Here is a 288,358-nt window from a genome sequence, read left to right on the forward strand (position 1 = left end):
CATCCACAGCTTCATTACCCACCAGTTATCCCCAAGAGCCAAGTCCCTGTGTGTAGCATAACAAGGGGATGTTTAACTAGAATCATTAGGAGCATCCACAGTAATTAATTTGGGAGATCATGGCAGCCTCCCATTAGAAACAGGCCACAGTGAGCAGGTTATGTTCAGAAAATGAAAATGATAAGGCTGCATTAAGTGCTTCTGGTGGCAGAGAACTGTAGCAGACCCTGGCTCCAATCCTTCTAAATGAGTCGCAAAAAGCCCCATTAAATATGGAGCCAATTCAGAATGATAAACTCAACCAGCTGGAAGCTTTTTCTCCGATCAGGAAGGTCTGCTTTCTAAATCCTCCCTAGTTTAGCCAAAACCGCCCCTTGGCATTGGATCAGAACTGTACACCATGTTTGCAGCCAAGCAAGTCACGGAAGGATTCAGTTGAGTTTTATTTAAGTTAATTGGTCAGTTGCAAAAGCTCCACTATCTTACTGTCTTTTTCTCCTGCCTCCATTTTGTGGCCAAAGCACTCTTTAGTCTTCTCATTGCACATAACCCTGTTCTGCTCAATTAGCCATAAATCGAACACATTTGGAAGTCACCTGATTTCAGATTTTATTACAATTTGAAAGTTGGACATAGAGCTGCATGCTGCTCAGCTCACTCACACAAGTAATCCCTTTGGTGTCATGATATATGAAGTCTCTGACCTACTTAAATAAGAGGTGTTTATTTAAAAGGAAAAAAAAACTATTGGCACAGACACATGTCTTTCCACACAGCTCAAGTTCCAGCTTTGTCTCCCATGTTTACCAGGGACCATGCCTTGTCTGCAACTGCATACAGCCCACAGAGACTTCTATCAGCTGAATAATGTCCTGTAAGTACACACATTACTGTTGGGAAGTCACTGGGACTATTTCTGGGGGAAACATGAGCAGGATTTGACCACATGCTTGCTGAAAATATTGCACCTTCTGAATGAACCTGGCTCAGTTTTGAACACAACCTTGGATCAAATTCAGAGGGGTAGCCATGTTAGTCTGGATCTGTAAAAGCAGCAAAGAGTCTTGTGGCACCTTATAGACTAACAGACGTTTTGGAGCATGAGCTTTCGTGGGTGAATACCCACTTCATCGGATGCATGTAGTGGAAATTTCCAGGGGCAGGTACCTACCTACCTACATGCATCGGACAAAGTGGGTATTCACCCACGAAAGCTCATGCTCCAAAACGTCTGTTAGTCTATAAGGTGCCACAAGCCTTTTTGCTGATTTTTGGATCAAATTGTGGTTTTCTGTCAAAATCAAGCAGAAAGAATTCAATTTCACATGGCTTTGCAATAAAACAAACAAACAAAAACTCAACCAGCTGGAAACAAATCTGTTCCCACCATGTGTCATGCCAAGATTTTTTGTTCATTGGAACCTAAAATCATTAGCTTGGATGTAAGCCTCACACAGATTGAAACTGAATAAACTGTTAAGACAAACTCCTGGAGCGGTCAAAGCATCAAGTTCTGCAGGGGTCAAATCAACATACTCCTTATAATTTGAGAAAATTCATTGCCGCATTCTTGTCTTGGAAAAGACTCACCCTCCACTCCTCTGGCCTCAGTTTCTATAACATACACTCACGTTCATCAGTATCTGCTCCTGGGGGCTGATCCAAAGCCCATTGAATTCAATGGGAGTCTTTCCACTCGTGTAAGATAAGGCCCTTGTTGCGTAAGGGAGCCCAGCTGCCAGTAAGTAACAGCAACCTGGGAAAAGGTGCACCCAAATCCCACCTATTCAGCTGCGGCTGATGGGTCCATCTTCACCAGGCTGCAGGAAATGAAGATTGGCAGGATATCAGATGTCTTCATTAACTGGCGATTTCCTCTATTTGCAGTGGTGTGTTGGTGAGCAGGCCCGGATAACCATCACAATCTTGTCAGTTTAATTTACCATTTACCTCACCTGCCAGAGTTGAGTGGTGAGCAAAAGGGGAATCCTCAGCAGGAAAGAAGTGAAAAATGTCCATATGAATGTGGGGCAGAGGGAGATGCCTACCCAGAAAGTTTAATTAGAATGGAAATCTCACTACAGCCCCCAGCTAGTTCACATTGAAATACATGTGTCTCTTACTGAATCCCTGCTCCGTTGGGCAGATGAGGGAATACGCCTGAGTCTACCTTAGCATGGACTGTGATGTAGTGAGGTTTTTATCGTGATGGTAATTTACCAAAAATAAATTCCATGGATAAATACAAATCAGAAAATCAGTTATCTGCCTTGGCAGTTAAACAATAATGTTGCCTTAGACTTATCTAATGATCCCAAAGTGCTTTGCTGAATACATACAAGGTCAAGGGCAGGAAGGTGAATGGTCTTAGGAAAAGTGCTCTGGGAACTTTGGTGCAGAATGGGGCTTGTTATTTAAGGTGTCAGCCACCACCAAACAGCCTGACTTTCAAAACTACATGTATACACCATTAAGTACCAAATGAACACCCACAAACTGGGTATTTACACATGCTGGTTGGATATTGGCATGAACTCGTGGCCAGTTAAACACACAACTGAACTGTGAGTCCTGTTGTGAATTTGTGATAATTCTGCAAATTCTTTATGCACATAACTGGTCACAGAAGTTTAAAAATCAGGCCCCACAAGCTTCTAGACATTTGACATCGCTGGTGTGGGGCCACCCCAGAGATAGATGCACTTAGTAAAGTGAACTTTTATAAATGGTCCTAATATGTGATCACCTGAAGATAAGCACCAAAACTTGTATCCAGACTGTGAGATGTGGCTTTAGATAGCAAACTTTAGGCACCTGCACTTAATTAGAAAACAAGCCTGTATCTGTAAAGTGCTTTCAGTTCATGGTAAGTCTTTATAAAAACCAGCTGTTGACCAGTTCAGTGAGAGTTTTGTGTGCATAAGAATTGCAAGATCAAGACTCATAAGTTTAATGTGTTAGAGCAGGACTCCACAATATCCCCCAAATTTGTTATTTATGGACCTGTGTCACAAAATTCATCTCTTTAAATGTATGCTTTTGGACCACCACGTTTCTTGTTGGATGCTTGAATGGTTGCATTTAAAACGGGATAAAAATCAATGTGAATAGACTAAGGGTCACACTTTCAAATGCAATTTAGGAGCCTACGTCTCATTGAAAGTCAATGGGATTTAGTTAGATGCTTTTGAAAATGTTACCCTGCCTTTGGAGCCTAAAGGTATGTCTACACTACCCGCAGGCTCGGCGGGCAGCAATCGATCCAGCAGGGGTCGATTTATCACATCTAGACTATATGCAATAAATTGATCCCCGAGCACTCTCCCGTCCACCGCCACAAGAGGTGCAGACAGAGTTGATGGGAGGGGCAGCAGTTGATTCAGTTATTCACGTAGCTGAAGTTGCATAACTGAGATCGATCCCCCTCTCCCAGTGTAGACCAGGCCTATCTGCTCTGTATTTTAACAATTTAACATATTCAGCTCACCAGGGTAGGGACTGTCTCTTCATCTGTGTTTGTACAGCACCTAGCCCAATGGGTCCTGATTTAGTCCTTTTGGGATACCATAACACAATTGATATTAACAGGAGTCTGATCCTTTTCCTCTTGACTACACTGAGAGCAGGGAAAAGTCTTTAATGCGGTTTACAAGACTATGGGCCTGATTCTCCTATAATTTATGCCACTTTTACCTCATTGCAATGTGACTCTCTACCTTCCATGGATTCACTCCTGATTTGCACCAGTATAAGTGAGAAGAATCAGGCTCTGTGTGCCATAAGCCCTGTTTTAATAAGTATTCTCTTGATGTGCTATTTTCATAGATTGTAGATGATATCCTCCATCAGTAAAACAGAAGTGATTCTTGAATTAATTTAAACGTCCCTCTGCCTTGTATACCAGCTGGATATGGCAAGTTTGAACTTATCTGAGAACAGTTCTAGTGTCCCATAGGGACACTTAGCACTTTATAAACCTGTCAGAACCTTAAAGCTGATGACCATGAGGTTTTGCAACCAAACACTTTTTGTTTTGTACACACACACACACACACACACACACACACACACACACACACACACACACACACACACACACACACACACACCATTCATGTTTTTGCAAGTGAGGGGATGTTATTTTGTGCTGCAGTTTCATTTGGAAAAATATAATGTGCTGCATGATTTATTTTAAAGCAACCAAGCTGCTGCAAACAGCAGCACATTGGAAACATTTGTATGCATGGGAAACAGAGGATTGTCTCTAAACCCATCTGCATTTTTTCCCTGCCTAAAACATTCAGTGTGTTTACAAGACCTTATCTGGAGAGGTGCTGAGTACCGGCAACTCCTGGGACAATCAGACTCTCTAGTGCTTGGCTCCTGGTCGTGTTGTCTTTCATTCTCAAAACACATTGTTCTGCATTGCCCACCCACAAACGTATGAAATTTAATTTAATTTATTTTCCCAAAGTATTTTTCATGTGAATTATGCTGATCCATCATATAATAGAACTGTTTGGTACAAATACCTTCTGTAACCGACCATACGGTACACACACACACACCGCTAGTCTATACAGACTGCAATCAGCTGTGAAGTGTTCTGTGATTATGTTTGAAGACCTACTGTAAGTGACTGTGTTTGTATGGTGCCCTGGTCTGTAACTGGGACACTTAGACGCTGCTGCAGTACAGACAATAAAATGATAATAGGTTTGTCCAGCATGAAGTTCAATGGTAGCACAATCGATGATTAAAATCAATAATAATAAACACCCAAAGAGTGTGCAACAAAAAAGACATCCGCAAAGTGGGGATAACCCCAAAATGAAGGGTTTCAGAAAGCAAGGATCTGATCTTGTGGGTCTTCCAAGTTCAGAAATCCCAAAAAAGTCAATGGAGTGTTGCTGATTTGCACCAGTCGGGGATCTAATCTGTACTGCATTCAGGCTATCAGCCTATTCAAAGGGGACTGTGTAATTAAAATATGTTTTCATCTGCTGGGCTATTCTATCCCTCTAGGTTGACACAGCTCACCATAGTCTCGGAAACACCATATTATGCCATAGATCTTTTTAAACTGAACTCCCACTGAAATCAATGATCTGGCCCATTGAGATTATTTCAGGCTTAGCTGGGGCTTGTGTGTTTTGTTGTTTTTTCCCTACACACTCTCTGCTGGTTTCTTTCCACATGGCAATTCTCTCAACCCAACAAGTCACCATCTGATTAAATCTCTGCCATTTGGGGCCCATGGGGATTATAACATGACTGCAGCAGGTCCCAGCCATTCTCTGCAGCCCAGCTTGTTGCTGCTTCATTAAGCACCAAATTGTTACATTAATTCTAACTGCTCTGTAGAGATGTAACTGTCAGGAATGATTTACTCCCTTCCAGCTGATTGGGAGACTTTTACAAGCTTCTCAGTACAAGCTGGAAGAGACCATGGCATGGGCAGGTGTGGTCATTTGTATTAGTGTTTTCAGTCTGGTGACAGTAGCAAGTGGCTTTAACCTCCCCTTAGAGATGGGGAACTCTCTAGCCCCCAGGGGAAAAATAATAACTGCTTAGATAAAAGTTTATCTATATTGTGGGCTCCGTATTACAAGTCAGCATAAGAACTGCCAGTTAAAATACAGAGTATTTTCGATAATGCTTGGTGAACTGTCCATCTTGAATTTCACATGAGCTCACCATCTTCACTGTATGAGGCAAATCCTTTTTTGCTGACGCTGCACGGGAAGGAGAATCCATTTAATTTAAGTGTGAGAAAACATCCCTGGTTAGCCATGATTAAGGAGGCAATTTGTTAGTTCTCAAATGTATTTTTTCCAAAATGTCTGTTTAGTTGATCATTGCTGCAGGGTGAAGCTTGAGAGAGAGAGAGAGAGAGCAAAGATTTTTAATGCCACAAACACATCAAATTGTTCAAACCACCAGTGATGCCAAAAAATTGCCAGATCCCTTTTCCACATTATTGTGTTAGCTACCCTTACTAGCAAAGCATTATTTACAGAGACTCTGAGTTAATTTAAAGCTTGTGCTTTCGTATTCCAGGCTTGCCAGCTCAGTGATGTATGCCACCATCAGAATCATTCCTACAAAAGTGCCAAGCCAGGCTAATTTGGTCTTCATTTTTCTGTTCCTTTGAAAGTGGTTCCATTTTAAAAAGTAAATTAAAACAAGACTGTTGATAAACAGTCTAAATGCCTTTCCGGTTAGAATCCAATAAAGGACCATTTAAATAGCACGTTCTGTGAGGTTTGCATGGTTCGAGTTCTTAAATGAACTATTTCATGGTGGGACAGGATAGATATTTCTACACAACTCTGTGTGTGTGTGTGTGTGTGTGTGTACACAGAAAGATGTTCATGTATTATATATATAATAGCCATACTTGGCTCTTATAAAGTACTTTTCATCCATGCATTACAAAATGCTGATTAACACAGGTCAGTAACAGACACAGGTCTTCCTGTATCCTAATCCAGTGTGTTATCCATGCACCCGCCCATATATATATATATATCTACACACACACACACTCTCTCTCTCTCTCTCTCTCTCTGTGCAGGCTAACATGTAGCTTTCCCTGCAGGCAGAGAAATCCCATCCAGGTCAATATCCACGCATGTAAGGAAAAGAACAGAATGGCAGAGTGGTGTTCCGCAGAGTTTACTTATATATTGAAATTGAGGCCATCATTCATTCAACTGATTAACAAGCTAACAAAAGGCAGAGAAAAACAAAGGATTTAAAAACATTATAAAAATGAAGAGTATCTATTTATACAGAGAGGAATGTATTCTGCATATAATGCACGAACACATATACGTGGACATGTGTTTCTTTGCACAATTCATATTATCTAGAGGGGAGGATGTATGGTCCTGTATAGATAGCTAGATAGAACCATACTTCCTCCTTTCTATATAATATTAATACACATACAAATGTATCCTTGTGAGTGTGCGTGCGTGCTGCATGCAGAATACATTCATTTCCAGAATTTGGGAATTATATTAAAATCCAAACAATAGGTCCCATCCTGTGCTGCTTTCTCAGATTGAACTGCCCTGGACTCCTCTCTTGCTAGTGATGAGTAAATCCAGCAGGGCTGGGCCCTCTGGACAAAATCTCTGTGGCAATGGCCAACCCTAGTGCCTGTCCAGGGCAATGGAGGCACTAGGGTTGGCCATTGCCACAGAGATTTTGTCCAGGGCAATGAGCGGCTGAAGTGCTGATTTGTGGAGGTTCTTTAGCCTCGCTGTTAAAGTATCCCCCACACACTGGGTGGAGGATCAGAGCATCCATGGGATGGCTCTCTCCCGACATCCCCTTGCGATGGTCCCACGGGAGGGCAGTCCATGCCACACAATGCACTTCCTGCACAGATTCCCAAATTTGGCCCCCCTTGCACAATGGAATGGTGCCTAAACGTTCACAGGGTGCAGGGGAGAACAGGGTGTAGCCCATATGCGTATTCCAACTATAAAGAGGAATGAAAGTTCCTGAAATCCAGCCCCTAGAGAAGAAACTCTAGGGGTACAAATTTGGGTGATGTACAAATCTGGCTGCTGAGCTCTGGCATTCACCTAGAGGTCTGCATTGTGTGACATGAAACCAACGCTCTGCCCAGGGGTGCTAGGACAATTTGTATAGCGGGGGTACTGACAGTCATTGAACTCAAACCTGTACACGCTGTACATGATGGAAACCACTTCAAGCCAGAGTGTGCAGCAGCACCCCTAGTTCCAGCACTTATGCTCTTGCCTATTGTTTCCCGCAGAATCTGCATGTCCACAGGGAACTGTTTCTGTTGCTTTGTTTACATTTTGTTGGGTTGTCAAGATTTACCTCCCTTAGAAACTACCTGATGGGAAATCTGGGGAGGATTAGCAGCATTTGACACATCAGTCACCAGTTTTCTCCAGTAGTTTTCCACATGCATCAGGTTACCCACCTGCTCCTTGGAGACACAGGGTCATGCCGTTCCAGCTCTTTCAGCTGGAATAAATAGATTGCAGACCTTAGCTGACTCCAGTTTAGGAACTAACCAGAAAATGTTTAACAGTAAGACTGTTTATAATTTTTAATAGCACTAGTGCATTTCCTTCATAGATCTTGGAGCAGAAGATGTGACTTTAGATTTTGAAAGAGTGGGGAAACAGATTTTACACACCCAGCGACTCCAGCTTGTGCAAGAAGCACAGGATAAGGCCACAGAGATGAGTGTGTGATATCTTTTAAAAAACTGGGTATTGTGTCTGACGAAGTGGGTATTCACCCACGAAAGCTCATGCTCCAATATGTCTGTTGGTCTATAAGGTGCCACAGGACTCTTTGCCACTTTTTACAGATCCAGGCTAACATGGCTCCCCCTCTGATACTTTTAACATAAGGTTTTCCCCATTGAAAATACTTCCTGTCTCCTGGTCGATACATTTATTCTAAAGTGAACTGAAAAACTTAAGCCTACTTTACAGTAGAATTTTATGATAGTAGGTTGCCTGTCAGAGGTGGCTCTTATAACTGATTTCTAGAGCTGGTCAAAATTTTCAACAAACTTTTTGCTTCTCTCTCTGGCTTAATGAACATTTAATTATTTATACAAAGTGGCTCAGCACTAACAGGAGATGTCAGATCTATAACTCGATAGCCGCTCTTGATTGAGAGCAGAGACCTAAAGCTGAGTCTCCCATATCCCACATGCAGGCCCTAGCCACCAAGCTATCAGCTATCCTGCGAGAGAGTGTGAGCACGTGGGTGGGTGTTTTTTCATAAAAAATAAAGGTGGTGTTTTCTTCCACATTCAAATGAAAACAAGTTTTGAAACTTTTCCTGAGGAATGGAATTGTTTCCTGGCTGCCCCTGCTGATTTTGCAGTGGAAGTAAAACCCTTAAAGAGTTGAAGTGCTACCTGTCAGGGAAACCAAGAAATACCTGAAATCTTTGCATCATGGTAGATTTCCTATCTGTCTTTTTAGTGATGGCTGGAAGACCCTGTTTTACAATATCTAGCACGTCATTTTGTTCACGTCAATGGACTTTGCATCCGGGCCTCGGAGTGCTGAAGTCTAGCTTGAGTGTCTTGCTTGAGTAAGGGTTTCGGGACTGGAGCTCACCAGCACACGGCCTTCAGTGGGGTTATGCCTGTTTATGGCCCAGTGTCTGAGTTATGATGCAGAATCCAACCCCCTATTGGTAGGCAAGTCTTAACGAGTTGCATGTGATTCTAAAAGGAAGGTTAAAATGTGCTGCTGTCTTTAACCCTGCACTTCCAAATGCATTTATAGGTATAGGGCTCTGTAGAATGAGGATAGATGATCCAGGGATCAATGTGCTGGCCTGAGACCTGGGTTTAAGTTTCTGCTCTGCCACAGACTTCCTGTGTGACTTTGGGCAACTCACTTAGCCTCTCTGTGCCTCAGTTCCCCATCTGTACAATGGAGATAATACCAGTGCCCTGCGCTCACTGGAGTGTTGGGAGGCTACACCAGTAATGGGTGGCATGTAAGTACCTAAGGCAGATGTACACCTATAACTGGTCCAGCCTAGTACTTCTATCTGCGTGTGCCCCGAGGGGTGTCACTACGTATTCTTCCCTTTCCTTTATGCATTGGTCATGAAGGAGACTTCATGGTGGACGCATCCTCTGGTACTTTCTTTACAGAATTGATGTGAGGGCACCCATTCAATCTAGGGCTAGCCTGTGCTGTAGCATCCCGTCCCCCACTTCCCCAGCAGGCCGGATACACAAAGGTTTTGCTAATCACGTTTGGGATTTTTTTTTATCTCCAAACTGTTTTACTAACGTTAACTAACCCTTGCAACATCCCTGCGAGGGAAATGAGTACTAGTCCCATTTTACACATGGGGAGACTGAGGAAAAGCAGTTATGTTCGCAGGGGGACTCTGTCAGTCAGAATTAGAATTCAGGAAAACTTGGCTCCCGGATCATGTTGAAACCATTAGCTGATGCCTCTTGCACAGAGAATAGAACCAAGGAGCTTTTCTGACTCCAGAAACAAATGCAGTTCTTGTCCTCCTTTCTTTAATTTGATTCCCAAAAGCCCCAAGCCTGCAACCACTCTGTGTGTAGAACTGACTCCAGTGTGAGGTGTCCAATTCAAGAGAAGTCGTTTGCCAGAGTCCCGAGTATTACCGGTACCTATTGATAAAAGATGCCCACTTTCTGAATAGCCATTATTCCCACCCCCAAGTGAAAGAACTGTGTCCTGCTAGGCCTTTGAACAGAACATTTTAACATTCATGCTTTTGTCTTAACTCATCATTTAACGATGCTGCTCCTACTGAAAGGCCAGAGAGCCCAGAAGAAAATACTCACTCATATGCTAGTAACAGGAACGTGTACATTTAAACAGCAAAGAGTCCTGTGGCACCTTATAGCCTAACAGACATATTGGAGCACGAGCTTTCGTGGGTGAATACTCTCCTTCCCCTTTTTTCAGTTCACACCATTAAAGATGCTCCTGTGGCTTCTGTTGTTTAATGCATGACATTTACAGTCTCAAGATGCAGAATGTGTTGCCACAGACTAATTGGAAACCACAAACCATCTGCATTATTGGGTATTTCTTCCCGTATCTCAAGTGCTACGAAATAATCCTAGGTTATCGGAGACTATGCAATCATTTAACAATATTGCTTATAGCTCCCAAAGGTTACCAGGGAGACCATCTGTTTTTAGCCTCAGTTCAGCAAAGCACTTTTGAACTTAATGGGACTCCTTACATGCTTAAAGTGAAGTATGTGTTTAAGTGTTTTGCTGAATCAGGGCCTCAAGTCTTCAGGGGTTTTTTAATGTATTTAACCAGATTGGTGCTTTTAGCGTGAATTTAGCAAATGACTTATTTAAACTTTAACTGACAAATTTATTTGAAGTCATAAAGTATTTGATCATCAGAGAGAGAGAATATAAATAAGACACTGGACATACACAATCTACAGTTAATCCAATATTCAATTTTACAGGTAACAGTATACATATTGTTTTGCCTTTCTTCACAATCAGTTTTCACTATATCTGCTGTGAAATACACAAATGCATAGAATGGAGAAAGTGTAGTGGTGGTGAACATAAGTATGTGCATTGGGATGCCTCCCCCACAACATATGAAGAACAGTTGTAACTAAAGCAAGCCTAACAAAATGTTGAGACGGTATTTGGCAACAAGACATTAGGTGCAACTTTGACAAGATTTGCAATAAAGTTGTCATAGAGGAATCAGTAAAGAAAAACATTAGTTTAACAATCCAGAAAGACCAGTATTCTTGGGTCAAGAGTTTTCTTGATCCAGTTGGAAAACAGTGGTTATTTAATAATAAATACATCTATTCACAGTTTAATGTTTATGTGGAAAGAATAAAGCTAGCAATCTATGAATTAAAAAGTGAAAAGCAAAGTTAACATATGGTCCTCATAGTATAAAGGAAATGTGATTATTAATAAATGATTGGCTTATTAAAGACCATTTAAATTTAGAAAAGCTAATAGAAATTCAAAAATGAAACAAAAAAGCTTTACTCTGTTACTGCTTTTTTTTAACCTGTTGGAAGAACAGAGAAATAAGTACATGGTTTTCTACCATGAATTTGTGAAGAGATTATTCATTGTTCACATTTCTCCTGTAGAAATATAGACATTGTTGCTTCTTTTACAGTGGATGAGATCTTTATTTTTAAAAAAGCTTGAGGGGTAAGTAAGTGATGAAGCAAGTCATTGCTTTGGAGAATGAACTGACAACAGAAAACAAAATGTTATCAGCTCTGTAAAGCACGAGTCTTGGTGTTCAGTAGTTTTCTGTAGACACAATGAGCAGTTTCACTTGGACTTTCCTTAAGCCAGCCACTGTGACATGAATCCTTGGTCAATTGTCTTTGGCTAACCCACAGCTGGCCAGCCTCTTGAGCACATTTCCTTTTCTTTCTCCATGTAACTATCTTACTTTTTCCTCAGAAGTCATTTTTTGCCCCATATTTTATTCTCAACAGTAGATGATGCTTAGTAGCTTGAAGTCTTTTCCCCACAGTGTGGTGGGTCCTGTATCAAAATTGGGCATGATCAACTTCATCTAACCAAGAAGCAGGGCTAGCAGGGAAGTCTGGATACCCTCCACTGCTCCCTGTGGAGAGATCAGAACTGGGTCCATTCCCTCCTAAGACTCTCATTGGCTGGGGCACGCCTTGTCCACCTTGAGCTATGATGCCTAAACCGTTGTCTGGATAAACCAAGCTTGAGATTAAAGGCTGGTGGCCTGGTAATGCCTGCAAAGAAGCTGGTGATTGGGGTATCCCATAGGGGCTGTTGGATCTGAGGTCGTGGTACTGGTCCTGAGCGGGAATGCCACTGTGTTCCAAAGAGAAGCTCCCGTTGGTCCCAGCTTGTCTCCCCAAAGCAGGAGAAGCTTCATTTAGGTTGCTGTAAATCCCATTGGAATGACTCATTTCTGACATAGAGGGCTCATCTGAAAGGGAAACGGGCTTGATTTATTGGGAAAGCAAACTAGCTGGAGACAATCTGATCAGAAACCTTGAATGCTGTGGAACTTTAAAACCCATGGATGGATAGATAGATTAGATGGGCGTGTATGGCGAGAGAGAAAGAGGACTTGCATGTTTTGCACAGCTTTTCAATGCTATGTTGGTCTTGTCATTTCTTAATTCCTTATTACCTCTGTTTTTTATCTATGGCTGGATCTCAGCCAAGACAATGGGATTTTTTTTTATCATGAGGGCAGGAGTCTAATTCACTTGGACTTTTAAAAACATGTATGAAATGTAGATACTAAGAAATAACCTTATTTTTTTAAAAAAAAACATCCTTTAAGGGAGAATTGAGTCTAGACTCTTGATCTGCCTCTTTCTATTGTTCTGTGTTCCTTTTATTAATTATTATTATGGCCTCGTTAGTTATATTTATCTCTATTTTCACTATCATTTCAGGAGCTATCATGATACTCACTGATAGAAGGGAATGATCTAAAGGAAAACCATCCATTACTTAGGAAAAGGAATTAAAATTGCAGTGTTTTTTTGGTGATCAGAAATAGGTTAATGAAGTGTATTGGGATCACTTAGAATATTTTTTAAAATGAAAAATATTTTCTAGTTACCAACAAAATTATATCTGCATTTATTGGACCCTTCATAAAAACTGAGACTGACTCTCTTATCTAGGATATTAACCTGGTGCATATCTTAAACTTATCAATCATTGTGTTTAATACTTTTAGTTACTGTGTAATGGGATATTCATATAAAATAATGATGCTGCCTAAGCTCATGTGGGACAAGGCATGAAAATGTAATACAATGTTAGGGAATCAATAGACAAGCTGAAATTTTTAAAATAGAGTTCTACATAAAGCTGAGTGAACATTTTTCATCTACAGGTTTTCCACTGGAAAATTCTGTTTTGACAAAGCCAAAATTTTTCACAAAACTACATTGACTTCAACAAAATTTTATTTTGAAAAATTGGAAAAAACATTCTGAAAATGTCAAAACCCCACATTTCAATATTTTCAGAATGGAAAGTCTTGATGTTTTTGACTCAAAACTACTTTTGTCATTGCGAGGTTCTTGAACTCTGTGGTAATAGGCCCATATATTGGCAGAAGGTACTAGATCACAGGAAGAAGTAGTTAACTGATTGCTACGCTAAGAAATGCCGTGAAGACAAGGTGTCCATGGTACTGAGCAAGCACTGAACAACCGGATAACACTTTTGAAGTCAAGAGCAACTACTCTTGCTTAAAGTTAAGCATGTGCTTAAGTGCTCTGTTGCATCAAAGTTTGAGGGAAGGTCTGTCAATACAGATGACGGAGTGACAGATCTCCTCCAAAGAAGCTTGAAATCCTATGGGAGGAACAGCTCAAAACAAGGAGATAAAATAAAAAATACCCCCAAAATAATTCAGTGGAATAATCCCCACCTCCCAAAAATTGTTGAAATAAAAACACTCCCAGAACATAACTCATGGAATATGAACACCCCAGAAACAATCTAAAGGGTTGCAGAGACTCTCCTATCAATATTCGCAATATAAACATTCTGATCAATCGTTCTGGACATTTTTGCTTTTAAATCTTTGTCATTTATAAAGTTCCTCAAAGAAATGTGTTCTTTTAATGTCAGAGGTCACTTGCCCAGACAAATCCGGAGTGACATTCTTCATGTTTTTCCTTTGATGGTTTCCAATGTGACACCATTAAAAAAAAAATAGCTTCCACCTTTAGTTTCTCAAATGCAATTGAGTCCAAATTGTCTCCTGCCCTGAGGAGTTCTAAATCACTCCCTGCAGTCACAGTGGAGATAAGTTACTTAACAGAATGCAGACTCAGTCATGGGTTGCTCCAGTTCTTGCTGACACGTATTTGTGTTTATGTTCCCAGTTTAATTCACCTGTATTGGGCATTTGTTTTCTTTGATTATTTTATGGCAGGAAATGCTTAGCAAGCAAATGGTATTTAAAGAATGAAATGAAACTGTGATGCAAAACCCATAGCTTTGCTTGGAAGAAGGCGGGGTGAAAAATGCACTTGGGGTGAAATTGCCCCCTGTCCAGGGGGTTAGCATGAGGCCTATGCACACTGAAATCTCGCTTAAGCCGTGAATTACACTCCTGTGATTGCTGCAGCATACCAGTAGTGCCAACTAGAACATGCACCTTCTTCCTCTTACCTGTAAAGGAGACCTCAGCATCACTGTCTGGGCCTTCCTCCTGGATACTGTCCTTGTCAGATTTGGAATTCCCCCGGGATCTTTTCATATTCCTAAAGTACTGGCCCCATCTCTGCCTTCCAGCATCTTTCTTCAGTCTTTTTTCCTTAGCCCTTCTGTTCTGGAACCACACCTGCCCAACGAAACAAAGGAGGTTAAAGGAACAACTTGAGAAGTTTCTAGTTTTCTAGAGAAAAGTATTAGAGGGGGAGAGAGGCACGACAACAATTTTAATATTTGCATCAAATGAATTTTTTTCATATAAAAACTGGTTTTCAATGAAAAGCCTTTTTTCAATGGATAAAACTCTTCATAGGACAAAAACTTTCAACTGGCTCTTTGAGCTATTGATCCATTCCACACGCAAGTACCACTGCACCTGCACGGAGTCCCTCTGAAATCAAGGGAACCCCTGTGAGTAGGGTGCACTGGAGGACCAGAGCCTTTGACTAGATAGAATCACAGAGATCAGGTACAAATAATAGATCTGCCCCCAAAATGGGAGGAAATTGTGAAACTTTCACTGAACAATTATTTTAAGGTTTGTTTTTCTTTGGCAGAATTCAAAATGTTGATGTTTTTGTTGTTAAAGTTGCAAAATGCGAATAATTTTTGCCAGCTTTAGAGCTGGCCTTTTTAAGAAAACAAGAGGGAAGGCGTGGATCTGTGAAAATTGTGATTTTTTTTAACCCCAGTTTTTTGGTCAACTTTTCAAATTTTGATCAAAATGATAAAAATCCAAATTTGGAGCATTTCACCCAGCCGTAGCAAATATACTCTGGCAAATCTCTGTGTGTGTGTGTGTTTTGAAACCATTCTGAAAGCACAAGCATTGGCCATTACTCTGGGTCTGTACAGAGATGGCCACCACAAGATAGATGTTTAATAACAAAAAAGACTCTTTTCTTGATCCAATCTGACCAACTAACACGCGTTGGCAGATACCTGTATATAGAAGGAAGCCTTACAAAGAAGAGCTATTTTGGGTGTGGGGGGTGGTGGACTCCCTTGGCTTTCCAAGGGGGGAGGGACCACTGCGTGGGATGCTCCCGCTGCCCCAGCTCACCTGTACGACTCTCATATCCAGCCCGGTCTCTGAGGACAGCTGCTCTCTCACGTGCCTGGCAGGTTTAGGGGAATTGTTATAAGCGTTTTTCAGGGTTTCCAGCTGCTTGGCTGTGATCGTGGTTCGGGGTCTTTTTGCCGTGGACTCCGCCTCTGCAAACGTTGGCAAGGAATAAAGCGCGTTATTGCCCACGCAGAGAGCCCCGTTTGAGTCACGATCGCCGGAAGAATGGCTCAGGATAAGGAGTGAAAACCTAGAACTGGGGTTTCATGCCCCAGCTGGCTTTGGTCGCAATCAAACTAGTCTGGAACTGGGGGGGGGGTCCAGAGGAAAACAAGCCCGTGCTCACTTTGCCAGCATTTAAGGGACGCGCAATGTATCAGATGAGAACCAGGGGGGTAGTCGTGTTAGTCTGGATCTGTAAAAGCAGCAAAGAATCCTGTGGCACCTTATAGACTAACAGACGTTTTGGAGCATGAGCTTTCGTGGGTGAATACCCACTTCTTCAGATGCATCTGAAGAAGTGGGTATTCACCCACGAAAGCTCCTGCTCCAGTACGTCTGTTAATAAGGTGCCACAGGATTCTTTGCTGCTTTTACAGATGAGAACGAAACTCACTCTGGTTTCATGGGGTAATATTGTTACTCTCCTGTGTTAATTTAGCGGGGGGAGGGTGTAGCCATTTAATAAAAGCGACACCGATTAAGCTGAGACCCAATTATGGAATAGATTTAAGTTTGGAGCTGCCTATGCAGTGTTGTGGGGAGTGCTGGGTGTTGCACTACACACCAAGGCGGGTTTTCAGGTCCTTGCTCCTCTGCTGAAGCAAATCTTCATTAGTATTAAAACTTCTCCTGGGATACAAAGTAAGAGGTGCGCGCTCTGGTTTGTGGTGGTTGTTTTTGGCGTGGGCAGGGCTATGAAATCTCCCCTCAACAGCAACTCCGCCCTTCTTCACTGGGGCACAAATATTGGGCCTTTGACTAGACACTGGATGCACGTTCTGAAAGTGAGAGTCGAATTTCACAAGGCTCCACTGTGGGCCGCTCCCTGCCTGAGAATTATTCCCACCGGCTTCTTTCACTGTTCTGCTTTCTTCACCTCCAGACCCGCTACTGTTCGCAGGATATGAATAGGCCCCCCCTGCAGCGAGCTTGGGGAGTGTGTGTCCGGGGTACGCAAACCCAAAGTGGCGCTGGAGTTCACCGTGCAGAATTGCGTGTGACCTGATTGTCATAACGCCCAGAGCAGCGGGCGGCGCTAAGAGGCGCCGACCCGAACACAAGGGCAATATATTCCCCTTGAAATCCCAAATTCCAGTCATCCGATTAAACCCCTGTAAGTAACCGCGGTGCCGTTTATTGAACCCCCCTGCTGGGGGATGCGTGAGAGACCCAGGACATCAGTGGCTCACAGAAGACACCTGCCTGCCTGGGGCAATCTAGGAAAGGTCCAGCGGGTTAATCTGCTAGTCGAGTGTAGGGACCTTGGGGTCTGACACGTTAGTTGGGATCACATTATCTTGGGCCCTCAACCTGAGATGTGTGTATAGAACACACTGCTGAAGCGTTAACTCTGTAGCTAAATAACCCCGCTTGTTATTCTAGAACCAAATTGTTCACAGTTAGGCTCAAATATACTTATAAAGGGGGACATTTTTAACGTTGCTTTGTGTCCCCCAGATCTCTGCCAAACTGCTTGACTAGGGCATCAGCAAACATCTGTTCTAAAGCTGCACCTGAAACTCTAATAACCACCTCAAAACTCTGTGTGTGTGTGTGTGTGTGTGTATGTAATGTCCCATTGTGTCTTCTCTTTCAGCAATTATATGCGCTCAATAAATAGCTAAAACTTAGAAATGTGTGAATTTGAATGGGGTTTGCATTTTGGATGCATGGAGGGATACGTAGATGGGTAGTTACCACAGCAGAGAGCTGTCCGATTTCCAGTACCACTTGTACAGAAAATGGAACATTGCTTCCTTGAAACCAGTGAAGGCTGAAATATCTGCTATTACTTTCCCCTTGGAAATCTGGAACACTATAAGCTGGTAAGATTTTAGGCGTGTTCTGTGATTATCCTATGAATTCACCCGAGTTTAGAAGATCATGTGTTTGGAACAGGTTAGTGCTTAGTAAGAATTTCAGAATCAAAATATAGTTTTAGCGTGTGGTCCTTAGAGACCCCGAGAGCTCCCAGCTCGAAGGTGACCGCTGGAAGAACAATTTCTCAATCGTCTTGCTGCCCCTGTTGGAGTCAACGGCAACAAAAGCTTCCGTGTCAAAGCATCAGCCTGCAGTGCTTACTCAAGCAAAACTCAATAAAGTCAAAAGAAGTTTTGCCTCGGGATGCTTCCCCCCCAAAAAAAAAACTATCCTAAGACCAGATACAAAAATACAGACCCTTTTCAAGCTGAAATACGGGTTTTAATTTATTTCGGTGCTGGGCATTGTCAAGTAGGGTTTACTTGCTATAAGGCAGGAGACGGATGAAAGTAATTAATAATTGGCTGATAGTGACCCCTAGTTTGGTGACTCCCTAGTTCTCATAACACAAGAACTAGGGGTCACCAAATGCAATTAGCATGTTTAAAACAACCAAAAGGAAGGATTTTTTTTCACACAATGCGCAGTCAACCTGTGGAACTCCTTGCCAGAGGATGTTGTGAAGGCCAGGATTATAACAGGGTTAATAAAAGAACTGGGTAAATTCATGGACGATAGGTCCATCAATGGCTATTAGCCAGGGGATGGTGTCCTTAGCCTCTGTTTGCCAGAAGCTGGGAATGGGTAACCGGGATGGATCACTTGATCATTACCTGTTCTGTTCATTCCCTCTGGGGGACCTGGCATTGGCTACTGTCCGAAGACAGGACACTGGGCTAGATGGGTCTTTGGTTTGACCCAGTGTGGCCATTCATATGTTCTTAGTTCTCTCACTGATTTTATATTTTGGAAAATAAAATAAATCTCTCCGAGCAGTGCAAGGGTATAACCCCCTTATCTCCCTGAGGCTATGTTTTGAAGGAGACACGCTAAGCTGCAGATCACTCAGTTTTATCGAGTTCGCTTCATCTCTGTTACTGAATCTTCCTTGATCTACCAGCTTGTATGGGAAGGAATTTGGGTGGGTGGGTGGGTGGCCAAGGGCAACCTCCCACCTCTCTAGATTCCCCGGGGCACTGTGCTAGCTAGGACGATCCCAGGCTGCCCTGTCCAGTTACCTCTCTGCTTGGCGGTCTCATAGTCTCCTTTACAGACCAGCCGGCTGTCCTCCATGAGGTAGAACTCGTCCCCCGTGGCCAGCTGCCTTTTACACACGATGCAAGAGAAGCAGTGCAGGTGGTAGACAAAATCTTGGGCCCTTCTCACCACCTGGGTAGGGGGGATCCCCTGCTGACAGGCTGCACATTTTGTCCCAAACCTCCTATTTAAAAAAAAAATCCAACAGAAAGTTGCTAGTGACTGAACTGCAAAGAAAGATTCCCCAAGCCCGGGGCAGAAGCTGCTGCTTTCTGCGTCACGGGAGGGGTCGGACTTGCTTGGTTCCCACCGTGTTCACTTTCTGTCGGAGCGAATCCGGAGTCGCGTCACAGCGGACTCCTGCCTTGCAGCTGGGCTGGCCCGCTCACCGCAATCCCAGGGGCTGCCTGGGGAGGACGCCCTGTCTGAGCCGGTGATGCAGCGTGGGCAGGACACTCCGAGGCATCTGCTTGGAGCAAGGGAGGTCCCTGAATCCAGTCCCTGAACTGGAGCCTGCCCGGCTGCTGCCCGCAGTTGAAAGGGGTCTGCCTTGCAGCTGGGGCGGGGGCAGCTGCCTTCCAGTGAGTGGCACCGAATTGCCTCGCCTCGCCTGGGCGCCAGTGGAGCTTGTGCAGCGTGAGAGGCGAGCGAGGGGCTCACACGCCAAGGGATTTGCTGGGGTTAGGGGGTCTTCGCTCAGAAGGGCAGGAGGGGGAGCCCAGCAGGTTTAAGTTCAAACTGGGGGCTGGATCGTTGGCCTTTTAGCAAGACAAAGATACGGGAGTTGATGGTGCTGGACAGAGCAGCGCCGCCCCCCACGCGTTCCACGCCCGGACACGCGGCACGCCTGGTCCCCGAGGGACACGCTGGTCCGGTAGAACGCGCGTGGGCGCGGATCTGAACGCCCCGGAGGGGGTCCCAGCAGGCAGTATCTACAGGGAGTTTAATTCTGTGTCGAGCTGGTGGGGTTTCCAGAATCGACTCTCGTCCCGTATTTGATTTTACTGCGGGTAGTTTCTATTGCAAGGTCACAAAGGAAAGGGCCCGCTTTCTTTTTGCTATGGATGCAAAATCTGGGGAAAAGGAAACCCAGCGGGGACCCAAATGCTGGATGCGCTCTGACCTCGGGAATGGCGCGCGGTTCTTACATTTGCACGCCCTGTTTTACTTATTGCAACCGAGAAAAAACCGGGGAAAGAGTGGCGGGGCTGGGGTTGTTTTTGCTACTGCCAAACACATAAAATCATCGATTGAATTAAAATGTAAAAACCCAAACTTAGGACTTAGCCGTCTATTGGTGCGTGTTTCTCCCGGGCTATTTGGAGACTGACCCCGGTCTTCTGGGGAACGATTTAAGCTTCGCTGCGGGGGATATTCGGAGCCGCGCGGGTCACGGTCAGAAGGAGAGTCTCGCTTGTGACCGCTGAGGTTCTTGGCCAGGCACAACTCCGCTTTGGGCTCAAGGTGCGCAGCTCCAGGCCCGGGGCCTGTTTGCTCGGAGCCCCGGCCAGGAGAACTCTGAGCAGCGGCTGAGGCGCAGATTTCCCGGTACTTAATCAACTTTACTGAAATCCCTTTGCGGGCGTGAGGTACAGAAAGGCAAATCTGTCTCTCCCCGCTCCTTTACTGAACTTTTTTTTTTAAATCAGCCTCTGATTTCCTCTTTATTCGCAGGTTCTTTTCTGCATGCAGATAGTTATTAGATGCAACAGTGATCTCCCAGGAAGCCATATATTCCAAGAGGGGAGAGCCCGCTTCCAGCGGTAGTCGGTGGGATGTGTGGACGGGCTGGAGCCCTGTTCAAATCAGAGGAGTTCTAAGCATCTCCTAGGAGGGCAAAACAGTAACCCCCCATGCCCCACGACCCCCTCACCCCACTTCTCCATTCACCCTCCATGTGGGGCCTGCTACGATTCATGATTGCCAGTGGCTAGTCAATCCCCCCCGGCCCCCACCCCCGCGACATGTCCTGGCCCTAAAATCTCTACCACCCTCCCCTTCATCCGAGGGTGCTTAGTTTGGTTTGGTTTTACTCACTTGAAAAAGTCCTCTTTGCAATACACGCTGTCCCCTCTGCTGAAGCATTTCTCAGCCAGCTGGGTCTGGCAATCGCTGCATTTCAGGCATTTGCTGTGCCAGTGTCTGTCCAGCACCTTCAAGATGAACCTGTCCACAATGTGTTGGTTGCAGCCTGCACAGAGAGGGATTTCTGGGAGGGGAGAGAGGGGGATAAAGGACATAATTATGCGGTTTAATTTCTCAGTTCTAGAGCAGCTAGGGGCCCGATCCCACCCTTGCCATGGGAAGGCGTCACTTGGAACAGGATTGGATCAGATCTGGGGGTAACGTCTGCGCATAAATTAAACTCCAGTTTGCTGGAAGGAGCTCCGACTAATCGTTCTGTGTCCACACACAGACACGGGCACGTTTCGTGGGTCGGTTTGTCGGGCTCGGGCTTGCGAATCGGGCTCATGTTAGCGAACATGAATTCAGCTCTCAGACACAGGCACTAAATGGTTCTATGGGAGACACTTCACGGCGTGTGAAGGTTGGGATTAGCCTACACAGCAAGAGCCATGGGAAATCCAGAACCCACAATGCAACGGCCTGATGTTGGAGAGACAGGGACCAACTTCTGCTTGGGAAAGAAACGAGCTTTGGAGCGTGCACTGAGCTCTTCTTCAGACCTGGTGCAAGAACAAATTCACCTCACCCACCTTGTCTCTCTAGCATCCCGGGGCCCAGAAACTACAGCAACAATTTCGTGCTGGCCAAAAAAAAACCCCACATTGAAACGATAGATCACAATCGCCTGTTGTTGACAAAAGCACATCCCAGATCATCCAGAGCAAAAACAGAGACGTCAAAGTCTACTCATTAGATCATGTGATATCCCACGCCGGTTTTAAACATTGCAAATGCAACGCGTGTGTGTGGGGACGTGTGTAAAATTCTGGGATTTATTATTCAAGACTCAGAGATGCTGAAAGTGCCTTTTAAGAATAAATACGGGGGGAGGGGTCAGAAAAGAAACGGATTCAAATGCCTCTGGGAAGCCGGATTCATTCTGATCTATTTCAGGAGGGGGAAAGAGGCGCCGGATTATTTCTAATGCTGTCCTTGAATGAGCAGTTGCTTTAGATCTGCTTGAGAAGCCGCATTTTGCAGGTATAACTTCCGGGTCCGGTAAAATCATTCAAAACAAAGCACCCCCGCACCGGGCTGATGGCAGAAGAGACACGCCGTTACACTGCTAATCTGCGGGTTGGGCGCACACGCGCCCCGGGTGGGGTTCGCCGGGTCCTGGACACACGCGCGCGACCACCCAACCCAGCTGCATTTGGCGTGAGCCGAACACAACCCCAGGTGCCGGTCGGAAAAGAGAAACATTTTTAAGGCAAAACAGTTCGCGCCGGAGCCCGATTTCATCCTGGTGGAATCCCCATCGCCGGCAGCTTTGGAAGTCTCCTGGAGCGTCAACAAATCAACAAACAAAACCAAGGTCTCCGCGCCCGAAATCAGTGCTTGGCGCCCCGGCCGGGCGAGGCTAGAGGGGTCCCCTCCTGGTCATTGCAACAGAAGAGCAGCAAACAGAGATTTATCGTTATTACATTTTGATTCTGTTTCTGCCCAGCGAATAACATCATTTCCGCCATCCACAAAACCCACCAGTACAAATTACATTGGCCAAAAAAAGTTCTGCTTTTGTTTTGAGGGGGTTTTTTTGTTTTGTTTTGGGTTTTTTCCTGTTGTTGTTGTTGAGTTTTTTGGTATAAATTCCCAGGGAAATATTCAGAGTAACAACAATAATTTGACAGGCTCGTTGCGTTGTCTAATACATCGCCCCCCTGCAAAACAAGCCAGGTGCAAAAATCTCGTGAAACAAACACACAATTATTGATCATCTGACACCCCCCACCCAAAATACAGCAAAGACATTGCAAGGAGAGAGAAACAACTTGCCAGCTAACGTTAGACTCCAAGGTTGGCATCCCATATTCTCAGCAACCGTCCAGCACCAACTAAGCTCCTCAGCACAAGCTGCTGGCGGACGCTCAGGTCAGACAGAAGGTGCTGCTGTCTGACCCCCAAGACCCAAGCTGGGGTGGGGAGGGAGAGATGAGGGGGGAAGCTTAAGACTCCCAAATCACCGTCTCATAACCAAAGAATATTGCCTCCTTCTGCTCCTCGCCTCTAATCTGATTTTCTAAGACAAAATACAATCTCTTAAATTAATATAAACCCTCGTGGAAATTAATTTCCTGCCTTGCAGCGTGTGTACACACACACACACACACACACACACACACACACACACACACACCCCTATTAAGTGACTAGAACCTTACGTTGCATTGTGAGTCCAGCAGAGAGAGGAAACGACCTTAAAACGTGTCTTCGCGGTGCAGCATCCTCCCTGGGTTTACATGCGGGAGCAGATCCCCCATTTTTTTTTGTTCTTTGTAGCCCTTCAGGTCGCTCCCCCGCCCCCGAAAAACAAATCTAAACTGCCTTTGACCCCGGGAGCCCTGGGTTTGCCATCTTCACACACATCTCCCGTCCCTCTCCCTCACTGCTACCAATTCTATAATTAGGCCTGAGTCAAATATTCCTGGTCGCAGCCTTCCCCCGAACCAATCAGGAATCCCCCTCCACCCTGGATCTCTCTCCAAATCACGCCTGACAATTAAAACGGTGAAGGCTGCTGCAGACTAAGCGGGGTGAGAGAGAGGAGATTTAATTCACTAAATCAGTTTATTTTTAGACCTGGGTCACTCCAGCTTCTCTCATTGGTGTCAGTTTTAAGAGCCTGCGGGGGGGGGGTGCGATCACATGGGCACCGGGGTTAATTTCAGAGCCCGGAAATTGCTGGTGCCCAGTGACCAGCTGCAAGGTTCCAGCGTCCACACAGGAGGGATGCTGCCGCTTGAACTTTTTAGGAATAAACGGGTGAGGCCGCGGTATAAAAAACAAAAAAACCCCTGGGATTCCTGAGCCAGCCAACACTGGACCCTGTCCTGAGCTTTGGGTTTCATCATGTGTTTATCTCAGGGTCTTAATTTTCTTGGTGAAGCTGAAATACATCGTCAAAAGAAATAAACTTCATTCCCAGATTGGCCCCCTGTTCTCAGCAAAGACCCTTTGCGCCGCGAGCGGAGCTGCCCGGGCCTTGGTCCAAATAGATACCCAAGTACAAATACATAAACCACGTGCGCGTGCTCGGTAGAGTCTTCGATTTCAGACCAGACCTGACCGCCGTCTAGTCTGACCTCCTGCACAAGCCGATATTGGCCTACGAAGTGTTTCATATTTTCCAGAGAGACGAGTCTGTATGTGTGCGTGCGAGCCAGCCACACGAGCCAACGAACAGCCTGGGCGAAACGCACAGGGAAAGGTACAAACACTGTTTAGTAAAACGACTTTTTCCCAGTGGTTGAGGTGTCTGTGTTTATCCGAGACTCAATGCAGGGGCTCTGTGAAATGTTACCCCCTTTTTTTAAAAGAAATGGGCGAGCAAAGGTTGAGCTTTATTTGCCATCAATAACCGAATATTGTCATGGTCCCTCCAGCGATCCTGCCCCCAGGACTGTCTCCGGGGTGATCTCTGACACCCGGCACCATGGCAGCCACTGACACTACAGACGTGGCCATCCAATTGTTTGGTCTCCACAGTCGCTCACCCACCTCTTGAAAATGTAAATACACCTTTGGCTTTTGACCAGCAGGACAATTAATAGATCTCCCAAAGCGGGTGTAGCGACCCCTTCTGCTTCGAAACGGTTCTGCTCTCGGGAGGCAAGTTCCCGGCAGCCAGAAACAAGCAGGGGCATCACCAAAGCGGAATAAAGTTTGTCGCTTTCCAGCAGGGACGCGCGCCACGAACAGGTGCTCGCACGTGGCCAACGCTGCCCGTAGGCCATATCCTGGGTGTATTGCATGTGACGCTGCTCACATGGCACACTGTGGGATCCATACAGCCGTACACCCTGGGCAGGGGGAACCTGGTGCTAGCCAGACTGCCCATGGCGATGAGCTGTTGTTCTGTAAGGAGTCAATATTGTCCTCTCCCCCTGCGCTATTGCCCAGAACCCAGGACTAGGAAGCACGTGTCTTTCCTTTAGTCTCAGACAAGAGCCAGGCTGGACATTAAAACATTCAGCGGGGAATGAATTTGGTGAGAAAATAAAGTGCGTTTGCAAACCCCTGTTGCTGGCTCTTGGGCCGGTTGCTCAAAGTCTAACAAGACATGAGGCGTTTCGCTGGGGGTTGGGGGGTGCATGTGGATTTCTGTCCGGACTCGTTTTAAGGTTAGAGTCGCTCTGATAGCGTGTCTGCAGTGACGGGATGGGCACCTGGGACCTAAGCTGGGGGTGACATTTGAAGAACTAGCAAAGCCTCCTCAGAATGGTACCCAACTGCCTCGAAAACAAGAGGCGATTTTCGCTAGTTCTCGATAAACAAGGCAGGTCCCCGGGGCGAACCTAGCAAGGAGCAGGGGGAGGGGGGCTGGGCGCTAGCCCCGCCGGCTGCCCAGGTAGAAAGCTCTCTGCTCAATTATTTATCCGCCCCACGCCACAGCCCTGCGCTGGAAACGGCATCTAGCTTTTGTTTGCATTGTGATCCTCTGCTAAAACTTTAATGCCCTGCTGTTATACTGATCCTCCCCTCAGAGGCGGGAGAGAGAAAACTGGGGGCCCTCTGGCGCAGACCTGAGCAGGGTGCAGGGGTAGAGGGGGGAGGGCGGGGGTGTGTCTGCTTTTTTGTGTCCCCCTTTATTCTGGGGCTGTATTAAAACCGATATCTCGCCTTGTCAGGTCTCATCTGTACACTCCAGACCTGGGCTGCTGCCTCTGATAACCAGCGAGCTAACTTTATACACCTGTGCCAACGTGTGTTTCAGCTCAGAAGAGGGTCAAATCAAGGAAACACGAGTGGCACAAAAATACCTCCCTTTACCTGGCTGTCGTTAGCCCGGGGGATGAAACACTGTTTAGCCCGCAAAGTGAAAAGACCAGATGTGTTGTTTTCCCTTCACAATGGGCTTTAGAGTTGGGGCCCTAATGCAAAGCCCTGGTGCCCTGCGGTGCTTTCAAAGGGTGTTTCAAAAACGATTTGAATAAGGGACAGAATTGCACAGGTTGTGACAACAACTCCCTTAGTGCTCCTGCTCTTTGTACTTCCCTGATCTCAGCCAGCAGCCTTCCGGCCAGAGAACCGAGCTACGCCTTTAACATCAACGCTTTTAGGCAATCCTAGAAGACTAGGGTTGGAAGAACCCTCGCGAGGTCACCTAGCCCAAGATCAAAATAATACAGGACCGTCTTCTCTTTCTGGGCAGGCAGGTGTCATATATAGTGAATTTATTTAAGGACAAAATACTTTTCTGATCTATTGCTGGGAAAGGCGCGATTCATTCTTGAGACCTGACTCGTTTTCTTAACAAAAAATAAATAAACAAAAATTTAAACCTGGGGTTTCTCGCTCCGATTTATTTTAAGGCCCCTTTTTTCATGTAGCTCCTTTCTAACCACTGTACTTGTGTCCCAGGACCTGGTACCCAATTCTCTTCGTTCCCCCTCACGGTGTCAATAAGACATTGAATAAAGTGCATGAAATATCAACATCCAGCAAGTAAAATGTTCGTTGCTATTTAACAACCAAGCAGAAAAACCTGTCAAAGCTGCAACACCCTTCACCTTCTCAGGGCTAGTTAATTTCAAGATCCACAGGACTTTGGACCCGATCCTGAAATCTCTTCTCAGGCAAAACCTCAGTCAAGCTTCCTGGTAATTTGTGCCTAGACAAGGACGGGAGGGAAGATCGGGCCTGTTCAGACATAAAAGATGCGCTGGGCTATGGGAGAGGGGGCCGCGGTGACTCCGAATAGCTGGTGAAACAGACAAGGAAAGAGACCAGGCTCTGGGCCGTAGGGAAGGCCTCACGCAGTCTCGCTTTTATAAAAAATGCAGCAGCTAAAGCATATGTCAGGGATACCTCCCTGTCCCTTCTCCTGCCCCGCCTGATCCCTCGCCCTCTGATCTATAAGCCCGGGCATTACCGAGAAAAGAAACCACAGGGCACCCGAAAGAACCGAGCAAACCATTTCAGGGAGCAGGGACTTCCCATTCGGAAGGGGACAATCTGATTCCCCAGCCACCTGACTGATCGCAGCAGGGCCGGTCGCGCCTCATTTGGGGCTAGCTCGCGGGGGAAGATTTCGTTTGCCTCCCGGGGTTGGGTTTTTGCAGAGCTCGGCTCTAAATGCGACTCTCCCTGCAGAGCACCCCGAGAAGTTTCAGTCCGATCCCTGCCAGGAGGAGCGATGATCAGTCGAGGCAAGGGACATATTTCTACCGAGGGCGCCGGAGTCATTTGCAAGGAGCTGGCCCAGGGCAGCCGAAATATTATTTATGGGCGCCCGGGACTACAGATAAATGATATTTTCATGCAGTTCTTTCCACCATTAATTCGCCTTAGGCTGGTTTGCGTTTTTCAGCAAAAGTCTCCCCTGATTTATGACGACAGACGTACAATTAACTCGATGTGTAATAAATAAATGGCGGAGGGGCCTCTCTCCATTTCTCCTGCTCCTACCGTTGAGTCAGGAGTTCAGAGGCGCCAAAAAAACAAGTGCATTCAAATAAACGAGGAAATAATTAGTAATAATTGATCGTTCAGATCCAGGGGTGCGCATTTGCACTGACCCCTCTTCCTACACTGCGCAGTGCTCTGCGATCTTGCCAGCTGCACCTGTTCGAAGATCCCCTAGCACCATCACCTGTCTGCAGACCCATTGAGAAGCCGGATTCCCCCCACCTCTCAACCGCCGAAAAGCCCTGTACCTTTGCGCACATCCTCATTCTGTGCCAGCAAAGCGAAGAGCATCTCTGTATTCGAGCAGTCCTTGCCCGCGCTCAGTTCCTTTAGAGCATCCATCTTGCATCGCCTTCCGCCACAAACTCTGCACAAATGGGGCGCTGCAGCCCACTCCGGGGTCTCAGAGGCAAACGTGACCCGTGTCTGGCCGCCCTCTCCCCTCTCCGGCGCGCCCTGTCCTCCCCAAGCAAGCCCGAAGCAGCGGACCATATGCCTGCTCTGCACGGAACCCTCCAAGTCCATCCAGGGTCCACACAACACCCACCCACACCCCGCTGGAGGTGTCGTGCGCTCGCAGTGCAGAAGAGGGAGTTGCACACAGGAGCAAGCAGGGCTGAGGAGTAACCCTGCTGACTTAAAGTTCACCCCATGCAAAGGAGGGTGGAATATCATCACCGCCAGCTAGTGGGAGGCTGCAGGTCTCAACTGGGCTCCAGGGGCCGGCGGAGGCAAAGGGAACCATTCGTCATTTTTATGTGTGCAGAGGGCAAATAATGAATACGGCCTGATCGCCGCTGAAAATACTTCAGTGGGGCTTCCCAGGGACTGTTTTAGCTGACGTCTGCTTTGCTGGGCCCTGTGGTGGTTGTCTCAGGGGGTTTGCGGGCAGAGGGAGGCCAGGCGTAAGCAGGAAGCGGGGAGCAAATGGAGAAAGGGGAGCAGCGCTGAGATTAGTCGATTCTATTTTTCAGGAAGCAATTTACAGACTTCCGCAGCTTGTTAGCACAACAGCCATCACCTTCCTCACAGAATAAATAGCTAGCGGAAAGCCCAGGGCCTACTCTCCAGGCTAAGCTGCGATTTGGGGGCGGGGGTCCCATCGAATCTGGAAGTATCAAATTAACTCACCCCTCCCCCAGGAAAATGCGTTGCTTTTTTATTTATTTAGCAAATACACTAGTGACATCCTCCTGCGTTCCTCTCCTGTCTCATTGTGTCCACACGTGGAAGATATTTCTACAGGAAAGCGCACTGTTTGATGGGGTGGGGGGAAGAGCTCAGTGTCTACCTGGCCGCTTGGAAAGCTCACATCTTCCCCAGGGTCAGGAGGGAGGACACCCCAGCACAGCGCACGGACGCCGCTGCTCAGCCCACGCGGGAGCACGTGGGCTCCCGCGCTCTTCGCTTCCATGCAGCGGTTAGAAAAAACAGATCCACACGCTCTCCAAACTGGGCTTGACTCGGCGCACCAGCCCTAGAACCAAGGGCAGGGTTTGGATGTAAAGGGGCTGCCCCCAATAATGCCAAAATATTGGGCAAGCTTCTTATCCGCGAGCAGCCCGCCGCCCTTCCCAGCTCTGAAACAACCTCTCTCTTTAAGGAAGAGGGTTTTGCCCAGGCAGGCAAGGAGGGACGGGGAGGGGGGGACAAGTCCCAAGGGTGAAAGGAAATGGGCCAGATTCGTGGGAACTACCTGCAAAATGACAAAAGATCTGTTGGGAGAATGAAATCGCCTCTTCTTTTGGACCACGTTGGTCTCCGAGGGGGGGGAGGAGGAGAGTTGAGTCAATAGGAATCTGATTTTTAGAATTATTTCTATGCATCTCTTTCCCCTTACTCCCCGAAAAATCCTATTCCCCCTTTAAAGCGGAGCCCTTTCATTCTGGGGGCTCCTTGCGCTTTTGGGACCTGATCCAAAGCCCCATGGACAGGCTCCCATTGGCTTCCGCGGCAAACCAAGCTCCTCGGGACCTGCATGGACCAGCTCCCTGGACTCGGAGCTCGCAGGGTGGCGTGCCACGCTTGAAATGTTGGGAGCAGCTGTGGGCAGAATTGCTCGAGAAACCTGTCTCTTTCTTCTCCTCCTTCCCACGTGTCACAGGATCCCAGCACTCGGCCAAGCCGGTCTCACATTGCCCTGGCGTGGGGAACAGAGGGAGCCTATCTCATAAAGGTGTCCAGTGCCCCCACTCTTGTTTTTTTTTAAGACAACTGTTTACTTTGGGAGAGCTCGGCAGCTCAATAAAATGTTAAGTGCGGCAACACCCTGATAAATGTTATTGACACTGATCTTTAGAGGCAAAAGGTGTCTGGGGAAATCAAGCGTAGTGCTCCTGCCGTACCCTGCAGATGAATTCAAAATCAATGCGCCATTTGCCTGCATTTTCCAAGGATATGAAACGCATTTTGGTGAAAGGTGTGCGATGCCTCAATGTTATTTCCAACTTTTAAGCTTTAATAATAATTTTATGTCCTATTGATCGCCTTCTCTGAAGGAGCCGGGCGACACTAATGGTATCAAATGAGAAACACTTACGCCCGAGGAGTGATAGAAAGGGCATGTGGTACAATCTATAGCTCTAGATAGGCTAAGCTTCTTATCAAAGAGCAGGGGTACAAGGGCTGGGTGGGTGTGATCTGCTTTTGCATCCACCCAGCTTCTTAAAGCCCAGTTCACACCCACGCAAAGGAGTGCGTTCCTATTCTTTTCATGCCTAAACTAGAGAGACTGGTCTGGAATTATATTAACCATCCTGGAGCCAAGGCATGTGGGTTTAGCTGTGCTGGAAGGGGCAGACTGTTAGGTCTGGAGCATCTGGTATTGCATTAGCAGCATTTCCCCTTCGGTAACTGCAGGCTCTGGAACTGCATTCGTTGGGCTTTCTGGCTCCCAGGCGTGGGGTTTACCTGGGCGGGATGAGGGCTGTACGTTTTGTTGTTAGGATCTTGCCTTGCACTAGCATCTCCCGCAAGGCTCTGGAATTGTCTCGGGGGGGGGGGGAGCATCGTGTGCTTCTGGTTTATGGGTTAATTTGGAAGGGAAGGATCAAGGGATTTTGCCCAGGGTCTCTGATTTTCTAGCATCCGACAAAGCCCCAGCCCGGGAATTCCATTGCTCTTCCCCGGGTGTGACAGACTGGCCGCTCCGCGAGTAACTGGGCTCCCGCCCGCTTCACCGATGAATGCTTTAGATCAGCCATACCCGCTGGATTTACACCAAATAACCAAACCCAATCGAGTGGATTTGCAGGCTGAAGGCTGTGCGGCTGGGGTGCAAATGCTGTTTTAACCAGCTAGCCGTTTACTCTGGATGCACTCCTGAAACGCTACAATATTTGTCTCTGTTTATACAGGAAACCCCCATTTTATTTCTTATCTAACAGAGCTTCTCTGTTAACAAAGCCCCAGCAAAGAGTGTTTGCAGCGATGGATTCTTAACATCTCCATGCTCCGGGGCAGCCGCGATTTTTCCCACTCCTAATTAACAAAGTACCGTACAGGAAGTACCTTTTTTTAGGATTAAAATTCCCGATTATTTTTCCCCTTATTGAAACAGACTAAAGAGTCCAGGGAGGCAGCCAAGTGTATTACCTGAAAGCAGAAACCAAGATAATATCGAGATCTTAGTCCTCTCCTTGGAACCATGGACATTCCTGCTGGATGTCAGCCACGCTCCCCTTTCATCCCCTACCCACCCAGCGCACTAACATCAGGCTACTTGGACTCAAATACCCGTTAGACTCAGTGGAAGAAGGAGTTTAAAAGTTACAAAACTAGAGCGATTCCCTCGAGGATGAAAGTTAATCGTCCAAATGAACCGATGAGAAATCGGCAAAAATCAACTGGATTTCCCTGGATTATTTGCTCCCCAGTCGGGCAGGTTTTCCTCTTGCTGTGTCCAAACATGCCCAGGGACAGGGCCGGATTGAAGTGTCTACATTCAAACCCCCCAACCCTTAGGCCTGACAAGATTCCCTTCGAATTCCACTTCTATTGAGGAACCTTCTCTCAATAGAAATGGGTCAGAACAAATCTCCAACCCCCTTTGTTAAAACTCAGCTCCAATGTGCATGTTAAAGGGCTAAGAGGTCGGGGTTCTGCTAGATTTTCGTCTGGGCGCCCCGGTGAGCGATAACCCATTGAAAGGGACACGGCTGGAGCGGGGACTCAGCAGAGCTGGGCTGGGTATTCATTAAAGGGTGAGACAGCGTTTAACCGAACAGATAAATAAGAGAAGCCTTTGAACTAAATTGAAAGTCAGCTTGGCTGCGGGGTATGTGTGCGGAGGGGATAGGAGAGATCGACTGGACAGAGTTTAGCTGCGTGTTTTACCATTTTAGCTGCTTCCTTGTTCTATTAACTTCTCCCCCAGCTAAGAGATGGAGAATAACGCACCGCATCCGGCTGCCTCGAACCGCGCTCTGCTTGTTCAGAAAGTTCATGGAAAGGAGAACGCGGCCGATTTCTCTCACTCCAGCAGAACAAGGGTTTTGTCTTCCTAGTTCATAGCGATTCGAGCCATCCAGGGCGGAGCTGCCACCTAACAGCAGCAGCTGGGTCACAACGTGCGGCTGAAAGGCCCCGCTAGCAAAGCGAGGTGTGTTCGTAAATCGAGTTTTCCTTAACACGTGGCTCTATCTCGGCTGCGCGGTACTTTGGAGTGAAAGTGTCCCGGGAAATAGCCCCCGCATGCAGGCGCATCCTGGCCGGGCCGGTGGGTTGCTCTGGGGACCGATGTGCTGAGCGCGCTGACCTGCCGGAGTAGCGGGCACAGGTAGCTCACCTGCGCGTCCCTGTGGAAGAGCCTGGGGCTCAGGGCGGAGTGGGCGGCTGCGGGGCTCTGGCAGCTGACAGCAGGGAGTGATGGAGGAGCTGGGACAGCCCAGGTCAGACACGCGCTCTACAGCTGTCCAGCCAGCCGCTAACAATACCGCTCATTAGCCATTCCCGGCGTCTGTGGCAGGCAAAGCCCCACACGGCGAGCGAGGCTCCCCCCTCCCCCCCAGGGCACATTTTCTTTTCTTTTCGTTTTGTTTCCTTTTTAAACGTTGTTTGCAGAAAGCCAGCAGGAGATGCCGCTTGCAATGGATCTATTCCCTCCCCACCTCGGACTGTAACACGTGGGAACACAGCTCTAGGCAAGGGAAAATCTGCCAAATGGTCCTGCCAGTTGGTGATGTAGAAGCCACACCAAATATTACCAGCCTAAAGCAGCCAGGCGCCTGAGACCCGAGCCCCGAAAGCCACTGACTGTCTGGTGTAGCCACCCTAGAGATCTACGAGCCACATGTTACAAACACCTGCTTTCCTGGTTACACATAAAGGAGTTTCTTCCCCCCCCCCCGCAATTTATCTTAACTAGAACCTCCTGAGACCAAGGTGACATTGCTGGTCCAGGTGACCCATTTCACTGCGGAGTGGGGTGAGAACTCCTGACCACCACGCCAGTGTCACGGACAGATGAATAGCCCGAGGGAGAGGGGGATTGTTTCTGCTGTCCAGTGTTGGGGAGAGAGAGAGAGACTCTTACCTGGGGTCCGGCTGAAGGGGCAGATCTCAGCTGCCTTCTCGGAACCAGCTCGGACTCTTTCCAGCAGCATCTCGCGGCCAGGCGAGGAAGGACCGACCCGGGCGAACTTCAGGAGAACTTGGTGGGCTCGGATGGCCTGGGCAGAGAGAAAACAACGTCCTCTCACCCCTCCGCACCGAGCGGCGGGAGCCCTGCGGGGAGCGCTGCGCCGGGCGGTCACCTCCCCGCACTTAGGAGATGCTGCAACCTTTTAATCTAGTGGCTTCGCGGAAGGGGGCCCGGCTCAGCGCTGGCTTCCCACCGCGCAGTGGCTGGCGTCAGTTGACCCTCCGTTGCCACCGGTGTGCTGCTTAGCATAACAAAGCCCAGGGAGTGACTGCCAGAGAGCGGGAGCTCTCCATGGTGCTGACACAGGACGCCCAGCCAGCCAGGCGTGTGGTCTCCCCCCCACCCCCCCCAGACATACCCATACACGTGTCCAGCTTTCAGCCCGCACAATGGGGCTGGGCGGACCCCAGCGCCGGCTCATTGTCTGTATGCAGATCTCCCTTTTCGTTAAGACGCGTTTCCTTTGTCCTGCCACAAAAGTCTCTCTCGGTCCATCAGGCCATTAATGGGCAGAGTTGCGGGTGTTTCCGCCCCTGCTCGGCTCACACTCACACGGTGGAGGAGCGATTCCTTCCTCCGGGTTTGTGGTGGGGGCTGGTTGTCAGATGTCAGCATCAGAGCATTTTTTAAAGGGGCTGGGGGCTGGTTTTCCTCACTGATTCCTACCAGAGAAATACCCTGTGCGACCCGAGGGAATCTATTGTATATTCACCCACGTGCGCCTGAAATAAATCATTCCCCGAACAGAAACGCAGGGCCACATAACTACAAAGCGTTGTTTGGTTTGTTTACTTTGCTGCATTTAAAACATACACCTTGGAACTTCAAACCTGCGCGGCTGCAATTTCCTCCGGCTTCACTAACTACACCAGGAGACAGCTACAGGGCTAGGACAGAGCTGTACATCAAATGTGCTATTTTTAAAAAGGAAAACCGCTTAAAAGCAAATATTTCTTGTAAATTAAGAGGCTAAATAATCCTTTGACAAAGGTAATAGCCACATTCACTCAGGGAAGAGCCATCAATAACCATCGAGGCCAAAAATTAGCGCGGGGAACAGGCGCAAATGCTCGTTGTTTGTTGACGAGGCTACAGAAATCCGAGAGGTTTTCTCCCACTCTTCAGGCGTTTCGCGATTTCTGACCCTCCCTGGCTTTGCCGGGGGGGAATCTATAAGCTGGGAGGAAATTCAGCTTCGCGTTAGGTAGCGCAGACCAGTTGCTATTTCCAAAACAAACAAACGAATCGTTAGTTTCCCGAAGCTGGATTCGAAAATATCTGCCCCTCCCGCAAGGAAAGTTGCTTTTTCCATTTCCCTGGCAGAACCTTCCCTTTCGGAAGCTGGACTCTCCCCCTCCCCCCAGTCCCGGGAGCTTTGCTGGTTAAAGGTGGATGATTTGTTTTTCTAATTAGTTAATGAATTTGGGGAGCTAAGGCGCTTTGAAACGCTGATTTAGCGAAGTGTTGGTGTGAAGACTCGCGCCCGGCTCGCCCGAGTCCCCCTCCTGCCTTTCGAGCTGGGGGCCTTTTAATTAGCTTAATTTCCAGCAGAGGCCTGAGGAAAGAAAAGCCCAAGTGCAGACAGGACTGTGGCTTCCGCAGGATCCGGGAAGGAAAGTGCCCATGGGTGGCCGCAGAGTCCCGCAAGGCCGGCAGAGGCGTAGGCACCTGGGGACAGATCGGGGGAGGAAACTTTACGAACAGTTCAAGGCAAATCTGCCCCAAGGCAAACGGGTCTGGTGATTCTATTGCCCCGAGGACTCGCCCTTTGCTGGCTCTGGCCGAGGAGACTCTCGCTGCTCATTCCAGGGTTTTTTGTTTGGTTTTCCAGCATCTGCCTGGAGCTGGGTCACTCTGTTCTCCCCGCGGATATAGGTCACAGGCTCGTCTGTCCTCTGAGCCTGGTCAGGACCGATGGACCCCAGCCCCGGCTCCCCACATCCCTGTGCTCTTCTATTCGGGAATCGGGCCTGGGGTCCCAGGAACCTGGTGTGGTGTGTTTCACACCTTTCCGCTTGGGCCATCGTGTTTAACCCAAGCACAAGCGTGTGCGTGCGCGTGTGTGTGTTTCCCCTCCGCATCAGGGGCTGATAATTATGGTTGTTACCGTGAGCCAGTTAAGCTGAATGAATCCCTTTACCTCCTGCTTTGAGAGGATTACAAATTAATAACAGCGGCTTACGGCAGGCAGCCTGCGAGCACATATGTTCGCGTCGCTTCCCCAAAGTCACACTCGGGGACAAGAGAGGGGCCGACACCAGAGATTCGCCCCACGAAGTATGTCCGCGAGGATGACCCACGCTGCGATGCCCCCCTCGTGAGGAATCTCGTTTCTCCTTCATGCCCCTAGGCGGGGGCGGGGGGGAGATGATGAAAACCTCAGGTCTGGAGCTGGGTGAGGGCTTGAGATGTGCCCGGCAGCTGGAAGCAGGAAAGAAGCTTTGCAGGAGACCCGATCCCACTCCCCAGCTGCACCATGACCAGGGCTGGTTACAGATTCTGTGGCTCGCTCTATAGTCGCGGGAAGGTGCACGCTGTCCAACGGGTCGCGAAAATCCACGATAAAAAGCCACCGAGTTCATCTTCTGGGACAAAGCAGCCGGTTTCCCTGCTGCTGTAACTCGCCCACTGACCCCTGTCAGCCACAGCAACCCCCCCCCCAGTGTTCCGCTTTAATTAGAGGGGGGGATAATGAAATAGAAGGGAGACAGGGACCGAACTGAATCCGCCTTGACTAGGGGGCGGCTCTGCTGGGCTGCTAGGTTCCATCGCACACAAGTTGCTCACGGTTAGGAAGGCCAAGGGGGTGGGTACATTTGTTCTCAGGGATCAAACGCCCGGGGGGGGCGTCCCTGAGTGAGAGAGGGGGGCACTGCCCTGGGAAAAGCCCCCCAGCCAGGTCTGCTCGGTGCAGACAAACCCCAGCCAGACCTGCTCCCAAAGAACTAGAGCGCGGCTGGCACAGCGCCGGGCCCTGGGGTTAGTTCCAGGCGGCGGGGTGTATTCCAGGGAAAGCTCCCCCTGCTCTGCTCAAATCTAGCTACAATTTATAGTTTGTTCCTAACGGCTAGTGGGCAGGGGGCATTTTCCGGCGGATGTTGCCTTTCCTCACCAAACAGCCAAACAGGAAAGTTCTTTTAAAAGAGAAAGAGGCTGGTTAGGGACTTCTCAGCGTTTGTCCTGATGCCCCAGGAATGCCCCAGCTCTCGGGAAGTGCCTGGCCGCTGGTTTAAAAACTGTTGGGAGAATTTTTGGCCGTTTATTTTTTCCCAAATCGTGAAAAAAAAACACGGAAATCTTGAAACCGTTCACGTGCGGGAAATGAAATTGGACCACAGCAGGTGCGTCAAAACGGGGCGGTCAAATGGCAACTCGGTTAGTTTCTCTTCCAGCTGTTCCAAGGCGGGTTTCGGAATTTGTCAATGGCTAGTAAAAAAGGGCAAGTCACCCTGCCCTGAAGAACTGACCCTGGCTGGTTGGAAGGGTCACACAGGGGTGTTCTGACCACTTCGAAATACTCGATTAAAACGGATCCTTCCCCGCGAAGTTTGGGGTTTGACCGATCTGCACCGGCCGATGCAAAGCGCTTCGCAGCGAGCCCCGTCCCTGAGGTACGAGGCTTTTTGCAGGCTCAGGCAGGAGGGGGCTTGTTTTGCAGGGAGGCGCTTCCACTTTTCCCCAGGTAAAGCTCCGCCGGTGACGTCGCGCCCCGGGAATATGTCAGTGGATAAAACCCTTCCCCGGCCCGTCTCATGCTTTATTAATTATGAAACCAGACACTTGCTTTGTTTGCAGCCTGCTTTTCTGTAGGCAACTTTCCATTTTAAACAGCCCGTCCAGCCTTCCTCTTCGCAGGACTCAAATGTCTCCAAATAACCCCCCCCCCCCACCTGGCTATATAACCTAATAAATAGAGAATATATTTCCCACGGAAAACAGGTTATGGAGTAGACAGGTCCGTTTAGATTTGCAGTGAAAAGAGGCTAATTGGGTGAAAAAATCATGGTCAGAGTTTTTTCCCAGCAGCCAGAGTTAATATTCCCTCGTTGCGAGCTCTGCCCAAGTCCTGCTCCAGCCACATGAATGAGTCCTGAACAGATGCAGCGGGTAACCGCCTGGGTGTGTTGGGGGGATAGGAGAGCGGCAAGGCTAAGGGTGATGCCCAGGCCTAGCCAGGAGAAGGTGTTTCTCCAGCCAGCGGGGAGGCTGGCACAACATTGGTCAGATAAAGGCACAGGGCTGCTGAGAGCCATTAAAGCAAACTGTAAACCTGGCTATGATGAAAACCACTTCAAGAAAGCCAGAGGGTGCAGCAGCAGCCCTAGTTCCAGCACTTCTGTAAAGACAGCCCTAGTGCCATCATTCACTGGTAAACTACAGCTAACAGAAACATAAAGCCAATTGACTTGTATGGTTGCATGCCTTTGTCTGGAGGCAAGGAAGCGCGGGTGGATTTAATCTGGACATCTCCATTGCATTTGTTTGTTGTTGTTTTTTCTTCAAGAAAAATACTAAAACATCAGATTATTTTTTAAAAAATGTAACAAGCTGCTTTTGTGCCTGGGACAATCACAGGTAAATACCAAATCCAGGAAGCCCCCAACCTTAAGGAAGATTCATTTTCCTCCCCTCCCCAGCCCCTTGCAAAAGTCAGTCAGGGTTGCATTGACTTTGACTTCAGCTGTCTCCTCCACTAACAGTCTCAAATGTTTATTACGGCTTTGAGTACTGGGCTGTCAGTCATTAGAGAACACGCTCAGCCGGGCAGGTGCGAGGCTCGCTGCCTTTTCAGCGTGGCTAGAAGATTTAGAGCCAGTGGGTGACTGCGCTGGTGCTGTCAGGTGGAAGGAACCCAATCCTCAGTGGTGGTACAGCATGTCACCATTTACGGAACACAACCTGGACAGCCAAAGTCCATTAGCTGTTGAGTAAATCAGAAGCCAGGTAAGTAAATTAATGGTTAGTAATGAGACAGGTGCGGAGCTGAGCAGAAAAGATGCTTCAAGTCCAGCCGTCACTCATGTGGGTGGAAATGTTTGCTGATTAAATTACTGCCTGGCTCCAAGAGCAGGGAAATAGCTTCACAAGATTGAAATGATCCATGTTCTGTGCTTCTCTTGTGCCCAGGGCAGAAATCAGAGGGCTCCAAGTATGGCCCTTGACATACATTTGGGTGATAAGGCCTCGATCCTGCCCATCTTTGTTCAGCTAACCCTGCAAGGCACACAAGGAGATTGGACCTCATGCACTTATGAAAGGAGGCTGCCTGCTCAAATAAAAGTGAATTTCTACCAACCGGGCATCTATCCAGGGCTCTTAGCTGAGTTTGTGAGTAAAGGCCCAGCATACCTGCTCCTTAACTCTCCAAGGTGCAGGGTAAGAAAACGGGCAAGGTGTGAGCAGAAACAGTGAAGGGGCGGAGGGAAGGAGGAGTTGCATGTGAGGAGCCACACTCATGGCTATTTAATGAAATTGTGGCTGCTTTCCTTGCCCATATCAGTGTCTGATCCTTTCTTGCCCCCAGTGATATCCTGGGGCAGTGGGTCCCAGGGGTTTTTTTTTTTACCAGTAATTTTGGCTTTGGGTTTGGTAACTGCTGCTTTTCTTTTCAAGTCTTGGTTGTAGAAAAGAGATCCGTTTTCCTCCTGAGCACCAGGCAGTCGTTCTGTCTGCACCCTCTGCACGTGCACCTGGTGGAATGCACAGATGTGGCTCTCCAATTTTCTGCCTCAGAGGCAGAAGTTTCTTCAGTCTCTCTCTTTCTCTCTCTGGGCTCCTTTGCACTGGAATTTTGTCCATCCTTTCCGCCTCCCTTCAGCCTGGTTTCTGTCTTCTCAAGAGGCCAGGTGTGGGGCTGATGGAAGTTTCTTATACCCTAAACATTACTTGCTTTGATTACCATTGCACACTAAGCAGAGTTTTAAGCTTTTCACAATGGGTTAGTGACTAAGGCTTTGGAGTGGGAACCAGCCAACATAAGTTCTATTCTCATCTCTGCCACTAACCATGGGCAAGGGTCTTCGCCTCTACTTGCCTTTGTCTGTCTATTTAGTGTGGACGCTCTTCAGGGCAGGGACTCTTTCATTCCATGTATGAATAGTGCCTAGCACAATAGGGCCCTGATCTTGTTCGGGGCCTCTAGGCACTACTGTAATACAACCCCAGCTTTGAGTTAGTCATCATTTTTAGAACCCAGTATACGAACACTTCAAACTGACAAATGCCGGGTAATGCAGATTGGAAGGAAGAGTTAGATTTCATCCCCCATCATGCTCCCCCTCCACCAAGGTTTTTTAAGGTTCCACTGAAGTCCCTCATGTTTTTCTCTTCTTGTCACTTATCCCATTGATTAAGGTCAGGTTGTTGTGTAAGCACCCATCATCTTCATCTATCGGAGGTGGCACTGAGGGTCACCTGCTTACCATTTTCTTGGGTGCAATCCATCCATCTCTTCCTTGGTTTTCCTAAGGGTCTTTTTCCTACCACCCTCACCTGCCCTGCTCTCTTCACCTGGTCCCCTTCATTCATTCTCCCTGTGGGTGTGAAGCAGCAAAGCTGCACTTCCTGGATGCAGTCAGCCACCCCATGGATTTTGACTTCCATCCTAATATTTTCATTTCAAAATCTAGTCACTTTGTGAAATTTCTCTTATGGGGTGAAGACATCTCATCTCAAACACCTCTAGGCATTGGGCAATAGCCTGTAGGTTCATACTTCTCAACATTCTGCATTGTGGGGTGCACCTTTGTTCTATGCAGTGGGGCCTTCAGTGGCATATGCTTCTCATACACAACACCTGAGATGTTATTCCATGCTCTTCCAGTACTCTCCAGTAACTCACACCTGAGTGGACCTATTCCATGACCCAGTCACCAACATACTTGAACTAACAAGCTTTAGTTTCACTTTGTTACTCTGTTTGTTTCCAAACTTATTTGCTGCACTTCCCCTGCCTTAATCTTGTTTCTTTTCATCTTGTTCCCTCCTTGCCCAATGCTCTATTGCAATCTTTGCCCCAAGGGGTTTGTGTTGCAGTGCTACCATCTTGCTAGGTATCACTTTGAGATTTCCTCACCAATATCATATTGAGCTGGATTTTGTTTCCACCTGATATACAGAACCAAATAATTCACACTGTTCTGGAACCATGTATTGGCTGTCATCCATCCGTTGGCAATACAGACAGCTTTCCCTTCCTCATTCATCTGTCTAGGCTGCATGTCCCAAAAGCCATTTCAGATCCCCTTCTGTTTTTGCCTGTGTGCGCATTCACATTACCCAGCACCACCAGCAGTTCTTCAGGGGCTGCTGTGTCTGCCAGGGTTGGTGGAAACACACCTTCTCTTCTTCATTACTTCCTTGTTGAGTGGCATACACTGATATCACAAACATGACACACTCTTTAACTTGGGCTCATACAGACCTCAGCCTGTCATTTAGTCTAAGGCCTGCCAACACAGGCTTCCTCAGCTCTCCTCTCACCATCCCCATGATGCTGTTATGCACCTGCTTGTCACCAATGGAGAAGCATTTGCAATCTAAGCCCAATCCTTAGCTGATATGATAGTGAGGAGCAGTATCAGTGTTGTGTGTGTACAGGAAACCCGATGGACGGGGAAGCAGCAATTTCAGTACCTTTATTCAGCACACTAGATACATTCACTGTTGCTACTTTCATGATATGGTGCTAGTTTGGCTGTGAAGGGCACTGCTTTTCATCCTGCTTTGCTCTGCCTGCTAGTCCCCCTGCCCCTCTCGAGCAGTGGGTCTCAAGCTTTCCAGATGATCTTACTCCTTTCAGGAGTCTGATTTGTCTTGCGTACGCCCAAGTTTCACCTCACTTAAACTACTTGCTTACAAAATCAGATATAAAAACACAGTGTCACAGCGCACTGTTACTGACAAATTGCTTACTTTCTCATTGTCTGTATGAAATTTGTTTGCAGTGACTTCGCCAGTGCTTTTTATGTGGCCTGTTGTAAAATTAGGCAAATATCTAGAGATGAATTGATCTACCCCTTGGAAGAGCTCTGCGTACCCCTGGTTGAGAACCACTGTTCCAGAGGACAGTTCAAAGACCGGCCACCAGAAATCCTACTGGCTCAAGGCTGCCCTGCTCAAGGCAGGTGAACTTCTGGGCTCAGGCTGAAATGCCTCCCACTGTTTGCAGTAGTCGCTGGCACAGGAGCATATAGGCCAGCCTCACCCCTCCTTATAACCAGTATCTACTACTGTCCTTTGGTAACTTGCTCCAGAAAGAAGGAAACTGCTTGCTCCAACAGTCACCTTATGCTAAGACTATAGTGTATTTGTTGGCATCGCTGACACACACTGCAATGAGAGGGCCTTTTAGGGTGACCAGACAGCAAATGTGAAAAATCGGGATGGGGGGTGAGGGGTAATAGGAGTCTATATAAGAAAAAGACCCAAAAAATCAGGACTGTCCCTATAAAATCGGGACTGTCCCTATAAAATCGGGACATCTGGTTACCCTAGGGCCTTTCCCCCATTAGACTAAACGTGCACCCACTTTCTTCCCACATTCTTCTATAGGCCGTGTTGCTGGAGCTGTGTCCATCCCAGGATGTTTGAGAGACGAGGTGGATGAGAGACAAGTTTTCGAGCTACATGGAGCTCTTGCCAACAGAAGCTGGTCCAATAAAAATATCTCCTCACCCACCGCTTTTGATAGGTGGTGGGAGCTCATTCTCAACCCCACCTCGGCCGTAACAGCACTTTTGGGAGGCCCTCATGGTCTTCTCGTTTTGATCGACCTTCATCGTATTTGCAATTTTAGACACCTCACACCATCCATATGAACGAGTCCTAGTACAGATCCTTGGGACAACCCCGTTAATTTTCCACCCTGATGAAAATTGACCATCTATTCCTGTTTTCTGATCCAGGAGAACTTAGTTTTCTTAATTCTCTTATAAAAAGCCTTTGACAAAATCCATAAGTCCAAATAAATTATGTCAACATATTCTCCTTTAATATTAGAGGCAGAATTTTCCTTTACAGAAGCTGTGCTAGTTTGTCCCTATGGTTAACAAATATGTAACACTATAGGTTTTGTAACTATTTCAATCAGTTTAACTGGTACTGAAATAAGACTTCCACAGATTACTCCCAGCCCATATTTTAAAAGGAGGCACCATTTGCTACTTTGTGAGTTGGGGCAAGGGGGAATTCTACTTCAACAAGCAGGACAGAATCATGCCATAGCACTTGAGGGGCTTCCTAAGGGGGGATCCAACCTCCAAAGAGCTAGTGAGCAAATCCTATGTGCTCTAGCCAGGGTCACACGCTACAATGAAGGAACACACCTTTCTGTAAGGAAGTTTGGAACTTTGAAGTGCTTGTCTACAACCAATTTTTCCCTTAAAATTTCCCAATGATTGTAGCAGCCTTCCTATCAGCACCCTCTTCAGCACATTCAACAGTGTTGCCCAGAATTGATTTGAGCAGGGTTAAACAGTGGTGGCAGGGTCAACTTTAGCACACCCACTGTTGCTACCATCAGAGGACGTGCACCGGTGAGAAATTAACAAATGTCTAGTGTAATCACAGCCCAAAAGATTAGCAGCAGCGAGGAAGCAAGTACTTTGGCTATTAGTTAAGTTCCTTTGTCTTAGCTCTCACGGAGAACCATGAAACAAAGTGAAATACAGAAAGTAGTTTTTCATCCCCACTAGACACAGCTTCACCAATATGCCATTTACATTAATGCTTTATGAAGTTGGGGGTGAGGGCTGAGGGGAAGTGAATTTGGAAATTCAAAGTGTTAAGCTTATCTGTTGGGTTCAGGCCAAATATTTTTTAAAGTGTAACAACACGATGCCCCCTACTGGTTGAAATGCACTTTAACCAAGTTATTCTTGCAACATTCCCCAATTTATACTAAAAGTCCAGAAAAGGATTTGTCCACAAAAATAAAAATGCATTTTTCCAAAATGTGTGCAATGTATTTATTTAAATGAGCACATTCGTTTACAGTTTAGTACAAAATGAACACTTTCTCTGCTAGAGAGAGGTATATATCTGACATTTTCATGTCCACTACTTTCTCTTTTATTCAAGTCATTCAATCAAAAAATAAATAAAAACACTTACATTACTGAACACTTACATTCAGTCTCAACAGCTTGTAGTCAACATTTTCAGACCCAGAAAATACATTTGAACCTTTTGTAAAAATGGTCCTAACGTCGAGTTCTAAACAGGAGTCACATGAAACACACACAATTTGCAGTTAAAATTGGAACTCAAGGGAAGAGTTTCATTTTGGCATTCTTGGCACTAGCTTCCCCTCCTCCCTTAGACCTAGTAGGTTCCTATATTTGTTATTTTCATTTTTTTCTGCAGTTTAATATTTTCACATTGAAAACATCCGAATAGCACAGAACCCTTTCAGTGTGTTACGATGGACAAAATTCCGTCCTGAGTATGGAAGTCTGGTATGATCCATACATATCGATTTATCTCATTTTGGAACTTAGCGCATTATAAAATCAAAATGCCAGGATTGAATAGGTGCTTTTAAAGGCATTTTAATAAAAGGACATAACCAGCTTATGACAGGGTATTTGTAATACAGCATGTCAAAACAGCCCTGCATTATCTCATGATGGACACTTTCTGGAGACACAGTCAATCGTGAGTAAAATCATTATAGCACTGAATGTGAAAATCCATCGGGACAATCATCACGCACAAAAGGAAATAACACAGGTCAGTTTAAACCTACATAGTAACAGCACAAACTGAGATTTACAAAACTAAACCCAAAGTTCAGGGTAGCTTTTCCAAGTGAGGTGGGCACTGCTACCAATGAAAATGAAAACTATGTACCAATTACATGGCAGCACTTAGCCATAACACCAAGATTGGATAATCCAAATTCTGTTTACATCTATCTGTATTCTTTGAGGGGGAAAAAGCCATTCTGGAAGTTTGGGTATCTGTTCCACTTCCCATGTTTCAAACACCATAAAGGCAGAGTGAAAGCTTACAGTATTTATACAGTGAACAAAGAACATTTTCTTAAATGCATCATTCACTAGCTGTTCTAAGGGCAAAATCATCCCCATGATCCTTCACTGGCTTGATTGGTTCAATGAATATACTGATGAAAATAAAAAGAGATAAAAAACTCAAACCCAATTCTACACATCCAGCAGAGTTAAAAATGAGCGTGTTATTTAATACTAAAATGTGTGATCCTTGCTGCTGTTCGTAAGTTCAAAGAGCCCTCTGAGACTGATCAACATTTTCCAAATCAGGTGCCCAATTTTTAGAGATGCTGAGCTCCCTCCGCTTTGTCAAGTCAACTCAAAAAAATCAGGCCCCTTCGTTAGGGGCCTGGCTTAACGCCTCCAAGTTCCAAAATTTTGGCCTCTGTTCTAAGCTCCCCCCTTTGGGCTCTCCACTATTTGAAACCCTATAATAACAAAGCACAATGGCACAGATCAGACTGAGAACCTTAATTGTTAACTTCCACTCTTGTTTCACCATCTCTCGGAGTATTTAAAAATGAGCCCCATGAACCCATACGGGGATTCTTAATCCCACCAAACAGGGAGGAAGCCATTTTGGTCTATCACACCACACCTTTAAAAACATCCATTTACTTAGAAAAATGCAGACTGACGTGAAATCGTTCATAGGTGCTTCTTCCCATCCATTTTGGCAGAAATTCTTCTAACTTCACAGACACCCCAAGCATAAAACCATCACCCTATGGCAGACTCTGCTACCTCAGCACACTGCCAAGGGGCCCAGGCAGTGGACAGAATACAGAACAGAATGCAGAACTCCTGTATGGGTGCTCACCATCTAGCTCCAAGTATACAGGTGGGATTTGTCACTCATGCAAAGCCCATTTATTCAGGCTTTGCACATAAACAAACTTTAGCCCTAAGGCATCTTAAGAAAACATGAATTAATGGTTTCTTCACAGCGCTTGTTCTGTGAATGCAGATTTAGGCATTTTTAGACACATACAAATGTATTCAGAGTAAATTTATTGAAGTGGTTCTTGTAAATATGCAATAGTCACTGCTAGTCCCTTTGCACTGGCTTTCTTTGAATAATCATTTGCCTTCTTTTAAAGTTACACGAAGCTGCAGTTTGACACACAAATCCCTATAATTTCCATTTGTTAATAAAAAAAATATGTCCTTGCTGAGACGTATGTGCTAAGTTTTAGCTAATTTTTACTGCTAAGTTTTAACTTTGTAATACGGCTTGTAGTGGAAATAAGAAGGGGACATTACAGAAGTACACAGAATAATTAATAAAATGAAGGAATAAATGATTGAATTAGCCTGGAGCTGTTTATTCCCCCTCTCATAATACAAGAGCAAGGGGACATTCAGTGAAATCGAGAGTTAACTTGAACACTGATATAAGGAAATACCTTTTTACACAACATATTTGATTGTAGAACTCAATGCCAAAAGAAAACATTGAGGCTACAGTGTGGCAGGTTTAAAAAAAGATTAGACATTTACATGAATAGAAGAAGACCAAGAGTTACACTAGATAGGATTGTAGACCTCATGCTCCATGCCATAAACCATCCACTGACAGCTGAAATTAGGAAACTTCCACTTTGGACTGGTAATTTTGTAACTGTTCATTTCATGGCTTCTTATGCCTTCCTCTGCAGCATTTGGCACCAGCCACAGTCAGAGGCAGGATACTCGACAGATGGACCAGTAGTCTGATCTGGAACGGCAATTTCTATGTTCCAAAAAGCTGCCATGACCCATATTGGAGTAAAAGAGATGAGCACAGTTGCAACTAAATGTCTGTTTAGAACCAGCGGTCACTCCAATGAAATGAATAAGCAGCAGGTGTAAAAACAAACGTAAGGACGTATTTCTTCATATAATGCAGTCAACCTGTGCAACTCGTTGCCAGGGGATGTTGTGAAGGCCAAAAATATAACTGGGTTAAAAAAAGAAGTTCCTGGAGGATCGGTCCATCAATGGTTAATAGCCAAGATGGTAAGGGACGCAACTCATGCTCTGGGTGTCCCTAAACTTTTGACTGCCAGAAGCTGGGACTGGATGATCCCTTGATAACTGCCCTGTTCTGTTCATTCCTTCTGAAGCATCTGGTACCGGCCACTGTCAGAAGACCACGGGACTGACCCTGTATGGCCATTCTTATTTTGTTGGTTTTTAATCCAAACAGTGGAATGCACTAGCAGAAGGAACATGCATAAGGAGACTGTCTTGAATCACTCATATTTTTGTAGCACCAGAAAACTTCACAATTGTGAGTGAAGATTCTTACATTGTGGAACCTTTCTACTGAAGTTTTTTTGTATGTGTCACAATGTTGTAAGAAAGTCACTGTAACCAGAACTGAAATTTGTATTGGCCCACCAAAACCACGCAGGACTTTCACTCTGCTTGACCAGGCACAGAGTTTCACTTTACTAGAGTTAATGAGAAGTGGCTTCCAATAGCGTAATTCAACAGTACGGTATTTCCCTAACTATTCCTTAGTTCCTCCCCTATTTATAAATTAGCAAATAAAGATGGGTTGTTTAATGCTCTGCCTAAATTTGGAATAGAGGGGCAGGCAAAAAGATTCGGCCTGGGTCTGCTCTCACTTACAACGGTGTAACCCCATTGAAGTCAACAGGGTTCTTTTTGAATGGACATTGCCGTACGCAAGATCAGAATCAGGCCTCTTGTACACTATTCAGATCATCTAAATACCCCCAACTGCTGAGCCTCCTGGAAGTGCATATCCCCTTGGCTGGAACTAAGGGGAGAGGGAGGAATTGTATTTGGACACTTATGGCTTCCAACTGCAAAAATGTAATGGAGAAAAACATTCATTTTTAAAAAACATTATATATTTGTAAAGTTTATTCAAATACACTGTTTCTTTCTCTGAAAAAAATCAAAATTCTTGCTTCTCCAAAGGCAACAACAAGATCTCACACAATGAGCAGCGGGTGGACAGGTAGATTATGTAGTCAACTCGGGATAAAATTAAAAGGCTGTGTCAGAACACACACACCAGTATTCAGTTTCTTTCCAACACCTGGAGTAACTAATTACATAGTGTAGTTCCTCACATTAGAGACCAGTAAATGAAGCAAACAGTACGTAATGATATGTTAATGGAAAAGTTCAATCTTTCTCCTTTAGTAAACACTTTAACTCAGTGCTATGGACCTGGATACGAGACGAATATTGGGATTCCCAGAACACGCTCTACAGCACTAAATGAGAACACTGGTGAAATGAGTTGGGAGTGGGGGAGGAGGGTTTTGAAACAATACTGTGTATAAAATCCCTGATCAAAAATATTAAAGCTGCGTCTGGTACTGATCAGCCACTTACAATGAAAATGTCATTTCTGTAAGTTCTACACACCCGGACGATAATACCTCACCTTCCACCGTTTGGACCTCATTCGGAAAAAAAAGTACATTATCATTAAAAATAAGGATGATGCTACATAAAGTACAACACACAGACTCATGTCTATGCTAGAAAATCCAATCCCTAAGAAAGACACAGATGGCTTGGTCTCTTTATGGATAACTGATTCGATTGCATTTTTACCTCTATCTCTGACAGGTCCGTTATTTGCTATTAATTTATCTAAGACCTTAGATTTTGAATCCAACATATTTTGTTGATCCATGATCTTGTCGTCTTTGTTTCCACTTGTTTTCTTGGGTAAATTTGTGCCTTTTCTCTCTCTCAAATCCCCAACTTCTATTTCATTAGTGTTAACCTGGCCTTCCGTGTATTTATATAGAATATTTTCATTGTGATAGTGATGCTTCAAGAATTGTAGCACTTGGGCCTCATTCCAGCTGTGTAATCCTTTAATTTCATCATGGCACTCAGGACAGAGATCTGGAGTTGGCCACTGAACTTTAGGAAATTTTGGATCTTCACTCGGATCACCTAAGTAAGGAAAAAGAGAAAATACAAATACTATCCATCTGCTCATCTGAAAGTGAGGAGACTATTTTCCATTTAATGAAAGTAGTAAGCTTAGTTTAAGGGAACAATAAAAGCCACACTTAAAAAGCCACAGTCAACATGTTTATACTAATCTAAGAATGATCAAGAATGAATTTTGAAATGAATACAAAGCCTTCCTTGCTGAAATGTTAATTTTCATATTCTGAGGTACTGCTTTTTTCCTGGAGGACACAAATATTAAATTATGAAAGCCTCCCTGTAACAGGAGAGCAGTTCACAAATGCTACAGTTTTAGCAATGATAAAAACCACTCAATCAAATGCATTTCGAGGAGTTAATTTAAGTTGTGGCTCAAAATGAACTGCTCTTCTGTGCACAGTAGTGTGTAGTCCTGAAGCCTAGTTTTTGGCAAGATGCTCCAAGGCCATTCAAAGTCTTGTAAATATATGTACAAGTTTCTATAGATACTGGCAACAATTCCATCCTTACCCTGCTTATTTCAGAAGTCTGTTTTACTATTATAGCAAACCATTTTCAGTACTTTGATAATGGTTTTTATACATTTAAAAGTTAACAAGCAAACTGAACCATTTTAAATGTATAAGGGCTTGTCTACATCACAAAGTTGCAGCGCTGGTGAGGGGGTTACAGCGCTGCAACTTAGGAGGTGTACACATCTGCAGGGCATCACCAGCGCTGCAACTCCCTGTTTGCAGCGCTGGCCGTACTCCCGTTTTGTCTCGGGTGTAGAGGATCCAGCGCTGGTGATCCAGCGCTGGTAATCAAGTGTAGACACTTACCAGCGCTTTTCTTGACCTCCGTGGAATAAGCAGGTATCCCAGCATACCTGAGGAAGCCTCTGGTAATCAAGCTGGTCTCCTTCCCCGGTTTGCTCTCGCGTTCCCCGAACCCCGAGCAAGCAGGTCTCCTTCCCTGCGGTTTGCAGGGTGGTTCGGGGAATGGGAAAGCAAACCGCGGCAAAGCTGGTCTCCTTCCCCGGTTTGCTCTCGCGTTCCCCGAACCCCCGAGCAAGCAGGTCTCCTTCCCTGCGGTTTGCTGGGTGGTTCCGGGAACGCGAGAGCAAACCGCGGCGAAGCTGGTCTCCTTCCCCGGTTTGCTCTCGCGTTCCCCGAACCCCCCTTGAAGCCGCCCAACAGCGCTGCAGTATGGCCACATCTAACACCACTTGCAGCGCTGGTTGCTGTAAGTGTGGCCACCCTGCAGCTCTGGCCCTATACAGCTGTACTAATACAGCTGTAACAACCAGCGCTGCAAAATTTTAGATGTAGACATACCCTAAGCGTTTCTCTTGGACTGGATTCAATTTTAGTGTTTCAATGTCTCATAGCAGCAGCTGTCATTCTGTCTTAATTGGTAGTGGTTGTCTTCCATAGCTAGTATTGGACTTTGTCTGCTCTAGAATAAACTCCTTAAACTTCAGTTAGGTATTTTAAACAAAAATCCTTATCTGGCTGAAAAAACTAACAGGGCTACAGTGTCTATACAAGCACCTCTGATTTTGATAATACATTTATTGTTCAAAAATTTCACAGAACTATGCTAATACAAAACAGGAAATAACTATTTGTAGAATTCACTAAGTGGCTTTTAGAGAGAGCCCTACCCGTGGTAAAGTTCCTATAAACCACCACAAACTATAGCTGAATCCTAAATTACAGTCCGAAAGAGAAAACAGATTGTAACAAATTTAGCACATATCATTTGGCATTCTTTGCAATGCACGTTCAAAATTTGTACTAGAAGAAACTTTGACCAATTGTTGCATCACTAAAAGCAGCATCTTAGTGAACTCTCCGAGGAGAAACTATTTTTTTCTAAACTATTATATTCTATCTTGACAATACCTAGCAATCTATTGTGAAGAAAAAGACTCCAATTTTTCCCTTTACCCCTCATACATTGGTAACATGCATTACAGGGAAATTGTATCTAATATGTTGCGTGCTTCTCCTGCTTGGAGGTACAAGACAAAATGTTTGTATTCAAAACAATATTTAAAACTTCACATATCTTGGGAATGCAACTTACCCAGAAAATAAACACGATGTTGTACATTTGAATTGTAAGTAATGTTACATACACTAATCCATAACAGCAGACAGGTACCAAGTGCAAATAGAAACCAATTTTCTTTAGTTTTTTTTAGTTACAGGACACCAGTGCAACACAATGGATTAAATACAACCTAATAGTTTCGTGGTGTTTTAGTCCAATTGTTATAACGAAGGCTCTATACGGAAACAAATCTTTTTTGAAGAATAATTTTAGTTTATTCAGTTACTGATTTACGAATAGTTTAAGCCATTCTACACCAAGGAACAGAATCCTGTTCAATTATGATCATCTTCTCAATTACATTTCTCTAGTGCTTTTTGTATTCCCAGCTAGAATAAAATAAAAACAGGTTTTAATGGTGATCTAAAACATTCTGGAAAGAATTGTAATTATTCTAGTTGACAGATTAGTAAGTAGCTAAGCTGCACTGCTCAGTTTCAAACAGGCTTTGAAATGGACGCTGGAAGGACATCTCATCACACAGCAGGTGGAACTTCAGAAAAACTGATGCTCTTGAGAACAATGGAGCCTCCACCACACATATTATTGTCTCCTGATCCACTGTGACCTGAAGAGCGGTGTGCCTTCAATGGAAGTTTTACTCACTCTGCAGTTATATCTGTTGGAATTGGAAATGTGCCCTGTGACCAGTTCTAGTAACTTTTGAACACCCCCAGAAGTCAGACCACTATTTGTTCAAATTACATTGTATAACAGTACTATCATCATAGCCACCAGACCAAAGCTAGCTTTGGTACATGCCAGATCTCCCATACCTGCAAGCCTGTCATTCACTACATTGTGCTTCTCCCACAGCCAGAGAACAGCCTTGTCTAGGGTTTTCACGGAATCCATGGATTCTTTAGCCATCTCTTCAAAATGCTTTGCACAAGCCTTGCACCCAAAAAAGTGCTGAATATACCTCCGCATGATCTGTAGGACCACTTGGGGATTATCCTCAAAACCTGGAAAGAGCAATGTGTCCATGTTAGCAGCACCTGAACAAACACAGCTTCCAACATTTTTTCACCTGCACAAGCAAGATACATAGCACACCAAGATAAAAATGAATCATGGGGGGGAAAGAGAAGGAAAAGTTGCCCTCTTTAAAAGCAGCAAAGAATCCTGTGGCACCTTATAGACTAACAGACGTTTTGGAGCATGAGCTTTCGTGGGTGAATACCCACTTCATCAGATGCATCTGAAGAAGTGGGTATTCACCCACAAAAGCTCATGCTCCAAAACGTCTGTTAGTCTATAAGGTGCCACAGGATTCTTTGCTGCTTTTACAGATCCAGACTAATACGGCTACCCCTCTGATATGTTGCCCTCTGTTGGTTCCACACAATGTTGCCAACGTTTCAAATTTAGAATGTTGGTTTTATTTTATAGATGTTCCTTTATGTGGATATCCATCGTACAAGTGAGCTCACACAACAACTGCACTTCAGTGAATCACAACTGAGGTGGACAGTGAACAGTTTTGCATAAATAGTTCTACTGCCTAATAAAACTAGCTATTTATACAAATAAAACCTCGTTGTAAACAAATACTAGACAGACACAGAGTGTTAAAGATATCTGACTCTACAAAGGTGAACTGAATGCAGGAAGGATAACATTATATATACACCTCTACCTCCATATAACACTGTCCTCAGGAGCCAAAAATCTTACCGCGTTATATCGAACTTGCTTTGATCCACCGGGGTGCGCAGCCCTGCCCCCCCACCCCCGGAGCACTGCTTTATCGCGTTATATCCGAATTCGTGTTATATCGGGGTAGAGGTGTAGTATCAAAAGCTAATCAGTGGTGTTCACTTATTTCCCCTTTCCAAAGATATTTTGCCAATACAGAGAAGAAAGTCAGTTACAAGATCGACGTGCAGCACAGATGGTAAAACACTTTTCTCAGAAGCTCAAGTCACAGAGTAAGATTTGGCACTGTGAAGCCAAGTGTAGTTTCTTTATATAGCAAGTGATATAAAAAAAAAAAAAAGGAGTATACTCCAAGACCTCTTTCAGTGACTGAATGAACACACAATGTCAATTTAATATTAAATTTGAGCTCAGATACTATAATGCTGGGTGACCTTATTTAAAAAAAACCCGAACAGCAAAACTCCTCAAAACAGGTAAAGATGTCTCTGTAGCCACAATCTGCCTCTCACCCTTCATTAATATTTTTTGTAACTTCAAGGAACACAAATATTGCATTCTCACTATATTTACATAAACACAAAGGCATACATATATGTATATTTAATACAGTGACTTTATTTAAGTAACACTTAAAAAAATAAGAATTTTGGAATGATTTTCTGTTAGAATCAGGACTATTGGTTCATAGCGTTTACACACCCATGCTGAAGGTACATGAGTGATTAGGTAGTGCAGAAAAACTGCAAAGACCTCTGCAAACGAAGAGCCTTATCCTGCCGTTATGACTGCATACAGTGTTTACAAGTAGTCCTTATTCAAATTCCATGGGTCCGTAGTCAGTAAACAGAGCGGTCTTACAGTACTTCTCAAAGATTTAATTGCAGAGTAGCGTAGAGATGTCTGACCAGTACTTAACCTCTCTTGTAAAACATACTGTAGTATATTTACTAGTATACTATGAATTATCATAAATAATTAACATAAAAACCTCTGCCAAATGTAGTACATTTTGTGATGGAGCATCCTGGATTGAATTGATTGACTGAATGAGCAACTACTGTAACTGAACAAAAATTCAGCTGTATCTACAATGGGATGAGATACAGTAAGGTTCCACCATAATTGATTACAGCATTTAATTGAATATATATTTCTAAAGGCATATACAACATTTTATTTACATTTACTAATGTTAAATATAATTATATTTGAAGTACTTTAATTTCAAAACAGTTCTGTAGTGCACCTACAACCTCCTGCACTTTTCATTGGAAAAATTGTTAGCACAAGCTATTAAAAATATTAACTGTTCACGCACTCCAGAAACACATGCACAAGGGGTCTATTCATAAAACACATGTAGGCAACAAAACAGCAGCATTATGCTGTAAACATGAAAGCTCAAACATAAAAAGAAATGATTTGAAACCAAAGAGAAGTAATAAATGGTGAACAATCTCTACTCAGACATTCAATATCTGTGATTGAACAGACATGTATAAATAAAAAAAACAACTGAGATTAAAGCAGATTAAATGTGAGTATTAAAAGAACTGCTAAAAATAATTTCAGAAAGCCAACATGAATTTCAGGCAAAACAAAATCATTACTAAGCAACAGTATTTTAAAGATTGATCTTTTAATTTTTTTAAACAAACGCAGTTTATACTATTCTTCAGGTTACTGGCAAACTCAGCCCCTTCACATAGGAGCAAAGAATCACACGCAAATTTAACCAAATGCATTAACTCTTAAAATTCTAAATCTTTGAAATCTCAAGTGTCACAATATTCATCTTTTGACGGTTTCTTGTGATTTTATTGATTTACAGATTCTTGAGAAAATTTGGATGTTATCAATAAAACAAATATAGGACTTCATCCTGCAAAACCTTACACATGTAATATTTACTCATGAGAATAGCCCCATCACCTCAACACGGCAGCTCGTACAACTAAGGATTTGCAGGACTGAATTCTTGCAATGATTTTAAGCACTAAGATTCCACTAGATTCCTTTACACCGATCCTGTTGCAGGGTCAGAACACACAGCTCAACATTTTAGCAATGTGTCTGCAAATGTACATTGAAGGAAACGATTCACCTTAGCTAACAGACTCTACAAGTAACTCGAACTACCAAGAAAATACTGTTGCTTTTAAAAAATAAAAAATCCAAAAAACGCAAAATGGCTCATTTTGTTTGTTTTTCTTTTATCAGCCCAGAGATGGATCTTCTATTAACATCTGCCATGTATCATCATGTAATCCTTCTTTTCTCTTTCCTCCCAAACTACTGCAATTCAGGGTAACCCTAATCTTTAAAGTGGACAAGAATCATAAAACCCTACCTGTGGTGGGAAGGATTAGGGAGTGCATCATGCTTTTTAGTAGATAGGATTTAAACAAGTAATAAGGAGAGGAAAACCTCCCAAGACATAATCCGACAGTCTCAGACTGACCCAATTCTTTCCCCATAAGAAGTGATCATCAAATATCTGCCCCGTTTTAAATTGATAGTTCAGTGTACTGAAGATTTTTCAGGTTCTCAAGTATACTTTAAATTTCTGCCTTCTTTGAAAACACACTTGCAATATTGAAGCAATTTAAAATGCAATTTTACATGGTTAAATTACAGAGAACAAAAAAAAAAAATTATACTGCTAAACTACAGCATTTTTGTGGCAAGTGGAATGAGTGAACAAAGAGCACTGGGAGGTGTAAGTTATACCGGCTGTCAATGCAGTGCCATCCAACGTGCCTCTCTAGGGTGTGCTCTTCACTAGGCACTGTTGGTGTTAACTTCTAAAAGGGATTTACCTTGTCTTTCCACAAGTATAAATGTACAAGTACCGCCACTTAGATGCTGAACTACCCAATTTATAGATGGAGTCAAGCTAAGACAATTAAGCAATCTTAATTGTGTCTGCAAATAATGCTGCACAAACATTTGTGCCTATAATTTCTGAGTTCAACCACAGAGCCTTTTTTTTTTTGGTAAACCGGCCTGTTACAAACGACAAATGGAAAAAATTAAACCAGTTTCTAACGCTGGCCACGTGGTGACATTCCTTCTAGAATTTTATCTTTCAAGGACATTTCTTGCCTGAAAATTGTTTTTGTGATTCCAGTCCATCAATCTGGACACAGGGTTATTCCACACAGGCTTCCTATAGCCAGGCTCTGCCTAAACCAATTGTCAATTTGTTTTACAAAGTCTCTCTAAAACAGGTATATCAGCAAAAAGGTACAAACCTCCATATTCTCTATCACTAAATAGTCCTTCCTGACTGATGGAAACCAAAGTGGATTTTTAGCATACAGAGCATTTGGGGCCATAATTAAGGGAAATTGATTGCCTCAATTTTAATTGGGTAGTTTCCAACCTCAGATTATTCTTGCCCTATTCCTGAAAAGATGATTTGAAAGGTGTTCCATAATTTATCCATTTTCTATAACATTTCTAGAACTCTTCCATTACATTGCTTTGACATTATAGTCAGCGCGAGTATTTTAAAAATACAACAGAGCAAGAATAAAATACTGTCCTGTCAAATACAAAATGATTTACAAAATTTCATTTTAGCATCATTAATTCAGTCTTCTAACCACGATGGAAATAAAATGTACATCTGACCAACAATGTATATAAGCTTCTTAAATATGAATCAATACCAAATTTTCATACCCCCCTGTGGTTTTAAAAGACAAGTAATTATTTGGTGTGTCTGCTATTAAAGAAGAAATATCACTTCTGGGCACAAACTTTCATGGTTGACCTACAATATGAAAATGCAATTGAAATAATTATTCAGTCCTATGATTTAGGATATGATGTATCCTAACAAACAGATTTGCAGACCCCTTCCCACCACACTCCATTGGGAGAAACATCAGTTCAGTGTTTCAAAGACATTCCCACTCATCTGTTTCATTTTTCGCCATCTTCAAGGCCATATACCTTACTTAACTGGTCCTGCAGGGGAGAAGAGATGGCCATTGCTCCTTTCAGAGCCCATCAACACAGTTCTTGAGTTAACCAGAAGGGTTGCAGCAGATATGCCCTGACCCCTACTGGTCTAGAACTGAAAAACTGAGCCTCGGATGTCAATGTCCTCCACGGAGCTGGATTGCATCTTTTATTAAAGCCTGTGATTTCTGAGCAGAGATTTATTCAAATACAGTATTTGTTATGTTAATTTATGCACAGCTAGATTGCCACATCAAGAGCTCCCCTCCTTTAGTTCTCCTGCATAACTGCTGCTTACCTGTATTGATTAAGGCTTTTGGTCGAACTGCAGCTTGAACAGTTAAGGTGTGGAACAGCTTCCAGAGGGAACAGGTATAACCTCTCAGCTCTGGTCTGCTCCCCTGACAGCCTACCCACTGAACGTGGGTAGTGAGGAATATTCCAGAAATCTGAAAAGAAAATATTCTTTAAAATGTGTCCAGTCTGGGACCAGATTACTTGAAAATGACACTTCCCCATTGAACTTATCACGTCTGTTAATTGCTCCTGAACATACAAGATAGGTCTGGTATGTGTGCACCTCTTCTTGTTGTGTTTACTTGGTAATTTCAATAAGTCAGTCAAAAGAAACAGACCTTTATGCACGTGTGACTAGTAGAAAAAGGCCTAAGACAAGCAAGCCTATACAGCCAAACATGTACAATGCTGATATTACAGGTTGATGTTTGGACATTCTTTTAGTTGAGTATTATCTTCTGGTTAAATAGAAGTTATGTCTACACTGACAGTGGTGTGTGGAGTACAGATACTGCCTGAAAAGCTAGCACAGGTATCAACTGCAGTGCTGATGATGAACACAGCGTAGATGAGTAGAATAAACGTCCTTAATGCCAGAACCCCCAGGTTCCATGCCTTAGATCGCTCTCTCCATTCCCACCCATGTCTACGCTGCAATTTTTAGTAGTGTAGTTTCCTGCTTCTGCAGCATTTCCCCACCACAGTGAAAGGCTTCAGCTGGGGGTAGGGGGTGGGGCAGGGAAAGGCTTTGGCTGCTCCTCGTGGTATGCAGCTACACACTGCAGCGACAAGTGTGGACACAGCCTGTCTTTCACTGTGGTGCACAGCTACACACGCAGTGCCTGTACTCTGCACCCCACTGTCTACACTGACATAACCTTAGTTAATGTATTTTCCCAGCTAGCACCTTTCAAAAAAAAAATTAAAAAAAATAAAGGCAGGTTAATGAAATGATCGTTCAGGTCAGAAAGACCCAAACCTGCAAGATGAAGTTCTCAATTCCCACTGAAATGGAAGGGAGCTGAGGGTACCCAGTGCTCCACAGATACTCAGCACATTCCAGGATCAGCCTCCAAATGTATTAGTTAACATTACTGTTAATGACAGTAGATCCTAACTTAAAAAAAAGATGATCCATTTGTGAAAGTGTATTAAGCTGAAGCTATTAAATTCATGTTTAAGGAACTTAGAATTTAAGTAGTCTGGGCTATTCTAATGTATTGTTATTAAATATCTTTTTGTGTAAGCATTAAAGCAGGACATAATACTTTTCTCAAATACTGTAAACTAGTGTGATGGAAAATATTAGGCATCCTAATTTGTAAAGATTCTTTATAAAAACACTAGACAAAATAATTTTTTTTTTATTCTCATCAACATCTGTTCTAGGTCAGTATATTAATAAGTTTCTGAAAAGTCTTCAGGGTTAATGTAAAATCACGATAGCTAACTTTGCGAGTTTTTAAACTCTGGCCTTCAGGACAATCATAGTGCTGGCAATAACTGGTCCAATTCAAAGTCCTAAAAATCCCATTCATCAGAGGCGAAGGAAATAAAGAGGGAGGTGTGCCTCAGCATACAATAAATGTGTGGAATTGATTTGTGCTGAACAGTCTCATCCTGCCCTTCTCTGCCAGAAAGGCAATGTTCATATTTTGTGTGTGCACGTGTCTTGCTTTTAAAGGATACTGAGCAAATATTTTCATCAGAGACACTGAATTATCTGAGCATGGAAAGGAAAGATCTGTAACATCAGTGACTGCATGTTCATACACAGAGGACTGTGCTATGCTGCACTGTACTTCATGTCTCTCATTTAAGTTCCTTCATGGGGATTTTTTTCTGGTTAATGAATTCACTTTATTTCCATTTTAACCTTCTTATAACTGCATTATGCTCGAGGGAGGCATCAGTAAGTGGTGTCTTGGATTTATACAGAACCTTATCCTTTACTAATTCTGTATTTTATGCTGGAAACTAGTAACAGCTTACCCGCATTTTGTTGTTGACCAGATCTAGGATAGCATCATAAGGGATTTTGTCTAATGGAAGGCTCACCAGCCACTCTTGCAAGGTTTCTAACAACTTCACCACGGGCTGACGGCCAGGAAATAACTAATGGAAATAAGAAAGTACCCACAGATTTTAAAGCACTCATTACGGTGAGCCCAATTCATGTTTTCAAATGTTTTTACTTCTTAAAAGCTTTAATTAAACTTGCCATACTAGATTTTTTGTTACATACAATTGGAATTAATCACTTATTACATTTTTCAGTAAATACCCACTTTGCATTAATTTAACATCTGTACACATACTTTGCTCACCACTGAAATGCAGCTGGTATTTTACAGCAAATGCAAACATAATACAGCAGTTTAAGACAGAATGTGAAGAAAATTGTATCCAAACTGCAGGGAGAATTTAGCTTGGCAGAATACACCTCAAGATAGAATCTTGGCAGGCACTTCCAGAGGACTTTTAATGTTCAGGACCTCGTTTTCACACCTCTCCTGAATGATACCAGCCCCTAATATAAATAAATAATAATAATGCCAGAGTATTGGTTCAATCCTGACTCAAGTGCAAGAGTGTCACAATGCTTCCTACAAAACCATGGCAATTTCCCATCAAACTTTTGACTCAATCTGATCCTACTTTATTTGAGATGTAATGTCACTTCTAAAATTGGAACTACACCTCTGCCTCGATATAATGCTGTCCTCAGGAGCCAAAAAATCTTGCCACGTTATAGATGAAACTGCGTTTTATCGAACTTGCTTTGATCCACTGGAATGCACAGCCCCACCCCCCCGGAGAGCTGCTTTACCACATTATATCCGAATTCGTGTTATATCGGGTCGTGTTATATCGGGATACAGGTGTATATTGTAATTTGTAAGTCTACTTTCATGTTATTACAGTTTGGGGAGTTTTAATTTCCAAAAACTTTTCAGTTCTCTCTTGGGAACTGACCTTTTTTTTAAAAAAACAAAAACAAAAACAAAATCACAGTTCTGGACAATGATGCATAAACTTGTAAATTGCTCTGACTATACTGCATACAGCATCAAAGACCTCAGCCACAAGTAAAGACACAACACTTGGGATGCAAATTTCCCATCGGTGACACAGATGGAGGACAAGACAAACTGCACCATACTGCTGTCTTTGATGAGTTGTAAAGAGGGTTGCTTCCAATGGCACTTTTCAGTATTATTTATGAGGAATACAGGTCTCAATCCAACTGGTCCAGATCAATTTCAATTTGGGTACATACACTTTGCATACTTAAATGCCTCATGCTGTTTCATCTGCATATGGGAGTTTATACACAACAGCTTAGGAACTGTTAAACTGTTCCAAAAATAGCAGCATTTCAACAGTAGGGGAAGTTGTCCCTATGTCTGCTTATCAGATATGCAGAGAACATTACAATGGGAGATGCTATAGAAATGAAAATTCATTCTGCAGTAACTGTTCAATTGTTTATAAGATATGTCCTGGCAGATAACTGGTTCCTTCCAACTGCTTGATTCATGGTCCAGTGTGTGCTCTCCTCTTCTGGCTATTCTCCCAGCCCAGAGCTCTCTTAATTGGTTTAATGAAAAACTCTTGAGCAGCACCTGTTTTCTTTGCTATCTGCATAACACCTAGCACAGAGAGCCCTAACCCTTGATTTGGGGGTCCTATAAACTACCGTAATATGAGTAAACTGTACACAACTGAAATACTGATACTGTATATGATAGATATTATCTATGCACTTAAAGTTATAACACCTTCCAAAAGTAATGCTGACCAGTGGAAACGTCAGGGGAAACAAAGAAGCATATGGCATGTGAACCCCATTTTAGCTGCACTCATAATAGAGGATCTGAGATAGGTATCAGTCTTATGGAGGATTCGAAAGAAAGGGCTACTGCAAGCTGCATAAATAGCCAAGAAACTAATCCTACAGCAATGAAAATCCCTGAGCAGGAGATAGGAGCACAGACTTCAGTGACTTCGCAGCACTGGGTAAATGCTTTTATGAGGCTAGCGTACAAAGTCCTAAAATCTAAGTTCACACAGACGTTTTTATTAATTGATCACAAAATATTTAGTTTAAAAAGGAGTTAAGTTCTTAAAAACACAACCTCAAATGCATCGGATATAAACTATGCATCAATGCAGTATGCTATATTTTCTGAAGTCCTTTGGTGTAAAGACCCATACAGGAAAGAAATCAGAATTGTGAATAAAATGTTAAATATCAGAAGAGAAATGTTTTTTAAAGTGTTAAAAAAAAAACAAAAGAAAAAACCCTTCTGCTGCCTAGAAGAGAGCATTTCCCATTTATTCACTAATAGCCAGGAAAATAAATTACATCAGCTGGCCAGGCTCCATCAGGAGGAACAGAGGCTGTTTTAGGGATAATATGATGGACAGATTAGCACTACACTTTCTTAAAGGAAATGAGGCCAGCTAGAGATTTCTGACCTCTGACTGTCAGAGGGGGTAAGAACCTGTCTGACTGATTTTCACATAATGCCAGATACTTGGAAATGTTATATAACTCTTATTGTTCCTCTAAACAGCCACTGATTTGCCTTGTTTACAAACAAATACAATCTGTTAATTCCTTGGTAATGAAATACGGAGAGATACTGCAGCTCATATTTAACTGGAGGTCACTTTTAACGGTTAAAATATTAGAATTTTTCCAAGTCCCATTTTCTTCATCTCACACTCACTTTAAAGATGTCTAAACTTTTGGACAAATAAATCCAAAACAAAGCACCAGCTAAACTCCCATCATCGTCACAGTATCTGAGCCCCTCAAACATTGAAGGGTTTATCCTCACAGCACCTATGAGGTGACCCTGTTTAGAGTCTTTGAAATACGGGGCTCATCAGCTATGTTCAAAAATCTTGATTAAAGTCAGCTGTATCGATAGAAGTCCAACCTAATTTTCTAAACACTGTAAGTGGTCACATAGACACAACAATTTTACAGTTAGTTTAAGAAATTCCAAGAATCCAGAGTGAGTGGGGAGGGGGGAGAAATAATCTATGCTCAGTTACAATCATTAACTATCCAGAAGAATCTGACCAACCATCCCAATTTTCACAGGTCTGTCCTGCAAGCCTGGGACAATCAGAATCCTTATTTTATTCTGAGCCATGCAATGCAACAAAGAGCATTTTAATCCTTCAGGTTTATCCACACAAGCATAACAGAATTTCTATATCGAAGATACTGTAGAAACCAAAACATGTACATTTTTAAGGGCACTCTGAAAGACATTTTCAGAAGCATAAAATATTCTGTCAAATAGCAAATTTTACATTATATTTGTAAGAGTCAAGTAAATGTAATCGAAGATTAGAAGTGTATACCTTGGCAATGACTGTAACAAAATCCTTGAAGGTCTTTAGCTCAGCTCCCTCAAGCGTCTTGTGAGTGGCAAGCTCTACCCTGAGCAGGTAATGCAATCCTGATTCAAGGTCAGCCATGTACAGTTTAGCTCTAAAACACACATATATAACGTTAAAAATCGAGGCAGCTTTCTTTCACTCATTTGCTCACCGGTTATTAAGGTAAAACTGATATGTAGTAGGCACTATTCAAACCTCATAATCTGCAACTCCACAGCGATTGCAGTATCTCCTATTTCAAGTGCAGGAATATACTGTGCAGTGCGTAGTACGGTGAATGTCAAGTTTAATGGCTTCCATAGTACTCTAATTTTAGAACAGCAATTTTATGCCACTAGTTCAGAGACTAGACAAATAAGCACAATTGCATAAAAAGTTATCTTGTGTGTTTTGAGTAAGAACTTTCTGCCTCCCAGCCCAATTTCTCCCTCTAGAGAAATCATAACCCTGACATTCTGTCAGCAAGCAAATTGCTGGTGTCATAACTTGTGACTTCTCTACACGGTTAAATATAAGTGGAGAACAACAGGCTGTGAGGGGAGAAGCTTTCTGTTTAACAGAAGTATCTTTGAGGAACAATGCCAAGGAAACTGACAATAAAAAAAATGAAAATAAACCCATGTTAAGAAAGAGGGAATTTAGAAATTCTCCCCAAATGTAGCAGTCTCACTAGAGAGACCTTGTGCACCATAGCATATTTAAGAGAGTCAGTTAATTACAGAAGATCCCTGATCGCTCTGCCGTTGACTCCGGAACTCCACCGTGGGGAGAGGCGGAACCGGAGTCAATGGGGGAGTGGCAGCAGTTGACTCACTGCTGTCCTCACGGCCAGGTAAATTGACCTATGATACGCCGACTTCAGCCACACTATTCGCGTAGCTGAAGTTGCGTATTTTAGGTCAATTCAGTGTAGATATAGCCTTAGAGTTTGTATCCTTCAGTGCTTTTAGATTACAAGCCCAAGTTAGTACCAAACACAGCAGAACAAACAGAACTGGATACAGACCCGACAGCCTAAAGTTTCAAAAAATTCCTGAGGACCCTAATGTCTTATAACCCACATGATTAAGAGAGCCGATAAATCAGAAAACCAGCTTATTCTGACAGCAATGGTTGCATAATGATAACAGTACACTTAAAAACACTTGAAAAGCTGCAGTGGAGAACTAGTAAACTTCTGGGTTTTTTTATGAAAATAATGTGAGACTCAGTTTCCCTTCTCCCCTCGTACTGTTCTGCCATGTGTGTAGGGGTTAATTTATTTTTTGAGACAAGGGAATGACTGTGTGGAAGTCACCTAAACATGAATGAATGATTAGGAACTAAAATTACTGAGGAATAATTAATGTAAATCCCTAGGCAGGTAAACAAGTCTGGAAAGGCACCACACGAGGAAAATGGACTATCCTGCTTTGAACTGGTTGAAAGAGGTTACCAAACAAAGAACTGCCAAGCCTGCTACAGGGGGGAGGTCAGTCTCACTGAACTCAAGAACTGACCTAAGGCTGTGACAGGAAGGATATACCCTGCAGAAAGAATTTGAAATCTACCAGTGTCTCCATGTTGTAGATGGGTGATACCTGGTAAGGGAGGCAGGCATATAAGCTGTTTATTGTTTTCAAGATATGTTTTATCTATAATGCTTTTGATTTCAAGTAAATACTTTGATTTATGGAGCTGGCTGGACACTGTTTAAACCTGTCATAGCCCCTGAGAGAGAACAAGATGTGAACTAAACTCACCCCTGCTAAAGTGATCACAGTGAATTGCAGGAGGAATTTTAGCCTAAATGCCCTGTCTGGAAGGGAAGGGATGTTGGCTCCCACCCAAGAAAGGTGATGGCTAGAGGCCTGAGTGGCATCCCCTCATGGAGGCCATGAAGAGGTTAGAGATACAGGTATCTCAAGAACGGTGACAGCTACATTCTGAATGATACAGACTACAGATGTATTCTGAGTGGCCGAGAGTCACCTCTTTAGTTAACAATGTATTCACTTAATAACAGTTATAAAAAGTTTGTTTATTAGTAGGTCTGCTGACTTCTTAAATATAGTTGTCAGTATTAAATCATCAGGCACACAAACAATCCAGCTGGGAGATAATTATACAGTGATCTTATATAAAAAATTGTATTGTACAAGCACCAAGATTGATAGAATCATTCCTGTTAATAAGATACTCATTAGCTACAAAAATCAGTTATCAAAACACAATGTTCTATATAAACTGTTAAAAGAAAACAACAGCCATCTGTCAAAAAACACCAAAGAGGGCTGACACTAATAGTAACCATAACAAAAAATGAAAATAAGTACAAAATGGAAGCACTCAGTCCTACATCTTTTCCAGCTAAAGATGTTGAAGGATTATCTCACTGCAAAGCTCTTGTATCCTTCTCTCAAACAGTCAGAGGGTGAACATAAACCTAAGTGGATTTGGTCTGATAAACATCTTTTCTGGTGACTTTAGGGTTTTCTAATGTATATGCATTTACCTAACACTTTCCAGTGGTGTCCTGACTCACCACTATACAAACAAATACTGGGTTCGCTGTTTTCTGTAGGTTTGCCAAAAGCTTGTTGTTAAAATTTTTAGTACTGACTATTTTTATTTGGGATATTGATTTACAAGCTAAAGTTTTCCAATGAAAAATAAACTAGTGAACCCTACATTTCAGATACTGGTTTGAACCGCAATCCTGCTCACACTGACACCAATGGGAGCAGAACTGAGCCCTGGATTTTTTAAGTAAAGCATGTGTTTAAAATAAAAATAGTCTCTGATAGAACTTTCTTCCAGAGAAATGCAGATATTTGCTCCAAATGCAGATTGAAAATATTATTTGAAGCTTCTTTAAAATCCCGAAAACATCAGTCATAATTGCAAGAAAGGTACATTCACTAAGCAGAGCATTTACTACATCTTTGCTGCTAGGGCTGAATTAATTTACCAGTGTATCTAGTATACTGTGAAAAGGATCCTACTGAACAAACAAATGAAAGCAATGCTGTACAATGTGATCTGCAAGACATTTCATTGCTAGGATCCCTTTACTATTCGCACACAATCCTTTTGTTCTGCTCAGCAGGTCTTCGTGTTGGTTCAGCTATTCAATTCCGGATGTATCCTTTGAGTAGCTATGGAATCAAATAAAGCTTTCAGCTACAGTAAGATGTTAAAATCAATTATTTTATAGCTTCCCACTTGGCAATAACAACTCTGGATTTTAACTACCAACCATTAAACTGAAGCTCAACAGCACCACTTACTTATCAAATTCCTTCCATGCCTTGATTTCTGTGCCCTCCTGTTTACTTTGCTTTTTTGGTAGTGGAAGTTGTGAAACAAGTTTTCTTCTCACGCCGGGCAGTGACTTTAAATAGGAAGAAAAGAAAGACCGAAGAGGCTTCAAACTGCAGACGAAAGGACAGTGTAAGGGTTAAAAATCACCTCAAGCTAAATGATTGACAGGAACAGTTTAATATATCTGTGAAATTGGAGATTCGATTTTCTTTACTCTTTCTTTTAAAAGCCTGGTAAAAGGCGGCATGTTTGCAAATTTTAGAAGCAGCAGCAAAAATAATTAGGACTAGTGGCTTGCAATACCATTCAAATGAACAGCAACATCCCATTTTCATAAAGACTTCAGGTCATATTTGTACACCTTACGCAGGCAACACCTTCACTGAATCCAACAGGTGATTTGATTGAGTCGGATCTGTGGGATTTGGTACTTAATATTTTTATTTCAGATCTGTCCCAAACCATACATATTCTCCTCACAGGCATTGCAATAATCAGTCAGTGATACTGACTGGCAGCAACGGAAGACATTACTAATACAGAGTCTCTTCCCAAAACCTCAATGATATCCTATTTATCAACATCACTAGACTATCAGCATGTCACTAGCTACTCCTCAACAGCTTATATTTTTAGAACACTTTGCACTGACACCATCAGCCTGGAGTTTCTATTTCAGAGATGGAGCATTCTTCTTTACCACTCATTTTACAAGCAAGTTTGTGAGCAGTCTAAACTCACCACTGCAGTGAAGTTATAATTAATCACTACAGCATTTTGTTTTTTCTCTCAGATGAAGGAAAAATCTATTTTTTGTTCTCTTAGTCCATTTCAATGTATTATAAACTCCTACAGAGAGTCAGCTGTACAAGTATAAGATTATTAAAAATGAATGGGATATTTTTCATACGCAATGGAATAGCTGTCTCAACAATGTCTGAGATTGTCAGTTTCTTCAAATATGAAGAGTCTGAACATTAAACTTCAATCAGTAAAATGAACTGACCACATATTGGGATACATTGCCTTTATTTAAATACACAAATAAAACCTGGTTATCAAATACATTCACTTGTATGTGAGGAAACTAAGGCAACGGTTTTAAAGCTTAACTGAACCCCTCAAAGTACTGCAAGTATCCCTTACAAATATATAGTACTTACATGTTAATTAATCCATGGGACCCATTTGGATAGATCAGATAACATGAAGGGATTGAGGTAATACCAAGTTTCTCTAGAAAAGCCTTATCAGAATTCAGCACTCTCCTTACCATAATGTTTTCATACTGAATCAAGTCTAAGATCACCTGGGTGATGAGAAGACAACACAGAAGAGTTACACACTGTTCAAAGAATATCCAATTCTTGCAAGAAAGGACAAGTATATTATAGGGAGTGCACCATACTTTTAAGTAAGCTAAGATGTTGATAGAACCACCTTACTATTCATCAAGTATATGTATATATTAGGACTGTCGATTAATTGCAATTAACTCATGTGATTAACTCAAATTAATCGTGATTAAAAAATTGTGATTAATCGCAGTTAAACAATAGCATACCAATTTACATTTATTAAATATTTTTGGATGTTTTTCTACATTTTCAAATATATTTATTTCAATTAGAACACAGAATACAAAGTGTACTGTGCTCATTATATTTTATTATTTTTATTACAAATATTTGCACTCTAAAATGATAAAATAAATAGTATTTTTCAACTCACCTCATAAAAGTACTGTAGTGTGATCTCTTTACTGAGAAAGTGCAATTTACAACTGTAGAATTTTTTGTTACATAACTGCACTCAAAAACAAAACAATGTAGAACGTTAGAGCCTACAAGTCCACTCAGTCCTACTTCTTGTTCAGCCAATCGCTCAAACAAGTTTGTTTACATTTATGGGAGATTATGCTGCCCGTGACTTATTTACAATGTCACTTAGAGTGAGAACAGGCATTTGCATGGCACTTTTGTAGCAGGATTGCAAGGTATTTACATGCCAGATATGCTCAACATTCACATGCCCCTTCATGCTTTGGCCACCATTTCGGAGGACATGCTTCCATTCTGATGATGCTCGTAAAAGAAATAATGCATTAATTAAATTAGTGACTGAACTCCTTGGGGGAAAACTGTCTCTCTCCTGGTCTGCTTTACCCACATTTTGCCATATATTTTGTGTTATGGCAATCTCGGATGATGACCCAGCACACGTTCGTTTTAAGAACAATTTCACTGCAGATTTGATGAAATGCAAAGGAAGTACCAATGTAAGATTTCTAAAGACAGCTACAGCACTTGACCCAAGGTTTAAGAATCTGAAGTGCCTTTCAAAATCTGAGAGGGATACGGTGTGGAGCGTGCTTTCAGAACTATTAGAAGAGCAACACTCCAATGCGGAAACTACAGAACCCGAACCATCAAAAAAAAGAAAATCAACCTTCTGAAAATGAACATGCATAGGTCCCCACTGCTTTGGATCGTTATTGAGCAGAACCCGTCATCAGCATGGACGCATGTCCTCTGGAATGATAGTTAAAGCATGAGGGGACATATGAATCTTTAGCACATCTGGCACATAAATATCCTGCGACGGCAGCTACAACAGTGCCACGCAAACAGTTGTTCTCACCTTCAGCTGACACTGTAAACAAGAAGAGGCAGTATCTCCCATAAATGTAAACAAACTTATCTGAGTGATTGGCTGAACATGAAGAAGGACAGAGGACTTGTAGGCACTAAAGTTTTACTTGGTTTTATTTTTGAATGCAGTTTTTGTACATAATTTTTTTAATCTCTCGACAGCCCTATTGTTTATTAGTATTCCAATATGGACACTAACAATTTCTGTTGAACAGAAATTTTACTTCACTGGGAGAAACTATTTTTTCTTGTCTTCTGAGCTCTATGATTTTTCCTTAACCCATCCTGACTTTTTTCCCCCTCAAGTCTCACATGTCTGAAGACCACATGAGAGAGAGTGATGAAATGTCCTGGAGAAGCCTCCAAACGCAGATGATAAAATTATATTTGTCACACACCCACTGGTTTGTGATGACATGTTACACACATACAAGGGTTTTAAAGCCAATTTTTCAGACACTGGTTTCCATTTTTCTGAGCTCTAATAATTGTAGGGACAATTATTTGACTCCATAGTTTAGATGTCAAAGTTTATGACTTGTGGACACAATTAAGGACTTGAACGTCTACATCACCTGAACATTAACTCCCAAAATTAAGCTTGCAAATATGCAGGCCCAGTTAAGATTCCGATGAACATTTGGCTCACAACTCTCTCTCCATTTCAGTCATTCAAGGTCCCATTACTAGAGTCATCTTCGTCTCCTGCCATTCCAATGACTGTCCTCCACAAATCTGTCTATTGGCTCACTCTTACCATATCAAATCAAACTCTTAATTCTCAACTACAAGGTCCTCAATAATCTTTTCTTTACTTCTTTTATTTTCCACTCTGCCCTTCTCTGTGCTCTTCCCAATCCTCTCTTTTCACTCCCCCCTTGTTGCCCCCACACACTTGGCTTTATACCTTCTGCTATGCTCCGTTACCCCTCAAGCTTGGGAGGTACGCCCCATAAACATCCACAAAGCCACTCCATTACTCTCCTTTGCCAGAATGCCTACAAAAACTTGACAACAGTTAGGCTGCTGGTGCTCGGAGATCACAACCTATCACTGTAGCCAGAACTCTCTCATTGTTTCCTTATATTCCTCCGTCCGTCTGTCTGCATCCATCTATTGTCTCTTATCTTATACTTAGATTGTAGCCTCTTTGGGGCAAGGACAGTCTTTTTGTTCTGTTTGCACACCACCAGGCCCAATGGGGTCCTGGTCCGTGACTGGGGCTCCTAGGCATTACAAATAAATAATAATACAAATAAGAATATGCTGCTCCCTATGCCTTAAACTCTCCCTTAGATTCACCTCTCACCATTCACCTCTCTTCTCCAGCTAGCTCCTTCAAACCCAACTCTTCAAATCTCTCCTTGTTTCTTCTCATTAGTGATAAACACCTACACCTCCCTCTCCTGAACTATTCTGCCATGTGTTGTGTGCGTGTCTTGTCTTATTGAGTGTAAGCTTCTAGAACTGATGCGTGTGTCTATTTCACTTAAACACTGTATGTAAACTTAGAACACTATACAATGTTAGTAGAATTTCCATTCTTGACAGCAGATACCATCAGAGTATCTTCCATTTTTCAGAAGGCAGAGAGCAGAAGGCAATAAGACTACAGAATGAACAAAATAAAATGCTGAGAAGCTTTGTTACTGATACCTCCTTGTATCTCAGTAATGTCGATTTTCCACAATTAACCACAGTGAACCAGCGCCTGGGAAGCAGTCTGCTTCTGAACATGGTTCTCAAAGCTGGCAGTACCCCACATTCCGGTTGTGCCACTGGCCAGCTCCTAATCTAACATAATTACAACTGTCAAACACACACTGTATGTTTCTATACAGATTATGCCTAGTAATCATGCAATTTGTTTTTCTAACTTGTCCTAGATTTTGGCAGTAGCAGAAAACTAACAAAAGTTGTGTAGGCTAACTGCAGCTTTTTAGATGGTGAAATGGGGCCAAATCAAATTTCATAAAAAATTAATTCTCCACCTCCTCATACTTCAGTTCAAGATGCTGAAAATATTTACTATCCAGTCTACACTGGAATGATGGCACAATATTTTGTAAGTGTCCTTAAGTTTCACATTTAATTAGGCAATGTGGCACATAAAGCTACCCCATTCATGTATAGCAAGATTTATATGCAGGGGCAGACTGTCATCTCCTCAAGGCAAGGACGATGTTGTCTAGCACACTGTAGCACTGGCATTATCTACATCTCTCCCACCAAGCAGCTTGTTTCAGTCCAGCATTTTGAATCCCATAGTGGTTTCAATATTGCTTTAAAAAAAAAAAAAAAAGCTTGTCCCCTGTGCAGCACTTCAATATCCATGGTTAGTTAATTCGCTGTTGGCCCTTTCCTGCTGCGAAAGACTCTGCTGTGTTCTTTACTTGGCACATCCAAAGGAAGGCTAAGTACCCCAAAGGGGTTCTTATCTCACTTACTTGCTACAATGACATATTTAACTGCTTCACTGATTGATATAAATCACACACAGAAATCTGTTATAAGATTTAAATGGGCAATTAGGCCCTGACTCCAAGAAACGTTAGCAGCTTGGGCCAATTTGAGACATTAAATAAGATATGTATGAAAAACAGCATATTACCACATTATAACAGCATACAGGATATGCAATACCCTAAACGTAGGATCATACAATTCCTAAAGTCTCTAGTACACCTCAGCACAAACTGAGCTAAGACCATCATCATCCAAGAGTTCTACTACAATATTCTGCACTGTCTTGCTTTTGGTGGCTTTTTTATTTTAATTAGTGTGGTGCATGGACCACACAGACACATAGTAGATCATACAGATTACAGTAAAATAACGATGTTGCAAAAGCTGACCAAAAGGAATAAACTTTATGAATGGTTCTCTAATAGTGATAAAGAATGTCATTCATGATCTGAAATATTTTTCCTGTGATGAGGTGAGGTTTGACAGTCACAAGTATTTTGCTAATATTGAGGAGAATAAACTAAACTTCCACTAAGGCATGAAAGGAATCCAAAGAGCCAGAAAAGTAAAATTGCATTTCTTTAAAAAACACACTCCTCCCTGTGACTAAAGTAAAAGCCAATGTCTTATGGCATCACGTGGCTTAGTCATATTCTAAATGCATATGATCTGGCTTTCACAACTTACATGTCAATCCTGCAAGCAGGCGCACCTTTATCCACATGAATAGTTCCACTGACTGAATAAAATACCACCTCAATTGTATTATTCATGATTTAAATATTGGATTAAACTCACAAGTCACACATTACCTCTCGCCCGACATAGGAGTTACTACTTTCAACCACAATGGCAGTATAATGATGACTATTCTGGTCAAAAAGAGAAGCAATCTCACTGGACCTTTTAAGAAAGGAAAAGCTATTTAGCACATGAAGAATTCAATGTTCTCACTGCCCACAACATAAACTTACTCTAAGTATTTGTTAAACAGCAATACAAAAAACATTCTTTATCCTTGGAAATAGTCCTGACATTTTATTTGAGTAGCATACTAAGTGTACAACATTTTCTATTATTTCAAACAAGATTCTTACAGAATCGGATCCAAGGGAGGGCAAGCAGGTGGTCTTGATTCTTGGGAATGGTTCTGTAGAAAATCAATCATCATTTGACGAACAGTTTGGAGCTCACGATCTGACCCTGCTAAAAATAGATAAATAAAGAACTATTCAGAAGACAGAAAGGTATCACTAAATTCAGGTTGTCTCATTCTCTGATGAGTTTTTTTAGTTAAGAAGCTAGGTGACAATGTTTGTTTTAGGAGGGGGTAGAAGTACTTTTATTTCTAAGATTAAGTTTGTGGACTTTTTGTAGAAGTCGTTTTCCCCAAGAGCTTAAAAATACCAAAGACATTTCTTACTCAAAACAGCTCACCTGTGTCTCATCAGTTTCGTCTTCAATATACAATCATCTTGCTTCATCCTGGTCTACACTCACACACAAACAACACTTGTAGTGGCAGGAGTTCAAGCAGCTTTTTTGCAATGGAGATGTTCAGTGACCGAATGAATGCTTTCTGTTCGCACGCTGGCTAACAGCAAGCATTGAAAATTTGAGCCATTGGTGTAACACTCTTACTAAATGGGCCAGGTAAGGTAACAGCCAGCCACAAAGGGCAACAAATACTGAAGGGTTTTTCAGTTTAACCTAAGGTTTGAAATGGGGGAGGGAGGGGAAATCAAGCCTAAAAACGGATTCCTTAAACTTTTTTGCTAACAGAAGCAACCCACTTGCAAACCCTAAAAATAGCAGGTACAATTGCAATAAATATTCTACCAGAAGGGTCAATGGCACAGGTGGTCTGTTTTCTGAATTCTGGCCTTTTATATGTTAGTCCATTTGAAAAGATGTGTTACTTTAGTCTGTAGCCAGACCACTTCACGGTGTGACCATATCAGAGCCATAAAGTCCAACGTTGTTTAACATTTAAATGAAGGACTTCTAATAAATTCAGGTGTTGGAGAAAGTAGTGCTGGTAAATCAGAAGGTGGCAATCTTCCATTGAAGTCAGAGCCAAGCAAGTGCTTCAACAGGGACATCACACTGCTAAGAGGTATGTGTTTTTTTAATGAGATTTAAAATGAAGGATCTGCCCACTTGCAGCAATAAAATACTACAACATATTTTAAAAGCACAGAGGTGTTAACTCTACTGTACCGGACAAATGTAAACTCTAGCAATTACATTCTGCCATCTAAAATTTTCCCTGCAGTTTCATTTTCAAAGGATATTTTAATCTTATATTCTAAACAGTTGCTTACAGTGCTGTTAAACAGCCTGTGTATTCCACTTAGGGATGTCTGAATTTTATTTATGGGTAAAGAAACCTTGTTTATTATATAATGTACTCTGGGATAGTAGGATAAATGCTTTTGAGATAGGTTAGAGTGGGGTTTTCTTACCTTTGTAATTTTCCCCAGTTGTGAACTGCTTTGTAAATGCTTTGAAGTACTGTGGAGTGAAAAAAAAATATTCCTTTGAAGACAACTCATGGCTCAAGGGGAAAAAGTACTTCAGGAAAGCTCAGTTCAGAGGCAGAACACAATTTAATGAGTCCTTGCTTTTTACAGTTTTAATTCATCACATATTATTACTCAGCTTACAGACAACCAGAATATACAACTGAAATTTTACTCTTGCCTGGTAAATTCCAAGGGCTGATCCTCAGCTAGTGTGGGTATAATGGTTGCTGATTTACACCAGCTGTGGATCTTGCCCACTGATCCTTAAACAATCAAACTCTAATATGTCAAAAATTCCATATGGATTTTCTCAGGAAAAAACAATTTTCAGAGGCATTTTGAAAAATTCAGCTGAAGTCTCCAAATTCATAGAGAAGGTTCGGATCGAGAGGTTGACTCATACTGATGAGTTACTTATCAATACTATTAACTGATGGATGTACTTGATAGATTGGACAACTGGTCTGAAATCAACACAATGCAAGTCAATAAAGACAACTGCAAAGTTTCACAGGGAAAATTAAATGCACAAATATAAAATGGGGAATCGCTGGCTAGGCAGCAGTACTTCGGAGAAGGAGCTGTGGGTTACAGCAGATCACAAACTGAATAGGAGCCAGCACTACAGTGCAGTTGCTAATACCCTGGGGTGTATTATTAGGAATGTCATATGAAAGACACAGGATGGGATTGTCCGGATCTAATTGGCACTTGTGTTGCCTCAGCTGTGTCTGGTTTTGGGCCCCACATTTCAAGGAAACAGTCCAGAGCAACAAATATGATAAAGAAGTTTAGAAACCCTGACCTATGAGGAAGTGTTAAAAAATGGGAACATTCTGAAGAGGACATAGTAAATCTTCAAATATGCTAAGGGCTGTTATAAACAGGATAGTGATCAATTGTTTTTCATGTCCCCTGAAGGTAAGACAAGAAGCAATCAATCTGCAGCAAGAGGGCTAGGTTAGGTATTAGGATAAACTTTCTAACTATAAAGATAAGTAAGTACTGGAATCGGTTACCAATGGAGATTGTGGAATCCCCATCACCGGAGGTTTTGTTGGACAAACGCCTGTCAGGGATGGTCTAGATTGACGTTGTCCTGACTCAGCATGCGGGGCTGAACTAGATGACCTCTCAAGGTCCCTTCCAGCCCTATGTTTCTATGATTCCATGCTAAAGAATACTGCTCACACCCTAAATATTCTTAACTCCCTCTAGTGGTTAAAACAAAACACATAATGCAACATAACTTCTACCTATTTTAAAAAGCAGTACATACAGTGCTTTGGGAAGAAATGAGTCAGGTTTTCGTGTCACCACACAGTAAAAGAAAAAAAAAATCACTATTTTCCCCACCATCAGAAGAACAAATAGTTTTTATATTATAACACCTCTCTTCTGCCTTCTCACACTACAAACTTTTTATTGAGATTCTCCTTGTCTCCCATTTTATTCTCACATGGAATAAATGATGATGATGACGACAGACAACAGGGAAGATCAGTAGTATGACAAAAACAGAAGTTCATTTTCATCCTTAGATGCAAAATTTCCGTATTAAACACAGTTCCTGATTCTCTTGGCAAACAGTAGAAAGCATTTTTAAATTCAATTTAAGTGAACTGTGAAGTAAAAAGTTAAGAATGATAGGAGGCTAGTGAAGGATTGAGCCAAAAATTACAAAATTAACTAACACACAGTCCCTCATTAAATCAGCTACTTGATTCCATCTTTGTCCCTGATGTATCAGTTTTGAACTACTGGATTTACCCTCATGTCACTAACTGAAACAAAATGTGTAACTCTATTAATGTTGTTATAACATGTATATATATCTATATATGGATCTTTACATGTTTAACAGCTAACAAAAATATATTGCATCCAGATACCTTAGTGATGAGAGACACAAAAATGCTTTTAAGAATATATTGCTTCCTGGGCCATGTGTCTTATGTTTGAAAAATTATGATTGTCCTAAACACTGAATTAGAAGTCCAGCTGCTTCAGAGAATTGCAGCGTCTATTCCATTCTATTGATCAAGAGAGCCTGAAAGCATCTTTTATTATAATCACAAGAATCTTTGCAGAAGAAAAAGAAAGCACTCAAATCCAAGAAAAAGTACACAATATTCTGGGTAAATAAGTTTGCTCTGTTTTTAAGTACAGGTAGGAGGTTCAACAGCTGTAGTTTGGAACATGGAATAACAGAAACTGTTTGAGATTTAAAACAAGTATTTTTTTACAAAATGGAATGACCACCATTTGCCTGATGCTGTATATCGTGCTACTTACCCTAAAAGTTGGATAGTAGAGAATACCATATTCTTTACAGGTCTCATAGTTCTCTTCCTCCCCGCAATCCAGCACACCAATCCTGATGGCAGATTCCCAGTCTGAAAAGAAATAAAAAACACATTTACTTTTTGGTGCAGTGGTGACCAGGCATCTTATCTTAGGTCATGCTCCGGCTCCCATGAAAGTCAATGGCAAAACTCTCACCAACTTAAATGGGGTAGGATCAAATCATAGGTCTGTGCACATCTGTCCTACATTTGCACCCTCAATAATAATTTGGCTGACTAATTTTGAAGACCAACTAAAGATGACATCTACCACAAGGAGAGAAGTATTTTCAACAAATCTAAAGAAAAAGAAACTCAAAGCAAACAATTAGACTTCTCTCTAAGGCTGCTGGCATTTACTCAGTCCAAGTGGATGAAACAGGACACAACTCAACACTAACAAGTGGTACTGTATTCTCTGGTTTATCCTGTCAACTAAGCTCATTATTCAGTTAATTGTATTCTTCATGTCAGTTTTCAAAGATGAACATAATGGTCACCCATCTGCATGGCTTTCAGTTACATGGTTACATAGATGATGTATAATCTATCAGAGCTGATGGTAACATAGACCTGCTTCTTGCTGAACTTGTAACTTATTCAGAGGCTTACAAAATGGTGAAATGCCTAATTAAAACACAAAGCTCACATTCTGATTAATGAAGGTGTTCCTAGGTGTAAGTGTTGTCCAAGGGCATGCTGGATGCAACTGGAAAATATCTGAGCAAATACAGCACCATGAAGATTAACTGGGGTGTAGTTTCAAGATTTGTAAAGAGTTTTATTGAGAATAACTACAAATATTTAGAATGAGAAATCGCTTGAAACATTCTTACACAAACCATTTTGATGAGAGAACCTTTGGAGGCCTTTAATAGTTTGTTTCTTTCCCCCTTTATTGGTATTTTAAAGTAATATGGTGAAGTACCTGCTGCCAGTAAACATTTAAATGTATTAAGCTTCATTGCTAAGAGATACCTGTGCATTGCACAGAAAAATATTCAATCTTTTAAAAATAAAAGTTCTGTTGCAACTCCCACTTCCCAACAAACTGTCTTCCCTACTTACGTAGAGTAATAAGAGGAAACAAAGGAACATTAAATGTCCCTAACTAACCCAGAGAAGTTTGGAAAACAGCCATGACAACTGGACATCCTCAAGGAGGGAGCTTCAAAAGCCAGCCCTCAGCACTGAAAAGGTCCCATCTCCAGCATGTCCTCCCCCCGCAACAGGAAACAAGAAATAGGGGGTGTCACTTTCCTTGCTGTACCATCAGTTTTATCATTCTTTAGTGGCCTTTAAAGAAACGTGTTTCTTGTTGGAGGCCAAAGATAAAAGGCTTGACATTTGGAAAAGGATCATCATCACTCATTTTCATTACACATTTTGTTGTGTGATAGAATACGCTTATTAGGGATGAGTGAACTGGCTCAGATAAATTAATACCATTGTCCCTCAAAATTTTCATCCAAAACTTCATTCAGATATTTTTAAAGACGTTAGTCTGACCTATTTCCCCTATTGTTTTTGCCCACGTATATCCTCCAGGGATCGTGAAGTGTAAATTCCAAAATGCTGCAAATCAAGCTGTTCTTGTGAGATTTTCAACTCAATTTTGCAGCTCCAAGTAGGTCGGATATTTCACACAGGCATCCAAGCTCTTGGAGCCTTTGGTACTCAAACACACTGCTGACATTTAAGTCTTATGCCCCGGTGTGGTACTAAAGCAAACGGATACATTCACATTGCCAGCTTTGCATCAAGAACTTTAGAATTGTCAGTATTTTTTTGTCCCAGAGTTCTAAACTTAGCAAGCATAAGAAGAGCTAGGTAACTTTTACTGTAATTAGTGCAACCTTAATGTCATGTCAAAATTGCTAGACTGTGAACAAAATAAATGGATATAGCCAAAAAAATTGTTTGTACACAACTTAATAGGATGTAGTCTCTCTTTGGCATTGACAGAGGAATTCTTACAGCAGTATCATAACTCATGGCATTTTCCAGAAGGATTTGTTTATAACTAATTCCATTCTATTTTCATCTGGCAGACTACAACAACAGTTTTAACAGACAGCCTCAAATATTGTTTTGTAGGCTCAAACTGGATTGTTCGTGCAGTATTCTCACATCACACCAAAATGTGTCTGACAAAAAGCGCCAATGCTTGCTGTCCTCAGGACAACAGAGACTTAAAAAGGACTTTCCATTCAGTGTGTCAAAAAAGGTGAGGTCGGGAAAGTTATGGTCTTAATAACTGCCTCTCCCAAAGTTAATTTCTAGGCAGAAGAAATGACTGCTGTTGCAATTCCTTACCCAATTAAATGCATGCAGAAGTGGTACAAGTTTTTAGTACTCTGCACTGAAGGTCTACAGCATAGCTTACAAAACTTAGAATCAATGGTATATAATTGTTCACACACTTCTTGCAAGAATTCTAAATCTTTCTATCCTGGTAAAATTATCATCTAGCTCTGAGAAAAAGCAATAATATGTACAGGAAATAGTTTCTTTTTGTCATCAGGTACTGACCGTTAGATTGAAGACCAATCTGAAATAGTCTAATCTCTGGATACTTCCTATGTTGGGAGTCAGGAATAAAGTCCCTCTTTATAGAAGCAGAAAGCTATTGCTCACTTCTCCTAAAAGAATAACTTGTATAATATTGCTGACTTAGAATAGCTGATATATTCCACATCTGCAGATCAATATTTTCAGCATAACAATGTGCTCACCAAGCTATTCCTTCTATAAGAATAAAGCATTTGTTTTATTATTATGAAGTTAGAGTATCCATCTACGAATAATCAGGGATTTTCATTAGTAATAACGCATAACACAGTATGAAGGACAAAAGGAGAGAAAACTTTAAAATGTCTGCATCATGATCAATAAGCAAAATCATAGTGACATTTCATGCCATGTTGTGCAATCAGTTTAATCTGACTAGCTTCAGTAGGTAATTTCAAACCCTAATAAAAACAAGATCATACAAATTGCACTGGAACAACAGATCACATCATTCTGAATTCTCAAATTGCATATAACTAAACTAATGTAGTTAATACTATCATCCAGCTGGTGTAACAGATGGCAACCATACATTTATTTGAGGAAAAAAACATTTTAGGAAATATTCACCATGAAGAGCTGTATTAATGTTTATTATCCCAGTTTCACAGTGAAACAGCTCAATGAGATAAGATACAGTAATATGCCTTCCTTCTTGCTGTCCTATACTGCTATATTTCACAAAAAGAAGTTGTGGACTGCAAGCATCCATCTGCAGGAGATACTGGATTTTATCTTACAAGTTATTTTTCCGCGTAGGTGTGGAGAGGAAGCTAAGGCTCTCCCTCCCTCTTCCCAAAAGTAAACAATAAGGTCATGTACTTAACAGGGCTTATAATATTTTAAAAGCAATTCACAGCTGGACACAGTTTTACAAGGTTTGGTGGTCACACCACACATTTTACAGAAATAGAGCTTCAGGACTTGATGAGGGTGGAAAGCAATTTACAGCTCAGGTTCTGCTAGCATCATTCTCTCTCATTTCCAAAAAAAATCTGTCTATACTAAGCAAAGAAATGGTGCTTTCATAGTCATGCTAGAAATGTCTGTCAAGTGTGGTGCTGGTAGAACCGCATCTGGTGTCTGATCATTTCTGAACACTGCTGTAGCTAGCAAAGTTCTCCAAATGTAGACAAGACTTGTCTGTACAGTTGTTCTTGGATGCATAAGAATACAGGAATTTTCTTTTTAAGCCACTCCCTACTACACTAGTATGTCGAAAGAAAATCCTCAAGTAGTTACTTTAAAATACTGAAAGAAGAATCCAAACAGCTTTGGCAGAAGTTGAAGATACATCTGTCACTATTAATGCTAGTGTCTTTGGGAGTTTTTTCTTTTACGAATTCCTGTGAATTAACAAACTCCTTTAATTTAAAAATGTACTAAAGTTAAATTTGCCTCTGCATCAAAGGACATGAAAATTTCATTACGTTCAAAACTTGATCGACATTTCTATGCCAGGCTGCTTTTGAAATTTAGCATGACCTTTGTTTTTCTTTGAAAGAACTCCTGCATTTTTATCAGGAAGGATGGGGCAGCTGATTGAGAATTTCAGTTGTGGTGAACATGCCGACAGCTGAACAGGCGCCAGCAGTAACTATAAGCATCCTAGAGCAGATGGACGTATTCACAGGAACACAAAAGATATAACAGTCTATTTTATCAAATAAAATGCAAAATTAAAAAAAAAAGTTTGGCTTCATGGTATCTGTCTCATTCAACTTTTACTACTCCTCCTCTCTTTTCCACCTGCCTTGATCCCCCCTACACACAATGAACAGAAGCACTATAAGCCTAATGCAAATAGCCTACTTTACAACAATGCAAGCCTATCACTAGCTAAATACTTGGGTTAAAGAGCACCAGCTGGGACGCATGCAGTTTAGCATTCACTTCTGTTAAAAGAGCCTTTAGTTTTCTAAGGGAAGTGAAACCCATGCTTCTGTTCACCTCTGTAACATGCAGCCTAAATGGTACACATTTCATTTGCAGTGGCATTGCAGCCTACAACACTACTGCATATTAGATTTTAAAGTGATATTGGTATTACCAGAAAAGCCCATATAGATTTCAATGAATGCAGAATGAAAAATAGTACCAAAGTTTTCCAACGCTGCGGTACTAAAGAGTTAAAAATTTAACATGCCACATCTCACATGCCAAATTTAGTCCAGTGCTTCCAAAGTAACAGCAATACTATACTTGGCTATATATTTAAATATACTGGAAATTGTTCAAAAAATGAAAGTTAGGGATATCAATGGAAAACAATTGCTGATATAGATTACGTTGGAGGATCTCTTAAGTATCTCATGTGTATCCTAAAATGTGTGAAAAAGGAAATCCAGTAAAATTATTTAAACGAAGACTATTCCAGCCTCCCTTAGAGATCTCTGCAAATATAAAAATACAAACAACAAAAAATTCAAAAGCTGGTCAAATTGACTGTATTTAGATGAAACCTATAAATATTCTAAAGTATCCAACATATCAACATCAAAACATTGCTAAAGAGGGAACACCTTTTCACAAACCTTCTTCTCTTATATACTACTGGCATTGCAGTATTCTCCATTAAGAATTTTTAGTAACAGATAAGAGAGACATTGCAGGGCTTCCCTTTATTAGTATTTCCTAATGATCAGGTGTAGAACTAGCGTGAAAGTCTATTCCTGAACTATACAGCTTCTCCTGAAAAGGTGTTCATTTAAGAAACAAGAAGGAAGACAGAAGTGCCAACTTTGGAAGCAGTGGGTACAGGGTTTTCTAGTTATCTTTGCACTGAGAACTATTATGTAAAATTCCAGCCCCAAAGCAAATTTTACAGACAAGTTTTAATTGCTTTTAAAAAACAGCAATAGTAAACTTAAATAGAGCAGCAGTCCTGTTTTAATATCAAGTATTTTAGCAACTAGGCACCATCAGGACCAACTCCAAAATTAATTTGAATGTTTATTTTGATGGAAGAGTAGATAGCTAAATGAAAATGTAAGTTTTGATGCTCCATCAGTGTATGTGGCATTGCATAAAACAGCCCTAACCAACTGCACTGTTAGTAGTGCCCCTTTTGGTCTGACAAATTGCTAATGCAACAAAGTCTGCCAATCACAAAAAAGTAAATCTTTTAGGGGATAATTTTCAGATGTGGCTAGAAGCACAAATCCCTCCTCCCACAAGGTGCTCCCCACAACCCTGCAGTTGGTCACAATAATATAAATAAAGTTTCAACAAAGGTCTAATCCTAGGAGTGCTGAGTTGAACTCTATGGCTGTATTTGCAAAGAGATGCCAGCTCTGATGCATTTAAAGCAAAAAGCCTCTTTCAAAACTAATAATTGGAACCCATACGGTGCTGAGTTAAGCACAGGCAATGGATCCAAATAAGATGTTTCATTAAAATCAGAATTTCCACAAGAGAACAAAGGTATCTTTCCTTACAAGTCCCAACATGCATAGATTTCTCTGGAAATCACCCCATTTTGCTATTAAGAGTTGGAAGATCCTCTCTATTCTAGAGAGGCAAGCTTCCACCATCTCTCCTCAAATTCCTCTTCAAACCACATTTCTACCATTCAGTCCATCAAGCTTAATGCACCGCCCACGTAGGGTGACCAGACATCCCGATAAAATGAGGACTGTCCTGATATTTGTCCCACGTCTGATCTGGACTCAATCTGTCCCGATATTTCACACTCTAATTTGTTTGTTTGGGTTTTTTTGCTCCGCCAGTGACACCCCCTCCCCCGCCATGTGTCCCGATATTTTCTTCCTCTCATCTGGTCACCCTAAGCTCAGGTAGTTTTCTTTTTATAAAGGTATTTGCATTTGATTGGTCATCAGTAATGTCATATTGGATTGAAAGCAGCTTGTGGCAGCGATCTCTTCCGGTGTATATTCTCTATGGCTCTGGATGACTGTCAGTGCTAGCTCAACAAGTAAAAATAGTAAAATAATAATATCTTAAGTGACTAAATACACATCACACCTAGGGAAAGGGGTTACAAAACTTTTCTGGCACACAAATCAAATACCTATTATTACAAAATGATTCCGTCATGACTATTACATGACTGCTGGCACATGGTGCAGTCTCGCACCACACACAGAATGTCCGCCTATTTTCCCATTGTTATTCTTATCCAACACTCCCTTTCGGAATTAGGCATTTATTTTTGCTTTGTGCTGGGACCTGAGTATCTGTATTAACTGTAAGAGCACAGAAGCGAGAGATAGCACTTTTAGCAGCCACACTGTGTAAGAGTCACTGTTCCAGAAGGCCACAAGTGAAAATTCATTACAGTGTCAAGTAATATGCAAGAAACACATTGAATGTGCTGCATATGGACCCACCCTGCAGATTAGCCACCAGTGCTGTCTCAAACTGGGCTAAGGTTCATTCATTTACCCAGTCGGTTCTCAAATGTGTCTTTCAATTCATGTTAAGGGAAAGGCAAACTCATGTCAAGGATGATATAAATCTTGTGGCTGGTGATCCAGGAAGCCAGACTGCTGATGAAAAATTCAAGTGTTCTGGACTGGAGAAGTTTAAAATGTTGCTGAAAAAGTTATTAGTAAGAAAATATACATTTTAACTATAAGCAATGATAGCTATTTTTACATAAAATTAACAAGGTGCCATGCTGATATATAAAAATAATAAAAGGAAATTGTTAACACAACACCCAAAAGAAAGCCAGGCACTTTTCATTAATTAAATATTATACATTCATTAATGGGATCAGAAAGTTCATTCCTGGGGGGTATCACCTGAGTGAAAACCTATAGTCAATATAGGACTATAGCATTTCATAATAAGGAAATAAAGGTGCCTTCTCAAGACATACATGCTTAGATTGTTAACAGGAATTTACTACAGTTGACATATCATTTGACAAAATTCTGTCCTATTCAGGTTCTTAGGTGGTGCCCATCATCAGGGTACCTGAGCACTAAATCCCCATGCCCCCGAGATTTTGGCTTACAATTAGTTTGGATTTTACAGTACTTAATTCTTTTCTATCTTCATTTCTCTATACAGCTCTATGCAAGTGTTCAGTCTTCCTTTCTATATTAATGCTTAAGTTAAGTGACTGCAGTACAGCTCAAACTATTATTTTGTTATTTGTTTAGCTCTTAAAATAGGGAAAGCACTTTACAAAACATACAGCAGATGCAGTGCCTGGAAGCGTTTACAACAGGGGTAGGCAACCTATGGCACGGGTGCCGAAGGCGGCACGCGAGCTGCTTTTCAGCAGCACTCACACTGCCCGGGTCCTGGCCACCAGTCTGGGGGGCTCTGGATTTTAGTTTAATTTTAAATGAAGCTTCTTAAACATTTTAAAACCCTTATTTACTTTACATACAACAATAGTTTAGTTATATATTATAGACTTATAGAAAGACCTTCTAAAAACATTAAAATATATGACTGGCATGTGAAACCTTAAATTAGAGTGAATAAATGAAGACTCAGCACAGCACTTCTGAAGGGTTGCCAACCCCTGGTTTACAATCTAAATATACCACACATGCTGTTAGGGCTGCCACTTGTACACTGTGAAGCACGTGGATACTGGATATTTGCACATACACAACACCCCACCAGTGGAATTCGCTTCTGCATGACAGTGAAAGCACCGATTCTTTTCTTCTTTTTCTTCTGAACTTAATTTGAAAATATTTTTCATTATTTCTACTGTTGTTGCCATTTATCACATATTGCTCGTTTCTGGGCAGATCTTTGATAAAGTGACAAGTGTTCTGCAAATCAACAAGTAAATAAAATAAAGTGGGGGCAAACGGGGATTTGGGGTTTAATGTTGAGGTAGGTCCTGATGCCCTTGTCCAGGGTTCTGCTGGGGGGTGTGCAGCCCCTACAAGCGAGGCAGATGGAAGTTGGACAGCTTAGGGGAGTTTGCTATGGGGACTGGATTGGTGATGGGATGGCGGTGGCTGCCATGCTGTAAATTGCTTTGAGATCTACCAACCAAAACCAGCTCTCTCCCTGCAGAGTCATATTTTGACAGCTGCTCATGACGGTGGCGAGCTGTGTGAATGGGGGTGGTGGGGGCGGTAGGATCATAAGGGGGACACCCCATGACTTTACACCTCCCAAAGCACAGATCTCACGGGCAGGGCAAAGCTGATGTGGGTGGAGGGGCTGGGAGGGTCCAAGGGTGGGGGGAGTAGGAGAGGCTGAAATCTTCCCTCAGATGTGCAGCCAGGGCCAAGTGCTGCAGTGGGGGCGAGGAGGCAGGAGGGGGGGGATCTACCTGCACAACCCCAGCCAGAGCCTGCACGCGAGAGGCAGGGCAGAGGGGCACGTCCCCGGCCTAGGCGGTGCGGAGGAGGCCGGGCTGGGCTCCCCGGGGAAGGGGTCGGGGGCTCCCGGACTCACCTTTCACGTCCCCGGCCAGGGCCCGCCAGGTCGGGGCGAAGCCGATGCAGTGGCCGCACGACGAGCTGTAGAACTGCAGCACCCAGGCGGCCGAGGAGTTGAGCAGCGCCCGGCGCACGGTGCCCGCCTCCAGCACGGTCAGCGGGTCCTCCCCGGGCCGGTACAGCCGCGCCGCCTCCCCGCCCAGCCCGGCCGCCGCCACCAGCCCCAGCAGCAGCAGCGGGGCCGAGGCGCAGCCGCCGCCCGCACCGCCCGCCGCCATGTTGGGAGCCCGGCCGCCGCTCGCCCTAGCAACAGGCCGGCCCTGGAGACGGGCCTAGGCCAGCAACCGGCACCCGGCTGGGCAGGGCACGCAGGAGGGGCGGGGGCAGCGAGACGCGCCCCCCAGGCCTCCCGCACTGCCACGCCCCTCGGATGAGGGGAGTCACTCCGAATTAGCGCCCCCTCCTGTGCGCATTTCACACGCACGACAGATAAGGGGGGAGTCCCCCCGAATCAGCCCTCCCTGCGGACTTCTGCACTGACTGTCCCACAGATGAGGGGGCGTCACCCCGAATCAGACCCCACCTATCCACACGGCATGGCCCCGCAGATGTGGGGGGTCAGCCAGAATCAGCATCCCCCAATCATTATGTAACCCAGACATCAGCATTGCCAGCCCCAAGCCTTCAAAAATCAAGGGATATGCTACATAATACATTTGGGGTTCTGTTTCTTTGCCTCCTGGCTTTCAAGCCTTTAGGGGATTCTGCTTTTGAGCCTTTCTCTGCAGCCACGACGTCTGGAAACTTACTGGCTTTTTCATTTACTTGACAGCCACGAGTTGCACCTAATCATGGTATTCCAGGAGCTGGGACTTTAAGAAAAATGCCAAATATTCATGAGACTCGAGATAAGATTCTGAGAATTGCCTCCAAGTGAGGGAGAGTCACTCAAAGAAACTCACTCCAATGAGGAAGTCATCCCCAAAATGGAGAGTGCACCCCAAAACAATCACTCAAATGAGGGGAGACCCTGCAAAATGAGAACAGGTATCCCCCTGAAAACAGAGAGATGCTACCCTGAGAATTGTCCCCCACCAAAAAAATTGCATCTTGTGCCCTCAATGAAGCTGTCCTGTCTGCCCTAAATGAAGGAACGCTCCATACAAACGAAGTGGAGTCTACTCTCCCAAAAGCAGCTGAGTTTCTCCCTTACACTGGTGAGACTCAGAAGAACTGTAAAATGTTGCATGGAAACACACACAGCCAAAACTTGCATCATAAAGGGAGTGCTGCTTTAAAAGTATCGCATTCTTATAATTCCCCAGCTGAAAAAAATTTCCCCATACACACACTTCAAAATGGGGCAGAATTCCCTGCTCCCAAATTAGGATCTGTCCTAATTTGTGGTGGCTACAGCCACAGTTGTCACTGGGCTACTCAGTGGCCCGGAAAAGCTTGACAATCAGCATTCCAGACACTTTCTCTTCTACCTCAGATGTTCTCCCATTCATATTCAGTCACTCCTTCAGCATTTCCATACCCTGGGGGCTCTGTGTGTGGGGTGTCTTAGGGCTGTCTGCACCTGCCCACCCCTGTACAGGCACAATTTTCCAGGGTCTGTTCTGCCCCCATGCGCCCCCTTATACAATCAGAGGAGCGTAAAGGGAGTCACAGTTAAGAACCCCACAGTGGCTGGACTAGTGTGTCCATTGGTAATAATAGCTAAGATTTTTTTTTTTTTGCATATTCTAAAGACTGACCTTGTTTTCCAAGGAAATTATTGCCTATACAATAACTATAACAAGAGATATTGTCATGAAAGTTCAGGAGAATGAACAAACACCAGAAACATGTCTATAGTTTTTTTAAAAAATTAAACATTTATTATGAAAATAAAAGTTTTTAACTTCATGACATTTCTTCCTGGCTCATGGAGAAAAACAGTTTAAAACTGTGTCTGTGAGGAGCTGAGATCAATCCTACTAAGAATCATATTTTAAACTGTAGAACTCAGCAGGAGAGAGACACTAATGGGACTACTTCCTCCAGCTTCCATCCAGGATACACCACACGGTCCATTGTCTACGGCCAAGCTCTGAGATACAACCGTATTTGCTCCAATCCCTCAGACAGAGATAAACACCTACCAGAGCTCCATCAAGCATTCTTAAAATTACAATACCCACCTGCTGAAGTGAAAAAACAGATTGACAGAGCCAGAAGAGTACCCAGAAGCCACCTACTACAGGACAGGCCCAACAAAGAAAATAACAGAACGCCACTAGCCATCACCTACGGCCCCCAACTAAAACCTCTCCAGCGCATCATCAAAGATCTGCAACCTATCCTTAAAGATGATCTCTCACTCTCACAGATCTTGGGAGATAGGCCAGTCCTCGCTTATAGACAGCCTCCCAACCTGAAGCAAATACTCACCAGCAACCGCACACCATACAACATAAACACTAACCCAGGAGCCTATCCTTGCAACAAAGCCCGATGCCAGCTCTGTCCACATATGTGTTCAAGTGACACCATCATAGGACCTAATCACATCAGCCACAGCATCAGGGGCTCGTGCAATGTACATTGGCCAAACCGGACAGTCTCTACGCAAAAGAATAAATGAACACAAATCTGACATCAGGAATCATAACATTCAAAAACCAGTGGCAGAACACTTCAGCCTCTCTAACCACTCAGTGACAGACTTGAAGATGGCAATTTTGCAACAAAAAGCTTCAAAAACAGACTCCAAAGAAAGAACAGGAGTACTTGTGGCACCTTAGAGACTAACAAATTTATTTCAGCATGAGCTTTCGTGAGCTACAGCTGCATCCAAAGAAGTGAGCTGTAGCTCACGAAAGCTCATGCTGAAATAAATTTGTTAGTTTCTAAGGTGCCACAAGTACTCCTGTTCTTTTTGTGGATACAGACTACCACGGCTGCTACTCCAAAAGACTCCAAAGAGAGAACAATGAACTCGAATTAATATGCAAATTAGATACAATTAACTCAGACTTAAACAGAGACTGGGAATGGTTGGGTCATTACACTAATTGAATCTATTTTCCTATGTTAAGTTCTCCTCACACCTTCTATGGGTCATCTTAATTATCACTTCAAAAGTTTTTTTCTCCTGCTGATGATAGCTCATCTCAACTGATTAGACTCTTCCTGTTGGTATGCATACTTCCACCTTTTCATGTTCTCTGTATGTTTAAATATCTTCTGTCTGCGTGTTCCATTCTATGCATCCGAAGAAGCTCACGAAAGCTCATGCTGAAATAAATGTGTTAGTCTCTAAGGTGCCACAGGTACTCCTGTTCTTTTTAATGGGACTACAGTACTTCAAAATTCTTTCAGCACACAGGGCATGATAAAAAGGCTGACGAGAACTCCCCACGTTCTAAAGAGGACTTTTGAAATACTGTCCTTTTAAAGTCAGGTTGGTTATGAGCTAGTAATGCATTTCTAACACCTTCTGTAGCAGTAGCGAGCATACCAAAGCCTCCTTTCATTTGTAGATGTAGGATTAAGGATTTTCATTACATTACCAAAGAGAGAGAAAGAGAGAATGTTCCCCAGAGGGAGAATTCAAAGGACTCTAAGAACTCTCGTAGATTCAAATAAAGAATGAAGTCACCCAAAACCCATTCTTACTTTTGCTTTTTAGGGTACAGACAAATTCACCTCTCAATACTTCAGGGTAAAATAGTAAATATATGAGGCCAGATTCTTATCTCAATTACACCAGAGTAAATTCAAATAATGGAAACTACTTCCATGATAACTTACTTTGCATTTACACTGATGTCAATGTCCACATGCTGTCTATAGCGCAGATTAGAACCTTACAAATACATAACATAAAATAAACAAATAATGCTGAACTGAGAATCAGAGGCCAGATTCTGCCATCTTTATTTATGCAGAGTAGCACTTACACAAATGCAACTCATGAATAAATGTGTAGAATTGGGTTGTCTGTTTGGATTTGTCTGTATGCTTTTGATTTGGTGCATGCAATGTCCTTTGACTGGATATTTGGTAAGGGAATGTATTTTAATTGCAGCAAAAAAGTGAAGCAAAGTGAAATGGACCAGATGAAAGAATGGGGAATAACATGGCTGAAAACATATGGCTCTGCAAGCTGTGTAAATGCAAGAAAACTATGGATGCTGACTCTGCAATAAAATGACCCTTTCAGCAGATAGGCAGTTTGTTGCAGAACCCTGAGGGCTTGTCTACATGAGGAAACTGGATGGCAGAACTATAGTGGCATAATTATAATGCTGTAGCTATGCCAGTATAACTCCTCATGTGGACACACTATTCTGGAAAAAAGTGATTTTGCTCCAGAACAGTGTCCACATGGAGGGGAGGGACGATATCAACATTGCTATAGTGGTATAATTATACCACTATAGTGCTGCTGGTCAATTTCCCTGTATAGTCAAGCCAAAAGAATAAAAAAACCAACAACTTTGGGTAAAATTCACAGAGGACCAATCCAAGGGCCTATACATCCTATTTTGCGGGCATAGACCTTGGGCTGGGCTCTGTGGCTGCTTCTAAAGGGTGGAATTCGCTCCTGTGCAAACTACAGAAATGCCAGGAAGGAGGAGAATAACTAATAGAAATGAGCTTCATTCCTTCGACCTTCCACTGCTTCTGAAACTTCTCATACAACCAGCTCAGGTGTGTACTTGTGAATCTAATCCCCACTGTGTTAGGGCTAATAGGGATAGCGATTCTCAGTCCAGTCACAAATTCCTTGTGCATATTTGAAAGTGTTCTTTACACGATTATTATTATTTGTTATCGTAAAGACTCAAGGCTCTAATCCTGGGCCATTGTTCTAGCTGGTGTACAAACAGAACAGACAGTCCCTGCCCCAAAGAGTTTACAATCTAAGCATAAGACAGAAAATAACAGAAGAATACAGATGGACCAACAAGCAGTACAGGAAACAATAAGACAATATTGGTCGGTGTGATAGGCAGGGGTCTCAGCACACCAGGTGCCTTAACCCTGTCAGTTTTTTTGTAGTCTGTTTGTTGGCAAGGAAGATAATGAGTTGGTTTTGCAGATGTTTACAGGGAGTTTCTCCCAAGCATGAGGGGCAGCGTAGGAGAAAGCATGAAGGTGGACAGTGGAGAACGGCATTATGGGCCGACTGGAAGTTAAACATTGTTCAACACTGAAGTTTCACCATCACCGAAATAGAAATGAGCAAAAGTTCTTGGGATGTCAGATACTTTTTTGCATTTGGCTAGATCTATATTTTGAGAACAAATTTCCATATAGCCCTTTTTGCTATATATTAGTTGTTTGTAGCTGCTGTACCTTAAATATTCAACAGGTCAAATTCAGAGATAACATCAATGCTGGCATCACCCCTTGATTTATCCTTTACTTTCCTGTTAATTGTTTCACCTGCTAGTCACTTCTTTGCCACCCCTTAGCAATCTATGTTCCTTTACATCTACTTACAGAATTGTAACTTACGCCCCTCTTTATGTCATCTTTTAATTTGATCCAAAGAATTGTCTGACTCTATTTTTATTGTATATCCAATGCAACAAAATGAGATTGTTTCAATAGTGGAGTCTAAATTAATCAGAATCTCCTAGTTGCTGCTAACGAGGAATTTAAATCGGTGATGTTTAAGGTATTTTAGAATGCATTTTATTCAGAAGAAGAATTGTTAAATGTGTGAGACTGAAAGAGATGGATTACAGGAAAATTAAATGTAGGGTTTAACTGAGAAATAATCATTTTCTATGAACGATAATGACTTCTCTTGAGGCTAGTATCAAGATTTATTGACCCAGGAGGTTAATATTGATCAAAACCAAGGCAAGCAAAATATTAGACCTTGAAATAAAGTAATCTTGATATTGAAGTCTTGCCACTGCCTGAACAGGTCAATATATCTGGGTGCCAAAGTCTAAGGCTTTGTACACATAATGGTGGAGGATATTAAACATGTCTGACATGTTCTGTGTATAAACTTTTTATTCCCATCAAGCAGCAGTTACTTTATAGCTTTGTCCTTCCTCTATATATAGCTATCCTGCAAAGGTTCAGGCTTCACTTAGGTTCCTGATTGCTGCTGTAAACGGTCATCTCTCTCAAGTGTAACACACAGGCCTGCAATCTGAATACTCTAAAATAAACCAAGCCCTTGAGGCACTCATTCAAGTATATAAATTATACTCAAAAAACACTTCTTTATTGCTAACTGTATAACAGGAATCTTGATGATGCTGGTACTAAATAATAAGAAAGTAAACTTTGAGAAAACTCTGTTCTTCAATATATAGATGTGTTACTGTACCCAACAATTTGGCTGTAAAACCAGGGCAGGAGCAAACTGTCCCAGTCAGCTAGATGGGTTATTAACTCACAGAGTGCTAAGAGATGGAGTTTGAGCCAGCACTCTGGTCACTATTAGCACCAATTAGGTTCCTCCAGAGAAAGCCTGGCTAGTCAGGGGTGTGCTGATTACTAGGCTAGACTGGGGTTAGGAAGTTAAGGTGTGAAGTAGCAGGGAAGTAGTTTAAAAAGAGCACAGGAAGGAGGTGCTTGGGGGAGGAAGGGAAGTGTATAGCCAACCAGCACTGGGTAGGGTAAAGGGAAAGCTCTTCTCCCTCTGTCAAAAGGGGATGATGATTCTGTGACACTGTAAATAGAATTGCTGCATGAGGCTGTAAGGGTGGTGGTGGTCATTGTTATAACACAAATAAAATACACAACAGTGGTTACAAACCAGAGGTGTCAAAGCCATTTGTGCAGGAAGACAAGCATGGAAGGCCAAACCCTGTTGTACTGACAATAAGAAAACCTTGTTGTTGGAACAAAAAGCTGAATTACCATGAGGATAAAAATAGGAAAAAATAACCTCCCCAAAAGGGCAGAGGGCATGCAACACTGCACCCTGGGTGGGTCGCTGGCATCAGGGAGTGAACCTGGGAAACCAAAGCATGAGCCTCTTCTACCTAAGTTAAAAGGCCCTGTACTGTTAGCCAAGGCTGTAGCAGACTCAGCAACTTCTATATGTGGTCCAGTTGCAACTAGCTAGGACTGAAGGCCATGTGGTTTACCATCACATTTATTGTAGCATTAACATTCTTCCAAGCTGCCTCACTTTGTCAGAAACGACTCAGGGACACTCATCCCTCAGCCAGATGTTCAAAATGGGATTCAAAATGTTCAGCACACATAGCTGCTTCTCTTCTTCCTCTGTCCCTCCTTTTTCCATATCAGGAGGAGGGATAGCTCAGTGGTTTGAGCATTGGCCTGCTTGAACCCAGGGTTGTGAGCTCAATCCTTGAGGGGGCCATTTAGGGATATTGGGCAAAAATCTGTTGGATGATTTAATTGGGAATTGGTCATGCTTTGAGCAGGGGGTTGGCCTCCTGAGGTCCCTTCCAATCCTGATAGGCTTCTGTTAGAGCCTTCACCCTCAAGAGTTTTAAATTCAATAGGTACAAAGGGCAGAGATCAGGTTACTGTGGTGACAGGAAAGGGTAGCTGGTCCCAAAGCTTGTTTCTACAGTAGAGAATCTAAACCCTGTAACTGAACCAGTAGGATGGCATGCATGTAAACAGGAATGGTGTCAGAGTCCATGACAGCCATCTTGTTGTGGTTGCAAGTACTATCCTGCACTCACACATAGCTCTCTAGTAAAAAATTGCAATGTATTTCCCTCTTGGTATTTATCGAACAGTTCCCATCAAAGCTTCCCAAAGCAGTGGCTTGTGGGAGCTTTAGCAACTCTTTCTGTGTACCAACAGAATCGTTGGGGAAATACCTGATGCCTTCCGGGATGAGGGTGGGAGGGCAGTTTGCAGTGCTGGGGTTATTACATCAGCACTTGCTGTCTACAGTAGCACTGCATTGGAGGAGAGTGACGTGATGGTTAGCCTTTTTTGGAGCCAGTGCAACCCAGACACTGGGGTGAACACCTGTGCATTGCTGATATCAATTCTGGCTTGGGCACTTTTAACTGAGAGCTCCATTAGTGGTACGTTAAGAATGAGAATTTAAACACGAGAAAGTCCAGCCAACTCCTTAGCTGGCATAATTTGACATCTTCACTGTAGTCAGTGCAGCAATGCTGATTCACACCAGCTAAGGATCTGGCCTAGAATGTGTGTTTCTGTGGTAGTGCCTCTACTTGTACCCCACGACATGCTAATTTCACCAGAACTGTCTGACTAATAGAATATATTTTAATATTGCGGCTGAATGTCAGAACTGCCCATTCCACTATTTGCTTTACTTCGGGACTGAATCTGCAAAGACTTTCACACATGCTAACTTATGCAATGTGAACAGTCTCCGTGAGTGCAAAAGGACTATAACGTATAATGTTACAGACATGCACAAATCTTTGCCCACATCTGCAAGCTCTTTTCATGTTATGGATGTACAATTCCTAGCACAATGGGACTTTAATCTCTTATTGGTGCCGCTAGGCACTATTGTGATACAAATGGGTAACTAATAAAATAATATAAATGTATTGACATATGGTATTCAGTGTGATGTGATGAAAATAGTTAAAAAAGAAAGGTTTTATTTAAGTTGTTCAGAAGCCTAACAAATCAATATGAAAACTGCAGTATGAAGTATCTATATTTAAAAATATAAACACAAAATACATTTGCATTACATCTTGACCAACAATACCAAATCTTAAATATTGTGCCTTAAATATAAACAGTTACATATAATTTATATCAAATTAATTATCTTGATTCCCTGAATGAGTAGGATTTAATAAATCGACTGAACTAATTATTTAATTCCTCAGTTTTAAGCCGTTTCTGTATATTGGTAACTTAAATAAAATACCAATTAACATATCATATACAAACAAATCAGACGCCTAGTCTCTAGTGGCCAATGTTTGTTTAAAACAGTAACAAAGTCATTGGTCTTCTCTGAATATGAAAAAAATGCAAGTACAGGGCACACATGGAAACCTTATCTGGATAATCTGGATCAAGAAATGTGATCATTCTATTTTCCTCCTCTACTTCCTCAGTTTCCCAATTTTGCCCATTCCAAGGCAAGTCGTACATGCTCAGCATACATTCTTTTTAGGGGAATTATAATAATTCAAACAAACTCACATGTGCTAAATGCATACCAAAGACCTAATTATTTTCATAAATATATACAGCATTCATCAAACTGGGCTGCTGATAGGAAGTATCCCATATAAAGTGCATCACAGTGTACAGACAATTGGTATGTGTCTTATTTACATAAGAGCACAGACATTAAAACAGAAGTACCTACTTGGTCATTTGCCTACCCCAGCCAGCGCAGGATCATTCTGTACAGTATGTTCTTGCTCCAGTCTAGTTTTGCTTTCTCCAATTTAATCTTAACTATCTCAAGAAACTGAGGGGTTTAGCACAACCAGCAGAGGGCACAGCATGGTTCTAAGGCACATGAGCAGTACGGTGAGATATTAGTGCAGAGAGCAGGCATCGTGGTATCAAATGGGAATGAAATCCATTCCACCTGCATAAATCCTGAGAAATTAGGGAGAGCTTGGAGGGGGTTAGGGAGATCAAATCCACTTCCACAATCCAGGGACAGAGTGAAGAGCTGCTGCTGAGCCCCTCCGTAGCTGCTGCTGCTGCAACTCCAGCCTTTAGGCTGCCACAATGACCACAGCCTCTCTCTAGGTATGTAGGGGGTCACTGGATCTGCCTTACCACAGATGTGGGTGGCCCCTCCTTTGGGCTGACCCCTTCTTGGCCTTTTGAAGCAGAATATGTGGGGCTGCCATGAAGACATTATCTACAGTGCATAAGGGGTGTGTGGTATTTTTTCATCCCTATGAGTCAATTGTTTGCACCCTTTTCACTGTGAACATGAACATATAACTTAGCCAGGAGATGCTGGTATTGGACGCAAAGTTCAGAATGAAAATTCTTAAGCATATGCTTATGGAACCATTGCACTGAAACTCACAGAGCTGAAAACCTCCACCACTGTGGGCTCTAAGAGAAACATCTAATCAGAAGTTCTTTTGAGAGAGATCTTTTTAAGAACTCCTATTGTATCAAGGACCAAGCTGTCAAAAATGTCTTCAGTTACTCTCATCTTCACAGCTAATTCATCCTCAGCATAGTCAGTCCACTGAGATTCTTCTTTGTGGAGCTCCTGAATCTAAAAATATAGCATAGACATAAATGTTGACATCTAAAAAACCGGCTTGATCTTGCAAGATGCTGAGCAGTTGGTCTCCTATTCAGAAAAGCTAGTTTGCACGTTACCTTAAGCACATGAGTAGTTTCTGTGAAGTCTATTGGAGAAGTCACATGCTTAAACACTTGTTTAAAGTCTTTGCTGGCGCAAGGCCGTGGTGCTCAGAACCTTGCAGGATTGAGCCCAGTGAGCAGACTTAATTTTGCGTTCAAACAGAAAGCTAAATAAAATGAACTAATTCAAGGCCAAAATTTAGGAGTCTTTGAGTAACTGCAATTCCCATTGAAAGCAACCACTGGAACATGCAATCAAATCCATCCCCTGAGCCTTAATGCTTTGCCAGTGCTGGATTATTATTGTAAATATAAAGACAGGAGAGTCATAACATTCAACACGTTATTTTAAGTAGATGTATGTCTGTCACAAGAGTCCATGAGGATTGTAGATTTAATATAGATTATATATAAAACATCTCCATTATGCTTACCAGAATTAGATCCACTCGGTCCCTTTTACAATTTCCATACTTGGTCATATTAAGGAGTTTCCTCTTCATCTCCAAGCTGTTCATTTCCAAGTTCATTATCTTAATAATTTCTCCCTGAATAAATGACTTTGAAATAAATAAAAAATAAACTAAACTATAAGGCTATGCATAAAAGATTTGTCACTGATGTGGAAGTTGCAAATGAGAAATGTTGATTTGATCTGTGAAATTGAAATTCAAAATCTGGAAATGTCCCAGAGTTTGTGGGTTTGGTGTGTGATGTGCTGAATCCTGGGTTTGGGCTTAAGGTCATCATTACTGAAAAATACATTTTTAAAGTGAGAATACTTTAAAGGCTACACCTCTGATTATAGCTGCCTAAGATTTAAAAGCAGCAAAGAGTCCTGCGGCACCTTATAGACTAACAGACGTATTGGAGCATGAGCTTTCGTGGGTGAATACCCACTTCGTAGGATGTATGAGATTTAGATTTAAGAGATTTAGAGGCCCAATTCCCATTTCTTTTAACATAAAAACATCTCCAGGCTGTAGAATATGTGCCTGCAGCTTAACGATTCATAATTAAATGGCTTTATAAGTCTATGTGCTAGGGGGATTTTTGGATTAGCTGCCCACCTCACTTTACTTTTATGCATGCATTTCAGATCAACCCTCTCTATCACCACCAGTGTTATGCTCTTATCACTCTGCTTGCCCAAGTGTTGTACATTTCCTTACCATTTTACTCATCACACATTCAGATCTCTACACTGACTTTCAGAATTGTGCCCTTTAAATCCCCATGACGTACTTTGACCTCACTGATATCTGTGTTTCTGCAAGTATGTCTGTAATAGCGAGAATCCAAATTTTCTTTGAGCCACGGAAGAGGATTTGGATTTGCTGTCACCTGATATTCTGCGTGTAGCAGCTCGTGAGTTAAATCAAAGATAACCTGGAACAAAAAGGAAACAGAATAGCAAAATCAATTGAATCTGCTACTGCTATTTTTTCAAAAGTTAATTTAAGGCTGGTGAAAGGGGCCAGACTGGCAGCCCTGGAGTCTCCAGACTCAGTGCAAGATTCCCATACACAATTACATTGCTGACATCTCTAAAGTGCGTATGATTATGCCACCCTCTAGTGGCCAGAATCTAAAGAACCTATGAACCCTAATACTAGTCGCGATCTGCACAGCACTATCCGAGCACCTACTCTGCAAGTATGAATGGTTTAGGCATTGCTGCTGTTTTACATGTAATAGTGAACAGGAGGGACTGAAAATCATGTTGGTTTTGTGTGTCCCAATGGACAGCAACAAAATAGTTGTCTCAGATCAGTGCAATCTATATTTTATTTCACAATAGCATAATAAAAATAATGTATTAACTCTTCATTTTTCTGTATCTGTTTTGGTCTCCCTTTGCTATAGCCGGTACAGTTAGATTGAAGTTAGGTTCTCCTTAAAAAACAGTTTTCATTTTTAAAAAACTGGAAATATTAAAAACCACAGCTAACGCTTTAAAAATACCTGATTGTAAATCCTCTTGCTTTCTGCTTCCAGATCGTCATCTGAGATGTCATTACATTCAAAATCCTTTGGCACATTGATCCTCCTAGAATTTGAACAAATGTTTTGAGGAGTCCATAGTTCATCTACTGCACATGCAGACAGTATCTTAACATGTGAACTATTATGTGGTACCACCAGAGGAACCTCCATTGTTTTCTTCCAAGGAGCTGAGTGCCAGTGATCTAATCTATGCTGAGTTTGCCTTTGAGTTTTTATTTCCTTAGTATGTTGGATAGAATTGACCTGATCAAAATCTTCAGAGCTTCCAAAAACACCAGCATCGAGGATCTTACTAAGGAACTTGAAGGAAAAAAAAAAGAAAAGAAAAAATCCATTGCATTTACATTTGTATTTTTTCACAATTTTAAGAGGTATTCAGTTTGCTAATATTTAAAGAGCCATTTAAGCTTAACAGCTAAGAGCCAGATTTCAGTATAACTGACCCCCAAGCAGATGTATGTTAATGCTGCACAAAAGTTTTAACTGTAACTGTCTTAGGCTTCACGCACAACCCACCACACCCACACACCTTTGCTGATTGCAGGGGTGCTCTGCATATGATGGAGTTACTCTACGATGGGTCAGAATGAGCATGGTCTATGCAAGAATCACGCTGAGCATGTCCCTTGATCCTTAAGTGCCTCTCTGGAATGCCCCTCCCTGGGCAGAGCATTACCTCAGAGGTTGGAAGGGAGCCAGACTCAGGATTCCCTCGCACATTCCCAAACAGAATTTGGACTTAATTGTTGTTCTCTTGACATTATATAACTTACTGGTGGCAAAAAAAACAACTTGACAAGCACAAAGGTCTGCCTGCAGATACCCAACGGCAGGATCAAGGCCTAAAGAGATATATCTAAAAGACAAAGAAACTCCTGAGTCTATACTTACTGGCAAAGTGCCTTGAGGAATCTCAGAAGATAAGTGAAACATCGTGTCTGCCTTAGCTCCTTGTTTCCTTTTAATTTTCTTATATTCTTTCACTGCATCATCTACAAATTTAGTTACAATTTTTTCTGCTACTGTTTGTGCTGTGTGAGGCCCATGAATGCTAAGTGTGTCAAAGTCACACAGTAAGACATCCAAAACTTCAGCTGATCGCTCTGATAAGCTAGTGCTGTGATTGCCTTCTTTTTTTAGGCCTTTAACATGATTCCGCAGTTCTCTTTCAAAGGCACTTCTATATTTGTGTTCGGTTGTATCCGAAAATGCACTTAAAGTGTCATACAAAAGTTTTTTTGTGAGCTCACTTGAGATATCATCAGCCAGTTTCTTTCTTTCTTGGTCTTTCAACAAGCAACTAATATGTTTGCTCTTGTTTACTTCTTCTGTGTTACTGTCTTTATTTCTCATTGGAAGCACACCTTCTGTATTTGTCTCCTTCTTTATCTGTGTTAGCTTCGTTGTTTCCTCCTCTAATTCTAAACATACAAAGTCAGCTTGACAAATGAACGCATTGGACATATACTGCTCATCGGTAGGAAACAGTCCTTTGTGTTCTTTTCCTGATGGCATGCACGTGTGCGATCTAGACTTGTCTTCTTTCAGTGCTGAACCCCGTGCACTGTATGTGTCTTCAGGTTTCTGCTCTGTATATCCTGTTCCCTGCTGGTTATCATCAGCATGTTTGTAGTCCCCCCTGGATGACCCATCATCAGAGAATGAGTCTTCATCCCTGGCGTAATCAGAACTCTTTTCATTATCCTCCAAGAGATGTGAAATTTGATCAGGTCTGACAAAGATGCCAAAATATTTAGCGCACACGAAGTATTTCACTCCTCCATAAGTTCCATCATGATCACCTTCTGGTTTGTCAAGTGCCACGCCAGCCCAAGAGCCTTCATCGAAAGAGGTATACCCCTTGAACATCAGCGTACCTGGCTGGATGTGCTTCACTAATACTCTGTCTCCAACTTCAAATGATGATAATGGGTCGTCATGATCTTCCTGAGCTTTGGACAGCGTTAAAAATGGCTTGCTTTGTTTCTTTAAATGTTCTGGCCTTTTAATGGTTTGACCTGAAGAAGTGGGACTTGACATACAGAGTGAGCCTAATGGCTGCAGTGTTGTCTCGTTTTCCGCTGTCACATGTTCTAACAAGTCCTCCTTTCCACCTGAAATAATTTCTTTACCCCAACAACCTCCAGAGAAAGTCCCGTCCTGAGCTGAAAAAACATCCATTAACCCTGAAGATGGCGGGAGCAATTCTTCAGGCACAGCGCTATCACCTAATGAGGGTAACTCATCTGTTTGTCCTGACACATCTTCATTCAGAGAATAGTGTGAATCTCTCCTCTCGGAGAAGGTCACTTGTTCTGGTGGAGAAGGAAAGTCTTCTGTGCTGAAGCTAATATCCTCACTTTTTATCCCACCTATCTCTTCCGGGGGTGTGGGAAGGTCCTCACTGTACAATGACAAATCCTTTTTATTAGATGATGGTAAATCAACACTTCCATAGGATAGCACTTCGTCAACAGGAGACAGTATTTCTGACAAGGTATCTTCATCAATAGGAGGCAGAACCTCATCACTGATAAAAATAATTTCATCTTCACTCTCAGAAAGGCAGCGTCTTGCTTGTGGCAACTGCTTTTTGGAGGCGATAGAACAAGGCGGCACCATCTCAGGTTTCTTGAAGGTTTGTCCTTCTCTTGCTGAGTTATTTTGATTTTGTGCAGCCACCCTCTGAAAGGTTTGTGTGTCAAACGAACTGACTTCTGCTTCTATAGGAGCCTCTTCAGAACTTATGGGCACTGATAAGTGTGGCGATGCAATTTCGTTTGGTTTGTTGGATATGTGTCCTTCAGTTAAAAGTTCTGCCTGATTAGTTTTAGCTTCCTCTAAACCTGACAAGTCTCTGGAAGCTAGTGAAGAGTCTACAGGAAACAATGGCATTTGTTCATTTGTCATGGATTTTTTAGGTGGAAGCAATACACAGTTATTGAACTGCTCAGGAACAGCATCTAGATGCTTCAGGGAACTTTCGGATGGAAACCACATGAACGCTACTTTACTCTGACCAACAGATAAATCATAACTTTCACCATCCTTTTCAGCTTTGCTAGTTGAAGAACCCTGTTGTTCAAAGGTCTCCTCAGTACAAAAGTCATCATTATACAATAAGGAGCTGGATGATGAAGCTGAATGCTGCTCAGATTTTCCCTGAGAGGGGATCTTGTTTACACTGCAGTTTTCTGAGCAAGGCAGTAGAGCTGAAGCTTCCAAGTACGGCTTGCTCCTTCCATTATCAGTGTTATTGAACTGAAAGGAAAATAGTTCTTCTCTCCCTGAGGCACTTAGCGTTGGCTTTTCGCTGTTTGAGGAAGTGACAGAATGTGATTCATAAGCATACTCATATTCTGAAACATCTCCAAGATGTTTTTCAGAGCCATGAAAGAGCGATGAGGCCTCACAACTGCAATCATCGTGGGGCATTTGTTCATCACATATATCACTGGATAATAATTCATTTCTGTCACTTACTGCTATCTGTGCCTTTGTCGAAGGGTTAGGAAACACAGCAGCAGCATCACCACCACATAGCTGTTGCTGGATGGTAAACTCCTCAGGAAGGCTGATATCTGTGTCCTCAGCTTCTAATTCAGAGTCTGAAACAGAGCTTTCTGAGACATTGATCCGAACTGCAGTCGCTTTATGAAATTCAGGGAGGGAGTGGTATGAGTTTACGCTCTCACATCTCAGAGAGGAGTCGTGTGATTCAGTGGATGATACTGTGGACCCTAGTCCCTCTGAACATGTTTTCAAAGCATGCTCTTCATCAGAGGGATCACACAGATCATTGTCCACATGCTTAATCAACTGGTTGTCCTCAGCGGGATTTTTCTCATATGGTGCAGATACTTTCACTTCTTCATTGACTGGAACATCTGCCAAAATCAGTGATCATGACAGTCATTTAGTTTTATTTTAAATGGTTACTGTCAAGTACTTGAGCCTTCAAATCCTGCAATCCTTTCCTCCTAGGACCTTTCCTCCCTTACTTCAATCAGGCTCGATCTGGGAGTGCCTGTGGGGAGCCAGCTGCAGGACTTGGGCCTAGTCTCTTTCTCTTTTCATTCTGCTGTTTGCAAGAATCTTTTAGAAATTTGCAAATAACATTTCTCGCCCTCCAGGTATTAACTTTGTCCATCTGGCAAATACTGATTTTTTTATATAATATACATGTAATACTTTCCTACTCAAGCTACACCTTCTATTCACAGTTGTATTTTTCATTTCAAAGTCAATAACACTAACTGTGCAGTCAAGGCAAGCACCATTTTTAATATCATATTGTGCATAAATTTAAAATAGGCCAGATAACACTGAAGAGCTAATTAATGTAAATAGTTAGCAAATATAATAACCTCCAGTACGGTTAATCAGAAGAGTTTAAATTCAGGACTTTCACCACCAAAGCATAGACCTCTATCATTTGAGCTAAAGGAGTAATTTCACTACCTGGTAGCAATAGTAGACTGTTATCTTTTATGAGGACTGGCTGCTAAAGGGGGTTGTGACTCATCTGTGAGTGTTTTTGTGATGTATCTCACACTAGTAATTAAAAGAGTTAACTAGAGACAGAGCAATTAATTCACCTGGTTGCACCTCTTCCTTCTTATTTATTGGTATTAAACCCAGCTGGGGAAGGAACTGTGTGGGGAACAACAAAGGAGGAAGCCCAGATGAGAAGGAGGCTGCTGGGAGAGAGGGGAAGAACTCTGCAGTCCATGTCTAGTTGGTAGAGAGTAAAGGAAGGACTTAGAGAGAGGCAGATGCGCAGCAAGCTTAGGAAGGGGCTGTGGGAAAGCACCTGGAAAAAGGCCAAGGTAGGATGAAATCCAAGAAGACAGCACATCTTAGCTGCTCACCACAAGGTCCCTGCCTGAACTGGAACCCAAAGTACAGGGAGGATCCGGGGTCCCTTCTGGTCTACTGGATAGAGTGGTATGGAAACACCCTGACACAAGGGAAGAAGGACTATTGAGTTTAGAGCTAGACCTGCAGGGAGAAAGCCCTGGGAGACATCATTGCAAAAGCGTGGAAGGACATCCCTGCAGAGCCTGGGAAGGGGTGAAGAGCTCGCAGACGATCAAGCCTGGGTAGCAGCAAGGCGTTATGTTTGTTTGAGTTTAGTTTCTTGGACTCTGTGTTTATCCTGGAAGGGGTAAGACTAAACATGACCTGACTGAAAGGCTGAGGTGTGAGAAGACACTGGCCATCTCAGGGCTGGAGCAATTGTTGGTAGGGAGAGCTAGAAGAGGAGAGTCTGCTACTCTCACTTCCAGCCATAAGGGGGCGCACCAGCCATGAGTCAACCCTTCTGTGGCTTACACAAAAACACAAACTTTTATTGCAAAAAATCGTTTGTTTCTTACCTTGCAGTGGAAGGATTTTAGACACCTGGAGTTTTTTTACACCCATGTAAGTGATGTCTGAGTCTCGTTTGGAGTTCACATTTGTCCTGGAAATACAGTCACATGTTTGCTAGATTTAAAGTATCCTTCCAGTGAATTTAGGAAGAGCTTGGCATCCATTAGTACTTAAACCCTGCATTCGGGTGATCTTAATGAATGCTGGACATAATGTTAAATATGTCAATCATTGTCTACACACAATAAATAAATGCGCTGGTAAAGACAAAATGGTATTACTTATTTTTTAACTGTGTTCTCAGACACTTATGGCCTGATTCAAAGTCTACTGAAGTCAATGGGAGTCTTCCTATTGACTTCAGAGGACTTTGGATCAGCTCATAGCAGTAATTTTTTACACATGTAAACTGGAAATCAATGCCCATTTTGCTTATGTGACAGTTACTTCATCAGACCCATAAAACGATTCCACATAAACAGTCTTTTTCAATAGGAGGAATTAGTGCCTTCAGTATCCTGACCCATTATGTCGCATCTTATATGATCTTCAGACACATGTATACTATAAGCATAGATTAGGGCCAAATGTTCCCTTGGCTGTATGGCTCTATGGCTCTCAATGGTTTCAATGGGATTTTCATACTGGCATCCAAGTGCAGAACTTGCCCCTTATATCTAAGTCTGTTAACCTGGAAGAATAATTCACCCTTGTTGCGCAGCTGTGATTTCATATCATATTGCAATCCATTGCTTTGAATTTACTGTGATTTGACTGCTCTGGAAGTCAATACAGGGCCTGAGAGGTCGCTCAGTGAATGAGGGATCTCCACTGGAGCCAAGCAATAGATGGCTCCACCCCCTGACCCCCCTCCCCAGACCACAGAATGGCAGTGGAGCTGTTCTGTGCTTTTCCCTCAGTGCGAGGGGAAAGGCTAATGGATCCCTGCAGAATTCCATGGCACACAAGGTGAGCAGACGCTTGTGCAGGGTCCCCATATCCTACTTCCCCCTTTCTGCAGTAGAACCAACCACTAGCATTGGGTCAGGGCTCTCTGAAGTTGGGATAGGCTTTGATCCTTTGAAACAGAATATGGGACAGAAGTCTATGTTCTCAGGGGTTAATGTACCTCTGCTCCTCTGACTGCCTTCCTTTTCCTGTCTGTGCTTCCACCGCTGAAGTTCCATCTGAAATCAACCCTGACCCTCTGTCACCATCATTAACCTGCATGGAGCATGGTTAAGAGACAAAGGAAGAATCAGCCCCACAGATTATATAGGAGAAAGAGAATATAAATGGAGAGCTGTATAAGTAGGGCCCTACCAAACTCATGGCCATGAAAAATGCATCACGGATCGTGAAATCTGATCTCCCCCATGAAATTGGGCTATTGTAGGAGAGACCAGATTTCACAGAGCTGGGCAGCCAGAAAGCGGCAACTGCTGGCTGGGAGCCCAGCACTGAAGGCAGTGCCGCCACGAGCAGCAGTGCAGAAGTGAGGGTGGCATGATGTGGTATTGCCACCCATACTTCTGCACTGCCGCTGGCGCTGCCATCAGAGCTCGGTGCCCGGCTAGCAGCTGTCCAGCTCTGAAGGTGGCAGCACAGAAGTAAGAGTGGTAATACCATGACCCCCCACTCCCTACAGTAGGCTTGCGACCCCCCTCCCCACGACCCCATTTGAGGTCAGGACCCCCATGGTTACAATACCTTGAAATTTCAGATTAAAACATCTGAAACTGAAATTTATGATTTTTAAAATCCTATGACTGTGACATTAACCAAAATGGACCATGAATTTAGTAGGGCCCTATATGTAAGAGTTGTACTGCCACAGTAAGCCAACCTATCAGATTTAAGGGTCATACATTAACATACCGCAACAAAGCGCCAGCACAACAAGTTAGCTTTTATGCCAACAGCTTGAGTTCATGCTGTCATGCCGGCTGATTTTGAGGGTTTATTTGGTTGCATGTTTATCTGGGAAAAAGCCAGTTTCAAAACATAAATAGCAGCCCCGCCATGCACCTTATACGGATGGCATGAGCCTTCATCTTCTCCTGCAGTCTCTTGGCTTTCTCCTTGCACTCTGTGCTCCTTTTCCATTGTCAGTGTATCACTTTTTAATTCTTGCACTGAGGATGAGGTAGCATTACCTGCAATACACAGATTATTGGGACACAGAAGGAAGAAACTACAGCTCTGTGCTCTGCATCAGGAGCACCAGGCTGGCTCTAACCAGGGGAATGTAAAGTGGTGCCAGATGATTAGTTTGGCTTTTTTGACCATTGTACGTAAGGATATTTTACTCCCCCAAGAGCTGTGCTAGCCAAACTGTGTCTTCTACCACTGTTATACCTAAAGCTACTAGTTCCCTCTGTCTACCTGTAGATGGGCTTATGTAAAGCACTGATCACCGAAGTATCTAGCAGATATGTAGGTAATATCTCTGGCATGTTTTTATAAAAAACTGGTCAAGTCTAACATGATTCTCAGACAAAAACTACCCCTGTTCACACTGGGAAGACAACCATGCAAGCTCTTCCTAAACACATTGGTACTGTGTATCGTTGGCTTCTGAAAGCACGACATCAAGAGTATGGGCAGGATTGATAAATATATTCTGAGTGGTGATGTTTGAAGAGTGCTAGGTATTCCCCATGGAAACATTGGAATGAAACAACAAAATTTGCATTCCAGTCACAGTTTTCCATGGAAATTTTCAGTTTTTCAAGGAAAAAACCAAAACATTTAGTTTTTTCCCTTCCTTTTTTCCCATTTCTTGATGGAATAAACAAGAGAAATGATTTGGACATGAGAAAAGCTATGGGAAAAAGGGTGTTAAACTTAAGAGTGAAGGATAAGAGAAGGGTCAAAAGACCCAGACGAGATGGATGGCTATCATACGGAAGGATGTGATTAGCTGCAGAGTTTCCACGGAATGGCATCAGGAGAGACTGAAATGGACTCAAAGACACAAGACCATATAGATGGAACTAAACCTAGAAGAAGAAGGGGAGAGAATGGAGTGAAGGGGGAGAAAAAATGAGAACCAAAACATTCTGTATTTTTCATAATTTTGACAAAACCATTTAATCGAAAAACCATTTTTTCTTGAAAAAAGTGTAACACAAATGTTTTAACCTGCTCTAATTCCAAGTCTGAGAAAGCCTCGGTAATCTTCCACTGTCAGCACAGAAGGAGCCAGCTAGGGAACACTAGCAGAAAGCAAAACACCTGTCCCGTGCACGAGTGTTAACAGTTAACCAATGGCAACCCTAGGTAAAGAAACAGAACTGAGCTCTGGACAGGGAATACAGATGAGGACAAAAACACCAAACGTGAAATCCTGGCCCCACTGAAGTCAATGGAGAAACTCCTATTGACTTAACTGACTTAAATGTGACTACCCACATCCTCACAGTTAGGCACGTACTTAAGTACCTTGTTGAAATGAAGCTTATACTAGGCCTATGTAATCTGGATCATTGTTAAAAAAATAATTACATAAATGATTTGAGAAGCCTTCATAATGGGATCTGCGTGAATTTGATGCAATTAAGATACTCCATTAGTAAAAATGATACAAATAAGAACTAATGTGACCACACATATTTATAATCCGGAGACCCTGCATACACAGAACGATATAAATGATATAACTGTCTCATATATAAAAAGCCAGTTTTATTTGTTATAAGTTGAACTGGGAGCAAGAAATATGAACTGAAGATAAAACCTGGAAACAAAAATAACTCCAGTATGTCCTGTCAAAGTCTATCTTTAGCTGATCTATATTCTTTTAAGATGCAGGCCCTTAAATTATTTTGAAAATACCTCAAAAGAAAGTAAATTGTTAATGACACAATCCAAATAAGTTATGATTTTGTTCTGCAAAAGCAGTATAATCATCTCTCATAATAACCCTTAGACAGATCTCCAACATCTTGCCTAAAGGTGATTTATACATTCGGTACAGTGAGCAAGACACTTAGGTAATAAATGAAAAGACTGTCTCTCTTTCTGCCTATATTAAAGTTTGATTGAAGTGCCTGAAACAGATTGGACGTAATAGCATTAAATATGATTTACCAGTTCCTTGAAGAGTATTTCCTACTCAAGCAAGGCATAAGTTACACCGAGTGGAAAGTATCCCCAAACCTTTCATTGTAAACTCACTGTCATAGGAATTAATATCCTCATTGTCTTTAGGGGCTAGTGCTCGGTTTGAAACAAACTTCTTTTCCTTATGATTGGAATCCTAGAATGTAAATGTTCAAAGGTCAGAGTTAGTATTGTAAAAGGGCAGAGAGAGGGGCCAGGTCTACACTACAGAACTACATCGGTATAACTACATCCCGAGTGATGTAGTCATACCGACCTAACCCCCTGTGTAGACAACACTATGTCAACAGGAGAGCTTCTCCCGCCTCTTGGGGAGGTAGATTAACTGCGCCGATGGGAGAAGCATCTTCATTATAGCGCTACAGTGACACAGCTGTAGTGCTGTACGTGAAGACTCTCTGCAGTTGGGAGATTTTGCACAAAGTCAGTTAAGCTATGTCTACATTGCAAAGAAAATCCCAAGGCACCAACTCTCAGAACCTGGATCAATTGACTTAGGCTGTGAGGCTATAATTAGCAGTGCAGACATTCCCGCTCAGGTTGGAGCCCAGACTCAGAGACCTTCCCCCCTTGCCAGGTTTCAGAGCCCCAGCTCCAGCCCACGTGGGAACAGTTACACTGCTGTTTTTAGTCCCACTGCCTGAGCCCCACCAGCCTGAATCCATTGACTCAGGCTCTTTCACTACGCGTTTTTCTTTGCAGTGTAGACGTACCTCAGAGTACGTCTACACAGCAGCTTGGAGCATGCCTCCTGATCCAGATAGGCAGATTCACGCTAGCGCCGCTCAAGCTGGCATGCTAAAAATGGCAGTATGGAAGTTGCTGCAAGGGTGGCAACCTGGGCTAGCCACCTGAGCTGGCTTCCAAGAAATTCACGGGCTTTGTCTTCTATGGGAACAGGGGTGAGTGTAGCTTCATCCATTTTGGCTGAATTTGTGTGTTCCGAATGTAACGGAGCATGATACCTATCATTAATCTCTGAAAGACATGAAGTTCTTAAAGTTACAACAGTGTATTTTTATGCCTAGCTAAGAGAGCTTATACTTTATTTTTTTGGTAAATTCAACGCAAATTTTTCATGGTTTACAAAAAGTGTATTTAAGTAAACTTTTCAAAAAAAGATTTTGCCCCAAATATTCCTTGTCTGAATAAAAATCACCCCAACAGTAGCAGCAACTAACAATAATACTTAAGACTATTCAAACATTAACTATCTAAGCACACAGCTATTTTTATGCCCATCCTACCCATTTAATTAATTTACTAGAGCCCCAATCTCTAGCTATACAAACCTATCCTTCCTTTTAGGGGTTCAGCCAAAGTACCTCTGTTTTTGTTGGCCAAGAAGTGAGACTCAAGGATGGGTTGCTTACAGTGTAAGCTGTTTTTTAGCTAGTATTTGCTCTATTAAGAAAAGGATCCAGGAATATTGTCAACCCTCATAAGAGCTCATATTGCACAGTGAATGTTTGTGTGTAAGAAAATATTGATCACGTTTTCCCATGGGAGATACCATGATATTCCCAGCCTGGAGAAATGATGATTTACAGCAACACTTAGATGCAGCTTTGCCAACATCTTAGAGCCTCTATTATTTTTTTACTGTTAAACAGAGACAACCCGCACCTGCCAATAATGAGAGTGCAGAGTGAGGGCAGCTGGCTTCAGCAGTGTTACTGAGCACGCTCAGTCCATGTGAGCATGCTCAGTACAAGCTAAGCAGCAAATCTGGGGGCAGCACATGACCCCACATGTCTCCCTCCACACATTGCCTCTGCTATCAAAGGGTGAAACACCTCTGTGCAGAGACTTGGGATCCAAAGTGAAATACTCTCTCAAAGTACAAATCTTCATCTTAGGTGAAAATTTTACCCCTGTGCAGAGAGCTGGCACAAGATTTATGTATCTCTTAAGGCCAGCTTAAGCCCCTAGCTTTACACTTTCTGAGTGCAATCGTGGCCTTACTGAAGTCAATGAAAGTTCTGCAAGTCACTTCAATGGGGCCTGGATTTCACCCTCTGGAGGCAACACAGATGACATAAAATATATGGGGTGCATTATGAAACATCATAAACCTGGAACATGCACATCAACTGTCTGCCAGCCCAACATTATCAAGCTGCATTCTGTATACTGCAACCAACTGTGTGGCACATAAAAGTATTGCCTGTCTGCAAAAGACCCATTTGTACTTATACTGTCTTCTGGTTCCGACATTCCTTAGCTTCTTATGCTGGGATTTCATGGCCCTGAAGAAACCAGTTTGACATCTATTTAATTCCGCTAGAACTAGTGCTTAAATCTGTCCTGTTAACCAAGTTACACTGTATTATAAAAGAGAAACCACTCTGCAGTGATTGAAGCTCCCTAGTAACTCTTGAGTGGGCCACAATCCAGAAGTCCAATCTAGCAATGACCAAAACATGGATAATTGTGGCAAGGTCTACTTAGGACACCAGAATATAGCAAACTTAATCCAACAGAAATATATTACATTGGTTCAAATGAGGGTTGAGATATACATTCATAGACTTTATGGCCAGAAGGGTCCACCATGATCATCTAGTCTGACCTGCACATTGCAGGCCTCAGGACCTCACCCACCCACTCCTGTAACAGACCCATAACCTCTGGATGAGTTACTGAAATCCTCAAATCATGGTTTAAAGACTTCAAGTTACAGAGAATCCACCATTTACTCTAGTTTAACCCTGCAAATGACCTGTGTCCCATGCTGCAGAGGAAGGGAAAAAAACCCCAGGGTCTCTGACAATCTGACCTGGGGGAAAATTTCTTCCCAGCTCCAAATATGGTGATCAGTTAGACTCTGAGCATTTCAGCAAGACCCATCAGCCAGACACCTGGGAAAGAATTCTCTGTAGTAACTCAGAGCTCTCCCCAACTAGTGTCCCATCACTGGCCATTGGGGATATTTGCTACCGGCAGTCACAGATCAGCTACATGTCATTGCAGGCAGTCTCATCATACCATCACCTCCGTAAATGTATCAAGCTCAGGCTTGAAATCAGTCTTGTGGCCTTGAATTAATTGTCTGCTTTTAACAGATCATTTAAAGTGCTACCTGGAGGTTTTCAGCTTTCAACTTCTACCACGTTTGCTTGTTTCGATGGACTGGTCATGCCACTCAATCGGGATGGTTCTGGCATGGAAGCTTTTGTATTAGATACCTGTGTTTTCAGAGTCTTTATCCATCACAAGTGGGCTTGTGCTTTTATCTCTGGAATCACATGGTTCCTTGGCCATTGTTTCAAACACCACGGGGTCTTGTGCACCCGACCATTGCTTCCACCGCTGAGGCAGCTCTGCCTGTTGCCTGCCTTGCAGCGATGTTTTCTCTTTCTCAGTAGGAAAGCTGTACACAATTAGACAAGCAATTAATGATTTCAGGTTGGGTTCATGGTTGCCAATTAATCATGACAAACCCAGGGGAAGTCAATAAATGTACGTATCAAAGGCTACTGCAAGTCCTTCTTAGAGGCTGCAGAATGCTTACGTGGGTATGTTTGTAGAAAGAGCAGCAGAATATTGAAGTCAGTAATGCTACCTGCGTAGAGCATTTATTTTCCATTCCAAATACAGATAGCAAAGAAATGGCATTTTCCCTTCATCTTATCTGTTGCCTGGTTTTACATAGTGGAAATTCCCAGCCTCTCACCCATACACAGTGGAAGACTAAAAAAAATCATCAGCATCAAGGAAAGAAAAGTATAGGGCCAAATTCCAGGCCCTGGTGCCCACATGCTACTCCTACTCAAGTCAGCAATGATTTGCTAGATTTCAACAGTTATTTTATATGAAAAAATCTAACATAAAAAATCTGGCCATTTGAGCTTCACATGTTGGTCACCATAACTGCTTTGAACTTAACAAGGACTGGGAGATAGAATTCATATCCACCTACTCCAAAGGCACAGAGCTCTACCATTTGAATTAAAGGAGATTCTCCATTAACTGTTAGCAATACAGGCTCCATGACACATAGCTGAGCAATTCGATTCCACCCAGCAGAGGGCAGTGGTGCATTCTAGTCATTTACTACAAACACACTGAAACACTTTTCATACGTCACCCATTGGGCTAAAACTAACTATCTTCACTTCTACGAGTTAATCAGCTATTGGATAACTGCAAAATATATATTTTTTATTTTCTCTTTTAATTTGGACAAAATGGTTTTCAGTGGTCATATAAACCATCTAATATCACAAATCCTTAAAATTTCAATTGGAAATACATTTCAGAAGATGTGACTCCTTAGCTGAAAACTGTTATTTGACAATATAACATGATTACATAATTGTTTTTATTATTTTTGTTTCCTTTTATAATTATTATAAACTGTAAAACACTTAGATTAAAACCACTATACAGAATAAAACTTAATAAGTATAGTTCTTTAGGATGAAATATTGAGAAAAAGCAATAATCATTAGGAAGTGGTATAGACTTGCTTAAATTTACAGCAATATCTAGTCCTGCTGAGCATAAAAATACATATAGTATCTGTTCCAAACCCCACTGAAGTCAATAGGAATCTTTCCATTGACTTCAATGAGCTATGGATCAGGCCCCAAGTTTTGTAGGAGAATGCTGAAAAAATAATATAGGATTTCTTCTGCTGTTTTCCAACTAAACTGCGGCACCAAGGTTGCAACATTTCCTGTTTGGATGAGGCTCTAGGGATGGTTTTAAGGAAGGGTTAGCTTCTTTCCAAATGAACCAACATTGCAAGGTGTTTTGAAGTAGCCTGGAAGCAGAACGTTATGCAGTCAGATATCACAGATGGTTCTTTACAAGTTCTGGAACGCAGCACCGGGATACCAGTCTGATATACTCATATAATCTAACAGCAGTGGTGCTTTCAGAATGTCAGCATTTACTTGTTATGTTTGGGCAGTTTGAAACATTATTTTAATTTTGCCTTAATTTTGTAAGTGTTGCTCCACTGCCCACCCCCATACAAACTCTGAGACAATAACAGAGAATGCCAATTGCTTTTAATTATTATCCTGATCAGTATAAAATATTAAAGCACCTGCACTGGCGAACAGACAGCATACTTATCCTTCTGTATTCTTACACATGAAACAGATCTGTATACAACAATGCAGCCACAGTTTGGGTACATTTTGAGCCCCACTAGGCCCTGTCTGCTATGGACTTGGGCTAATATTTACTCTTCCACTATGAGCAAACTTGTCAGTAATAAGAAGTGAAAGTCCAGCCAAGAAACCTTCCTAATGATTCCTGTGACTTGTAATCAATAACAACATGAATTATAGATCAGTTTCATGCAGAGATTTATTTGAAAACCTTTCCCTCTGGGAAGCTAAGTAAATGCCCAGCACTGACTCACCAGCCTGCTATACTGGCTCTTAGTTATAATGAGTGAGGCTCCTTTACATAGAGAGAGGTGTAATTTATATTTCCATATATATATATATATATATACACACACACACCTCTACCCCGATATAACGTGACCCGATATAACACGAATTCGGATATAACGTGGTAAAGCAGCGCTCCAGAGAGGCGGGGCTGCACGCTAGGGTGGATCAAAGCAAGTTCAATATAATGTGGTTTCACCTCTAACGCAATAAGATTTTTCCTGAGGACAGCATTATGTCAGGGACAGCATAATGTCAGGGTAGAGGTGCATATATATATATATATATATGTATATATATATATGAGACCTATTTTTCTAAAGCAAACTAGTTTTTATGTGTACATTTACCTCAGCCTGCTTTGGAAGGCTGCTGTTCAGCAGGTATGTATGAAATCCCATGAGTGTTTTTTAGATCTTATTTTCAGAAGTGCTGAGCACCCACGACTCCATTTGGAGTCAATGGGAATGGCAGGTACTTAGATGGTAGACCATGAAGACAGTTCAGATACCTGCCTGTTGGACCCATGTGCCAGCAAGGAATGTGCAACACTGTTTCTGGGGGTGACCTCTTTCAGACGAGCTATAATAGTGTGGCTTCACTGTAGTTTGCCATTAGAGATCGCATCGCCCTTTCTTCATCTCCAAATTCCAGCTCAGATCAGGGCCGCCCCACAGGGGTGGGAAAGTGGGGCAATTTGCCCCAGACCTAGCAGAGGCCCCCACGAGAGTTTTTGGCGAGTCTTTGGCGGCAGGTCTTTCAATGCCGCTGAACACACCTGGAGCGAGTGAAGGACCCACTGCCGAAGACTCAGAGCTTCTTCCACTGCGGGTTTTTGGTGGCAATTCGGCGGCGAGGGCTCCTTACGGTCCAGGTCTTCAGCTGCGATAGTCCTTCACTGGCTCTGGGACCCACCGCCGAAGTGTCCCGAAGACCCAGAGCAGAAGGACCCTCGCCACCGAAGATCCCAGGCCCCCTGAATCCTCTGGGTGGCCCTGGCTCAGATAACTGCATTCTGCCTACAGAAACTCCCACTGCTTTATATCAATGGGGCACACTCTCTCTTTCTGTCCTAACCAATTGTGTGTTATTGCTGTATGCTGCTCAGCAGCTGTAGCAGTGTGTCCCGCAAGTTCTGTGTAACCATGACAAGTCCCTTATCTAGCTCTCAGGGGTGCTGGAAGCTTAATTAGCTATGTTTAATGAGTCTCAATGCCTTGCTTTAATGAGTGGTCAGTTATCTGGGATATAGCAGCCACATCCTTTCCTCAGCTGAGTTTCTCAGTAACCATAACTGCAAAAAAGAATTTAAAAGCTATTACCGACCTCTTGTATTTCCTGCTCAGTGTATTATTTAACTGGGCACAATTGTTTCCATTCCTTGACAGAACAGGCCTTTGTGAGTATGCAGAAGCTTCTGCTGGCATGGAGGATATTGCTGGACTGGAAATTGTCCCAGTCTTCTGCTTTATTGCTTCTTCAACGTCTGCTGAGCTGTTTGTAAACTAAAAGGAACAGGGCAATGAATAAGAGTTTACTGGTTATTCCTTAGAGGCAGGGACTAGAGGTTGCAGCAGTTCCTTGAAATGGAAAATGACAAATCAGAACCGACGCTCATTGAAGAAACCCAGGTAAACTCCCATTGACTTTAATGGGTGCAAGGTTAGGCCATCACTGAATGCACTTGAAAATGCTACCCTTAAAATATACATATAGGGCCAAATTTTACTCTGATACACCAGTAGAAATCTGCATTCACTGAAGATAGTGGTGTTACACTGGATTTGTTCTGATGCAAGTAAATCCTGAATCCTGAGCCCTTTTCTGCAGGAGTGGAGGGCCCTTTCTTTCATGGAACCCCTGTAGTCCTGCTGTATAGAGGGGGAAAGATTTCAGAAGCCCACTGACAGGGGTGTGCATCCTCTGTATTGGGGCTCTTTGGGAGTGGAGTGCAACAGATATACTATCTTGGGCATTTACCTCTTTTGAGCAAAGCTGGTATTACCCAATGCCAGATTCTGCCAGATTGACTGGCACAATATAATCAATAGAAAGACACCACCCCCTTAGATTATGATGCGGAGTCACATTCATTTGTACTGATATTCTTGAGGCAAAGGGCTAGCACATTAATCCCATGTGCCTTTCCTCTCTCAATTCTGTCACGTCACATGTGCATCTCTATTCTGTGGGGCAGAGCATTTACATGCCGTTGTTCATAGGCTGCTAGGGTGGAGTGAAATTTACCCACGCGAGGCCTCTCGCACAGCTTATACCAACTCTGTAAAACTGTATTCACCAGCTTGCTGAGGCAAGTAATTTTTTTAATGGGCAAGTAAAATATCATTCCTCTTTTCCTATAGAAGTCAATACCATAGCAACATTTATCCTTGCTTTAGCTTCATTACTGCAGTTAATAAGATACCAAACCCATGGCATTCCTCTACCTGTAATGCCCCCAAATCTGCTAGTGTCAAATGTAATGGTAGCATTTCAAGGGGTCTATTAACCTGTGGCCCTTGTGCCAACCCATGCAGCGCCTGCTGGAGTTGTGCTGTTGACTGCTGCATCAGTAAGATTTCTCTCTGCTGTTTTAACAGCAGCTTTCTCTCCTGGTGAGCTGCCCTGTAGATATTTCGCAGGTGCTGGATTTCCACCTGCACAGAACAGACAGTGAAGAGGGGGGAGCATAAGTTACAATTAAAATACAAATACACATGAAAAACGCCTAGAGGTCAGTTTATGATCATTAGTAACAAGTGCAAATATTGCAATTAAAGTGCATTTTGGATATTCGATATATATAGCTCTTTTTATGTGCATTTTTGTGTACAATTTTTTCAGTCTGTGCTTTGAGCAGTGCTTGCTGACTTGTGCCCAGACACGCGAGGCTACTGACAAACAGATAAAGGGAATGTTTCGTAGAGTTATTAGAAAGTGCCAAACAGTTCTGAATGTTGATGAAAGCACATGCAGAGAAAACTGGGGGGCTGGGCGAGGTGAGAGCGAGGCGTGGTCTGGTAGCACGTGGGAGCCAGAAACTCCACACTTCAAACTCAAGCTTTGACACTGACTCCCACTGATTTTCCAAGGTGCTGAGTACCTGTAGATCCCGTTTCAGTCAGAGAGAGCTCCAGTGCCCAACACTGTAGTATCTGAAGAAAGGGGACTGAAGAAGAAGGGGACTGAAGAAAGAGGGTCAGATTTTAGGAGGGACATAGTTGGGGAGACAGCAGGGGCTCAGGTGAGCTTGCTGGGCCAGGTTGCTATTAGATACACCAGCCTTTCTCAGTGTGCTTCTGTGCACGCTCAGTAAAGATCTCTGTCCTACAACTCTATCCGCTCACTGCAACGCTTATTGCTAATGAAACAAGCACCTCTGAAAAAGTCAGGCCATAAGGCTCAACTTTTCAAAGATGACCACTAATTTTGGATAACTCGGTTGGTGCTTGCCCAACTTGAGACAACCTGGGCCTAGTTTTCAGATGGGCTGGGCTCCCACAACTCCACATGAAGCCATTAGGAGCTGCGGATGCTCAGCTGCTCTGCAAATCAGACTCCTTTGAGGCATATAAGGCCCCAAAATGACAGGCCACTTCTGAAAAATCTGAGTGAATGGGACTTGGCCCAAGTCACAGAGGACTCTACGGCAGTCAGGAATAGAATCTAGAGCTGACTCCCATGGCTGTGTTTTAGCCACAAGACCACCACTAGCTCTTGGCTAATGTCCTATATCTCAACAATGGAATCCTAAAGAGCTCATACAATCTGGTGTAAGAGTAGATAACTGCAGTAGAACTGGAGTTGCAGAGACAAATGGTGCTTCCTGCTTCTTTAAAACGTATAGAGTACAGCCCATGGCATAAAATAACTTATCTGAGGTAGAAAAATCAACATCAATGAGGTATATTATGAAGTCTGTTCAACAACACTACGTACTCCTTTACTACTGTCCAAGAGATTCTCATCAGCTCTGAGTGTTAACTCTTCTCCTTATTTTTCAAGAAGAAAGCTGGCTTGTGTCACTGCCATAACATTACCTGCTCTTGCTTCAGCCTGGTTAGGATTTTGTGCTGCTTCTCAGCTACAGAAGACACTTCATCACTGTCTCGCAGATTATCCAGACAGCTGAAAGCGGGATGGAGACCAAAATCACTACCAGAAGGATGTTTGGATATGTGAATGCAATGCCCAGACAGGTGTCCCCATGACAGGGCTGGGGCCTGGAGTGAAGTCTTTATCCTCAGAACTGGTACATCAGTGCAAGGCTCACCACGCTGCCCTGCCTGAATCTCAACCCCATCAGGAGAATGAGAAGGTACTTCAGTATTCACAGCCCATTTCACCTTGGACCTCTTTGCAAGATGGCCAGTTTTCCAGACGTGTCCAGCATTCTGCAGCTGTTACTGACAACAATGGAGATTCCATCCTCCCCACAGAAAGCAGTAGGAACTGCTGGATGATGAACTAGTTTGAAAATTTGATCACTTCATTTCAGATGCCTAAATGGGGACTGGACTCTTTTGGACATCTGTCCCTTAATATCTGTGTATTGTGATGCAGATTCTGTGGAGTTACACCCAGCAAACTTATTTCACTCAGGCCATCTAACAGCTCCCAGATGGTAACAACTTCTAGTGACTACCAGCTTGGACTCAGAGCAGCCACTTCAGCAAGCAAAGCTTAGTCCTTCACAAGTTCCTGAGAGAACCCTTCCCCCAAGCCCAGCCCTTTGTTATCATATTTTTTGCCCTTTTTGGCGTACTCCATGTTGTAGATGGAAACTGGTGCAGTGGTTAGGGTGTTTGCCTGGACTTCAGACAACTGGGGTTCCATTCTCTGTTCTACGACAGCCACCCTGGGTGACCTTGCACATCTCTCTCACTGCCTCAGTTCCCCATCTGTGAAATGGGGATAACTGTACTTCCCTAACTCACAGGGATGTTGTAGAGCTAACTCAAAATCGAGGAGGTGGGGAGGGGTTCAGGCTCATGGTGTGGCTTCCATCCTATGTATGGCTGACTGGAGGCTGGAAGGAAAGAGGTTAAAGGTCACTCTGGTTAGACGAACTGCATCTGCCTGAGCTGCAAGGCTGGGTTCCTTGTGGGGAATTTATTAATTACCTCCAGCTCCAGCCCACTGCAGGAGGCATTTGCTGTGGGGAGCCAAGCTGCAGATAAGAGCTTAGCTGGAGTAAAGCCAGGCTTTGGATGTGGTTGAAACAAGCTGGGCCTTGTCCCTTCTGGCTATGGGGAAGCCCAGTTGTGCCTTAATTTACCCTGTAAAGGGGCAGGATGTTTACTTCTCTGTTTTTACAAGGTAGCCCACCCTGAAGGGGGTACAAGCTCCCTTTAGTGGGCAGAACCCAGCTGCCTTGTTCTGACTGGCCTGTTGCAGTCAGCCAGCGTGTTTACCAGGTACTGAAATAAGGAAAGGGTACGCAATACGGGCTCACCCTTTCCGATGCTCCAGCCAGGCCAGCTCTGCCTGGGTTTTCTCCTGAAGGGCTTTTTCTCGGAGTCGAAGGAGGGCAGTCTGGTGCCGGGCTCGTAGTTCTTCTTCCCTCAAATACTGCTCGGCCATCGTCAAACTAAAACGGCAAAAGGTGCTGGACCCTCCATAGAACTGACTGACTTCACTCCACTAAAGGCAGAAGCAGAGGGCTGGATTTATTAGGGGGAAGCCGATGGATGTCCCACAAGTGTGGCATTGCAAATAAAAGCCACGTGGGTAACTCCATGTGCAACGACTCACAGGAGAGGAGCTCTGGAGCCCAAGTACCTGGCTTGTGGAATCCATTTGTTCGCTGCTGTCTCCTGAATCGTCTGCTGTGAGTGTCTTGCTGTTAGGCTGATTTACTGAAAGAGGCAAAGGATTCAAGGATTGATGTATAGGCAAAGAGTCCCCATGCTTTGCAGACAGGGATCCTAAAGAAAGAGAGCATTAAAGTCACTGTAAGTAAAATATTTCTTCGTATCGGGGGTGAGGGGAGAAGTGATGTATCCCGTTTCTAAACTTTATAGCGTAGTTCTAAAAAATAGAGATTAAAGCTTATCATAACCTTAGTCCCAGATTTGGACCTTAGCGTCCAAAATATGGGGGTTAGCATGAAAACCTCCAAGCTTAGTTACCAGCTTGGACCTGGTACCTGCTGCCACCACCCAAAAAATTAGAGTGTTTTGGGGCACTCTGGTCCCCCTGAAAAACCTTCCCTGGGACCCCAAGACCCAAATCCCTTGAGTCTCACAACAAAGGGAAATAATCCTTTTTCCCTTCCCCCCTCCAGGTGCTCCTGGAGAGATACACAGACACAAGCTCTGTGAAACTACACAGAGAGACTCCCCCTCTCTGTTCCCAATCCTGGAAACAAAAAGTACTTTCCTATTCCCCCAGAGGGAATGCAAAATCAGGCTAGCAATCCAACACACAGATCTCCCCTTGATTTCTTCCTCCCACCAATTCCCTGGTGAGTACAGACTCAATTTCCCTGAAGTAAAGAAAAACTCCAACAGGTCTTAAAAGAAAGCTTTATATAAAAAGAAAGAAAAATACATACAAATGTTCTCTCTGTATTAAGATGATATAATACAGGGTCAATTGCTTAAAAGAATATTGAATAAACAGCCTTATTCAAAAAGAATACAAATCAAAGCACTCCAGCACTTATATTCATGCAAATACCAAAGAAAAGAAACCATATAACTTACTATCTGATCTCTTTGTCCTTACACTTAGAAACAGAAGACTAGAAAGTAGAAACTGCTTCTCCAAAGCTCAGAGAAAGCAGGCAGACAGACAACAAAGACTCAGACACTAAATTCCCTCCACTCAAAGTTGAAAAAATCCGGTTTCCTGATTGGTCCTCTGGTCAGGTGCTTCAGGTGAAAGAGACATTAACCCTTAGCTATCTGTTTATGACACGCCCCCAAATTGCAGACAGTGGGGAAGCTCACTGGCGGCGATTTCCTTCTAGAACTTGAAAATAAACAGATTAATACAACACATACACCTTTACATATACTCCTAAGTATATAACTAACAGACTTCTACATTTTAAGAACACTTTTTAACTACTGAATTCTGGGAAACTCTCACGGGAGAGTGCATCAGCAACTTTGTTAGAAGCTCCTGTGATGTGTTGAATTTCAAAATCAAAATCTTGGAGAGCTAAACTCCAACGAAGAAGTTTCTTGTTGTTCCCCTTGGCAGTATGAAGCCACTTTAGTGCAGCATGGTCAGTTTGTAGTTGGAACCGCCGTCCCCAAACATATGGGCGTAGCTTTTCCAGGGCTTACACAATGGCATAGCATTCCTTTTCACTGACTGACCAGTGACTTTCCCTCTCAGACAGTTTCTTGCTGAGAAACACGACAGGATGGAAGTTGTGATCTGTTGCTTCCTGCATGAGCACTGCTCCTATACCACGCTCAGATGCATCTGTGGTTACTAGGAATGGCTTGTCAAAATCCGGGGCCCTGAGCACAGGGTCAGACATGAGCGTTGCCTTAAGTTGGGTAAAGGCCTTTTGACACTCATCAGTCCACTTAACTGCATTTGGCTGGGTCTTTTTGGTCAGGTCGGTCAGTGGGGCAGCGATTTGGCTGTAGTGGGGTACAAATCGCCTGTAGTATCCGGCCAAGCCTAAGAAGGATTGGACCTGCTTCTTGGACCGTGGGACAGGCCACTTTTGGATAGCATCCACCTTGGCCTGTAGGGGGTTTATGGTTCCTCGACCCACCTGGTGCCCCAGGTAAGTCACTCTGTTTTGGCCTATTTGACACTTTTTGGCCTTAACAGTTAGTCCGGCCTGCCTGATGCGCTCAAAGACCTTTTCCAGGTGTAGTAGGTGTTCGGGCCAGGAGTCTGAAAAAATGGCCACATCATCGAGGTAGGCAACTGCAAATTCTCCCAGTCCAGCTAATAGACCATCTACCAGCCTCTGGAAGGTGGCGGGTGCATTTCGAAGGCCGAAAGGAAGGACATTGAATTCATACACCCCCGCATGGGTGACGAATGCTGACCTCTCCTTGGCAGGTTCATCTAGCGGTACTTGCCAGTACCCCTTGGTTAAGTCTATTGTAGAGATGAACTGGGCACGTCCCAACTTCTCCAATAGCTCATCGGTGCGTGGCATTGGATAGTTGTCCGGACGAGTTACCGCATTTAGCTTACGGTAGTCCACGCAAAAGCGTATTTCCCCATCTGGTTTGGGTACCAGAACCACTGGAGATGCCCATGCACTGGTAGATGGGCGGATTATACCCATCTGTAGCATGTTCTGGATCTCCCGTTCTATAGCAGCTTGGGCATGAGGAGACACTCGGTAGGGTGGGGTTCTGATTGGGTGAGCATTACCTGTATCAATGGAGTGGTATGCCCGTTCAGTCCGTCCTGGGGTGGTTGAGAACAATGGGGCGAAGCTAGTGCACAGCTCCTTGATTTGTTGCCGCTGCAGACGTTCCAGGGTCGTTGAGAGGTTCACCTCTTCCACGCCACCGTCTTTTTTCCCGTCGTAGTAGACACCGTCAGGCCACTCAGCATCATCTCCCTGGACTGTAAACTGACAAACCTGTAAGTCTCTGGAATAGAAAGGCTTGAGAGAATTAACATGGTACACTTTAGGCTTTAGTGAGGAATTGGGAAATGCTATGAGGTAGTTTACAGCTCCCAGGCGCTCTTGGACCGTGAATGGCCCTTCCCATGATGCTTCCATCTTATGGGCCTGTTGCGCCTTCAAGACCATAACCTGGTCTCCTACCTTGAAGGAACGTTCTCTGGCATGTCTGTCATACCAGGCCTTTTGCTCTTTCTGAGCATCCTTTAGGTTGTCTCTAGCAAGGGCTAAAGAGTGTTGGAGGGTGCTTTGTAGGTTGCTTACAAAGTCCAGAATGTTAGTTCCTGGAGAAGGCGTAAACCCCTCCCATTGCTGCTTCACCAACTGTAATGGCCCCTTAACCTCGTGACCATACACAAGTTCAAATGGTGAAAACCCTAAACTGGGATGTGGTACAGCCCTGTAGGCAAACAGCAACTGCTGCAACACTAGGTCCCAATTATTGGAGAATTCGTTGATGAATTTTCGTATCATGGCCCCCAAAGTTCCATTGAACCTTTCCACCAGGCCATTGGTTTGATGGTGGTACGGGGTGGCAACCAAGTGATTCACCCCATGAGTTTCCCACAGTTTTTCCATGGTCCCTGCCAGGAAAGTAGACCCTGAATCTGTAAGGATGTCAGAGGGCCAACCTACCCTGGCAAAGATGTCTGTTAGGGCCAGGCACACAGTGTTAGCCCTGGTGTTGCCTAGAGCTACTGCTTCTGGCCATCGGGTAGCAAAGTCCACTAAAGTCAGTACGTACTGCTTTCCTCTGGGCGTCTTTTTTGGGAAAGGGCCCAGAATATCCACAGCTACTCGCTGAAATGGGACCTCAATTATGGGGAGTGGCTGGAGAGGGGCCTTGACCTGGTCTTGAGGCTTTCCCACTCTTTGGCATACCTCACAAGACCGGACATACTTGGCAACGTCCTTGCCCATCCCCTCCCAGTGGAAGGACTTCCCCAACCGGTCCTTGGTTCTGTTCACCCCAGCATGGCCACTGGGATGATCATGGGCTAAGCTTAAGAGCTTCCCCCGGTACTTAGTTGGAACCACCAACTGTTTTTGCGGCTGCCATTGTTCCCGGTGTCCACCAGAAAGAATTTCCTTGTATAAAAGTCCTTGGTCTATAACAAACCGGGATCGATTAGAAGAGCTGAGAGGCGGTGGGGTGCTCCGTGCCGCCGCCCAAGCTTTCTGAAGGCTGTCATCTGCTTCCTGCTCAGTCTGGAACTGTTCCCTTGAGGCTGGGGTCACCAGTTCTTCCTCAGACTGTGGACTTGGGCTTGGTCCCTCTGGAAGCGATGTAGGTGATGGGGTTGTTTCCGTTGCTGGTGAACCGCTCTCCGCTGGTGCACCTGAGGTTATTTCAGGCTCTGGCTGAGCCTTTTGGGCATGGCTGTCTGTTGCTTCTGCCAGTTTTGGCTCGCTGGCGCCCTCTGGCGTTGAGTTTGAAGATGTAGTTGCACTTGCTGGTGCTGGTTGTTGTTCCAGTTCCGGGCCTGGGACTGGAGATGCTGTGGCTGTTTCAGTGGTAGGCATGGAATCCGGGTCCACTACCTCTGTCTGGGTCTCTGGTAACACAGACGGGGCCTCTGTGGACGGCTCAGGAACAGGAATGGGTCTGGAAGCTTGCCTGGTTTGGCTACGGGTAACCATTCCCACTCTCTTGGCCCGCCTCACCTGGTTGGCCAAGTCTTCCCCCAGTAGCATGGGGATAGGATAATTGTCATAGACTGCAAAAGTCCACATTCCTGACCAGCCCTTGTACTGGACAGGCAGTTGAGCTGTAGGCAAGTCTACAGCTTGTGACATGAAGGGGTAAATTGTAACTTTGGCCTTTGGGTTGATGAATTTGGGGTCAACGAAGGATTGGTGGATAGCTGACACTTGTGCCCCCGTGTCTCTCCACGCAGTAACCTTCTTTCCGCCCACTCTCAAATTTTCCCTTCGCTCCAAGGGTATTTGAGAGGCATCCGGGCCTGGGGATCTTTGGTGTGCTGGTGGTGTAATGAATTGCACTCGCATGGTGTTCTTGGGACAGTTGGCCTTGATATGTCCCAGTTCATTACACTTAAAGCATCTTCCATCTGATGGGTCACTGGGCCGAGGTGAGTTACTGGAGACTGGTGAGGTTGAAGGGTAGGGTATCTGTGGCTTTACGTGGGTGGTATGTGGGGTCTTTGGCTGTCCTCGGTTGTAGGGTTTATGGTCTGTGTGCCCCCTGGGGTAATTGTTCCCCTTGACAGTAGCTTTCTTGCTTTCTGCCAGTTCCATCCATTTGGCTCCAATCTCCCCCGCCTCAGCGATATCTTTGGGATTTCCATCTTGTATGTACCGTGTGATGTCTTCAGGAACACCATCCAAGAACTGCTCCATTTGTATGAGGAGGTGCAGTTCTTCCAAGGTTTGAACGTTGTTTCCTGTTATCCAGGCCTCATAGTTTTTTGCAATGTAGTGGGCGTGTTTGGGAAATGACACCTCTGGTTTCCACTTTTGGGTTCTGAAACGCCGACGGGCATGATCTGGGGTTATCCCCATTCTGTATCTGGCCTTGGTTTGAAAAAGTTTATAGTCATTCATTTGCTGCTTAGGCATTTCAGCTGCCACCTCTGCTAAAGGTCCACTGAGCTGTGACCTCAATTCTACCATGTACTGGTCTTCGGGAATGCTGTACCCAAGACAGGCTCTTTCAAAATTTTCCAAGAAGGCCTCGGTGTCATCACCTGCCTTGTAGGTGGGAAATTTCCTGTGCTGTGGAGCAATAATTGGCGCCGGGTTGGTAGGGTTGGCTGGCACATGCAGCCCAGCTTTTGCCAACTCCAGTTCATGTTTTCTCTGTTTTTCCTTCTCTTCATTCTCTTTTTGTTGTTTTTCCATTTCTTTTTGTTGTTTTTTCCATTTCTCGGCGGTGGGCCAACTCTTCTTCTGCTTGTTTCCTTCGGTAGGCCACCTCTTCTTCTTCTAGTTTTCTTTTGTGTGCTGCCTCTTGGGCTGCCTGTTCTCTTTGGAAGGCTGCCAGTTTGATGCTTTCTTCCTTTTCTTTCATCTCCATCTCTTTTTGTTTTATTTCCAGTTGTCGCCTGTGTTCAGCTTCTTTGAGTTGCTCTTCGGCCTCAATTTTTGCCTTAGAAGTCATGATTCCTGTTTTCTTGTGTTGGGGTGCCCTCCGGTGTTTATCTTCTGAACTGCAGGTTCTGTTGCCTCCTGAAGTCTGCCTAGCAACAGTGCCTTTAGCTAATCTTCAATGTTAAGTAAACCTGAAAAACCACTTTATTTGCATTTATATAGTGCTGGAACTTGCCTCCTAATGGGAGGGCTATTGCATGACAAAAGACCCTTAACAGTCTGGTAATGGCTTCTTGCTTAACATGCAAGCCACAAACTGCCAGAGAGAGCAGAAAAAAAAATTCTCTCTGGTTCCCTTTTAAAACCAACTGTTTCTCTCTCTGCTAAAAAGCCCTTAGCAGAGAAAAGAAAAATATAATATTCCTACTGGCTTCTGGATTCTGTCTATATCCCACCACTGCTACACCATATCATAACCTTAGTCCCAGATTTGGACCTTAGCGTCCAAAATATGGGGGTTAGCATGAAAACCTCCAAGCTTAGTTACCAGCTTGGACCTGGTACCTGCTGCCACCACCCAAAAAATTAGAGTGTTTTGGGGCACTCTGGTCCCCCTGAAAAACCTTCCCTGGGACCCCAAGACCCAAATCCCTTGAGTCTCACAACAAAGGGAAATAATCCTTTTTCCCTTCCCCCCTCCAGGTGCTCCTGGAGAGATACACAGACACAAGCTCTGTGAAACTACACAGAGAGACTCCCCCTCTCTGTTCCCAATCCTGGAAACAAAAAGTACTTTCCTATTCCCCCAGAGGGAATGCAAAATCAGGCTAGCAATCCAACACACAGATCTCCCCTTGATTTCTTCCTCCCACCAATTCCCTGGTGAGTACAGACTCAATTTCCCTGAAGTAAAGAAAAACTCCAACAGGTCTTAAAAGAAAGCTTTATATAAAAAGAAAGAAAAATACATACAAATGTTCTCTCTGTATTAAGATGATATGATACAGGGTCAATTGCTTAAAAGAATATTGAATAAACAGCCTTATTCAAAAAGAATACAAATCAAAGCACTCCAGCACTTATATTCATGCAAATACCAAAGAAAAGAAACCATATAACTTACTATCTGATCTCTTTGTCCTTACACTTAGAAACAGAAGACTAGAAAGTAGAAACTGCTTCTCCAAAGCTCAGAGAAAGCAGGCAGACAGACAACAAAGACTCAGACACTAAATTCCCTCCACCCAAAGTTGAAAAAATCCGGTTTCCTGATTGGTCCTCTGGTCAGGTGCTTCAGGTGAAAGAGACATTAACCCTTAGCTATCTGTTTATGACAAAGCTAAACAATTAAGCTTTCTAATATGCTTCCAAACAGATCAGTTCATAGTGCGGTCTAGGGGAGTTAGCTTCCATTCCAAAATACTAGACAATCTGAGCACAGGGTCAGAAGCCTGCCACACTTTCATGTGCTGTAATCCCTGCTTTGCCATTGGCTCCTCCTGTGACCTTAGGAAAGTCACTTAATCTTTTTTGTCTCTGATTTCTCTGCTGTTGTATAAATAAGGTTAATGACACCAGCTGACTTAACTCCCAGGGTGTTCTCAGGGGTAATGTCTGTAGATTGATTAGAGGATATAAAGATACTGTTCTGACTATTCATATATATGGTGAGTTAAATCATTTGGGACAAAATTTTCAAAGGTGCAGTAAGAAATTTGATGAAATCTCTGCTCAGTGTCCCAACCCCAAAATGCTGCTCCACTTCTGGTGCCACTGTAAGACATCTGTAAATTTGCCCCCAAATGCCACTGAATCACCTAACTGGATAGTCACCTTGTTGCTGGGCTGAGGAATCCAGGTTCATTTCCCCAGTGGATTTTCTCTCGGTGGCTTTTATGGCATCCATCACATTGCAGTTGATTTCAGTTTTCAGTGCAGATTGTTTTGGAGACTGTGCTGTAAAGCTACCGGGGGGGAAAACACATTCTTACATGATATTGTGGTGTATTAGTTGCCAGGGACAATAATAATACTTAGCTCTTAGAGAGCACTCTTCCTCAGTTGATCTCAAGTACCTTTCATAACGGCGTGTTAGAAATATTTATTCTATAGTGGATCTTCTATATATATGAAAAGTTCTTTTCTGATACTTAGCTCAGTGTGAGGTTGGAACCAATTCTCAAGTATTTAGTCTATGCCACTTTAAATGAGTGTTAAAATGTGCACTTAAAAATGGATACTACTTCTCTTCAGCAGGTAGCAATATATGGTTTATCCAAGATACCTGACTGCAAATCAAAGGAATTGAGGAAGGCATGTTCCTGTTCACCAAAATAATAAATGAGATCTTTGATCTATAGCTAGATACAATTTTTCCTGCTACAGAAAATACAGCAGAGATCATGGGCAGCGGGTGAACCGGACATTGGGGGGCCTAGCCCCTGGCCCCTCCCTTTCTGTCCGAGGCCTATTCTGCCCCCTGTCCACTGCCAGAGCCCAGAGCACCCCAGCATGGCCAGTGGCTGCCTAAGCGCCTGGAGTGCTGGGCGGGCGGGGTGGCCCCCAGCCCTGGAGGGCCGGGGAGGCGGCATGTAGGTGGGGCCACGCCGGGCTGTTTGGGGAGGCTCAGCCTCCCCTAGCCTATGATACTCGCTGCGCATGGCAGAGATGTTTCCCTTCAGGATCTGGGCAAAAATCAGGCCAGAGAAAGCTTGCAAGTGGAGGACATATTGTTTACATTGGAGAACTGAAACCTCAAAAGGGTTTGGACACGAATCCCACGTACAGCGCAGCTGCCATGCGAGCTATTTCCACTGTGAGCCGGAAGAACATCCGTAGCAGAAACATGTTACTGACGCCCAGTTCGCCGATGCACAGTTCAAACACTCCAAAGCCCTGAGTCATTGAACTTGAACAAATCATAGAGTAAAACAATCAAGCATCCCATTGTCCATTGCTTACTGTACCTGTCCTCGGCTGTATCACGTCTTTCGGGATCACCTTCAAATTGGTATTTTCTCTGGTCTTGTTTAGCATGCTTCAGTCTTACCTTCACAGTGCAGCTGGCTTGGGAGCCATTCAGCCCCTGTAAAAACCAAATTAACCCCCAATGATAATGGCGATCTTTACAAAAGGCGTCACCTTTCAGCCCTTTCTGTAATTCTCATGGGCTAGAACCTGGATTTATACAGTGCCTTTCATATTCCAATGACCCCTAAAGGGTTGTATTGACTAATGAGTTAGATCAGTCGTTCTCAACCAGGGGGGCATGTGTGTCCCTGAGGGTACACAGAGGTTCTCCAGGGAATACATGAACTTACCTAGATATTTGCCTAGTTTTACAACAGGCAACATAAAAAGCACCAGCGAAGTCAGTACAAACTAAAATTTCATACAGACAATGACTTGTTTATACTGCTTTATATACTATATATGGAAATATAAGTACAATATTTATATTCCAATTGATTTATTTTATAATTATAGGACACAAATGAGAAAGTCAGCAATTTGTCAGTAACAGTGAGCTGTGACACTTCTGTATTTTTATGTCTGATTTTTGTAAGCAAGTTGTTTTCAAGTGAGGTGAAACTTTGGGGTACGCAAGATAAATCAGAATCCTGAAAGGGGTACAGTCATCTGGAAAGGCTGAGAGCCGCTGAGTTAGAGGCTAGCAGTGAAAGGATTATGTAGACATATGGAGATGTCCCACAATAGCTCACACAGAAGCTATGTTGACAATGAGCATGTCTCATAATACTGTGGTTACCTCCTGGTCTTTCTTTTTAAAAAGCCAGTGAGATGTTTATCTTTTACCGGGGCTGCTACTAGAAATGGACAGAAGAAGTGGTCAAAGCATCATACAAAGTATGCCATTCTTAATAATGTAGCAATGCTCTGGGACTGCACAGTGGATCTGAGTCCAAGGCATTGTAGTCATGAACATGGGACCAAATCCTGGGATCCCTTATTCTGGCAAATGCCCATTGACACCAGTGGGATTTTGCCTGAATTAAGGACCTGAGGACCTAAAGACAGAAAAACAAGCAGTGTGCCAACCTCCCCACATATTCCTTTTCTTTTTTTAATAGGAGACTTCTAGGTTCTGATCAGACAAGAGGCCTATGGGGTGCGAAAGAGAAGCATGAAAGAATAGCTTACAAACCTTCAGGAGAAAAGTGCTCAGACACTACAGTGAAAGGTTCTACAGAAAGACACCTTGGGTAAAATTTTCCAAGGTGCCTGAGTCCCACCAACTGTCTATGGGATTCAAGCACCAAAGAGACATGAACCCAGATCATCAAAGGTATGTAGGTTCCTACCTCCCATAGGTACTCAAGTCCCATGGAAGCCCAAGTACCTCTGAGGATCTGGGCTCTAGTTCTTTGGAAAATATATCCACAGTCTGCATTCTTTGTTCATTCGGGTGAGAGAGGCAGGTAGGTACTGGCCCCAGCTCCCAAAGATGATTGTGCCAAGTCTGGAATGGTGCCATTTTCCTGCTGCTGGGATCACACAGATTTACCGCTAACTGATGCTTGAGCAACTCATCCAAAGACCTCTGGCTCTCTTGAGCTTCTAGCTTTGCTTTCTCACGCAGGATAGCCAGCCGCCTTTCCTGTTGGAGCTGATCGGCCTGGATGGGGAGAAAATTGTGGGACTTTTTAAATTCATGGTAATGAGCTAAAACCTTACTGTGAACTCCTTACAGGGACCTCATCGATGCCGAGAAGTGAAAACCTTGTTCTTGCACTATTGCTATTGCAGGCCAACCGGTGCATGTAGCTCAGCTTTTACCAGAAACCCTATGATGATGAAATATGTGGCTGGGGGGATGAAAGGATGAATCATTCCTATAAGGAAGCAGAGTTCAGTTTCAAGTTCCAAACATGTGGTGTGGGCTTTTCTTTAAATGATTGTGCGTAATAACCAGTTTTAAAATTGTGGGAAATAATTTGCTTAATTCAGCACACAATACTAAGTTCCACTCTCATGAGCAGCCGTGCAACCCTACTGGCTTCAGTAAGGTTGCCCAGGCAGAATTTGTCTCCTGTGGTTGAAATCTAATTAATTCTAGAGAAATAGCATCTATCACCATCAGTACAGATTCTGGGTAACAGAAGAAGTACCCATGATGTCCACCAATCGCCACCACCACTGAGGGCTTCATGTCATGGCTGCATTCTGCCCTTTTGGTGTTTGAGACCTGCTAGTGACCCTCACCTCCCACACAGCAGGAGCTGGGGCCAAAGTGCATCTTTGCAGGCAGAGGAAAATGCAGAGATGGAGCGATGATCTACAGGCGTGGTCCTACACTCCCATTGACCTCAGCTGTAGCACGTTGGGGAACTGCCACTTGCAGATGAGGACACTGTGTCTCCCAGGGGCAATTCAGTCTTGCCTGTTGGTGCTAGAATTGGGTCTGCCAGTGGGGAATTGGGCTTAGCCGTTAACACTGGGTGTAGGTGTCACAGGGAGTTGACCTGAGGTGGCAAAACAGAGATCATAGAGCTAACACTGCCAGCTGAAGATAACCTGCTTTAAGGCATGTACAGGAATATCTAGCATCTCTTTTCATGGAGCACTGAATCCACATTTAATTTTGCTTAGGGTACGTACCGTACCTTCAGTTTGTGAGCCAGCCTCAGAGATGTTTGCTGTATGTTTTCAAGGTGATCCCTGTATCTCTCCTCAGGATCTATGCATCTGGGGTCTCTGCCTATGAAAGATAGGAAAATAGAGACAGTATCTGAATTCTTAGCCACAAATTAATTCTGAAGAATGAATAGGACCCACCTATACTCCTTCAATCATAGATGTTAAACAGTAGCTACTAAAGTTAGACATTTTTAAATTAGCAGGTCCAATTAACTTGCACCCAAGATTTTAAAAGAGCTGGCTGAGGAGCTCGTTGGACCATTAATGTTGATTTTCAATAGAATCATAGACTTTACGGTCAGAAGAGACCATTATGATCATCTAGTCCAGGGGTTAGCAACCTTTCAGAAGTGCTGTGCCGAGTCTTCATTTATTCACTCCCATTTAAGGTTTTGCCTGCCGGTAATACATTTGAACATTTTTACAAGGTCTCTTTCAATAAGTCTATAATATATAACTAAACTATTGTTGTCTGTAAAGTAAATAAGGTTTTTAAAATGTTTAAGAAGCTTGATTTAAAATTAAATTAAAATGCAGAGCCCCCCGGACTGGTGGCCAGGACCTGGGCAGTGTGAGTGCCACTGAAAATCAGCTTACGTGCCACCTTCGGCACGCGTGCCATAGGTTGCCTACCCCTGATCTAGTCTGACCTCCTGCACAATGCAGGCCACAGAGTCTCACCCACCCACTCCCCTATCAAATCTGCGTCTGAGCCATTGAAGTCCTCAAATCATGGTTTAAAGTCCTCAAGGTGCAGAGGACCTTCCAGCAAGTGACCCGTGCCTCACACTGCAGAGGAAGGTGAAAAAAACCCAGGGCCTCTGTCAATCTGCCTTGGAGGAAAATTCCTTCCCGGCCCCAGATATGGCGATCAGCTAAACCCTGAACATGTGGGCAAGATTCACCAGCCAGACACCCAGGAAAGAATTCTCTGTAGTAACTCAGATTCCATCGCATCTAACATCCCATCACAAGCCATTGGGCATATTTACTGCTTGTAGTCAAAGACAAATTAATTGCCAAAATTAGGCTATCTCATCATACCATCCCCTCCGTAAATTTATCAAGCTTAATCTTGAAGCCAGATATGTCTTTTGCCCCCACTGCTCCCCTTGGAATGCATTAGAGAAAGCATCCAATGCTTTAACAGAAATAGCCAATGGGTCACTAGCCAGAGAGAGTGGTACTGAGAGAGCTGTACTGATACCTGCACTTTCAGGTGTACTCCTTTAACAACTGCACATCCAGGATCACAACCACATAGCAGCCATGGCAAGGTGCAGAGTGTCAGCAAGGAACCCACCAAGCCCCAGTGCTCTCCCAGGGATCCACGCCAAGAGGAAAGGGTTACTGCTCTGCCTATTCCGTGCTATGCAGTAGCCCCCAGCCTGTCCCAGCTCCACAAGCCATGAGATCTGGAACAGGATGTCCGAAGGCAGCTGCAGCTGCTGGTAGAACAGCTCCATTCAGCCAAAACCACATCACTAAATCTGTATAAATCACCACTGACTTCGGGCTCCGATCCAACCCTACTCTGAAGCACCTGCTTAATTCCTACTAAAGTCAGTGGGATTGAAACACTTGCGTGTCACTGCTTTGCTGAACAGGGATGGCTGGCTGGATTGGGGTCTTGGTGATATGTAATCTAGCAGCATTTTGAAGGCTACTTTCCATCAGGATGGTGGGGCAGTTACTCCTGATCTCTGCAATGCTTTAAGGCTGGCCATGCCCTCCAAATCGCATATTATGACAGATGATGTGGGTTACTTAGCCATAGGGGCAGAGAAAAGGGGTGGAACTTCAAAGGGGGTGTGCTGGCAGTGGGACTGGATGATGGCTGGCTGCCATAAATTAGAGCAGCTGGGGGCTGCTCAAACTTACCTGGGGCTGTTTCAGCCCCTGCAGCAGCCTGGAATCTGGAGGGTATAAAGGGGGGTAATCCCACCTTTTCCTCCCTCTCTCGGGGCTGCACCTACAGAATGCACATACATAGAATAGAATAAAAGCTTTCAAACCTTGATCCACCATTCCAGACTTCTAGTGGAGCTGCACCTGTGCCCCACTTCTCTCAGCACTGCACTGCAGTTGTGATTCTTTCACTTTGGCAGGGAGGAACAAACTCATAACCGCAGCATATTGATGCTGTTGCTTGTCCTCACTCTAGGCACTCCCATCTCAGTGCTACTTCCTTATTACAACTCTCCTGGCTGTTGCTCTATAGGTGATGTAATGTTTACTAATTATATGTTCTTGGCTATATAAAGCTTCTCCGATGAATTTGTGAAGCCTGTTCAAACAGGTTACATATTTACTCTGAGCTGCGTCACTGTCAGAAATAAGTATCATAAATGGTTCATTGTGTGTATCGTAAGTAGAAAGGGGCCTGGTTTATAAATTTCAGAGCTGCATTTTCCCCCAGAATTTCAGGGATGTTTGTATTAAGGGGGATAGATCATGCTGGTATACTTTGGGCCCAAAAGTTCCCAAATCCCAATACTAGCTTTAGATATGCAAGTTTTTAAAAAGCCAAAGCCTCTTTTTTATAGGGGCTTCTATCAAAGCTGCAGAAAGCGTGTGCGTTTCTTGACCTAAAAAGCATCATGGCATGTGTACACAGAGGTGGGGGGAAATAAAACGTCAATGCTCCAAAGTTATTCAGGCTTCCTAAGGGAACATTGTTGCTATTTTGTGAGGTGATTAAGAGCTCTGCCATCAGTTTCACTGACATTGTGCGGTGGCATCAGATCTCATGATTTTAGCACAAGTCTTATGATATTTGGGACTTTTTTTTTAAAGGCCCAGCTTCTGGACTCAAGAGAAGAGTGCATGAGAATCTCAGCTTTTTTTTTTTTTTAAAAAAAGGATGTTTCTAGCTCTCCTGATTCTGGAGAAAAGCTTGAAAAGATGAAGCAAGTGTGTCCTCAAGACACAGAAACCAAGAGGCAAATAAAGAGTCCATCACTTTTTAAAAAAAAAAAAAAATTTTAAGACGATCTTATGATTTTTGGGCGGGGGCTTGACTCATGACTTTTGCATACTTGGGCTGGCAATACTGAGCTGGTGAAATGTTACAAGGTACTTTAGCCAAAAAGTAGTGGAATCTTATCTCACCAGTGACATTGCAGGGAAAAGAACTGTTGATTGCATAGCAAGATCTTGCATGGATTGAAGAGAGTAGCAGGGAAAAGACAGATGAGCAGTACCTTAGCTTCTACTTGGATTCCTCATCATGATCAACATCCATTTCAGGGTATCTCCTTTATATAATTGTATATACTTTATACACTTGTATATAAAATTACCCTAAGGTTCTAAACACTAATTCTGCTTATCTGGTTGTTTAACGGCACTCTAACACCTGGGCATTCCAAAGCCGTGACTGGGAATCCAGAAGAGATTCTCTGAGATATAGTTATGACTATGAGGTAGCCTCATCTTATCCTCCAAATTTGAAAGTTTTACTGCTATACAGATTAGAGGCATTAAAATGCTACTTCAGCCAGAGTGAATAAATGATTTGCTGCATCACTTCAATCTTATTTTATTTCTCATGAACATAAGGTTAATGTGAGGTCACATTATTACTCACTGGGAGCTTATTGTTTCGCTAAAGCACGTGGTATTGCCATCTTGACTGTCTCTCTCCTGACTTTAAATAGCTTCAGGGATGTTCCCTGGCAGAGTGTGTGCAAGGAAGCTTGTTGGCTGCTTAGTGCAGAATAGGGTGACCAGATAGAAAGTGTGAAAAATCAGGACGGGGGTGGGGGGTAATAGGTGCTAATATAAGAAAAAGCCCTGAATATCAGGACTGTCCCTATAAAATTGGGACATCTGGTCACCTCTAGTGCAGAACCTCATTCATTGTGTGCAAGTGGTATGTGCCATGCAGATCAGGTCAGATGCAGTTCTATGGAACCTGCAGAGGGAACCTGCCGATGCAGATGATGCAAGTGCACCTAATGCCTACATATGCCCAGCATGAAAGCAAGCTAGATAAACCTGGACCTCATTTAAACAAACCCCGTTCATCCAGCACCCTTGTGTTCTCCATCTTGATGCACTCTTTGCATCCTGCATTCAAAAACCCCTTCTCTGGCTAAATTTCACAGCCTCCATTCTATTCCAATAGCGTTTAAAAAAAAAAAACATACTGGTGTGTGCATACATTGAGGCTATTTATTAAATCACTTACCGCTACACCTGCATAATCTAAGTAAACCCTGTAGCATCCCTACTGGATATAATTTAAAAAGCTGAGCTTAAGGTCTCATTTTTCTAATCACTTGCAGTTAGACAGAAGCACTTACTGCTGCTTTATTCAAAGACAGCTCCTTTTTTTCTGCCAGTGTCAGCAATCAGTCCGAACCAATTATCACAAAGATATGCACTTGCGACTCGAAATGTGTGTAAGTGCAACTTTGAGACAACTAACTATCATGCTGTATTTTTTTCCATTATGATAAAATTGGAGTAATTCTTATGAAGAGCTTTCTTTTTCCGTGTACGACAGCCTTCAAGGCACTTCAGCAGCCCAAGATCACACATACATTTGCACTGGTACAACGACTGCTGGCATATTGTGTCCAGTTCTAGTGTCCACAGTTCAAGAAGGGTGTTGATAAATTGGAGAGGGTTCAAAGAAGAGCCACAAGAATGATTAAAGGATTAGAAAATGTGCCTTATAGTGATAGACTCAAGGAGCTTAATCTATTTAGCTTAGCAAAGAGAAGGTTAAGGGGTAACTTGGCTGCAATCTATAAATACAAACATTTGATAATGGACTCTTTGGTCTAGCAGAGAAATCCCACAGCTGGAACTAGGAGCTCGACAAATTCAGACCGGAAATAAGTTGCACATTTTTAACAGTGAGAGTCATTAACCATTGGAACAATTTGCCAACGATTGTGGTGGATTCACTGACAGTTTTAAAATCAAGACTGGATGTTTTCTCTAAAAGATTTGCTGTAGGGATGATTTTGGGGACGTTCTGTGGTCTGTGTTATACAGGAAGACAGACTAGATGATCACAATGGTATCTCCTGACCCTGGACTTTATAAACCTCTGAAAGAGATTTATAATCTCACAACTGAATGTCCAATCGCTTGTGCCATGATCACCTTATAGGAGGCAGGGAAAAATTAGGTCAAATTTAAACCAAGTTTTTCACAGTTTCAGCCTGATAATAAATGTTTCCATGAGTTAAGGAAATCAAAATCCAGTGGAAACAGTTTGTGATGGGGAGGGGAAAACATCCTCTGCATTTTTTGCAGCCCAAACATTTCAACATTGCACTAGTGCAGAAGAGCCTGAGATGGAGTGAGATTAGGAACAGATTGTAGCTAAGTGAAATTGAAGGGTTTACTTTCATCATCTAAGCTGAGAGAGCTGCAAAAATTAAACACCGTAAGAAGTGAACCAGATGGCTAAAATTCTAACCTTAGGCCTGACTCAGCAAGGTCCTTAAGCACAAGAGTAGTCCCGTGTGACTAAGTACATGCTTAAAGGTATGTATGTTGATCCCATGACAATGAATGGGACTATTGGCAGTTTTGTACACCTTGTTGAATTGTAACCTTTGTGTGTTGTGTCTGTTTCCCTACATACATAAATCTGCCTGGGACCTGAGCACTTCCACATTTTTGGCTTGCCTTCATGCTATCTGCTTGCTAACCTCTCAGAATCACTTTGCCTATTCTCACTGGCTTCTGACATATTTTGTGCTTATTTTTAAATCCTCTAGCACAAGAGGTTGGCTGAAATTCCACTGGTAGGCCCGATTCAACTCCCCTATTGCAGCTCTGCACAGTAGTCCAGGAGGCAGTCAAAATTTCTACCTATAGCTGTTTCCACAGTGACAAAGCAGTTGGCTTCTGCTGCTAGTTAAAGGGAGCAGGGCTAGGCAGGGAGATCATTCCAAATTGGAGCATGTTCGCTATGGTTTCAGCTGTTACGTGGGACAGAGAAATATGAGCTATTAAATCTTTAAACTATAGCTGGTCAAAGTTGTGAAAATCTCCATAAAAATGTCATTTCCATTGTTTACCAGTTACGTTTGGATTGAATTCTCCCAATCCACTGCACTTCTAATGTGCAACCAGTGGTGCAAGAACAATGCTGGTTGCTTCAGTGTAGGAGACACACATGTGCCCAGGACACTTCCTGGAGTGGGGTGTTTCAAATAGCGGCATGCTAGAGCTTGGGAGAAGAGTAGCTGTGACACAGAATGAGGGAGTGGGAAGGGGGGTCTCTTCCTGAACAAACACTCCATGGTCTGATTATCTGCCGGATAATGAACAATGCAAACAGCCCTCTCAAATGGGGAATGGTACTAGGTCAAAGAAGGGGAAAGTTAGTAGTGATGAGAATCAGAGCAATTTTCTTTATTGATCCAAGGAGAAAGCTACACTTCCATGCCCCACATTGACAGGGAGCTCATCGCAAAACACTTTAAAGCCAGTTGCAAGTCAAAGACCAAACTTGTTTGAGCTTTGCTAGGCAAGGAGGTTGTTAGCTCTTGTGAAATACATGAGATGATGCTTCAGTTTCTACATATGATCTTAAGGCAAAACACCAAAGGAGTCTTGTCTCAAGCTCTTCAGTCTGAGGACAAGTAATGGAAGCAGTGATGTTACAAGTCTCTGCCATGCTTTGATTCTATTAATTTAATCACCTCTCCATGTTCTACAAACAAGAGGCTAGCTCCCTCTAGTGACACAAAAGATTAAGTGTCTGCAAAGGAAGGAAATGGTTTTATGTACAAATACCTCTTGTTTGCGCTTCCAGTGAAATTATTACATTTTAAGGCTATTTGCTCAGATTGCACCTTTATTCCCAACGCTAATGAAATAATTTAGAACATCTGCTGTACTGTAGCTTGAATTAAAAAGAAAATGGGAAATCTTGAGTCAACCGTGAATTTCAGTTTAAAGCCCACAATCTTTCATCTCAGAAGATCCCAAACTATTCATTCTAATCGCCACAAGCATGCACAGATTCTGTGACCCATAGTCATGTGAGAAGACTTTACTTTCACAAGTCCTCTTAACTGAAAATTATGCCAGTCACATGAGCAGACTATGGGATTGGGCATTAAGAGTAAGATTTTCAAAAGCACCTAAGTCCCTTTTTCAGAAGGGATTTAGGTACCTAGGAGATGATATGTTAAATAGCATACATGTTAACCTTGATATTAAATAAACTATACCTTGATGTTAGTATATCTCCATGCACACTACACTTTACTTATACCTGTTTCTAGCCCAATATAGTTACAGAAGTACAAACAAGTGCTTAACTGCTGTTAGTACCTCTCAAAATCTCCCCCAGTATATATGATAGCTTTCGAGGACCACACGCTTAAGGTGGAATTCTGGTTCCAGTCCCTTGAAAATTCCCATTGATTTCGACAGGCGCAAGATTTGATCTATAGCGGATTACACAAATCTTATAAACAATTGTAGTGCCAGCTCCTGTACAGGCAAAACTCACTTAAGCTGCTGGGAAAATTTTCCTAAGGCAAAGTAAAAAAGAGCAGAACTTTTGGGGCTGCCGCTTTTCAATGGTCTTTTAATATGTGGTCCCACCTCAGTCTTGTGCTGTAGCCGGGCTGCACGGAAGAAGAGTGCAGCCCAGGATGCCACAGAAGCGTGGCTGGTGTTAATCAGAAACTGGAGAACATTCGTTTACCAGCTCAGACCAATACTAAGTTAAAGTATATTTTCTGCCTAAATTGACTGGCATGCCCCTCTATTAAAAATGTGTGTTGCTTTCCAGTGATCCTCTGTGGAGATTACGTGGGTATGTCAAAGAACAACTTGTATATATGAAGTGGGCAGTCCATTGTATTTGAGTGGGGCTGTGGATTTTATACGGTCAACATTTTCTTATAAAACAGAAGTGTCAAGAGCCAAGGATGGGCTCTTTCACTTAACTCTAGGTGGTAGATATTAACAAATATTAGATATTTTGCAAACTCTCATTTTTTCTGCTGCCGTCTGTTGTATACATTAAGGATTTCATTATCGTGCAAAGGAAATACTCAGTAGCAATTAGTTGTTAGGGGATGCTTACATATTTTAAAGATAAATATTTACATTTTGCAGTGATCTATATAATTGCGCCTCATTATACAATCTGCACTGCAGAAAAGAGTGCGAGTCATTTCTGCAAAAGTGTACCAGTATTAACTGACTGTTGTTGTTAATTATGGGAGTATTTCATACTATCTTTCATATGCATCTCCCATCTGATACCAGTGGTGAGCAGAGCTCTTTGTTACCTGCAGTTCAAATCTATATTGTCCCTCAAAATGACAATACTTACCTCACCTAGGAAGAAGTGACACAGGCTGGAAGCTACCCTGCTTACAATCAAATTTGAGGCTGGATTCAGTCAAACTCCCTTAACCTCTGCAAACGCTGGGGGTTTGCAATGACTTCTGCCTGGCTTGTATACAGGAAGAAGTTTCTATCATTCAACTCATACACTGTATGTGGGAGCATGTTTTCCTCGCTGATCAAGAGACTGCAGAATCAGGGCCCTTATCCATTAATACTGGATGAGTGAAACATCTTTTGTTCAATGGGAAACTCTGCAGATAAGAGACTTAGTGTCCAAGCATCTGAACTGCCCCTCCTATTTGTTGGACGCTGAGGAAGAGACAGAATAAATAATGTTGATTGCTCACCCACCTCAAAAATCCTATATTGTATATAAAATCTTGTTGGGGGCAACAGTGAAGCATCCTTGATAAGAGCAAGGGCTTTTTCAAAGTGCCCTCTTTGGAGAAAGATTATCTGATCTGAAAAGCCCTCGAAACAATGCACCATCTGCTACTGTTTGGCAAAAGGAAGCCAAAGTCTCCTCTGACAAAGGCATGCTTGCTATTGTTTGCTCCTTAACCCTTTCAGCAACAAACTATCCCTTGTCTCTATGCAAACGTTTATTTAGAGTACAAAGTGACAACCTTCCTCCTGCCAATCCCCCAGCAATCTTGAGTTCAACTCCTGACTCAGCCACTGACCTTGGTTCACTTGGTTAAAAGCTCTCTGCCTCAGTTTCCCCATCTGCAGAACTGGGACAATATCCCGTATGTACCAAAGAGGGGGTTGGGAGGGTTAATCGTAAAGCTTTTTGAGATCCTCCAATGAAGCCTCAAGGGGTTACAAAAGCATATGGCAACAATATACACTATCACAATCAGGGGCATGTTTCTCACTGCTACAGTTGGCTAGAAAGACAGAGGGAATTTTTTTTTCACAGCAAAGCTCATGTGTTTTCTTTCCTTTTTTGTGTATGTGCCAAAGTTTGACATTTCAATGACCTTTTTAGCTGAAACATCAAAAATTCAAAAAAGTCTGACTATCCTGGTAGTTTTCAACCTTTTGTACTGGTGACCCCTCTCACATAGCAAACCTATGAATGCGACACCCCCCCCCCCAATAAATTAAAACACATTTTTTTAATATTTAAAACTGTTAAAAATGCTGGCGGCAAAGTGGGATTTGGGGTGGAGGCTGACAGCTTGCGTAATAATCTTGGAACCCTCTGAGAGGTCATGACCCCAGGTTTGAGACCCCCTGGACCTGTCACAACTGGCAATACAAGCCCCATAATACTCTTCTAATGCAGGACAGAAGCGAACATATGATGGTGTTACAAACTGTGTTAGAAATGTAATGAATAACTACTGCATTGTGTGATACTTTGTTAAATGCTGTCTTACCAAAGTCGTCCTCAAATTCTTTTTGCATCCCAATCCTTCTGGTTGGAGAACGGCGGGGTTCAAATCCATGACTGAGAGATGTTTTGAGACTTTGTCTAGGAGAGGATGAAATAATTTCCACTTGATTCTGAGCTTCAGAAAGAGTATCAAATATGGAGCGATTCCTTTGATTTGCTGGTTTTCTCTCTGGACTGTGTGAAGCCAACAACAAAAATTGTCTGAATGACAGATGTGAATGAGAGAAGACTGCATTACGTTAACAAGAAAAAAATATATAACAGGGTTAAAATTTGACCTCAAGATAAAGTGGGCCAAATTTGTCTTGGGTTAAATCAATAGAATCTAGATTTACATCAAAGTTACACCAGGGATGGATTTTTCCCACTGTGTCAACTTGCCATTCAGTGCTGATCCTGATTCTATATTTCTCAGTAGACCTTGGGGAAGCAAATGAATGTAAGCTATGTGTAGTGTCACTAAAACTCCCACACAAAATCTCCTGAGAATATAGTGAAGACAGAAATGGATGCAGAAAATCTTTTGTCTAACTATAGAATCTTGCTGCCTAAAATGGCTTCAAGTTGTAATAACAATAAGACTGTTTGATTCCTCTGAGGATCTCAAAGCACCTTACAAACAAGAATGAGTAAACTCTCGGAGGTAAGGAATTTGTTGCTGTTTATACTGTTTATAGGCCCAGATCAAGGCCCCATTGTGCTAGGTTTGCTATACAAACACACAGCCAAGTCCTTGGACCATCAGTCCTTAGACCATCATTATGGATCATTATTCCCATTTTACAGAGGGAGAGACTGAGGCAGAGGTAAAGCACCTTGCCCGAGGTGCAGACTCGCAAAATGGGGAGGAATACCTATGAGTCCTCATTCTGAAGGCTTGCTCTAAATCCTCAGCAAGACACTTTTTGCTAAACAACAAGAAAAACAATTAGGAGGCTGGAAAGGATCAGAGGACTGGAGAGGAAGCCTGGTCTGTAGGATCAGAACAAAGAACTGGGGGTCAGAGTCCTATGTCCTATCCCCAACTCCATTTAACTGAGTGATCTGTGGAAATTCACCTGACCTCTGTCAGCTTCCACACCTATAAAACAGATCGGTACAACTGGCATTTTAAAAAGTCACACTTTCCAGTTAGATTTCATTAGCAAACAAATGTTATAAACAGAGAGACAGATATGAGTAGAGCGTTTTATAGTTGGTTATAAACCTATCGCTACAAAGTGTTCTATATGGTTATAAGCAATTTACTGGACTTTGTAACAATGGATTAACCATTTAGTAAAACGTCTGTTTGTTTATTAGCTCTTTTATAAATGGAAGCTTCACATAAAGTTGGACCAAAAATCATACCTGCCAATGTACAAAATCCCCCTTCCTGTACCTTGATGATGATGGAGAAGCTAAAGAGGCACCTAATTACCCATCCAAATTACTACTTGCTCAGAGCTTGGATTTTTCAGCACTCCTGAAAATGGAAATAAGTACCTCGCTGTTTTGAGGCTTAATTCATTACAGCTGGATTGTGCAATCCATGCTAACGTTAGGGAGTACTTGTTCCACCACTGTGAGTTAGGGTTGCACAGCCTCGCCCTAGATGTTTGCAAAGCTCTTTGAAATGCTTTTATGCAAGGTGCTATGGAATTGCAAAGTATCACTCTGTATCACGTTTCTAGGACTTGTGGTCAGCATGGCGAAGGCCCTGCTAAGTCCTGCAATAGGCATAAATGCTTTAATACGGTGAATCATGTCAAAATGCAGCCTAGAAGTCCCAATGAGCTGCTTTTTCCTGCAGTCCTGTCCGACATTCAGTAGTCAGGTCGTTTTTAACCTGGATTGGAGCTGCGCATCTCTGAGCACAAAACAGCTCATTGCCTGTTGGCTAAATGGACACAGGGTCCACTGGGAATGTTTTGAAAAACCCTGCACAAAGCTTAGCTAAAAAGATTAGGAAGAAAAGCGCGAAAATGGGCACCTATTGATCTAGTAGCAGCTCGAACAAGGCAGGGAGACTGAGGCAGCCTGAAATATTGACAGATGGTTTTTGTACAAAAAAATGAATGTGGAAAAGGATTTTTTTTTAATCAGCAATCAGCTTAGGGAAATCCCATTTCATTTTTTTCATTAATAAGCTTTCCTTTGTTTTTCCTGGTGCAGAATGACCCAGAAATAGCTAGGACGAGTAGAATGGCTCCTACCAACTTGCTCCTTGGAAGCCGTCTTCAGAAAGTGGGTACAAAGATGGAGTACGGAGAGGTGGGAGGGGATTTCTCAGGAAGAAATTCTAATATTTGTCTCTGACAAATACCTGGGGCCTGGTTTCTGTATTCGCATTTTGTGCCAGTTTCTTAACTGGCTCCACGACTTCCTTAGGGATCACTTGGGAAAGGACATCTCCTGCTTCAGAAAGGGTGCAGATCAAGGGCCTGATGCAAACTCCCATTCTATGCAATGGAAAGACTCCTGTTGACAGGATCAGGCCCTACCGGGAATATAGTGATAGCAGGGAACAGATGTGCACTCGGTGATCTCTCCTGCATGGTCGGGGAGCTGAATGGAAAGCGTAGCTTGGCATTGGCCATGTACACAGGGAGCTTGGCCTTGAGCTGCTACATAGCAGAGCACATGCTCCAGAACACGCGGAAGGGCAGGGAGCTGTTCAGGAGCCATGGACAGAAATATGGTGGAGCTGCTTGAGCTGAGCAGTCACCAGCTCAGCTGCCTCTTGTGCGCAGAATCAAAGGGGCAGAGCATAGGCCAATGGGCGTTTCTTAGTGCACACGGACTTCAGCACACACCTCCTCTGTATTAACGAGACACCGAGGCATGTGCTCCCCTCTTGGGCCTCGGACCCGCTGCTCGGCAGGGGTGACTGGGTGACCATGCAGCCTTGCTCCAGTGCAGGGCCTGGGTGCTTTGCAGTCTCCATTCGGCTCATTGTCTTTCAATTTGCACATTGGCTGGCACCGCAGCACCCGTGCAGGGCAGGATCAAAGCCTTGGGCACAGATCTCCGCAAACACAGAGGGAAAGGGGGCACGGCAGAGTCACTGAGAAAAAGGAATTTCAAATCCTGTGGAAGCAACATGTAATTTGTTAATGAATGGAGCTCTTCAAAGCCAGAGGTCTTCATTGGTGCCTATTCAAACCTGATAAGCTAGATCCTTAGCTTGAATAAATCAGCACATCTCTGCAATGGGACCGTCCTGATTTCCACCAGCTGAAGATCCAGTCCTGCAAACATTCACTTTTGAAAAAAGCTTTAGTTCGTTCAAAAAGCTCTGACCAGCCCTGGTCTGTTTAATTACCTTTCACTACTACATGATGGCTCGTAGGAGACGGTCTCTCTCATTTCTTTAATGGAAAATACAGTGCAAAAAATTATGAATTTTTCTGGGTAAATATTGGGGTCTAATTTGGTGGACAGAAGGGCAGGGGGAAAATATTAGTGCTTTGACCAGAATTCAATTTGGTTTGCTGCAGAACTAAAACAGAACTCAAAACACAATGTCACTTGTGAGTTCAAGAAAACAATATATCTCTAATCCCCAAATAAAACTTTTCATTTGAATAAACAGTTTACTGTTGTAAACTTAGAACTATTCACATGTAAATATTTACATTTAATAATTGGACTACACCATTTGCAGTGCATACACTCAACTTCATCCTTTTCTCCTGTTTTTTATTTATTTTTTTAAACTTTCTAATACCTGGGTTCTGAAAGGTATTCTGATACAGATTTTTATTTCCTTCCCATTTTAGTGTGTCAAATCTTTAAACCGTTATGTTGAAATGTGTGCGCAGAGGGCATGAGATTCATCAGTACGTTCAGCTGTGGCCACACTTCAGCGCTTGTGTGCATGCCTGTTTGTTTATTGTGTGTATCTTCTAGACTGGTGGTCTCCAACCTTTTCGTCCAGCGGCCGCCAGACGAAGGACCATGGCGGCGGTGGAGCAGCCGCCGAAATGCTGCCGAATTTCTGTGGCATGTCGGCGGCAACGCCTCTCAATGACGTCACTTGTCGGCAGCAAGCGGCATCATCAAGAGGTGTCGCTGCTGAAATGCCGCAGAAATTCAGGAGCGACGCTCTCGATGATGCCGCTTGTCAGTGGCAAGCAGCGTCATTGAGAGGCGTCGCCGCCGAAATGCCGCAGAAATTCGGTGGCATTTCAGCGGATGCTCCACCGCCGGCCAGGGTATGGGGACATTTAGATGCCTCCGCGGGCACCATGGCGCCAGGGACCCCTGTTCTAGACGAATACATTGCTTTATGTCAACAGGCGGCTTTGCATATACACACAGACTAACGTATTATCGTAATACATAGATCTCATGCGATGTATTGTATTTTCCTAATAAAACAAGTTATTTTTTATATATTTAATGATACAAAAGTAGGGCGAAAATCGGCGGGGGGGAAGCTAGTAATATTTTTTGTAAAACCCCAGGATTTTTTTTGGTAAAAATCGTTTAAACTGAAAACGAAGGAGTTAGCTCTGTGTTATAGGGCAGGATTGGAGTGAGTGTCTCTTTATATTCTCCACTCACCCCTCCATCTCTGTTATCAGTACAGCACCATCACTAGAACTTCTTCAGCTAGCAATGGACTGAGCTCGGAGTTACCCGCCACCACAGCCTGCCTTCCATCCCTCAAGTCCAACTGTAGCCATATTTTGTACACACACAGTTCCTTTCCTCTCTCAGGCAGCGATCGTAACAGGGTTGTGATGCTTTGTGTGAAGGCCTCTGTTGGTGAAATCGTTTCTGTGACGCCGTAAGGACTTTGACTGTGCTTGTTAAACAAACTGTGTTCTGCTTTCTCAGTAATTGCATTGTTCAGGAGATCAGCACAGTCTATCTTATTTCTACTTTGTCTGGTGTTTGTCAATTACAATTGAGGGTCTATTCCCATCTGGATTCAGGGGGATTTCTGCACCTCACTGCCATTAGCATGAATGAGAGTTGCATATAATTCCCAGGGCATCAAGCTGAGAATAACAGACCCCACAGCTTCTTAAGATAATGGGCCTGATCCTGAGAGGTGCAGAGCATCTGCCACCTTGCTTCTCTCCAAGGATGTTTTGTTTTTGAGATCTTTTGTGCTGTACATGGGTGACGTAACTGCTGCATAATCCTTGCAACTGATCGACTGGAATAGGAATCAGTACAACCTTTGTGAACATGGCTGATGCAGACAAAGAAAAGGTTTTACCTTTCAGTAATTCCAGTAATTACTGTTCATAACTTCAGTAAGCTGAGCTATCCGGATTTCTCTCTCCAATTTCCATTTCCCTCTTGTTTACTTTGCTTACAGTTTTACTGATCAAACAATCTTCTTAGAAGAAGCTTGTGCCGTACTAAAGGCATTTACTGTATGCATGGCAGCCCCCAGCTTGCATGTGAAGAGCAGCAGGTCTGCCTTTTGGTAGATCATTCTGCAGTTCAATAGTTAAATAGAATCTAACCCTGGAAATCCAATCCCACACACGTCAAATGTTGCCTTTCTTCTGCTTTCTTCCCAGTATACGCACACTGAGAGTTTGAATTTGGCCCTGAGAAGCCAAACTGTGCTCTGTTACACCAGTATAAATCCAGCAGCTCATGCAGTTACTCTGCATTTACAGCTTTGTAAAGTGAGAGTGACATTGGCCCATCGTCAGGACCGGCGCCAGGATTTCTTGCTCCCTAGGCGCACGGCCATTTCGCCACCCCCCGCGCTGATCCCGTGGCTCCGGTGGAGCTGCCGCAGGCATTCCTGCGGAGGGTCCGCTGGTCCATGGCTCTGGTGGAGCTGCCGCAGGCATGCCTGTGGGAGGTCCACCGGACCCGCGGAAGCAGCCGACCATCCACAGGCATGACTGCGGCAGCTCCACCAGAGCCGCCTGCCACGTCCCCGGCAAAATGCCGCCCCCTTAATAATTCTGGCACCCTAGGCGATTGCCTAGGCTGCCTAAATGGTAGCTCCGGCCCTGCCCATCATATTGGTGGTTTCGAAGTCCAATGAAGAACGCAGGGCAGGATATGGCCCTTAGTCTTATGCTGCACCTCCTCCTTCCCCCAGTAAGGAGAAGGAACATGTCAAGAATGGGAAAAGCAAAAGCTGACTTCCTCAGGCAATGCTGAATCTGCACTTGGAGCTCTGATCCTCCCTCCAGTTCAAGGATCCCTGCAAACTCCTTCCCTTTTCCTGGGAACTGCAAGTTAAGGATAAGAGTCATAGAATATCACGGTTGGAAGGCACCTCAGGAGGTCATCTAGTCCAACCCCCTTCTCAGAGGAGAACCAATCCCCTGACAGATTTTTACCCCAGATCCCTAAGTGACCCCCTCAAAGATTCAACTCATAACCCTGGGTTTAGCAGGCCAATGCTCAAACCACTGAGCTATCCCTCTCCCTTTAAGAGTTAGGTCTCCAAGTCCATCCCTGGCCAGTCCAGGGGTATATTTGTTAGTGCTCTGTCCTGTGGGGATTGAGGAGTTAAGTCTACACTGATGACTAGGGCCCTGCCAAATGCATAGCCATGAAAAACGCGTCACGGACCACGAAATCTGGTTTCTCTATGTGAAATCTGGTCTTTTGTGTGCTTTTACCCTAGACTATACAGAGTTCACAGGGGAGACCAGCGTTTCTCGAATTGGGGATCCTATCCCCAAAGGGAGTTGCAGGGGTCACAGAGTTATTGTAGGGAGGTCTCAGTATTGCCACTCTTACTGCTGGTGGGGCTTATTGCCACTGCTGCTGGTGGGGCACTATCTTCAGAGCTGGGTGGCTGGAGAGCGGTGGCTGTTAGCCGGGCACCCAGCTCTGAAGGCAGCGCCCCGCCAGCAGCAGTGCAGAAGTAAGAGTGGCAATACCAGACCATGTCACCCTTACTTCTGCGCTGCTGCTGGTGGTGGCTCTGCCTTCAGAGCTGGGCTCCCGGCCAGCAGCTGCCGCTCTCCGGCTGCCCAGCTCTGAAGCCAGTGCCATGCAGCAGCACAGAAGTAAAGGTGGCAGTACCGCAAGCCCCCCTACAATAACCTTGGGATCTCCCACAACTCCTTTTTGGGTCAGGACTCCTACCATTAGAACACCATGAAATTTCAGATATAAAGAGCTGCAATCATGAAATTTACTATTTCAAAAATCCTGTGACCGTGAAATTGATCAAAAAGAACCATGAATTTGGTAGGGCCTTACTGATAACACAATGAAGTGCCTTTATACAAATAGCTCTCACTCTATAGAATACATTCTACAAGCCAGGAGTTTTCTGTGTACCACCACCTGCATTAAACCTGCACTGAATGTAAAGATGATGGGGAAAATTTAAGTCCACATTAATTTAATCAACGTTATTAAAAATGTTCATAGCGTAGCTTCCGAAATTGCCATTCTCAGCCACACTCCTTCTTTAATTAAACTTGTGTGTGTGTTTGTGCGTGTTATAATACACACACACACACAAATGTGTGTGCACACATATGCACTCAAAGCTAAATCTACAGTAATCACAATTTCTCTCTTCCCCCACTCTCCCAAACTTCAAGAGTAAAGTGAGTGAAAACAATTACTGTAAATGAATCTATAGTATCCAATTGGCTAAACCACTCTAATCCTCTGCAAAAAGGAGATCAGTAGAGATTTAACTAGGTACTCATAAAGATAATCAATTTAGTCTACTTCTGTCAATACCATATGTTATACCACTGTGTGTTCTGTGGAAGAGGAGGGGGTGAGGGAAGGAAGATCTGCCTATTACTTTTCTAAACATCTTTGGGATAAATAACACCGTAAAAATGTCTTTAGACAGAAGTTAATTTATAGAAGTAAGTATGATGTGTGGTAAATAATGTATGGCTCTGGTGCTTGGCACAAGAGTACAAGTCATAGTACGTTGTTCAGGATGGTTTTTAATGCCCTCATTCCCTTCCCCTCCCCTTCAGAGATCATTCTACATTCCAGTAGGAATCACCATGAGGAAATCAATGGTTCATGACACTTGACACAATTATTTAACATGAGTAGGAGTTTTGCCTGGATCAGGAAGACCCATTGGCTCCAATCCTGCCAGGTGATCGAGGCTGGGATTTCAATGGGAGTTGGACATTTAGCCCCGTAAGGCACTGGAAAAATCCCACCCCAATCATTTGGAGTTGAGAGCGCTCAGCACCTCACAGGACTGGGCCCACTGTTAATTTCAACTCCAGAGCTTTTAGCATTCGTTCTTCTGTACCTACCAAACAGAAGCTCGGCTTAAGAGTACAGAGACTGGTCAATAAGCAGAGATCCATCAGCGCCTGACATGGATGTACTCTAGACCTTAACATTCAGCCTGGCATTAAAATTTTCCTAAACCTAGGAAAAGGTGAGTTAAGGTTAGGACTGTAACTCCGACAGTTGGGCTTAGTATTTTCAGGGGTTTCTGATGAGGGATTTTTAAACAATGAATCTCCCTTTTGCCTGCAAAATTCCCACTGGTTTTAGCTGGTGTTATGCACACACGAGCAGGGCTGGATTAATCTTTTGTGGGCCCAACGCCAAACATATTTGTGGACCCCAGGGGGGCAATGGAATATGGCATGAGGGGTCAGTCCCCGGAGCGAGGGGCCAGCCAGGGGAATGGGGCATGGCATGGCGGGGGCGGCCCCGCTCCGCCCAGTGCGAGGGCACTGTTTGCAAACTGGCCGTCGCCAGACGCACACTGGCCCACCCGGCCCAGAGCTGCCAGCGTGCCCCTTCCCTTGCTTCACTTGCACTGATCCGGGTGCAGCACAAGTGGAGCAGGCCCGGTCCGAGCCACTTTTGAGCCTGGGTCTGGCACCATTGTAAGCCCGGCACTGCACATAAGAGGAGCTGGGAAGTTGTGGGTGCTCATTACCTCTCAGGATCAGGACCACGGGCTGCAAGTTCGGGTCTGATGTGTGCTCCCCACTACAAAGTGCGCTGCGATAACTAGCTACGCTGGGAGAAGAGCAGAACATAAGAACGGCTGTACTGGGTCAGACCAAAGGTCCATCCAGCCCAGTATCCTATCTACTGACAGTGGCCAATGCCAGGTGCCCCAGAAGGAGTGAACCTAACAGATAATGATCAAGTGATCTCTCTCCTGCCATCCATCTCCACCCTCTGACAAATAGAGGCTAGGGACACCATTCCTTACCCATCTTGGCTAATAACCATTAATTGACTTAACCTCCATGAATTTATCCAGTTCTCTTTTAAATGCGGTTATAGTCCCAGCCTTCACAACCTCCTCAGGCAGGGAGTTCCACAAGTTGACTGTGTGCTGCGTGAAGAAGAACTTCCTTTTATTTGTTTTAAACCTGCTGCCCATTAATTTCACTTGGTGGACCCAAGTTCTTATATTATGGGAACAAGTAAATAACTTTTCCTTCTTCACTTTCTCCACACCACTCATGATTTTATAGACCTCTATCATATCGCCCCTTAGTCTCCTCTTTTCCAAGCTGAAAAGTCCTAGCCTCTTTAATCTCTCCTTCTATGGGACCCGTTCCAAACCCCTAATCATTTTAGTTGCCCTAATCTGCACTCTGGAATTTTGGTGCCTCTGCAAGTTTATGAAAGTCAATCATGTAATCAAAGTGTTTTGTATGTGGCTCAAAAGCAAATGTAAAGAAATATGCTGGGGAGAAAAGCCACAAATAGTCCCCCAAGGAAGCCGGCTTCTTAACACCATAGGGCCCTCCATCTGCACCATTCAACTGCGTAAAGAGCTGACACATTTCTGTGAAGTACACATGGGAAGTGTCTGATCTGAACAGTGAGGCCTCCGAGAACACAAAGTCTTGTCTCTCTTCAGAGGTTGGCCCGGAAACAACGGATCTTCCTTCTCTAATTTAATTTAGACAACCTGGCACACAATGCTTTTTAACACCTAAGAGAGTAGAAAAGCAAACAGAGAAAAGTCTCTCTGAAGGGTTCAATAGATTAATGGCTCTCTCTAGTGGGTAATCATTGAATTGTACTGGGAAGATCATAGTCTTGTGGGGCCAAATCCTTTAATACCTTCTGGAAGGTGTTGGGTGCTCTAACTCCATTGAAATCAATGAGACACAAAGGTGCTAAGCACCCTGCAAGATTGGACCCACCACTTTCTAAGTAGCCTGACGTGCTAGTATATAAGGGAGGCTCTCTCTGGCCTGATTTTCATTCACCTGATCCGGAAGAGTTAGTATTAGCTACAGAACATACAGTGATCAATTGTTCTCCATGTCCACAGAGGGGAGGTCAAGAGGTAATTGGCTTAGTTTGCAACAAAGGAGATATAAATTAGATATTAGGAAAAACTTTCTAAATCTGAGGATAGTTAAGCACTGGAAAAAGTCACTTTAGGTATGTCTCCCCTGCAATTAAAAACCTGCAGCTGGCCCATGCTAGTTGACTTGGGCTCATGGAGCTCGGGCTCAGGGGCTGTTTAACTGAGGTGTAGAGGTTTGGGCTCGGGCTGGAGCCCAGGCTCTAGACCCTGAAAGGTGGAAGAGAACATAAGAACATTAGAACAGCCCTACTGGGTCAGACCAAAGGTCCTTCTAGCCCAGTATCCTGTCTTCCAACAGTGGCCAATGCCAGGTGCCTTAGAGGGAATGAACAGAACAGGGAATCATGAAGTGATCCAACCCCTGTCGCTCATTCCCAGCTTCTGGGAAACAGAGGCTAGGGACACCATCCCTGCCAATAGCCATTGATGGACCTATCCTCCATGAATATATCTAGTTCTTTTTTGATCCCTGTTATAGTCTTGGCCTTCACAACATCCTCTGGCAAGGAGTTCCACAGATTGACTGTGCGTTGTCAAGAAATACTTGCTTTTGTTTGTTTTAAACCTGCTGCCTATTGACTTTATTTGGTGCCCCCTAGTTCTTGTGTTATGAGAAGGAGTAAATAACACTCTCTTATTTACTTTCTCCACACCAGTCATGACTTTATAGACCTCAACCATATCCCCCTCTTAGTTGTTTCTTCTCCAAGCTGAAAAGTCCCAGTTTTATTCATCTCTCCTCATACGGAAGCTGTTCCATACCCCAAGTCCCAGAACTCAGGCTGAAGTTGGGCTCCCTCAGCCCAAATGTCCACGATGCAATGGAACAGCCCCTTAGCCCAAGTCAGCTGGCACGTGCCCAGCTGTGGGTAGCTAACTTCAGTGTAGAAATACCCTTAGGGAGGCTGTGGAATCCCTGTCATGGGAGGTCTTTAAATATGGGTTGGAGAAACACCTTCTAGGGATGATCTAGGTATTCTTAATCCTGCCTCAGTGGGAGGGATGGACTCCATGGCCTCTTGGGGCTTCTGTCTAGCCCTACATTTCTGTGATTCTCTAGAGACCCTCATATAAGATCTTGGGGCAGCTAGCCCATCCCACAGCTGTGGCGTTCTATTTTCAGCATGCTAGCTCGATGGGAGCTAGCATGAAAGCTGAGACTCATCCCCTCAGCCAACTGCAGACAGACCCTTGTGGTACAAACCTAACTCCTGGGCTGAGTTCTGCACAAACCCAGGCTTGATAGGATTCAGGCAAACTCTACAGCTGAGTTCTGCTTTGAGTTTCTGGTCTCTAATCCTTTCCATTCTCCAGGACAGCTAAAAACCTCGCAGAGCATTGGGATAATATTGTTGCCATTTCAGAAAAAGATGTGGGGGTGGGGAGAGAGATTGAGAAACCCAGATCCCAATGCCCCCTAAACTCCAGGGAAGTTTTTCTCAAGATTCAAACTTTGTGGATTAGGGCCATCTCTTGAAAAGGCTGTTGTCAACATTTTCCTGTTGATCTGCCTGATCTGTACAAATTGGGGGCTCACTATTTCTGTATATCTTGTGTCAAAATCAGCCTACTTGGCAGTTCTCTGACTAAGGAATAAAGAGCACTCGTACTCCTTCCTGAATTGGTGCCATTTACTTTAACCGTATGTGTGGGCAAAGCATTTAGCAAAGAATAACATAACCAGATTCGTTTACCTTCTAGTGAGGAATCTGGGAGATGGAGAGGCTATGCTGGATATTGGCTTTCCTCGCAATAGGCACGTTTCCATGTCAGATTCCTTCTTCATGGTAAAACCTTTGAAAAAAGATAAATGAAGGTTTTTAATAATACACTCTTCACAGGAATGAAAGGGTCCCAGTTTTGGCAGCTGTTCTTCTCTCCCTACTTAAGTACAAGCACTTAGCTCTTGTATAGCTCTCCTGATTCAAAGATCTCCAAGTACTTCAGGAAGGTGAGTTGGCAATATTATTCTCATTGTACAAATGGGGAAACTGAGGCATGAGGTGGGGGTATGGTGTCACAGGCCAGTGGCAGAGCCAGAAATAGAACCCAGGTCTGTAGCTTCAGACATGCAAAGAGAGGAGAATTAATCTGTTAGAACCTTATCCCAGTTTTCCAAACAGTGAACTTCTTCTCAATCCAGTCTCACAACTTCCTCAATGTGCACAAGAAGAGCACCTGATGGATAGGTTGGGAAACGTAATTTTATCCCCATCTCTGGAATTCCTTATGCACCCAACCCTCCTCTCTGTCAGCAGGGTAGGAGTGGTCTTTATTTTGGTGTATTGGAGCACTCCAAGCACCTGGTGGCCAGACATCTCCCTCCCCTTGGACTCCACTGGGAGGATTATCAGTGCTAAGCCTATAGCTATGCAAACAAATAACATAACGTGAGAGCTAGGCCCAAGCTGGGATGATCTGATCTGAGAAGAACTTCCCCAGAGTCTGAAGAGTTCAGAGCTGGTGATCCAGACTGCCCCAGCCTCTACTAAATATGGTAAAATGTTCACTTCATCCTGGTACAAACAGAACATTGCCCTAAAGTCTAGCCAGTTTCTGCTGTTTTCTACAGGGGTGATTTTCAAAGGCAAAAGGGGCCAGGGAAAGTCAATGGGAGCTGAGTGACTCACTCCTGTTTCATGCATTTGAAAACCTCCTGCAATGTTAATGTCGGTCACCCCGTTGCATCTTGTGTCACCATGCTCTACCTTTCCATACATCTTTCAGGGCTTTCCCATGCATCACCAAATTGGAACTCCACGGTAACTCCTCACCAACAGCGGCTGTGTCAGACTGTATCCACTCCTTCCTTTTCTGGGCTTCTGCTCCTTTGGGGCTACCCAAGTCGAGAGTGCTATCCTGTGCATGGTCTAACGAAATCCATACGCCATTAGGACTCTGAACACCCAGGAGTGTTTGTATGTTCATGGTCCTGTTTCCCTCACTTTTAGGTGTCTTGGGCTTTGACCGTAGAGAAGACCAATTGGGAGGTTCTAAAGGTAGATGTTCCTCTTCTCCATTGTCGTTAGAGTCTTGTAGCCTGCTTGTTCCCCTCAGTCTTTCAGTTGCCATCTCAATCCGCTCACCAAGCTCCCTGGCTAGGGAGTGAATGGCCTTCACTCTATCCTGTGTATTTCTGTACGGAGGGGGGCTGGAAGTGTCCTCAGAAGCTGAGGCCTTGAGGTCAGATTTTGCAGTTTTCAGTGGAAGGAAAAAGCTCTGGGGAGGCAAGTACTGAGCTGTAGGAGGGCTGACTGCCAAGTCTTTAAGGTTCAAAGGGCTGAGGAACCCACTTTCAGATGCCAGTGAAGAAGGAAAATCAAATGTCTCTGTTGCTTTAGGTGGCTGAGTTGTCTTTGGATGTAAGTCACTGTTTAAATACAAAGGGGGACCCACATCAGTTCAGGAAGTAAGATACAGTAACAGAATCAGGCTGATTTTTAGAGGAGACCAGACAGTGTCCAGACAAAGAGACCAGACACAGAATAAGGCAGCTCGTGAGACAGAAAGCGAGCGAGAGAGAGATTGGTGTTTATAGATTAGAAAATGCTTGACAAATTCAGGACTGAAGATGTAGAGTGAGCAGGGCCGGCTCCAGGCCACAGCGCGCCAAGCGCGTGCTTGGGGCAGCACACCGCGGGGGGCGCTCTGCCAGTTGCCAGGAGGGCGGCAGGCAGCTCCGGTGGACCAGCTCGGGTGCTGGTCCCGTGGCTTTGGTAGACCTGCCGCAGGTGTGTTTCTGCGGACGGTCCACTGGTCCCGTGGCTCCGGTGGACCTCCCACAGACATGCCTGCGGCAGCTCCACTGAAGCACGGGACCATCAGACCCTCTGCAGAAACGCCTGTGGGAGGTCCACCGGAGCCACGGGACCGGCGAGCGGCAGAGCACTCCCTGCGGCGTGCCGCCGTGCTTTGGGCGCCGAAATTGCTAGAGCCTGCCCTGAGAGTGATGTGCTAACATCTAGGACAGAGCTTCAGAGGCTTGTCTAGTAAATGCTGTAGTATTAAAGTCTTTAATAATATGAAGCATAAAACCAGGCTGAAATATTGGCCTATACTTAGTCTGAATGAAATTCTCATGCTGTGTTTATAACCCAGTCACTAATTATTCGAACCAACCCATGCACTGGGCAAAGTACCATCATGGTTGCACTGGGTTTGGTTTTTTCTACAAAACTCTAATTTGAAATGAAATATTCTTATAACAGAGATTAAGGCCAAACCTACCAGCAAAACAAATCACACCAGGGCTTTTCTGGGGAAGATCTCACAATGCTTTACAAGCAATAATTAGTCAGGCCTCACGACATCCCTGTGAAGTATCACTATCATCCTTTGACAGGCTGGTAAACTGAGGCACAGAGATAAGGTCATTTTCTCCCACAGACACATTAAGTTAGTTTCAGATCATGAAACCCAGGACTCCTGGCTCCCAGTGCCCTGCTTCAACCACTGCGCTTGCACTAGATGTGATGAGGAAGATTTTAATATGGGAACTGACAGTACCTGGTACGTCAGCCTCGAAGTCCTTTCTTGTTGCCGAGTAACCAGTGACCTTATTCATTACAGTTTAAAACAGACCACTTATGACAAATCTCCAGGACATGCTAGAGAAAGGGCTTAAGAGATGCACTTTTGTATCTCGATGGCTTATTTAATACCTGCTTCCCTGCTCCTCATTTCTCAATAAAGCACATGACGTTTTATGCACCCACTCCATAAAATTCCTTTCCAGGCTCCTTTTCATTGTCTGTTCCTGAAAGGAAAGAATAACAATTAATGTAATTGCTAAATAACTGTGGAACAATAAAATACTGCTTGGTCTTCACCCCCTCTAATAGCTGGCCTACATAATCAGATAAGAGTCTACTGCAGAGGCCAAGTAATTAAGCTACTCTTTCAGCTCAAGTACAGTAGTGGAAGCTTATGCTTTTGCACCTAAAGATCAAGGGTTCCAGCACCATCGATAACCCATGCAGCGATCATCGTCATTAGAACCTGAATTCCTATATTTGCCCAGATATGACTCAATTTATATAAACACTTAAAATTGCCTCCAAACACAGTACAGCGGAGCAGGATTTCATTTTTTTTTCACTCTATCACCATCCTTGTTCATTGATCTTCTTTTATGTACTTACTTGGGCAAGTTTATACTGAGAACCTTGTGTTGCAGGAACAGATCCCCTGTTTAAAGCCTGTGCCACCCCAGAACATGATTTCTTTGCAAAAGCTTCCTTCTGTTTCCTATATAACTCTTGCAATCTCTGAGCTCTTGTTTCTCTGGCCTGCTTTAAAGACTTTTTCTCTTCTAAGGTTTTCTTCTTTCTTTCCTCAACCTTTCTGTGCATAAATTCATGCACTTCTTCTGGGCTGTAGGCGTGGGCTTTCCCTACGTTTACCCTCTTCTTAATACTTTCCTTCTCAGACACTTTCTGTCCTGGGCTGTTTGAGCCCTTACTTCTTGGAAGAGATGCACTTTTTCCTCCATGACAATTTCTTAGCTCTATTCCAGCTTTCATTAAGGAGGACCTGGTCTTGTCTCTGCTGTAATCAGAGCGAGTGATGCTGCTGATTTCACTTGAAGGAGGATCGGTTTCTGGATATGGCTTTGAATCTTCTGCCTTTCCTGTTGTGGTATCTTTCTGTGGCTTTGTCCTTCTGTATTCCTCACAAGATTGGTTTTGCAAATGTAGATCCCTTAGTATTTGCTTTGCATCTCTGGTCAGTGCATTGCTGGCAATTTCAATGGAACTGCCGGGTGTAGTCTGACAGGTTTTATGAGGAGGGCTGTTCAGCATGTGATCACTTCTAGCAGGAACACCATTTTCTCTAGATCTTTGTTCCATTTGTGGGGTTGCTAAAAAATCTTTACCAGATTCTGCAAAAACATTTTAAAGCAACAGTTAGTTTATTACTTTGGGGATGTATCTTTTTCTGTATCAAACATGTCAGTCACAAAGCGTACTTTTTGCTAACAGTCTATGTTTGCATTTATAACTCTGGCTTTGCTGGGGCTTGTTACTTAGCAGTAAAACCTCAGCACAGGTTGAAAATCGCTGTAGGAGAGGGCTCTTTTTGACATTGCAGTGCTCAGCTATATGAATGATCTGTGGATTATGGACTTTCCATGTAAAAACAATTTAATACGCAAGAGCAGTTGCAGACACCTTATCAAAAGGCCCTTTAGATAAGAACTCCATCTAAGGTCTTGGGTCAAACACAATGACACCATCAACTGGCCACATCTCCGCAACCACTGTGGAGTCATTGTGCCAGCTAACTACCAACAGGTGATATTGTAACTGTTCCACGGGGTTGTTTAGTGGAGAACTGGGGAGTTGTAACCATTTTTTAACCTCAGACACTCATAATAACCTTGAAGAAACAGTTTCTAAAGGGGTGTTCAGCCACTATTTTTTTTCTTTACCAAAATAAAAGACCAGGATCTCTCCCCTTCTCCTTACAACCCAGAAGTTACAGGTAACTTTACCAGAGTCATTTTTAGGGTTCTGCTCTTCAGATGTGCTCCCCAGCTTTGTAAATTTAGGAGATGGACCAAGCAACTTTTTCACCAGCTTCTGACCTTCTCGCCATGCAGAAGCACCAATCAGTTTGGATCCTGGAAAACCAAACACAGATGTGGGTTTTCTTCCTTTAATAAAAAGGAGGGGGGGGGACTTGAAACTGACTTATGAGAAAGTTAAAGGGATCGCACTGGGGATGCTGGTGTGTGTAGAGGGGGTGGGAGGGATAACAGGTTCCAGTTAGAGCTAGTCAAAATTTTTCATCAACATTTTGAAGTTCATCAGGCTATAAAAAAATGTAAGGCCTCTCAAATTTTAGACCTACACTCCCTATTAGGGTCCATTTCCAGTGTGGCCTAGTGCCATCTTGTGAAGCCTGCAGGCACGTAAGAGGAAGTGGGCTAGAGAGAGACCTGGGGACTGACAGAGTTGAGCTGTTCTCCAGATACAAGATTGAATCCTATTTTTTTCATCATGTTCCTGTGACTGTTAAAAGCATTTTGCTGAAACTTGAGACTCCCTGAATTCTTGAGGATACTAGATAAAGAAAAGCTTGTGAGTTTCCCAAGCCATATCTATTGACAGGTGCAGCAAGGGCTTGGACACAATGGGCTGTAGAAGGTGTTGGGGAGGTTAACAGCGTGGCCACCTGTCCTGGCTTTCCCTGAGTGGGTGCTTTTTTGGGGGGCAGCTGTCTGGGGAAATTTGTAAGGGTGCTCAGTAGATGCTTCCAGCTGTCTAGTTGTAAGTTCTTAGGATCATCCCAGATGCCCCATTTTTTATACCTCAGAGGTGGGAACCATAGGTGTTTTAATGGGAACATAATTTTATTTTTGATTATTTCAACCTCACTAGAATAAACTGATTTATTTTTAAACAGGTAGGGATCAGCAGGATACAGTATAGAAGAATCAATGAGCCATACAGCATGAGAGGCAGTGTATAATGCAAAAATAAATGATACAGCATGAGGCACAAATGAATAATTCTTCCTTAATACATGGTGTCACATAATATACAACATTTATCAAAGTTTTACTTCATAATTTCAGATTATATTCATGGGATGCCAATACTCCCACTGGTATAATTATGTATTTATACCAAACACCTCATCAGCAGAGTGTGAAGCTGGCTAAACAGACATATTTTTTCCACATGCCAAAACCCCCTGAAGTTTTCCGTGGACAAAGGTTTTTAACAAGGTTATGAAGAGGTTTGAAAGGGACAATTCTGTTAAGGTGAAATAGACACTGGGCCAGATTTACAACTAGAAATGCAGATGGGTGCCAAGTTGCAAAAAGCTAAAGCATCCATGGATCCATGTGTGCTTTGAGCTGGGATGTGATTCCCGGCTGGAGGAGAACTGCTCCCACCAGCTCTGACCGAGTTAGTGTATTAAAAGTAGAGGACAGCTGCAATGGAGCAAGCAGGGAGAGAGGCTAGCCACCCTGGGTACATTTGACACCAGAGGCGTGTACTTGGGGCGGCTAGCCCCTTGTGCTGCCGCAGCTACAGTGAGTATTTCTCCTCGAGCTGGGAATCACATCCCTGCCCCATGTGTAGACATTCCCTAAGGGAGTTAGGCTCTAACTCCCACTAGCTTTCAGTGGGAAGCAGGAGGATCCTAGCTGCCTTTATAAATTCCACTAAACAAATCTGGCCTGTTATTAAAGCGACCTTTTGGGAGATTGGCTGGTTAAGGGTTTATACTAGGATATTCAGCTCTCCTGTTCAAATGTCAACTGCAAGATACTGGGCCAGCATAACTGGGCACAGCTCTATTGATTTCAATGGAGCTACGCCCATCTACACCAGCTGAACTTCTGGCCCTGTATCTGCAACATACACACTGCAACCCCTAGCGCCATTCTGCGGCATCGGGTTCACCGCTAACTCCTGGGCTCATCTTTGCTAGACAATTAGGTCATGTGAGAAAACAAATCTGCTTAACTAACATGACATTCAGCACAATGTCGCAGTCCATGGAGCTAGGGAGACAGGAAGAGCACAACCCACGGAATGACTGACATCACTTCCTGCAGCATCCTGTAGTTACTCTGGACGGCTCCAATCCAGTTACTGACCTGACCACCCAAAGTGGTACCTGCAAACTCTAGCAACAGCCAGGGGGTTGAGACTCATCGATATTTTGAATGAATCAACTTTCTGGCCTATTTCTCTGTATAGTTTAGCCATAATAGAAATGCAGGTGGTGGTTGTTAGTATGCAGTTTTAGAACTTAAATATCTGTTAGAGTTTCTCTAAATGCAACAGACAAAAACTAAAAAAGGCTCTAAGCACTTTTCCCTCCCCCAGGGCTGTCTAATTTCAATTAAATCTTTATTTTGTTTAATCCGCACAATTTTTAATAACTACAAAAACTTGTGTCAAAATTTGAGAACAGATTAAATCCCCGATGAACATGCCTGCCCAGAGGGAAACCATCTTAATTTAAATATTCTGCAATTTTTTTTGCTTTCTATGAACAGATGAATATTTTATAGCCATTGCGACTTAACTTTTTGTTAACTACAGCAAATTTATAATTCATCAAATTCCCAAGTACTTTGCCTCTGACTCCTGACCCCTCATTCATCTCTTCTTAGCCCTGCCCTGGCTTCTTCACTGACAGAAACTAATGGCCAATAAAGACATCCTGACACTAGCAGTTACATTGATGAATGTTTCATATAGAATGGTCTTATTATGACCCAGTCTCTGAGGAAGATCAAGCCATTTTTCAAGCAATCCATTAAAACAAAAAACCGAGGAAGAAGAAAATTATTTTATATTTCATGCATTTTAAATAGCACTTTGATAACAGAATGCACTATGCTGCTACATTCATAACCTCATCTGCATAGCATTAGATGGGGGGTCCTTTTGCTTTTTTTCTGAAGTCACATACTTTATACTCTTGATGGTGTTCAATACCTCTGCTTTAAATAATCTGCACATCCAGTACCCCTTGCTTGTTTCCTACAAAGTTTCATAGAATCCTAGAACTGTCAGGCTGGAAGAGACCTCCAGAAGTCATCAATTCCAGCCCCCTGAACTGTGGCAGGACCAAGTAAACCTAAACCATCCCAGACAGGGCTTTGTCCAGCTTGTTTTTAATGCTTGCAATGATGGGGAGTCCCTTGGAAACTTATTTCAGAGCTTAACTGTCCTTCTAGTTCTAACTAACCTAAATCTCTTTTGCTGCAGATTGAACCCATTATTTCTTGTCCTGCCCTATGTAGACATGGAGAACAATTGATCAATGTCCTCTTTATAATATATATAATACATGGGAAGACTGTTATCAGGTTGCCCCTCAGTCTTCTTTTCTTAAGACTTAAACACGCCCAGTTTTGTTAACCTTTCCTCATAGGTTTCCTCACAGGTCAGGTTTTCTAAAGCTTTTATCATTTTTGCTGCTTTCCTCTGGACTCTTTCCAAATTTCTTCCCATTCTTCCTAAATTGTCATGCCCAGAACTGGACACAAAACTTCAGCTGGGGCTTCACCAGTGCTGAGTAGAGCGGGACAGTTACTTCCCGTGTCTTACATACAACACTCCTGTGAATACACCCCAGCATTCTATTTGCCCTTTTTTTGCAGCTGCATCACACTGATGACTCATACTCAGTTTGTGGTTCACTGTCACCCCCAGATCCTTTTCAGCAGTACTACAATCAAGTACTACGAGTTTGAATGCAGCTGTTTCCAAACCAAAAGGGTGGCATTAAATGGGCAAAGTGGCTTGATCTCAACAATAAAATGTTGTACTTAGAAATAGCGATGAGGAGAGGTGTGGTGTGGTTATTAAGACTCCCACTTCTAACACTGACTTGCGGCAAGACAGTGGATAAATCATCCACTTTCTCTGTACCTCGGTTTCCCAGCCTGTAAAACAGGGGCGATGGGCCTTTGCACTTCTACAGCACCTTTGATTTAAGGACACCAAACACTTAACAAGCCCTAATAAAGTAAGACTCACAAATCCCTTTGGATGCAAAGTATTACTAAAAATGGCAAGGATTGTCCTATGGCCAGGACTGTCAACGGAGCATAAGAAAATGTAGTGCTCAGCCTCCCCAGGTGCCTTTGGAAAGCCCAGCCTATATTTATTGTCATCATAATACTTTGAAAGTCTATAGCAGCTTGTGCATAAGGGTCTCAAAGCATGTTGCAGCTAAACCTCTAAATACCCTTGTGAGGGTGTCCATACTGCAACTGTGCCACACTAGCACCAGAGTGCAGATGTTTCCTACGTCGACAGAAGGGGGTTTTTCCGCTGCTATAGTTGATCAATCATTCCAAGGCAGTAGCTAGGTCAACCGAATTCTTCCATAGACCTACCCATATTTACACTGGGGGTTAGGTCAACCTAACTACGGGGCTCTGGGTGTGACATTTTTCACAGCTCTGAGCACCGTAGATAGGTCAATCTAATTTTGAAGTGTATACCAGGCCTGACAGAATGTCACGCCTCACTTAAATACAGCCACTTCTAGGGTGCAGCAGAACAGCTGTTTTAACAGTGTGGCAACACAACAGTTTAGAAGAGAAAATAACTCACACCATACCCCACTGAAACCAGAGAAGGACTCTTGGGTAAGCAGAATGGAGTTGTGTGTGTCATAATTTGGCCACGGGTGTAACAAATATCCCTGCAAACCCTGGCATGGGATTTCAAAAGACTAGAACTGCTCCTAATATTTTACTTCTCAGCCCAAAGATGGCACCTCAGTAGCACAGTCCTGAGTCCAGTCTATCTACTAGACCACACGGCTTTCCTATCAACTGACCACTGAAGCTGAGACTTCTGCTTTTCTGCCAATTTATTTTATTGCTGTTATCTCATCCTCCCCCCACCAAATTTTCACCCCTGCCCTTAGATGACTGTTTTGGCCACCAGTTCCGTATGTCACTGCCTTTGTTACTTATCTACAGAGTGCCTTGGCCAATGGACCATGATCTTTGACTGTGGTTCCCAGGACTTCATGTGTATAATGTACAATATAAATAAACAACATGAGGTTTTGCCAGCTGGACATTTTCTTAAGCACCTTTGTCCATCTCTACCCTTTTAATCCCCGTCATTGTGTCAATCCAAATAATTTTCCTCTTTACCTTTCTCTTTCAGTGTTTTCTCAGGGACAGCACACTTGGATGAACTCTGTTCTTGCTTGTGCCTTTGACTTCTGCTTGTCATGCGTCTGTCTCTTTGGTCTTGACCCATCGGAAAAGACAGAAAAGACTGAGCTTAGAAATGCAATCAAATTGCAAACATGACGCCTTTTGCTGATATACCAAACACTGTGAAATTAGCATAGATAGGCTTTAGACAGTCAAATTAGTGGCAGGTTTCCACAAGCTGTCTTTTCATTGCCACCTGCATTCCTAAGGTTGTAACGATAACTAGCTGCCTTTCACTGTTTTATTGTGCCACGCTTTGTAGAAGAATGGTTCAGAATTAATGTAGTACCAAGTTGCAACGTTGAAAGCAAGATGGAGCCCGAACCAATTCACCCTGAAGAAAAAAGGAGTCTGTCCACTGATCCCTCCCAGGCATTTTTTTGGCATCACTTCACTTTCATCCTTCCTATTATTGAGGCCATCCTGCCTTTGGGCAAGGAGTAAGGACAGCCCTTTTGAACTTATTCATGACCGTCTGTAACTGGCTGGAGAGGCCTCCTGAGTGGTGAAAGCACCCCCTGCTTCTGAGCATGCTGCCAGACCAGAGGACAAAAGAAAGATCTCTGATCTAAACCTATGTCTTGTGCGTAGCCCTGGGTCCATGCTATGGCTTTGTGGCAGTGCAGGGACCCAGTCACTCACTGCCATTTTCCATGAATCTGTTTTTATAGAATTCTAGAGATGGAACTAAGGTCACCCTGGCTGTGGCTGGGTCCTCTGCCCCCAAGATTTCTTTTGCTTTATCTATCTATCTAAGGTACTTATATGATCTCTGTGATGGGGCTTAACCCCTTAGCCTGCAAGGCTAGTGAATACACCCAATTAGTCATGCTCTGCACCTGGGGAGGTGAGTAGCTAATTGGTTGCCAGGCAGAGCTAAGCCACAGTAAGTAGACTGAAGGAGTTCAGTTGAGAGGGGAGAGACTGCACAGGAGACTGGTTTCTCTAGCTGCAAGGAGCCCAGGCCTAGGGGACAGAGATAGATAATGGAAGCAGTGCACTACAGGGGCAGGGTAGGCTCCTGCCAGGGAAGCCCTGAGATGCAGGTTTTGCAAGTACAAGGAAGGACTTCAGTAGCTCAAAGGGGCAGAAGAATTATCCCGATTCATTTGGACTTGTTTGGGAGACCCCAGAAGGGGTTTGAGCTTTGTAACTTGGTCACCGGGCTGCGCCACAGAAGACCTGGAGTTAAAGGCAGGCAGGAAACACAAAAGATAGCGGCAATACCCCACACTGCTGCAAGGGGGTGCTCCAAGGGCGAGCATGTGCAACCACATCCCCCATGACTAGAGTGAGCACCTCACAGTGCTCTATGTATTTATCCTCGCAACACTCCTGTCAAGTAGGGCAGTGCTATTGTCCGTTGTACAGATGGGAAACTGAGGCACAGAGCGACTACATCACATAGGAATCTCTGATAGAGCAGAGAATTGAGCCCACATCATCTGAGTTCCAGGCTGGCACCCTAATCACTGGACCATCCTTCCTCTCTTCTTCAGCTACTCTAATTTTAAATGACCCAAGTAAGGAGGGTTCCACCCGTTTCTTTGGGAAGAGTATTACCTCTGACTAGTGGAAAGATTCTTTGCATATTCAGCCCAAATTTTCATTTGCAGAATTGATATCTCATGCATGCAAAATCCCCTTTAGCAAACAGTCCGTTGTGCTATTAGCTGCACTAACCTGGACTCGTGTTTTTATAATCCCCACTTTGTCTGGTGGTGGCCACTTCTTCAGATTCTGATATTCCAGTCTCCTCATCCACAGAAGAATGAGCAACCTTCAGTTTTACAGCACTAAAACCTAAACAAATGGAGAATTAAAAACAGTCACTCTACAGTGAGACACACAATGGCTGTTGGCCAATAACGATGTGTTCATGTAGTTAAAAGTAGATGCATGCTTATCAAAACCAATTCCAGCTCATATCTGACCTGGTCCTGGGGTGGCAATGTGGTTTCACGACTTAGTTTCAATCTCGCTTGGTCTTGTCAACAAGTGATTAAACTGTGTTTTAAACTATATCAGTCTGGACTGGTTTAAATTCTGTTTAATGCAGGCTCGGTAAAGATCCTGGGTTTGGCCCCTGTGTAGATTATGTTCCCAGCAGAGGGGGCAATTGGTGTCAGTTGCAGGGCTTGGTTTTTGTGATGCTGATACTTGTCTACAGATAACTGGACTGAGACCCAGCACTTCACTTCATGCTGGCCACTGAACAGCACCACTATGTAAACAGCTATATCTGGGAAAAGCTCTCTGGGAACACCAGTGACTGCCAGTGGGGCTGGGGCTCTAAATCCTATGAGAGTGCACAGGGATAATTGACCAAACTGAATTAATTGTTGGGTTGCATTAGCAATGGGGAAGCATTATTAGTGTATGAATAAGACTGGTTGACATGCTTAGTTTTATATTGTAGTTGTTTTTTTTCTCTCTCCCTTTGAGCCTGTCTTCTATATTCTGATGTAACCTCAATATTTCCCATCATCTGAAACAGCAGCCAGGCTGGCAGGCTAATCTAAACACACAAGCATCCTTGCTGCTGAGTCTGGGCCATCATTCATTTGCAGAAACCTGACATCTTAAATCACTCCAAAGCAGAGTGACAATTAACAGTGTACAACCCTCTAAGGCCAATCCCAGCTTTGCTGCTAAAATTTGCTTTCAGAACCATTCTAGTTCTGCTGAACAAGCCGTTACATCCTCAGTGGTGCATTCTGAACCGCACAGCTTCTGTTTTAACTCCTCTGTGATGCCCCCTCCACGCTGCTGTACTGCCAATTCTCACGCACAGCAGGAGTCTCTTTCCATGTGTATCTGACAAAGATTGATATCATTCACAGGGAACGCAGAGTGGATCCTCCATGCTGACAAGTCAAAAGAACAATAAAATGGACTGACTCTTCCTCTATTATTTCTTAGTAACACCTAGCTCACATCTAGCACTCATCATCCACAGATCTTAAAGTACTTCACACAGAAAGGCAGTATCATTATTCCCATTTTACAGACAGGGAAACTGAGGAGCAGAGAAATGACTTGTTCCAGGTCACCCAGCAAAGCAGTCACCCAGGAATAGAATCCAGGTCTTCTGAGTCCCTTTCCAGTGCTCTATCCACCAGGCCACCCAAAAGAGGCAACTACCTAAGCAAGTTCTCTTATGTCTACCTGCGAGCAAAGCTGTGAAACCCAAGGGCCAATGAGTCAGTGGTGGCCCTCCACTGTGTGAAGCTGGTGGAAGGACGATTCTGTTTTTGTGGGGGGAAAGAAGGAAACATTTTTGTGGTAGGTTCTTGATTTAAGTCCTGACTACTCTAAGCTACATAGAGTCTTGGGCATGTTGGAAAGTAAAGCTCACAGGTGGATTAATGGGCAGGTGGCCATTTCAGATGGTGAGGGGGCGGGGGGAAGGTATATAAAATGGAGTACATGAAGGTGTGATGCGGACAGGATGGGATGGTATGGAAGCCAGGGGGTTAATTATGCAGTTATCCTGAACAAATGCGGATAACACTAATGTCATTGCTCCTGGTCCATTTCTTGGATCCCTGTGCCTGTGAGGCCTGCAAACCTTCGTTACCAAGAGTCCAAAAGTGCAGGGCTCAAAGGGAGAGAGAAAAAACAACTGCAATATAAAACACCACCATGAATTGACCTTTTTGGTAACTATCCCCATTCTAAAGCCTGGCATCCTGGGCCCCACCCCCATTCCCAGGGCTAGAAACAAGTGCTGGGAAGGGGGAAGCTTCTATTCCAGCAGGTGCTGGGCCTTGCAGGCTGCCGGCCAGCACAGCAAGGGCCTCTTCTCAGGCAGCACCCAGTAGGCACTAGACTGGCACTGACCTCTGTAAACTGGGGCTGGAGGAGCAAAGGCCACTTTGCGAACCTTCCTCTTCAGGGGCCCTACATGCAGCAGTTCCCTGGCGTAGCTGGCACTGGGCTGCTTCGCTTCCTGAGCCAGGCGTTGGTGTCGCTGCTTCTGCTCCCGAATTCTCTCTCTGAGCCGCTCTAGCTTGTTGTCGGGTGATCTGTTCAGTCCCTGCTGCTTCTGAGCACTGGGACTATTGCAGGGAAAAAGGGGGCACATGGCAGGCAGGGCTGATGGGCACAGGGGAGTGTGGCTGCAGACTGCACAGGGGGCAGCTCGCTTGCTGTCCTCAGGGGAAGAGGGCAGATGCTGTGGAGAGCGAGGAGCTCCCTCCATCTGTCCTGTGGGGCTCTTCTTCTCTGTGTTTACCTGGTCACTAAAACTGCCCCTCGTCCCCAGTATGCTTAGAGTCTCTGGAGCAGACTGAGTGCCAGCTGCAGCTCTGCCGCCTTGGACGTCCATTCTGCCAGGGCTGCATGTTGAAGAGGTTGGCTCCCTGCTGCAAGGCAGATGCATCATTCTCGCTGACTCATTCCTCACAGCCTGGCTCTCAAAGGACCGGTTCTCTGGCCAAGCAGGAGAAACACTTGCACAATTTCCCCTGTTTAGAGAGAAGAAAAAGAGCCTGAATGCACCAAACTCTGGGGAACTGAATGTTCAAGCTGCTAATTACGTTTCTTACTTCAACACTAATTTGAGCTTCTACCACCCCCTCCAGTGGGGGACCTCAGAGCCTCACAATAATCCTCATTCATCCATATAACAGAGGGGGAAACTGAGGCACAGCAGATCAGGGACTTGCCCCAGATCACACAGCAAGTTTGTGGCAGAGCCAGTAATAGACTCTCAGAGGTCACTGCTGTGACCTCTTGGCAACACTCACTCTCTTCATGGTGACAACAGAGAGAATACCCAGTCCACCTAACCCAGTGCACAAATCCCTACCACTTGAGAAAAAGGGGAATTTCCCCATTAGCTATGAGCAGTGTTGGGTCTCTGACACACTGAACAGTTATGGCTCCTTCCAGAAAAAGGCAGTTGTGCATATCTATCGCTAAGTTCAATACTTGCAAATCAAAGAAAGCAAGGAGCAGTGCGAGAATCTACCCTCCCCTCCCCCCCCAAAAAAGGCAGAGGAGGGTGGGATTATTATAAACCAGAGTTACATTATTCAGGTAGGCTCGTCAGGAAGATGCACTAGTAAATCAGCACGGTGGCTCAGCATACCACTGGCCTTGCTGGTGAGATTTCCTAGGGTGAAACAATTTAGTAGCTTTAAAAAAAAAAAAAAAACCTAAAGTTTTGAGCTTAAGAGACTTTTGCTCCTTACAGGTGTCTGCATCCAAGGGCCTGAATGCACTTTCAAAATCTGTATTAATTAGCCACACCCAGCCCAAGAAGCAGATATTGGGTGTAACTTACCTGCAGGATAGACAGCTCTCCTCAGTCTTGATTTCAACTGAAACGGGTTCCTCTTGGTCTCTGTTACTTTCTATAGCATAACACAACCAAATCAATGGGAGTCTGAGGATTTTCTTGAATTAATATTTAAGTTTGGCTGAACAGAGCACAACAAGCTTTAGTGAGAGCTCTGTCAAAACCAGATCTGGCCCTTTAAACACACCAATACAGTTTCATCCGTGAGGAATAGACAGTTACAAATCCCTGGAATGGGTGAGTCTCGACTTGGCGCAGCCTTTGGTTCTGGACAGGGCTCTTTCTGGCTTTGCTCTTTGGTGTTTTGGCAAATAATGGCCTCAGTATCTCCCCTGCACTGCTCAGAACATTGTTGCAGTGTTGGTAGAACTTGGTGTGTGGGTGTTAACTCTTTCCAGGATCAAAACGAGGGTGAAATGCTGAATCCCTGAGATAGATGGTGGGCGCGGTGGGGTGGGAGTGGGAAAGCGTGCATCACTGCTCATTGTTTGTACCATAATAGTGCTCAGGGACCCCATTCTCAGAGGAGAGCCTCACTGTGCCAGGCACTGTACAAACATGAAACTAAAAGGGCTCCACAGAGCACATAGAGTCTCCTTCTTTTACAGCTCCTGCACCATGGCACGGCAGCGGTATACCCCTTACACACAGAGTGTAGCACTGGCAGCAGCCCGAAGGAACCCACTCAGGGTCCTGCCATCATAACAGAGGGGCTGCAAGGCCAAATCTGAGTGTGCACGCTGGGCAGTGGGGTGGCTGGCGCTTCTGCTCCTAGCCGCTGCTGTGGTGACAGCTTCTGCTTCAGGGCTCCCCCTAGAGCCCTGCTGGGCCTTGCCCCACTTCCAGCAGCTTGTGTCCCCTCTGATGGAGGGAGAGTGACACAGCACCTGGGCAGGCCGAGCTCAAAGGCAGGATCTGAGCATGGGGCGGACTTGGCGGGCGAGGCCCTGGGGCCAGCGGCTGCAGCAGGGATGGCTGTACAGGGATTAATGATGCATACTATGGGAAAGATCTCTGGGGTCGCCTCCGCTCCTGCATGGCAGCTGGGCAGGGCTCTGGTCTAGGGTTCAGCAAAGGAGGGCAGCTAATACACCCCAAAGTGTTCCCCAGCCCCAAGCCACACAGGGCCTGAGAATTAGCTCACTGGAGTGTACGGAAAGGCGCCAATTGGGTTCACTGGGTTTTGATTCAGGAATATAATCTGTTGTTTGTAGGGAACGTTTGTGCCCCTAGTTCACTCTCCTTACCCGTCCTTACTGAGCCTTTCCTTGGGGGCTTTCTCAGTCCTCTAGATCAGTGCAGAGGGGCCCTTGTGGAGCCCATTGACATCAGCAGGACTCTGTGTGGAGTAGAGTCTGTCCGCGTAGAGCCAAATGCACCTGGGCCTTAGGGAGGAGGACTGTCATTGTTTCAATGGAGCGTGCATCTTGCCCTCCATTGCTGTCACAGTGTGTTCAATGAACTTCTAGGCTTTAATGCTGCAGCCAGTGATGGAAAGTCTCAGAACCTTGGTGTTAGTTAAACCCAAGGACTGAATTTGAATCCTCATTTCCCCTGTCTAATGGTAACTCTTGCTGGAAAAGAAAGGAAATTCCTCCTCAAAAGCAGTCAGCAAGGCAAAGCATCCATTCCCTTGTAAAAGATCGGCTCCATAAGCCTCTCTTGCTTTTCCCATTAACAAGACAAGAGCCTAGGAATTAAGCTGTCACCTTGAGAATGGCGCAGTGCCCTGGTGCTTGGGGAAGAAATAGCATCCATAAATACAGGAGAGTCATCAGCTTCAATGTTTTGCTGCCAATAAACTCACAGTTGTGAATGTGAAAATAAAACCAACAAACTGAGTTCTTGTCACTTGGTTTCCATCAGTGACCTGGTGAAACTCCCTGCTTCCTTCCTTAGCCTCTTTTGGCTTTTAGAGAATTATTGTAAAGACTATCTTTGTTGCAATAAAAGTGTGTATTGACACAGAGATAACTGTCCTGCTGTAAAATCCTAATGGAGACAAGTCACGGGTAGTTTTTATCTCGATATCGCTGTTTGAGATTAACACCATACCGCCCGCCTGTGCCTTACCTCCACAGACTCCCTGCACCTTACATCCACTGGGATTTCACCTCCTTAGCTACAGCCCCCCTCCAGTGAGTTCTTTCTCATTAAGAGCAGTGTAGCTTTCCCCTTTGTTTTCCCCTCCTGCTGCAGACAATCAGCCAATCAATCCCAGTATTGTTTCTCCAGTAAATCAGAACTCACCGGGACTCCTTTCGCATTGTAGCTTTCTTCTGGCTTTCTGAGCTTTGGCATAATTCCAATTTTCATGGTCAAATTTGTTTTCAATCCTCTGTAACTGTAAAAAGGCAAATTTCCTTTTCAAAAGGGACATAGGCTGTATTTCTCTGGTAGCCTTTTGCTGGCATATTTTGCTTCTCTGATTAATTTTTTCCTCCCAGCTACTCTGTGTGTAAACACTGGCATGTCTAGGCATGTTACTTTTGGTATTTTCTACAGTTGGAAGGAATGCAGTTGACTGGAAAGATAAGAGACAGAAACACCTCTCTCCATTATCTACACTGGTAGGCCTTAAAGTTAACGTTAAAATTATCTAATACGTAGGTTAAGGAAAGTGTGTGTCTACATCTGGGTATAATGCTAAACCAAGTTCTAATCTGGTTTAGGAATGTGTGAATCAGGAATAGCGCTATGGCAGCCAAAAGAGTAAACACACCAATGGCCTGATGAAACACATCCTAGAATACTCAAGGAGTTAATAGAGGAGGTAGCTGAGCCTCTAGCTATTATCTTTGGAAAATCATGGGAGACAGGATTGATTCCAGAAGACTGGAAAAGGGCAAATATAGTACCCATCTATAAACAGAGAAATAAAAACAAACCAGGAAACTACAGACCAGTTAGTTTAACTTCTGCACCAAGGAAGATAATGGAGCAAGTAATTAAAGAAATCATCTGCAAACACTTGGAAGGTGGTAAGGTGATAGGGAATAGCCAGCATGGATTTGTAAAGAACAAATCATGTCAAACCAATCCGATAGCTTTCTTTGATAGGATAATGAGTCTTGTGGATAAGGGAGAAGCAGTAGATGTGGTATACCTAGACTTCAGTAAGGCATTTGATATGGTATCACATGATATTCTTATCAATAAACTAGGCAAATACGACTTAGATGGGGCTACTATAAGGTGGGTGGATAACCGTACTCAGAGAGTAGTTATTAATGGTTCCCAATCCTGCTGGAAAGGTATAACAAGTGGGGTTCCTCAGGGGTCTGTTTTGGGACTGGCTCTGTTCAATATCTTCATCAACGGTGTAGATATTGGCATAGAAAGTATGCTTATTAAGTTTGCAGATGATACCAAACTGAGAGGGATTGCAACTGCTTTGGAGGGTACGGTCATAATTCAAAACGATCTGGACAAATTGGAGAAATGGTCTGAGGTAAACAGGATGAAGTTTAATAAAGACAAATGCAAAGTGCTCCACTTAGGAAGGAACAATCAGTTTCACTCATACAGAATGGGAAGAGACTGTCTAGGAAGGAGTACGGCAGAAAGGGCTCTAGGGGTTATAATGGACCATAAGCTAAATATGAGTCAACAGTGTGATACTGTTGCAAAAAAAGCAAACATGATTCTGGGATGCATTAACAGGTGTGTTGTAAACAAGACACGAGAAGTCATTCTTCTGCTCTACTCTGCGCTGGTTAGGACTCAATTGGAATATTGTGTCCAGTTCTGGGCACCGTATTTCAAGAAAGATGTGGAGAAATTGGAGAGGGTCCAGAGAAGAGCAACAAGAATGACTAAAGGTCTAGAGAACATGAAGGAAGGCTGAAAGAATTGGGTTTGTTTAGTTTGGAAAAGAGAAGACTGAGAGGGGACATGATAGCAGTTTTCAGGTATCTAAAAGGGTGTCATCAGGAAGAGGGAGAAAACTTGTTCACCTTAGCCTCTAACGATAGAACAAGAAGCAATGGGCTTAAACTGCAGCAAGGGAGATTTAGATTGGACATTAGGAAAAAGTTCTTAACTGTCAGGGTGATTAAACACTGGAATAAACTGCCTAGGGAAGTTGTAGAATCTCCATCTCTGAAGATATTTAAGAGTAGGTTAGATAAATGTCTATCAGGGATGGTCTAGACAGTATTTGGTCCTGCCATGAGGGCAGGGGACTGGACTCAATGACCTCTTGAGGTCCCTTCCAGCCCTAGAATCTATGAATCTATGATACCAGTGATCCTGCAAACATGTATCCAGATGCATAACTTTACCCAGGCGAGAGTAGTCTCAGAGAAGTCAGCTTTCAGAGGGGTAGTCGTGTTAGTCTGTATCAGCATCTGATGAAGTGGTTTCTAGCCCACAAAAGCTTAGGCCCAAATAAATTTGTTAGCCTCGAAAGTGCCACAAGGACTCCTCACTGTTTTTTCAGAGAAGTCAATGGCACTAGAGATAAACATACGCAGAAGTGTGTGCAGGATCTGGGCCTAACCTGTTAAGATCATGCTTCACTATTGCTAGAGACGAGTCAGGTTGCCAAACCTCCAGGATTGCCCTGGAGTCTCCAGGAATTAAAGATTAATCTTTAATTAAAGAGTAGGTCATGTGATGAAACCTCCAGGAACACATCCAGCCAAAACTGGCAACCCTAGCAGGTGACCTGTACCTGCCGATAGTGCGGGAGCAGAGTGAGGGCAGCGGCTTCAGCAGATGTTACTGAGCATGCTCAGGACACACCAAGCAGCAATTCGGGGTGGGGGGGCACATGACCCATATGCATGCACTCACTCTCCCCCACACATCGCCTCTGATTATTACTATAATAGCAAAAGAGGACAGAGCTGGAGATACAGGGTGAAAGCCCAGCCTCGGTGAAGTCAGTGGCATCAGGATTTCAGCCATCATTTAGGCAAAACTTCATGTAACCAGAGGCACTTTCCTTAAGAGTCAGAGTGCTACAAACCTCACTTACCACTTCCTTGGCTTTGTGAAGACTCTTCCATGCCAAGGCCACATCTGGGGAAAGAATAAAGATGCCAGTGATGTGACAGCACACAGAAACACCTGCCCTTAAAAGAGCTTGTCTCCCCTCAAGTACAGTTTATGACTGACTGTTGCATCTCTAGAATTCTTGGATCACTGAATTGTGTCCTCAGTGCATATAGGATAATGGTACCTGCTGGGTTATTTATTTTATTTCTTTTAAACATACTTTAGTTCAGTTGAGCTGACGCTCACTGGGCCAGCTTGTGAAATGCTTACTCAGCAAAACTTCCACCCATGTCAATGGGGAATTTGGGGCTGTGTAAAAACTGAGCTGAGTTTGCCACCCTTATTCCTGTTGGGTTGAACTTAACTTTAATGCCCACTGGGCTACCTGCGTGAAAGCAGATTTGCAAGATCAGGCCTTGCATCCAATTACTAAAAAAGTAAATCAATTAAAAAAACAACAACTCTGTGCTGAAGTAAGGTCAACATTCTACCCCTTCCCTTCCAACCACACACACTTGGGGTTGATTTTGACTAGTTACATCAAGGTAAAAACTTCAGTGCCTTGACTCCACGAGGGTTTTAACACTGGAATAGCGATCTCAGTATAAAAACACGCCTATCTTTTGCAATGAAGACACAACCCCAATGGAGAGGGCGAAACAATAAGAAGGATTTTAAAACAGATTTCTTAAATCACTTTTTATGTCACCCAATCTCTGTCTTTATCGAGTAAATATTTAGCCATGGTAACTAAACATCACAGGCTTCTTTTAAGTAAAAATCTTTGGTTTAAAAAAAAATAGACCTGTCTTTCACTGTTACCCTATACAGGCACTGGAAATTCATAAGCCAATTACCTGCTAGCGGGGTTGATTCTTCGGCTGCAACTCTGCAGTCCACTTTTAAAGCCATGCTGCAAGTTTGATTAGCTGGGGTCCACCTCTGGAATATTCACAAGACAGTGCTAGTCATTGATGACAACTGATAATGCTTCTATGCTTTGGATATGCTTAAAAATTTTTTCCCTTGTTTACAATTGCTGACTATCAGTAACAACACTTAGTATTTAAAGAACACATTGAAGACCTCTGCAGTGTTTGCAAACAATGACTGTTTTGATTAATCCTCTCAATTCTTTATGAGGGATGCAAATGCCCCCATTTCACAGATGGGATAGCTAAGGTACAGAGGGTAAATTACTCCGGATACCATGGATGGTCAGTGGCAGGGCTAGGATTAGAAACCAGATGTCCCACTTATCTGCTTTAGTCACTAGACTATGCCACCATTCCAAAGCAATGGCACTATGGGACTTAACTCCCCCCTCAAATATACCCAACCAGTCCCCAGTTAACCAGCCTGATACCTTACTTGCCTATAGTAACATCACTCTTGCTTGTAACAGCACCGTGGCCAGTGGGATCTTTGTGGTTCTTTGCCCAGGAGCTGAACCGAGGTTACATCCCAAATGCACCATTTCCCTCCAGCCATTCACAGAAGTACTTTGGAGATTCTTCCTCATCTCTCCAGGCTGATTAAGCTCAGCACCCTATTTCTAGAAGGCTTGGGAGAAAAAGCTCCCGAAAAGCACCCCAGTCTTCTCTTTTCCAGCTGGTCCCCCCTGCCTGTCCCGCAGCTGCAGAGCTAACCTGCTGCCATTCCGCCTGCACCCAGCCAGCCAGTTGGTGTGTAAAGCTGAAAGGAAAGGTAAACTTGAGAAATGAAATCCAAGTCCCACCCCCAGCCCCTTCTATGTGGGCGCCACAAGGGGCGGGAGAGACAGAGCAGCAGGATCCCAGTGCACACACCTTTGTTTGAACTCTTTGGTGGGTGGACAGAAGTGACAGCACAATGCAAGGCTGCTAGGGGACTACAAGAGAACAAACAGCAAAGCGATTCATTGACTACAGAGCAGCCTGAACACAGATCTCAGCTTGTAAATATGTGGCAGGGTGCCAAGGGCTTTTCTTTAAAAGTCGTTATCCACCCACAAAGACCGGCACCCTGCTGGGGTACTGAGCGCCCAGCCCCTGCACACTGCCCTGGGTGAGGGGCAATCATTGAAAGATTCTACTCAAAGTAGTTACCAATGGTTTGCTGTCAAACTGCATCTAGTGGGGTCCCGCTGGGGGTCAGTCCTGGGTCTGCTACTAGTCAATATGTTCATTCATAACTTTCATACTGGAATGGAGAATATACATATCAAATCTGCAGATACCACCAAGCTGGGAGGAGTTGCAAGTACTTTGGGGAACTCAATTAGAATTCAAAACAACCTTCACAAATTCTCCATTTGTCTGAATTCAGCAAGATGAAATTCAATAAAGTGCAAAGTACTATGCTTAGGAAGAAACAATCAAACGCACACCTACAAAACAGGGAATAACTGGTGAGGCGGTAGTACAGCTGAGAAGGATCTGGGGGTGATAATGGATCACAAACTTAATATGAGTCAAAAATGTGATGCAGTTGCAAAAAAGTCTGATGTCATTCTGGGATGTGCTAGCAGGAGTGTTGTATGTAAGACATTGGAGGTAACTGTCCCATTCCGCTCGGCACTGGTGAGGCCTCAGCTGGAGTTCTGGAATGCTGTAGAATCCTCATCATAGGAGGCTTTTAGGAACAGGTTGGACAAACCCTTGTCGGGGATGGTGTAGGTTTACTTGGCCCTGCCTCAGACTTCTCAACATCCCGAATTCAGGGCTCAAGATGGGCAGCAGGCCTGGAGCTTTCAGACTGACAGAGAATACCGCACTAGAGGTAGAGGGTGCTCTTAGGGGGCTTCAGAATAACAAACCCCACAGCCTTGGCCCAGAGGACTTCAGGGTAATGGAGAATGCCGCTGCTATGAGAAAGTGGCAGCAAAAATATCATTGCCCACTCTCAGGAGGTGGATCTGATTTCAGTTGCTTCAGTCCTCACACTCAGCCTGGAGGATTTGCCCAAGCACCGCCTGGGATGAGTCACATGCCCGCAGAAATCCTTGCTGTAATGGAAAGAGTCCCCATCTCAAATCAAGTCTCCTCCTGTGCTTCTTTTTATGGGCCTGTCTCAACTCTGATCCCTTCCTTGGTGACAAGAATGAGAGGGTTTGTCACAACAAACCAGGAGAGTTGGCACTGCTGAGCCTTGTGAGGTTTGATGTCTAACTTAAATCCCCAGCTCCTGGAGAAACATGGAGTAAGAATCTCAGCTTTTATGTAGAAAAAAACAGTCAGTTTCTAGCCCAAATGGCTACTGAGCCATGAGTGCACCCTAAAGACACAGAAAATAGAAGGCAAAGAGACTCCTAAATTTATTTATCACGATTTTTAAGCCAATGTCATGATTTTGGGGGGGCCTGGCACAAACGCTTGCCACTGGCAGTACTCAGCTTTTGGGGGACTGTCTGATCTATCTTTAAAAAGCTTCCTGGCATTTCAGACCAAAGGAAGGGAACAGCTATTTTTTGGCAAACAGCAGATGGCGCACTCAGCCTGCAGAAAGAAAGGTGAGAGACTGGCTTAGTGCAGGGGTCAGCAACCTCTCAGAAGTGCTGTGCAGAGTCTTCATTTAGTCACTCTAATTTAAGGTTTCGTGTGCCAGTCATACATTTTAACATTTTTAGAAGGTCTCCTTCTATAAGTCTATAATATAGAACTAAACTACTGTTGTATGTAAAGTAAATAAGGTTTTTAAAATGTTTAAGAAGCTTCATTTAAAACTAAATTAAAATGCAGAGCCCCCCAGTCCGGTGGCCAGGACCCAGGCAGTGTGAGTGCCACTGAAAATCAGCTCGCATGTTGCCTTTGGCACCCGTGCCGTAGGTTGCCTACCCCTGGCTTAGGGGCTGATGAGTTCTTCAGTCTTCACTGTGAGATCCAGGTTGCTGGCTGGATTTGGATTGTCTAGTCCCAGATTTAAAAACCTGTAGCCGGGAGCTCTTAACTCATTCCCTTGGTGTAATGCTTCAACCCTACACAAACCATTCTTGCGCATTTTACTACCATGATGTGAATTGAGTGCTCAGGAAAGGCATTGACCTGTCTGAATCCTGGGAAGTGGGAGGGGGGAGTCCCCCAGAACAATAAAAGTCTGCTCCCTCATATGAGCGAGTGGCTACAGAACCCAGAATGTAAGTGATTACGGGGGACAAAAAATGGAACACAGGGATGGGGCACGCAGGTCAAAGGGTTAAAACAAGAAATCCCAGGGAGACCCTGAACAGACAACCCTGGAAAATGCCCCTTGCCCTGAGAAAGAGATGAGGAAATCAAAGAGGAACTCTGCCCAGATGTATGCATGGATGAAGGAGCAGGGAAAGTTGTAGAGAACATCCCTGTCCAATGCCTTCCTCCTGGACTGAAGGATGTGCCAGGAGAGCACAGGAGAATAGAGTTCTCTAGCTAGGCACAGGCCAGGTACTGAATGGGCATTAATAGTACCCCCTTGCACTGCTCCTACCCCTCCTTCCCCCAGTGTATCCCCTCTGCTCTGAAGAGAGGATGGTTCACTTCTGCCTGTCCTCTGAGACTGTCACTGGGGGTGAGGGGCCTGGTTGTGACTGGTTTGCAGTAGGGATTCCCAGGCATTGGACTGAGATGCAGCCACTCGTTTCGCAGCACCTCAGGAGGTTCTGACCAGAGAGGTATAAGCACTTCACAGTGAGTTCACACTTCATCTGCTGAGTTCATTCTCTTTCTATCTGCAAACAGTCCACAAGTGACAGCTTCAGACTTTTCTGGGGTTAATTTGTTTTATGTTATTTGTCCAGTTCTTTCCATGTCTAATTCTTGGATCTGCAGATGGCTAGCCAGCAGTTTCTTGAGAATCGCTGATATCTGAGCTGTGTGTTTTAGTTTTGAGGATGGCTCTTGATGTGTATCACAGTGTAGCACTTATAGGCTCCAATCCCCGTTGTGTTAGACACTGTACACAGATGGTCCCCACCCAGAAGATTTTACATTCTGAGTGTGACAAAACACAACAGATGGTTCCAACAAGTTGACAGGGGAGCTCAATTCCAGTTGGGGATGGTTGGACTCAGATCATCTGGCAATGTTTCTGTTTCTTGATTGGATGAGTTTTAGACTCTGGTTTCCTGTGGAATTCTTGCATCTATGAATCTGAAATTTGCTTCCCACAAATACCCTCTAATATAGGTTAAAATGTGTGCTGTTTCCATGTGTGTTCCAGCCAGTAAATCCATTGGCTCAAATACACACGGAAAGCAAAGACAAAGCAGTGCAAATATAACAGAAGTGAACTGATTTCTATAACTAACCAAATATGGATGGAAAACGTCTTCTGACCCACAGCAGTAATGACTACTAACAGCTGCCATTTTGAGGTGGAATTCAACGAGTGACCTGCAAATAAGACACTTCATATCCCATTCTTTGTCCCACAGTCACTGCTCTCCAGGGCAGGCTGAGATACTCTTTCTTCAGCTTCAGATTTACATTAAGTCTGATTCTTGCCTCTGTTTTATTTCCTCTGGTTTTTTTCCCTGTTGGAAAGGGCTGTCAGATGTGTTTAAATGGCCATGCCAGCACTGTAGAACTCAATATTATTGGAAAGTCCATACAGTGTAGGGCGAGATACTGACACAAACAACATCCTTTCATGTACGTGGATTCTTTGGTCTGTACAAAAGTTGGTTTGAAAAGTGAGTTTCAACCCTTCCCCCAATTTAATAAACATCTTTTCAGCCTAGGCTCAAATGTTTCAACTATTTTAGTGTTTGGAGCCTAACCCAGCTAGGAATTCCTGAGCTGCAGATCACAGCAGCAGTAATTACCATTTCAAGTAGCTCCAAACCCACATTTTGGCCTGATTAAGATGTTCCAGTGCTAAGAATGCAAAGCTGGGCCAAGAATGGAGCCACAGCCACTCAGGGATGTAAGTGATAAGAGTCTTAAATTCAATCTCGTAATTCACAGAAAGCCATTGTAATAATGGGTCTGAGCACTGGGAAGGGAGAAGGAACCAGCAATGGGAAACCTTGCGGTTGAAACAGGGCTTTGGTTGAAAACATCCAAATCTTGGCAATCTTACAAGAGTGCAGGGAAAGTCTCATGTTCCCCTGCAGTCGTCTTCTGTTCGATTGCACCTCAAGCCATTGCTCACAACGGCAGCCTTGGATATACACGTCATGCCATGCTGTGCCTTCAGCTGCTCCCGTATAATCCTACTGAAGGCGCTAGGGTTGGACAGGGGTCAAATTTGGCTCCCATCTCCCTGGGCACTGCTAAGCCTCAGCAGACTGGATGTGCAGAGGAAAGTCAGGAGATTGGCCACTTGCCCAGCGTGTTGTGCTACACATGGTAGAGTGTTAGACCACAAATCTGTCAAGATGTGAGGCAGTGGCACCTGACGCTGGGCCAAACCCTGCCTGTAGTAGCATGTGCGTAACACCCAAGTCGGTGAGCCAGATTCTGCTCTGCCATGCAGAAGCACAGCAATTCAAGTGAACGCACTTTAGATCTGCACCAACAAGATGCAGAGGAGAATTTGCCTCACTGACTTCAATAGGCGTTGCTCACATGTCATCCAGGGCAGAATTTGGCCCATTGTGCTTTAGAACATCCAGCACTATGCTGCACCAGCCATCAAAAGCCAAATTTCTCCCTAACACTCAATGCAGCCCCTATTGATTTCAATGCCACTGGCCTGGAGTGTTGGGGGGGGCAAATGGGAGGTAGGGCATAAAGCAGAGAATAGCCATTTTAAGGCCTTCAAAGAAAGATCACTACAAGTTTTTTGCAGCTATGGATCTGCTGAGAGATTTGCAGGATACCACACTCAATGGCATTAGCCCACAAAATGAATGTTGCAATATTCTGAATCTGAATGAGCAATTCAGCAGCTCTTGCTAGCTACCATTTCAGTCAGTGCCTGCGTAGTCCTTTCCTTCCTGCAGAATGTGAAGGTCTGAGAGGAAGGGCAGGACTCAGGAGATCTGGGTTCTAGCCCCAGCTCTGCCACAGACTCCCCGTGAGACCTTGGGCTAGTCACTTAATCTTTCCGTGTCTCCATTCCTCATCTGTGAAATGAAGAGGGTTATCCTTCATCTGTCTTCACTATTTAGACTATAAGCTCATTGAGCATTGCTGGCCCTTACTTTGGGTATGAGCTGGCCCTAGCACAATAGAGAATTGACCTAGGTATTTCTGTAATATTTCTATAACTCAATGATCTTTGAGTTGCATTACAGCTAAATATCTGTGAGGCAGCGTCGTCTGAGCGTGGAGGGTTTATCTGAGTTTGTTCAAACTGCAAGCTTGGCTCTGTCTTTGTTTTCTCTTAGAGTATGTTGCCACTAATGGGGAAATGAAACCAGGGCTGCCCGGGGGGATGGGGGGGCAAGTTGGGCAATTTGCCCCAGGCCCCAGGCCCTGCAGGGGCCCCCACGAGAATATAGTATTCTATAGTATTGCAACTTTTTTTTATGGAAGGGGCCCCCAAAATTGCTTTTACCCAGGCCCCTGAATCCTCTAGGTGGCCCTGAATGAAACCACAGTGCATGATCAAATTCAGGAGATGTGCATGTATGTGAACCAAAGGGGAAAGTTGTCCTAAGCCTGTGTGATTGGAAGCAACTGATGTCCATAGTTCTAGCGATGAATTCCAGGGCTCATAAGCAGAGATGGCGTCAGAATATGCAACTTGCAGCTCTGTTGCTCCTTCAGGCTACTGCACGTGGATAAAACTCTCCACTCTCTCCTTTTGGTTGGTTTATTGCTCTGGGTGCTTAGTTTTGGGAGCTCCTCAGGGGGAAATATGTGCAGGAAAAAGAATAAATAAATGCTCCTTGCTTATTGTTCTGGAGGATTTGGAGAAGCAATTTACATCAGAAGCCCATTTTTCACAGCAGTTCCTAGTTGGCCAACAATCAAAGCAGAGATCCAGGCTTTAATTGCAAACTGGATGTGACACGAATTTTGCGATAAACATCTGGAGGGAAAAGAGAGCTGACTAACAATGAAGTGTGCCACTCTGAAGCCTTACAGCCAAGGCCCTGATCCTGCACTCATTGAAATCAATGGCAGAACTCCACCTTAGCTCAATAGGGGCACGGATCACTCCATTGAATAAACTGAGATCTGGGCTTGATCCTGCGAAGTGTCAAGTTCTGAGTCCTACTGACTTCGCCGCTGTATCCCCTAAGCATTCCTTGAGCTAAGAGCTGTGTGGTGAATCCTGCAAATGCAGAGGTGATAGTTGCTTGTTATTTAACGCAAAGCTGAAAAGATTGTTAGGTTACCACTGTCCAGCCTGGAGTCTGTGCAAGGACCCATTGAAATGAACAGCAATGCAGCCATCAGATGAAAGTCCTATGGGGCTGTCTGTTTGCACTGACTTCATTTGGGAATACCTGTAAATTGAAGCCTATATTTTCTGCTTTGTGCTCTACATCAATGAGAGTTATGTACATCAAGAGGGAAACAGACCTTTAACCCTCCACATTTTATGTTAAGTGCCAAATAAAATATGGGAAAGGGCAAAGTATCATTTATATATCCTAAAAAAAATAAGCCATTCAGTTATTGCTACAGCAATGGAGAGAGGAGGTAGAAATTAGCTATTCATGGACTGCTTGTTTGGGTTTTTTTCTATCAGTAAGGGAATATGTGAACAGAATCTTAACTGGAGGACCCAGGGACTAGCTGCCTATGGTGTTAAATCAAACGTGGGGGGGAGAATATAGTATCCATGGTAACTGGCTATAGTAAACGTGGTTCTTTATCTATATTAGAGGATTTATAGCACCAGAGCTGGGACCAGGCGATTTAAATGGAGGATCTCCAGGAAAAACAGCACGTCTCATTGTAATAACCAAAACATCTCCATTGCCTGTAAAATGAAAAAGCTGGAGGGGATGTGATAGCGTGGTCCTGTGGCTTATGAGCCTCATTCAAAACCCACTGAAGTCAGTGTAAAGACTCCCATTGGCTTTGGAAGAGGTTCTGTATGTGCCATTGTGCAGCAGAAGGGAACAACCCAGTGCAATGGTGGACCAGCTGAGCCCAGCAAACACAGAGGGGAGAGTAGGTGCATGGCCGACTCGGCTTGTTGGCCAAGTCCCTCAGATGGACAAAGCTGCCCCACATGAACACCTGACAGTTAGGACTCTGTGGTCCAGGGGAAGGTCGGAGCTGGAGAAGAGCCCCTCTAGGAAGTACTGTCCCCTGGCAACAGCAGATTTTCTAACAGGTGCTCTACTGGGAATCGATGGAGCAGCATTCCCCTGAGCTGCCTGCTTACTGGCCCCTCCCTCTCACCAGGATGCATTTCACTTCCATAAATATACATATGAAACCCCCCCTAAAAATACTGGCTAATGTTTTCCAAACTCTCCAGCCATTTTGGGTGCCTCCAGTTCTGGATGCCCAACCTGAGATGTCATTGAGGGGTCTGACTTTCACAAGACGGGTGCCCTTTAAGGCATGCCAGATTGGACACCAGGATAATCAGAGTCCCTTCTGAAAGCATACACCCTAATACCGAAATGCACTAGCCCCAGAGTGGAAGGAGACTATGCCGTGAGTTGTGAGCAGCCCTTCTATAAGAAGGCTGGTATCCGATGAACCCAGATTGATTTACTGGCTTTAAAATCTTCCCTTTATTGATTTTTGAGCATAATGATCTATGGAGTGGCATGAGAGAGTGGCAACAATGTTATTTTTGTGATGCCGCATCCATCACCATACATTACTGAGTGATAACACTGGGTTAACTCGCACCATGCCACACAGCACACAGCACTGCAGTAGGCTCCCATTGGAGTCAACAGTAAAAATTCTATTGACTCCCATGGAGCAGGGCCCTGCATGTTCCTTAGTTCCTACAGAACTGTGCACATCAATGTAAGTGGCTTCTTTGTCTTTGTCATTTCCAGTAATTATGCTCAGAAACCTCTGACTCATTCCATAAGAAAGAAAATTCCTTTTGAGTTGGTAAATGACAGGTGCTAAAGACACCGGGCTTCTTGCACACCTCTATCCCAAGGCAGGGTTGTGTTTTGCTTTGTACTGCTTCCTCCTAAACTATAATTATAACCAGGGAGGCCAATTCTCCAGCCCGTGCATCAAACAAAGCTCCCCACAGCTGTAGAATGTTGATCCCTTTTTACAGGGATGATTTTATTTGCCAAAACAAAACAGTCCAACCTAAACCAAAACCAATCAGCCAGGACCTGCTGCCTGGCCCCTCCTAAAGTCATGTTTCACAGCCCATCCCAACCCCTAGAAAAGGTATCTCCAGCCAGGTCCCCCCCTAGCTAGTGAGATGCATCCCCTCCCACATATTTTCTTCTGAGCAGAGTCTCTTCCGGGAGTATGCCTCCTCTTTCTCCTAACTGGGGTGCTTGCTGATCTTTCATGTGAAGACCAGGCTGCCTCCAGGGCTATCACCTGATCTCTGGCCTGAAACTCATTACTTGGGAGGCAACTAATTATGCCTGAGTAGGTCTAAACCCATTCCCCTTAAAGGACCAGCCCGACCTACGACAGCAACCCTCTTATTTGCATTCAGCAACAGAAATTGCAGATGCAGTAGTGAGCAGGAGCACCATGTAAATACCTAGATAGACTGTAACCCTTGGACTGGATGGAGTATTATGCCAAAGTGCAGATACACAAGGACAAGTTCACCTCTGGGGTAAAATGGCTTGAATCAGATATGATTGGACCCGTTCCTTATTGGAGCTCTAGTATGGGGACTATGACAGACCAAAAGAGCAGAATCGCTTTTGATAGCCTACTCGTGAAGAACAACCCCTATAGGTGTCCATTCTTTGCTCTTAAATACCATCTGCCTGATTTCTCCTTGTATTTGTTTTAGCCCTGATCTGAGCTAATGTTGCATGGTGAACTGCATGGTAAGCTAACATGAAGGGTTGGTTCCTGCCCCATTACACTCCATCACCCTGGGTTGTCCTAGACTTGCCACTGCTTGATTGCCATTATCTCCAAGGCTGCTAGGCAGACGCCTCCATTTAACCCAAGATTGTTTCCGACGGTGACTGCCTAACTGTGCACTTGTTTGGATTTTTTTTTCTCTTCAGATATTGATCTAAAACAGCAAACTCCTGCCTCATTATTCACCAAGTTACTCTCCATCTTGCTGCATGCAGGGGGGGATGCTTGATATTACACACCTACCAGCCTCCACTAGAAAATAAACACCATATAGGCTTGAAGGCTAAGTTCTCTGCGGATGTAAACTGCCATGGCTCCATTGAAGCAAACAATTACACCAGTTTACACTAGCAGACCATCTGACCCTATTGATTTGTGCCTCCTTCCAGCAAAGTCAATGGAAGTACTTCAGTGGGGGAAGGAATGAAGCCAGGGGTGTGTCTGAGGACGATGCACTGGGGGGTGATACATATTCTTTAGGGCTTGATCCTTCATCCATTGAAGACAATGGGAGTGTTGCCATTGAGTGCGAGCGGTAAAGGGATATGGGAGCAGACTCCAGAGCCATCTAACTGACAGTGCCAAAATGTAGGGTTCTAAGGGAACACAAAGGCAGAAGGGAATGGGTTTCTAAAGATCCAGATGCATGCGAATGAAATGTGCTGCCCTCCTCTGTGCAAACAGGGTTGGAAAGGTCCACGAATGCTGGTTTTGTGTTTCTATGACAACACCTTTTAGCAGCTCTCCACTGAAAGCCAAAAGCTGCATCTAGCCCGTGGACACAGCAGTGCCGCAGAGCTGAGCTGCTACTTCAGTTCCATTTCTTTTTCCAGAGAAAGTTAGCAGCGGGGGTAGTAAAAGTGAATTAACACTGAACATTGTCACCCCTCAGTCCTTTCTTTCAGAGATGTCACTTTTTTTTTCTGTTTCAAGAGGCCAGCGTAGGCTTCAGGCTGCAGTCAACAAAGGATACAAGTGTTTGATCTCAAAAGACCACTTGAGCAGATGTTGATGTTAATTGTGGTTTTTGCCCTAAACTTGCATAGAACTCTGGACAAACCAAGAACAGTTGATATTTAGAGTACATGTTACAATAAAAACGTAACGGGTACAACATAAGCATCATACGAAGACTTGCCAACCCAGAAAAATCTAATCAATAGATAAAATAGGAAGAGTGACTTCATTGATTCATAGATCTTGAGGCCAGAAGGGCCCATTGTGATGACCTTCCAGTCTGAATTCCCGCATAGAATAGCCCAGAGAATCTCACCCCATAATTTCTGCTTTATGGTTGTTATGACTTCAAGTGATGGAAAATTCATTGTGTCCCTATGTGAGTTATTCCAATGCTTAATTACCCTCACTGTTAAAAATGTGCACCTTATTTCTTGTTTAAATTTCTCACTTCTGCTTCCAACCGTTGGATCTCTCCATGCCTTTTTCTGCTAGATTAAAGAGCTGTTTACTATCAGAAATCTCTTCCCAATATAGGTAACTATAAACTGTAAACAAGTCTCTTAACCTTCACTTGGATAAACTACATAGATTGAACTTCTTAAGTCTCTCCCTATAAGGCATAGTTTCCAGACCTCCAACCATTCGTGTAGCTCTTTTCTGAACCCTTTCCAGTTTTTCAATGTCTTTTTTGAAGTGTGGACACACAAACTGGATACAGAGTCCAGTAATGGTCTCACTAAGGCACCTCTCTATTCCTACTTAATGTCCCCACAGATCATGTTCGCTCCCTTCACTACAGCATTGCACTGTGATTCCTGTTCAGTTGATTATCTACCATTACACTTACGAGTGTGTCTGTGCCGCACAGTAAGCCTGGGTCCTGACTCACGTTTGAGCACAAGCCCCACTTCTGTCCACACACAAATCAGTCTGACTCAGGTCAGCCAGAACTCAGGATGCCATCCTAGGACCTGCTAGGGGGGTGGGTAAGACCCAAGTCCTACTGTGATTCAGGTCCAAGCCTTGTCATTTTGCAGTGTGGACACAGCTCAAGCCACAGACCTGAGTCAAAAGGTCTGCGTAGGGCCGTATGGATGCGTTAGCCCGGCTGTGAGACCCAGCTCCAGCTACTGTAAACCCAGGTTTATGCTGCAACATGGATTCTCAGGCCTGGGCTTGGAAACACCAAGTCCGCAAGCTTGGGTCCCACAGACCCAGGTTCACAATGCAGTGTAGACATAACTAAGTCTTTCTCACTGTCACAGCATTTCAGGCAATTGTCTCCTAGCTTCTGCATGTGACCTACATTCTTTGTCTCTAGATGTCTGGTCAAAGCAGCCTTCTAGGCCCACAGGTAAGGCTGGGCCTAGGAAATTAATAGGACTCCCTCATCAGGCAGGATGATGCTAGAACTTGGGCTATACAAGCAATTGTTGGGACGAGGGGGAGGTACTTTTGGGGTACTGCACTGGTATCTGAGCTGAGTGGTGCTGAGTTTCCATGACTCCAGAGGGATTGTGAATGTTCCTCTCAGGATCCAGTCCAGATCTGGCAACATGTGCATAGGCCTAATCAGCTAGATGAGCAGTCGGTCTGGAGGAGGAAGCCCCATGACAGGAGTGGGGGTAGAGGAGGGGTTGGGACTTACATTGCTGTTGTGAAGACCAAGACTATAACAGGGTTCAAAAAAGAACTAGATAAGTTCCTGGAGGGTAGGTCCATCAATGGCTGTTAGCCAGGATGGGCAGGGATGTGTCCCTTGCCTCTGTTTGCCAGAAGCTGGGAATGGGCGACAGGGGATGGATCACTTGGTGATTACCTGTTCTGTTCATTCCCTCTGGGGCACCTGGCATTGGCCACTGTCAGAAGACACGATACTGGGCTAGATGGGCCTTTAGTCTGACCCATTATGGCCGTTATAATGTTCATGCTGGAGGCCTCCCAAATCCTAAGGCCATCCCGAATGACTGAGGTGCTTCATACAAAGTGCCATGTTGTTCTAAGTGGAGGCGTATCCGGTGGCAAGCAGCCTCTGAAATCCCTCCCCAGCCAGGCAGTGCCATGGCAAGCAGGGCCTCTCCTTTAGTCACAAGGACGCTGGATCGCCTCACCTCTGATTACCACAGCTGTCTGCTTATCACTGTTTAATGAGAGCTAATCTAGAGTGGCTGTAAAAAACACAGCACAAGCAACTGCCATGGCTGGGCAGCTCCAAATGCTGGAGCTGATCAGCCTTAAATCATCAACGCTGGGCTGAAATGCAGTGACCCGATTGAGCTGTAGTGCAGAGTTCCCAGCCAGCCAGGCTCGGGTGAGGAGGATGCCAGTGTGAAAGGCACCTGAGAGAAAGAATTTCCTTCCCTTTCTCTCTGCAGTTTGCAACTGAACTTCAAGGCTTGGCTCTCTGACAGGCAAGCCGGCATCACAGGCTTGGCTTTATGGACAGCAGCTGCAGATGGAGTCCAGCTCACTCTCTGCTGATCTGCACCTGGGATACACCCCACCACCAGGCAGGCCTTCTCTCTCTTGCCAGTTGTCCTGCAGTGGGGGAAGGCTCAGAGACTGGAGCTGAGCAAGCTTCCTATCCGAAACCATAAAACCTTCCTGGGTCGGTGACTCTGAACAGTGTCTTCAACTCCTCCGCAGGGCTGCAAACCTTGTTAGCCAACCCAGAGAGCAGACCTCTGGCTCGGGGTTGAGGGGGAAAGAAAACATGTGCCCCTGAGCCTGGGGGAGGGCTAGGCAGAAAGTAACAGGGAGAAAGGAGCAAATGAAAGCAAAGCAATTGGAAGGGGTCTTTTTTTAAGGATGTGGATTAAGGGGATGCTGGGCCCCAAGAATAACCTCATTAGAGGAGACTAAGCCGGCCCTGGAAATAGTGGCACAGAACCATTCGTGCAATACTCATGTAGAGCCTGCAAATGTAGAAAATGGGTGTATGTTCAGGGGCTTTTGCTGTTTATGTAGATTCCAGCCCCAGTCTGAGAGTCATGGGAGGCAGATGAGATCTGCCTCTGGGCAAGGATGGGAGGAAGAGAATTAATGAAAAGGAAATGCAAGGAGGTCAGAGGAGCTGGAAATAGAAAACATACAGAACCAGAAGGGGCAAATCCTGAGCTGCTGCAAGTCCTATTGAAGCCCAAGACTGTTTCAGATGCTCAGTGCTACTCAGGATCGGATCCCACAGGGAGGCTTTTGCTCCTCAGCTGTTACAGGCATGCTCCGGGCCATGCTGCACAGGGCTGAATTATTCAGAGAATCTCATTATTGAGATTTACTCTGGAGCCCCTGGGCTCCAGGTGCTTTTAAAAGAGATGATCCACTCCAGCAAAGCAGCTTTTTACTCCCATATGATCCTCTTTATTTCTAATATGACTAATCTTTCTGGCTCAGCGAGAGGTTGTTTGCGGGTTATAGTAACCTTTTTCTTCCTACTTAGGAGGGGAAATAACAGCTTCTTCCCAGCTCCCACCACCGAGAAGGAGGAGTTTATTGCCTTGGGACTGGAATCAGCTGAAATAAGCCTGTGAAAGCCTTTGAAGACAATCCGCTCTTCAGGTTCCTGAGAAAGCTTGGTAGGGTGGGAGCAAGAACGAGTGTTTCTTAAAGGTTAGATGGGCAAAGCGCTATGAGATTACCTAGGCCAAGGGAGGATTTCCTCCCCATGATACGCTGTTGAACCTGGTCCCTCTTAATATGTTGGTTTAAATAAATTTGAGTGGTTAGCAGCTCCCGGTCCCCTCTGAGTTTCCTGCATGGCCCCGGGTGGTTGCAAGGAAACTGACTTTGCAGCTCTCATATAATTATCTTTTATAAAAATCCCAAAGCCAAAGAGAGCTCTCCTGGGTCAGACAGATTGTGTGTGGCACAGAGTGGGAGGCCTGCGGCTGCCCTCCACAGCCTCTGGGAAGCCTTTCTTTTCTCTTGCACCAAAGCACCCTACAGTCTTACCACTGCTCACAGCTCAGTAACAGACCTAGCACTTCTAGCCATTAACTAATGCTCCCTCCGTCTGCTAACCAGGACTGAGCTGTTATGTGAATTGCCTGGTGCCTCTGAGTCGTTCGATGTGACAGCTCTGGATTAGGATTCAGGGTGATCTAGATATGAATTCTGTGCTCAGAACATTCTTGTTGATTCATGGTCTTTTAATATCAGTCTTAATTTTTTAAATTATTTTTGTGGTTCACACCTAAAAGCAATATGCAAAGGTCTGACCACCCAGAACGTGCTCACACCCACCCCTTACTACCCAGTCCTTTTGCATTTCTTTTTTTTTTCCTTTTTCTTGTTTACCTCTAATCACTTTTTGCCTTACTCTTGTCAGCATTTTTTGCTTGGTTTGCCCCTCTCTGACCCTTTTAAAGGATATTTTTTAAAGAACAATTGGGACATGCTATTTTACCAGGGGCTGCACCCCAGCTGTGGGGGGGCTCTTGGAATACGTCAGTTTAAAAAAAAATCAAGTGTACAGTGTCTCTAACTATGGAGTGAAGACTAGCAATTATGGGTTGCAAACTCAGCAGTGATTTTAGCCTGAGTGTGTCAGAGCTTTTGACATCTGAATGATACTGCTCCTTATGTGCACAATCACCAATAGAGGCCACCAGCAACACATTTCATGGACAAAACAACAAGCTTACTTGCTAATTACAGAGACATCCTGTGATTGGAGTGAGTTCCTGCGTCCTTAGCATTCCTAGACGAGAAACTCAGCAGATCCACAAGAGATCTTTTAATTTGCCACCAGTCCACACGATTGGCAAAAATACAGTGATCAACAACGTCATAATTTTGTGGTTATTGTAGAACTGGATTTTCCTACAGAGTGCTGTTTTCACGATTCTTACATGTGTGCAAATATTTTTACCACCAAAGAGTACCATTTCCATCCTTTTCTGGCAGTGACACTGTGCAATATAGCTCTTATTCAACATGGCAAGAAACACTACTATTGTGAGGGCTTGCTTCATAGTCTGATGTGATAGTGTTGGATAGGAATTTTTTTTTAAAAATAGAAAGATTCCTGCAAACCTACCACTTTGTGTCATGATCCTGTTTGAGCTTGTAAGCCAAGCAAGATTGTGCTTGCATCTGCACTTAGATGGGAGACCTCCAAAAAACTTCAAAATGAGCTAATGCTGCATTATGATGCAAGGAACACCAAGCCTTTGGAGGTGCTGCCTATCAGGTGAGGTGTGTAAATTGCTGATGATTTGGATTCATTAAAGAGTCATGACTCGTTTTCATAAGTGGTGGTGCTGCTGAAAGGAGAACTAGCCAAATTCCAACTGCTGCTTCAAGCTGATGCATTCTCTATATTCGCATCCTCAAAGATTCAAAAATGAGCGAGACTCCAAAAAATCATGAGGTTTTTGTTTCCCTCACCCACTCAAAATGCTGTTCTTTTTCATTGCCTTCTGGTTTTTTGCCTTTAGGGTGTACTCAGATCATGCTTTCAAGCTTTTCTTTGCAAACTCAATGGCTAGAAACTATTTTTTTTCTTTGTGGTAGCTGAGATTCTCACATGTTCACTTGACTCCAGGAGATGGGGATTAAAGAAAAACACCAAACATCATAAGCCTCACGTAAAATAACATGAATATTCTTCTTCACACTGCATTCTTCTAATTCACTTCATTTCTCAAATGGATGCATGGGGGTATGAAGTCATGCGATATAAAGGAATGTGCATAGGATTGGGAATCAGGAGGTCCTGAATTGTCATCCTGGTTCTCTGACTCGCTGTGTGACTTTGGCTATGCCACAGCCACCCTCTCTGCCTCAGTTTCCCCATCTACAAAATGAAAATACCACCTCACTTGACAACTCATATGTTTATATTTACACAATACAATGAATAGCATGTAAAAAGAATGATTGTGTGCTTTAAACAGCTGCCATGCTTCTCCCAAGTGGCGTGTGAAGGGATTTCTGTATTAATTTCATAGAGTGCCTTGGGGTTCTTTGGCACGAAAGATGCTGCATGAATGCTCACTGCTTTGTTTTATTTTTTAAACTGACCCCTCCACCCCCCGAGATTTCTATTAAAGCGACTGACAGAGAGCTCTAGCCAGACAGTAGGTGTTCATGCCTTTACAGCATTCAGATTTTATTTTCAGGAGCTGGCCACACTTAATGGCATGACAGTGTCCACTGTAGCAGCAATTATGGCTGCCCCTGTGTTCTTCATGCCACTCTGTCTTCTTGACCTCTGGCCCGTTACACAGAGGAATCTGTTGAACTGTATCTTGCACTTGTTCACTCTAAAAGCAGCCCTTGTGTTATCGTCAGCAGCACAGAACATGAACGGAAGTGGAGGCAGATGCTGGCCCCAACTTATTTCTGTCTCTCCCTTCACTGGCAAACTGTGATCCAGGCAAAAACTTTTGCTAGGCAGAAATAAATAGTCATCACCACCACAGTGTCCCTAGTGCAATCGCATGTCCAGGTCTTCTCATCGCAGCTCCACCAGGGATCGCAGTCGTGGGAGAATTAATGTTGATTGCCACTGACATTTCTATCACCACGTTGACTAACCAATTTCAGAGCAGATCTAGCCAAAAGGCTGGTTAAGAATCCAGTGACAGGTTTACACTAGTGCTTCTGCTGTTGGTGCCCAAGGATGGTAAAACTTGAGAGGCAACTGCGTAGATAATGCCACAGATTGAGCAACGCAACAAGGGGATAACTTGCCATGATTACTGTCCACTGAAAAATAAGGGAGCTCTGTCTCTGCAGCGAGATTAATAATTAAAAAAGGGAATTGTCTGTCAGTCGTAAAGAAGTGTTGCAAGAGAGAAGATGCACAGAAGCAGAGTTGGGCGAATGCTGCAAATAGTTTCATGTAAATGTTAGCAATCCAGTAAATCCCTATGTCTAGGAATTCCTAATTCCCCGCTAGGCCTTTAGTACCTAGTCTGCAGGACCAGGCAGTGTCACTGGCATGCCTGCAGGTAGTCACAGAGAGCAAATGTTCTCATTTGCACATGTAAGTATTTGTACAGAAAATGTTTACATGCTTGTCCAATTAGGGTTCAGAAACGATACCATGTGACTTATCTAACTGCAGCTAAGTGGCCGAGGAGCTGGAGTGTTGGCTGTGCATTGAATACTTGTGATGAGCCTCTGTAATCAACAAAACCCGCACCAAACCGCCTGAATAAATTTGATTAATGAATTAAAATCTGGTGCAAATTGCTCATGACTGCCCTGAAAGCAGAAAAAGCCACTGTTTTGTCAGATGATAAATTATCCATTGCAGAGTCATAGTTTTTAAAGTCAGAAGGGACCTTTAGGATCATATAATCTGACCTCCTGCATAGCACAAACCATGGAATTTCACCCCATGACCTCCACATCAGTAACTTGTGGGCGACCCATTTGCTCAGCTTGGTGGGGAATGCTATTCATCTGGCACCAAACCAAAATGGAAGTCAGGCTCCATCCTCCTCTCTCTTGCTCCCTACTCTGGCAATGTTCCTCTGCAGGGCGATGACTCCAGCTGCCCACAATCATTAAATGCCAACCAAGCACTGTGGGCCCCATGCGGCAATGCACCCTCTGTCTCTTGTGGGTAAGGGAGGGCTGCAGCCAGTGACATCAGCAGCTGTTTTTCATTCTTTGCACCAAAGTTCTTCTGTAGAAGCGGGGGCGGGGGGAGGCGGAGGAGGAGGAGGGGGATCCCAAAAGCCCTGGGAGTCCCGACATCTCTTAGGGCCAGCCTGTGAAGTGCTTCTCCCACTGACGAAGGGCTGCTCACGTGAAGAATCTCATTGGTTTCAGTGCAATCCTAAGTAAGCACTGGCCGGTGTGATTAATCTCAGCTCTCCAGCCTGGCCCTGTGGGTGTCTCTTTCCTCCTGGTTCAGTGCTCGCTCCCTTTAATCAAGCGGAGTGGCGTGTACCGTGGCGTGTACCCAGGACAATGCTGCTGCTGAGGTTTTTGGCGTGATGGTTTCAGGTTTCGCTGCTGTGATTTATCAGCTGAATCTAGTCCATTGTTAGACTGTGGGGATTCGGGGTTGTTGGTTTTGTTTGGTTTTTAAAGCTCAATCAATTAGAGAGTGGAGTGAGAGGTTTCTGCGGTTCAGCCAGCGGGACATTGTTCAAGGTCTCTGAAGTTCCATGTTGCATTGAGCAGGATCTTTGCGTACTCTAGAGAGGAATAAAACTGCTTCCCAAGAGTGCAAAAATGGTAACAAGCAGGACATGTCTCTGGAGTCCTTCTGCCTATGGATTTCCCAATGTGAATGCGAGTGGAGAGAGCTGGTAGAATCTGCCACAATTTATGTTTCTGATGGAGTTGCCACAGTTTAGGCCACATACCTCTCAAGATGGCCTGGAGGATCTCAGACATGCTGGGCTCTGCACTAGACTAACTTAGACTCTGCACTTGTACCCTGTGGAGGAGACGCTGGCTGGTCAGGCAGTGTGGGCCTGGCGTCCCGTAGAAGCACGGATGCAATGGACGCAGGAGTGGCCCAGATAGCTGAGCAAAGGCACCCGGCCTTTCTGTTGAATCCGTATAGATCTCTGGACACCTGATGGGTAACACTCCGAAATCCAATGCTTGACAGTAAATAGCAAAGGCTCAAACATTCACAAGGTGGCGGCGGGTAATCACCTGCTACAGGCCAGACTGTGATGCCCCTCATTATGCTGGATTCCTTGCTCCTCGGAGACTGCTGTTCCTTATTCCTGGAGTATTCAAATCAAGAGCCTGCTCAAGGCACAGGGTGCTGCTCAGCAGGAGTAAGGATGCCCACTGCGTGGCCTTCATTCGAAGGGGAAGCGCCCGATGAATGAGTGCTCATTTCCCCATGTCAGAGCCCAGACTCAGTGAGGGCAGGGCCTGCTGGAAAGAGCAGCTTTCCTGATTGCTCCCTTCCCAGATCCACTCTCAGCATTTCAGCTTTTCTCCTGGATGACCCAGGATTTTTCCTCTGATCACCCGTCCTCAGCCCAAACAGCTGGAGCGCTCCCCTTCCAGCCCTCAGCCTGCTGCCAGCAAACTCTTGAATTCAGTGCTTGGGGGAGAGGGGCAGCCCAGCTGCACACACAGATGGAGAGGAGAGAATTGCCAGGAGCAGGGGCTGAAATCAAGACTTTGCGGGGAGGGGGGATAAAGTCCCTTGACTTGTTAGCTCTGGCTGACATCACCAGGCAGGGGAGGGGCCTGCCTGATGGTTATTGTTACTATACATCACTTCCTAGCTGCTGCCATCCGACAGTTACATCGCACAGCAGCCGCTATAGGTGCAAAGTGGGTCTCGCGCTCTCTGTGTGTGTTTGGTGTTTCCTGCTGCTGTTGCTCCACGAATTCTCCTTGGGGAGCCGGGGGAAGGGATTCAGGCTGGAGCTGCCTTTTTCATGGCTTTTCTTCCCCACGATGAGCTCCAGAGCTCTGCCACCAAGAGACTCTACACGAGGTACGAGGGCTTTATTTGCAGATGTGAACGCGCCCCCCTGCCCGGGCTGGAGCCGTGGCTTGCCAGGGAGCCGAGAGACGGTCTCCAGGCTCCTGGGTTGCGGCATTAGAGCGCTGGCTGCGAGCCGGGGCACAGCAAAAGTTCTCCGGCTTTAGCGAGCCGCGTTGCTGGGAGGGTTTAATACGCCGGTTCAGCAGCCAGCCCCCGGCTTTGCGCTTCCCCGGAGCGGAGCGGAGCGAGAGGGACAATGGAGCAGCAGCCGGCTAATCGCTGCAGCTGTGCACGCCCGGGCTGGCTCAGTCGCCCCTTGTTCGTAGCCCGGCTGTCGGCGGGAACGTGTTTCCTGGAGACTCTCTCGCCCTCGGTTTCCAGCGGGCCGGGGAGACTGCGCAGCCCGCCCAGGAGCTCTGCTCCAAAGCGAAACCCAGGGGTCAGCTGGGTGCACACGCGAGTGCAGTTAGCGGGTTTGACCGGGTTTCTCTTCCGAGCGCGTCTTCCGCCTGCGTCCTGGGGTGCAAACCCTCAAAAGCGGAGCCGGCTGGCAGCAAACGCTGCTCTGATCTCCCCGGCTCTGGCGCAGACGGGCTTGGAGGGTGAAGCATCCCCGCCCTGGCACTGGTTCATGTAGCCCCAGTCCACACACCCACCCAGGGGGTTTGCACCAGAGACCTTTACGGCTCAAAGCAGCAGGTTCCCTACTGCAGCTGGCTGGAGAATGGCGGGTCCCTTACACGGTAACTTTAGAGGTTTTTAATTCCTTGCTATGGAACAAGCCCCTGCTGTGTCTGATTCAGCCGGATCTGGGATGGCCAGCGCTGTTCAGACTGGAGCAGAGGAGCTATTGGAATTTCTCTATCCCAGACCCCTAACCTCAGAGCTAAAGAGTGAGTCCCTCTTGAAAACCTTGTTGAAACCAACATGTTTCAGCTGTGTGACAATAATGTTTAGTTTAAAAAAATGTTCTCACCAGATGTAGCCTCTACCCCCTGGAACTGAAGGAACAGCTCCATCAGCCAGCAGCTGTAGTGGATTCTTAACCTCTTGACAAGGGAGGGACAGAGGCCCACAAGTGTGGTTTACCAATGCATCTGAGAGGGGAATCATGTGAAACAATGGTATGATGCTTGATTCTGCATAGACCAGTGCTGCTTTATAAAACATGTAGCAAGGTAGGCCCTGCTCTGAGTAGCTTACGGTCTGTGTCAGGTGAAAAAGGGTACACAGGAGGCCTGCAATTCATAACATGCACTGAGGATTCTGGGTGCAAAGATAAGTGGAGGAGGGTTGGTTAGAAATGGGTTTTCCGGAGTGTTTTGTAAGAGGAGAGGAAGTGCTGGCATGTGGGAAGTGAGAGGCTGTTACTCTCATGGGGGCACAGAAAGTGTAACGATAAGAGCAGGAGAGAGAATACTGCACCCCTGGTAGTAGAGAAAAGCTATGCTATGGTTGTAATTAACATATAGGGGATTCTTTGCTGAAGCTGCTGGCCACGCAGACCTGTAGTTCTCCTTGGTTCTCTGGCTCCTAGAGTGACTGACTAACTGTTTTACTTAGCATGATGCTAAGATTTTGCCTGGACCAAGCAGTCTGGGTGGGAGTGTTGATTACATTACACGTTCAGAGCAGAGGCAGTTTTGCCCAAACCCCAGTCTCAAAGCAAAAAATGGATGCCACACACATAAAAGTAGAGAATGTTTTCATGAACCACATGCAAATGGCAGTGGCTGTGTTTTCCGAGCTCTGGTCCTGCCTGTTACTTGAACCAAATCGCAGAAGTCTAGTGAGCTGGAGAAAGTTTGTGACCTTAAGATATTTCTGTGTTGCTATCAATATTATCTGCATTTCCATTTCTGTCCAGCAATGGAACACAGTCTCTGCAATATCTGGAACTTTAAAAAAAAATTCCCTCTAATCATACACAATATGGTGGATTTTCCATTGGCCCCTCTTTGATACATGCTTTACACAGTAATTCAGTCCAGCAACTAAAGGGTTATTTGCCTGAGTCTATTGAATATGAGTTGAATAGAACACCAGGTGCCTGTTTAGGGTTCTCCCCTGCCCCCCATTGACCACTAGCTACTGGTAACAGCCAAAAGAGCAGGGGTGGCCAACCTGAGCCTGAGAAGGACCCACAATTTACCAGTGAACATTGCCAAAGAGCCACAGTAATATGTCAGCAGCCCCCCATCCGCTCCCGGCGCCTCTCTCTCCCTCCTCTCACCTCCCGATCAGCTGTTTCGTGGTGTGCAGGAGGCTCTGGGCGGGGGGATGAGCAAGGTCATAGCAGGCTCAGGGGAAGGGGCAGGAAGGGCTGGAGTGGTGGCAGGGCCTGTGGCAGAGCCAGAGGTTGAGCAGTGAGCACCCCTGGCACATTGCAAAGTTGGCGCCTGCAGCTCCAGCCCTGGAGTTGGTGTCTATACAAGGAGCTGCATATTAACTTCTGAAGAGCTGCATGTGGCTCCAGAGCCACCGGCTGGCCACTCCTGCGAAAGAGAATGTACTGCTGCAACTGATGGTTTAGCCTACATCTGTTTTACGCTGGGGTTGTGGAAATGTATACTACCTTCTAAGCAGGTAGAGTCAATGGCTACGTCTTCACTACCCGCCGTCTCGGCGGGTAGCAATCGATTGCTCAGGGATCGATATATCGCGTCTCATCTAGACATGATATATCGATCCCCGAACGAGCTTATATCAATTCCGGAACTCCACCAACCCCAACGGAGTTGCGGAGTTGATATGGGGAGCCGCGGACATCGATCCCGCGCCATGAGGACGGTGAGTAATTCGATCTTAGATACTTCGACTTCAGCTACGTTATTCACGTAGCTGAAGTTGCGTATCTGAGATCGATTTTCCCCCGTAGTAGACCAGCCCAATCTCTCTTACTTCTTGCAAACCTTTTGGTTTAAATAAACTTTTATCATTTTTGTGATGGAAATCCAAGTGGAGTCTCAGATGCTGTGGAATGCAGTCGCTCCTTTTGTGTTCCAAGCTCATTGAGGGTGGCTGGGATGGTCACCTTAAACACTATGCAAGAGTTTGTACAAGGACTGAAAGTGACCAGGCATCCTGGATTATGATTTGTGGTAGATACTGTGGATCAGACTCCTCCTTGGGGGGGTGTCCTCTGAAACTCAAAATGTTAAAGGCTTTCTCCTTTAACAGGCCATTCTGCAGATTGATGAGGCTGTGTGGGAGAGAGGTCAGCATGTTCTTGGGAAAGCAGAGCAACACTAAATTCACATCACGGGCACGTTATCAATCCTACAAGGAGAGGACATTAGTTAATGATACATTCAGATCAGAAATGAACAAAGCTGGCACGAAGGCTTGGATAAAAGACCATCCTCCCCAGTGCTGCTTGTTTGAAAAGACTCAAACAGACTCCAGAGCATTTAGGAATGTTCCTAATTTCCCCTGAGCATGGGATGAACAGCCTCTAGCATCCAGCTCATTAGTGTCAATCCAGCATTTACCTGACCTGTCTGTAGGGGTGGGGGGCAATTTGTTATATCAGGGTCCCTCAAAGCATCCTGGTTCTTCCTCTTAATGAAGGGGCCCTTTTATGATAGACTCATGGACTGCATTTTGCCAAAGCCAGTAGAAGCTGAGGTAGCTCAGCACTGGCACAATCGGGCCATATGAAGCCTGTGTTTGGAAAGTGTTTTAACAGAGCAGAGGAAAGGGAGCCAGTGTTATGGATTTACTAATCCACTGGGGGAAAGGTCTGTGATCCCCAAGTACAGCACGGAGAACCTGAGCTCCCCTCCCTGTGTTGACACGGACTCACTCTGTGACCCTTGTGCAAGTCTCAGTTCTTCTGTGCCTCAGTTTCCCCATTGGTAAGTGAGACTAATGAAACATACCTCAGAGGTGGCATGCGGCTTGATTAGAGGCTGCGCTCCTCACTTAGATACATTGCTCAGGTCGGACTCTGGCTGGCTGCAAGAGTGTTGATGCAGATTGCCTTTTCTGTGCAGCGCTGCCCTTCTGAAGAGACCGTGCGTAATCACTCACCTTTGTACTGCGAGTCATGATAATGATCGATGGTGTGGGCCTGGCTGCTTGCTCCAGAAATCTGTGCAAAGCTGCAGTCTGAAATGGGAGAGGGGTGTGGCAACTGAGGCCAGGGCTGTTCCATTCGTCCCTGGTTTAGAAACAGGCATCTCTGCTCAGAAGAGTTCCACCTGAAGTGCTTTACACCAGATCCTGGCCACTCTCCCATGCTAGAAAAGGGCACCAGGGCACAATCCCCCAACACCCACACATACCTTGCATGGGACTGCCAGAGTCCTGGAGCTGTGCTTTTTTAGGGCGCTTCTGTAGCCATCTGGTGAGTGGGTGTTAGTTTCCCCTCAGGGCTCAATCCATAATGGATATAAGTCTGTTACAGCCCCCACTTGTATAGTTCTGGAGGTCCCAGGGTCAGTCCCTGGTGTGTCAGCCAGGAGGGCATCCAACACATTTGCACCAACTTCTAAATTGCCCCCTTCTGCACTCCTCTAGTCCTATAACTGCAGAGAATCTGGGGTCTGGGATTCAGATCCTAAACCAGCCCACTGAGTGCCCTGAAAAGTTTAGTGGTTTTCTTCTTTTTGAATAAAAGCCCAAGTTGGGCAGAAGAACCATATAACAGTCTGTGTATCACCTGGGCGATATTCCCTTGGGAAGATCCTATATCCATATTGCTGCATTTTTTTTAACAGCTCCCAGAGCTCGCAACGCTCCATGAAACATTCAGATCTTTTTTTGGACACACAGCACTCAGAGAAGCAAGCCTCCAAAGCATTCAGAGAAATGGCTGTGTATTATTTTGGGCATGTGGTGGTGTGTTTTGTGAAGTGAAGGTGAAATATAATTGGGAGCAAAAGGAAATACTTTCGCCTGTGTGATAAGATTGCTATCTTTTTGAAATAAAATGTAGTAACCACCTCGTGAATGCAGAATGGTCATCTCCTTTCCCTTTTCTGTTCAGTCACTGGCTTTTCAGCTGCAATTACTCACCGAGGTGAAAATTAGCAAGTGGCTTTTGTTCCATGGACAGCTTAGGAACTGGACTGAAATCCACTGACCCGTATCAACTAGGCCTGGAACTGAATAGGCAACATAGCAATGAAAAGCTTCATATCTCGCTGCAAATCCTCTGAGCCATCTATGAGAGGTTTCTGATTGTTAGTGGTAGGAGAAACATCACTGAAGCTTTCTCAAGAAAATACCAGAGATAAAAAGAACATGGCTGGATTGTTCTGTCTAACTGGAAAAGAGTTCGGGTGAAATGCATCCTTTGAAATTGCACATGTAGACTAAATGGCTGGAATCGCTGTACCAAACCTAGGTGTTTAGAGTGGTAACATTGGGAAGGAAAAACTCTCCCGTTGCATAATTAATTTTGATGCAGGTCCCAAACAGTTGGCCAGGCACAAGTTCCCAGGGTGGATACTGATTCGATTGGTATACTGCAAGTAGGCAGGCACCTTTATTTGGTAGGACAGGCAAATAGATGGAATTGGTGCAGCGAGTTATACATGCGGAGTGGCAGGCATTCGCTGCAAGGTTAATTGACTGCACCACAATGATTCAGACAACAAATGAATTTTATTTTGCGCTGTTGACTGTCTCCCCTGCGCTCTGTTCATCTCGCCTCTGCTGGGACAACTTCGGCAATTCCAAACAGCTACTCTCCTTCCCACCAGTGTTTCCTCCTTCTCCTCAAATGTGTCTTTCTACTGTCAAACTCCCCCCCCTTCATGCATGGCAGGCTGAAGGACATTCAGTCCTAGATCTCTGGCAGGTCTGCGGTCTGGTATGCTGTAGACCATTGCAAAGCCGACAATGCCCCTCTTTTGTGATATAAGGCCTTTGTTTTTAGCCCTGATATATCAGACCTTCAAACTGCTATATTATTACATTTGGAAAAGCCATTTTAGATCATTTTTAGAAGTCACTAAAATATTATTAACTATAGTTTTTCTGCCCTCACCTACGGCCTGTGCAGTTGAACTCATGGCACAAAGACAGCCTTGCTTGGCAGGAAAAAGGGTCTGAAAAATCACATACACAAACATTTCTCAAATGTCTGTGCTGTGTAACAAGGGCTCTAGGCAAAACACAGGATTACTTGGTGTGGAGTAATGGTTTTGTTGACATCTGTTCAGCTTGCAGAACTTGTGTGTAGTTTTAGCATTCACGAGTAATGTGGTCATCCCTGACTGAAGCCAACAGAACATTCACTCCCCCACAGCAGCAGGCATTCTGCGAGCAACTGGATGGTTTTGTGGCTAAGGCACTGGACTAGAACTCAGGAGATGTACGTTTGTTTCCTGGTTTTGCTACAGACTTCCTGTGTAATCTTGGGCAAGTCACTGTATTTCAGATTTCACCATATTTAAAAGGGGGATGATGTTGAAGATCCATCTTTTCTCTCAGCCTTTGTCTGTCTTGTCTATTTAGAGTGTAAGTTTGTTGGGGCTGGAGACACTTCTTACTATGTATATGTACAGCCCCTAGCACAATGAGGTTCTGCACTTAGCTTTGGTGTCCGGTTGCTACTGTAATACAAATAATAAATGCATTGCCCTAAATGCACAGGCATGCATATGTGTATATAGGTCATCAGAACACTTTATATTAGTGTTCCAATCAAGATGCTCTATCAGTGTTCCCCGTGCCAGTTTAGCTGACTGACAGTTAACTAACAGAGCTCATGCCAGACATTGTGCGTGTGATGTCATGTTCCCGCAAGCAATAGCAATCCCTGCATTTTTTGCCCTAAAATATTTCGTATTGTAGAGCAGATACGACAAATGGATGGAACAGAAGTGGCACTTTAGAGTGGGGTGGCAGGCTTAGAAGTTATGCAATTCTCTCTGCCCTTTCTATCAACTCAAGTCAAGCCAACCTGAGAGCTTCTTTGCCACGGTAACAAGCCTTGTGGATGGGCGGAAGCAGTAGATGTGGTATAGCTTGACTTTAGTAAGGCTTTTGATACTGTCTCGCATGACCTTCTCATAAACAAACTAGGGAAATGCAACCTAGGTGGAGCTACTATAAGGTGGGTGCAAAACTGGTTGGAAAATCATTCCCAGAGAGTCATTATCAGTGGTTCACAGTCATGTTGAAAGGACATAATGAGTGGGATCCTGCAGGGATCGGTTCTGGGTCTGGTTCTGTTCAATATCTTCATCAATGATTTAGATAATGGTACAGAGAAGACACTTAAAGTTTGCAGATGATACCAAGCTGGGAGGAGTTGCAAGTGTTTTGGAGGGCAGGATTAAAATTCAAAACGATCTGGACAAACTGGAGAAATGGTCTGAAGTAAATAGGATAAAATTCAATAAGGACAAATGCAAAGTACTCCACTTAGGAAGGAACAATCAGTTGCACACATACAAAATGGGAAATGACTGCCTAGGAAGGAGCACTGCAGAAAGGGATCTGGGGTCATAGTGGATCACAAGCTCAATATGAATCAACGGTGTAACACTGTTGCAGAAAAAGCAATCATCATTCTGGGATGTATTAGCAGGAGTGTTGTAAGCAAGACACGAGGAGTAATTCTTCCGCTCTACTCCGCGCTGACTAAGCCTCAGCTGGAGTATTGTGTCCAGTTCTGGGCACCACATTTCAGGAAAGATGTGGACAAGTTGGAGAAAGTCCAGAGAAGAGCAACAAAAATGAGTAAAGGTCTAGAAAACATGAGCTATGAGGGAAGATTGAAAAAATTGGGTTTGTTTAGTCTGGAGAAGAGAAGACTGAGAGGGGACATGAGAACAGTTGTCAAGTACATAAAAGGTTGCTACAAGGAGGAGGGAGAAAAATTGTTCTTCTTAACCTCTGAGGATAGGACAAGAAGCAATGGGCTTAAATTGCAGCAAGGGAGGTTTAGGTTGGACATTAGGAAAAACTTCCTAACTGTCAGGGTGGTTAAGCACTGGAATAAATTGCCTAGGGAGGTGGTGGAATCTCCATCCTTGGGGACTTTTAAGAGCAGGTTAGACAAACACCTGTCAGGGGTGGTTTAGATAATACTTAGTCCTGCCTTGAGTGCAGGGGACTGGACTAGATGACCTCTCAAGGTCCCTTCCAGTCCTATGATTCTGTGATTCTAAGTCAAATAAGTTTAATTGTCTTTGAGGCTTGGGAGCATCCCCCTAAAGTCAGCTCACGGAGAGATGAATGTTGACACTTTAATTGGCCATCCCTGAGCCTTATTGGACAGGGAGACCTGGGCTTGGAAATGATGGCGTTCGCCTGACCCCTTCCTCTGCTGCACTGCATGGGTCAGTCATGCCTTGCATGCAATGGGCTTGAGTTCCATCACCTGCTATGTGAAGGGCTTTTGCCAGGACGTTCACTGCTGTGCTGCCCACCTCGCCGTAGCTCCTTTCTGCCTCCCCCCGGCAAGGTGCCTGAAGAATCACACCCATAGTCAGCAAAGGAGAAGTCAGGGGGCACTTACGGGTCCCCAGGTGAGGAGATCATTGGCAGCCACGTTGGGATTGACTTGGGTGCTGAGATAACGGTTGGCTGGACAGTGGGAATGTTGCCTTCACAGGAAATGTTTGTTTTAAAAAGCCTGGGCTGTCTGGGTGGCGAGGAGGAGCCTTTTACTGCTAGATTGCTGCTTCAAATCCAGCTGGGGTCAGCAATATCCAAAAGACATTACCTTTAGGCTGAGACCATGCTGTGTAGGCAGCCAGTCTCCCAGTGCAGTGGTTTCAAACTGAGGGAGGGCGGAATGTATTCTGAGCTTTAGAGGGGAAATACTGTGCACATTTTACCCACAGCAATGAATACCTAGCACCACTGATTCCTCTAGACATATCGGGTCCTCAGATGGCACTGTGCATTTGGCTCTGGATGGTGCTGTGCATTTTGATGGATTTGTGTTAAGCTCGAATAGCATTATACAAAGTCGTTGGTATCTGTATGTCAAGCTGTTGGCTACGATGCGGTGTGCACATTTAATTGTAAGCATTGACCACAATTACAGTTTTGCTTGTGCTCTTTATTACAATGGATCGTTGGCTGTGTTTGAATCAATGCCTTACTGTTTTTAATATTTAGTGAGAGTTGCATGTTGTTTTTTTTAATTGGTATATGTACTTGTGTGGTGAGGCAGGGACGTAAATTGCTACAGACACAGAGAACGGGGGCGCAGGTCAAATAAGTCTGAGAACCACTGTCCTAGCAGACGGGTGCTGGTGAGAGCCTTGGTGCTAATTGGTATTCTCTTTAGCAATATTCATGCACTCCATCTGCCCTTGGTACTTTTGCTATATGGAATTAATTTCTGCAGTTGTCCTGGGTGATGTAACCAGTTAGGGATTGGCTTAATTTTATTTTAGAAAGGGAATTAGATAGCGTGCATCTATTACAGCCACAGGATGAAAAGCCATTATCAGGGCTGGGAAATTGATTTGCTGAAGAAGAGACATTTGAAAATTCCTTTACGAACATTAACTCCCACCCCCATGCCTCCATGTGAAGCTTAAGAATGCAGATGCTACATGACAAATAGCAGAGCCTACTGCCGTTGTGGGTGCATTAGAAATACCTGGGTAAGATAGATAGAAATGGCCTGTGTCCGTTTAATTTGAATTCTTATTCTTGGTAGAGTAGCAATGAAAATGTTCTAGTATTTGGATTTATGCCAGCACTTTAAAATAAAAAGCTGGGGGTTGCCTTTCCTTGGCATGCGTCTCCAGCAGGAGCAAAACCCGACTCGGCTACAGGAAGGTCGAAGATCGGATATGTTGGCATAAGGCTGGAGAACCAGCTTCTGTCCCCTCAGAATGAAAACTGGTACAATGTGCTGTACAACTGGGAAAAGCTCTTTATGGACTGCAGCTAATGGAAAGATATTCATCTTCAAAGGAGCTCAGCAGGATGGAAGATCCTGCCGGGATTCAAAAGAATATCACTCACCTGTGCATTAAAGTGTGATCTCTCCAGCTGTGATTTATATGGAAATTTCAATACTGTAAGTGTTCAGTTCCCTGCCATTCTTTGGCCAGAATTAGGGATTTTGTGCATACAAATTCCATGTTCCTGCCGGAGCTCCTGGGCAGGAAAGGGCTGGCCAGAGAGGTCAGCCTCAACAGGGCAGAATTCAGCTTGGGTAAGTGGTCACCGAGGTTGGATTCTTTTCTCCCTTCCCCTCCTCTTCCCCCTGTAAAATCTGTTCCCTCCTGGGGAGAGCCCTCCATGGCGCATTGCCAGGCCTAGCTGAGAACCAGAGCGAAAAGGAGCCACTTACTGAATTTTTCAGCTCCTTGCAGGGAGTGTTGGCCTGGACGCACTAGCCCTCTGAGCCAAGGAAAACGCTAGGAGAGTGGGCTGCATAGCTGGGACTTGTCCTGTTTCCACTTGGCACTGCCAGGGCATAGGGCTGGGTGAGGAGGGTCTTTTCTGCCCTTGGCATGAAGTGATGTCTGAGATTCTCTGGTGGGCCCAGCTGCCTCACATTTGGGCCTGCCGCGAGCACGGCCCCCTTGCCTTCTGCAGCTGCTTAGCATGGCATTGTAAGGAGTCTTAGATGATGCTTCATGGTGCGGGTGAAGGGCAGCTGGGGCTAGGCCCCCGGATCCCACCCACATCCTCACTGCTTGTATCTCCTGGTCCCGCTCCCCTCCAGCACTGGGACCCTCCCCCGGTGAATCTGTGGCTCCAAAACCAGTTGGTTCCTGGGTCCTGGCCGGCTGGGACTTGTCTCTGGTTTAGGTTCTGCACTGGTGCCCATCCCTGTGGTACTTGACTACGTCTCATGTTAGGTTGGCAAATGAGGCCCCTAATGGACAACACAGAGAATTTGGCTCTTTCTAATCCTTGGGAAGGGAAAGCTCTTCATAGGCTCTGATTCATTAGCAATAAGTGATGAGGCAGGCACAGCTGTAGAAAAGAGAGATCTCTGTTAAGCATGATGAGTTTCTAGAGCTTGGGGTAGCAGCCTGGCACTGGCTTGTGTTCGTGAGCCCCTGGTGTCCCTGCCAACTATGTCTCCCCTGAAACTTGACCATCCTTATTCACTCTCGCTCCTCATATTACAGAGCAGGGCATTTCTTTGGGGGTAGGGAGCCCTGGGGGCCTGCAGGCCCCTGTAGACCATTTTGAGCCTGTGCTAGTGAGCACTCAGTTTGCAAAAGCAGAGGGTGGTGGTGAGATGAGGGTGGGGCAGGGGGTTATTGGTTGCAAATGTAGTTCCTTAATGCCCAGGCTGAGTTTTAATTAGGGCGTATTACATGCATAATACAATGCAGCTGCCCGTATATGGAATGGTATTGTCAGTGGCAGCACATTAAAGTATTAGGGATCAGGGATATTGCCCAGCAAGCCACATTTCAAGAGAATTAATGATGCATAATTCCATCGGGGTTGGTGGGTGAGGTCTTGGTAGGATAAATGAACAGGAAGCAGGCGAGCTGGACCCATTGTGCTCAGTGCTCTAAAGCCAAGAGTCATCTCCCAGCCCCTGCAGCATTAAAAATGTTGTCAGTCATCCTCTGCAAGCAGTGTGTGAGCCAGCACCAAAGTCCGAGGTGTTTATAAACTGCTGTTGAGAAACTCTGTGGAGAATTTCAGAAGACCACTTTATTCTCTGTTTTTTATTTTTAAGGGGAGTATGAAAGGCTGGTGAGGATGAGAGGGTAATATCCATGTCTTGAGCCAAACTATTGGAGGCGGGTTCTGGGCAAGCTTTCCCCATATAGTTCTGCGGATGTCTGTCCGTCCTACCCCATACCATCCCTCTAGTTATTCCAGTCTTTGTCCCGGCCTCCCCCACTTCATCCCCCAGCACCTCTGCTGCTGTATCTTAGTCCAGCCCTGCAGGAACGGCTCCAGCATGCTGTTCTACCAATACCTCATTCTGCAACACTACATGCAGTTCTGGTCCCTCCATCTCAAAAGAGATATGTTAGAATTGGAAAATGTAACAGAGAAGGGCAACAAACACCATTAGGGGTATGAAACAGCTTCCATATGAGGAGAGATTTAAAACACTGGGTCTGCTCAGTTTAGAAAAGAGACGACTGAGCGGGGATGTGACAGAAGTCTATAAAAGCATGACTGATGTGGTTGGAGAAAGTGAATCAGGAATTATTAACTCCTTCACATAACACAGGAACCAGGGGTCACCCAATGACATGAAGAGGTGGCAGGTTTAAAACGAACGCAAGGAAGTACTTCACACTACGCAACGCCAACCTGTGGAACTCATTGCCCAGGGATGTTGTGAAGGCCAAAAGTATGATAGGACTTTTCTGGAGAATAGGTCTGTCAATAATGTTATTAGCCAACATGGTCAGGGACAAAACCTCTGCTCTGGGTGTCCCTAAACCTTCGACTGCCAGAAGCTGGGAGTGGATGACAGAGGATGGATCACTCAATAAATTGCCCTGTTTATTCCCTCTGAAGCACCTGGCACCGGCCGCTGTTGAAAGACAGGATAACTGGGCCAGATGGACCATTGGTCTGACCCAAGATGGCCGTTCTTGTGTGCTGGCACAACCCCTGCTTGTTCTGGTCCCTGCACCTAACCTCTGCACTTCAAACCCTTCCCTGCATCACTCCCTGTTCCTGGCTGACAGCTCAGCAGGTGCACGTCAGTCTGACTTGCAACATTTGTGTCATGTCTCTTTTGGGATCTCACACAGCCAATGAACCTTTATCCTAATCTACAACATGTCAGTGTTGTCCCTGACTCTCAATTCTAACCATACACCTTAACGCTCCCCTGCCACAGTCCTGGCTAAGTCAATCTGGGCCCACCCAGAGATTTGTCAATGAATCTCAAGCTGACCTTAACCCCCGCGCCCCTTGCTATTCCAACCCTGCACCTCACATGGCAAGTACATCTCAATCCTGACCAGTCCTAGACCTCTTGAGAAGAGAATGAAACTCATGGTTTTTTTCAACGTGAGTTGTTTTGCTTTACACAGTTCAGGTGACTCGGCAATATCTTCAGCCCTGACAAGTGAGCCACCAGCTCGGTTGTGAGGCAGGGCTGTTTTAGGATGTGATAGTTCAAGAGTAAACTTTACTCCAGATTGCTGCCTAAGCAATCCTTCTTCCCCACTTTACGCCTGCCCAGCTCTGCTGGCCTTTGAGCAGCCAGCCCAGCTTCCAGAATTCAAAACCACTTCCCTGTACCAAAAATAAAATACAAACTCTGACCATGGCCACAAAACAAAAATACATCCTGTATCTTTGCACAACCTGACCATTAAAGATGTCTGCAGGGCTGTAAGTCGGGACTATTTTTATATTGTCAGTGGGAAAACTTCCTATAGGCTATCTTGAGCTTTCCCTTCTCTAAGATATTTATAATTGAAATTTATTTGACAGATCTGATTTTCTAATCGGTTTAGTCCCCACTGGTACAAACAGGATTTTATTTTTCATTACAAGCTAAAGAAAGCTGACATAATCCAGTTGGTAAATTTATGTCATGTCTATCTGATGTTAAATGCAGTTGAACCACGGTGAGAGAGGGACATAAAAAGAACTGGTGTTAGTGGTTAGAGAAAAGGACTGGGAATCGAGGGGGGGAGGGGACACTACTGAAATGCAACCACTTCTGGAGTAGAACACAGCAGTTGTTAACAACGTGCAGCAGTACTGCACAACATTCTAGGGAAGAGAGTGAAAAATACTAATCCCAATACAGCTTCAGGGGGAATTTTAAGTCTGCAATTTATAATTGCCTCCCAGCTGGAACTTGCCTAGGACGCCAGGGTTACCAGCCCTACTTGTGTGAAATGTTTGATGTCCCGGTTGTTCGCTGCTTCCAGCAGCACAGAACCCCCTGTGCCATGTGGTCTGTTGGCTAAGTCCTGCCTTGAAGGAAGATTGAGTGCTACTGAGTTAATGGTTATTAAAATACTTTACCAGAAAGACAGCGAGATCGCTGTCTCCACACCCATTTCATTGTTAGCGTCCTCTGCCAGTCCGTTTTTGTCTACTCGCAGTGGCAGCTATCAGAGCGAGGGGGATGCAACCCTGTGCAAAACTATCATTTCTGTGCAAGAAATGACCAGGCTGGGAAAGGAACCTGCAGCAGAACAGGCCAGGGAGTTGGGCAGATTTGGGTGTTTTTTAGAAGTGAGCCTTTAAAGTGCAAGGCTGTGAACTCTCCATGTGCCTGTTCCTGTCCTTATAGTTTAAAAGCACAGTCCTGCAAGTACTTACTGACCATAGACCCACTGAAGTCAATGTGGAAGGGAGGGAGCATTTGCAGAATCAAGTCCTAGATACAGCTTTCCAGTTGTTTTCCATATTTTATGTATTTATTTCAATGTAAATTTTAAAAAAGGATGGCTATGCAAGGCCTTCGGCACCATAGCACATAATTAGTACTTCAGCGCAGGCCCAGCAGCATTAAAATAATCATGGAACTTTGCCAGCCTGCCACCTACAAAAAATCTCCTTTCAATCGCAAGCCGCCTTTAGCTGCCAGAATCTTACTTTGGGGTTGGCTGAGCTGGGAACATTGGTCTTTCCCTTCAGCAGTGAAAGGTGCCAGGTTACACACTATATTGCCCTTAGAAAGCTTAGTGTCCTGTTCTCTGTTAAAAACACCACAGGCTGTTAAACCTGAAGGAATTCCAGACCTGGAGTTAGCTTTTCACGAGTTACATTTGTCTTTTCTCTTTGTGCTTCGCTCACCCAAGCTAGTCAGATTTCATGCTCTGGTTCTCACGCACCAGCCCAGCGTGGTAGCATCTGTGTTGTGCATATTGCAGAGGGATGTCTGAATCCAAACAAAACCACTACACAAGGGCCTTCAAACAAAATGCTAAAAAATGTTTCCATTAATACGAGGGATTTGTAAAATCACTTTTTATAAAATAACCCCTGGATGTGGGTGCATCTACATGGCAAGCAGAAACCCATAGCAGTGAGTCTCGGAGCCCAGGTCGCTAAGATTAGCTGTGTAGACAGGCTCGGGCGCTGGAACCCACAATTGAATGACTTAGCACAGCATGCGGCAGCAGGTTTCTGCTTGCTGTGCAGACATACCCTGTGGGGCCTGGGCTCCAGGATAGGAGCACAGACCCTGACCTTACAGAGGCAGCTCCAATATCTCCTTTCCAAGAGCAGACATTTTGGCCTGCCGTCTCTTTTAAGGTGTGTGGCTCTGATTTGGCACCAGCACTTGATATGTATGTGGCATGCTCTCCAGTCAGCAGAAAATCAAGGCTCAGCTCCCATCATGGGAAGTGCCTTTGAAAACCCCTTGTGTTGAGCGAAACTGCCTGTTTCCTATGCCTTCCCCCACCATGTGCCTGCCCATGGAGTGAGACGTTGAGTTGAACCGGCTCTGAATTTTCCTCCAGGGCGGATTGGCAGGGGCCCTGGAGGTTTTTCGCCTTCCCCTGCAGAGTGGGGCACGGGTCGCTTGCTGGTGGATTCTCTGCAGCTTGAGGTCTTCAAACCAATTTTGAGGATTTCAATAACTCAGTCCTCGGTTAGGGGTTGTTATAAAATTGGATGGGTGGGGTTCTGTGGCCTGCCTTGTGCAGGAGGTCAGACTAGATGATCATATTGGTCCCTTCTGACCTATGAGTCTGAGTGTAGCCTGATCGCTTCAGAGAGTGAGTGTGGGATAGTGCACTGGGTCGGGACTCAGGAGACATGGTCTGTTCTTGGCTGCACCACTGATGAGCAGTGTGACCTTGGGCCAGTCACTTCACCTCACTATTTCCTTTCCCATACTTTTGTCTTGTCTATTAGGCTCTAAATTCTTCAGGGCAGAGTCTCGCTCTTACTATTTGATTTAAAAACAACAACGAGGAGTCCTTGTGGCACCTTAGAGACTAACAAATTTATCTGGGCATACACTTCCTTGGGCTAATTTATGCCCAGATAAATTTGTTAGTCTCTAAGGTGCCACAAGGACTCCACATTGTTTTTGCTGATGCAGACAAACATGGCTACCACTTTGAAACCTGTCACTATTTGATTTTAGAGTGCCTACCACAGTGGGGCTCTGATCTCAGCTGGGGTATGTAAATGCTGCTACAATACAAATAATTAATAATAATAGGTTCTGAGATGAAGCTTATGCACATGGCCAGATGGTCCCTGTATGTTCCAAATCATAGTGTCAAGTGAAATTCCATCACACATTAAGATGATGTCGTGCTGACATGTGGTTATTTTCAGGTAATACAGAGCTTTTCCTGTAGTGAACTGCCCTGTGTTTGGAGGGTATTGTACATTTCTTTGGCTTTTTCCAGACTTCTCCTACATTTCTCTAAATCACAGCACCACATTTGCTCTTTAGTGGATCCTTCAAGGGCTGTCTTTTCTCAGTAGGGTTGCCAACCCTCGGGGTTGTCCTGGAGTCTCCAGGAATTAAAAGATTGTTTCATGATGAAACCTCCAGGAATACGTCCAACCAAAATTGGCAACCCTATTTCTCAGTATTAGTTCAGTATGGCCTGTTGCAGTTTTTGGCTGCTGCTGTAGCTTCTAAGGCAGATTTTGTAATGAATTATTACAATTTCCTGTACTCCATGGCATGGAACCTCATGAGAACAAATGACCTCAGGGCAAAATTCTCTGCTGTGATCAACCCTGCAAATCTCTGTGTATTCTGCATTAGTTCTGCCCATGGAATCCACAGTCATGCCAATGAGAGCTAAACCTTGCTAATTCATATCCCTCTCCCTAGGTTCATTTAGCGTACCCATCCCCACACTGACCAGTAGACATTGTCCTACTAGGATCTCAGAGTGGTTTGCCAACATTACCGGCTATATCCTCACATCCCCCCGGGAAGCATTATCTCCATATTTACAATGTGTGTGTGGAGGGGGGGGCAGGGAGGAATGAAGCACAGAGGGGTTGAGTGTCTTGTCCAGGGTCAAACAGGAAGTTGGTGGCAGGGTTGGGCTTAGAACCCAGGTCTTCTGAGTCCCAGTTCATTCTTCTGTGCACGCCCTTTCTCCCTCAGAGGATGAGATGTGCATTGAAAGGAGAATTTCCTCCTTAGCTTGGTTTTCTATTTTAGTGCTTTCCAATACAGTGGCGTGGTGCCAATCCTCATATTGCTCCGTGTTACAATATTCATATTGTTCTTTCTCATCACTGGGGAAAGGTTGTTTAGACAGAATCTGGGAACTGATGATTTTAAAATCAACTGCACCCAAACCTTCCCTTGACCTTGTTGTGTAGTCACCAGTCCCTTCCAGGACTGGGGAGTTCAAGCCAAGACTTTGGGAGACCTGGGCAGTAACCTTAGATTGCCCAGGCTGTATGGTCACTCTGGGGAGCTCAAGAGAACCACATGGTCTGTGGCTGGCCGCCCCAACAAAGCACGTGTGTGTGTGTGTGTGGGGGGGGTATATACACATCGCTGCAGTCTGTGTCATTGGCCATAGTTTGTGAGAGCAGCTGCCCTACAGAACAATTCAACCCACATACACACAAGAGAAATGAAAAAAGATTGGAGTGAAAGGCCCAGTTAGAATTCACACATCTAGTCGCCATTAAAAACCTAAATCCAGGTATAAGCTCATCAGAGAGAATGGGAACCACTCTCAATAATGAGAGTGCCCAAGCCCCACTTTGCTATACGCTCATCCATCTTGCAGGCTCCAAGTAGTCAGCAGTTAATTTTAAAAAAATAAGCCGTTTCCTGGTAGAAAACCACTCTTGGGGCCTGTAATGAAATCAGAGCTAACTAGAGGCAGCCCGTTTTGCTGGAGCATTTGGTTGGCAGCTGTTCACAATGTGCTATTGTGAAATGGGGGGAACAGAGGAAATGCAGTTCCTAATTCCTTTGTGCGATGAAGAAGCTTTAAGTATTGTTAAATAGCTGCCTCCTGGGACGATGTTACACTCCTCTAGCTTTGCCCACGTTGAGTTACTGCAGCAGGTTTCTGGTTACCAGGTTTTCTGCTTCCGCCATGCCAGTTGTCCAGCTTTACCAGGCCACTGCACTGGGTCCCTCTTTCTGATGTCTTTGAGCATAGGCACTGGGCAACGTGCCTACGGTAACACCACTGCATCTGCGGATACCATTCCATTTCATCACAGCTGAGTGGGGCTAACATGCTAGTCACCCTCTCTCTGATTTAGGCCAGGTCTAAACTACAAAATGAAGTTGCCCTAACTTAGGTGTACAGCCACCAGAATAATTACATCGCTTGTGCATGTCCTTATGTCGGCGGTGTGCATCCTCACCAGGAGCGCTTGTATCAATTGTACTGTCAGTGTGGGGACATTGTGGGATAGCGCCTGAAAGCCAGTAACAGTCGATGTAAGCAACGCAGTGTCTACACCAGGGTAGGCAACCTATGACACGCGTGCCAAAGGCGGTACGCAAGCTAATTTTCAGTGGCACTCACGCTGCCCAGGTCCTGGTCACCGATCCAGGGGCTCTGCATTTTAATTTAATTTTAAATTAAGCTTTTTTAACATTTTAAAAACCTTATTTACAAGAATAGTTTAGTTATATATTCTAGACTTAGAGAGAGAGACCTTCTAAAAACGTTAAAATGTATGACTGGCACACGAAACCTTAAATCAGCATGAATAAATGAAGACTTGGCACACCACTCTGAAAGGTTGCCAACCCCTGGTCTACGCAGACACTGCATCAACCTGAGTACTTGGACTTTGACCTTTGGCTGCTCATGGAGGTGGTTATTAAAGTGATCATGTGGGGCGGGAGCAATGTTTAAGTGTAGATGCTTCCATAGGTAGGTCAATGTCCGCCGCCTTGCATCAACCTAACTCTGTAGTGTAGGCCAGGCGTTAGATTGCACTGAGGTCAGTTTGCCTCTCAATGCCTCTGTTCACCTTTTGATGTCTCGCAAAAGAGGGAACTATCCCTGGCACTTGCTCCAAACAGAACTTTTATGTGTGTTTTATGGCCCCATCCTGCCTCTGTGAATGGGGTTGTGCTTGCTTGTCTCACAAGGGGTTCAGTGAGGCTTCACCACCTAGTGTTTGCAGAGAGCTCAGGAACCTCAGATATAAGGTGCCATCTTTGTGTTCTGTGGCTGTACAGCACCTAGCACAATGGGACCCTGCTCCATGACTGGGGCTCCTAGAAGGTACCACAACACAAACAATAACGAACACAAACCGTAATGTCCCGCCTCAGATCTCTGTGAACCATGAACATATTTTTCCACCCCTTTCGCTTAGACCACCTGTGAAAGGAGATCTTGTGATGAACAGCTAAGTAAGACAAGCCAGCCAGTAAGAGGAGGGTTTTGGGGAGAGAGAAGGAGGTGATGCTTAGATCAAAACACAGTGAAACCTCTCTTCTGCCTTGTCCTCACTGCTAATAAAGGTGTATCCTTTTCTCCCTCAGAGCTCACACACATGTGACGCTTCCCAGGATTGTGAGGCATCTTGCTCCCGCCTGCCCTTAGTGTGAGTCTTTTCTGCGCCTTCTGGCGATCAGCTCCCTGCCTCACCATCCTCTGGGAACTCAACTACTGCCTTCCAGGCATCCCCCTCTCGGTACAGGTTAGTGACAGGCACAAACCAACCCCCCAGGCGTCCCTCTGGAGCATTCCCTATAAAAGAAAATCATAACATGCTTTCTAGAGCCTAAACATAACACACTAGCCATTCCCTTGTCTCCTGCAGCATAGCTTACTCCAAGTCCCTTTCCCAGTGTTTTCAGACAGGATGGCCGAGGTCCCCCTTTCATAACATCTAGACTGCTGGCAGCTGGTCTTCACAGGCTGAAGGATGCTAGGGTGTTTCTCTGCACCTCCAAATAGATAGACCAGGCCTTTGATCTTCACCTGCAAATAGGGTTTCTTCTGCACTCTGCTCACCTTTTCCTGTTAATTTCCATCTGAAGTCGCTGTAAACTCTTCACTAGCATTTGACTTAGTATGCTGATAGACTTCTGTTGTGAGACACACAATATACAGTAGACTACCAGGGAGATAAGGGTCTCCCGCCTGCTGTCTGCAGAAATTGTCTTCAGACATGCTACCTTTGAGCGACCTGCCTTTAATTTACAAGGCCTAGAGAACATAATTTCCAGCATATATGCATCACGCCTCACATATTTTCCATATGTATATCTCACAATGATTATGATGACAGGTGTGACCTTACGTGCCATTCTTCTGGTGAACCCCCAGGGATCCTGGTAAACGTTTGTACTCTTGTGCCTTCTGGCAGTCGACATCAAGAGGTCCTTATGTCCTGTTATCCTAAGGCAAAAACACAGTAGGGATAAGGTACTTCAGTTTTACCATGAAGTTCACTAGGTGAGACCAACTCCAGACAGGAGTAGAGTGCTGACTTTGTCTAATTTACTTCACAATAACATTGAAGTGCCCTGTCCTCACTGTGGTTTTTACCTCAGGATAGCTCACCTGCTTTAGTTGCCATGATATAAAATATCACCACTGTTAGCAGTGAAGGTAAGGCCTTCAATAACTAGAGACTAGCAACCTGGTGAGAGTTGGCCTTTAAGTTCTAACAGGATTGGACTGGCAGCCTGGGAGATTGTGGTCTCTAAAGACAGAAGTGGCTTGTTGAAAGAGGCCTATAGTGCAGGCTTTGGAGTTGGCTGTACCAAATAGGCAGACTAAGGGGCCAGTAAAGCTGATGGAGCGAGCAACTGTGGGCTGGTAGGGATGGAAATTTGTTGGTTCTCGTAAGAGCAACAGAGCTGGCAGCCATTCCTGCCAACGTCGACTGTGTGCTTGTCACCATCTGTCATGAAAATGTATTGCCCACATCAGACCTACTCCTAGAGCTTGGTGAGGTTGTCTGTGGTGTGTATAACCTGTCATATCGCAGCTGATTCAGCATCAGGAAACAGTCATTTATTTTCCAGTAAAGAGATGAGCAGGGAATTGTTTTGGGGATTATATCTGACTATAAAATACAGGAGGCGATCAGATTTTATTTGTTTACAGAGCACACGTTTTGTAGCACCAAAGCAGGAATATAATCCGTTGTTACCAAAGCAGCTGATAACACTCTGAAGATCAATGTGGAATTAGCATCATATAGAAGTCAAGTTCTCTATCCCATTTGCCAAATGGGTCTGTCAGAGCTGGATGAGATAAGGGGGAATTGGCCTAGCAAGCCAATGAGCAGTCATCTCATGGCCTAAGAAGGTGATGTTCCATGGTGTAAACACAGATGGAGCAGATTATATCTTGGAACCTTGAAATTCTGTGTGTGCTACCAAGTGTGTCCTGACCTGTGAAGTCTATTGAAGAAACTGAGTTTCTGTGTGGCTTGTTTTTTGTTTTAAATTATAAGACACTACTTTGCTGCAGCACAAGTGTGATTTTAAGGCTCCAAGACTTTGGGCTGTGGTCTGCGGTCTGCATGGTTTCCAGTGGTGTCCTTCACTAAGGCCTCGATTCACCAAAATGTGTGCTTAATTTTAAGCATATGTGTAGTCCACTGATGTATGCATGCATTTAAATGCTTTGCTAGTTAAAGGCCTACTCAGGGGGACATTATTTTGCCTCCTATTGCTTATGCCAAAGGGGAATGCAAATGGATGTGCTGGCAAATAGTGTGGGCATGATTCTGGTGGCTTATTCAAAATTAGTTCCCCAAAAAACTGAAGGCAAGTTATGTGGCCAAGAAGCTAATGACTATCTAAGGACTGGAGCTGCTCGAGAAAGGGGACCAGCTGTTGTTGGTGAAAGAGAATAGACGATAGTACCTCACCCAGCTTGTCTCTCTACTAGCCTGGGACCAACATGTCTACGCCAACGCTGCAGAATAGTGTCTTGGTCAGTGGCCAGGGGAAAGAAAAAGATGCTTTACCCAAGCTCCGCCCACAATACTTGAGATTGTGGGTGGAGCTTAGGTAGAGTCCTATCAAGTTTCCTTTCCCCTGACCCTGACCACTGACCAAGACACTGTCCTGTTTCAATGAAGCAGAAATGTAAAGCACACGGGCCAGATTCTGATCACTGCAGACCCCAGAGTAATGCCATTGAAATCAGTGGAGCTATTCCAGATGAACGGAGGTTGCTGCAAGATCCAGATCCAGTCCTGGGGCTCTTAATGCCCCAGTTCAGTAGGTGTTAGTCATTCAAGCTCTGGAACCTGCCCACCTAGATAGAAGGCGGTTGCCAAAATCCATTTCCTCTGGGGGGCTAGGGTGGGGGCAGAAAGAAGATACTGTGCAAACCTGATTCTAAACAAACACTGAGTCATCTGTCAAGGCCGTCAGCTCTCTCTACAGTAGCTGGCTGCCTGGGGCTAGCTCTGCCCACAGTTGGGGATGCACTTAAAAAGGAAAAAAAAAAGAAAGTAACAGCTCAAAACATGTGATCGGATTTTTTTTTTTAAATGTACCAATTAAAGCGGTGAGTGTTGCTGAGGGTGTAACTGCTCTTCAAAGGCTCCGGCAGCCTGCTCGTAGTAGAGGCTGTTTGTGAATCCAGCCTTTCCAAAATGCCCTGGATTAAGATAGACAGGCTCCTCCAGCGCCCTAAATCCTTATGGAAGTTCTGTCGTTCCTGTGTGTTGCCAGCTTCCCCTGCCCACAGACCGTACAGGCTAAGGTAAGGACGTTGGTGTCACCTGTCGTGTTCTTGGCATCACTTTTATCTGGGTTCCTCAGGTGTACTTCAGAGTGAAGCCTGCTTTTGTTCTGTCTTTCGTATCTTCTCTCCATCCACCCATGCAGGCTGCTTGTAGGAGTCTTCCTCTGTTCAATACGTATGTCTGCACAGGGGCAGAGATATCTGAAGAAATTATCTATTTTGGTTATAAAAGGATCCCTCCTGGCTTCATGTGGGTATTTAATCTAGGCTGCCAAATCCACCCCATATATGAACCAGCCTTGGAGTAAGGGGTAAAGGCCAGTGCTTTGTCCTATTAAAAAAGGCTGCATTCAGTATGAAACCATTGTAATTCACCATGGGAGTTTTGTAGAGGGGAGCTTATGTAAAATAGCTTTGTGGAAGTGTCTTTGGCGTCCATTCTTGCAGACCTATGACCACTGCAGCTGCTGAGAGTGCTTCCGGCAAGCAGGTAATAAACAATGATTGTTAAACCTGGGGTTTGAACCATACACAGCTTCTGTCATGCCCAGGGCATCAGGCAGCTGCAGGGAGATGGGAAAAGAAATAACAGCCTTAGGACCCAGTTTGAATTGGGACTTGATTGGAAAAGATGAATCCTTGTTCTAAAGCAACGTGGTACAGCGTGTAATAAAGAGCAGACATGGCTACTGCTTAGACACAGCCGCTGAGTGTTACTATGTACAGCATGTGTATTCCTACTTAACAACCACCTAAATTAGAGAGGATCCTTTGCTGCTCTACTGCTCTGTCACTGTCCATTTGCTCGTCTAAAGAGCAGGATTAAAGATTTATTGTTAGAAGCAGTCTTAATATTCCTTTTATTTGGAGCCCTGTAAAATCCTGAGGTGACCACAGCATTTGCACTAGCAATCTTAGGAAAGCTCTCAGGAATGATCTCCAGTTAATGCACATTTTAGCCACACTGGTTACACTGAACTCTAGCTATGAAATGTCCAGACTAGGCTGTCTTCATTCTGATATATGACCCCAGAGCAATATTCAGTTGTTGGCATCCCCAGTCTGGCTTTAGATCTCTCCATTTTACAGGCCATTTGGTTATTTTCAGGATCTACCATTCCCTGGGCCAGAGGCATTTGTGGAAGGCTGCATGTTCAATCCCTGAGAGGGAAGGGAGTGTCTGCCATTGCATAATAGCCATTGTAGCAGATTAAGGAGAGGCATTACTGAGGCCTGAGGGAAATCCTCGCTATCCTAGATGCGGGAAGGGAGACAGCGTGGCCAGTTCTCACCATATCTGGTGCTTTCCTTGAAGTCTCAGCTCCTGGAGTCAGGTGATTTACATGAGAAACTTTCATTTAAAAGGAAAGTAAGTTTCTGCTTGTGAAGAAACCTTGAAAACACAACCCCTAAACATTTAAACACCAGAAGAAAAATAAAAAGACCCCAAAATTATTTTTTTTAAAATCTCAGGATTGTCTTAAATTCATAATTCTGGGGGCCTGGCACATGATTTTGGGGTTTGGGAGAGTAATAGGGTTACTTAGGGTTCTCACTAGGCCCTGGAAGACTCCCCAGGAAAAAAAAAATAGATGCCCATGGTCCTGGGACTGTCACCTGTGGAAATGTCTGTTTTCGCAGGCTTGTGTAAAGATGCCAAGATTCTGGTCTCCAAGGCCAGTCCTTTAGAACAAATTATCTACCCTAGGGATTTTTGCACCAGTGATGCTATGCTTTCACTGTCCCAGTGCAAATCCCTGCATGTAGGAGCCCTGCACTAGTGTAAAAGGTGACTTGCCACCATTCATTTTATCTTTGCGTGCTAACACAGCATGTGGACACTAGAGTTTTCCATCAGAGCAGATATCTCAGCAAAGCTACAAAATCCCCACTGTAGATGAGGCCTAAGGCTAAAATCTTACTGATGCCAAAAGGCCTTGAGAAAAATGCTTGAGAATCCCCCTAGTTACATCACATGCTGCTTTTCTGCAATATGGGCTTTGCAAAGTAACATTAAACAGGCAGTGGGTTTGCAAAGTCAGCTGTTTCTATTGGGTCAGCAAAACAGCATAATTCTGGTCTTGCCGTTTACTGTCCTGCTGCAAGACTATTGGGAACCCTGCCACATTTCAATTTATGGGCTTACATATTAAAACATATGGCCTTTGTAGATTTTTTTTTCCCCCATACTGTCATAAAAAATGAAAACCAGCATTTTATGCTCTGCTGCTGACCTTAAATTGTCACTGGTCCAGCTCCTAGTCTGTAAGGATCGACTTCTTTTAAGAAAAACAGAACAATAAAACTCTTGGCATAGAGTTCTTGGGAAAGTTTCCCACCATTACTAACACCTGTGCAGCTCCTGTGGTAGGAGCACTAACGTGGGCTGCCCGCTGGTATTTTAAACTCTGCCATGTCTAATCCTGCTCAAAGCAAGTCGAGCTAATGCTAGGTCTTGTCTACACCAGGTAACCCATTGTTGTTTCCATTGGTGGAACTGCTCTAGTTTTAGCAACATGGGAACGGTTTGCCCAGATAACCCGGCTGTACACAACGCTGTTGCGTTTTCTTTGGCTTGGAGTCCCGTAGGAACACAATGCATTGTCACAGTGTGGACTTGTTTGCCAGTCTGACTCTGGCTTTGCCTAGAGGAGCTGCAGAGCTGTGTCCTCGGGTGCTGGCTTCTAAGCTGGATAGGCTGGTATATACAACTCTGAACTCCTCGGGAACTCCATTTCCTGGGTTTGAAATACAGGAGAAGCCTTTTCTTGGAGAAATCCAACTGGGTGTTTTCTGGATCTGCAACAGCCCAGGAGAACTCTGTGATTTGTCCGTGTTTGGAGTGTAACCAACAACGGGGATATAAAGGCAGCTTTTATTATAAACAAAGCACAGCTGGTCTTTGGGTTTGTTTTAGAATTTTATCACCTCAAAATTTCAGGGAGCGCTCGATGATGCTTTTAACAGCCCTGAACGTGCGAGACGGGTACAGCTCAGCGAGGCGATGTGTCATCAGTGCCATCTGTTCTACCGCAGCTATGCCAGGGGAAATCTGTCCTAGCCTGCAGCTTTCCTACCATTCCAGACCGGAGCTCCTCCTGCTAGGCTGCTGCGGGGAATGCTGAACTGTTGGGAGGGAGGGGGTTGGTTTGTTTGTTTTTGTGACCTGCGTAAACCACCAGCTCCGTTTTCACTTAACGACTTTCTCTGTGTTTGGACCCAAGGGCTCGGATCAGCTGAAGAGATAATAATGGGCAATTGCAGGTGTTCTTTGGCTGGGAACGAACGAGTGGTATCGGCCTTCCAGTTTGCATTGGCGCGGGGCAGGTCGGGGAAGGCACTTGCTCGTCATTCTGGGTTCTCTATTACTCTTGCTCACACTTCAGTATGAAGCAAAGGAATCTCAGGTAGAATCAAGGTCTCAGCCAAACCCTTTTTGCATGTGAATTTCAATGATCCTGAGAGGAAGCAAGCAACTGCAACTCCCACTGATCTCCAGGGGAATCGTGGCTGCTCAGCACCTCTCTGGATCAGGCCCCGACTGGCTCAGAAGAATGGGCTCTGAGGGGCGTGTTTTCAAAAGGATTCTAAAGGCCTCTGTTGGCTTGAAATATTTAGCAGCACTGGAGCTGAACGAAAGCAGATGAGACAGAAAGGGAACAGAATCAGATTGGCCGCAAGTCGCTGGCAAGTGGATTCTGTGCAAAGACTCTGGCACTATCTGTCCCCCATCCTGCCCATGCTAATCGGAGCTGTCCGTCACTGGCGCTCTGAGCTGCGGCTGTGTGGGTAGCACGTGTAGGAGGAAGACTGAGCACTTGCCAGCCCAGTAATACCCTTTCTGAAAGCCTGGGGCAGAGGGAAAAACAAACTCCGATTCTCTTAAAGAAACAGGCAAGGTCAGCTTGACCTGCCCTGATGGAGTTAGATACAATAGGAGCCTTAGACATTGGTGTAAATTGGTACCACCTTTTAGGTAGCTGATTCAGTTCCCTCATTCAGCTGTCGCCCAGGAGATGGAGGCCATGCCTCCAAGTAGATGTAGCATACTTGGTGTGGCTGGGGCAGGAGCAGGGATTTCCAGGTGAGCTAGAATGAGGAAAGACTGGCCCTCTCAAGCCTGTTCCTCTGAGTTTCTGGGAACAAGAAAAATCCCCTTCAGTTGGCTTATGGGAAAAAAATAATAATATGGGGCGGGAAAGGTAAATCCCTTGAAGTCCCCAGCATGTTCAATTTCCTAACAGGCATGAGTTTGTTAGTTGAAATTCCCTGAGCTCAGCTGGTTCTGTTGTGTGGGGTGGGAAGGGAGGAGGAGAGGGGATGCATGGAGGGGGGAGTTAGTTGTATTGCCTTGGTTTCCAGTTGAAAACCGAAACTGAAAGCGTTCAGACAATGAACACAGTTAGCGTTGTTCAAGTTACAGCCGCAGTATTGGCCATGACAAGGAGTGTTGGGCAGGAAACCGTTTTCCCATCCTGTGACTACTTTTGAGAGTTCAAAAACTTTTACCGTCCTGAATCAGGACAAGAAGTCAAAATCTCAGAATTTTTCACCAAGAAACGCCTGTTCAGTTTGGGGCCATTGAAACATTTTGTTTTGAGCATTTTCAAACTTTTTATTTTGAGTCCAACCTTTTTTTTTCTTTTCTGTTTTTAACCTTTTACTTGGCCTAATTAGCTTAAATTTCTAAATGAAAAGTCATTTCAAACCAGAAAGCTGGGGGGTTTCATTCTGGAAATGCATTAGTTTTAAAACTTTTTTCTGTTTCTTTTCTTTTTTATTTTATTTTGGTCACTGGAACTGATCTTGTTTTGCAAACCATTTTAGTTTTGACAAATTGGCATTTTTCAATGGAAAAAAACATTTTGTCTAAAAGTTCCTCACTGGCTCTAGTAAGACATTTCCCAGCCTCCAGTATTTAGGAACATAGGACTTGCTAGACTGGATCAGACCCAAGGCCCATCTAGTCTTGGACTGTCTTTGAGAGTGACCACACCAGATGGTATAGCGCAGAGGAGGGCAAACTATGGTGGCCCGTGGGACTGTCCTGCCCGGTCCCTGAGCTCCTGGCTGGGGAGGCTCGCCCCCGGTTCTTCCCCCGCTGTTCCCCCTCCCCTGCAGTTACACCGCTGCGCAGGCAGCAGGGTTCCATACTCCTGCAGGGCAGCGCAACAGTGTGTCTGGCTCCGTCCAGGTGGCACGGCTGCCAGAGCGGCATGGTTGGGGGGTTGGATAAGGGGCGAGGGAACCCAGGGGGAAGTCAGGGGACAGGGAGAAGGGGGGTTGGATGGGGCGGATGTTTTGGGGGGGCAATCGGGATGGGGGAATGGGGGGGATGGATAGACGTGGAGTCCCGGGGAGCCTGTGATATGGGATATGGGCAGGGATATGGATGGGGTTGGGGCAGTCAGGGGACAGGGAGTGGGGAGGTTGGCTAGGTAGTGGAGTCCGGGGGGAGTGGTTAGGGTTGAGGGGGGTCTCAGGAGGGGGTGGTCAGGGGACAAGGAGCTGGGGGGGTTGGATGGGCTGGGGGTTCTGAAGGGGGTGGGAAGTGGAAGGGGGTCAGATAGCAGATGGGGGCCAGGCTGTTTGGGGAGGCATAGCCTTCCCAACCCGGCCCTCCATACAGTTTTGCAACCCTGATGTGGCCCTCTGGTCAAAAAGTTTGCCCACCCCTGGTATAGAGGAAGGAGCAAGAATTTTGCAGTAGGCAGATGTGATGGGTAAGTGTGAAATACTATTCCATTCTCACTGGCTGAGAACTTCCCCAGTTTTAGGGGGATGATTTCTGTTTCTCTAGTGAAGGGGCCATTGCGTACATAACGGAGCTGCAAACACCAGTGTTTTTAAATGAAAGCTCAAAGTTTTGAGAATCCAGCCAAGCCACCGCAATCCGCACATTGATGTGGCCATAAATATGAAGTGGGCCCTGCTCTCAGGAAGAAAGAACCTTCTGGGATGGAAATGTAACCAGATGAGGAAGACACTTTCCAAATAATAAGTGTGCTGGCTAGACATGGGCCTGGGCTGCAGAATTGGACTCTGGACCCAGATCTGTTTTAAAAAGATTAAATCTCATATTCAGGGGCTTACTTACCAAATCTGGTGTGTAGGCAGATTGTGAATGTAAAGTACAATAGCTATTCTTGATTGACTCCAGTTGTGGGCACTGTTATTCTGGAGTAAGAACATCCATATGTGGACTTAATCAGGAGCGGTTAATCAAGACAACCTGTTCCAGAATAACTCCATGTAGACTAGACTTTATACATTTTTCTCAGCGCTTGAAGAATCAAACCCTGATCCCATTGACGTGGTTGGAACTTTCCCATAGAGCCTTTAAGTGGGACTGAGGTGAGAGCCCTCTGCAGAATGAATATTAATCTTTTTGTATAAAAATAGTTCTTCCCTTTTATGGGCTGGTCTCAGAATCCAAATACAGACCTGCACATCCTGCCTAAAGCCTGCATTTTTGATGAGTGGGCTCCCCAGGGGTAGCAGCATCCCTGCTGTAACTCATAGATTTCAAAGCCAGAATGGACTATTATGATCATCCAAGTCTGACCTCATGCATAAGCGAGGCCTGAGAAACTCACCTGGGGACTCCTAAACCAAGCCCAAAGACATCCAGTCTTGATTTAAATTCTCCTAGAAGGCAAGCCTAGCATTAAACTGAAAAACAAATAAATACAGCCTGATGTGTGCTAGGAGGACAGGAACTGTGCTCTTGCTATGCTTAAAATTTGCGTTTTGAGATGCACCATTAAAATCCCAGTAAGAAGATTTCCTAAAGCAATGTTGTCCTATTACCTAGATTAGCACTGCTGAATTTTTCAGCAGCTGTGCTCAAAGACACCATGTAAAATATTGGCCCTAGGTAAGTCAATGGGAGTTTTGCTATTGACCTTGATGGAGCCTCTTGCCTCCCCTGAAGGTAGTGGTGCTCCGTGTGGCTGAAAGATCTGCCGACATGGATCCTATAGGAGGATGGGGGCCTTTAATAAATAAATAAATTCTGTTGAAGAACAGATGGCTGAGCTTCGCCATCTCCCATTTAATGTTCACTATGGCTCCCTAATTGAAAAAAAAATGTCTAAACATTTTCAGTAATAACTCAGCCATGAGCATGTCTCTGTTCACTGCTAGGTTTATGTGACTAAAATAAATAATAACTAAATGAACTATCTTCATCTTATATCTGTTGAGCAGCCAGCAAATTGCCTACCAATAAAATCCACCCATTTACTTATGCTGTGCATGGTACATTTCATTCGATTTATTTTATTGCGAAATGACATATTGGCTTAAAACAAAAACAAATATGTAAGACTGAGGATGCACTGATGTCACAACCAGAGGAACATTGCAATGCAAAACCATTCACGCTCTCCTGTCCTCTCTTGCTCTCTGGATGCTGGAAAGAGTCGGTATGAGAAACCACTAAAGGAAATACGACTTCATCTCTGGCAAAAGCATCCCAAAGGCATTGTTTCCAGTGCAGTGCAATGGAGCGATTTCCTTTGAGTGTGCTGACATTGCAGACAAAAGCAGAACATCCTAGGAACCTCTGCGAGCCTTCCCTCCCATTCTGAAATGCTCGCTGAAGTAATTTAAAGTACCCTTGTTTGAAAAAAATATCCATACCAAGGAGACAGAATAGTGCAACACTCTGTCTACGTGCTGCATGAGAGGAGTTAGAGAAAGGAATGACCTATCAGGTCAATGAATCTGTCCCACCATAAATATAGGTCTAGTTACCCTAACAAGGGACATACCAGGTGTTAAAGTGATGCTACCCTTGACCTTAGTCAGTGGATGAGTGTGGGAGTGTAACTGTAGAGAAAGGAAATCCATATTAAACTCATTAACCTTACCTGCCTCAATAGACTGCAAAACATGTAACATCCTGGCCAGTGTGTACCACTGGCCCCGTCCACCACTTGAGGATAATAATTTACTACTGACAGCTGAAGATGTTACCCTTTAGATCAGAGGTGGGCAAACTATGGCCCATGGGCCACATCCGGCCTGCAGGACCGTCCTGCCCGGCCCTGGAGCTCCCAGCCAGGGAGCCTAGCCCCCGGCCCCTCCCCTGCTGTCCCTCCTCCTCCATAGCTACGTCTGGGCAGTGGGGTTGTGTGATCCGGCCAGGCGGCACGGCTGCCACACATGCTGCTCTGAGCGGCATGGTAAGGGGGCAGGGAGCAGGGGTGTTGGATTAAGGGGCAGGGGGTCCCAGGGGGCAGTCAGAGGACAGGGAGCAGGGGGCGGTTGGATGGGGCAGAGGTCTGGGGGGGGCAGTAGGGGATGGGGGAGATGGGGGTTGGGTAAGCATGAGAGTCCCTGGGGGGTGAGGGGGCTGTCAGGGGGCGGGGGTGTGGATAAGGGTTGGGGCAGTCAGGGAGCAGGGGGCTGGACAGCGGGTGGGGTCCCGGGGGGTTGGATAAGGGGCGAGGGGTCCCAGGAGGGGGCAGTCAGGGGACAAGGAACAGAGGGGGTTGGATGGGTTGAGGGGGGTTCTGAGGGGTGTAGGTAGGGGGCAGGCTGTTTGTGGAGGCACAGCCTTCCCTACCTGGCCCTCCATACAGTTTTGTAACCCCACCGTGGCCCTCGGGACAAAAAGTTTGCTCACCCCTGCTTTAGATTGAGTGGTGGAGGTCTGTGCTGCGGTGCTGAAGGTTCTGGATTCCCACCCTGCTGCCAGCTCCCACAAGGGTTCATTACACACACTTTTCAGAAGAGCTGGTTCTCACTGCTCTGGAACGTACGATTTCCTGTGCAGTTACTGGTTATTTCCCATCTGTAAAATGAGGATAACATAATCACCTTTGCAGAGTGCTCCACGACTCTCAGAGGGAAGTTGCTCTAGAAGTGCCAAGTATTCCTCATTAACTGCTATGCAAAACCTCAGTGTTAAAACGTGGCCTGAAACCTGCAAGCTTCCAGGTTTCTTTGTGAGCTTGGAGCTTCTGGGCGAGGCAGGGTCTGAAGGGAGAGTCAGCTGCTGAAACTGAGCAGGAGAAGGTCTGGCCGAGTTTTGCTTTGAGGGGTGGGATTTGTTTAATCCTGACCCCTGAAGAAAACTCAGGAGGCGAGAGGTATGAGTTCTCGAGCACCAAAGCCACAGAGGGGGCCCTGTCTGTGCACTGAAATGATGGCCTCTGACTCAGCTCTGTTAATAGCAGAATAAATGCAACAAAATACAACTGCTGCCCGGGCTGTTGTTTGTTAGCAAACGTGCAATGAAAGTGAATGCCCTGTAAGTACTCTGGGGCTAAGGGGGGATAGAAATCAACTAAAATGAGCGCTGGCGAGCAGCAATCCCTCTCTCGATGAGGAAGGGAAGGGAGATGAAGCCTGCAAAAATGCCAGGGAGGCTTGGGAGCTTTGCGCTTTCCCCCTCGTGCAGCCTCTCTCCTATTTCGCACACAGGACTGCAATAAGCCTGGGCTCACTGTGTTACTTCCAGGAGCTGTGGATTGAGGAAATGGTTTTTGGGCAGCGGCAAACGGATTTGTGCAGCACGTGAGGACAATCAGAGGGAACCCCTGCAAATGAAGGAGCGACAGTTTAAAAAAAACCCACCCTGTCTCTTCCACATACAACTCCCTGGTGCAGCTTCCATCTCCTGACATGCTTTAGGAAATACAATGCAGGGTCTGCCTCAGACAGCTGGTCGACTTGGCAGCTCAGAAATACTGGGTGAAACAAAAACAGTTTAGTCTTGTGCCTTTCATTTCCAAGGTCAGTGGTAGATTCCCCCTCTCCTTCCTTTGAAGGTGACTGACTACTGCAGGCCAGGACTTAGGGAGCACCGAGGTTTACATTGGGACTTTGGGAGAATCAGGAGGGTCTCCGTTTGTCCAACAGCCTCAGTGGTCTCTATTCATCACAGCTGAGTCCTGTCTGTTCTCTGCTCTGAGGGTGAGCTGCTGCAGTGCATTGGTTTTATTTTTTTCTTCCAAGCGCAGCAGGGGATCGTAAAGGGCTGAGCCATCACTCCATTTGTTAGAGAAGCTTCCAGGACTCGCTTCTTGTCTATAGCAGGTGCGAGGCTTTGCCTGAAGAGAGACAGACCTCTACCCCTCCTGCAGCCAGCTCCTCCACCTTATCAGTGGGCTGTGTTCAGAAGTGCTGGTAATGACTCTGAGCTATGGATCAGGGGGGTGCCCTTGGGGATCCTCGATGCATGTGCCTTATAGACGAGATATTTTCAGAAGAACTCTGTATCCGTTGGAGGCTAGATTGTCAAATGAGCTCAGCTCCCTTTCTAGGCACCTTTAATGAAATGGCTGGAACGGACCTGGGGGGATAGAACACCGCTCACCAGTATCACAGACCCATGTCTCATCCACATGGTCTTTTTAGAGTAACCGTGCTGTGTTGTGGCGGGGCATTGTGCCCTGACCCCTGCCTCATCTGTGAAGACAGATGACACTGGGACTTTCTTCCTTGGCAACACCACTGTGTTGTTTATTTACAGGGTCTTAATCTTTCCACCACTACACAGCAGTTACCTTTACACGGTATCTCAGCTTTCTAATCACTTCCCCAAAAGGGAGTAGGGTGGGAAAGGTGGCTTTCCTAGCCTTTTTCCCCCACTGAACACTCCACTTGCCTGTTAATGGGCTCATTGACTCCCCACCCCCAATCTGGCCTGGTTTCAGGTACACCTCTGTCCAATTAGGTTTTTTCTGGGGGAACCTAATTAGTGCTAATAATGACGAGAGAGTTGGCTCGAGTGCTAGCCCACTGCAGTCTGTCCGCTTTATTTCTCATGACTGTTCAAAGTACTAGATTGCACCCATTCTGCACCCTCAGCCAGGAATCGAACCCAGGAATCTGCATTGCACGCCTGTCTCAGAGATAGTGTTTAAAGTCTGGGTCGTGTCCTCTTCTAGGGGCTGGTCCATGCAGAGCAGTGGTTTTCAGCTGTGGTCTGCAGACCCCTGGGGGTCCGCAGACTATGTCTAAGATTTCCAAAGCAGTCTTTGTGCCTCCCTTGGAAATATTTTAGGAGTCTGCAAATGGAAAAAAGTTGAAAACCACTGATGTAGAGGAAAGTAGCCTACCTTTGCAAGTAGCTGCCGATTAGTTCAAAAAGAAGCGGTCTGTGCTGTGAATCTGAAGGGTTCAGATGCCCGTGACCATGCGTGTAGCAAAAAATAGAATGTGATCATGTAATTAAAGACTAGCATAGTGCATCCATGCAAGGGACAGAATTAAAACAGAGCTGGAATGGGATGCTCAGCAATCCTCCAGCTGCCAGAGTTCTCCGGGGTAAACAGGACCTGATTTTCTAACGCAAAAAGCCAACAGGGAAAAAAAAATGTTCTGTAGAGGGGGTGGGGGGGAACATTCTGGGCTTCTTTTTTACAGAAGAACAAAGGGAAGAAACCGCACACTCATTCCCTCAGTGGTGACCTTTCATTGTGACTGGTGTGTAGTTTGGCATGAGAGATCTAAGTGCCATTTTGTCCATTTTGTGGCATGTGATCTTCATCCATCATGAGCCAATGTAGCTGAACACGACACAGCTTGAGAGTTAGAGTGTCTCTTATCTGAGCCTGGTAATTGGTCACGAATAGTTACTGCTCCTCTTGCGCAGGAAACGTTTGGAAGCCGAGGGAGCAAATTACTGATGGCATATAATTTCCAGCCTGATTAGTTTCTTTAAAGGTGTGCTGCCACTTGCATTGCTAATTCAGCTATAATTAGACAAACCAGTGAATATCTGGGCATGTTAAGGCACTTTAGAACTTTGCTCTGTGGTTGCTTAGAGAAGGAAGGATTTGCACCAGCCCATAACCGATGCTGTGAAATATTTACTTTCATATAAAATTCGACACATTTCAATGTGGTGTTTGAGTTTATCACGCTGAAGCCATAAAATCACATTAACAGGAACAAATACTAGTTCCTCAGAAAAGTTTTGTAGTCCTCATATTCCCAGTGTGTATGTTTCCCTTGCTCTGTTAATCATGATTCTTGCTTTATAACCACAGTAGCTCTGTCTGGAGTAAGCCAGAGGTCGACAGTCTTTCAGAAGTGGTGTGCTGAGTCTTCATTTATTCACTCTTCACTCTTCATTTTTAGAAGGTCTCTTTCTATAATATATAACTAAACTATTGTTTGTAAAGTAAATAAGGTTTTTAAAATGTTTAAGAAGCTTCATTTAAAATTAAACTAAAATGCAGAGCCCCCCGGGGGCTCTGGCCAGGACTTGGGCAATGTGAGTGTCACTGGAAATCAGCTTGCATGGCGTCTTTGGCCCGCGTGCCATAGGTTGCCTACCCCTGGAGTAAGCTGTGCAATTGATCCGCTAGAGAAATGCACAGACCTGAGTCAGGGAAAAGGAAAGGGTTAATATGTCACTATCCTAGCACTGTGTTGTCTCCATGTGTGAGTTTTCTCACTGCAGCGAGAGCTGGTATTTAAGAGAACTGACTCCAGTCCTAGCTCAGTGTGTGACATGGGTTTTTTCGGAATCGCAGGACAGACGTGGTGGCTGCTAGGTATGCATTATGAATGAGGCATGCCAAACTAAGCAGCACCCAACAGGCAAAGTGGAGGTTTTGAATGAGGGACAGATTTTTAAAAGAGCTGCGCATCCAACAGGTCCTCCCAGTTACCCACCTAAATGAGTCTGCCGAGAGTGGACTTGAGACTTACCCTTCAGTCGGAGAGTTGGGACAGCTGGCAGTTCTATGCCTGGTTCTGCAACCAACTCAGTGAAGGAAGAGCACAGCTCTGTGCCTTAGTTTCCCCACCTGTAAAGCAAGATGATGTTAGGCTCGGTTCTCTAACGATTTTAAAGAGCTTTGGGATCCTTGGGTGGAAGCTGTTTGGAAATGCAAAGCGTTATTAATTTACGGTTGTGAAACCCCTGGTAACTTGATTGGTTTAATAATAAAGTCTTATCAAACTATTATTATTCAAGGCTGGTTGCAGAGAGGGCCAGGAGACTGTACTGCATTTATCCAAATTTCCCCTGCAGCTTCGGTGAGACTTTTTCCTTTCCTGAAGTGCTGTGGTGGTGGTTGTTTGCCAGGCATTTGCAACATGCTGGGTCTAAAATCCAGGCAGCCCAACCTGAGGAGTTTACAGCCTAAACAAGGTTTAGTAGTTTGCGTTTACCTCAGCACTGTTCTGTATTTGCTATTTTTTTTTTTTTTTGGTCTTTGCTGTTGATTGTGTACTTCCAGTTCTGAGTGAGGTGTGTGGTTGACTGGTCAGTTGGTAAATCTGAGGTTCTATTGCACCTGCCTATGCCATACCTTGTCCTGTCCTGTTGCTTAAAATCTATAGAACTTTGGTACAGTATTTTCATATTTTCTCTTGACATTTAATTCAGTAACATTTATTCACTGATTTGTTTTAAATCAAATCCATGCATCCCTCCATATGCCATTTTGGGGAACAAGAAAATGTTATAAGTGAATGTGGCCTTAATTAGTCAGATATTTAGATCTGATATGTGGAAAAGCCCAGTTAAGCACTGTTGTGATGGGAGTTGTGGTAGTGTGACCGCCAATGGCCCCAACGACCCTTTGTGCTGCGCTTGCTTCATCCAGATGTAGCCATTGTACCTAAGAGGATGTTCTAGCTCTCACACCAGCTCTGGTACATTCTTGTATAGTGTGAAAGCATTTTCTCTTTTGGAGCCATTGTGTTTGCTCCCATGGTTTATGTGAAGGGGTGTTTAGGCTCTTTGGTCCTTTGATTAAGTTACAAGGCAGCAAAAAGATATTTGGTATAAATCATCGTTAGTCTTTAGGTGATGGTGATGAATGAATCTGGGCCATCTTGCTGTTCAAGGCTACACCTAACCTCCCTCTGCTCTGCTCTCTCTCTCCTTCCTCACAAAGAGAGCGTTCTTTAAACAAGGCAAGCGAGGAGGAAGGATAGTCTTGTAGTTCTATTGAGGACTGGGACTTGAGGTGATTTCCTGGCTCTGCCAGAGACTCCCTGCATGACGATGGGCAAATCACTTAATCTGTCCATGCCTCTGTTCCCTCTCTCTAAAATGGGGCTAACGGCCCTGCCCAGCCTCCCAGGAGTGCACTGAAGATAAATCCCCTGCTATCTGTGAAGCACTCAGAGGGTACGTTGGTGAGAGCCAGGTAAGCTGGTAGGGAGAACAGTCCGTGTAATTTAATCCATTTGTTGTTCATTAATGTGTCCGTGTGTTGATTCAGGTGTCTTTTCCTGCATTTACAAGTCTGATATGTGGCTCTTTGGTGCTTCTTGGTAGCTGAAAATGCTGCTGTTCTAGAGCCATGTGCATTTCTGTATGACCTAAAGGAGGGCCGTGCCTATAAGCAGAGGCTGCCTCAAAGTGTCTGATTGTTTCCTACCCCTGCTGAAACCCATAATGGGGCGGGGATTACTGTGCCGTTAGCTGGGAGCTTAGCAGGGGTGTGAGGAGAAATGAATTCACAAGTTACAGCATCTTGGTCTGGGAAACAAAAATAGCAGCTAATGTGCAGAATTTTCTGTTTTAATAATACCATATGGCTGTGCCCACGCTCATCAGCTTGTTCGCTGTGCTGTCATCAGTGATTTGCTGGCTCAGCAGGGATTGAACCCTCTTTAGCTGCACTGAGTAGTGAGCAGCGACTGTCTCTCTAGGCTACGCAGGCCTGACGGTCTTCCTGGGCCTCTCCCGGGGAAAACCCTCGAGTCTTGGAAGAAGGAAAGGCTGGGGCTCCCGTGTAGCCCAGGGGGTGAGCAAATAGAAAAGGTGGTCACGGGGTCTTCCATGGGATTCTCCAACCCTTGCACGTTTTTTATTGATCTAAAACTTTCTTGAGACATGTGGAAAGCACATTGGCAGCAGCTGGAGGTGGGCGGTGGCTCAAAGAGGCGTCTCTCCTGCGGAACTCCAAGCTGTGTTGGCCCATGAGAGGAAACTCTTTTGGCAGCATGAGACTAACTTTTCTGGCTGGAACGGGCTGGCGCGGATAGCGCTGTGATTCACGGTCCGCAGCCAGAGAACCCAGCTCAGAGAAAATGGACCTTCTGCTCCGTGAGGCACAGTGCATGGCCTGCTTACAACTTGCCGTTCCTCTTCTACAGCCACCGTATGTGGACGACTCCGTGGCTCTTTCTGTTACCCTGCATGAAGCAAAGCTGAGAGAAGGTGGATGGAGAAAGGATCTTTGTTTACTTGCTGGGTTTCAGTGATCAGGGTGGAAATTTGTTTTTCTGGTGCCCTAAGACCAAAACAAAAAAAAGCAAAATTTGTTTTTCTGAGGCTGCAGAGATGAAACCAGTAGAATCCTTCTCCCCTTCTCTGATGCAGGGGTAGCACAGAGGGGAACAAGCAGTGTGTCCCTAGCTCAGTGTCTCTCAGAGGCCAAAGGATTGACCATCAGAATCCACCAAGCACACGGAGCGAGGCTGCAAAGCGTTGACTGTGTTGGGTGGAACTGAAGCTGCCCATGGCACCTCTGAAGCCCCAGCTCCTGGCAGTGGTCTGAGCAGAAAAAGCCATCTGCAAAACTATCCAGTGCGGCTCTTTGCTCCATTGCCTCTTGCTGCTGGTGGGCTCGGGGCTGGGCCTTTGGCTCTGTGCAGAAGATGCACAACTTGCGGAAAAAGAGGGTCAGGGCCTGTTGTCTTCTGCGTGTGAGGAATGGAGGCTCTAACTTACTCGTCTGCATTTTTTGTCCTTGGAGGGTGGCTGTCAAGAATGATGCACCAGTCCTCTTTTCTCCTCGCTGTCTATGGTACTTGTATAGCCCCCATGAGTGCAGTGCCTGAGCACTAATCACAGCTCTTAATGGATCTGTCCTCACAACACTCCTGTTTGGTAGGACGGTGCTATTATCCCCAATGACAGGTGGGGAACTGAGGCACAGAGAGGCTGAGTAACAGGCTATGTCTACACTACAGCGTCTATGCTGGCATCGCTCCCTAGTGGAGACACTGTGTATGCCAGCAGCAGGAGTTTTTCCCGCCAGTGTAAGAACACCACCTCCCCAAACGTTAGCTCTGCTGACAAGCATCTTCTGTTGGCCGAGCTGCGTCTACTCTGGGGTGTTTGTCAGCAGAGCTGTGTCACTAGGGCATGTGGGTTTTTTTCATCCCCCCTGGTGGGCATGACTGCGTGGGATCAGTTTTAAGTGTAGATCAAGCCTGGCTTACCCAAGATCACACAGGAAGTTTGTGGTGGAGCAGAGACTTGAACCCATGTCTTAGGCCAGTGTTATAAGCATACCATGATCTTCCCCACGCCAAACTCACCATCTGTTGTGGCTTTTTCTATGCTGTGAATGTTTAAAAAAAAAACCCCATGCTCCAAGCTGAGAGCCGCTGTGGGGATCACTTGAATGTCTATCGCTCCGGATGTCATAACACTTTACAAGTGTTCATTAAGCCACATGGCATCCAGGCAGATATATAAGCAGCATTAGGCCACTTTTACAGATAGGTAACCTGAGAGAGACACTGTCCACAGGCTTTCTGTGAGGTGACCTGGTGAATCAGTGGCAGAGCCAGGACTAAAACCAAGGAATCATAGAATATCAGAGTTGGAAGGGACCTCGGGAGATCATCTAGTCCAACCCTCTGCTCAAAGCAGGACAAATCCCTAGGCTTGTTTGTTTTTTAAACCCTAGTTCTCTAAATGGTCACCTCAAGGATTGAGCTCCTAACCCTGGGTTTAACAGGCCAATGCTCAAACCACTGAGCTCTCTCTCCCCACAGTCTTAGCTCTTGGTGCTTTGTTACACTTTGAACTCACCAGGCTTGGCAGTGCTACTGCCATATTTCCTACCCGTATCCTTCTTGTGAGTCTGTGCTGTTCCCACTCTGCTGAAATCCCAACCCATTTAGCCCAAGCAAATAGCTCCTTGCCAGCATGACCTTCTCTGAGGGCCCCTTTCCTCTGATCCAAACTCACGGGCATGTCCTGATCTGATTTCCACGACGCCCTGCGACTCCAGGAGCTGGAGGACGCAGTGTGCAACATTTGGTTTTTTTGGCTTTGAAATTGGAACAACCGCATGCGAATGCTCCCACAGAATACAGAGACTTTGGGGTGTCTAAGGACCAGTGATTATGGGGGCCACATTGTATTCCCCATAATAATCAGCCCTGCAAATCTTATCCCTTCACACAGCAGCAAAGGGGTTTCATTTGCCCTGTGTGTGGCAGGGACAAAGCCTTTTTATCGCCCTCTCTTTTAGTAAGTCCCAAATGGAGCATTGATGGTAATTAGGCAAGTCAGACATTCAGCAAAGCAGCCAGTTCAAGGACAAACAGATTTTAATTAAAGGCTGCATGCATTTGGGAGCCGTGACCCCCTTGTGCCTGAGTAGTTACTATGGTAACATTAGCAAAGCACCCAGAAAGCGTATGCGATTGTGTTTGTGTGTATGAAGTTTACAAATTAGGTTCAGCGGCAGAACAGATTTCACCTCTGGCCAATATAAAATGAGAGTGATGGATGTTGCCCTTGGAAGAAGTAGGTGGGTGTTTTGTTACAGTTAGGTTTTTTTCTAAGCTTGGATTGTTTGAGGGTGGGTTGGTTTGTTTGTTTTAAATAAGTCGTTTACATAATTTTAAAAGTTTCATCTCTTTTTGATGAGCCTGCTGTTTAGAATGTGATCTGCTCCCTGATTATAATTATTCATGCTCCATAGGATTAGAGGAACTGGTGCACTCAGGTTTTATGTGCTCTATACTGGGGCAAACGGGATCCTCGGGGAAGGTCAGTCTTGAAGCCAGCTGAAGTTTTATGTGAGTAAGAATCTCAGGATTTGGCTTGTTTGCGATGTCTTACTTAGAAACCTACCGCTGGGTCCTACAGCAGTGTGTGGCTTGTGCCATTGGCTAGTGAAACTTCCCTAATGTATGTAACAGGGTAACGTGTAACCCTCTCCACCTTTACGTCTCTCAAAGATTCATCCCTGTGGTGCTGCTTATAATGAATCCAGTTGATTTGCATATAAGTAGCCTATTGTTATTCCCCTTTCCCTGGCCTCCGTCTTTCGACTGTGAGCTTTTTGGAGCAGGTATTGGGAAAGTGCCTACCGACATAGAAGGAACCACTCCAAATTATTATGAATAATAATAATAATGGTAGAGACGAGTTCTAATGATCCTGCATTTTTGGCAAACCACAAACTGCCTTTGGAACCAGTGGGAGTTTGGGATGCTGAAAATGCAAAACTGGGCCCTTACAGTGCAAAATACAGCAAAGGAAGCTTATTCTTGAAAGGCTGGTTTCTCTGCACAGCTTTCCAGGTGTGATCTCTAGACATGGGTTGAAGACAGATGGTGTAATTCCTTTTTATTTCCATTGAAAACAGCTTAAAGCAGGATTGGTGTTGCCCTGAAACTCAGGGGGACTTCCTAACCCAAGTAAAATAACCACATCAATCTGGGCATTTTACAGTAGTTTCAATCAAATGTTTGTGCTGGAGTTTAGGTAAACCATTCAATGAGCTGTTCTGGGGTGTTTTCTCCCTTTGTTATTAAGGGGCTGGGAGGCCACCAAGCAGTGAGAGAGAGAAGGGAGATCGTGAGAGTGTGTCAGCTGGAGAGAGAGAATTCTAGCTGTCTATCTGTCTGATTGTATTATTTTAGAAATCTGACCCAGCCCGAGAAGTAACTGCTGCTGCTTTTCTTTCTCCCAGCTACCGTACTGCCATTTTCTGTGGTTACCCGCCAGTCAGACTGTTGTTTATGAACTTGGGGGATATTTTCCAAGGCACAATGGAGAATTAGACACCCAATTCCCATTTGGTGAAATAGCAGCAGCTGCCAAAATGTTGCTTAGAGCTTAAAGAATTTAGCAAATGATGCTAAAAGTATGCCCCATTTATGCCTTGAATTGTACTGGTTTTGGTTTTGTTGAGAACAACACAGAAATGTTGCAGCTGCTTTCCCTTTTGAGTATGCGCAGAACAAATAAGTGTTGCACTAAATTGTCCCACAATAAAGACAGAATTGTGTCCTCTTGCTCTGTGTCGGTATTTCTATGGCCTGCTTCACTGTATGATGATCATCTCTAGCTCTTCTGTAGCACCGCTCATCAGTAGATCTCAAAGCGCTTCATAAAGGAGGTCAGTATAATTTTCCACTAGGTAAACTGAGGCATGGAGGTGTGAAGTGGTTTCCCCAAGGACACCCAACAGGCCCATGGCAGAGTCAGGAATAGAAAGCAGGTCTCCTGAGTCCCAGTCCTGTGCTCTCTGTACTAGGCCATGCTGTCACTTTGTAGCACACTGTCGTGTCTGGGCTCCTCACACACTTTATGAATTTTCACCGCACCCCTACACTGAATTATCTGTGTTTTCCCGATGCGGAGCTAAGGGACTTGGTCAGGCTCACAGAGGGACTCCCATATCAAACCCAGATTAACCACAGGACTATCTTTCCCTTGCAGTTAGAGTAGCTCTGATTTGGGTTTGATTCTCGGCTTAGCCAGGATCCCCTTCTGTAGAGTAGGGGTATTGCATTTCTACTTGCAGGGCAGAAATGAGGGTTAATGCAACTTGCTGTGTTTCCTGCAGTCACAAGCATGTGACAAAGTCGCCCCCAAATCAGTGACGCTGGTGAGGCAACCGGGAAGCCCCGCTTCTCAAACTTTGCTGCCTGAGAACACATGTTTTGCAGCTCTGCCTGCAGTAGCTGTTCTCAGCCTGGGGTATGGGCTGGTTAAACGCTCTGGGTCGCTCTGATCAGAATGCAAAGCCAGCTGAAGCAAATCCTCCTGTTGGGAGAAGGGGCTGTATTGACAGGACAGCCCAGTGAGGTTACTAGGCCAATAGGATTAGCTGACAATGGGAAGGGCTGGCTGGGCTTTCTGACAAGAGAGTAGCACCGTTCTGCTTGCTCGGCACTGATGTTGTCCATCTCCGACAGGCAGCAGCCATGCAGGTGGTTGGGTGTGCAGCGTGAATAGTCTGGAACAAGCCATTGAACATCCAACCTGCAGCAAGGGTTACCCTGGGCCTCTGTAGGTCGGGTGTGCAGTGCCCCGTTTTAAAACAGGTTGGTAGGGCTCCGAGTGCCGGTGGGGAGCTCTCTTCCTCTACAAGCGAGGAACAGCGAAGACACCAGCGGAGCAAGTTTCTTCGTGCTCCCAGGCCTCAGTCTGGATCTTCCGATAGGGTGACCAGATGTCCCGATTTTATAGGGACAGTCTCAATTTTTGGGGCTTTTTCTTATATAGGCACCTATTTTCTGCCCACCCCCTCCCCGTCCCGATTTTTCACATTTGCTGTCTGGTCGCCCTATCTTCAGAGGTCACACGTGCAGGCGATTGGCCATTCTTTCCATGGCCTCTTTGCTGTGGCAATGGGGACGGACACCTGTCCACCAGTGTTACAATCCATCCTTCTACAATCCCAAACCAGGGAACCCCTATGCAATGGTGCAGCAGTCAAACTTTCTACAAATCCTTTCATCTCCTCTCTGCCCCTGGCTTGTCTGACTCCGGACAAATGAATTCTGTGTTTTCCCAGCCAAAGAGCGGTCACGTACTCTTGGCCTCAGCAACTTGGATGTCAGATTACAGGCAAACAACAGAACAAGAAAGAACAAAGAAACGTCTGAGTGAGAGCACAGTGTGTGTGACATCTTGCAGCCAGTCTGCCTTGCAAAAATGGCAGCTGCCTTTGCAGACAAGCTAGAAATTTTAAAGCTGCAGGATAGAGGGGGGAAAATGTTTCATAAGCTGCATTATCAGTAACATTTCTAAAATGTCAGTATCTGGGACATTGAAACACCTTTTTCCTGTTCTGTCTGTCTTGTGCCTTGTCTACTCAAAGTTTTTTGTTCTGCTATAACTATGTTGGTTTGGGGTAAATTAGCAGCCCAAAAAGCTGAGAAATCGGCCCAAATTGTTTTAGGAATGTCGTGTCCTTCATTTGCCCAGGAAGCTGCTCAGACAAGCCAATCACACTTTTGGCAATCAGCTATAATATTTTATTTTTAAAAGTAGTGCCTCAGTAAAATACCATTCTAACCACATGGAAATCAGCAAAAGCAGATCAAATGGGAGTCATCACGTTAAAGGAGGAGCAAGTTGTAATAAACGCTTTGTTCAATTCTTTTCCAAACACTATACAGAGAACTGCAGCCTTGTGACAGAATATGCTAGCCAAGGACATTCTTTGGGGGTGGGGGTGCATGAGAGAGACTGGCCTGCTCATTAGGGCTTGCAGAGATCAGTTTTATTATTTTTGGGAGAATTCAGTGGTGTGTCTCCAGTTTTCTCAATTGCTGGCTAGAATCACTGTCGCTAAAGCCCTGGAAGGGTTGGTTTTGCGTGTTTCAGTTCCTCAAACGAAGAGAGGCCAGTTTTACTTTTCTGGCCCAAACCAGTGACCTCTTTCTGGTGGCTGTGCAGGACTCTTGTCGATGAATGGCAAACTCCTAGGTTTTTCCTGGATTTGAGGCTGATGACGTTTGGGTGAGAGAGTGCCACAGCATGAATTAACCATAGGGGGAAATGAGTTCTGTCCGAAGCATTGAAAAAGACAAGGGGAAGGGAGGGGAAAAGAGCCCTGTCTGCACCTGGAGAGAGAGTGGCTCAGGTTCATCTTTTTATGCACCAGCTAGTTTTCATAGATACACTGCACTGTTCCTCTGTCTCCACCCTCCCTGTCATCTCTCATGTGCTTTTGCAACGTCAGTTCCTGATTCCTCTCTGCCAGTGGTGCCGGCCTTCGGAGCCCATTTCTTGAATTAACAGGCAAGCACCTTCGTGCTTTTTGTTCTGCCACCCATACGTGGAGGCGCTCCCTGCAAACAGCCACCAAGCCACCTCCTTGAGCTCCTTCAGATCCCTCCCTAAAACTCTCCTCTGCCCTGGGGCCTACAAAAAACTCTGTGGTCAGGCAGCTGATGTGCTGAGGACACTGCTGATCATGCTCACCAGTGTTGCCTTGTTGTTTCTTTGTGCTCCCTCCCCACTGTCTTACCCCATTGTCTCATCTTAGACAGTGAGGTCTTTGGGCCAGGGACTGTGGGTTAGTGCTTTGTTTGTACATCACCTGGCTACACCGGGTCCTGCTCCATGACTGGAGCCACCAGATGCCAACATAATGCAAATAATGACTCTCTTGTGCTAATGATCTGCTTTATCTTTCTCAGGTAGGTAGGTAATATCCCCGTTATTTACAGATAAGGTAAACTGACGCATGTGTAGTTGTCATAAACCTAGTCCCAGATTTGGACCTTAGCGTCCAAAATATGGGGGTTAGCATGAAAACCTCCAAGCTTAGTTACCAGCTTGGACCTGGTAAAGCTGCCACCACCCAAAAAATTGGAGTGTTTTGGGGCACTCTGGTCCCCCCAAAAACCTTCCCTGGGGACCCCAAGACCCAAATCCCTTGAGTCTCGCAACAAAGGGAAATAAACCTTTTCCCTTCCCCCCTCCAGGTGTTCCTGGAGAGATACACAGAAGCAAACTCCGTGAATCTAAACAGAGGGAGTCCACCCGCTCTATTTCCAGTCGTGGAAACACAAGCACTTCCCTCTTCACCCAGAGGGAATGCAAAGTTAGGCTAGTAAATCTAACACACACAGATTTCCCCCTGACTTCTTCCTCCCACCAATTCCCTGGTGAGCACAGACTCAATTCCCTGGAGTCCCCCACTAAAGAAAAACTCCAACAGGTCTTAAAAAGAAAGCTTTATATAAAAGAAAGAAAAAGTACATAAAAATGGTCTCTCTGTATTAAGGTGACAAATACAGGGTCATTTGCTTAAAAGAATATTGAATAAACAGCCTTATTCAAAAAGAATACAATTCAAAGCACTCCAGCAACTATAGACATGTAAATACAAAAGAAAAAAACAATAACTCCTATTGTTTTTATGATCTCTGTACTCACAACTTGGAAACAGAAGATTAGAAAGCAGGAAATAGAAATCCCCTCATAGCCGAGAGAGAGTCAGGCAGAAGACCCAAGAACAAAGGACTCCCACACAAACTTCCCTCCACCCAGAGTTGAAAAAATCCTGTTTCCTGATTGGTCCTCTGGTCAGGTGTTTCAGGTACTTCTTTCCAGGTGAAAGAGACGTTAACCCTTAGCTATCTGTTTATGACAATAGTTACCAGAAGTCACATGGTGAATCAGTGGCAGAGCCCCAGAGTCCTGACCTCCAATCCTGCCCTACCCCACTATCGCCACTATCGAACCCTGGTTCTATTGCCTCCCACTGGTTTCATTTTTTGTTCTCTTTTCTTGTGCAAAATTGACAGCATCACAAATTTCTATTTTTAATGCAGGTTGGACGAACTAAGTGTTCGGTTCAAAGAAATAATCACCACTAAGCAGTCAAAGAGCCTTCTAGCATGCCCCTTAAATGCTGTGCCTCACTTTCCCCCCTCTGTAGAATGGGGATAATGTTGGTTACCTACCAGTATCTACCTGTCTTGTGAGCATTAATTAGCCCGTGTTTGCAAGCGTTTTGTAAAAGCTTAATGTAGCCGACGAGGGTTGCTATAAGAATCGAGGCAGTCTGGAAATCTAAAGCAGAAGATTGGCATTTGTACCACTGGTGCAATCTATCCCTGGACTAGTTTGTGGTGGGGGTCATATACCTCAGCCATGCCTAGCAATTGCTCTTGGTATTCTGAAGGAGGAAAATAAAATTTCTGTCTCTGTGAATCCCTGCCGTGTGTTAGACAATTCAGTGCTGGTGAGCCGACTTGGCAAGGAAACCTGTAATTGGGCCGTTTTGCTTCCTCAGCATGAACTCAGAGCAGGGGGGTTATTTTTTTGCAGTAAATATCGTAGAAAAGTACACGCGCAAAAGTCTTGCACTCTGCACTTGATGGCTTGCTATTCCTTTGGTAGCTCTTAATGACTCCATGGTGCTGCGATGATTGTCTGGACAGTTTATCTTCCTATCTTGCCTGGAAATCCCATGGGGTTGAGAGGTTAGATGTTTGAATAGTGAACCTGTCAAAACTACCATCCTGGAACCAAGCCTCGGCTCTGTCTTTCAGGAAATGTAAAGACGCTTCTCAGCCGTGAAAGTCTTTTAAATGTGTGTCCTGGGTTAATCCCTTGTAGGAGGCTTATTGCTTTATCTCAGCATTGTTGTGCAGCACTGTAAATAATCTTTTAAATGACTAATCTCAGCAAACAGTAGCTCACTGTAGCAACTGTCCTACTCGAAGTAATGGCCTGTATCCTATTCTTGATATTGACCTATCCATCTGCTGCAGACGAAATAGAGAGAACCCCCAAAATACACCTGGGCGATTGTGCAATACGGCTTGCTTGAGGCTTGAACACCCTTGTTAATGTTCCTCTGGTGAGGGTTGTTGCTCATGCTATTTTTCTTCGTGGAAGTATCAATTCCTTATGAGTCTTGCTAAGATACTTCCCTGAATAGTACCTTGCAGCTGTGAGTTCCACAGGTTGATTATGAGTTGTGCAAAGAACGTTGTGAGCTACAAACCAGCCCAGCACTGTCAACATTAGAGGCTCGTAGAGATGTTAGCGACAATTGTGTTTAAACACCTCATGGTTTCTCTGGCAGCTGGGATCTGTGCTGGCCAAACCATGCTACAAGATTATCCTGCACCGGGGTGTAACACTGGCTTTGTTTGTGTTTTGGAGGGAACCAGAATGGGGGGGTGGGCACACTGATCAGGCAAACCTTAATGGGAGCCCAAATCACGACAGGTATTGACCCTAAATATGTGCCATCTAAACTTTGTAGTCAATGGAAAATGCCTTTTTGACCAAAATGAAATGTTCACAATAAATAAATCCATAAACCATTTTGGCCTAAATATTTTGGTTTTTGACCAAAAAAAATTAAAGAATTGTTGTTAAAAATATTTTAAGTGTCATTGAATATTTTTAATTAAACCTTTTCTTTCTTTTTTCAAAATATACTCCTCTTTTTACAAAGTGTAAACACGGTTATAAGAGGCCTGGCTTCAGCTGTAACGCAGACAGAGCTGCAAGGTTGTTTGTGCGGAATAGATTGCCTTGGGAGGAAATACCTGTTTCACTGCTCTTTTGCCGGGTTCCCTGTGCTTTGATGGGCTGTTGACCATGTGTGTTAAGTAATAAGAGTTGTCAAGAAGCACAAGAGATGAAAGGAGGGCCCTAGTGCTAATGTGTAGAGCATGCCTGTGGAAAAACTGACGGCCGAGAAGTTAATGAAAAACAGGCCCAGGGAACTGTGGCTTATAAGCCAAGAAATTCTATACAGTCCAAAGTTTGTAGTGCTTGCCAGATTTCTGTGGGATTCGTTAAAAACGTGCAGCAACCGGGCTTGCCTCTGTGTTATCCTTTGGGAAAGCGGCATAGGCATCAATTTAGGGTGGATGAGGTATGCACTCCCTTAAAGAAAACCACACCCATTCATTGCTCTCCTGCGGTGACTCTGAGTGTGTGTGGGGCCTGGGAACCAGGAGATCAGGCCTGGATTCTCATCCTCACAATCCCACATTGACCCTGTGTGTAATACTAGCCGAATCACTCAAGCCAGCATTTTCAAAGGTGGCCTGTAATTTTGGATTACCCTCGTCTCAGACACACGGGGCTTGATTTTTCAAAGCGGCCGAGACCCGCAGTCCCAGCTGACGCCTGATATTTGCTCCAGCCCTGTTCTTTCCCCTGCCTCTCGTTTCACCGTCTCTTCAGTTCAACATCACTCCAAACCTGCCCTCCTCACCCCATTTCCCTTCCCTTTTTGCTGATCCCCTCCTGACTAAGTCCACCCCAAAAAACCATTGTGGCACTAACATGTTTGTTCCCATCACGTTGCTGGCTTGGCTGGTATGTTCTACCCCTTCCCTCATCCTGGGTCTACCCTGTCTGTTTAATTGCAAGCTTTAGTGAGGACCGTCAACCACTCTGTTTGTCCAGTGCCTGGCAGCAGGGGCTCCAGTCTTGGCTGGCCCTTAGGCACTGCCATAAAAACATGATTAATCATTTTTTTATAGCCAGGAAGTACATCAGGTGCTGCTTGGAGAGGAAGAGAAGCAACACAACTTTGCTGTGCAGTGGAATGAGGAGCTGGTCATACTGGCAGATGGTGAGAGCAGGTCGGGAAATAGCCCCTGGTTCCCTTGGTGACAGTGATGGGCGCTCCTAATTTGTATAGGCCAGGAACCCTTTAGCACCTGGGCTAGTTACATGTGCTAACTGAAGCCGGTTCAGAGAGCTGTTCGAAAGGATGGACTTGTGGCTAAAGCACAAGACTAGGCGTCAGGAGACCTAGGTTCTGAGCCTGGCTCTGCCACAGACTCTCTGTGCCACTCTGAGCCAGTCACTCAGCCTTTGTGCCTCGGTTTCTCCGTCTCTAGCATGAAGAGGGTGTGTCACAGGGGTGTGGAGGCTAAATGTAATGAGGGTGAAGCATTTGAGAGCCTTGGATGGAAGGTGCCTACGATGTGCGGAGTGCTGTTTTTTCTTATTTCAACAGGAGTCTGAAGTGTGTTCATTTTTTTTTTAAATAGGCATCAGGTTTAATACAAACAAGGGGAAGTACTTTTTCCACACAATGGCAAGTTAAACTGTGGAACTCACTGCCGTGGGATGTTGATGGCCAAAAGTGTAACTGGGTTCGGTGAAGAATGAGATAAAGGATAGGTCCATCAATGGCTATTAGCCAAGATGGTCCGAGATACAACCCCATGCCCGAGGCCACCCTAAACTTCTGACTGTCGGGAAGGGAAGACGAGCGGATCACTCCAACTGCCCTATGAAAGGGGAAATCAGCTGCTTCTCCAGTTCATGTGTCTAACAACCCTTGATCAGGTGGTTATTCTGTATGGAGCATTTTGTACAATTCCCCTTCCCCGCGTCCTCACACTTAGGGTAAAATTTTCAAAAGTTCCTAAGTTGTCACCTAAGAGCAGAAATCCTTTTGAAAAGGGATTTAGGCACTTAGGAGCCTAAATCCCATTGACTTTCAATCAAACTTTTGAAAAATTTGCCTTTAATCTTTAAAATCTATTCTGGCTCTCCCTTGCCTTCCGAGTGTCGAGCCTTCTGTCTGCGTAGGGGCAGTCTGTGGTTTGCATCACACGTTTATTCCTTTTGCTCTCAGCGAAATGTGTAAAAAGCTGGGAACTCCAGAGCTTGGCTCATCTGGAAATGATCTTCTTGATTTTAACAGGATGGAGGCCTCCTGCCTCGAACTAGCCCTCGAAGGAGAGCGACTGTGCAAAGCTGGGGACTTCAAAGCTGGAGCAGCCTTCTTTGAAGCAGCGGTGCAGGTGGGGACAGAGGATCTGAAGACTCTTAGCGCTATCTACAGCCAGCTGGGTAATGCCTACTTCTACCTAAAGGAGTATTCCAAGGCCCTAGAATACCATAAGCATGACCTCACTCTAGCCAGGTAAGCGTACCTGTGAACGCGATCAGGCAGGGCTCGTGTGAAGGCAAGATCCCTGGGATCCCAAGCCAGCAGCCTGAGGGATCCGGTCACTGCACTGAGAACAGATCTAGGGCACCAGGGGGTGGGTGACTGGAGAGAATCAAGGAGGCAGGGAGGACGAGTCTTTGCGGGGTATGGGATTGGGAGGAGGAGCGAGGAGTCTGAAAGTGGTGGAGGATATTGGGAGGAAGGTCTGGGGCCTGTTTAAAATCTTAATCCAACCCTCCCCAAAATATGTTCTCCCCTGGCGGGGGCGTGGGGGGTCACTACAGCGGAGCCCGTCTCAGCCAGGCATGCTTCCTCTGCATCCCGCCCAGGCTAGAGCAAAAAGCAGTGCACAGCCATGTTGTCTCCTCTAACAGTCGCTCTAAGGGCCACCTCCAGTTGGACTCCGTGCCTCGAGGTGTGCAGGCCATTTCTAGTGCCATTGCATGCAACCTTCTGGTTCTTTGGATACTGGCGAAAGGTGGGTTTCATGGGACCAGCTTTTAGGAAGAAAAAATAAGCATTCTTTCAGCACCACCACATTACACCAAGGCTGCCCCCCTCTCACGGAGCATCTTAGTTGGGTAATTTGGGCCAGGTTTTCCAAAGGCCCCCAACAACATTTGGAAGCGCATCTGCTTTGCGTGTGCAAAGAGGTAACGCTGACGTGCCTGCCCACGCAGCAGGTTTGTGTCAGCTGAAACCATGCCTTTTGAGGGGTCATTAAGGAGGCCTGCTGAAAATGTGGTCTCAAGACCCATTTAATAAACACCTTTAAAAACAGGACAATTCTCCGTCTGCAGTTGGTTAGATTTACTGATATCCGAGAACCTTCCGCACTCTGCAGAGAACGTAGCACCGATGTGGTGGCCCGGGTGAGCAGCATGGCGTGGCATTTGTCCCTGCGTGACTTGAACTCGCTGCAGGGCAGCTTCAGAACCTGGCTGCCTCCAGGCACTGGTGTAAAACCGGTACCTGGGCTGGGCGGGGCTAGTGGAAGTGCTGTCCGATGTGCCTTCATCACTAGGCCCCAGGGGCTGGGAGGCAACAGTATGCTTAGTCCCTGGAAAAGAAGGCAAACTCTGACTGAGCAGAACTGATAGGCCATCTTAGGCATTGTGTCCTGTCCTCTCCAGCTGAAAGGACCGTAAGTCGGGAGGGGGAGCTTCAAGTCTGGGGGTGGGGGTCTGGTAAATAGAACTTTATTTTCCATCCTGGATTTCGACAACTGCCAGAGGGAGAGTAAAAATCTGTCTCTAAGACTAAATGAGCTTTCTCCCTCCGTTTGCACGTTGCATACAGGCTAGGAGCGGATGGGTTCAGTGCCTACTCCTGCTACAGCCTTAAGTATCAGCATGATTGAATTCTACCTGCTAAGTCCCAGCATTTATAACAGCCCTTCCCCTTCCTCTGGTTGTCTTGTAGAACCATTGGGGACCGTATCGGAGAAGCCAAGGCCAGTGGCAACCTTGGGAATACATTGAAAATACTTGGGCAGTTTGATGAAGCCATCGTTTGTTGCCAGAGACACTTGGAGATTTCTCAGGAGCAGGGAGACAAGGTATTTGATCCATGATGCCCAACAGGAAATATTCCCTGGCTTTTAAAAGACTCATCCTGCCAGCCAACAAGTGGGACAGCATTGAAGCTGGCTCTGGAAGGAGACTGACCGTTTCGCCCTCCCGTTCTGCTACAGGTCTGATGCCAGGGCAGCTAGTGGCAGAGGAAATAGGAGATGTGCGAATGGATGAAAATGTGGGCAGGCCATCCCTGGAATGAAGACCCCCAGAATACCCCAGGAAGCAATGGATTCCCCCAGAAAGAAAAAATTGAACCCAAATAAATAGAGATTCACATTCCTGGAGTTCACAGAATGGGGCCAAGCAAAAAACTCCAGGATGGTTCTTGGAACTCAGTTGTACAGTCAGGGAAAGGGATTCTTCTCAGTCTTTCTCTCTGACGCATGCTGGCCAATGTGAAATGAACCGGGTATCTCTCAGCCCAGTTCCTGGTGGACCAGCATCCACGCCTCCCTCTCTCGCGCACACAAATTCCACCACGTTTGGGAGCATTGAGCTCGCAGTTTCACCGGAGAGGCCAGTCAGTGTATCAGTCATGGGAGCTGAACTCCCTCTCCGCACCCACAGGAGATTGGCAAGGGGCATTGTGGGATAGCTGGCACCGTTCCTGCCTGTACTGGGCTTGTTATATGTATAGATAGGAGTCTCCATGGTCCCCATCCACAAGGGGCTGGACTGAAACTATCCCTTGCATGTAGGCCACCAAGCAGCCACCAAGTAGGACTTGAGGTCACTATTGGTTTCTTTTCAGAGCAGTGAATCCTAGTGGATAGAGCATTAGATTGGGACTCTTCCACTGGCATGCTGGGTGGCCTTGGACAAATCACTTCCCCGATCTGTGCCTCAGTTTCCCCATCTGTAAAAGGAGGAGAATGAAAGTGATCTCCTTTGTAAAGCACTTTGAAGTCTACTGGTGAAAAGCACTAGTAAGAGCTAGGGATCATTGACCTCGGCTGTCTTTGAGCTGGCGGTGGCAGGTTCTAGTCCTTTTAACAGTCCTTGGATTCATCCAGCCCCCCTGACTCAGCTTCTAAAATGAAGCCGTAATGCTCTACAAGGCTGCCCTTGTTTTTGGTTAGCTGCCCTTTGCCCAGAGACGGGATGCTTGGCATTGCAATGTGGAGTGTAACACCTGCTTTTCTGTGGTTCCCCCGCCTTTCCAGGTAGGTGAGGCTAGAGCGCTGTATAACATTGGCAATGTTTACCATGCAAAGGGAAAGCAGTTGTCTTGGAGCATGGCCCAAGACCCAGGTTCCCTGCCTCCAGAAGTCAAGGAGACGCTGCAGAGAGCTTCGGAATACTATGAGTAAGTACCAACCCTTCCCAGATCTGCGGGGGACGGGGCTGCACAGACAGCCCCATCGTGGTCGGCAGTAATTTACCCGGCTGCAATCATGCACGTGGCAAGCTTGCAAAGCGTCTGGCGCTCTCTCAGTGCTCAGTCTGATGAGTGCATCATTCCAGCGCTGTGTGCATGTGTCTTGTTACGGTCCTGATGACAGCTCTGGGGAGCTGCAGAACTGTGGTGATGGCCGACAGGTGAAAGATAACAGCACTGGGCTTGTGACAAGTCATTTTTCATACAGCCCTCTTTAAAGCACTCCACTTAGAAGGCAAATGGGTCCTGCCTGACTAAACCAGCAAGGACCTCAGGGTTGGGGGCAGATTCGGCTGTGTTTTTGGGCAGGGGAGCACTGTGCATTCCTCCCCAGTGATCCCCACATCCACCCACCCCTTTTGGCTGACACAAGGGCTGCCTTGCCTGCTGTAGAGGGGCCCGTGTGCTCACCTCTTTGGCAGGGTGGGGCCCACCCCTATGGGCTGTTGAGAGGAGAATAAAGGCAGAAAGTGGGGGGAGTGGGAAGCGGGGAGGAAAGTAAAAGTTGATGAGATTTTAAGGCCGGAAGTTACGCTCATCTAGTCTGACCTCCTGCATAACACAGGCCAGAGACCCTCCCTCAGTGCCTCCTGGAAAAGACTCTCTTCCCCTGCACTAAATATGAACTGAACCAAAGGGGAACTTAGATGCCAAGACCTGAGCTTGGAGCTCATTCTTCTGTGGCTGGCAGTGGCACTGGATACCTCTACCCGTTCAAAGTGCTGCCTCCCTCAGCTCGCCTGAGGTGCTGGCGATGTTATGGCATCGGACAGAAGAGAGACTCCACTCTTGGCAGGCCATCAAAGGAGGAATTGGCTTTTTGGCTGCTTTGAAATGTATTTATTTACAGTTTTTAAACGGCGAGGCAGGAGACAGGCACTTCTGGTTAGTATACATGGCCTGGGAGCCAGGATTTCTAGGTTTCTCTCGGGTTCTGTGTGAGAAGTTGAGCAAGTCTCTTTTGGCCTGATATTCCACGATATTGAGCACCTATAGGAAGTCTTCGGGGGCACGGCACCTCTAAAAATCAGATAATTGCCCTCTCTGTGCCTCAGTTTCCACATTGTGTGAAACGTCATTAAACATTTCAGTGCAGTGTTGTAGCTGTGTCAGGCCCAGGCTATTAGAGAGACAAGGTGGAGGAGGTAATATTTTTTTATTGGACCGACTTCTGTTGGAGAGAAATGAGCCTTCAGGCTTGAAAAGCTGCTCTTTCTCCAACAGAAGTTGGTCCAATACAAGAGATTTTCTCACCTACCTTTTGTCTGAAACATCTCAAAGTATTTTGAGATCCTTTAATGAAAGACTCTGTATAATTGCAAAGTGTTGATAATCATACACTGCTACATTAGACTTTGCCAAGGATCTGAAATCCTAAATAGCTCTTATTTTCTATTGTGTACCAGGCTCAGTTCCTCTTTAAGAATGTGCAGTGCCTGTAACCCCTGGGCCTTTATTCCCCTGCCATATAGTATAAGGAGATGAAGCTAGAGAGCTGACGGATGGTACATCAAACTGCAGTCCCCTGCTCCAATCTGAGTGAGCTCAAATACAAGATGGCTGAAATAACGTAGTGCAGCAAGGGAATCGTATAAAGCGTGCGGGATAAGCAAAGTGAAAGGAGGGGTAGACTGCTGTGAATAGAGAGTTTGTGATGATCCTTAATGAGTGAAGTGTTAGTCAACAATTGCATTATGGCCCCTAGAATTTGTGTCTGTTGCTTTTACTATGGATATTATAGTGTGGTACAATTTCCGTGCCTAGAGTTGGAAAAGGAAACACCTTGCACATTTTTGCAGAGGGCTTATAGTTTTCTCTTTCCCTGGAAGGATAAAGGGGAACAGGAATGTTTGTTCTGTGGGTGGGATCAGCTGGATCTGGTTCAGCAGCTGAGGATTAAAGGGACCCAAATGCTGTACATACTGTTATGCACACCTGCTTAGAGGAGCAGCAGAATAAGATGCTTTGTCCCATCTGGCAGCTGTGTGAGAATGAGCAGAGATGCAGAAACATTGCGCTCCACAGATAAAAAGCTGGGCCAGAGCTGATCTCATGTGCCAGAGTCGGATGTGGCTTGTCTGTGCTCCAATCCTTATCTTAATCAAGCCAGAATAATCAGTGGGGATGATGCTTTCTGGCAGTTCATATAATTCTGACTAATTTTTGCCTGGGGGTTTCTGAGGGTGGGAATGGGATTCTGTACAAGGAGGGATGAGGAAAGAGTGCAGGCTTTTTTAATTAAAAAAAATAAAACAAAACTCCTTTCAGAGAGTTGTAAACTAAGCTTCTGAGTTTATCTGTCTTGAGTATAGCTCAGAATAGGTCAAACTGTAACACACACAGTTAAATTTAATCCCTGAGCATCTGCTGTGATGCCACAATGTTCTACAAAGTATGATCATTTGCAGGGCGGAATCTACTCACAAACTCGCTTGTGTGCAAACCACTGCCCTCTACTGGATAGAATTAGAGCTCTTCAACTGTGTATCATTGGCCCTGTACTGCAATAGCTAATGGAGAGTCGCCTTTAGTTCAAGTGGTCAGGGCCTGTGTTTCTGCAGAGGGGTTTCCTGTTCTGTCACCGTGAAGTTCTGAGGCATTGCAGCGTGTCCCGCAGTAACAACTGTGCCTTTTCCACATGGCTGCCGATGTGTTTGCTATGGCATGTGCTGGAACGCTGTCGCTAGGCTTATTTAGAGCTAACTGCAAGGTTTCTCCCCTTTGATTTTACTTCAGTAAAGGAAATGGGTTTTTAAAAATAACCTTTTTTGTCTGAAAGGGAGAGATGAGCATCTCCCTTAAATCAGTCTCCTCGTCTCTGCAGATGTGATAGCACCTGCATATAGCTCCCCATCCTTTCGCCAAGGAGCAGTCAGTGCATGTCGAGCATCTGCTGGGTGAACTCATGCCAGCCTGAAGCATCCAGGCTGCTCTGAATGTGCTGAGCGGATACTGCAGAGGGTTTGACTGCGCTGCTTGTTGCAATGTTGCATCCAGTCATGCTCATCTCAGATGCATCCCAGCTGCCGGCACTGGGAAGGCAGGCAGAGAAATAGCTCAGAGATCTTGGCCCTTCCTGTTTTTCTTTCCTGTTTCTCTTGCTTCTTCCTGACTTCATCAAAGGTTAATAATAATTATAACATCTGACTCTTATTCTGGCTCTTTTTTCAAAGCACTGTAGAAACGAGATATGAATCATTATCCCCATTTTACAGAGAGGGAAACTGAGGCAGAGCATGACTCCCAAGGACTATCCCCCGAAATAGATATTGTACTTCAAAGCTGAAAATAACACTCTGTCCTTGGCTTTCCTTTGAGATAACTCTGGGCATGAAGGTATCTGCTCTTCTGGCTGAGCAGGGCAGTTGTGTGTAAGGAGAGATGGTTAGAATAAGTGGTAGTGGTAATGCATTCAGTTCTCAGCTCTGCCACTGGCCTGCGGGTGATCTTGGGCAAGTAACGGCCCCGTCCTGTGCCTCGGTTTCCCCATCTGTAAAATGGAGATAATCACACTGTTCTCCCTGTGTAAAATCCTGCGATTTCTTACCAGGCCTGAAGGTGTTTCAGTGCCCAGGCAGTTGCTGCAAATCAGCACAGCTCAACTGAAGTTGAGGGAGTGGCGCTGGTTTGGGCCAGCTAAGGGTCTGGCCTGTGTGAAATGCTAATTGTCCCAAGATGGAATCTCTCGCTTGTGTCTGAAGGCGTAAAAGCACCATTCTCCCCAGCCATTAAAAGTGATTGAAATGGGAGGGGCGCTCTCGCCACATAGGTGAGGAGGAGGGGCAGTTCATAGAATCATAGAAGATTAGGGTTGGAAGAGACCCCAGGAGGTCATCTAGTCCAACCCCCTGCTCAAAGCAGGACCAACCCAACTAAACCATCCCAGCCAGGGCTTTGTCAAGCCAGGCCTTAAAAACCTCTAAGGATGGAGATTCCACCACCTCCCTAGGTAACCCATTCCAGTGCTTCACCACCCTCCTAGTGAAACAGCGTTTCCTCATAATCAACTTAGACCCCCCCCCCATTGCAACTTGAGACTATTTCTCTGTGAGGGGAGCTGTTTACCCAGGCCCGGGAGAGCCGTGTCCCCTCAGACCTCCTTGCTGTGACCCTGGGCTCTCTGTATCTCATGTTAAGGTCAATGGGAGCTGGATGCCTGTTGGCTGAGAGTGACTGGATGTGCTGCTCTGATTTCTTGCAGGAGGAATCTGTCTCTGGTGAAGGAGCTTGGGGACAGAGCTGCTCAGGGTCGAGCCTATGGGAACCTTGGCAATACCCAGTACTTGCTCGGGAACTTCAACGAAGCCACAGCTTTCCACAAAGAGGTAAGGAGGGTGTTGATAGTTCTCATAGGGTGTGGGTGATCCAGTCGCTTCCTCAGACGTGTCTTTGTGCCCGGCATGTAGAAGGGAACTAGACATTGGTCCGTTCACCCCTAGCTGCATCAGACACTACGCGCCAGATCCTGTCACCCTTCCTCACGCTGAGTATCTCCTGACTCCCACCAGAGCCAGTGGGAGTAAGGTGGCACTCAGCACGAAGGTGGCAGAATCTCACGTGGCAGCTGCTGTCAGATGCGGTGATCTAGCTACGTGTTACTGACAGGCTAAGTAAAGAATCACCGAAAAATAGTCATTGGTCACCACCAGGAGTATTGTCCTGCAAGGTAAACTCTGTACGTGATGGGCTCTCCTTGCCTCCCTCCCCGAGTAGGAGGTGCTTAAGCCAGAGCGCTGAGAATCAAAGCACTGAAGGCAGCTGCTGGTGCTCAGAAGACAGATCAGTGGTGTTTGGAGGCCACTCCCAGAGGCCTGTGTTTTTACCAATCCACAGAAGCAATCCACCTGAGGTATAAGCGTTTAATATACACGCCGGCCACTGCCCCGATTGATGAACCATGCGGAGAACCCAGGGCTGGGCTCCTCTCCCATACCTGGGAGCCGTCCTTCCCCTCATCAGGCGTGAGGCACATTCGCCAAGCAGACACAGGACTCAGGCTGGGCATAAATAGAGGCCTTGAGTTGCCAGGGCCGGCTGTTGTCCTGAACAAGAAACTGACTAGATTAAAACCCACCCCTGACGCGAACGCCCCTTGTGTGGAGTGGGGAGAGACGCAGCGGTATCCACGGTGCTGAATAACTTGCTGCAGAGTGAAACTTTACAGGACAAGACCGTTTGACTCAGTGCTGCAGAAGGAAATGATTTCCCGCCTCCTTTGCTTGAAACAGCCCCTGGGAAGTGACTGGCACCCAGCTTCCTTGCCTTACCAGGGCCCTGCTCCAGTGCAAGCAGAGAGAGCCCCGTCTTGGGCCCCATCTTTGCTGCGACAGGTGCCCCACAGCATGGAATGGTTCCCCCAGAAAGGAACACAGGCAAAGCTGCAATGGGGCCAGGATTTCCCAACCAAAGAGTAACCCGGCTGCCAGGTGACTGGCTGGCCCTGCCATGCCAACTGGCCTGAGTTAGTGTCAGCGGCGGTGGGAGCAGCGTCGAGCGGGGAGGTCACACAGGCTGTTTTTAGCAGCACAGCAGGTATCTGGGATGGGAGAAGTCCCAGCAGGTTTGTAACAGCGTAGTCTTCCCCTGAGGGGCTAGAGGGCTGGAGCCAGCCAGCGGTGTTCTGAGGGGCCCGGTAGTTTGCCAGGTGCCAGATTGCCTGGGGAGCACCTGATCCCTATAAAGACTGAAAGAGATCAGCTGGGGGAAGCTGCAGAAAGCAGGCTGGGTCCTAGAGTGGGCCCCAGCAGGGGGGGTCCCAGGCAGACAGCCTGATGGAGAGCTGCCTGGAGCAGTTGAGCCTGGCCGCCTCTGGGCATGGCCACCCCTTCCTGGGATGGGCAGCCAGGCCCACAGCCCTGCAGTGGGGTTTGCTTGGAACCACATGGGCAGTTTCTCTCAACAGCGTCGGCGCAGATTGTGGGTAACCTCACAGGGCTCTTCCATTCTGAACTCCTACCAGTCTTTGTTTTAACTGCCGATGACAGTGCGTTTAACGAAGCTGCTGACAAGGCATCTCATTGGGAATGCTTGTGACAAAGGCCTGTAATGCTTGGCCAATGGGTGCGGTGACCTGGTCCCTGCTGCCAGCAGCATAGGGCTCATTTACTTCTCGGGGCGCCGCAGGGAGCTCAGCCGCAGGGAGCTCAGACAGGCCAAAGCACCGTGGAGCTCAGTAGCTAGTGACTAAGACGGGACCGGGGCAGGAACTGCAGAAACGGCACCTGGTACAATGGGGTCGGAAGGAGGGGGAGGGCGTGGGACACTGCTCCAGGCTCAGCGCAAAGCCCAGGGTGCGGCAGGGCAAATACAGGAGAAGAGGGGACGGTGGGCAGAACCAAAAACGGGTTGAGACGTGGGCCTGGCTGGAGCAGTGCAGAGCCAGGCAGAGAAGGATGAGGAGCAGGGCTGGGATTCAGTGAGACAAAGCCAGTTGGGGAGGGGATTCGCTCTGCGCCCATGTCCCTGAACAGCACGACAGAATCCCTCCTGGGCGTTATGGCGGAGTGATCAGCTATGTCACTTCTCCAGCTGATTTGGGCCCCCGCGGCCGCCCTCCCATCCAGCTGACCACTTAACTACACCCTTACCTGTAAGCCAGCAGGACCATCGCGCCTCAGTGGCTGGCTGGGGCTGGGCCTTGGAGAGAGGGCGTCAGTTGCCAGCAGGTAACACATGCTCCCCCGAGGCGCTGGGGCTGCAGTCGATGCGTTCTCACGCGCCTGCCTGTGTCTGTTTCAGCGACTCGCCATCGCCAAGGAGTTTGGGGACAAAGCGGCCGAGAGGAGAGCGTACAGCAACCTGGGCAATGCGCACATCTTCCTCGGCAGGTTTGACATCTCGGCGGAGTACTACAAGTAAGTGCCGCAACTGTTTGGGGAAAGCAGAGGCCGGGCTCTGGGCTCTCTCCTTTGCAGAATGCACAAGAGCAGCCAGGCTGAGCGAAGCTATTCCCTTGGGAACCCCGATCTGTTGTAATGCACCCTGGGGCTTCAAGCACTAGGTATAAGTCACCCGCAGGGAACTGGAGCCGGTTCGCGGAGGGTCTGCGTTGTCTTTCTCCAGCCAGAGCTTGGCTCCCAATTGATGTGTGCATCATATCGCCCCCTGCTGGCCACTTGTGTAATTTGTACAGATGGTAGTTGGTGCATGTTGTTATAATCCAAATTCCCAGATTCTCCAAAGCAGCGCTCTGCTGTGCTGGTGCTGGAAGAGCTGTGCCCAAGGAGGCTACATCCCAAAAGAGCAGGGGCAACCTGCTGGGTAACAGGAGGAGTGAGTCTCCAGCCTTTCTACAGACCTGCACGTACCCAAAACTTATCTCCGTCGGTTCTGCTTCACAGAGCAGAGCTGAATTTATCAAGACAATGGGGCTAAATTCACCCTGGTGTAAAGCACTGAAGTCGGATGTACAGAATTGGGTTGGGAAGGCAGGGCAGTCATCAGCAAGTCTTAGGGATGTCCACACTAGAGCTGAGGGAACTTTTCCAGCTTGGGTAGACATTCCTGCGCTAACTCTGACCAAGCAGCGAGTCACCCTACATGTGCCTTGGGTCTTGGATGAGAGCATACTTGGCGCTCTGTGGCTACATTGCTGTTTTTTAGTGCATTCACTCCGTCAAAGCTAGCACCGGGATGTGTACACGAGTTGGAATCTCACCTCCAGTGCAGACGCACCCTTAGAATGTGACATTCTTTGGCTTCAGATAAACTCCCTAAGGAATCTGCCCTCAGCAGATCAGCATTTCTCCCTGGCTTGCAGGTGTGCTATGCATGACTGTGTCTGTGTCTCCATCTGTTTATTGCAGGAAAACACTTCAACTCTCCAGACAACTGAAAGACCAAGCAGTAGAAGCTCAGGCTTGCTACAGCCTCGGAAACACTTACACGTTGCTCCAAGACTACGAGCGAGCCATCGACTACCATCTAAAGCACCTGCTGATAGCGCAGGAATTGGGGGACAGGTGAGAGATTTTGGACCATATCTGTGACATCTTAGTATAATGGCGTCAGTGGGGATCGAACCTGACATCTCTCAGACTAAAAGCCTGAGCCTCTAGGGTGAAAGGACTAAGACCGTTCGCTCTGCAATAGTAGCAGACTCATAAATCTTTCCAATCGTCCAGTCCCTACAATGGGGGCAAAGCCTCCCGCCCAGCTGTGTTCATGTGGGTGATATCAGCTCTCTGGTGAGAATTACTAAAGGTCTGTTATGTTCAGCCCTCTGTCCCAGCTGCTACTCCTGTTTATCCCAGCAACCTCCTGGTGAGCACCCGCCGGTATGTAAAAATAGCTTCTCGCTAAGGAACAAAGTGAGCAGTGAATGAACCCAAAAGCCCCATCGCTGTGTCTCGCTAGCAATGGAAGCTCTGAGAAGGTGTGATAAGATTCCACACTGATGTGACCAGAAATGGAATTTGGGAATAAATGGTGTGTCGCCTGGAATAGTTAGGGAAATGCATTTTGCTCCAGTGATAAATTATTATCAACGCGTTATGGCGTCTACCTCCAGCCTTGTGTGACGTTTTCCTGTCTCCTGAGCTTTGCTGTGCTGGGTTTTGAGTCTCTTGCAGGTCCTTAACTGAATTTTCAGCCAGCTTCTTGAGGATCTCTGTGAATGACCCTCTTAAAACCTGAGCAAAATGGATATTCAGCTTCATACAGTGCGAAAGATTCAAGGGAAGGAATTGGCAAACGACTAGAAGAAATGAGCATTGCAAAATGGAGAAGGAAGTATCCAGCTGGGAGAGCATTTGAGTTGAATGATCTGCTGTGCCATTTAAAGGGAGTGGTCAAAGCACCCAAAGAGTGGACAGTGCCTCGTTTAGAGGGTGTCTTAAATTGGACATCCACAAAGGGCCTGTTTTTCCTAAGTGCTGAGCCCCCGCACCCCAGATGAAGTCAATGGACATTGCAGATGTGCCACACCTTCTGAAAATTGGCCGAAGCTGTGCATCCAAAGCCAGGCCCAATTGAATATTTGGCTGTGTATAACTAGGGTTTTCACACAACGGGTGGAGTAGTGAACTGGGAAATCAGGACTCGTGGGTTCTATTCCTGGCTCTGTCACTGATTCACTAGGGTTCTTGGGGGAACCACTTCACCATGCTGTGCCTCAGTTTCCTCATTGGTAAAATAGGGTTACAAATACCCACTCCACAGGGGTGTTGTGAGAATGATCTGCTGCTTGTGAGGCGTGTGGAAGGAGCTGTTCCGTAGAAGAATCATAGAAGATTAGGGTTGGAAGAGACCTCAGGAGGTCATCTAGTCCAACCCCCTGCTCAAAGCAGAACCAACCCCAACTAAATCATCCCAGCCAGGGCTTTGTCAAGCTGGGCCTTAAAAACCTCTAAGGATGGAGATTCCATCACCTCCCTAGGTAACCCATTCCAGTGCTTCACCACCCTCCTAGTGAAATAGTGTTTCCTAATATCCAACCTAGACGTCCCCCACTGCAACTTGAGACCATTGCTCCTTGTTCTGTCGTCTGCCACCACTGAGAACAGCCGAGTGCCATCCTCTTTGGAATCCCCCTTCAAGTAGTTGAAGGCTGCTATCCAATTCCACCTCACTCTTCTCTTCTGCAAACTAAACAAGCCCAGTTCCCTCAGCCTCTCCTCGTAAGTCATGTGCCCCAGTCCCTTGATCATTTTCATTGCCCTCTGCTGGACTCTCTCCAATTTGTCCCCATCCTTTCTGTAGTGGTGGGGGGGGGGGCAAAACTGGACCAGTGCTGAATAGAGGGGAATAATCACTTCCCTCGAGCTGCTGGCAGTGCTCCTACTAATGTAGCCCAATATGCCATTAGCCTTCTTGGCAACAAGGGCACACTGTTGACTGGTATCCAGCTTCTCATCCAGTGTAATCCTCAGGTCCTTTTCTGCAGAACTGCTGTTTAGCCAGTCAGTCCCCAGCCTGTAGCAGTGCATTGGATTCTTCCGTCCTAAGTGCAGGACTCTGCACTTGTCCTTGTTGAATCTCATCAGATTTCTTTTGGCTCAATCCTCCAATTTGTCTAGGTCACTCTGGACCCTGTCCCTATCTTCCAATGTATCTACCTCTCCCCCCTGCTTAGTGTCATCTGCGAACTTGCTGACAATGCAATCTGTCCCATCATGCAGATCATTAATGAAGCTGTTGAACAAAACCGGCCCCAGGACCATCCCCTGGGGCACGCTGTTTGATACCGGCTGTCAACTAGACATCGAGCCGTTGATCACTACCTGTTGAGCCCGAAAATCTAGCCAGCTTTCTATCCACCTTATAGTCCATTTGTCCAGTCCATACTTTTTTAACTTGCTGGCAAGAATACTGTGGGAGACAGTACCAAAATACTAAAGTCCAGATATATCACATCCACCGCTTTCCCCATATCCACAAAGCCAGTTATCTCCTCATAGCAGGCAATCAGGTTGGTCAGGCATGACTTGCCCTTGGTGAATTCATGTTGGCTGTTCCTGATCACCTTCCTCTCCTCCAAATGCTTCAAAATGGTTTCCTTGAGGACCTGCTCCATGATTTTTCCAGAGACTGAGGTGAGGCTGACCGGTCTGTAGAACAGAGAGGATGGAGTGAGCCAGGGACTGTTTCAGGCAGAATCTGAATGAAAAGCCTCAGATGTTCAGAGTGAGAAGCCATAGTGTTGTGTTGGTGTCGTTTTAATGTGAAGTCTAATTAGTGAGCGTCCTCAGAGGGTACAACTGTCCCCCAAGGGGAGACCCCTTGTCACTTGAGTCATCCGACAGGGAGACCCCTCAGGCTGTGGGATGGTCTCTCTATGTAAGTGGTGGAAGTGCCATCGCTGGAGACTAGACCAAGCGCTTGAATGGGATGTAAAGAACAACTCAGCGCCAGCAGGGAGAGGAATGAGCAGCAGGTCTACAGGAGCTGCAGTCACAGCCGGTGATCGCAGTGTAGCCATATGAAGGGTCATTTCCAGCTCTAACTTCTGAGAGTGCGTGAAAGTGAGAGAGGAGAAAGTGCTACAGATCTGCATGAAGGAACAGCCTTGCACTAGGTGTGTTGAAATAGACCTTCCTGTCTAATCAGGGTTTGAAAATACCTCTCACTGGTCCCATACAGAGCCATTTCCAAAGAGTCTTTTGGACGCTCCAGTCCCCAGGGGCACTGGGCCTAAGAGTGCTGGGGGAGCAACACCCTTTGTCGTGAAGGAATAATAGCAAGGAATGCGCGACTTCTATCGCAGACCCACTCTGCAGCTTTGTTCGATGGCGTTCAGCATCCCCACTGTAAAAATCCTCCCAGCGCCCCTGCTAACTCCTGCCACTAGATGGAGCATGGACATTAAACTGGAGCCTGCATATTTCTAGGCATTTTCTGTCTGATCAGAAATCAAGAAGCCCCATCGGGGTAGATGCCGGTTCTGATGGCTCGCTGGGAGATGGAGATGGGATATTCTGCGTTTAGGCTGATGCTAGCAAAAGCAGCACAGAAGCAAAACCTAGGGAACACGTGTTTCTCAAACACAGGCTGAACAATACAAAGGTGATACTTTCCTGTGTGGGGCTGGGCGCAGTCTTTATGGGAGGCTGGTGAGCCCTAGAGATCTTCTGGCCTCCCTGGGAGCTGGCCCTGAGGAGAGGAGAGCAGAGCAGGGAGGGGTTACTTCAAAGGAAATACTTAAATGTGGGAGTTGGGGGGATGATGTTTAACCCTAAAAAGTGAATCACAATCTCCTTAAAAAAACAAAACAAAATACTGAAAATTAAAACCCTCTAGTAGCCCATCCTCTGACAGTGTCTTCCTCATGAACAGGTTTAGGGGGGCTCCATAGGTCCCCCCGCCTGCACCCCTGGAGTAGCATGGGGTTCCACTCCATGGTACATAACAGGCACCTGTCCTTTTACTACACAAGCCATTGGGTTAGTTGTGCGCTAGTGGGCAGTCTCTCTAGCACTCCCTGGCTCACAAGAGCTGAGGGCTGGCGCTAGGGCATTCTCAGTGCAGGGAGGCCTTCCCTTGCTTCTCCGACAGCCGGATGACCCTCAGGTCCTGGGGTAAAGCTCACCGCTTTCTCGGTTCATGCCTGAAGTGCGGTGGTCTGTGAAAAGCTGCACCCTGGAGGAGGAGGTAACTGAGATTATTGTCGGCTGCTGCAGTGCCTGTGTGTGGCCCATGGGGCCGCCCACTGAAAGGCCCGTGCTGTGTGCAGGTTGCATTGTTGCTGTATTTGATCCATGCTAGGTTCCTGCTTATTCATCCCTGGCCCATGAGCAAACGGGGCTGCTCTTAGATGCCCTGTCACTGTTGCTGTGGGAATGTATGTGCACAGTGAAGGGGTTAATCGCCGAGGGTAGCAAGGGAGCTTTCAGTGACAGCAGCTGAACATCTGGTGGTGTTTGGAAGATGATGACAGCCACGGCTGTGTTCTGCTGGATGGGGGACCCCCAGAGTGATTGTCAGTTTCCCACCCCTCTGCTCTCTGGGGGAATGGGAGTGCTGCAGGGGCAGCTGCTCGCCCCAGGACGAGGAAAAGTCTGGCAAGGGGGAAAAATGATTTGGTGACTGGACAGAAAAAATCAAGGTGGTTTTTGAGTGGTTAAAACCAGTCTCAGGAAGGAAGGAATTCTCAAAAGGCCATTTTATCCACAAGGAACTTAAAATAAATCCCCCTCTTGACTGTTGACCCTGCACCCAGTGGGTCAGATCCCCCACCAGCGTAAATCAATGAAGCTCTATTGCGGTTAATGGGCTACACTGATTTACATCACTGATTACCTGGACCAGGCTTTTTAATGGCTAGAGCCATTTTTTCGCCAGGGCCTGTGATTTCTCTGCTCACGTCAGCTATCCCAGCTGCTTGCCTTCACAAAGGGGGGTGTGCCCTCATTCTGCACAGCCAGCTTGCACGCGCGCCTTGTAAGTGTGCAGCCACTTTTCCAGGTGCAGCGAGATGCCGTGCAAATAACTGCTCTATAAGACACGGAGTGAAATCCCGACCCTATTGATATTAATGGGAGCTTTGCCAGTGACGTCAATAGAATCAGGATTTCACCCGTAGGCTTGATTACGTGTGCAAAAGTGGACATAGAAATCGGCATGGAAACAGGGCTTTTGAGGCTTCCAAGGAGAGACCAGAAACATACAGACCCTGAAATGGCCAGTTGTTGCTGCGTCTCACAGAACACCTATGGATGATGATTTCCTGTTTTGCAGAGTGGGAGAAGGAAGAGCCTGCTGGAGTCTAGGAAATGCCTATGTCTCTCTTGGGAACCATGACCAAGCCCTGCGCTTTGCAAGGAAACATCTTGAAATCTCCCAAGAGGTAAGAGGAACTGGTCCGGGTCAGGGTGAACCAGATCTCCCTGCTGGGAGGAAGACGTGGATTATGCTAATAAGACACACTGAGGCAGTTCTTCTCCAGTCTTGAAAGCTTCCATCGTGTGCAGTGCTTGGTTTTTATGTGCTATCTTTGAGAATTGCAAACCGAGGCTGGAAAAATCTCATCACAGGAGACCTCCCCCAGCTGTGTCTTAATGTTGCTAATAGAGTTACCGTAGCTGGCTAACTCGGCCCTGGTTTGCAAATTGCTTGCTCGGCATGGTTTTTGGGGGTGTTTGCCAAGGCAAAGAGGAAAGGGTGGGCCCCACTTTCCAAGCTGTTCTGCACTGTTGGGCTCCAGCTAGCATGGAGGAGCCTAAATACAACATGTGTCTGGCCACTTAGGAGAACACCCGCATTTGAGGCCTGGGCTGAGCTCAGAGAGCACGTTGCTGACTCAGAGCCCAGTCCTGTTTTGTAGAGGATCAGGGGGTCTGAAGAGATGGGCGATGGCTTTTCTCTTCAGATGCAATGTGAGGCCACATCTCTGGGTGAGTGGAAACATTGTTCTACCCAGGGCTGGCAGCTCCCTGGGGCACCATAAGGAACGTGATCGAGAAAGGAGCAGGGAAAGTTTCTGAGTAAAGATGGGAAAAAATAAGAGCTATCCCCCTTGTGACCCGGGGTGCGTGGGGCAGCCCTCTCTAAAAATGCCATGGGCAGGGCAGGCTGCAAAAGGGGGAGCAGAGACTCTGAAAACTGGTAATAAACGCTGAAGTTACCAACCAGTCACAGACTGTGCTTTTCATCTCCCACACTGGTCATCAAGTTAAACAAAAAAAAAAGAAATCACCCAGCCCCCTTATCACATTCCAGTTCTCTGGCTCCCAATCAGCACCTAAGTCCAGTACAATGAGAAGTTATTTAAAAAACTCTGCCCACTATACAAAATGTTCTTCTGAATCCCACACCGCCAGGTCAATATTAGCTTGGATCTTACCCAAAATCCCACACTCCTAGCCAGTCCTTCAGTGCCTAAAATTAAAGGTTTATTATAAAGAAAGAAGAAGAAGAGAGCTGACAAATGATAAAGCACTCGGATACGTACAGAGATTTCAAAGTCCACGTTCTTGGCAGCGCTGGTGAGTTTGCTGGCTTGAAAGTCCCTCTGGAACATCCACAGCTTGGACAGGTCATTCAGTCCTTCGTTCAGAGCTTCGTTTGGGAGAAGTTACTCCAGAGGTAAGAAGCAGAAATGAAGACAAAATGAAGCTGCTGCAGCTGCCTTTTATAGTCTTTTTGCCATGTGGCTTGTACTTCCTGTGTCCCAAATACAAGCTTCCCCGCACATGGCCTGGAAAAGCCTTGGAGTTCTCTGTCCACAGGCATACCACATGCCTTGCTGACTCAATAGGTGTATCCCTTATTTCCTTTCAGTGGGTTCATTGTACCACTGACGACCCTTGATGGGCCATTGAACAGGCTGATGCCAGTCTGTGTGAGGGAGTCACCCAGAAACACAGCACAGGTTTTGAAACCCAGACATACTTTACGTATCTATAACTTACAGTTCAAAGGTGATACAAACATGTAAATAAGATTATCATACTGGGAAAATCATAACATTTTCACAGATACCTGACATGGCATATCTGGTCAGGTTCCTCACAATTTTATAATATTGGTATCACCAGTATCATAAAGTGCCTCCCATATTCCATACAGTGTCACACCTCTTGTGTCACAGTGTTGGATTCTAGAACCAAACCACTTTTTAAAATGTTAAGTTACCTTTCTCCTCCCAATCCTGTTTTTGCTCTTGCTCAGGTGCCTCTAGGTTCAGATTGGAAGGGCCTGAATCGCCCCATGTGGCTCTTATCACCATATTTCTGGCTTAGATGTGCTGGAAAGTCCCTTAGAAGCCAGTTCTCCTGAGCCTTCCATCCAGGTTTGCAAACAGAGGCCTGGCTGGGGCAGAGAAGCAAGTCAGACCTTGGTTGCATTTCCGACCCAAAGCCAGACAGGCGTCACTCATCTTTTAAGGACGGCATTGGCACCTCTTGTCTTGAGTGGCTCAAACCGCTGCCAGGGAAATAACTGTAAAATACCATCTGCAAGCCTAAAATGGTGTGCCGTTATTTTTATGTTTATATAATAGTGCCTCTTGAGGCACAGATAACCGAAAGCGTCAGCACAAGGTAGTTGCTAATCCAGTGGTAGCCAAAGCAACCATATAACTACCCCAGAAAACACTGTCCTCTGTCCACAAACGTTGGATGCCTTCGAACTCAGGGCAAACCCCACAGGTGGCATCAGTGAAGTTTCACCACTTTGCCCTCAATCTGAGCGTGGCTCATAGCCTGAAGTCCAAGCCAGTGGGGTTTTTGACACGTTGCTTTTCCTATATATATTATCAAGCTAGCTACCCGAGTCCAAACCCCGGAGCTGCATTTAAACGTGTTCAAACCTCGCTTGTATCGATTTGAGCTAAATCAATGTAAGTGAGAGCAAAACCAGTTTAAGTGCGTCTCCATTAGGGTTTTGCACTGATGTAACTAGATCAGTTTTAAGTGATCTAGTTATATGGATTCAACTTTTCTGATATAGACAAAACCAAAGGCTTTTCAGGTGGCTTAGAAATCTAGACAGCAAGACTGCTTCATTGTTTACCCTTTGCAGCCTGATCTGCGGAAATCAGCCATGGTCCCTTTAAAGCCTTCCCCAGTTGACAACATCTCCCTTTTGAAGCATTAATTGAAACCACCATTTATAAGTGCTTTGTACATTCTCCTGCCTCTGTTAGCTTGGCTAAATCTGGGGGTAGGGCTAACACACCAGCCTAATTATACACTTAATTATACTTGTCAGCCATTCAGAAGAAGTATTGTTTGTTTGGCCCTGTTCATTTTAGAACAAATTGACTTTTCGGCTTTCGGTTGGAGTCTTCCAGCGTGGCACTGATTACTCACAGCCAGATGGAGGCTCAGCTGTTGGCACTGCAGATGAACGGGGATGGGAGGACAGAAACAATAGCAGCCTTGACTGCTCCTGGAGGTGGCGGGGGAAGCCTTTGTGGGCTGATGGCTTTGATTACAGGGTAGTGTTGGAAGAGGGTTACTCATGGCAGGTGGCTAATAAACTCCCCCATGTTGCTAAATATGGAGTGGTGCTGAAAAATCATGTCCATTTCAGGGATACGGGGGGAGGGCACACATTAATTTCTAGCATTCGTCTGCTCTTAGGGAGTGAAGAACCAGATTAGGGACATAAATTGCTCCAAGATAGGCAGAGCAAGGGATGTAAATACAAAAAAAAAGTGTGGACCACGTCCTAACTTTCAGACCCTGCCCAGGAACACCTTTCCATATCTTTGTTCGCAGCAAAGTGGCACCTCTGTTATGGGAGATCCAGGATTAGGATTGAAATCTCTGTCCCCATATTCCCCCTGCAGGACCTCTGTGTTTTGATAGGTGCCCACGAGCAGTCCGAATTTCTCTGTCGGATATTAATTCTTCCTTTAAGGTCATCTGAAACAAGTGGGAACCATCTAAACATTTCATAGATGATAATATTTAATAAATAATAAGGTTTGTTCCTTTAAAGAGACAAAAGCACATGGCGGCTTATTAACTTAACTGGGGTAAATAACCCAGCACTTAGTTATTCTATAGTAAAAATAAAACAAATTTATGAATAGGGCATAGGATAGGTGATGCTAAGTAATGGGAATAAAGTTAGAAAGGGTTACAAGCAAATAAAAGTGAAAACATGCATCTAAAACTTAATCTAGCAAGGTACAGGCTTTGTTCCAGATGGCTTTTCTCATCAGTCACTCTTCTTCCCAGCCTTGGCTGACTTCCTCTCAGTCAGGACCTTCCGTAGACGTACAAGGTACTGGCTTCCCTTGTCTTCCTAGGTGCAAGTTCTTTGCCTAAGCAGGCTTCTCGTCTATATTCACGTACCGGACACTTCATTCCCACCCCTGTGGTTAAAGGTCCCATCTTTCTCAGCTTGCAAGAGCTGTGTTCCCTTGTGGTTGTCTAGTGACAGATGCCAAAGGTGGCTTCTTTCCTTGCTTATATATTCCTGAATTCAGTGACTTAGTTTCAAGAGGCAGGGTGGCTTCAGACTGTTTCTCCCTTACTGGAGGCTTCCCAACCCCTTGTACGTAAATGGTGCTTCCATTGTTTTGATTCCACCATGCTTAATTTACCTAGGAGACAGGTAAATAGCTGGTTTCTCTCCTGTCTGGGCAGGGAACCTGTTTCTCCCTGCTTGGCCACGGACTTTAAAGCACAATATCGTCAAGTATCCCTGTTTCCTCATATAGTATTAATACAAACATTTCATAAGGATGTTACTCACCAGCGTGTCATTAACTTTCAGAAAAGACCTCTTCTGGGGCAGTTTGTTCTGGGATATCACTAGGGGAGAACATAAAACCCAAGGATCTGCTCCTGAATGGAATTTTTCTAGACCAGGGGTCGGCAACCTTTCAGAAGTGGTGTGCCGGGTCTTCATTTATTCACTCTAATGTAAGGTTTCACGTGCCAGTCATACATCTTAATGTTTTTAGAAGGTCTCTTTCTAGAAGTCTATAATATAGAACTAAACTGTTGTTGTATATAAAGTAAATAAAGTTTTTAAAATGTTTAAGAAGCTTCATTTAAAATTAAATTAAAATGCAGAGCCCCCCGGGCCGGTGGCCAGGACCCAGGCAGTGTGAGTGAGGCTGAAGATCAGCTTGCGTGCCTCAGGTTGCCTACTCCTCTCCTAGAGCATCCAACTCTGGTTTAGTACTGACCCAGGCATATCCAAGCCCCACAGATGCACTGTCCATTCAGCTGCTCAGGCTTGCTCAACAGTACGAAGGTAGAAGTTAGAATGACGTAATCTGCCTTACACTGACCTGGTTGTGCATGAGTCTACACTTAAATTTGTCCCCCACTGATGTAAATGCCCTACTAAGGTGTTGCAGTAACATCACTTCCCTGAGTGGCTTTGAGCCACAGTCAACGTCCTGGGGTTGATGCAGCGTGAGTGTAGACACTGCTTTATTTATGTTGACCATCACAGTCCTCCAGCATCTGTCCCACAATGCCTTATACTGATGGAGTGATGGCACACAGTGTGTCCGTAATGCAGTGTCGCCTGAGTGTGCCAGGGCTTTCTGAATCTGCACAGGGTTCACAGGCCCACGGCACATTGCCCTTTCAACAGCTCCCTTGCTGGTCTTGGCTTTGCAGATCGGGGATTGGAATGGGGAGCTGACGGCTCGAATGAACGTGGCCCAGCTGAAGTCAGCCCTTGGCGATGAGGATGGGGATGCAACCCATCATTCCACCGGCTACGAAGCGCAAGGTAAGTCTCAGGAACTGTGTCTCTTTGGGTACATCTGCACTGCAGCTGGGAGCGTGCCTCCCAGCCCCAGCAACACACACACTAGCACCACTTGAGCTAGCTGGCTAAAAGTAGCAGTGTGGACATGGCGGCACTGGCTAGCTGCCCAAGCCCACTCGACCCCTTCCGAGCTCAGGCAGCAAGTCCGAGTCACTGCTGGTGCCATAACATCCACAGTGCTTTTAGCGCGCTAGCTGGAGTGGAGCTGGGGCAAGTCTGTCTACCCAGGCGGGGAGGCTTGCTCTCCGCTACATTGTACCTATATCCCCTTACTTCCCCACAGTCCCCTATCCTTGAAATAAGACAGGCTGGCATTCCTGACCTCTTGCTCTGTTCACGTGTCTTTGGAGCTGCTAGTTCTCTTGCATGTAGATTTCGTGCGGAATCGTTTTCTGCTGTGCCACGTGGGCGGGAAGTAGTGCCAGTGGTGTGAGTGAGTGCAGAGTCCTTATTAGGTGCCATGCTCTGCACAAGTGTGTACATGGGCCAAGGTGCAGGGTGGTGCAGAACTGGGCTCCAGGGAGCAGAGAGATGCAGATTAACGGCATCGCTATGAAATCTTCTCGTGATGGGCAGCAAACCCACTACTTCCTCTCCAGCAACACTCTGCTGAGCTCCGGATGCCTCTCTGACTGCTCTGGGTGACAACGCACATCTCCAAAGGGTGGTAACTGCTTGTTTGGCTGTCTGACCACTCATGGGCGCCCCAGAAAGGAGCCTCCAGCAAGCCCTTGCATTGGTCTGCAGTGAGTGACATGCCTTAGCATCCCAGGGCCTGACTCATCCCTGAAAGCTCCACAGGCATTTCCCTAGTTCCTAACAGAAAAGGCAAGATGTTCCATGACTTTGTTGCAGTGGACAAAAGAGCTTTGATTTCCCCCACCTCCCCAACACACACACACTGTGCCCTGGACAAGGATGTAGCAGAGCGGAGCCCTGCAAATCCCTTGCCAATTTGGGGGTGGGGCAGATCGAGGGAGGAGAGCGATGTGGAGAAAGGCAATTCCATTTCACGGAGGATTTTGATGTTTCAACTTTGCTTTCGTTCCAATTAGGAATATAACCAAAAAAAAATTAAAATTCTCTGTCAAAGGGAAAGCCCTGGGGTCTGCGATCATAGACCCTGGAAATGACTCCGGGGCACTCTGCCTAGCTGGTTGACCTTTGGCCACAGGACCTGGAATTCCCTGTCCCAGGGACTGCAGACTCTGGAATCCTGGTTTCCCTGTAGCCTGGCAGGTGGGTTGCCGAAGAGTTAGACAGCGGAACCGGCAGGACACTGGGCAGCTGGGTCTGTCGCAATCCTGCCTGGCTTTCCTGAGACTTCATCAAAATCAAACAGTCTCCGTGGAAGGTTTTGGTTTCAACGAATAGGGAAATTTGGATGAAAACCCATTTGGTCCTACCTGTTCTAACCAGCTCTCTTCACCACTGCTCTGGGATTTCCATTCTTTGGAAGTGGGGCAGCCACCACTTAGCATGGTGGCAGTGGGCTGGCTGACCCCACATAGCCTGTGTTTGTAGCTAGATTCCATATCTTATCCCAGTCTCACCATTCCCAGGCCCCTGTGGGTGAGGGGGAAAACACGGCATGTCACCAAATGGTGCCCTGCAGTTCTTGGCTGGAAGGATGTGCTTGCAGCGTGCGTGTTCTTGGAGAGCACAATGAAAACAGGCCCTCAGCATGCCGAAAACCAGTGTCAAAGTACCCCCAGAATAATTCATGTCTAGCGATGCTGAATACTCATAGACTCATAAATTTAAGGTCAGAAGGGATCATTATGATCATCTAGTCTGACCTCCTGCACAACGCAGGCCACAGAATCTCACCCACCCACTCCTGTAACAAACCCCTAACCTATGTCTGAGTTACTGAAGTCCTCAAATCGTGGTTTAAAGACCTCAAGGTGCAGAGAATCCTCCAGCAAGTGACCCATGCCCCATGCTGCAGAGGAAGGCGAAAAACCTCCAGGGCCTCTGCCAATTTTCCCTGGAGGAAAATTCCTTCCCGACCCCAAATATAGCGATCAGCTAAACCCTGAGCATGTGGGCAAAACTCACCAGCCAGCACCCAGGAAAGAATTCTCTGTAGTAACTCAGATCCCACCCCATCTAACATCCCATCACAGACCATTGGGCATATTTGCCTGCTAAAATAATCAAAGATCAATTAATTGCCAAAATTAGGCTATCCCATCATACCATCCCCCTCATGGCCTCTCTTACACCAATACCTTACATGCATCAGACAGATCTCGTTTCTCCCCATAGATGCATTAGCGTCCGGGAGGCTGTTGGTTAGTTAAATTTGACCTTATTAAGGCTGACACTTTTCTCTTGCGTTGGTTATTTTGTTGTCGGCAGCAGATTGAAAGAGGATCTCACAGTGGTCTGAGTGTGTTTCTGAAATGAAATTAGCCATCCCTGTTTGCATTGCTTGTTGATTTTGAAGGTGTAGCCTGGAGTTGAAATACCAAAGGCCTTTCCAGAGGATTCATTCCACTTGAGCTGTAAATGCTTTCCGCCAGGCTCAGGCCCTGTGCTGCAGCGGGAGCTGAGCTGAGCTCTCTCAAAGCTAGTTTGGAATGCTGCAGCTGTACCAACCATGCAATCGGCCTCATTTTGCAAGGCTGTCCTTCCACGTCTCTGTTCGTCAATTAGCTCGTGTCCTCCATTGTTTGTGACACCTCAGTAGAAGCCTCCTCCCTTTGGCAGATGTTTTTGTTTTGAATGGCAGCAGGAATTAACCTAGAAGTTGGATTTGCTTCCTTGTTTTTTGGTTCTACAACAGCTGAGTGTGGCTGAAAAGTGCCTGTGTGCCCATCTGAGGCACAATGTTTATCCACACAGCAGACCCAGCAGGGCAAGATGCCCCCACGTGGTGTGGCTAAGTTGCCTCGGCCCTGTTCTAATCTGTCTTCTAGTGCGATGGAGCTCTTGGGGGCTGAGTGTGTTTGATAATCCCAGCTGGTGGGCAGGCAGCCAGCTGAGGGGGCTCCCACTGTATAACAAGGATTGTCTATGTGGGGAAACTGACAGGCAGAACTACGCATTGGATGCTGGTTATCTGCAATCCCGATAAAGGCTGCTTTCGGTCACTGGCGACGCCAGCCCAGGAGCCGATCCCGTCCCACTCACTTTAACGTTAATAGGATTTAGATACTGGCAGCTGCCGTGCTATTGATTGACATCCCAGTAGCCCCTGCTCCCTGTGGCAAGCCCTGACCACAGGCAGGTTTGCAGAGCTGCAACCAGGGAAGGAAGTGCTGTGATGTGCTGAGCGTGGTCCCTGGTGCCAGGGCAGAGTGCAGCCGGGAGAGGGCAAGGAAAGGAACCATGAATCCCCAGGACTCCCCTCCCCACTGCCACCTTCCCTCCAACCTGCAGCACCAGATGCCAGCCAGGGCTCCCCAGTTGCCTCCTGTGCAGGCGGCGCCCCCTGCTGTCGTCTCAGGCACAGGCCTTTGGCTTACTGGAAACTTTTGGATAATAGCAGCATCTTTCTGGCAACCGAGGTTGCTAATACGCTGTATTAGTCTAATTATACTGCTGTGGCTCTGGCGGTGCAGCTCCCTGGGCGACGCACTGATCTGGAAGAAAAGCGACCTTTTTTTCCCATGTTGCGTTGGAAGCGGTTTAAGCTATGTGGGGGAAAATGTCACTTTATTCCAAAATTGCGTCCACATGGAGAGAGATGTATAATTAGAGCTCTGGAGTTCAGCTGATCTGTTTCCCCATGTAGACAGGAAGATCGGAGCTGGGGCCTCAGTACTTGGTGCTGTTCACTCCTCCTCCCCCCAGACCTGCCTCCCTGATAGGATTCCACCACATGCTGGTTCCCAAGTGACTGGAGCTGAGCTGAGCATGGAGGAAGATGGGGCTTCTCACCAGGGAGAGACACATGGGGTGGCGTGCTTCCCCTCCCAGCATCCAGAAACTGTTCCCACTCCCTGGCACCATGCCCCTAGCTCCCCAGTCCTCAAGACCTCAAACCCCAGGAGATCAGCCAGTGCTGGGAGGGTTAAGCCTTTTGCAGGGCTAAAGAGAGATGGGGGAGGGGAAGGTTGATAATTGAAACTAATTATTATGTAAAGGAGTGAATTGGAGAGGGGCAGCAAATCTTAGGCACATCAACCTTACCATTGTCCACTCCAAGCCCAAGGCTAGTGCTGGGCTGGGTTTGCATCCAAAGCCAGATTTCATTTCCCTCTTTGACCTGAGCACGTTTATGAGTGACTGAAAGCAATGCAGGTCTACGTGCCTAATTATCACAGAGCGAGAGAGTGGCTGCGTTAATCAGCCATCACTGTTTGTTTGAGGCTTTGATAGGTTATAATGACCTCATTCATCAGCGGTGCCAGTGATCGGGTTTCCAGGGTCAGGTTTGTTCCAAAGAGAAGGACAAAATGTTCTTAAAAAAATAAATAAATTAGTAAAAAAAGCAACCCACGAAAGGAAGCTCGGGAGTGAGAGGGAGTGAACGGTGGGCCTGTGGCAAACATCAGAGCTTTCCTTAACGAACTATGGCCTGCCAGGGAGAGACTTCACCACAGCTTCTCGGGCATGTCCGAGAGGAGAGGTAAATACTGCCCTTTCTTTCAGTGAAGGGGCAATTTCTGAAGCATGGCTTCTTGGCATCTTTTACCAGAAGCTGAGTGCAGTGTGATTGGGGGGTGGGGCTTATGGATTTTCCAGCATGTTGGAGATTATCTGGCAACAGTTTACTGATACAGACCAATTTCTACTGTGGGAGAAAAAAGCCAGAATTTTTTTCACCCGAGTTGGAAAATTTGGTATTGGTCCAATGTCTCAGTGCTCTTCTCCTCCCGCTCACAGGACAGCATTGATCAGTCAGCCGAATCTTTATTTTCCTGCTCACTGCAGCTTTCCTGATTGGATAAACCATTCTTCCTCACCTCCTTTTAAAGCAGAAATTGTAGCTTCTCTAGATGTTGTGTTAAAAAGCTGCCATGTTCTACCCCAGATGTAGCTGCATTTCAGCAGTGGATGAAATGATCACCTAACCTAGGCCTGAGTTAGGACTTTCAGTGAAGCCCCAACCCACCCTTGGGTTTTGTCCTTTGCTACAGGTTTTTCACAGCTGTATTCCTCTGTGGAACAGATGCATATTTGTCTTTGTACCCATGGAAACAACTATAGGACATGGGCTGTTACTAAAACATGTATTTGCACTGTGTAAGAATGAGCTTTTACTTCAAGAGAGACAAGGAAATGCTCAGATTTGTTAGGGTAAATGTTAATGATGCCACAGCATGAGTGCCTTTGCAGTGACCCTGTGTGTGATTACGGGGTGTGTGTGTGTGTGTGTGTGTGTGTGTGTCACAATAGTTGTGTGTGTATAATAAGAGAAGATGCCCTTGTAGTTCAGGCACAGGAATTAGAGTACAGACTCCTGGGTTCTGTCCCTGGCTCTTAGGGTAGATCTACTCTGCAACTAGACACCAGTGGCTAGCCCGTTCGTGCCAGCAGACTCAGGCTAAAGGGCTGTTTAGTTGTGGTGTAGACGTTCAGGTCTGGGCTGCAGCTGGGACCCTCCTACCTTGCATGGTCCTACAAGGCAGGCTCCAGCCCAAGCCTGAACAGCTACACTGTAATTATGCAGCCCCTTAGCCCGAGCCTCATGAGTCCAATCAGCAGGCCCGGGCCAGCCAGGGGTTTTTAATTTCAATGTATCCATAGCCTTAGATTAACTCCCTCCCCACATGAATTTGCTGAAGTCACTGATGCACAGGGGAGGTTAATCCTGCTCCTCTGCTTCGCAAGGGAGCAGTGAGGTTCAGTTAATGGTTGCAAGGCACGTTACTGGGTGACTCTGATGGTCCCAATGTGTAATAAAAGCATGGTTACCATTCATAGCAGCAATTCACAGCATGGGGAACGGACAGAGGAAAATGTATGTCTGTGCCAGGAAGCAGGCGAGCCGTAGAACTGACGTTGGGACAATCAAACCACAATTTGAAGGCTTCAATAACTCGGACATAGGTTAGGGGTTTGTTATAGAAGTGGATGGGTAGGGTTCTGTGGCCTGCTTTGTGCAGGAGGTCAGACTAGATGATCATATTGGTCCCTTCTGACCCTAAAATCTATGAGTCTATAAGTCCCGCTTTATGGAGCAGTAAATCTTGTGGTGAGAAGCTCTTTGAAAACCACAAGCCTTTCCATTTCAGAGCAAGAGGAAGGTAATTTGGTGGCTCTTTGTTCATGTAAATGCTAAAATCAGCAGATGGTGGAGGGGGAGCATTGTTAGAAATATTCTACCTGTTTGAAGTCAATTGAATTGCTTTCTAGATTCCTCTAGCGGTTTCTCACTTATGGTCTCCATGATTCTGGGCCTGGAACTGAAACATAGCCAGCTGTATCGGCAAACTGCAGACGTTTACTGCTGGTTATTTTTGCGTCTCATTAATGGGCATTGCATTGCATTTGGAAAAGGCTCATATCTGATCCGTCTCTTCTGCTGTTTTGGCTCCTCTTGCTGGGTTCCTTGTGATCTAATTAATATTCCTTGAACAACTGGCAGTTTGGAGACAAAGCCGGAGGCCAGAGGAGCAGGATGGTGGCTGTAAAAGTCTTGTGAAATCAGCAACCTTGTCATGCAACCCAAACATGCCAAGTGTAAAGCAGCAAACAAAAGCAAGCCAGAGGAACAAAGACAGAGCAAATAAATGGGCTGTAGTCGTTCCTCTGAGCAGGGGTATGTGGGTCTGAATACAGCAGAACTGAAAAACAAAAGGTTTTGCACTACGTCTGCTCAGGAGAGGTTGGCACTTCTATTTTAATTTAGGGAACTGAGGTTTCATAGACTTTAAGATCAGAGGAGACCATTAGATCATCTGGTCTGAGCTCCGGCATAATAGGGTCTCAAGAATTTCACCCAGTTACTGCTGGGTTGAGGAACCAGTTTGGAGAGTTGTAACTGACCAGGCCCTTTGCCCGAAACTCCCCCACTGAACTGCGAGGGGTTGAGCACGTGCAGGGAGCTTCATCTTCGTTTTCACTGATGCCTTTAGAATGCCTTTGAGTCTCTTCCCAGCGTCTGGGCCTGGACCACAATTTCACCCCCCAGAAAGGGAGAGTCTTCCTCACAAAATCAATGAGTGTCGGGGAAAGGGAAAGGCCGGGAATCTCCCTAGAGAACCTGTTCTCATGAGATTTCTGACACAAGGGCTTGGACTTGTCCCCTCTGAACTTGCTAGAGCCCATTACACCTATAGGCTTCAAAGCCTTGTACAAAGGAGAAGGAGTCTCCTCATCCTCAATGAACAGTTGGGGAAACTGAGGCACAGAGCAGTGACGTGACTTGCCTGAGGTCACAGAGTGAGGCAGGGGCAGAGACAGGAATAGGAACCAGGTCCACTGTACCGTGCTGCCTCTGCTTTAAGCAGTACGAGATTTGCGTTTGATTTCAGGGGTCGCAGAATGGAGACTTCTGTGCCATCCACACTTGTTGGGGCTCATCCCAGACGAACCTTCTGAGATTGGCCCATCACCAGTTTTGAGATAGCTCTGCACAGGACCCTGTCCTTCCTGCCCTTCTCTCACCTACTCTGCTTCTTGGGCCAAGAGGTTGAGCCATTTCTCCATATCTGGCAGCTTTGCGTTGCACTTTGCATCCCTGGGGGCAGCAGTGACTCCTGTGAAGCTTGGGGTCCTGCAGGGAGCTGCCTTGCATTGACTTTGGGGACGGACTAGGTGCTTTGGTAGGGCTGGTGCTCTGGCTGGCTGGGACTGGCGGCGCCTACTGGAGGCAGTTATTCAGTTATTCAGTCTTCCCCCGTGGCAGGTGTGGTATTTACCACGCAGCCAGCTGGGTCTGGGCTGGAACAGAATTTGTTCACTCGGAGAACCTCAGAAAGCAGTGAGCATTTAGAGCCCAATCAGCACCCAGCTGCGGCCCATGTGACATCCTTAGGGCCATACAGGTAGTATCTACGTTGTGTGGATGCGGCCCACGTAGCACACAGAGACCAGCATATAGTACATGGGTTGAGAACCACTGGTTTAGAGACTGGCGTTGCAATGGCCATGTTCAGACAGAGCAGTCATTTTGCGTTCTGATAGCTCACAAGCAGTCTTCCCCGCCCCTCCAGAACCTATTTTATTATGAATGAGAAGAGTGGCCAGGACATCCCTTCCCTCTCCAGTCTCTCCTCCTCGTTTCCAGCAGGACTAGGGGATTATGGTCCAGGGGATAGGGCCCCGGATTGGGAGTAGAAAGGCTCCAGTTTATGCCTGGTTCTGCTCCTGATTTGCTGTGTGACTTTGAGCAAGTTACTTCCCGTCTCTTTGCCTTGGTTTCCCTGTCTGTAACGGGGAGATGCCTTACCCACCTTTGTAAAGCTCTTAGAGCTCTGTGCATGAAATGATACTGCGTCTGGTTATTTTCTGCCTGGGGTTCAGATAGGTTGTTTTGGTATCACATAGGAGAATTCAGTGCCTAGTGGACATGTGTTCACACCTGGCACCACTTTGACACTTTCAGTAGAGTGACTGAGGGAAGAACGGGCCTTGGAAACCATATGTCCCGTTCGCTCCTGGAAGATGACGGGCCTCGTGGAAGCAGACTGGGGCCTTGGGAAGTGGGACCAGACGGGAAACCTTGCACGACTTGCACCTGTTCTCTTTTTCAGTGCGGGAGATCAGGCTTGGGCTCCAGCCTCTTTCACAGCTACCCCAGGGGAGGACAGGTGAACCCTTGTGGCTGCCTATGGCTCCCGTTGTTCCGGAGCACCGCAGGGCACTTTGGAGCCCAGCTGAGAGAGAGATGAGACTGTGTTGTGTAGCACTGGGACTCTGTGGAATGACAAAAAGGTTTCAGCTCTGAGACGTCCAGCTGGCCCCAGCGTTTTAACCTTGTCGCTGGCAGGCAGCAGAGAGAGCTGTCAGTCAGTTCCTTTTAGCCGGGGATGGCCTTTGGCAGGGCTGTTCAGAGGGGCTTCTACCCAAGGTGAGACGCCTGCTATGAAGCCAAAGAGCCTCTTGTGGGAGGAGGGGCAAGTTAAAAGCTGGTTACTGGCAGGTTTTTGCTTGGAGAAAATGAAGGGAACCTGCTGTGCAAATAGTGAGGGGAAGCCAAGGCAGCTGCCAACAATGGAAAACATTGTCCTGTGCTGGGATGGGATCCAGAGAGCAGGAGGCATAAACAGCCCAATGTGTGCTCGCTGCTCCCGTTAGAGACTGGCGGTGGGGGTGGGGTGTAACCGCTTGGAGGCAGAGAGATGGCTCCCCGGGCAGGGGCACAGCTGGCTCGGACCTGCCTGGTGGAGCCTTGTTTTTCAGGCTCTGCTCTAAATAGCACATGGCACTTCGCGATCTGCGCAACATGGCTGTGACGAAGGTGAGTTTGATCTCTGTGCAGGCCGATGCATGGAAAGGTTAAATGACTCACCCGAGGCCCCGGAGGGGAGTCGTTTTCAGAGCTAGATTAGAACTTGTGAGGTCGTGGGTCCTAGATCTGGGCTCAGACCACTAGGCTATGATTGCCAAATGCCGAGTGGGTGCTGTCTCCACGCAAGGGTTCACTCAGGTCTCTTTGGTACATTAAACAGAGCAGGGCCTTACAGAGCTCCTGCTTTCACTCCCCTCAGCACCTCAGTGGCTGTTCTCTCCCTTGTGGAAATTGGCATGGATCTAGGGAAACCTGCCAGCTGGGCAGAGGGATGGGAAGGGAAGGGGGTTTGTTCATGTCAAAAGGGGGTGGAGATGCTAGACAGAAGGCAGAGAGCTGTCCCTGCCAGCCAGCTAGCTAGCTAGCTAGCTGGAATTTTTCAGTGCATCCCTTAAGTGAAAGCTGCTCCAGGACTGTTTGTGCTTTCACTGGTCAGGAAGCAGAGCAGGGGACCAGCATGTGACAGCTTGGGCTCTGGGAGAGCTTTATCGCTTGTCTCCTTGCATGATTCCCTCATCCTTCCCTGTGCTTAGTCCAGCGAGATTGCATTGGTAGGGCTGAGGGCCTGGACAGGAACACCAGGGGCCACTGCCCGCAGTTATTGAGGGCCAAGTGATCAGTGAGTGTTTAGAGCCTGGTGCTGCAGGGAGGTCACATGCAAACAGGGTAGCTGATCTGTTCTGCACAGGGAAGCCCAGGGAGTGGCCCAGCAGAGAATGCTGCAGATGAGGACTGATGAGCATGTGGAGAGCAGTGCAGAACAATGTCCTGTCCAGGGTCCGCTTGCCCCGTAGCCTGACAGCTGCTCAGAATGCCTGGAAAGCAAAGCTTGCTAGTGGTGGCCTCTCGTAGCTGTCTCGGTGGCGTCTGGTCCCTAATGCTGAACTGTGCAGAACAGTGTGTCACTAATTAGAGAACAAGCGGTCTGCCTGGGGATCCCCACTTTCCTCTGCTGCCTTGTTGCGAGCGTCCTTCCAGACTGGTTTCCTGTCAGCCCGTTTCAAGGGCAGGTAGTGAATAACTTCAGTGGGAAGCCAGACCCATTCCTGCAGTTCAGACAGAGTAAGCTAAATTGCAGGGATTCAGGATGGCACCGCTGCAAAAAAACCAGTCACCTTTACCCAAGAGCTCTGGAGAGATTTTAACCCTTTCCTACTAGCCCTCACTTGAGGAAAGCCTCTGCCTTATCTAGCAAACCCAGCTGCCCAAGGATAATTCACGTTTCCTGACTACACTCACAGCACTGTCAGTCTTAGGTGCCTGATATTACACTGCTACCTCCATACGTAGCTACATAAGGGGCCTGATTTTTGGAAGTGCTGCTCATCTGTGGCCATGCCAACTGTCTGCACCTTATTCTTCTCTGGCTCAGGCAGCTCGGACACTGGTGAAACTCCCTTGATTTCACCAGAGTTACTTCTGATTGACCCAAGCATGAGGGAGAACATACACTGGTCTGGTTTATGATGATCAAACAGCTGTTTAATAGATATTTAGACTGAACGATCTTATTTATAGTATGAGCTCTGTAGGGCAGGGAACCTGTCCCACACAACTTCCAGTAAAGCCCTAGCACACTAGTGATGCAGGAATATTACTGTCTCGTTACGCAGCTGTTAAAGCACAAGCCTATTCTAAATAATCATTGGGGATTGAGCCTCTAGCTAAAGCCATTCAGATTTCAATTGTTTGGGATGCTCAGTTGAGAGTGTCACCAATTCTGTCTTAATGCCATTTAAAAAGATGTGTCCTGTGTTTCAGAATCCTTGATTCCCCTTCTAGCCTACTTCATAACTAGCTCCAGTTGCCTCTGTTCTTAAGCAAATCTCCTTTCTGACATAGGTGTATAGGACAGCAAGTCTTGTTCAGGTCACAGAGAAAGGCAATGAGCGATTGAAACGAATGTGTTCATTTTTCTAGATGTCAGAGGAGATTGCTCAGCTTGTCTTCTGCTGTCAGGGATTGGTGCATCGGAGAGAATGATGAGCCAAGATGATGCCTCTTCTGGCATCCCATGGCATATGCATGTACATATGGCCGGAGATGTCAGAGGATGCCTCCTATGGCCTCCCATGGCACCTTTGAGGAACCCTTCCAAACTTCTAATTCTGGGAAAGGCTAATAATTGTGGGAATATTTAATCCCTCATAAAAGTTTTTACCTTTGAATTGGAGGAGTCCATCTTTACATGGTAGCACGAGAGCCCTGTTACCATTTACACCTGCATCTTGGCTTCCTGGTATGTGCTGTGTTTGGTTCAAAGTTTCACGTTCAGTAAGCAGTTTCCTTGTCCAGCCAAGAGCATGGGAAATGGCCATGGTCGTGATGTTCTTAACTGAAATACATAGCACCGTTAAATGTAAGAATACACCCACCAGGCCAGGTGCCTGGGGCTACAAGGGATCTGAGAGGAGACGATGAATGGTTCTTTCTCATTCATACAGAATGACACTGCCCTGCAAGAGATGCACAGGGTCTCACTATTAAGAGCTTAAAGCACGTAGCCATGGTTTGGGGTTGCTGTTTTTTTTTTGTTATAGTAAAGAAAAAATAATTGATGTAAAGAGAAAGTCCTCATCTAAGTACTTTTATGGCCCCATCACTACAGTATCTGAGGGCCTGAGTAGTGCAGAGGGCATTTTGTCTCCAAGACTTTTTTGCTTCCTCTTTCATGGGGAAGAGTTTAATACGGCGGAGAAGGGGCTAATGCTGTATCACTCAAAGTGTTTTACAGAGACGACTTGATGACCGAGGTCTCTCCTTTATCATCTCAGTGAACAGAGTAAGGCCAGATCCTCTGATGATGTTAATTGTTATGGTTCCATTGACTTCCATGCTAGCTACGCTGGTTTACTCACAGACTCACAGACTTTAAGGTGAGAAGGGACCATTTTGATCATCTAGTCTGACCTCCTGCACAACGCAGGCCACAGAATTTCACTGGTTTATGCAAGCAGAAGGGCTGGCCCAGTAGACTAGCACTCAGGACAGCTGTAACTTGCTTAGCACAGCGAGTGGGAGTTCCCCGGGGTGGGTAACAGTGATGACACTCCCCATGAGGGAGCCCACAGTCTGGCACTGCCACCCACCTCCCGTCATGCACTGCCACGGGATGCTTCAAGGTGGATCCTCTGAGATGAACAGCAGCCGTTGGTCACTGAGCTCTTTCGCGCGCCACCCCATTAGCAGCTGGTTCCTTCTCATCAGGTTGATGTCTTTGTGAAGAAAGTAGCTCTGATCCTTGGCCAGACGGTGCCCTGTTAATAAAAGACCTGTGTTACTAATGCATGGCAGTGCGTTTGAGAAGCCAGCACCAGGAGTATGGGTCAGGGGCCTCTTTTCAGGGACCGGTGTTGTGGGCATTGGAGGAGGAACTGCAGGACTATGAGTGGCCTGGGCCAGCTGCTGTTTGTTGTACCCTGAATCAGTCTGGAGGACACAGCTGCCTTAATTGTGCTTGTTTAGCTGCCTCAGAAGCCCCCACCCATGTTAATTACAGCATGTCACTGCTTAGCTGAGGCTCGGCTCCTTTTTGATCTCTTGCTCATTTCCACAAGCTGATAATCACAGGGTAAGAAGCTCTAAGCTCTCTTGAAGGAGGCCAGGGGGCTGCCTGTTCCTCCCAGGGCCCTGAGGTTACCTTATTGTCTTCCCGCTATCCTGGGGAGCCCCAAAGAGAAGGCCCCCCCCCCTTCAGATGAGAGGTAGCGTTCTCTTCCTCTCAGTCCAACCCTGCTGCTCCTTGAATGGCCCCTGGGGCTCGCTCTTGATCAACACAAAGCAAACCCTCCCACCTCCACCCTGTGGGGCCACTCACCATCAGCCTAACAGTCCTGCTGTCACGCTGGATCCTGGAGCACTGCCGCATCTAGGCCCCCAGCCCAGTCGAGAGGTGAAACTCCTGGATGCTTTCAGAGTTCCAGATGGACTCAGATCCAGCTCTTGACTCTCTCGGTTCCATGCTTTGATTCCATCCTGACTATTTTTGGCCACGCAAAATTGTTAGGGGCTTGGCCAGAATCTGGTTTCCAGAATCAAACCACCCAGCCTTGGTTCTGCTGGTTGGGCCGTACTGGTTCATGAATTCCCTCAAGTGTCAGAGCACTTTGCCAGCAAGCCTCCACCGCCTCCTGCAGCCCTGCCTGGGAGCCAGATGTCCACTCTGGTTTTACAGATGGGGAAACAGAGGCACAGGGCTTTACCCAAATGCACATGAGTCTGATTAGGAGACAGAATCCCTCTATCCTACCACTAAAGATGTGCAGCCTCCCAAAAGAGTACTCGCTCCTTCTTGAACGGCTTTCTTGAAAACTTTGACGGAAAAGCCATGCTTTATAGGGCAGCTGGGTGTCCGTAGGGGCAGTTATGTAGGAAAGTCTCTTTCAATGGCTTATCCACAAGCAAAGAGAAACCGAATCCTTAACAAACACTTGAGTCCATGAGAAATGGAATCATTTCATACCCAAGTCCAGCAATGAATAGCCTCATTCTTTGACTTCTCTGCAGGTCAGATGCACTTTTCACCAGGGGATGATGCGTCTGTGATCTCAGTCTCAGAGGAGGCTTTCCCATCTCAAGTCCTGCCTGTCCCGTGTGGCCATCAAAGATCTCATGGCAGTGTGGAAAGGCAAGGCTTGTCCTGTCCGGTATTTCCCTCTTAACCTTCCCGCCCCTCGCCCACTCCCCCAGTTACCTAAGGCATTGAACACAGGCTGCCCATCATGGAGGTGGCTGGCTTCCAGGAGCACACAGGCTGTTGAGCTCCGATGGGCTCCCAGGGGCCATGTACTTGTGAAATATTATTAATGCTATTCTGAGCCAGGCTGCTGGAGGGCGTAGAACTAGGGTGACAACATTGTGGTGCATCTCCTGCCAAATCAAGCAGCTTGAGAGGTGCGATGTTGTTGTTGTTGTATATTATATTTATCTTAAAGGAACAGTTTTGTCATGGGGGGGAAAAATCCCTCAAAGCTGTTATCGTGGGGAGTTTGGGGATAACATTCAGGCTCTGATATTGTCTCAGCTGTTTTCTGTTCTTTATGCCAGTGAATACAGCTCTACAGAGCTAGGCAGCACAAACACATTGGAAGCCTGTCTTCCCAGCGGAAATGGGTTCGCTCTGGCTGGATACCTGATGTTTCCAGCCAGTTAGTTGCTTTTGGTATGTTGAGGAAAGAGCCCAGAATGCAGAGCCTTGTCCTGGAACTCAGCGTTTAGGAGGAGAGTCCAGCTAGACGTGGGAAGCAGCCAGGTTTGATCCTGGCCCCTATCCACGGGGTGATCTCATGCTTCTTGTCACTACATCTTTATCCATTGGATTTTGAACTGTATTTTTTCCTAGCCTAGTGCAGACCCCAGACACCGGTACATGCACCCTGAAATGTCTTATTTGCTTGGGTAGGGAAAATATCAAGTCCCTGTGTTTATACCTCTGTAAACACAAGAGTCCAGCAGCTGGCTTTGGGGAGTCAACTTTTGCTGGATTCTCTGAACATTGCAGGCTCCGGCACAGTCATTATTTATTTCCTGTAGCAGCCAGAGACCAGGCTGGAGATCAAGGCCCCTTTGTGCTGGGCACTGCACAGACCCAGGAGAAGAGAGAGTCCCTTCCCCAAAGTGCTCACAGTCCAAAAAAGGTGTGTGTGGGGGGGAAGAGAATATGCTCATCATCCGCACTATATCGGTTGGGAACTAAGGCCCAGAGAGAGTGGCCGAAGGTTCCTCAAGCAATATTTGCTAGCACAATGCACTGAACCCTTCGGAGGCTCAGTCCAGCACCGTCCCCTCTGCAAATACTTTAACCAGAGCTAGTCATGTTCTGCCTGAAAGCCAGCTGAGCCGCCACCCTCTCACTGCACTTCCTCCTCACACGCTCAGCCACTGAAGTGCCAGGAGATTCCAGGACTCCTCTCCTGCCCCAAACCTTGCAGCCATTACCAAGTCAAAAGGGGAAATCCTCAGTCACTATCCCATGGTTACAGGTACAGGAGACGGGGGTTTAGTGGCCTTGGCCAGCAGTTCGGTTTCTGTGTCATGAGGCCTGTCAGCACCCGTTCACTGTAAATAAGCATTATTATTTGTGTAGTGCTATCTCAGGGCAATGGTGCTTGGAAAGCAAGTGCCAGCCTTTGTCAGCCACAGGGAGGAGTGTTGATAATAGGAAAGGTCAAGTGGATTTACAGGAGCCAAACTCATTATGTGTTTGAGGACTAATTAAACCCTAAGTGAACTGCTGCTCCTGCTGCAGGCTCCCGCTCCCACCCCCCTGCTGTGCTCGCCCCCCACCCCCTTTGAAGAGGTTGCTGAAATGATGGCGTTTTAGCTTGACACAGATTTCCCTGATAGGTGTCAGCAGAATGCGATCAGAGCCACGCTTTGCATGGCATTGTGCATTCCAATCACTAGACCACATCTCAGGGCAGTTCTGATCCCTCGAAGCTGAGTCTTTTTTTACAGGGCCCATTTTGTGTGTGGTTTTTCAAAAACCGGGCGGCTGTTCTTGGAGACTGGTATAGACGGTAGTGCCTAGATCTCCTCACCAAGGGCCGGACCCCGTTGTGCGAGGTGCTGGACAAACATACACGGCAGGTTTGCACTACGGGGGTCACTGCGCACAGCAGGGGTTTTGTGGTTGGGCTGCTGTGCCGCCGTTGACAGTTCCTACATCAATATCTGCCAGCTGGGCAATTTAAATGCCCTGGGTGGAGCAGGGAGCATGCCGGGCTAGAGCTCAAATAGCACAGGGCTGGCAAGCCCCTTTCAGGAGCTGACCCACAGGTCCTGAACCCCAAGGCTTGAATCCCTTTTACCCCTTTTAGTCTTTCAATTAACCTCATTGGGCTTTGGAACAGGCCCCAAGGGGGAGAGAAGCGGCTCCTGAAAGAATGAACGTTGAAGGGTACCAAGGGCCAAAGCCAAAGCTTGTCGTGTTTTGTGGTGATCTGTGGAGACGCTGGCGCACTGTAGGGCATCTCTTGTGCCCAGGGTGGCACTGGGTCAAGCCACTGAGGCAACCACGCGAGCTGCACCGCGGCCCTGCCACGAGAGCCAGAGGGAGGGGGAGGGTAGAAGAACATCCTAGCCTTCTAGCCTTTAGAGACTGGATTTCTGTGGAGCTTCGCTGCCAGGTTTAATCCGGCGCAGCCTCCCCACAGGGGCTCGGCATGTCCCTGTCCCACAAATAGAACTGCTGCTCGTTACATTTCCAGAGGGGGCTTTGCTTTATCTTTAACAGGGATGGAGTAGGCAGCTCCCCGTGGGTGGGGGAGCCTAGGAGTCATCAAAGCACATGTCATCTCGAGGAGAGCTCCTTAAACAGCTCCCTGAGTCACTGCTATGCACGTTCTGCGGGATCTTATCAAAGCCTTGCAGCTCCGAGGTGCCAGTCGGAGATGGAGAGTGTCTTTAAAAGAGCGTAGCTCTCCCAGCCCATGCTCGCCTCGCGAGGGGTACAGCGACACAGGGTGAGGCCGCATCACAGGTGGGTTCTCATCACCACGATTAGGAAAATCCCTGTTAACAGGTGGTGGTGAAGAGAGATTTCCCCTCCCAGTGATTTCTATGGTTGCGTCTTATTTTGTATTGAGCTGCTACCGCTGCAACTGTGCACCACTACAGTCACACAAGCCAAGCAAGGCCGGGTCCAGCTCTTGGGAGGCGTCCCTGGGAAATGCTGGTGCTGCAGGAAGCAGTGTTGGTTATTGCTCTTTCCTTCCGAGTCAGTGCTGACTCCTTCCCTTCAGCATACTGCCTCCCCAGCCTGTTGCTGTACAAAGGGCAGAGCGTGAGAGGATGGCGGTGGTGCCTGTTTCCACCAGCAAGCAGAATGCCTGGTGCTTGTGATCTTACAACGTGTTCCTCTTCGTCTTGCCTTCCATATATTGCACACTTGAGAGAGCACCTTGAACCAGCGCAACCGTGGCTCGGGGTGACCTGCAGTGCTGCCGGGATGTTCAAAGGCCGTTATGGCAGCAATCAGCTGACCTGGCAGCAGAATGGCTGGGGATTGCAGCACTGGCAAGGTGGACACAGGGGTTGTGCCTCGTTTTCCTGAAAAGCGTCATGGGAAGAACCTTCCCGTAGAAACAGGGCAGGTGCGACCTTGGCTGAACCTTTCAATGGAAGACCCAAATCACACATCCTTAGTGCCACAGTAGGGTATAAACCCAGGGTCTCACTCCATAGCCTCTTGGCCCAAGGTGGAAAACATAGCATGTGCATGACCTACATGCTAAGCAAGCCTTATAGTGCAAGGGGGACACTCTTTGGATTGAGAAGCACTGGGATGAAACCTTGGCACTGAAGGGGGTAGTTAAGGGGTGCTTCATGTTTAGCTGGCCTCTTTGCCAGAGTAAAGTTGATCCATGGCATGTTGCCAGTGGAATTTGCCAGTGGCACAGCTTTCGGAGTGCCCATAAATGCTTCCCTCTGTCAATGAGCGCTGATTAGATGGAAGAAGGCCTTCTCTCTGCAGAGCCACAGCCCTCTACGGGTGTATGCTATCTCCTCATCCCCCATCTGTTGTTCAAGATCCTACAGCGAACACCAGATAAACGCCAGTCTCCATCCATAGGGGTAGGTGAAACAAGGGAACCGTACCCAGTCACAGCTGTAACGTTACTCCAACTAAACTGCTAACCTGAAATGGCTGCATTTGCTACTATTAGAGGTGCACAGTGTATAGAGACGGGGCTAAGGAGCTGCCATTTGCATTGGAGGCTGAATCCTTACTGATGTCCAGCCTCTTTGGTGATGTTCTTGTGAGATGTGACCTCAGGATTTGCCTGCCATCTTGGACTTCATTGGCATCTGGACCAGAGAACTGGTAACTTCTGGCTTTGACTGTTAACCCAACCCAAAACTACAGTGGCAGGATCGATCCAGAGATTTGGATCCAACCTTAGTGTTCGGATTTGAGGTTCTGATTTGGGCGCCTCTCTCTCTCTCTCTCTCTCTCTTGCTGATTAAAATTAGAGTCCCTGATCCTGAAGACTGATTGACATATATGGATCTGTACATCCTGTTCTGGGTGCAACACATCACAGATCCCCAGCTGCATGGATCAGATTGTCGGGTCAGGACTGTGGACAGCTTCTGCGTTCCATGCTAGCAGAGAACCTCACATTTTCCTCTCTCCCACTCCCGCCCCCCGCCTGCCTCCACAGCACACATGTGGCTGGAGTTTGATCCCTTCGTCCAAACTGACTCTTATAGTTTTGTTCCTAGGTCATATTGAGAGCCAGGATGGTGGGGCCTGTTTCTTGTGTGTGGTTCAGCTACGACCCATGATGGTGAAACTCTGGTGAAATCAATTGCTGTGGTGTCAGCAACAGGGTACAGCAGACAGGGCATTGGGGTGGGGAACTGGGGCACTAGTGTTCTATGCCTGGCTCTGACACCGACCTGCTGTGTGACCCTGGACAAGACCCTTTGTCTTGTGTATTTGGAGTGTAAAACTGGGACTGTCTCTCGCTGTGTGTATGCACACTGCCTGCCGCTATATAGGGTGCCCCCAGCAGTTATACAAATAAATAGTGATAATAATATCCACCATTGGAGCTGAAATTTTACGAGACAACTCAGAACTCACTGAATGTGAATCATAGCCCTGAGCCTCCTCCAACCTGAACTGTAAAATGAACTTAATCCAGACTGAAAAATCCTCCCCTCAGGACATCTCTGTAAATCTGGAGCATACAAAAATACAGCAGCTCTTGAGCCGTTCATGATACTGTCAGATTTCCTTGTATGTCACGTGTGCTTCCTTAACCACGCGTACGTTCTATTAAATTCCATTCTCCATAGGGAAGCATTTGAATCAATATGTTTCCTGGAAGATGAGCAGCGAATAAAACGCTTGCAATCTTGTTTGATAGTCTCAAATTCCAAGCAAAGTGGGTCTCTTGTAATGGTCCCAATTCATGCATGTGAGTAACTTTACTCTTGGGAGTAATCTTAGCAAACCCAGCAGACCTGCCCACATGTGCAGAGTGGCTCACAACATGCGTAAAGTTACTCACGTGTAAATGTTTATTGAACTGGGGCCTCTATTTTTTTTTTGGTTGGATACAAATGCAATAAAAAGCCTTTTAAAATCAAATAATTCATCTTTTGCAAGTGTCTTCTTCTAAAGCCCATCTGCTCCCCTCCCCCGAAGTATTTCACCGCAGAAAACATGGCACTGGAAATCCCTTTCAACATCAATGAGTGGCAAATTAAAACCCCAAATGTGGTCAGTCAGTTTAGACCTAATGGTTAACAGAATTAGAAAGCCTTCCATAAAACACATGTCCATCAATGTCTCACATATGCGTATAAATATATTGCCCCTTTCAAACACAAACAACATGTTTTGAAAGGCTTGTGTGAAGGTTGTTAGTTGTGACCAGCGAAGGGCAAATAACAGCATGAAGTGCCACGGCTTCTCAAAGTGCCAGAGGGATGAGTTGCAGCGGCTTGAACTATTCCTGTCCTGAGTTCCACCCACCCAGCTCTGCCAATGCCCGTCATTACCTGTATTATCTTGGGCAAGTCACTGAACCTCCCTAGGTCTCACTTTCCCAGGCTATCTCATGGGGCCAATATCCACCTTCACAAAGTGCTTTCGTAGCCCTGTGCAGAAGGTGCTGGAGCAGGACAAGGGTTTGTTGTTATTAAACAGCTCCTCTGGACGATAAAAGTGGTAGAGGTGTCACGAGATGTCTCTGGATCCTCCTGTCAGTACACAAGACATACCATGATTCTGATCTATTAATGTCACTTCAGTGAGGCTGGAGAGTATCTAGCGGAAGCGTGCGTTCCAGAGCGTCACATTGGATTCCTGCGCTGCAGACAAGGGCCAGACCCTTTCTCTTTCACTGCCTGATGCAAAGTCACCAAGAGGCCGGTGGGCTAGATGCTGAGCAGTGAAGTTCCTGCTGCCCACAAGGGGAGCCATTCCCAAGGCCTGCCCTGGACATTGGAGAGGAAAAAAGTCAGGATTTTCCAGTTCAGTCGATTCTGGTAAACAACTGGATCCATGGCCTGCAAAGCTGGAACCTACTTGCCATAATTCAGTCACTCCAGGAAATGGGAGAGCTTTTAACTCTCCCAAAGATGGTGGTGGCTGTGAATAGTAATGTATAAATATAGGGAAATACAGAATGTGTGTAAGAGGGAGAGGTCAGAAAGGGTGTTGGATATAGGTAGATATGGGAGGCTGTCTGTGGGAGGTAGAGAAAGTTAAAGAGGTAAGAACGGGTGTTTGTAGATACAAGGTGGTTTAAAAGAGAGGGGATGTATTTATGAGTATATCTCAAATATGTGCATAGAAAGAACATACGTATGTCTCTCTGTGCTTATCTCAGTACAGATCGTTTTATGAAGGCCGTCGCTTCTGCCTGCTTTAAGATCAGGTGGTGGTGGACGTATCCGGTTTTATAAAACACAAAAACTGAAATGTGAAAAACATTTAACTCAGCCCAAATCGTCAAGCCAGAGAGATTCTGATTGGTTAATCAAGCTATTTAGCTCATAAAGTGGATATATTTTTTTAAATGATTTAGAAAAAAACAATCCATGAACAACAACATCACTTGCCTCACAACCTAAGTCGTGCAGAACGCAATGCCATCCACAGCCTCAGAAACCACCCTGACATTATCATCAAAGAGGCTGATAAAGGAGGTGCCATTGTCATCATGAACAGGTCTGACTACCAAAAGGAGGCCGCCAGACAACTCTCCAATACCAAATTCTACAGGCCACTTCCCTCAGATCCCACTGAGGAATACACTAAAACTACAGCATCTACTCAGGACACTCCCTACACTAACACCAGAAGAAATCAACATACCCCTAGAGCCCCGACCAGGGTTATTCTATCTACTACCCAAGATCCACAAACCCGGAAATCCTGGATGCCCCATCATCTCGGGCATTGGCACTCTCACTGAAGGACTGTCTGGATATATGGACTCTCTACTCAGACCCTATGCCACCAGCACTCCCAGCTATCTCCATGACACCACTGATTTCCTGAGGAAACTACAATGCATTGGTCACCTCCCAGAAAACACCATCCTAGCCACCATGGATGTAGAGGCTCTCTACACAAACATCCCACACACAGATGGAATACAAGCTGTCAGGAACACTATCCCTGATGATGCCACAGCACAACTGGCTGCTGAGCTCTGTGCCTTTATACTTTACACACAACTATTTCAAATTTGATGACAATGTATATCTCCAGATCAGTGGCACTGCTATGGGCACCCGCATGGCCCCACAATATGCCAATATCTTTATGGCCGACCTGGAACAACGCTTCCTCAGCTCTCGTCCACTCACGCCCCTTCTCTACCTACACTACATTGATGACATCTTCATCATCTGGACCCATGGGAAGGAGACTCTGGAAAAATCCCACCACGATTTCAACAGCTTCCACCCCATTATCAACCTCAGCCTGGACCAGTCTACACGGGAGGTCCACTTTCTTGACACCACGGTGCAAATAAGTGATGGTCACATTAACACCACCCTATATCGAAAACCTACCGACCGCTATGCCTACCTTCATGCCTCCAGCTTCCATCCCGGACACATCACACAATCCATTGTCTACAGCCAAGCACTGAGGTACAACCGCATCTGCTCTAACCCCTCAGACAGAGACCAACACCTACAAAATCTCCACCAAGCAGTCTCAAAACTACAATACCCGCACGAGGAAATAAGGAAACAGATCAACAGAGCCAGACGTGTACCCAGAAGCCTCCTACTTCAAGACAAACCCAAGAAAGAAACCAACAGGACTCCACTGGCCATCACATACAGCCCCCAGCTAAAACCCCTCCAACGCATCATCAAGGATCTACAACCCATCCTGGACAATGATCCCACACTTTCACAGGCCTTGGGTGGCAGGCCAGTCCTTGCCCACAGACAACCTGCCAACCTGAAACATATTCTCACCAGTAACTGCACACCGCACCATAATAACTCTAGCTCAGGAACCAATCCATGCAACAAACCTCGATGCCAACTCTGCCCACATATCTACACCAGTGACACCATCACAGGACCTAACCAGATCAGCCACACCATCACTGGTTCATTCACCTGCACATCCACCAATGTAATATACGCCATCATATGCCAGCAATGCCCCTCTGCTATGTACATCGGCCAAACTGGACAGTCTCTACGGAAAAGGATAAATGGACACAAATCAGACATTAGGAATGGCAATATACAAAAACCTATAGGAGAGCACTTCAACCTCCCTGGCCACACTATAGCAGACCTTAAGGTGGCCATCCTGCAGCAAAAAAACTTCAGGACCAGACTTCAAAGAGAAACTGCTGAGCTTCAGTTCATCTGCAAATTTGACACCATCAGCTCAGGATTGAACAAAGACTGTGAATGGCTTGCCAACTACAGAACCAGTTTCTCCTCTCCTGGTTTTCACACCTCAACTACTAGAACAGGGCCTCATCCTCCCTGATTGAACTGACCTCATTATCTCTAGCTTGCTTGCTAGCATATATATACCTGCCCCTGGATATTTCCACCACATGCATCTGAAGAAGTGGGTATTCACCCACGAAAGCTCATGCTCCAAAACGTCTGTTAGTCTATAAGGTGCCACAGGATTCTTTGCTGCTTTTACAGATCCAGACTAACACGGCTACCCCTCTGATACTTGAATCCATGACCTTGAGTATCAAAAAAAAGCAAAAACAAAAACCCTAGATTCTCCAAAAAAAAAAAAAATGTCATGAATACAGTCAGTCAGTTAGGTTGCTGAGCTGATGTTCACAAAAAGGTTTCAACTTGCTAGATTAAAGACCTCTTCAAACCTTAAAGACAGAGATAGCATTTAGAAATGCCCCTGAGGTTTTCCGTTAGTCTGCAATGGGCTTCGTAAACATGCCAATAAATACAGGGGAGAAGAAAAAAAACTAAAGAGTAACAGACACAGGTTTTCAGTTGCTCAATCTTTTGCATTCACGGCCGCTGCTGTTGATCAGCGGAGGAAAGAGAGAGAAAGAGAGTGTCAATTTTTTTTGCTGAATATTAGGCAATTACAAATATCTCTGGGAAAAATAATCTGACGGAGGTTGCGGGACGGGACTGAGTGTACCCCGAAGTTACTTTGGAGCCATCTGAAAGAGAATTAGCTGGATTCACATTTTCTCAGTGGTTAAGTGAGTATGGAAGTCTCTGCTATTCTTGAGGCTGAGTGTGATTAAAGACACCACATTCTGGTGTTGGTTGCACCCCTGTGTAAATGTGGAGAAACTCCAATGAGCTCTGTGGATTTACTCCAAATTTAGGGCTAGCTTCTGAGACCTTTACTTACACTGAGTAGTACAGTACCTTATTCTTTGTCCATTCATTTGAATGGGGCTTCTTACCGAGTAAGTTCTTACTCGGTGGAAGTGTGGCAAAATTGTGGTAACTGAGTTCAGAATTTGGCCCCATAACTTTCACTCCCAGGTAACTAGATATTTGGAAGGTGTATTTGTTAACTCTTAACTTTTCCCTCCGCTGAATTTGAAATCCTAGTGGCAATAAAGGAAGACGACACTGCCACAACTGAAAAAACATTGTTGTGTTACACCTCTATTACTGGGAAGTCTCAGATGAATACGTATATTAAAGTAACAAAGGAAAGGTAGGTTTGTCAGGTCAGAGATTAATGCTTTTACCTCCAACGGTCTAATGCTATTGCAAATACACTCAAGCAGTGAGGATGGAGGTGTATAATTAACGACTCTCTAGTTATCTAATCAGGGCACTGCTCTTTGATTTCACCGGGTGCTGGCTTGCTTTAGAACACTGGACTTCACCTCTCAAAGGCATTGCTTCAGCAAGAACAAAATGTGGAAACTGCTTTAAATGTTTATAATGATCTTGGTTCCAAACACCTCGCTGCACATAACGAAGGAGGCTGTCGCTTACTTACTTCAATGAAAGTTCAGTGCCTTGAGCAGCTTTCGGGTAGCTGTGGAGATTTGTGGGCACCTTTACTGAATGGTCCTTAACACCACAGCCCTCTCCCCCTCCCACCCCCCACCTTCTATTTCTCAACTCCCGTATGGACTCCCTGTTTATACAGAAGCACCCAGAGAGAATCTCTCTAGGAGCAGAAATAATAATCCTGTCCAGATTCTCAGAGTCTCACTGATACCTAGAGGGTGCAAAGCACTCCTGGATATCAGGGACAAACTTTCACAGCAGATGCAGGAGAAAGATTCTTCTGAAATGAATGTTGTCTGAGAAATGCCTTCTTTTTTTAATGGGAGGTTCCTGGAAGGTAACTCTGGTAACTGGGATGGGAGGAACACACTTCGATTTGGGGCGGGGACGGGGGAGCCTGGGTGATAGGGCCCCTCCCCTCCGTTCTGTCAGCACCCGAAGATGACTTGTGAGAAGGGAGGGAATGTGGCTCGGTGCTCAGAGCTGGGGGTGAGCATTCCTGGGGCTGCCAGGCCCTTGCTGTGTGACCTTGGGCTCAGCTCTGTCTAGGCTTCAAGGGACAGTGATGGCCTGGGGTGGGGACCCTGGAAGGGCTTGGGCAGTGTTTGCAAAATGCTTTAAAATGACTAGAGGACAGGTGCTCTATAGACAGTGGGCCAAACTCTCTGATGGTGTAGATTGGTGCAATGCCATTGGCGGCAGCAGAGCCGTGTC

General features: G+C 45.4%; 4 protein-coding genes across 15 annotated transcripts in view; 1 reads left to right on the forward strand and 3 right to left on the reverse strand.

Annotated features, from left to right (window-relative positions):
* Positions 1-12,072: 12,072 nt before the first annotated feature.
* LHX3 (LIM homeobox 3) lies at positions 12,073-33,256 on the reverse strand. Of its 2 annotated transcripts, none has more exons than XM_050926974.1 (6): positions 33,187-33,256; positions 21,096-21,267; positions 19,040-19,242; positions 15,816-15,967; positions 14,711-14,882; positions 12,073-12,491 (listed from the first exon to the last, which is right to left on the reverse strand). In XM_050926974.1, the coding sequence occupies exons 1-6, from the start codon at positions 33,254-33,256 to the stop codon at positions 12,073-12,075; spliced, it is 1,188 nt and encodes a 395-aa protein (XP_050782931.1). The 2 variants fall into 2 exon arrangements, with proteins under 2 accessions (XP_050782931.1, XP_050782930.1); XM_050926973.1 differs by lacking the exon at positions 33,187-33,256 and adding an exon at positions 27,902-27,995.
* Positions 33,257-43,237: 9,981 nt separating this feature from the next.
* On the reverse strand, positions 43,238-84,201 carry QSOX2 (quiescin sulfhydryl oxidase 2). The gene is made up of 12 exons (XM_050926958.1): positions 83,940-84,201; positions 74,923-75,023; positions 72,568-72,616; positions 71,200-71,308; positions 70,915-71,005; positions 66,149-66,294; positions 64,952-65,095; positions 61,644-61,773; positions 58,254-58,376; positions 56,263-56,413; positions 51,110-51,298; positions 43,238-48,236 (listed from the first exon to the last, which is right to left on the reverse strand). Exons 1-12 carry the CDS (start codon positions 84,199-84,201, stop codon positions 47,686-47,688), a joined length of 2,046 nt encoding a protein of 681 aa, XP_050782915.1. The 3' UTR covers positions 43,238-47,685.
* Positions 84,202-87,861: 3,660 nt separating this feature from the next.
* CCDC187 (coiled-coil domain containing 187) lies at positions 87,862-172,164 on the reverse strand. The gene is made up of 32 exons (XM_050926954.1): positions 172,124-172,164; positions 171,332-171,416; positions 170,455-170,498; positions 167,724-167,817; positions 165,459-165,528; positions 164,012-164,637; positions 161,852-161,971; positions 160,103-160,201; positions 154,949-155,110; positions 153,597-154,336; positions 153,117-153,211; positions 151,164-151,825; positions 150,150-150,249; positions 138,178-138,368; positions 128,419-128,513; positions 127,320-127,430; positions 125,761-125,879; positions 124,628-124,758; positions 116,911-117,056; positions 116,585-116,772; positions 115,170-115,257; positions 113,640-113,786; positions 112,456-112,634; positions 108,907-109,091; positions 103,622-103,749; positions 102,723-102,817; positions 101,599-101,684; positions 97,112-100,107; positions 96,179-96,520; positions 95,459-95,602; positions 94,648-94,773; positions 87,862-94,121 (listed from the first exon to the last, which is right to left on the reverse strand). The coding sequence occupies exons 2-32, from the start codon at positions 171,384-171,386 to the stop codon at positions 93,966-93,968; spliced, it is 8,520 nt and encodes a 2,839-aa protein (XP_050782911.1). The 5' UTR covers positions 171,387-171,416; positions 172,124-172,164; the 3' UTR covers positions 87,862-93,965.
* A 19,303-nt stretch (positions 172,165-191,467) lies between these two features.
* Positions 191,468-288,358, forward strand: part of GPSM1 (G protein signaling modulator 1) — a 146,564-nt gene continuing 49,673 nt past the window's right edge. For 2 of the 11 annotated variants that reach the window (XM_050926959.1, XM_050926960.1), the window contains exons 1-9: positions 214,182-214,294; positions 241,387-241,608; positions 243,058-243,193; positions 244,376-244,518; positions 248,792-248,915; positions 251,329-251,444; positions 252,396-252,551; positions 257,764-257,872; positions 263,115-263,229. In XM_050926959.1, coding sequence (XP_050782916.1) covers positions 214,185-214,294; positions 241,387-241,608; positions 243,058-243,193; positions 244,376-244,518; positions 248,792-248,915; positions 251,329-251,444; positions 252,396-252,551; positions 257,764-257,872; positions 263,115-263,229 — 1,231 coding nt within the window. In that variant the 5' untranslated portion in view covers positions 214,182-214,184. Of the gene's footprint in view, positions 191,766-192,865; positions 192,881-211,146; positions 211,260-214,181; positions 214,295-231,734; positions 231,751-240,208; positions 240,311-240,724; positions 241,026-241,386; positions 241,609-243,057; positions 243,194-244,375; positions 244,519-248,791; positions 248,916-251,328; positions 251,445-252,395; positions 252,552-257,763; positions 257,873-263,114; positions 263,230-288,358 lie in introns of those variants that run through there. The other 9 variants (XM_050926963.1, XM_050926962.1, XM_050926967.1 and 6 more) reach the window with 9 other exon arrangements.

Source organism: Gopherus flavomarginatus, chromosome 17 (genome assembly GCF_025201925.1).
Source record: "Gopherus flavomarginatus isolate rGopFla2 chromosome 17, rGopFla2.mat.asm, whole genome shotgun sequence".
Classification (NCBI taxonomy): domain Eukaryota; kingdom Metazoa; phylum Chordata; order Testudines; family Testudinidae; genus Gopherus; species Gopherus flavomarginatus.

Excerpts from the sequence above, each read along its gene's own strand:
- CCDC187 (XM_050926954.1), bottom strand. The coding sequence starts at position 171,386 with ATGGCTTTAAAAGTGGACTGCAGAGTTGCAGCCGAAGAATCAACCCCG. Across the intron at positions 109,092-112,455 it reads CTGAGCAGGAAATACAAGAG|CTTTCCTACTGAGAAAGAGA; the intron begins GTCGGTAATAGC and ends AATTGTGTACAG. Across the intron at positions 95,603-96,178 it reads GCAAGAGGATTTACAATCAG|GTTATCTTTGATTTAACTCA; the intron begins GTATTTTTAAAG and ends TTTTTGTTCCAG.
- QSOX2 (XM_050926958.1), bottom strand. The coding sequence starts at position 84,201 with ATGGCGGCGGGCGGTGCGGGCGGCGGCTGCGCCTCGGCCCCGCTGCTG. Across the intron at positions 61,774-64,951 it reads GCATGGAAGGAATTTGATAA|AGCTAAACTGTACATGGCTG; the intron begins GTAAGTGGTGCT and ends TGTGTGTTTTAG. Across the intron at positions 51,299-56,262 it reads AAAAGCCTTAATCAATACAG|GTTTTGAGGATAATCCCCAA; the intron begins GTAAGCAGCAGT and ends TGCTCTTTCCAG.
- LHX3 (XM_050926973.1), bottom strand. The coding sequence starts at position 27,995 with ATGGATGCTCTAAAGGAACTGAGCGCGGGCAAGGACTGCTCGAATACA. Across the intron at positions 21,268-27,901 it reads GAATGAGGATGTGCGCAAAG|AAATCCCTCTCTGTGCAGGC; the intron begins GTACAGGGCTTT and ends CTCCCCTCCCAG. Across the intron at positions 15,968-19,039 it reads TGAGACCGCCAAGCAGAGAG|AGGCGGAGTCCACGGCAAAA; the intron begins GTAACTGGACAG and ends CAACGTTTGCAG.